Source organism: Panthera onca, chromosome D4 (genome assembly GCF_046562875.1).
Source record: "Panthera onca isolate mPanOnc1 chromosome D4, mPanOnc1 haplotype 2, whole genome shotgun sequence".
NCBI classification, from domain to species: domain Eukaryota; kingdom Metazoa; phylum Chordata; class Mammalia; order Carnivora; family Felidae; genus Panthera; species Panthera onca.
In genome coordinates, this window is record NC_138351.1 from 79,224,154 (window position 1) to 79,501,383 (window position 277,230).

A 277,230-nucleotide genomic window follows, 5' to 3' on the forward strand; every position below is an offset into this window, starting at 1 on the left:
GTAACTTTTATTTACATCTTATTGAACCAAACCTAGTCATGTGGCCACATCCCACTTTAAAGGAAGGGTAGGAAATGCAGCCTAGATGTGGGTTAAAGAGGAGATCAAGTGTGTCGGTCAATACTGGTCAATACTGGTCAATATTCACAACAGAGCCCATGTAGGATAGGGCTTTGATCATTTGTTCTTTCATTCATTCCTTTAAGACAGGATTTCTCAACCTTGACATTCTTGAGCTGGACAACCCTTTGCTATACAGGGTTATTCTCTGCCTTGTAGGAAATTAACCAGCATCTGGGCCTCTACCTTAATGTGCCAGCACCACTGCCTCCCACCCCAGTCACGTCAATAAAAAATGTCTTCAAATATTTCCATTTGCCCTGGGGGTAGTGCTGGAGGTGATCACCCCTGGTTTGATGTCATATTCCTTTATTCAGTATTTTCCGAATGTCATGAAATATCTCCTATTTGTTAGGGTGGTAGAATTACAGAATTCTTTATTTAATGACATCAGGAGGTTTTTGGTTGTCGTTGTTTTTTTTTTCCTTCCTGATCCTTTATACACAGCTGTCCCTCAAGCATCACAGCAGGGAGAAACCAACTGTAGACAACAGGTCTAATCTCAATTTTCAGCCCATTTATTTGCCTGCATGTAATATTTATCTCCACTTTCATCTCTCTGGATCTCCTGTCTCATATTCAATCACTGGCCTCTAGATTATCTTCTATTTTTAAATCCCTTTAGTCATCTCATCCTGGAATATTGAGTTCACCTTCTCACAACTCTTAAATCTACATGCTTAGTCCAAGATAATCTTTCTCCTATTCTCTAACAGAGAACAGGGATCGTACAGGAACTAAAAGCATCATACGTACACCAAGTACGTAAAAAAAAAAAAATGGCACTCATGTTGTCATTTCCACATCCTGTGCCCTTGGTAGACATTGCTAATCAGCCTTGATACTCTTCCCCCCTGAGCCTGGAGTCCGCCACTGAATCCAGGAAGTGTTTGAAACAGTCACTATTGATTGAACAGGGTTGTAACAAGAGATTAAAATGATTCGGTCTCTGAGTTCTGGTCCCACTCCTTCATTTCAGAGAAAAGGAAACTGAGAACCAGATTATGAAATGGATTGCTCAGGCCACATAGAATTTTGACATTTTGGCCTTTTGTTTCTTCTCTTGTTCCTGTGGTAAGAATTAACAACGAGGCTTGCCCAAGACCTGTGGAAATGAAGCCTTGAAAAAGGTTGCTAAAAGCAGGACAGTTGCTTAGGAGTGTGTTAGGATGAACTTGAGCTCAAGCAGATTCTTTTTTCTCTGCTTTTTTGAACAACGAAGTACACTCTAGTATATTGAGCAGAGATTGGAGGGGTATAATTACCCCCACCACGCTGGTTTTTTAAGAGATCAAAGAAAAAAGAAGATTCTGAATACTAACTAAATGCCTGAATTTAAAATTCAAGAAAAATGCCACATGAAAATAGGGTTAACTGCAGGAGAATTTGCCAAGGGTGAATGTGATATGTATATTTGAATGATAGGATTTGAGATTCAATGTTAGGCAGAGTCTTTTTATGGAAAAAAAAAACATCAGTGTCTGGTGGGAAATCAGAGGCTGTTTATGCTTTATCATTTGTATACGATAAAGTACATTGGGAAGAAAAATTGACCCTGGTTCATTTTCTCATCTGGGTTTTATTTCTCTACTTTCAGCTTTCCTGGCCAAGGCTCATACCATCCATGTTTATGTGAAATGGGCCAGTGCGCCCATCTTGCCTTTCGATAATTATAGGTCTCCCCAGGAAAATGGCTTTACAGAGGGATTTTATACAGGTTTTAAAGATTTTATTATGAAGGATTCAGCTCTTCCACAATTATTAGTTTTAAAAGGTGCTTTGTAGCTGCTGCTGGTAGAACGGATATTGATCCCTTTACAATGGGAAGCCTAACTCTCATATACCCACGTGAGTGCTGTACTTTGGTATCTTTTAAACTGATATAAGAATGCAGTGAAGCAAAATGATCATTTTCCTTGTTGGAAGGCCTTGTATCGCCACTAATGATGACAGAATAAACTTAGACCCGTGGGCAATAGTAACCACAAATTTCACTTTGGTTTTAGCAGTTACACTGGAGGCTGTAATGAACTTCACACAGTTGCATGGCGTTTGCTCAAGAGGCAATTGCTAAACTTGTTAAATAGACAACATTCTAAGTATCTTTTCACTCAGTCGTCTCCTCTCCATCATCTCTGCCTTAGCTTCCACCTCCTTTGGTGACTCAGCTTCCCAGTGGTTATCTCTTTGGCTTGTTTGCTTCCCTGTTGTAATTATTTAGTGCCAGGATCTCCCTTGCTATAGGAGTGAATCCAAACTGTACCATATGTATTCCAAACCCCTGGCACTCTGGTTCATATATACTTTGTGTCTTAACTTTCTCTCACATGAACCTCATGAACCAGGCTAACAAATTAACAAACATAGCATATCTCATTTGGAAGAATAAAACAATTTATGGTGTGTATTTCAATGCAGCTATATGGTCCAAAAAATGGCATGGAAGTTTTAGAGCCAGCCTGATTATATCTATATCTATATCTATATCTATATCTATATCTATATCTATCTACATCTATATTTTTAATTTTTTTGTTTCTTCACTTGGTAAATGGCCTTGAGAAAATCATTTAACTTATTAGAATCATACGTCCTAAAATGAGCATAACGGTGAAGAGAAACAGATGTAAGGGGCCAGACGCAGTGGCTGGCGTATCACTGCTATGCCATTAAAAAAGGGAACTATATTTCCTGGACAGTGCTGGAGCCCAGGCAAAGGTAGGGGGGATGCCACAGGGCTGGAAGAGTATTGGCAGAAGGTAGGGGCTTAGGCTGGAGGTGATGGAGACCACTGAAGATTTTTTTTTTTTTAATTTTTTTTTTCAACGTTTATTTTATTTTTGGGACAGAGAGAGACAGAGCATGAACGGGGGAGGGACAGAGAGAGAGGGAGACACAGAATCGGAAACAGGCTCCAGGCTCCGAGCCATCAGCCCAGAGCCCGACGCGGGGCTCGAACTCACGGACCGTGAGATCGTGACCTGGCTGAAGTCGGATGCTTAACCGACTGCGCCACCCAGGTGCCCCAGACCACTGAAGATTTTTGAACACCAGAGCAACATGGTCAGAGAAACATGGTCAGGTGGGTCTGAAAGACAGGATAGGGGAGGGACAAGATGGAGATTTGGAGACCAGTTAGAGGCTGTTATAATAATCCAGGTAAGAGTTAACAAGGGGACTGAGGTGTTTATCATGGAAATAAAAGAAAAGTCCAGATGTGAGAAAGACTGCAGCTGTTCTAAGGGAATGAACATTTAGTCAATTATTACTATGTGGGGAACACTGTACTTTTTGTTAATTATTGCTGTGTTCTGGCTTGTAAGCCCAGTAATTATTTTGATGTTTAGACAAGAAAAGTTTCTCTCATCCAAAGCAAATTTTGTTAGCAAATATGGTCAGGTGACTTTTCTATGGCCACCCTACAGTCGATGTTGGAACCAAGATTAGAATGTAGATTGGTTCAAAAAATAGAACTACCCTATGATCCAGCAATCAAACTACTGAGTATTTAACTCAACAAATACAAAAACACCAATTCAAAGGGATATACACACCCCTACATTTATTGCAGCATTATTTCCAATAGCCAAACTATTACTCAGCCATAAAAAAGTATGAAATCTTAACCATTTGCAATGACATGGCAAGAGCTAGAAAATATAATGCTGAGCGAAGTAAATAATTCAGAGAAAGACAAATGCCATACGATTTCATTTATATGTGGAATTTAAGAAACAAAACAAATGAGCAAAGGAAAAATAAAAGAGAGAGAGATACAGACCAAGAAACAGACTCCTTAACTATAGAGAACAAACTGATGATCCCATCACCAGAGGGGAGGTGGGTGTGGGAATGAGTGAAATGGGGGATGAGGATTAAAGAGGGCACTTGTAATGATGAAAAAATAAAATAAAATAAAATAAAATAAAATAAAATAATAAAATAATTGAAAAAATATAGGTTGACCTGGATCCAAAGTTTATGTACTTTCCATGTGTGTGTTCTATCACGCTGCCTTCTGGAAAAGCATGTGCTAGGGTACTTTGCTTTGCTAGGGAAGGTGTGATGAGAGCATAAAGTTCATGGAGGAAAGTGATGAGAGATGAAGCCATACATATAGACAAGGATTAGGTCCCAGGAAGCCTAGTGTGCCAGATGGTGGAGTCAGACCCTGTGGGTAATGTGGAATGCTTAAAGAGTTTGTGAAGTTAAGAAACAAGAACATGGGAAAGAATGGAGGCAGGGAGATAGGTTAGGGATTCTTACAAAAATTCAGGCAAGAAAACTAAGGAAACTTGAACTCAGTCAAGGCGGTGGGAGTGGAAGTGTATTTATTGATATAGAAGATACTGGCTATGTATTGCCAATGAGTAAAAACAAGTTTCTAAATAATGTGAATCCCACTTTGCATTCCGAAGATAAATAGATATGTCTGTATCTTTATATGGATCTTGCTTGCTCTTTCTCTCCCTCTGTGTGTGTTGGGGAGGGGGGGGTTGTCTGTCTGTCTCTGTAATGTCTTCATAGATAATCCTGGAGTGAGAGGGTGACTGGCATTTTTTCCTGCTCTTTTTGATTCTAGTTAATACATTTTAAGTAATTCCTATATCAGGAACTATGCTAAAAGCTTTATGGCCCTTTGCTTATTTAATAACTATAATAGATGAGGTGGATACTAATATGAAATCAAGTTTTATGGAAAATAAGCAGTTTGCCTAGAACGTGGTTGCTTTGTTGAATGAATGAATACAGACTGTGTGTATTTTAGTGGTAGGGGGAGAACCCCCAAAATACCAGCATGCGTCTGTGGATTGATCTTTTAACCATTACATAATATTTTATAATTCATCTATCAGTTTATTTGAGCCAAAATACAGCTTGAACAACATGGGTCCACTTACATGTGGATTTTTTCCCAATAAATACATTATAGTAGTCTAAATGTATTTTTCCTTCCTTGTGATTTTCTAAGAAACATTTTCTTTTCTCAAGCTTACGCTATTGTTTTTTTTTAAGAATTTTTTTAAGGGGTATTTATTTTTCACAGAGAGAGAGACACTGAGCGCAAGCAGGGGAAGGGCAGAGAGACAGGGAGACACAGAATCTGAAGCAGACTCTGGGCTCTGAACTGTCAGCATAGAACCCAACGTAGCACTTGAACTCACAGATGGTTAGATCATGACCTGAGTTGGATGCTGAAGTTGGGTGCTTAACTGACTGAGCCACCCAGGCGCCCCTTGAGCTTACTTTATTATAAGAAGGCAGCATATAATACAGATAACATGTGTGTTAATTGACTGTTGATGTTGTTGGTAAATCTTCTGGTCAACAATAGTCTATTAGTAAAGTTTTGGGGGAGTCGAAAGTTATATGTGGATTTTCTATTGTGTGGGGTTTGGAGGCCCCCACCCCATACTGTGCAGGAGTCAACTGTAAAATACATTGTATGTACTTGAAAGCTGATTTAATAAGGTATAAAGTAATTGTTACAGGGCGCCTGGGTGGCTCAGTCGGTTAAGTGTCTGACTTCAACCCAGGTCATGATCTCACGGTAGGTGAGTTCTAGTCCCACGTCGGGCTCTGTGCTGTCGGCTAGGAGCCTGGAACCTGCTTCAGATTCTGTGTCTCCCTCCCTCTCTCTCTCTCTCTCTCTCTCTCTCTCTGCCCCTCTCTTGCTTGCGTTCACTCTCTCTCTCTCAAAAATAAATAAACATTAAAAAATTTTTGAAAAATATTTGTTACAAATAATATAGTTATCCAGCTCTCACTCATTCATAGAAAAAATGACCATTTTGTCTATTTTTAAACTTTTATTATAAAAGAAATGCATGCATACAGTAAAAATATAAATCATTTAAATAATAAAATAATAAAAAAAGAGTCTCCCTGAAAAGTCAGCTTCACATTTACACACCAAAGAATACCACTGTGGATTGCTTATATGTGTGTATGCGTGTATGACTCTTTCCAGAAATGTTGCAAGCACAAGCAAGCATATGTATATATCCTTTATTTAATTTGTTAAAAACAGATGAGGTCATACTATACACACTGTTTGAAACATTGATCTTGTTTTTCTCTAAATGTGGATTAAAGATCCTTCTGTAATTGCACATAAGAACGTCCTCAATCTTTCTGTAGACTGTAAAAAACAAAACAAATGAATAAACACAAAGCAGAAACAGACCCATAAACACAGAGAACAAACTCGTGGTTGCCAGAGGGATGGGGAGTGAGGGGGGGATGGGCAAAATGGGTAAAGGGGAGTAGGAGATACAGGATTCCAGTTATGGAATGAAGTCATGGAGATAAAGGTACAGCATAGGGAATATTGTCAATGGTATTGTAATAGCATCATATGGTGACTGATGGTAGCTACACTCCTGGTGAGCACAGCATAACCTACAGACTTGTCCAATCACTGTGCTATACACCTGAAACTAATGCAACACTGTGTATCAGCTGTGCTTCAATTAAAAAAATAAAGTCTCAGTTTTTTAAATGGAATAAAGAATTGCATGAGTATACCTTACTTAATTTGATTCATCTTTTATGGACATTAGAAAAGTTCTTACATATACATGACCAACAGTATCTAGGGATAAATTATTAGAAATTAAATTGCTGGCTAAAAGAAGCTGTACATATTTAATTTTAATTGAGGTGGCCAAATTGACTCTCTCTCTCTCTCTCTCTCTCTCTCTCTCTCTATATATATATATATATATATATCTATATCTATCTCTATCTCTTTCTATCTATGTCTATCTATCTCTATATATAGAGATAGATAGAGATAGATACATAGAGATAGAGATAGATATAGATATAGATATATCAGAAAATATATATATATTCACAATTTATATATATCGGCAATATATGTATATATATGTATATATGGAAATATATATGCTGATATATACATATATATGTATACATCAGTGGTACATGATAATGTCTTTTTCCCCTTATACTTACTTGCTAACACATTTGCTCTTTGGCAAAATGATAAATAAAAATGGTGTCTACTTATTATTTTAATTTTTTTCCTTTAATTATGAGAAATTTTGGCAATCTTATATACATGTTCACTGGCTATTTGTGTGTGTCTGTGCATGACTGAAATTTTCTATGAACGACGTTTTTATGTCCTTTCCAGCTTCTCATTGGGCAATAGTTATTTTTTTCTTACTGAATGGTAATGGTTCCTTAAATATTAAGGGGATTAACTATTTTCCCTGTGTTGCATATAAAATTCTCATGACTTACGTTTGTATTTTGGCTATGTCTCTAAATGTTACACAAAGTATTTATGTATGTATAGTTAATAGTCTATATGTTGGTAGTTTGTGGTTTTAGGCCAAGTATATTAAGACCGTCCCAACTCAAGACTTTCTTTGATATTTTTCTCGTTATGTTTTCCACTTCATCTTGGATCTTTGCTCCATCTAGAATTTATTTTGGTGTGAAAAAAAGATGGGGGATTTAGCTTCTACTGTGCTACTCACTCTAAATGGCTAGCCTGTGGTCCCAGAAAATCTATTTAATAAGCCATCTTTCCCTCACATTTGAAACACTGTAATAATGCATTTGTTCAATGTACATTTGAGCCCATTTGGAAAATTTTTATTATGTTCCATTAATTTGTTAGTATTTTCTTGCTACAATGGCACATAGTTTTTACTACTATTTCCTTGTAATACATTTTAGTATCTGATGGGACTTGGCCCCTCTCATGTTCTCATGTTCTCTTGTTCAAAATGGTTCTTGCAATTTCCTCATGCTTATTTTCCAGATGGATTTTGGAATGACATATTCAAGTTCTAAGGTGAAATATTATATTAATATATTTGTTGGGGTTACCATGAATATTTAGATTAATATAATTGACTTTTTAAGCCATTTACACCTTCTTGTACAAGAATAAAGTAGGTGTTTTTATTCACTATTGTATTCTTTTATGCTTATCAGTAGAGTTTTACAGGCTTTTTTTTTTTTTCATACATGCCTTGTACATATCTTATGTTTTTTTCTAGGAAATTAATCCTTATTATTACTTTTATAAATGAGATATGTTCATATGTTAAATTTATATTAATATAATATATAAGCATTATTGAATTTTGTATTAACAATTCTAACCAATTATCTTATGATCCTCTTCTAATAATTTAAGTCATTTCTCTTTTTTTAATGATAGAGTCATTTCATTTGATGATAATTTTCTATTTTTCCTTTTATATAATTTTCTTTTCTAAAAAATTTTTTTAATGTTTTTTAATTTATTTTGAGACAGAGAGAGACAGAGCATGAGCAGGGGAGGGGCAGAGAGAGGGAAACACAGAATCTGAAGCAGGCTCTAGGCTCTGAACTGTCAGCACAGAGCCTGAGTGGGGCTTGAACTCACGGACTGTGAGATCATGACCTGAGCTGAAGTCGGATGCCCCAACCAACTGAACCACTCAGGCACCACTATAATTTTCTTTTCTAAATGCAATGGTTAATACAACCAGAGCAATATTAAATAATAGATGACATGGTATGTCCCTTCCTTGTTCTTTATTATAATGAAAAAGCTTTCATTATTTCAAAATATTAACATTTTGTTTGACATAGGGCTAAGGGAGTATCTATCTATTTCATACTTTATTAAGTACCAAAAAAAATCAGGTATAGACAAATCTGATCATTTTTCTGTTTTGGTATTTATTGAGATAACCGCATGCTGAGTGTTCCCCTTGATTTAGGAAAATATTGACTACTATTAAGTCACACTTAATCTTGAATAGTTCTTTCCTTCCTAGGTGAAGAAAAAATCTATTTGGTTATAATGTGTTAATGTGTTAATTCATGCGACGATGGACTCTATTTGCTAGGAGTTTAGGGTTTTAAAATCAGTATTCAGAGAGGTGCCTTAGTGGCTCAGTCCGTTAAGCCGCCGACTTGGGCTCAGGTATGATCTCGTGGTCCCTGAGCTCGAGCCCCACATTGGGCTCTGGCTGACAGCTCAGAGCCTGGAGCCCGCTTTGGATTCTGTGTCTCCCTTCCCCACTCGTGCTCTGTCTCTCTCTGCCTTTCAAAAATGAATAAATATTAAAAAAATTTTTTTTAATCAGTATTCAGAGATGGGATGTGTCTGCATTTTCCTATTTTGTCCTAATTATCTGATTTTGGAATCAATATTGTCTTTTTCCAGCCACTTCCCCCTGCTCAACATACATAAACACACATACACTCTTTAAAGTAGATAGTCAATGGGGGCACCTGGGTAGCGTCCAACTTCGGCTCAGGTTGTGATCTCACGGTCCGTGAGTTCAAGCCCCGCGTTGGGCTCTGTGCTGACAGCTCAGAGCCTGGGGCGGGCTTCAGACTCTGTTTCTCCCTCTCTCTCTGTCCCCTCCCCTACTTGTACTCTGACTCTCTCTCTCTCTCTCTCAAAAATAAATAAACATTAAAAAAAATTTTTTTAAATAGGTAATGGATGGTCTAATTTTTCCTGCAAACAACTGTCTTTCATTTTATTTATTCTAGTGTGTTTCTGTTTTCAAAATCATTAATTTTGATTTTTACTTATTAATTCCCACCTTTTTCCTTCCTTTTATTTTATGTTGCATTTTCTAACCTTTTTAGTTGGATAATTAATTCATTTATTTTCATGCTTTTTGAATATAGCAATGTGTATGCATCTATGAATAGTTCCCTGAGCATAATTATGACTTTATTACATAAGGCCCTATCTATGGTATTTTCATCACTGCTATTTTAAAAATATTCAGCATTTTTAGCTGTGCTTTTCTCTTTGTTCTAGGGGTCATTCAAAGAGGGTGGAATCAGTGAGGATTCTGATTTTGTCCCTGTCCTTACAAACCCATTATGACTTTACTGTGATCAGAAAATATGATCTTTTAAACTGTTTAGACCTTCTTTAAAAAAATTTTTTTTAAATGTTTGTTTATTTTTGAGAGAGAGACAGACAAACGGACTGTGAGTGGGGGAGGGGCAGAGAGGGAGAAGGAGGCACAGAATCAGAAGCAGGCTCCAGGCTCTGAGCTGTCAGCTCAGAGCTCGATGTGGGACTCAGACCCACGAACCATGAGATCATGACCTGAGCTGAAGTCAGATGCTCAGCTGACTGAGCCACCCAGGTGCCCCAACTGTTTAGACCTTCTTATACAAGAATAAAGGACATCTTTTTATTTACTCTAATCTTCTTTTATGATTATGAGTAAAGTTTTATAGTTTTTTTTTTCATATAAGCCTTGTATCTGTCTTGTTATTTCTAGGAAATTAATCTTTATTATTACTTTTATAACGGATATTTTCTTACTTTAAATTTATATTAACATAACATAACTATAAGTATTACTAAACTTTACTAATAATTCTGACTAATCATCTTATACATAATCTTACTTCTAATAATTTAAGACATTTCTCTGAGGTTTTGTTTTTTCATTTCTCTGAGTTTTTAATGATAAAATGACTTTTCCAATTTCTACCTTTGATCAATTATTGAAGTTTTAATAGTAAAGAAATACAAGACTGAAATACATAAATGTCCAATGGGCACTTGTAAACAATAGGTGTTTACTGTCCTCTGATATAGAATTAATATCTGCCTCATGGGTTTAGTTATTTAAGTAATACTTTATCTCTTTTCTTCTACTTGAAGTGTCTTTCTTAAGCTGAGAGTTCATTTAAAAAGCTCTGTCGGGGTGCCTGGATGGCTCAGTCGGTTGAGCTTCCGACTTCGGCTCAGGTTATGATCTCACGGTTTGTGAGTTCAAGCCCCGCATCTGGCTCTGTGCTGACAGCTCAGAGCCTGGAGCCTGCTTCAGAATCTGTGTCTCCCTCTCTCTCTTTCTCTAAACCTCCCCCAATCATGCCCTGTCTCTGTCTCTCTCAAGAATAAATAAACATTAAAAAAAATTGTTTAAGTTCTGTCAATGTTGTTTTTTGTAATTTTGACATTTTCTACATTTTTTCCCTTAATATCGATGCTGTGGTATTAGGGACGTAACAAGTGATGATTTTAAGATCCCCATTGTTGTATCATTAGTAAACCCCCTTCTTTATCTTATTTCGTTCTTTTTTCCCCCTGGTTTTGATTTTATTTTATGCTTGCAACTTAATTCCCGGTATGTTTTTGTTTGAAAAGTGTGTCTTCATTCGGTACTGTGATCTTTCAAAGGCACTTGTTCAAACTGCTTCTAACTTCATGTTGTTTTATGAATCAATACAGTGGTCTTCTTGAATAATCCGTGGGTTCAGCCCATTGTAATTATATAGTATGTGTGGGTTTTATTTCAGTTCTGTCATTTTATCTTATGTTAATTTCTTAGTTTTGTGCCCATTAGATTTTCTACAGTTTGCTTTTGGACATGCCCTTCTTTGATTCATCTTGTGTCTCTCATTTTCCTCTGAGAAGTTGGAAGATTCTTTGGAAAGAGTTTTTAAAACACCCTATTGGTTATATTTATAGTTAGTAATAATATGCCTAAATATGTTTTTCTCCACCTAACAAGTAGAAGTAATATTTTTGGAATCCTCCCACCGTGGTGGAAAATAAGAAAAATTAGCTCCGTGTATGCACACACAGACACACGTCTTTACACCTCCCATGTTTCCACTTCAATTTTTTGTTAGTTTCATGTTCATATATATTTTCATGGCTTAGAGGAGCTACATTTTGCACTGCAACCAAAATTCTCACAATTCTTTAAACTTAGTTCTACATTAAAATAAAGTGAGTGCATAAGAACTTTGTTTCTATAGTTCTTCCTTTCTATGCATTTTATTTTGCTTCATTTCTTGGTTGACTGGATTGTATAACCATGCCTTTTTTTCAAGAAAGGCTCATGGGTGACATTTCCTCTGAGTTCTACCATGTATAAAAATGGCTTTCGGGTGCGTTTATGCTTGAACGCCAATTTGGCATGGCATGAAATTCTTGGGTCACATTTCCCTTGCCTTGGACCAGAGTAGACATGGCTTGTATGCCTTGCTTCGCTGTCTGCCAGCAGTGAATGTTGTCTAGACAGAAACAGAAGCCAGAGTGTTCCTCATTCCCTTCTCTTTAGGGGATCCTGTCTGTGTGTTCAAGTGCCTTCAGGAGGCATTCTTTATCTTTGAAAATTAAGAACCTATATGTCTGTGTCTCACAGCTGATACGCTTTTGCTTGTCTGGCTTTGTTAATCCACTTTCCCAAGACCAGTTTGTGCCCTTTCACTTGATACATGTAGGTGTTTCTTTAATTCATTATGTTTTCTGTCACATTATTATAAGCATATCGGTGTGTTTTTTGGTCTAATATGTTCTCTTTTTAGGGAACATTCATCATCCATACGTTTTCTCTCCTCTAGAATGTGTCACCACATTTTTCTTTCTGATCACTTTTAGTCCTTATTCTTTTTCATGTTATTTTATATTATTTCTCTAAACCTAAACGCTTCGGTGTTCAGTGAAGTCTTAACTCTCTCTCTTTTTTACTTCTCATGATAATTTAATTTCTATAATGAAGTCGTAATTATTTGTCTATTATTTTATTTGTTATATCTAATTATTTGTTATATCCTCTTCCCTGAGTTCATTCCTCTCCTTAGTGATTGATGTCTCTGTTTCTGCAAGAAGAAGTCTCTTGTGTTTGCCTGGAATCCCTCTATGATTATGGTGCTCTAGGTGATGATTTAGATCTGTTTATCTTTACGCAGCTAATTATGCCATGTGAAAGATTACAGAGCTGATCTAGCAGCAGACCTGTGTTTCAAAGAGGTATACAGGAGATGAGTTCAGACAAGACCACGGCAAAGGCCTGGTTGCAGTGCTTTAGGAATAGAGTCAGGGCAGAATTTTCAACCAGCTGATCTTCCAGACTTCTAGTGCAGGAGGATTTTCTGTAGCCTAACTCTGTAATTGCTCATCCAGTCATCATGGGGAAAATCAATTCTCCCTACATCATCACCTTACCAGCTACCCCTGACACCCCTGCCTAGAGCAAATACTGTGTATTCCATGGGGGATCTGCTGAACCACGGCTGAATCTTCTCATTGTGACCCCAGAATAGTTGAAGCTGTGGAAGGATGCCTACCTTTTAGAATAGCTGCTACAAAAAGCTGGCAATACCAAATGCTGGTAAGAATATACAGCAGCATGGGGCGCCTGGGTGGCGCAGTCGGTTAAGCGTCCGACTTCAGCCAGGTCACGATCTCGCGGTCCGTGAGTTCGAGCCCCGCGTCAGGCTCTGGGCTGATGGCTCGGAGCCTGGAGCCTGTTTCCGATTCTGTGTCTCCCTCTCTCTCTGCCCATCCCCGTTCATGCTCTGTCTCTCTCTGTCCCAAAAATAAATAAAAAAAAAAAAATATGCAGCAGGAGCTCTCTTTTGTTGCTGCTAAGAATACCAATGGAAAAAGCCACTTTGGAAGACAATTGGCAGTTTCTGACAAACCAAATACAGTCTTACCATGCCATCGAACATTTGCACACCTAGGTTTTTTCTCCAGTGGTTCGAAAACACATGTCCAGTTAAAATCTGCATGTGGGGGCACCTGGGTGGCTCAGTCAGTTAAGCGTCCAACTTCGGCTCAGGTCATGATCTCATGGTTCATGAGTTGGAGCCCCGTGTCAGGCTCTGTGCTGACAACTCAGAGCCTGGAGCCCACTTCAGATTCTGTGTCTCCCTCTCTCTCTGCCCCTCCCCCGCTCATGCTCTATCTCTGTCTCTCAAAAATAAATAAACGTTAAAAAAAATCTGCATGTGAATGTTTACAGCAGCTGTATTACAATCACCAGAAACATTTTAGATGTCCTTCAATAGGTCAATGCGACAAATCAATAGGGGAGTACATAAACAAATTGTGGTATATCAATAAAATGGAATACTTATTTATTTATTTATTAAAGTTTATGTATTTATTGTGAGAGAGAGACACAGAGAGAGTGAGCGGGGGAGGGGCAGAGAGAGAGAGAGAGAGAGAGAGAGGGAGAGAGAGGATCCCAAGCAGACTTCACACTATAAGTGTGGAGCCTGACATTGGGCTTGAACCCATAAACCATGAGATCATGACCTGAGCCCAAACCAAGAGTTGGATGCTTAACCAACTGAGTCACCCTGGCACCCCAAAATGGAGCATTTAAAAGAAATAAGCTATATGGGAGTGTGGGGGGGGGGATGGGTGAAATGGGTGAAGGGGATGAAGAGTACACTGAATATGTTGAGCACTGAATCCTGTATAGAATTGTTGAATCACTATATTGTACACCTGAAACTAATAAAACATGGTATGCTATACTACAATTAATTTTTTAAAAAAGAAATAAGCTACTAAGCCATCAGAGACACAGATAACCCTTAAGTACATACTGCTAAATGAAAAATCCAGTCTCAAAAGGCTACATACTGTATGATTTCAAGTATGTGCCATTCTGGAAAAGGTAAGACTATTGAGTCAACTAGGCAGAGACTGAAAGAGGGAGGGTTGAGTAGGTAAAGCACAGGGGATTTTTAGAAAGATGGGTCTATTCTGTATTATATTGTAATGGTGGATACATGACATTTTGCATTAGTAACACCCACGGAGCTTTATAGCACGAAGAGCAAATCGTAACATATGCAAACTAAAAAAAATTTGAGAGGTTGTGGGATCCCAGCAAGGAATGTACATCATGGCAAGAGAATCTAACTGTATCACAAATGTACAAAACACCGTCAATGTCAGTGGTGGTGGGGAGGGAAATGCCGACCTAAGTCACTTTGAAATAAATAGTGTCTGTAAGACAAAAAGCAAAAAAACTGCATATCAACACCATACTCTAGTTGATAAAGTTGGTTCCCACAGGTATACAGGTTAACAATGCTGATATTTCCATCTAGTAAGAATAGACTCTGGACGTACTGAGTCTCCATTTCAGCTCTGCTTCCAGAAAAGAAGCCACAATATTCTCATACTCCATTTCCTCTTCCTGGGCATACAGTAAGACTTCAGTAGGCTACAGCCATGTGGCTCTATCTGGGAAATAAAAGATGGGCTAAAGGGATGCACAGCACAGCCAGGCCCGGCTCCTAAAATCTTCAGCCACGTCCACGTCCTCCCTTTCTTCTTCTACAGAGACCTGCAGAGGACACATCTTTAGGATACAAACATCACAGGAAGAAAGGAGTCCAGATTTTCAAGTTACCACCTAGAGGGGAGCCTCCGAGGAGAACCACCCAATCCACATTGGAATATCATGTGAGAGATAAATAGAATTGTTACACTGTTATGACGCTGAAATTTGGGGATCATTATAGTCAGTGCAATCTTCCCAAGTGGTCATTCATCAAGGCATCATTCTATCAATATTAAATATCTGAGCTCAAATTTGGGCTTTGGACAGTTAGGGTAGGAGAGAGAGAAAATATTACTAACACTTGCTTCACTGGACTCAAGGAGGGACATGGACTCAAGGACAACTATGCCTTGTTTAAAATGGCACTCTTTGCTTCCAGAAAGGCCTGCTGATGCCTGTATTAAATATAAGCTCACGTGCACCATCTGCGTTGCATGCTTAGAGCTGTGAGGATCATGGAGGGGAAGATGTTACTCATTAGAAATTATATTACTCAGCCATCAAAAAGAATAAAATCTTGCCCTTTGCAACAACATGGCTGGAGCTAGACCGCATTATGCTAAGTGAAATAAGTCAATCAGAGAAAGACAAATCCCATATGATTTCACTCATATATGGAATTTAAGAAACAAAATAGATGAACATGTGGGAAGGGGGTGGAGAGAAGAGAGGGAAACAAACCATAAGAGACTCTCAACTACAGAGAACAAACCGAGGGTTGATGGAGGAGGGTGGGTGAGGGGATGGGCTAAATGGGTGATGCGTATTAAGAAGGGCACTTGTGGGGCACCTGGGTGGCTCAGTCAGTTAAGCATCTGACTTCAGCTCAGGTCCTGATCTCCGGTTTGTGAGTTCGAGCCCTGCATCAGGCTCTCTGCTGACAGCTCCGAGCCTGGAGCCTGCTTCATGTTCTGTGTCTCCCTCTCTCTCTGCCCCTTCCCCACCTCATGCTCTGTCTCTGTCTCTCTCTTTCAAAAATAAATAAACATTAAAAATTAAAAATAAAAAAAAGAAGGGCACTTGTGATGAGCACTGGGTGTTGTATGTAAGTGATGAATTACTAAATTCTCTTCCTGAAACCAATATTGCACTGTATGGAAACTAAAATTTAAACAAAAAATAATTTAAAAAAGAAATATATTAATAAAAAGAAAATTTTCTGAGGTATTACAAACACTTTTTCTCGTTTTTTCTCCTCCTCAGCTATCTATGTTGATCATTTTACAGAAAACTGAGGTTTAGAGAGGTTAAGCACAAAGCCCAAAGTCATACATTTAATCAGTAGCAGAAGCTGGGCTCAAAATTCAAAATGTCTAACCACTAATCCCGTATTCATTCTATACAATGCACTTTCTCTGAGCCTAGAAATACATGTCAGGCTCAAGGAGCATTATCTGGTCAATCCAAATCCGTGTTTATCTCAAGAATCAAAGATTGAATTTCAAGAATGACCAGCAAACGCTAAGGACTCCTTAGAGTCCCGAGTCACTGGGTAGATAGATATTTGAGACAGCCAGGATGCATTCTGGCACATAGGTTTGTGACAGTGCCACATGGGACTCAGGGCAAGGGGCTTTGCATTGTCTGGGTGGGTTTGAACATTACCTCTATCAAGTATCAGCTCTGGAGACCTGAGCACGTTTAATACCCCTGAGCATCCATCTGTGATTATTTGTAGCAAAAAAAAAAAAAAAAAGGTAAATTCTGCCTAAAAAATGCATGGAAAATTACCAAGCACGAATGAGATCTTTAATACGCCTGCGGTAACTGTGGTGGTACTCAGTAGCAGTTGGTGGAGTGTTCTTGGAGATAGTTAGGTTATGGCTTGTACGACATTGAGAAGTCACGTGGTCTATTGTGCTATGTGTGAACTGCCTCTGTTTGACCGTGACCCTTGAGCTCCTGGGGAACACACACAAAGGCAGCTTACCTTCCTCACCTACCACAATCTTGCCCACAGAATAATAGATGATTTCGGATACAAAATAAGGAGCAGTCTTGACTCACTTCATAGTCTAAACTGATTTCAGGACCAAGTCACTTCCAACATGGCATAAAGATAAATTTTGGCCTTCGTGTCAGCCGGCTTCTCGCTCTCCCCACCGAGTCTTTTTATTCAAGGATGTTGGATGTGATTTAACTCTATTCCATACAAACTATTTGCGGGGAAAGATCTGGTAAATATTAGGAAATGTTGATTTACATTCTTATGTTGATGATAAAAGTAAGAGTTCATTACAGAAAATACTTACGAATATGAAGTCGAAAATAAAAATCACCTTTAATCCTCCCCAACCATAAATAAGCTCTTTCATTTTAAGATGCTTTCATTGTATTTTTAATGCACACACACATATGTTTATGTGTAGGTACAATATGTTTGTAATATATTTAGCATTATGGGGGAGAGCATCCGGTGAGTATTTTAGAAAGATATATAAGCCTTAAATTTACAGATTAGCAAACGAAAGAAAACATTCGCCACACAGAAAATTATTCTTTGAAGAACCGGTCTTTACCTTTAATGAGCAAACACAACAGAAAGTGCTTCTTGTCGATGGCCCTTCTGGAATCCCTTGGAGGTGTTCGGGAACATTGCCTCTAAACAGGTGAAACTTCTCACCCTGCAGTCTTATTTCCACTGCTGATTTATTTAGGAAATCTTTTTACTTCTGGAGAACACAAAGTTATGTTTTAGTCTGGCCTGAATTACTGGAGCCTGAATTAATGTGATTTGCCTGTATTTAATTCAGCTTCTTTAAGCACGTGTTCCTCCTGGTAAAATCACCTCGGGACGCGAGAACAAAACGGTAACAATTCAAATATGCAACAGCAGAACACCAGCTCTGAGCAGACCTTAAGAAATCGATGAGACGCCATTAAGGTTTTAAATCTTGCCTCGTAACCAGGAGGTGAGTGGATTGTGTTTCAGCACGGATAAGCAATTCCGGGGCACAGGCTTGCCACAGAAAGTACCCCATAGGCTCTGGGTCCCTGGAGGTGCAATTCGGGCTCTGTCAGCAAGAGCCTTGCAGCAAAAGATGCTAAGGCAGGCTGCAAGGCAGGCCAACCACGAATCTGAATGGCACTAGAGTTTGGTATAGACTGAGCACCGGCCAGCGGTCAGTGGAACGTCTGGTCCGAGATACCATTGTTGGTGAGGGATCAGACAGCTGCCAAATCACAAGTGGGTGTTGGGAATAATTGGGGGGTGGAGCAAAATGAGGCAAATGGAGGCCAGAGAGGAAGAGGAGGTGATGGGAAGGCAGAAGAGCAAGTGTATTTGCAGGGCACGTAAGAGGTGACCGACCTGGAAATGGACCACTTCCTCATCAACGCCCTCCTTTATGCTGCAAATTTCTTGAGACACGCGCTCTTTGTGAGTATGCCCCACTTCCTAATACTATAAGTAAATCCTCTGAGGCAAAGACTTAGTTGTTGTCAGATCCTCAGAAAATAGAACAACATCTAATACATAGCTAATGCTTAACAAACGTTCATTCCATCAACAGATGAAGGAATGAAACCACTTTATTAGTCCGCCACAAGAGGGAAAGGCGAAATAGGCCCGCGAAGTGGTGACATAGCCAGGTCTGAATAACTGGAGGCACTCTGATAGGAGGTGAAGCGATTTGTACACAAAGGTTTATGCTTATCTTATGTATCAGGTACAGGCTTTGGGAAACAGTCCTGGGTCTGAAGGGAGGAGAGTTGTTTTCCTTAAATAGATGATGTTAATTAAGTTCAATGAAGGTTACTTAAGACTTTTTGCATTTTAAATATCTGCAGTGCCTGACACTGTTGAGACCTTGAGAGTTATAAGTCAACAATAAGAAGCACAGCGTTTGCCATGAAGTCAATGTAGAATGATATCAGGGGATGTGTCCTGGGATCTAGGACCACTGGGAAATCGAGTCCTGAGAGCATCACCCACTTCTCACAACAGGCAAGACACTTGCTTTCTCCCGGCACTGATTCAGGCACAGGGACATCCATTAATTAGAAGCGAGCTCCAGGCCCCTCTTTACCTCTTTAATTTCCCTTCACATGGAAGTAGAGGGCGTTTCAACGGTTGTTAGGAAGGGCGAGTGCCCTTTCTGCTCTGAAATCTGTCTCCTTGTAAAGTAGTTCACTGCTCTTCTCCCCAGTAGACCATACGCTTGGGATGGAAGCTTTATTTTCAAGGAGAGAGACCTCTGGTTTTCCAGTGCGCTCTGTGTCTGGGTGGGTATACTTGTAATTCTGAGGTGTGCTATCAGGAAGCCCAGCATGATGCACACCTGAGCCTCTCCTTTATCCGTGTGCTGGTGATATTTAGATTTTTCAACTGCTTAACCACTCTGAATCTCGAGTGCTTTAGCATGCAGGTGACATTGGTCCCCCTAAGACATTGTCAAAGGAAGGTACTTGTCCTTATGAAGCCTAGCATCCCTCATTCATGTAATAGATATGCCAATGCAAGTGCCCTCTGAAGTGTGATAAGGAGCGAAGCAGATGATGGGTGGAGAAGTGGATGGTTGTTTCAGGGCTGCCCAACACCACTCTGAGTCTCCATGATTCACTAGAAAAAGTCATAGGACTCAGAAGGTGTCATATTCACTGTTATAGCTTATTACAGGAAAAGGACACAGATTAAAATCAGCAAAGGGAAAAAGTAAGTAGAGTGAGGTCCAAGAAAACCAAATGCAAGCTTCCAGTTGTCTGCTCCCTGTGGAGTTGCATGGATACATTTAATTCTCTCAGCAATGATGGGTGACAACACATGTGAAGTGTTGCCACCCAGGGAAAATCACTCAAGCTTGGTGCCCAAGGTTTTTATTGGGGTCAGTTATGTGGGGATGCAGTGTCTATGTGACTGATCTCAGCTACTCTGACTTTATATCCTTAGAGCAAAAACAGGCATTCATAGTAAATCACATTTGTTAGCATGGACTATCTGGTCAAATGGGTACAATATGGCTCAAGGTCCCTAGGTATACGTGAACACTCTCACCAGGTAGAATTCCAGAAGCTCAGATCTCATCTCCTAGGAGTTGGCCAAGAGCCAGTCTTAAAGATGGCTTTTTCTTTTTAGAACGTGAATGGTTTGAGCAAGCCAGGTCTGCTAAGTCAATCCTTGCTTGCATAATGGTCAATCCCACAGTACTGTACTCATCTATAAAGTTAGGTTTCTTAATGTGATGGTAAAGAACCCAAAAGAATGAGGTCTATCTTTCACATAGAAGACTGATACACTAAAGAATGTTATGAGAGTTTATTGACTGGAGAGGATCCACCATTTCCTTTTGAGGCAGCGAGGCATTTAAGTACAGGACAAAGCACATAGTAGGCACTCAAGATTTGCTAGACAAAAGAAGAAATGAATTATTTTAATAACATGAGCATGGGCATTAGAGCTGATGTGAATCCTTCTCTTCCAAAGCCCCAAAGCCAAAGATGTTTTCTAAGACTCAGTTTCTTCTTCTGTAAAATGAGGATGACTACGCCTGACTTTCTTTCAAAGTGTTTTAGAGAATTAGAAATGTGACCTTCAGCTCGGTGCCAGGCATATAAGTAATAAAATGGTCCTGCTTCATGAGGCACAGTCAGAAGTCAGTCCATTATAGGGAGGCCTACTGTTTACCTATGACTTTATCCCTCATGTGTTGAACTGGCAATAAAACAAATGAGGGATCAAGTGAGATTTATTCCAAGGATGCAAGGATGATTTGGTACCACAAATCAGCCAATGGGATATACTACATTAACAAAATGAAGGATAAAAATAATATGATGATCTCAATAGATACAAAAAAGTCATTTAATAAAATTCAACATTCATTTGTGATAAAAGCTCTCAACAAAGTAGGTATAGAGGAAAAGTATCTCAACATAATAAAGACCATATAGAACAAACCCACAGCTAACATCACACTCAACAGTGAAAAAATGAAAGCCTTTCCTCTAAGATCGTGAACAAGACAAGGAAGCATGCTCTTACCACTTTTATTTAACACGGCATTGGAAGTCATAGCCAGAGTACTTAGGCAAGAAAAAGAAATAAAAGGCATTCAAATTGGAAAAGAAGTAAAACTATGCCTATTTTCAGATAACAATATTATATAGAGAAAACCCTAAAGATCCCATCAAGTAGCTGTTATAATTAGTAAACAAATTCAGTAGTTATAGGATACAAAATCAATACACAAAAATCTGTTGTATTTCTATACATTAATAGTAAACTATCAGAGAAATGAAGAAAACAGTTATATTTACAATTGCATCAAAAATAATAAAATACCTAGGAATAAATTTAGCAAAGGAGGTAAAAGATCTGTGTATAGAAAACTGTAAGACACTAAAGAAAGAAATTAAAGACTACACAAATAAATGGAAAGACATTCTGTGCTCATGGATTAGAAGAACCAATATTTTTAAATTGTCCATATCATCCACAGAAAGCTACAGATTCAATATCATCCCTATCATGGTATTTTTCAAAGAAATAGAACAAAAAAATCCTCAAATTTATACGGAAGCACAGATAAACCCTGAATAGCCAACGCAATCTTGAGAAAGAACAAAGCTGGAGGTATCACACTCCCTGATTCCAAACTATATTTCCAAGTTAGAATAATAAAAATAATCTGATATTGGCATAATAACAAACCTATAGGTCAATGGAAGAAAATAGAGAGCCGAGAAATGAACCGAGATTAGTTTAGACTAATTTACAACAAAAAGCCAAGAATATACAATGGAGAAAGAACACTGTCTTAAAAAATAGTGTTGGGAAACTGGGTAATCACATGCAAAAGAATAAAACCACTATCTTATACCATACATGAAAATTAACTCAAAATGGATTAAAGACTTGTAAGACCTGAAATCATCCACAAAACTTCTAGAAGAAAACACAGGCGGTAAGTTCCTTGACCTGGGTCTTAGAGAAGAATTTTTTAATGTGTCACCCAAAGTTAAAGCAACAAAAATAAAAATAAATAAGTGGGAATACATCATACTAAAAAGCTTCCACACAGCAAAGGAAATGATTAACAAAACGAAAAGGCAACCTCCTAAATGGTATAAAATATTTGCAAATCATGTATCTGATAAAGGGCTTTTATTCAACACATAGAAGGATTCGTACAACTCAATAGCAGAAAGAAAATAGTATCACAAAATGGGTTGAAGATCTGAATAGGTATTTTTCCAAGGAAGCCATACAGATGGACATCAGGTACATGAAAATGTGCTCAACATCACTAATCATTAGGGAAATGCAAATCAAAACCACAGTGAAATATCACCTCACACCTGTTAGAATGGCAAGTATCAAAAAGACAAGAGATACAAGTGATGGCAAGGATGTGGAAAAAAAGAGACTCTTTGTACACTGTTGGTTGGAATATAAATTGATTCAGCCACTACGGAAAACAGGACTGAGGTTCCCCAAACAGTTAAAAATGGAACTATCATATGATTCATCGATTCCACTTCTGGGTATTTAAAGAAAAAAAAAACACTCAAAAAGACATATGTATCCATGTTCATTGAAGAATTATTCACTATAGCCACGATATGGAAACAACCTAAGTGTCCATCACAGATGAATGAATAAAGACACTGTGATACGCACCACACACACACACACACACACACACACACACATACACGATGGGATATTTTTCGGTCATAAAAATGAATGAAATCTTGCCATTTGTGGCAATATGGATGGACCTTGAGAGCATTACACTAAGTGAAATCAATCAGACAGAGAAAGACAGATAATGAATAACCTCCATAATATGTGGAATCTTAAACAAATACATACACAAACAAAAACAGAAAAAAAAAAAAAAAAAACAGCAACCAAAAACCAAACTCGGATGCAGAGAGCAGCTCAGTGGTTGCCAGAAGTAGGAAGTTGGGGATGGAAGAAATAGGTGAAGTTTGTTTTATTGTTGTTGTTTTCTTAATTTCAATAAACTTTAATTTTAAAAAGAAAAAAGGGAAAAAAAGAAACAAGGGAAAGTTTAAATGGGGATATCATCATGTCAGACTTTTGCTCTGTCAACCATGAGAAATGTGCCATGATTCAAGTATGAGAATCTTCTAATTCAACAGGATTCCCGCTTTCTACACTCGGCATGATGTTTCCATTCACTATTTCTTATCAGATGTCTGAAAAGTATACATTAAGGCTTCAAAAATATTTTTAATCAGCTTATTAGAGACTTCCATGTACAATAAAGCTGTTATATGGCAGCAAATCCTAGCTGCTGTGAAGGGTTCCTTGCAACATGACAGATTGAGGTCAGTGTCATTAACGAACATCCAGATTGATGTTGCCAGCTTGATGATCACAGAAGATGGCAAATTCCCTTCACAAGGGGACAGAGGGAAAGAGGATTTGTCACACTAGATCATTCTGCCCATCCATTGGCGTGGCCCAGGCAGAATCCTGAACCAGATGCTTCTGGAGAAAGAATGTTAACTATCTACATAGGCTTTGAGCAGAGCACTGGAATGGAAGTCAGATGTTTTTGTTATTTTCTTGTATTGTGGACTGAATGTTTATGTACCCCCCCACTCCAATTCAGATATTGAAACCCTCATAACCCTGATATTTTTCGATGAGGCCCTTGAAAGGTAATTAAGTTTACATGAGGTCATGAGGTTAAGCTCCCAAAATGATTAGTGTCCTTATAAAAACAGGAAGAGTCTAGAGCTATTTCCTCCACACGAAGACACAACAAGAAGCCCTCTATAGGGGCACCTGAGTGGCTCAGTCAGTTAATTGTCTGACACTTGATTTCGGCTCAGGACATGAGCTCATGGTTTGTGGGGAGCTCCCAGTTGGACTGACAGCACAGAGCCTCCTTGCAATTCTCAATTTCTCCCTCCATCTCTCTCTGCCCTTTCTCCACTTGTACACACACACACACACACACACACACACACACACACTGTCTTTCTCTCTCAAAATTAATAAAGAAACATTAAAAAAAAAAAAAAGCCCAGTGTAAACCAAGAAGGCCTTCACCAGGAACTGAATGGCATCCTGCTCTCGGACTTCTTGGCCTCTAGAACTATGAGAAATAAATGCTATTTAAGCCACTGATTTTAAGATATTCTGTTTTCGAGGCCTAAACTGACTAGGACACCGTGTGTCGGCCAAGGACGCACAATCACTATGTGACATTGGCTAGGTCGCTTTTACTGCTCTGGGTCTTTGTGCATCTCTGAGAGAAAGTAAATAGCAAATGGGTAAAGTAAAAAGGACATTGCTTTCATTCAACAAATACTTACCGAGCACACACCTGGTGCCAGGTGCTGGACTGGTACCAGGGATGCAAGAGAAATCGAGATAAAAACGGCCCTGATGCTAATACTGTGACTTCATAGCTATTCTGCCTACTTATATATAAGGGCTGTCCGTTTATTCCACAAGACACAAATGCCAGAAATGCTTCTTGCTTTTTAAGTTACGTCTTTGAGTTGTCACCATCCTGATTACCAGGATGACCTCCACCACCCTCATTGACGAAGTGCCCTCCCACCCCCTTTTGAATACTGCATTCATTCTGCACACATATCGTCCCAGGAAAATGAGGCAGAGGCCTGGTGTCTGCTTTCCACTGACCGCTACCTCGCAGCTATCATTGGAAGACGCTGCGGAGGGATTCCGCTTACTTGTCACACAGAGGGTCACACTGAGGTCACTCAGAGGAACGCTGGGTACCTCCCTCAGGCCCTACACTGTGTGTCCATTCTCCATGGCACCTAGGTCAGCAGTTGCATCAAGGATCCAGTCCCCCACGGGGACGCAGGGTGCAGCCTCATTCGCGGCAAATCCAAGTTCACCGTGGCGTCTCCCGGTGAACCAGTTCTCCCTTCTGATTCAAGTACCAGTCTCTCTCCACCTACCTCCACAGTCACATCAGCCTACTTATAGGCACTGTATGAGCTTCCTAGGGCTGCCACAGACTAGGTAGGTAAACAACAGAAATTCTCACGGTTTTGGACTCTCGAAGCTGAAGATCAAGGCGTTGGAGAATTTGGTCTCTTCTGAGGCCTCTTTCCTTGGCCTGCAGATGTCCGATTTCTTGCTGTGTCCTCACAAGGTCTTTCCCCTGTGTCGACATTTCACTGGTGTCTCTTTGTGTGTCCAGTTGTTTTCTTCTTATAAAGACATCAGTCAGATTGATGGGGTCCCACCCTACCAGTCTCATTTTAACTTCCCTCTTTAAAGATTCTGTTTCCAAATACGGTCACATTCTGAGGTACCAGGGGTTTAGAATTTTGACGTATGAGTTTGGGGGGACGCAATTCAGCACATAACAGTAATTAGCACTTTCAACTACGGCGCAAGATGCCATTCTTCTAGACTAAGGTGAGAATGGGACCCATGGAGTCGTGCAGTAGAGCAATTCTGCTAACCTCCCTGGACGGAGTCGTTTATAGGATGGCCTCTGAAACCAAAGAAAATGCTGGCGCTTTTCAAAGATTGAAAAAAGCCCTTTAAAGAACACATGCTGCCTCCTGTGGGTGGTATGTGTGAAAACACAAAAAGGACAGTCCTGAGTTGGTTACTTCTTGTTCATTTACTATGAGCCTGTATTCCCGAAAATAAGACACAGTTCATCTCTCATAGGTTATTCTGCTTCATTCATGATAATTAATAACAATAGCTAATATTTATCTTGTGTTTATTATTTATCTGGTGCTTTACATGCATTATCTCTTTTAATCCTTCACTCTTAGGAAGTCAGTGTAAGGATCAAAACCAGAAATGTAAGTAGGTAATGCACTTCCAGAGGAATAGTGAACAGGAATATTTCTTTTCTTCCCACTAAGTGTGAGGTGCTATTCTAGGTTGTTGTTGTTTTTTTCTCTCCATGGTCTCTTTCAATCTTCATAACAGCCCTGTGAGATAGGTGTGAATATCTCACATAAGGATGAGGAAACTAGGCTCAAAGAGATGAACTAACTTGCCAGATCACACAGCTAAGTCTTGATATTGGCCAGGGTGCACCCTGAAAGGAAGTTGACTCCAGAGTTTGGGACCTTAACCACTATTTTCAAGGGGCTAGTGGGTTAGATGGATTTCTTGCATCATCCCTAGGATGACCAGAACTTGATATGAGACACTATTCTATGGAGTGGATCAGTTCCTGGGCGAGTAGTTGGTTGGTTCAGACACAGTTGCTGCAGGTGAAGAGGAAGATGACCACTCAGTGGATTTTACCTTGTGTTGGAAGGATGAAGAAAACGATAGTCGGTGATAGTCCAATCAACCAGCCACTGGGCAATCATAATGGTATATGGGGAGGGGCAGGAGGGGCAAACCCTGTGACTGAGAGTCCTAAAATAGGCAAAATCAGAAGGAGAGGCGGCAAATGAGCTCAGGCTTAAGAACAAGACTCTGTACATTAGGGTAAGGGTGACAATATGGACCAAAAAAATGGAGGATCTCTTCACTTCAGAAAATTAGGCAGGAAACCACACCAGGAGCTCAAGAGACTAGACCAGGGACCCAAAGCACTGGGATCCAAGCATGGAGTGGACTGCAGAAGGGCTGACTGTATGCTAGAGAATGTGATCACATGCTTGAAATTCTGCAATGGCTGCCAGTTGCTCTTAGGATAAATTCCAGAAATGTCATGAATTGAAAGACTCTTCATTGCATAACTACATAATACTCATATATTCTGCTCCTACTCCTCCTCACCCTCACCCCCAATTCATTCTCTCCTCTCCCCCCATCTTCTCCCCTCCTCCCTATCTTTTCCTCTCTGTCTCTCTGTCTCTCCCCTTTCCTCTCCGTCACTGAACTGGACCATTGAATAGACTGTTACTTCATATGGAACAAATTTCCCTTCCTCTCTTTGTGCAACTCTGACTTAACATTCATGACTCTTATTAAATATCACATCTTCTGGTGCTTTTCCTGACCTCCCCCCTTCGCTGTCCATTCTAGGTTAGGGGTCCATGCTGTATATTCCCACAGCATCTTATACTTTCCCTCCTTAACATGTATCACACTTAAAAATTAATGCCTGTCTTCCTCTCTAACCTTCCAGCTTCCAAAAAATATCTGTTGAAGGAATGAATACAGAGTTGAACTCTAACACCTTCAATCTCTACTGAGCAAGGACAGTATTTTCTCTGGATCTTACTTTGAGATTGAATTTGTAGATGGCAGTCAAGAGACTGCAGCTGTTGGGAGAGGTGGCCACATGAGCTAGAAACTGGGCATGTCCTGCTGGCCTCAATTGCCACATCAACATTCAGTGAAGCAGACTCACCAAGCCTTTGGCTTGGCAAATCTTTCTTAGCACATCGAATTTCTGCACCATTTGAAGGAAAGAAAAAAAAAATCACTCTACATTTTCCCAGTAATTTAGACTGAGTATTTTCCCCTATGCCTGCCTTCTGCCCAATCTAACCTCTCAGAAGACTCTCCTCCCAAGTGCTTTCAATTTGCAGGTGTCGCTTGTGCTGTAGGTGGGGTTTAAAGCAAAAGTTTGGTCCTGTTAAGGAGCTCTGGTTCCCAGAGTTCACTCCACTGTTCCTGTTTGAGTTGCTAAGCAACGTCCCTGCTTGCCTGGAAATGGGGTGAGGCTGTACCAGCCTTTGTCAGGGACAAAGCTGGGAACAGTCAGTTGGAGCTTCTTGTCTTCATTACTTCTCTTACCAGGTCAGTCTTCTATTCTCCTTTTCCAAGATTCCATTTTTATAACTTAAAAATGATTTCTTCGATTGCATCCTGCCCCAATTTGGGGTTTTAAATATGTATGTTTCTATAGTGCTTGTGAACTTTTGGAAGACAGGGATTCATCTAAGTCTTTCGCCCAGTTCCTGGGCAGTAGACAATTCCAGAGGAGTAACATAAGCAACAAGGGATGCCAAAGGACCTAAAGGGGCCCAATTTCAAGTCCCAGTCTTGAGCCATGCCTGGCTCAGAGGAATAACCAAAGCTAACTTTTACTGAGTGCATAAGATGTACCAGGGAGTTCTGGGCAGGCCCTTACCTGCACTAACTCAGGTAAGAGGAAGAAATTTGGCAGAAGAAAACATTCTCGCAGCAACCTGATGAAGTGGGAGTTAGTATTCTCTCCACATGACAGATGAAGAAGCTGAGGCACATACAGTTTAAGCAATTTTCCAAGGTCACAGAGTTTGTAAAGGGAACCAATATCAGAACCTCTTCAAGCCTTAGATCTCATGCTGCTAACTACTCCCTCTTACCACTTAATTTTGTGCTAAATGTGTAAATTGCAAAACTAAACAGAGGTCACCTGGCTTTTGCGGTGCCCTATTTTCCTCACCTATATGATGTAAATAATAGCAACTCTCTCCGGGATTCATGAGGATTGAATTAGATACATGGTAAATACCTGGGACATCAAAGGGGCTCGGTAAACATTACTTGCCTTCTCTTCCTTCTCACAAAATGTGTGCTGAATCCCATTTCCTAAGACCTGGCTGACTCACAAGATTAGAAGGTAAAATGGGCATGCATATTCCCCTTTTCCATAAACATTGCTTGAGAAAATACTTGTAGACGTGGTTCTGTTTTTAAACATTTAAAATCTCTAATCACAATATAGTTAATATAGTTTCTTCATCCTGCCTTTCTGCCAATAAAGTCTTTGTGCCACTGTAAGAAAATTGATCTGCATGTTATGGCCAAAGATGACAATACTGGGATGGGGACATGCAAATATTTTAAGCAAGTAGCATGACCACAGGAAGCTCTACCCACTGTTTGTGGAAGTCACCGCCATCCTCCCATTCATCCTGGAGCTCCCCTCCAGCTTTGTTGAATCTACAGTGGATGGGCCTGGGGTGGGTTTTCAGGAGCCTGGCATCCGACTGGTTCCGTCCCCACCTACTATGTTGCAACGTGGGAATTGGCCCAGGTGGAGATCAGAAGACTTCCTCTTCTTATGATAGCTTGGGGAACAGACTATAGTTTCCATCTCCTGCTCACCACCTCCTCGCTCCAGTCCCTCACCACCGTGCTTTTCCAGAGAAGAACAACGCCCAAGTCAAACGTGCTTTGCCCGAAGAGGTGGTCGCTATACCTGAAGCCAGTGAGCATCTCTAAGGTGTTTTGAGAAGGAGTAAGAAATGCATCTAGGGCTCTGAGCCAGATCTTGCCCTTGGAGATAAAAGGTCTGTCCTAAGACAGCCTATTCCTCCTGGGTGCCTGCTGAAGCTCTGCGACTCCAGGAGTCAGTGTATTAAACACCATCTGGAGACCCACCCTTGACTCTGGCTCCCAGAGGAACTGAGTGGTCTGTACTAAAGGAGTGGCACTAGGTGCCTTTTAAGGTCTGGATTATTCCTTTATTTTTCAAGTATGTATGTATGTATTTATTTATGTATGTTTATCTTTGAAAGAGAGACAGGGCTTGAGCAGGGGAGGGGCAGAGAGAGAGGGAAACACAGAATCCGAAGCAGGCTCCAGGCTCTGAGCTGTCAACACACAGCCAGACGCAGGGCTCCAACCCATGAACCGTGAGATCATGACCTGAGCCGAAGTCGGATGCTCAACCGACTGAGCCACCCAGGCGCCCCTCAAGTTTTTATTTTAAATTCTAGTTAACATATACGGTTATGGTTAACATATATGGTAAAATTGGTTTCAGGTGTAGAATTCAGCGATTCATCACTTACATATGACACACAGGGCTCATCGCAACAAGTGCCCTCCTTCATGTCCATCGCCCATCTAGCCCATCTCCCCACCCATCTCCCACCATCAACCTCCAGTTTGTTCCCTATAGTTAAGAGTCATTAAAGGGGGCATCTAGGTGGCCTAGTTGGTTGAGCTTCTGACTTAGGTTTAGGCTTAGGTCATGATCTCACAGTTCCTGAGTCCGAGCCCTGTGTTGAGTTCTCTGTTGTCAGCATGGAGCCCACTTTGGATCCTCTGTCCCCTTCTCTCACTTCCCCTCCCATGTTTGTTCTCTCTCTCAAAAATAAGCATTAAAAAAAGATTTGTTTCCCTCTCTCTTTTTTTCCCCCTTCCCCTATGTTCATCTGTTTTGTTTCTTAAATTCCACATATGACTGAAATCATACGGTTATTTGTCTTTCTCTGACTTATTTCACTTAGCATAATACTGTCTAGCTCTATCCACACTGTTGCAAATGGCAAAATTTCATTCTTTTTGATGGCTGAGTAATATTCCATTATATACAAAATCTATATACCACATCTTCTTTATCCATTCATCACTTGATAGACATTTGGGCTCTTTCCATAGTTTGGCTATTGTTGATAGTGCTGCTATAAACATTGGGGTGCATGTGCCCCTTCAAATCTGTATTTTTGTATCCTTTGGGTCAATACCTACCAGTGCAATTGCTGGGTTGTAAGGTAGTTCTATTTTTAACTTTTTGAGGAACCTCCACACAAGGTCTGGGTTATTCTTACAGATAATTTAGACCACTTCTTTGCACTTATGGGACACACTAGGTGGAATAATTAGGAGGCCTATTTGGGGACACTGACAAATCATCACTAGCAGTGTGACCACAGGCAAGTTATTTCATCCATTGGAGACTCAGTTTCTTCATGTGTAAACTGAAGTGAAAATTACATCCACCTCACTGAGTTGCCGTGAAGTTAAATGAGATTATTCCATTTAAGTTCATCAAATCTTATGACAGTGCTTGGCTGGTAAAGCTAGCTCAATTGATTCTAGCTATTATAAAGATGATTCATTTGCATATATATATTACATTTTTATTTATGTCACTTATTTAACAAATAGATAGGCTTCCTATATGCCAATGAGTCTTCTAGGCTCTTGAAATGTACTTAATTCGTAGAACAACCTTATTAGAAAGGAACTATTAAGAACCTCATTTTTATGGGAAAATTTGAAGCACAGAGAAGTAAAATACCTCAGTCAGGTCACATAGGTAATAAGTGGCTGAGTTCTTTAAAAAAATTTTTTTTAATGTTTATTTATTTTTGAGAGACAGAGCACAAGCTGGGGAGGGGCAGAGAGAGGGAGACAGAATCTGAAGCAGACTCCAGGCTCTGAGCTGTCAGCACAGAGCCCAATGCTGGGCTCGAACTCATGAGCCATGAGATCATGACCTGAGCCATAGTCAGACGCTTAACGGACTGAGCCACCCAGGTGCCCCATAAGTGGCTGAGTTCTAATCACTGCCTCCTTCTTCCTGTCTTCTAGGTCTGTGTTCTCAGCCACAGCACCCGATGCCAGTGATTTTCTCATATCAGGAATAATGTTGACTTGTGATGGTTAATCACTAATCTGAGAATTGGGAAATTTGAGTTCTAATCCTCGTTCTGTAGGTGCCTAATAATTCAGGAAAACTCAGCTCATAGGGTTTAATCTCAGCATCCTGTTGTTCACTAATAAAAGATTAGGTGACATTATTATTAATTTATAATTATGTGTTATACAATTAACACCATATAATTAACAATCCCTTGACAGTGTTTATAATCATCCTCTAATTTATAGGAACATTACGATTTCCTCACTTGCACAGGCCTGGGGCAAAGTCAGACCAATTGCTGGTCCCTGGTTCAGGCTTGCAGGGGTCACCTGACAGAAAGAATACAACCAGCTGGGTGACGTCAACACTAAACTTTAGACCTGCAGCTTGTGTATTCTTTCTTTCTCCTATCATCAGCTCTGAAGCTTTCATTTACATTTTTTATCAAAATCATTTTCTTCATGGAGTAAATGGCTCCATTTAGAAGTTTTATTGACACTGTGAGATCTTGATTGTAGAGAGGCTCCTTGTTCATTCTTAGGGAAATATTGGTCCCTGGGTGGAGCCAGGACAGTTTGGGGAACACATACCAACCAAGGAAGTTCAAGAATGGAGGTCAGATACTTAGAGAGCAACTCAACTTGTGATTCATGAAGCTCATTTATTTACTCAAGCTACTTAATAGAGGTTTTCTTGTTGTTCCTCACCCGTCCCCCCCCCCCTCTTTTACTGATTAAACTCTGTTAAGGACTAAATTTTTGTGCCCCCCTCAAAAATTCCTATAAAAAATTCTGAGTTCCAAGGTGATGGTAATAGGAGGTAGGAAGGTGATGTCATGGGAATGAAGGTCTCATAAATGAGACGAGTGCCCCTATAAAAGAGACCCCAGACAGACCCTTGCCTCTTCTGTCATGTTAAAGCACAGTGGGGTGACAGCCTTCTGTGTATCAGGAAGAGGATTCTTACCAGACACCAAATCTATCAGTGCCTTGATCTTGGACTTCCAGATCGGTGGGAAATAAATGTTTGCTGTCTAAACCACCCAGCCTGTGGTATATTTTATTACAGAAGACAGAACTGACTGAGACAAACACCTTCTCCTTCAAACTTCATGTATAATTGTATTAGGTTCAGTGGACTAGACTCTCTGTCCTCTGATGATGCCGTATGCATAGCAGCATCCCTGCACACCCCTTAACCACACTCATAAAAGAGTTTAGAGGCCTCTTTCTTTTATTTAGTACTTATAGTTGAATATACCTACTGAAAACATTTGGGATTTAGTATACATGGGGTTTTATTAAAGTGACCATAACTGCCATTTTTATCAAGATGTTTATCTCTATGCCTTCCTGGAGGGCAGGATTCTGCTGTATGAGCTACATTAACTTACTTGACTTGTGATCCTAGACCAACATACACTTGACATAATGAAAAAGGAACTAAAATCATGCTAAGTGTTCCAAACTCGTAGAATAACTTTAGCTATGACTCCTCATCTCTGAAGGTTGAAGTTTAAATTTTGTAGAATAGAAACTTTAGCCTAGATCCAAGGCACTTACTGAAAGTTTGTAATCTTCCAGAGTGTCCAAGAAAGGTCATCAAAGGATCTATGAAACATTATTCCAAAGTGTATTTGATGGCACATTTTTATTGGGAAAGAGTCCAGAGCTTTCACATTTATCGGAGATCTGTAATTCCCCCAAATTAACCATGTGATTTTGAGGTGATTTTCTGCCCCTTAATTCAAATCTACACCATTCTATTCCTTGAATCCATCTTGATTTGTGGATTTGTTGAGAGGGAAGAAGGCTTCTCAACTGAAGTAGAGAGAAAGTATACCATGTGCATTGGCTCAGAATGCTTACAATTACATCTGATACTGAAAAGGAATATATGACCTTACATTTGTAACTGTAGGCTCTGATAATGATTTGGAGAGAGAACAGATATTGAGAAAGGAGAGCTCCTTCTAGGTTCTTAAGGTTGACAGGGCTGGAGCCACTGATAACATTTAGTTTTCAGGAAGAGAGTGATCTCCACTCAACCGGAGTTCCTTATACAATCCAAGGATTTGAGTAGATCCTCAATTGGAAAAATGCTCATACATGAGATGGTAGTGACTTAAGAAAAAATATATATTATAATGTAATATAATGCAATATAATATATAATATAGTATATATTACATATGTGTCTATCTATCTATCTATCTATCTATCATCTATCTATCTATCTATCAAGAGAGAACATAACTGTGTGAGTTTGTATCCTATTAGTTTAAATGTCATGGGGGTAATTCTTGATTCTTTATTGGAAAGATTATGCTAGACAACCTTTCACTTAGTGATAGTGGAGAAGGAACCATAATCATGGTCGGTGTTGAAAACCTTGTGGATAACTTTAGGTATAATTCCTCATCTCTGAAGGTTGAAGTGTTACAGATTTTTAATGACCCCTTTAGTGTTCAGAGTCTATGGTTCTATGAATCCACTCTTGTCTCACTTTCTCTGCTAAATTTACCATCTTTAACACTAAAGATGTATTTTGCCTTAAAGTCTTTTTCAACTGTTATTAACAATGCTGCATCAGCTTTTTAGTTAATATTTGTCTAGCATATCTTTGTTCTTTTATTTTCAAACTTTCTTTCCCTTTATTATTTTAACATATAACATGTAGTCTGACCACCTCTTTTTACTTGTCAGTTTTATCCAATTACATTTATTGTGAATATCTGTATGGTAAGTTTTGTTATTATGTCTATGTGTCTACCAATTTTAATGATTCCTTTTTCTCCTTTTCTGCCTTATTTTTAATTTTTTTATTTGTCCCTATTAATTTGAACATTATACAACCTATAGCTATTATTTTAGGGGTTAATCGCTCCACACTTTTAACTTTATGGTCTCTTCCCTTGATCACTTATCACTACATATTGGATCCATATTATTCTCACTTTCTTTCCACAGAACAGAAAACAGGAGAAAATATTTGTCATTGAGAAAATTTTACCAGCATAGAAAACGCAATAAGATACTTTACATTTAAAATTATATTCTTAGACCTGAATAATCCCAAAGCCTCTTTTCTTTCATTGTGTCCATGTGTTTTACTTCCAATCTCTTCCACTTTGTGATGTGTAGTCTCTGTGCAAATATGATTTTAATCATTGAAGGGAGCCTTGCTGTTAGTATGACCTCTTCTTGCCCTCCTCTTTGAAGGGGGCAGATATGCCAGGGTCCAGAATTTTCCAATGATTTTATTTGATAGCTAATTAATGGCTTTCTGTGGTTTCCATGGAAATGCCACGCTTTGCTGCCAGGCCTTATCCAAATGGGCATTCTATCCACCCTTTTGCCTTAGCATCAGCATATTAATCAGACACCATAGGTCCTTGGTTGCTGCATCAAATTGGTAAGACACTAATTGAATTAAAATCTCACTTGAAGGCTTCAGGCTTCTCTTCCAGCTGGAGAGGAACCTTGTTAGCTCAAAGGGCCAGACCCATCCAGGAGACAGTGGAAAATCCACAGAACTTTGTGTCCTTTTATAGCAGAGTATTTTTCATTTGCCTTGGAATAAATATCTTGATGTCTGCATCTTTCTCGCCCCTTGAAAATTTCTCTATTTCCCTGACCTTTCCAATCATCGGACATTGTTGTATTCTCTTTGTAATATGAAGTGAAGCCGTTGGTATTTTCAAGGTGAAGGAAAGAGAATTTTCTTGCACATACGAAGTGGCAAAGTCTGGCGAAGAACTCAAGTGGAAAGCCCTAACTGAATTATGATAAGGATTTGGTGGCACAATGCCTATGAAGTACAGGGGTTAGTATAGCATGAGTCTTTGAACTACTTGGAAGGTAGAGATGAAAGGAAAAAGGAAGAGAGGCAACTGAGAGATGGTCAGTCTTAAATTCATTTTTCAGGTCATGAAGTTCATGGATGATGATTTCAACTTCTCATACAGAGTTAAAATCCTCACTGGCCTTGTTAAGCTTACCATTTAAAATGACACCTTTCTAAAGCTGTTAACAGATCCTCAAATATACTGTGCATATTTGTACCATTTATACCTTTGTGGTTTTGCCTTCTCTGTTCCTTTGGCCCTTGTGCTCCTGCTATTTGCCCAAGTCTGATTCACTTCAACACTCAGAATAAATATGCCCATATAAAATGCCTTTGCCAACCCCATTAACGAGAAAATTATTTCTTTAGGGCTCCTCTCTGTGTGTCTGACCCCTCAATAGCACTCACTCATCATGGTGTACTGTAATTATTGTTTATTCTTTAAATTGATTCGTAAGTCTGTATTTTTCATTAATTTGCGAGTGGCACAAAAGTATAGACCACGTCTTTACGAATTTTTGTTTCTCTGACACGCCCCACTCATCTAATAGGCACTGGAGAGATGTTTGACGATCTGCTGACCTTCTGCAAAATCTTGTGCTTGATGAATAGCTGCTATGTGATCTCTGGCATGAAAGAATTTCCAATCTAAATGAATCCTGAATCTTCAAAATTTAAGGTCCAAAAAAACTATGTTCATGTGAAGTGCGTGTTAGTGTTAAAGTTGGTATCAGAATATATGCTAATTCATACTAAAAACTGGAACATTAAAGTTGGAATTTACCATTACAAAAAAAATAGTAATAAAATAAAAAGACTTACTCCCTCCTTCCCACCCCCCCACCCCCCCCCAGCAATACACACACACATACGTACACATACATACTAGGTAATTCTTATGCACTGAAGCCCTCTCCTTCTTTCCTCTTAAACTATATTGGGGATGATGTTCCCTTTGAGTCATATTATCACAGACTCTGCTAACACTTGAGACAGGTCCTTCTATTTTATCTAGGACAGCATTAACTTGAGAGAGAAATGCACATTCCAGAACTAGAACCAGTGAGTGGAAGGTATGTAAAAGCTGGCCAAGGTATAAAAGAACTATCTAATAATTAGATCTGTCTCATAACACAAAATGGAATGAATCTTATTGTTGCCTTTCAGTAAAAGAGGAATGCAAGGAATGTAGAAGATAGAGCCAATTGGCTTCCTATCCCAGAAATGGTCCAGGCGGTGAACAGCAGCTATCTCCCCAAGATGGCAGAGAGGAGATTCGCACTCTGCGCACATGTTTAGACCGGAGAAATTCCATTTTCTCTTCTGACCCTGAAATTGGTGATCCTGTTCCTCTGACAATACAGAAATGAAGATTCAGATGCTCTGAAGCAAGCAAGCAAGCAAGCAAGAAAGTACCACTGCAGCAAAAAAGATAAACATAGAGATCCTGAATACTACGAAGGGATATCTGCCCAAATCTTCTGCAGGAGTGCTTTGAAATGAGTTTTCTTTCTTGAGTTTCTCCTTTCAATTTTGCTCCGAAGTCCCAAAATAAGGCTTCTCACTTTCATAGATGCCAGAGAAATGGCAGTGTTAGTTTGTGCATGCGTGTGTGTGTGTGTTCTGAGTTAATGAAAGGATCATTTTTTAGAGACTTGGGGGAGGTGCCTGGCAGAGGAGTGAAGTGAGGAATGCAACTTCAGAACCTACCCCATTTTAGTCTATTGTGGTTATTGATTTGTATTTAAATGAAATTTTAATATGCAAAGCACTTCTAGGAAATCTGACACCATGTCTTTTTGGAAAAAGTAGGTGAAAGGAGTCTCCATTAAAAAAAAAGGGAAAAAAAAGCTATCAAAACAACCTGAGACTGAAAAACATTCCGTCCTGTGGCAGTGTAGCTGGAAAAGAAACCAGAAAAGAGGCCAGAGGAATTTAGAAAAAGGAGCATTGCCAAGGGGCTCAGAAGGCAGAGTTCAAATCCTTCTTCAGGCAGCAACTGTGGGTTAGTGGGCGTGCCTTTTCTCCCCACACCTGCTTCACAAGCTAAATCAAAGAGTGTGACAGCTGATGTATAAGGTTCCTTATTGTTTTAACACCCTGTGATGAGGCTTATGCTTCTCCCCCTAAGCCCACCTGTTGTCCCCCTTCAATTAGCTTCAGTTCATTCCGAATGAAAGAAGCTCTATGGGTAAGATAGCACTGTCGCCCCCGTGCAAGGAGTCGAAAGAACCACAAGGAATTAGGCATAAAGAGGGAAGAAATCATAACCCAAGAAATATCTTTATGTATGTCCATTTCCTCCCACAAGGAAAAATGGCAGTGTCGGTTGTACATTACATATATCTCTCTTTCTTTTTAGTGTTTAATCTTAGCACCTGCACAGCAGAGATCTTTGCAATTCATTGCATATGCTCTCCCCGTTCTCCCCCCACAATACAGCACCTGAGGCCTAAGAAGCAACCCCTCCAAGCTCCTCCAAAGGCTGAGACCCTTCTTCATGACAGAGTATAGAAATAACAAACATGCCCAACGGTTTTATACAGTTGCTAGAACGTTTTAGTTTCCAACGAATGCAGACTCTTCCTCCTTTTCTTTGAATTATGAATTACATTTTACAAATTGTTGTTTGTGTTGCTTTGCTTTGCTTTGTTCTGTTATGTGTGTACAACAAAAGGGAAAGCCCGTGGCAAGGAGTCCCCAGGTTAACAGAGTTTGGCCGTCATCTGGTCCGACTGTTTGAGGATCTCGGTGTTGTAGAGGTCCAAGGCGTGGTTCACCCTGATGATCTCGCTGTTGGTCAGTTTCAGGCGGTGCTTGAGCATACAGGAGAACAAGTCCAGCTGGGGTTTCCCCGGGGCCACAGGAGGGGCCAGGCGGTTAATTCGGTCCCGAATATCCAACAAGAGGAGCATCACGGACGAAGAAGAATAGAACTGGCCGCCTTGCGTGTAGGACTGGTTGACCTGTTGCACGGCGCTGCGAAGGAGGTCGGCGTTGAAGCGCAGGCTGTACCCGAACACCTGCACGTCGGAGATCTTGATGTAGAACTGCCTCTTGGAGGGATCGGACAGGTCCACCGGGCCCTGGCCGGTCTCATTCCGCAGTAGGGTAGGTAGCCGAGTCCGACTACGTAGGTAGATGTGGACCGTCTCGAAAAACGTTTTCCACCGATTGCCCAGCAAGAGAGTCCAGTTGTAGCACTGGCTGTTTTGGAGGCGAATCTTCTCCCAGCGCGGGTAGCCAAATTCCCCGAAGGGCATGTTCCAGCCCTCCGAGTGGCTCCCGCTGAAGGGGTTGACGTAGACAAAGAACATGGGGTCCAGGCTGCTGTTGCGCATCTGGCAGATGCGCATGGACATGCCGATCACCATGTGGATGAAGTCCATGCGGTTCTTGTTGCTCTTGAGCGTGAGGGACAGGCGCTTGCGCCACCGGGGATCGAAGAAGGTGTCGAGGCGGATCTCGTTGCTGATGAAGGTGGTGTGCACGTAGAGGCGCGAGTCCATCTTCTGCAGCAGGTACTTCAGCTCCAGGTCCTGGAAATCCAGGTCGGTCTCGAAGCTGATGAACTGCTCGCTGCGCTCCGAGTCCACGTTCTGCGGTTCGCAGCGGCCCCGGTACAGCTTGTAGCCCTTGTTGCAGGAGCCGCACAGGGAGATGTTGGCCAGGCTACACATGGCGCAGCTGTTGTTCCCTCCTATGATGCAGGGGATGGGGCGCTGGCACAGCGTGGTGCTACCGTGGCACACGCAGCTCCTCTGGCTCTCCAGGAAGGTTCCCCAAAACCCGTTCTCATTGCAGTAGAGGAGCGACTGGACCCTTGCAAGCCATTGCTGAATTGTCCTGGGGGGGGGGGGGGAAGGGGGGGAAGTGGGCGGAAGGAAAACGGAGATCGTTAGCCACCAGGGGGCGGGCTGGTCACGGTGACCCAACTGAGTAGGCAAAGTGCAGGTGCGCAAAAGATGAAGGGACGGGGTAGGACGGTTATGGTAGGAAGGGCTCTGAATATACACTGGAGTCCCTTGTGATGCCACCGACCCGCTGAATAACACTGCACCCCTCCAATGGTCAGTGTCCTCATCTGTGAGGTGAAGGGGCTGGAGTAAGTGTGCTTTGGGGTCCTTCCAGCTCCAGGATTCCACTGCCCTGTAGCCCCAAAGAAGTTTGACCCAAGAAACTAGTGTCTGAACTCCAACACCCCTGCCAGATGACCACAGATTTTAAAAATCAGCAAACAGGGGAGCACTTAAGAGGCCAGTACATTTCACCTGAATCTCCTGTTTCAACCTTCTTCCCAGATTCCTCCCAGGAAGTTACATAATGGCCAACGACTTCAACCAAAAACAAATTATATTTTATATTGTCCTAGAGATGGTCTGGTGTGTCCATCCTGGTGATCTTACGTGATCCTCACATGTAAGAAAGATGTTATTTGCCCCATTTTTTCCCCGAGCTCCAGATCCTCAAGTCAGTGGAACTCCCGTCACAACATGTACCTCTAGGTCCCCCTCCCCACAGCCCCTCGATGCTTTTGAAACGCTACCCACGCCCTGTCCCTGGGGTTCCGGCCACTGAAACATTCCGATGGAGACGGATACTAGATCAGATAGGAAGCAGGAGAAGAATGAGGAGAAATACGGAAGGCAGTCAGCTTGGTAGCCTCTCGTCTTTCCTCATTTCTGCACAAGTCACTTCCCGCTGTCTTCCGTGCAACGAATAATCCCTTACCTGTGCCTGGCACTTTTTACCCTGAACAGGGCACACTCACCCCCATTTTCTCACTTGAGCCTCACAACAACACCCTGAAAATAGCTTGGGATGTGAGGCCAGTTGGGAGATTGATGAAAATCCTGGCTCCTCCACTTTCCCGGTGCCGGGCAGTTTCCTCTACCTTCCTATTCGTCACCACCACACGAGGCTGTGCTGAGGATTACCTGAATTTTGATGTGAAGGCTTATCCCCAAACCTGCTAGGTATCGAGGACTCGATAAAAGTTAGTTCTTCTTATTCTTGCAAAGGGACTCTCGGCTCCATTTTAGACACACGCCAGAGAGAAGCTCAGCGGTCGAAATGATGGACTCAATGTCATACAGCGAGTGAGCGGAGAAGTCTCCTGGCTCATAGCTACTGGTTTTTAAAATATATGTCAAGCAAGAGTCAAGAAAGCCTTCCTTAAGGTTGCAGTGTGCTGTGGTCGTGCGGATGGTGACAATGACGGTGGTGGCAGTGGCTCATGCCCCCCATTTTAGGAAACCGGAAAGAGAAGCCCTCTTGCATCAGACTGCCTGTGCAAGGAAATGTCAGCAATCTATCAGCTGTCTCACTTCCACTGTGCCGCCGTGGTCGCTGAGCCCAAGAGCCACGAGGGAGAGAGTAGAACCCCATGTTGACAAAGCATGTGTGTTGGCCCAAGAGGAGCTGAGTTCCAAACTCAGTTCTGTAACCAGGAACAAGTCACTTTGTGTCTCTAAGCCCCAGTATCCATATCTAAAATGAGAATCATAAAGCCCATCTTAGGCAACGGGTGAGAGGATGGAGGGAGGTAATACAGTTAAAGCATTTATTAGCACAGAGCCTGGCATAGATCAATTATTGAAACAGGTAATAACAGTAAGCACTCTTCTCCCAGAGAATAAGCTATTCCTTTGAAGGTACTGAGACACTCTCAGGGATTTCACTATCTCTCTGGAGTCTGAGGGGAGCCATTTTGTTCTGTGGGACATTTGAAAATGGATAGTGTTGAAACGGCTTCCCAGAATGCTCTGCTTGAAGCAAGTTGCTTATCAGCCAAGAGAAAATGGAGGAATAATTAGTGCGCTCCTCAAAACCGCTCTGCCTTTTACATCCACAGAGCCACCCAGCCCCGGCAATAAAACCTCCCCGGCCACATTCAAAAGACCGTACTGGAGACCCCAGCTTCCCCTGTCAGTTTCCCCTCCAGGCTTGAGGGCTTGAGAGGGGAGATCCGTCCTTCCCTGAGCATCTCACCCCCGAGCTCGGCGCCCCAAAGGTTTGCGGGATGAATGTTCGCTGAATGACTGAACGCACAAAATCAGTATTTTTCTCGTATTCTCCATTAAAAAACCAAAAAGCAAACCCCAACTTCTCTTCTCCCCTCTGGACTGTGGTATTAGTTTCCGATCCCGTCCACCCACACAGCTCCAGCCCTCCCCAGTGTCTGCTTCACGAGACCAATCCTATTACAGCCTGGAGAACAGCAGCAGGCCCAGCCTTCAGGAAACGGAGCTGGAATGATAATGAGCTTTGCGGCTCCCACCTCCCAAACCAGAACATTGACTGAATATTGGCTATGAGTCATCTGATATTTTTGTGAGCTGCAGGGGCCCGCCACACGTCTCTGATTGCACGGTTCCATCTGACGAGAGCGTCATTCCAAAATGCCTCTTTCAAATGGCCCACACTTGCCCCTGTCACTCCCTCTCCAAGTGACAGGACAGTACCCCATTTAGAGCTCCTCTGTTCCCATCTGCAAGGCATTCTATAACCCCGCAGAGCGCCCCCTTTCTCGTGTCCCATCATTGGGACCCTTTGTCAGCCCCGCAGCCCTCACCCCTTGAATCAATGCCTCATTGTGGCTGAGCCCTCAGAATCCTCGGTGGGGGAAATAAAAAGATGAAAGTCCCTGGTGATGCTGCAAAGAGCGAAGGGGCTAGTGGCGAATTAGGATTCCAGCCCTGTCGAGCAGGAGGGATTGGGGACAGAGGCCCTCTGAGGCGCATCAGTGAGCTGCCTGGCACCTGCATCTCCTGACCTCAGAATAATCATGAGGTTGTGGGCCGTATCAAAGAAGGCATTAATGATACAGCCAGAGGACTTAAAGCGGGGCCGCGTGCGTGCGGGTGGGGGGCGGGGGGCAGGGAGCTCGAGGCCCAGGGCAGGAGGAAAGAGAACACGGAGGAGGGAGGTGGAGCACGGGGAAGGCTGGCAAGAGAAGAGCCGGTCTCCATGCTGGAGACCTTGGGGGAGACGGGGGAGGCCGACCTAGAGGAGAGGATGAGACAACGTGGGAGCAGGGCACTGGAGAGGGCCACCACGAGGGGACGGAATCAGAGAGGGGAGGACAGAAATGAAGCCGTTCGGCCAGGCCTTCATGCGTCAGCACCCAAAGGCTCAGGGAACGCGGACGCCGGATGGGCCTTCACAGGGCGATTCGGCCCTTTCTGGGAAGCGGAGGCTGGGTGTCGCAGACCGGACGCAATGTTACTGGTGACAACCCTGACTTCCCAGCTTGGCCAACTTTTCCTTTGCTTTCCAGGACCTCCTTCTGTGGGGAAGAGCAAAACCAGAACAACGAGCTCATTCCAGGGTTTCGTGTGTTTGTGCCGGATCCAAGCAGCTTCCCACAATGAGGACTCTGCCTCAGTCGAGGCCCATCTCCTACACCATCGGCAACCAGTGCTCTGGGCAGCGATGAGTGAGTGGTATTCAGAAATTTGGCAACGCTCCACTGCGCGTGGCACCCCGAACCAGCCACGGGGGTCGGCGGCTTACAACCATTGAGCACTCACTGTATACCAGGCACTGGGCTGCAGGCTCACACACGCCATCTGACTGAGTCACAGATGGAGACACTGAGCCCTGGAGGAGCGAGACGCCCGTCTGAGACCCAGAGCTACTCTGAGTTCACACTCCACGCTCTCTAACCCCAGAGGCACCACGCTTGGTGCTGCGTACTAGAATGTAACATTATGACGGTGAGGCAAGGAGAAGGAGGAAACAGGCCACGAGAAGAGAAATAGATTGAAATCATGGAAAAATACTGCAAGTTTGAGTGTGTGAAGGGCCTATTATCACATTCCCCGCTTCCTCTGGACCTGCCAGGATCCCTCTCCTCCATTCACAGATAATTGGAGCTCACCGACAAGTGCTCGGGGAAAGGCTGGGGACCAGGGGTAGGAGGGACTGTGATCTATAAATACCATTTCCCAGGCTAGCTGGTGACAGCCTGCCTCAACCCTGGCAACAGAGGAGTGGCTTAATAGGCCGGTTCCAGAGGGGAGGGTCTCACAAAGGGCTGACACAGCCCCACCGCAAGGCAGTCAGCGTGAGGCAACGGGGACCAAGTTTTAAAAGGCTTTTCTCTGTCCCTGGGGATCCAGAACATCTTCCACTTGCAGCCAAAGATGAACTCCAATACATCCAAATCAGCATCTTTCTGTTGGATGGGATTTCAATTCATCTGACCGGGAGAGGAGGGGTGCTGAGGGGAGGGAGGAGAGGAGGAAGGAGGTGAGGGCAGAAGCCTGCATTTTTATTTTTAAAGCCCGGAAACCTTGGCGCCTGATTGGTGGGCTCCCTCCGAGGGCCACGTGCAGCAGCTTGGACCACAGAAGCAGAAAACCTTCGAGAAGAAGACTGGGAAATGTTCAGCCCACCCCCCTCACGTGTACACCTGAACGCTGAGGCTTTGCTGCTTAGGTGAAGCGAAGGATCAGTGTCTCCTGAGTGCTTTCTACATTGTGGCTGTTATCCCTCTATCCTCGTGTCAACCCCCTGAGTTAGGACTCCTTTGTGATTTTTCCTTCTACTGAGAGGACACCGAAGGCCAGAGAGGGACGGTGACTTTCCCATGGTCGCACAGCATGGATGTAGCAGACCAGAGTTCAGGATTTCTGGATCCAAACCCGGTGTTCCCCTCCAGTCCCCGCTGTGCTTTCCTTACTCTTGACAACCCAGACCCGAGGAGAAGCTAGGCTCCAGGCCATGCTCCCCTGCAGGCCCCTGTCTTTGCCTCAGCCAGGATTTTCTGGCGACCTGACAGGTCTCCCAGTGACACAGCTGGAGTCGCTCGTCATTTGGAGGACAGAGGCTATGCCACCCAGGGCTTCCCATCACTGGCTTCAAAGACACACATCTCCCTTTCAGAACCACCCGGGTGGGGAGCCCAGGCTGGGATTCCTAATTCAAGCAAACTCCCCGCTGATTTTAATTGGAGGTTTTGCCTAAGACAGGAATGCGGTGCCAGGCCAGTGGCATTTTAGGGAAGATCACACAAACTGAGTGCCAAGGAGAGAGGGGGGGAGAAACAGATCTAGGCTAAAATAGAAAACTATAATCCATAATTCCCGTTTGCCTACCAGGAGTGTTTATTTAAAAGTGGAGAGGAAATGAAAAAAAATGAAATTGGAGCTCTGAATTATTCTTTTATTTATGCCCTGTGCTTCTTCCTTGGCATTTCTTTGACATTGTAATGGGTGTCTGAGTAATTCAGTGATACGCCACAAAATGTATACTCTGTAGACCGTATTCTAGACCGGGAAGGCAAAACAGTTGTTTCTAGGCTTCTGATGATGCACTGTTTTTGTTTTTTTGCCTTTTTTTTTTTTTTTCAGTTGTGCTGCACATGACCGTGCGTGTGTGCACTTGCGTGCGTGTGCCTGTTAAAGGCAACGTGCTGATAACAATGAATAGGTCAATGGTGTCAGAATGTTCAGGGCTCAAGTGAAGGAAGCCTTGGCCTCTGGATGTGCTAGTGTGAATCATAACTGGCCATCAGACCGACTCTGTGTGCCTCATTTCCCCCAGAAAAAGATTTAGCTTTTAATCCTTCATTCCCCTCTCTGACTTTCTGTCGTTGCCTTAAAAACCTGTGTTCCCTGCTTGTCTCGGTTTTTGAAATGACGTCAGAGCCTCATTGAATGGCTCACAGCAATAAGGAAGGAAAGACCAAAAGAAGAGTTTTGTAGTCCGTTGCCGCAGTGAAGATGCCTTCTAGTCTGGCATCGTGGAATAAGTGATCGGTCTTATTTGCAGAGGACAGAGGTAGAGGTTAGAAGGAGGAATGGGGAGAACAGCCATGTAGAAATCCACTAGAGTCTTTAAAATTAGGTTGTCAGGAGCTTAATTGGGGAGGATTATGAAACAATTTTTGCAATTACACAGATCTGTGTCTGGAAGGAGGTGACAGACAACATCAGCTGCATATTCAAACTCGGCATTTTGCTTTGGGGCATGGATGTGCTGGAGACAAGTGAAGGAGGGACCCGGGAGCCTCTTTGGGGGTGACGGAAAGGCTGAAGGCACAAGCAGTTCCCGGGGGCAGGGCTGCAAGAGCGGTTCATTGTTCCTGGCAGTAGCCAGGCACAGGAATGAGCGACTAAGACCCCAAGGCTAGAAAGTACAATCTTTTGTAATAATCGGGGCTAACGGGCTTCCGTACAGTCATGAAGTACACTAAGGATCATCTACGTCAACGAGGGGTGCAGGGGAGGGGAGTGATCACAGGTGCGCGAGCCGGCTGGTTAAAACACATCCTGGACCCTGTTCTACCACTATTTGCCCTTGGATACTTGACCTTGCTATGTGACCTTGGATAAGTCCCCTCACCTCGTGGATTCTCCGTTTCCTTGTCTGTCAAACGGGGAAGGTGACACGTACTGTGACTTCAGAACCAGGATCAGATACGCCTGGGAGGTTTGCAGTGAAAGGAAGTGATGACTAACCATTAGCCCTTATTGTTACTGAGGGCAAGAAACAACCGGCTGCGGTTTATAAATGCTCTGGGTAAAAATATCGCTCTCAGTTACTAGTTGATTGTAGCTTAGTACCCTAGTCTCTCTGGTTACTCACCCTCCACAGTCTTAATGAATGCTGTCACCATGATGTTTGAAGAGAGAGCAATACATTGGCTTTGGAGTCAGAAAAAGATTGGGTATTGAATCATAGCTCCGCTACTCATTATTTAACCTTCAGCTAATTGCTTGTCCTTCCAAAGCTTCCGTTTTCTCAGCTACAGAATGGAGTAATAACATAGTACGTTTGAGAACCAGGTAAGCTACTATATATAAAGCTTCCGACATATTGTAGGTGCACAGTGTCTCTCATGAAAACAAACTATTGTGTCCGTCTGGCTCACACAGAAAACGGTCCCTTTGAAGTAAGTAGTTACAGATTATAAACCCAGGGTCAGAATTCAATAAATGTCACTGGGTCAGCTGAATACTGATATAAAAACAGCAACAACAACAGAACATCTTCCTGACAATCTCTTACGTATCCGCAAACATAGAGAGATGAAGGACAGATCTAAAGGGGAAAAGTAAAATAATAGTAACAATACTACCAACATCAACAGAATGGCTTTTAGAAGAAGACATAGGGAAGCATTATTGTGATATTGGCGGAGACACAGATCGCTTAAAACAGCTCACCATAAAGGAAACAATGATTAATGGGGGGGCTATATTACCATCAAATATACCCATCAAAAGATATCATTCAAAGAATAAAAGGACAACCCTTAGTCAGAGAGTACATTTGCAATACCTCTAGCCAATCAAAGATTGCATTTATAATATACAGGTAACTCCTAGACTGGCCGGATGCTGGGCTAGTCTAAGGCACTTTATGCTGGTCTAGGGTCTGCCCTTCCTTCCTGGGTCTCTTTCAATCAGAGTAGATGCAATTATCACAATTTTTATTTTTCTGGACAATGCACCCACTGTATAATGAATGTGATTTGCCCAAGAAAGAAAGAAAGAGAGAGAAGAAAGAAAGAAAGAAAGAAGAAAAGAAAGAAATAGAGAGAGAGAAAGAAAGAAAGAAAGAAACTATATAGCAGTAAGAAGAAATCTGATAACCAATAGGGAAAATAAGACAAATGATAGGAACAGGCATTTCATAGTAAAGGATATTCCAAAGACCAATAAGTACACACAATTCCACTTCATTAGTCATCAGGACAATGCCAATTAAAACTACAATGAGAGGGGCGCCTGGGTGGCTCAGTCAGTTAAGCGTCTGACTTGGGCTCACGTCATGATCTCACGGTTTGTGAGTTGGAACCCCACATCGGGCTCTCCACTCTAGGCGCAGGAAAAAAAAAAAAAGCTGCAATGAAATACATACCCCTTCAGCCGGATGGCTAAAATCAAATAAAGAATACAAATAAAAAAGATGGGGACCACCAAGTCTGAGCAAAAGGATGTGCCCCAAGTGACACTCTCCGATGCTAGTGGCAGAAGAGAAAAGTGGTGCAGCGAATTTGAAAACCGGAAAGTACCTACTAAAGGTACATATTAGGTATGGAAAGGGGCAAAACCAAGCTGCGGTGAGTGAAGCGATGAGGAGTGGTTCCCCCAGAGAGCAGGCTGGCAGTGTCCAGGAGAGGACGCGGGCGGGTTCTGCAGTGTGGATAATGCCCTAATTGGTATCTGGGTGCTGCTGGGTACATGTGTGAACTCATCTTGTGACAAGTCATCTTGCTGTACATCTGTGATACCTTCTCTTTCTCCGTGTCTTCAATACCTCAGTAAAACATTTATTTCAAAAAAATTCCTTTAAAACATCCAGAATTATGCTATTAAGGCAGCTGTACTTTACATTTTTATTTCATTTTATTTAGAGAGACTCCTAATCAGGCTCCTCACTCAGGGTGCAGACCCACACGGGTCTCGATCTCACGAACCCTGAGGTCATGATCGCAGCTGAAATCAAGAGTCAGACGCTTAACCGACTGAGCCACCCAGGCGCCCCGAAAGCTCTCCTGTTTGGGTTTCTAATTTGAGCGTCACAACTTTTCTGTGTTGTGGGCTGGGTTCAAGAGGGCATCATGAATCTCACTTTCACGATAGGAAAAACCAGGCTCCGGGAGGAGACGTGACTTATTTTGCACGTCACCAGCGGGCTGTCACATTGCTGGGATTATAACTCACCCGTGTGTGAGCTTGCTGGCCAACTTGGAGGGCGGAGGTGGGGAGGTGGACTGGAATTGGCCCTGGAGGAGAAGAAAGAGCTATCCACGGATATTGTGAGAACTTCATTCTATTTCTGACTCGGTCCTCTGAGCCTCTAGATTCTATTCCGAACAGGAAGCCACTTGTGAGCCCCAGGGAAGAAAGAAACAAAACAAAACAACTAAACTAAAAACAACAGAAAGGGTCTGAAGATGCCTATTTTCTTGCCTTACGTCAGCGGAGTGAGTCAAACTGCCCTACTTGCTGCAAATTCAGAGTGACAAACAGGGATGAGATTGGAGAGACGCCCAGCAGTGCTGGTTACAAGGAACTCTCTACATCACTCCTGGCGAAACCCAGCTGCCTGCACACATCTCCACACCCCTCACCCACGCGGTACACCCCTGGCTTGCCGTGGGGTTCTGCCTCACTGGCTGCCTGCTTTTTTTTACCCCCATAAATAGAAAAGCAACGCCAAAGATATCCTTAGCTAAACATTTCGTCGCCCCATCGTTGGGACGGCACTTTGTACGCTTCTCTGACTGACAGTGAACTGCCCTGAGCCAGCCTGGGGTTATTTGTGGGTTTGCACCTCTTCTTTAATAGGACAATTCAATACGCACTCAGAATAGGTCTTTGTCACCAAATTGCTACCCTCCCCTCCCCCAGACACATACACATACACACAAAAATGAGTAGGTCAGGGACTATCCACATAGCAATTTGCTCCAGGGAGAGCTGTCTGTGGGTTTAGAGTGACAGATTTTCAGAATCCTGGGGCTGAATGATGCTTAGACAAGTCCTGGTCCATGGGAAGCAGAGTCCAGAGAGGTTATGTGACTTGTTTGAAGTCACACAAGTAGTACCTAGAAGCTCAGAGCCAGAATCATCCCCTTGAGGAAGAACCCCATACTCTGGCAGAAACGTATGCTGTTCACCTTCCCCCGACCTCTCCCAAATGTAGCCTTTTACCTGGGGTGACTACGCACTGGGGAAGAGGAAAAACTCACACTTTTCAAGGATTACTGGACACTAGATCTGAACTGATACCAATTCCCAAAGACAAAAATGTCACTGTGGTCCACCGGGCAGAATAAGTGTTTATGGAAGTCAGGTAATCAACAGAGTTTTAGCTTGGTCTTTCCTACAGTGGGTCCAGCGACGATTTCCTACAGTTATTTCCCCGATTCTAGAACACATACTTGGAATACTCGGTAACTGGCAGAGTCCTCTTCCCACGTCAAATACCCACACTATACATTTACCCAGCGAATAATGAAATCATATCATGGAACATTCTCTGCCTTTAACCAGCTTCCAAGAAAACAAAACAAAACAACAAAACAACAGCAAAAAAAAAAAAAAAAAAAAAAATGCACCTAAGTTGAAACACATAGCAAGGGGCGGAAACCTTAAGATAAACACACTAAACAACCATCTTGATTGACAAAGGTTCTAAAGGGCAATTTTGTATTACAGAATGCTTCTTCACAAGGTCTCTGAAGAGTGCACTCTTTCTAGACTAAAATATATTACACTGCAAAACTAAACAAAACCCACTATGCATGGCAGGTGGCTCACAGATCCACCTGTTTCAGAGACAGGAGATCTATGTTCCTTCCCTTGAATCTGGAGAGAGTCGAACACTTTTTTTGGACCAATACAAGAAGGCAGAAGCAATTCGCCCAGTGTATGGATTCTGATCTCAAGAGACTTGCAGCTTTGGGAAACTCCCTCTTGGAGCTCTGAGCTCTGAGACCACCTACAAGCAGTCTGACCACCTGACTGGAGTGGTCACATGGAGAAACGCTGGGCAGGGAGAGGTGTGCAGCTGAGCCCAGCCTCTGGCTGTGTCTTCCAAGGCACCAGACACACATGAGTGAAGCTTTCTTGGAACCTCCAGCCCAATCCAGCTGCCAGCTGAATACCAATTCAAGTGATTTCAAGTCAGCTCTACATGGAACAGAAGAATCACTCAGCCAATTCTGGCACAGATACCTGACCCATAGGTCCTGAGCATAATATGATGGTTGGTGCTTTAAAGTTTGGGTCAACCTGTTATATAGCAATAGATACTGACACTTCTATATACTGTGAGCCCCAAAGAGAACTCAGGATATCTCTTCCCTATTCCATTACTACCAACCTATGTTACTGTACGAGGCAGAATTCTAAACATGTCCCCTCGTCCCCCGAGATTCCCAGCAGTAATCCCTAGGATCTGTGAAAATGATAAAATATCTCTCCTGTGATTGTGGCCTGTTAACTTGGCACAGTTGACCTAAAAATACGCAGATTATCTAGGCGTGCCTAATGTAACCACACGTGCCCCTTTACAAGCAGAATATTTTCTCTGGCAGGATTCACTGCACCTTTGCTCCTTTGAAGGTGCAGGCGGTCGGCGTACAGGGACTGGAGAGTGGACTCCAGGAGCTAAGAGCAAACCCTGGCCAGCAACCATCAAGGGAATGGTGACCTCAGTGCTCCAACCACCATGAAGCGAATTCCGCCAACAACCTGAATGAGCTTAGAAGCGGGTTCTGCCCCAGAACCTCCACGTCTGTATTCCTGCCTGTGAAGCACAGGCAGAGATCCAGCTATCCCACGCCCAGACTCCTGACCCAAGGACACTGGGACACAGTAAACGTCTATTGCTTTAAGCCTCTGGTATGTGCTACCCAACAATACCAAACTAATACAACTACTCTGACCGAGACTTGGTTTCATTTTACTCTTTAATAAAATGACAGGAATAAATTAGTTGTTAGGGTCCCTGATGGCTATGCTATTTTATGCATTTCATAATTTTATGTCGTTTAACCTTCCTGAGCCTCTGATTCCTAAGGTAAAGTACGGGCGAGAGACTGGTCCTCTGCCAGTTTTATTTTATGGGCTGGATTTCAAGCTTTCTGTGAGGTCCCTCTTGTTTCGTCGACAGCTCCACTACTCCCCTTTGCATAGTTCTTACCACCTGGTAGGCACTCACTAAGTATCTGCTGAAGGAAGGAACGAACGGATGAGTACATGAAGATTCAGTGAAAATATTCATGTAAATATTCTTTGGCAAGAATAAAGGACAATGCCTATGTAGAATGGCAGCAGAAGGATATTATTTCATAATGCCAGGCCAGTCATTAATTTCTGTGAGCCTTAGTTTGCTTACCTGTAAGTGGGAGACTAATCATTGCTGTAGATCCCTGACAGGTTATTTATGTATAAAGATCAGATCAAATCATTGATGTGAAAGCCCTCTGCAAAGCAAAATAACCTGTACAGAAGGTATTTGTCTTAGCTTACTTTTAAAGGTTAGGAATGTCCCCGAGCCTAATGGGGTAAATTTATTCTCTAATTATACCAGGAACTGAATACGTTCCTGCTGTTACTTTGGCTGCTGCTGGTTAGGACTCATGCCACCTCTCAGCAGGACTGGTACCTGCTGGGATACAAAGCCATTAGCATCTGCCTAAGCAGAAGGTGTGAGAAACTCAACTCCAAGAAGACAAGCTTCAAGATGAGGATCTGTTGACAGGAAGGATACCTGTGGTACCACACCAAACAATCTGGGTCGCTGCCTCTTAATCTGGTGTAAGGCATTGATTTTGTAAGGTTGTGTATTAAGGGACCCCCTCTCTTGAGAAAGTTCAAGAAAAAGGGGTTCGATGGCCAAAGAAGTTTGAAAAATATATACATATGACCCCATCTCACTTTACTTTTCTTTCTAATTGAAATGTTTTTAAACTTTTTCAACCAAAGACATCACCTCCTTTCCCCCCACATCACAATATCCTATAGGATTCACTCAGGGGGATTCATTTTTGCTTCATTTCTACCAAGTGAGGTGATGGTGTACTTAGGCCATTGAGAGGAGTATTCTAATCCAAGGTTAGTGTGGTCCCCAGACCAACAACATCAGTATCATCTGCAACCCAGGAACCATCCCAGACCTGCTGAATCAGAAACCCTGGGGGTGGGGCCCAGAAACCCATGTTTGGAAAGCCCTCTAGGTGATCATGATGCCCACTCTAGTTTGAGAGCCACTGCTGTGATCCAGAGATCAGTGGTAAAGCTCATGACAACCCAGGGAAGAAATACTGAGTCTTTTTACACCCGGGAGAAAAATTCCATCGATTCTCTAGCTCATACTTCAAATGGCTAGCAGAGATTTACTAAACCATAGCATTTCTTCCAACTTTTTTTCCTCTCTACTCATCACCTAAATGGTAATACACAAATTCCATAGTTAGGTATTCAATTTCTCCAGAGTTTCATCTCAACATATGGGTCTCATCTTTTTTTTTTTTAATGTTTATTTTTGACAGAGAGAGAGACAGAGAGACACAGGATGAGCAGGGGACGGGCAGAGAGAGAGGGAGACACAGAATCTGAAGCAGACTCCAGGTTCCGAGCTGTCAGCACAGAGCCCGACGCGGGGCACAAACTCACAGACCGTGAGATCATGACCTGAGCCGAAGTTCGACGCTCAACCGACTGAGCCACCCAGGCGCCCCCATATGGGTCTAGTCTAATCTTATTCAATAACAATTAAGACCAATACACTAAGAGTTAATGTTAATTGATCACCTACTATATGCTAAGAACATTGCATATATTATCTTGGGTAATCTTTACAATAGCTCGGTGGGCGAAGTGCTGCTTTTGCCTTATTTTACAGATGATGGCACTTAAGACCAGAGACACTGAGCAAACAGCTCACCAGGATTTAACACCAGGCTGTCAGATTTAAAGCCTATGCACTCATGTCGATTTCTGCTCTCTCTCTGTTTTCTGACTTCCCACTTCTGGATGAAATTAATCTTACAATTAAGATTACATACGTTATTTTATTTGCTGCTTTCCAGAACAGAAAACCATTCTCTGCCCCGAATGCAAAGCATCATCATCCTGCATCGTCCTAAAACTCCCATCTCAAAAGCTCCCTCCCTCGCTTCAGTTTGGCAAGCGCTGACTGTGTAATTATGCACCAGGCACCTTTTCCATCACTGTGAGGCGGAGGGATCGACTTGTCCCTGCCTTCACGGAATCTGTGGTCAAGAAGGGTAAGTCTGGGATGAAATACACCATTGCGAATGTGCCGTGTGGGATGCAGTAAAGACATCCTGTAGGACAGCGCAAACTGGTCTAGTGAGTCAGGACATGCATCCTAAGAAGTGTGGTTTTGATCTGAAAAGCAAAGGACAGATAGAGTAATCCAGGCAAAGAGGCCAGGGGATTCTCCCGTCTTCTGCAACAGGAACGAATTTCTCTCCCTTCTTACCTCTACTGCTACTCAAATTCTGTTTTCACAAAGGGAACCATAACAGAATCTATTTCATAGGCCCGCTGTAAGGATTCGATGAGTAAATATACGGAAGGCACTTAAAACTGTGTCTGGTACATACGTTAACTGTTATGATCATTTTTTTCCTCACTATATGACCTTACACAAGTTGCCCCACTAACAGTGGAAAATTAGCTGGAAGAAGTGCTTCTGTCTCAGGACGAGCTCACGTAATTGGCCTCCGTGTGAGTGACTCACCTCACAATGACTCCCTCCCTTCCCTCAGACAAACGTGTGACACTCACGGCACACTGAATACTCACGACTCGCTGGTCTGTTCCCTCCAAGTAACACGCACGCTTGTTCCCACATCTGCTTCTGCCACTTGTATTTGCTATTATTATATCATGGAATTAAAAGTCAAATCAATTAAAATATGAGCTGTCTTTTTCTGTGGAACCTAATTTGCATGCTGTGAACGAAATTCTAGAAAGACGCTTGCTGGCCAAAAAATGTCATCGATTTAACTAAAGGGGGAAGTACCTGAAAATGATTGGGACATGAAAATCTACCACTGTTTAGATTGTCTTAACAGTCTTCGAGCTCTTCCTCACTTTGAATAAACCAGAGTTGGAAATGTTATGCAATTACGGGCCTGGTTTATGCAAGAAAGCCAGCAGAATGTCAAATCAAATATACCAACACCCTCAAAAAAGATTCTGGCCCTACTTCAAAAGGCTGGCCAAGGAATATGCATTTAGACATTTTAAGTTAAAATAAAATGTGTTTATATATGTGCAGCATGTATATGCCTTTTAAGAGTCTCCATTTTAACTTAACTTTTTCAATTGACTGACACACTATTGGTCTCTAATTTTGTCTGATGAGGAGCCTTGTGCTTTGACATCTTACTATATGCAAAAAGTGACATACGTGATCTTTTACTGATTTTCCAACATTAGGCATGATTTTTATCTCCACCATACCCATTAGACAAATGAAGTTCAGAAACCTTAATACTGTGCCAAGTTCACATTGTTAGTAAATGTACCTTCTTCTTGGCCTGTTACACTCCAGAGTCTGAAGTCTTAAGTACCTTTTTTTTTAAGCTTTTTAAAAATGTTTATTTACTTATTTTTGAGAGAGAGAGGCAGAGAGGGAGAGACTGAATCTCAAGCAGGCTCCACGCTGTCAGCACAGAGCCCAACATGGGACTCGGACCCACAAACTGTGACATCATGACCTGAGCCGAAATCAAGATTCAGACGGTTAACCAACTGAGCCACCCAGGCATCCCTGAAGTCGTAAGTATCTTAAATCCCATTGCCTGTTTACTATATTGTTACATGTGGTCGGGCTTATGCTTTGTCTTCTCCAGTGGAAACATTCATTTCTTGGGGGCAAAAACAGAGTCTCCATCAAATATCTAAGGTTTGCCACCCCTGTGTTCTTGATTATATTAGTATTGTATCTGCACTTTTTTTTTTTTGTAAGTTACGAAGAGTTTTCACATATATCCTATAAATTGCCTGGGACATCGACTCTATAGGGTAGCTATTCTTATTACCCTGACCATACAGATGAGGAAACAAAGGGCTTGGGTGGGTTTAGAGATTTTTGGAGGTCATGCATCTAATAAGTGGCAGAGCAGAGACTGTCAGTCTAATAAACTGAAATTGACTTCAGTTCAAATAAAATATAAGAAGTCCTATCCCTCTGCTCCACTGCAGGAGTCTATGGAGATTAAATCCAGAGGCAAGTAAGTATAGGGTTCAGAGAGAAGAATCAAAACCAGCATGGATACTGAGGGTCATCATAGTAGGGATAACAATTATCTTGGTGGCCAGAATCTTTCCATAGACACCAATTAAACACTATGTGGAGCAAGAAATATGTTAAAAGCTGACATGGGTTCAGAAGCCATGGCCCCAGGATTGGAGCCTGAGGTGGACGCCCCCAAGGGATTTTCATCTCAACAATGCATAATTACACGTTGCTTGGCGAAAACCCGGACTGCTGGGTCAAGGCCATGTGAATATGAGAAGTAAAAATAAACCAAAGTCATCGGAAAATGCCAATAATTGCACTGCCTGCCCTCGAGTTAAAGTGCCATGAATCTGCTTTGCCTTACAAGACTCTAACCTCCACAAAAATCAGGTGACAGCACATAGGAAAGAAACCCCAAATCGCACTGACGTGAAGGACCTACTCAGTGCTACGGGTTTTTCTTCATCCTGTTGAATTTCATAGACTCTGGGAAGTGTGTATTTTCATCCTCTTTCTGTTGCTTTTTTCTTTTTTTCTTCAATAGGGTACATTTCCCAACGTAACATATGTAACAAGAGATACTTTCAGGATTTGGATCCAGGTCAGTTGAAGACAATCTCCCATCTGCAGTTTCCATGTGACCATACTGTTTGGACTGTCACAGTCTGAGGGCCTCAGTTCTAATCACGGTCTATTCACAAATTCCCTGAGTGACCTCAGACAAGGCACTTAACCTCCTTCAGCCTCAGCTTTTTCACCTAGGAATGAGGAAGGTGACCTAACCACACACAGTTTATGCGAAGAAACCCTTAAATTATTTATATGGCAACGGGCACAATTGTAAAATACAACATCACCATGCCTTTGGGACCCCACTCCACGTAGAAAATAACTTATTTGTCCATTCATCGAACAAAGGTTTTTTTCAATAGCTACCATGTGCCAATGGCCACGCGAAGAAGTTATGATGTTTAAGTGGTCAAGAACATGGGTACAGGTATGCGCCTGGAACCCACAGTCTCACAAGAGAGCCATATAAACATAGAAACATATAAACAAAGGTATTATGGTAGCCTGAGGTTTGGGGTTTCATTTGGGAATTAAGGATGTTAGGAAAGCATATCAAATGGGTCCCAACACCCTTTCAACGCAAGGAGCACAGCCTTTGGAGCTGAGTTCTGAAGGACACACAGAAGCTACAGAAAGGGAGGGAAAAGGAAAAACACATTCCAGGTAGAGAGAACAGCCTATGTGAAGCCCTGTGGAGCAGAAGGAACCATGTACATGGGGCACCTGGGTGGCTCAGTCGGTTAAGCGTCCGACTTCGGCCCAGGTCATGATCTCGCGGTTCGTGAGTTCGAGCCCCACGTCGGGCTCTGTGCTGACAACTCAGCGCCTGGAGCCTGCTTCAGATTCTGTGTCTCCGCCTCTCTCTGCCCCTCCCCCACTTGCACTCTGTCTCTCTAAGAAATAAAATGAAAACATAAAAAAATTTAAAAAAAAAAAAGAAGGAAGCATGTACATCTCGTGAACTGAAACATTAGTGGGGCTGTAGCTGTGAGAGCCAAGAAGAGGCATGAAACACAGACGGGAGGTAGACAGTGGCCAGATCATGGCAGAACTATAGGTCAGCTTAAGATTTTACTCTTCCTGGGACCCCTGGGTGGCTCTGTCGGTTGAGCCTTGGACTTCTGCTCGGGTCACGATCTTGCGCTTCCCAAGTTTGAGCCCCACATCGCGCTCACTGCAACTCAGAGCCTGCTTGGGATTCTCTCTCCCTCTCTTGCTACCCCTCCCCCACTTGAACTCTCTCTTTCTCTCTCTCTCTCAAAAATAAATATTTAAAAACAAATTAAGGGGCGCTGAGGTGGCTCAGTCAGTGAAGCGTCTGACTTCGTCATGAACTCAGGGTTTGTGAGTTTGAGCCCCCTCTGGGCTCACTGCTGTCCGTGCAGAGCCTGCTTTGGATCCTCTGTGCCCCTCTCTCTCTCTCTTCCCTCCCCCTACTTGTGCTCTTTCTCTCTCAAAAATAAACATTAAAAAATTAAAAACGCATCTTAAAAACAAATTTAAAAAACCGATTTTGCCCTTCCTCCTAAGAGCAGTGATTCATCACCAAAGGCTTTAAGCAGAGATGCGACAAGACCGAATTTGCTTCTTAAGTAATAACTCTGACTTCCTCGTGCAACATAGATTGAAAAGTGGTTACAGTAGATTCTGGGAGATATAGTTAAAAGGCCACTGTAATTTGGGGCCAAAGATCTTAGTCTGAAGTACAAGCTACTCATTAAAATGGACTAAGATTCAATTACTGACCTTATACCAATATTTGGGAGTTGAACTGTTATTCTCTCAATCTCTGGGAGTGATATTTCTCCTACATTTGGGCAAGACCTCAAGGTAACTGAGTCCAGCTGTTTTCAAATTGCTTAAGGAAAAAAAAAATCCCCTATTTTCCCAAGTGAGTTTTAATGCAGAATTCCCACAAAGAACATAGCCGCTCTAGGGAAACGTGAGGGGTAATTGTGCAGTACTCAACCTGCACCTGCCCACGCGAGGCACGAGTTTTATACCCAGGGCTCTCAGGAGCATCCCATTATGGATGTAGGCTGGCCCACACACAGCAAAGCCGTGAACTGAACTCAGGTCCTCTGGTTCAAACCCTGTCCTTCTCCAAAGCACCTTCTGATGCTAAATAATGATGTTTAGAGGACAAAGGCCCTGCTGCTTACGTATTTAAGTGACTTTCAGGGTCTGGCATTGGGTTGGGAGGCGAGGTGGTCAGTCCACACTTACGGAATGGCACAGAAACCTGCTGAATCCAGCACTGCCCAAGCTGATTTCCTGCTGCTTTCTTCTCTCCTCCCCCTTTCCTCCTTTCCTTCCTATCTTCCTATTTTTTCCCAATATTCCCTCTCTCCATCCCTCCGTCCTCCCTTCACTCTTTCACAAGGAACAGTGAGGTGAATTCCATCATCATGCAGTTTGTAGTCTAGGCGGGTTGATCTGAGTGCCCTGGACCATCATGCCTCAGGGAGAGGTGTAAGAGCCTACAGGTTATAGGAAAAGACTGCTAGCACCGGAATCCTGCCTCTTACCTGCAGTGTAATTTTCAGCAAGTCAATTAACATCTCTGTGCCTTAACTTCCCTACCCATAAAATGGGATGAGTCAGTGCTGCCAGATAAGGTCATCATGGTGATTACGTGGAGGTGAAAGTGGTTAGGACGGGGCCTGGTACCTGGTAAACTACAAATGTTAACTATTACGTGTGGCCTTGGACCTAAACTCAGCCTCGTTCGCTTCCTGATGAATTTCACGTTTCTCGTTCACTTTGCTTGCACAGTTCCTTTCTGCAGAGCTCTCCGAGTTTTACAACGTGCTTCCCCACACACCATCTCAGGTGAGCCAGACATAGATCCTCTGAGGCAGGGGGAAGACTTTATTATCCCTATTTTACAGAGGAGAAAAATCAAGGTTCAGAAAGTGTCAGTTTGTCTAAAAACAGCCGTGACCAAACTCAAGTTCCACCTGCCAGTCTTTGCCCCTTTTTAGCTGCACAACATGAGGATCTCTGGGGAGTGAAACCACCCACAGCTCTTTCCTGTGGGTCTCTGCCTTCCCTTCGCCCGTCCAAACTGCAGCACTGTGGTGCCACACTGGTGCCAGCTCCCGAACAGGCTAACCGGTATCCCTGAGACCCCAAAAAGAACCTGACCCATCATGGGGACCCATAGATATTTGGTTGGCTGTTGAATCCCCCTTTGGTAAGTGCAGTCTGGAATTAGCATCGCTGCCCCCATCCCAACAAACACTGAGCCTTGCAGTGGGGTGGGTCTTACTTCTCGTGGTGCTTTCAGAGCCCGCCACAGAGTAAGCTCTCAGCAAATGCTTGCTGAGTTGACTTACACCGAACCTGACCTCCTCTCTCTACTTACAGGGGATGGGTCTGATGTGTCCGCTTGGGTTTCTGCCTGGGCTCCAGAGTCGATGGTTCAGGGCTCCACAACCGGGGGCCATTTCCATTCCAGCCTATAAAATTCTAATCTTGATCCGTCACCACCCCCATGCCCTTGAGGAGCTAATCCTGCCTTTGGCATCACACACACTCAAAACGGGGCGCCCCAGCCAAGCACAGCTGCGTCTCTTTGCTGTTGCACACTGCTCAGAGCCTGCACAAGGCTCTTGACCATGAAGCCCACTGATGGTGTCAGCAAGACAATTCCAATCCTGTCACATACCTGCCCTGTGACCCAGGGCAAGTTAATTACACCTTTGCCTTATCGGTTCCCCCATCTATGAAACAAATCCAACTGGCATCCACTTTGTAGAGACAGTAGGAGAAGTAGATGGGTCCTCATCATTAGCAACACTTAGACCTATTGAGTTATCACATGGGCTAAGTAACTTACATGCAAAGTATCAGTTCCGGGTAAAAATAACAACAAGAAAAGAAGCTAACAAACCGCGTGTCTTCCGTGTACCAGACACTGCTCTCGCATTTGATGGGGTTAAAGCACTGAATCCTCCTGGCAGGTTGGCACTATTATTAGCCCCATTTGACACTTGAGAAAACTGAGGCTCAAGGCTGGTGCTGACCTCCCCAGGGTTACAGTGTAAGCAGCCGACAGAGCTGGGATGCGAACCCAGCCAGTCTGACTGTAGACTCTTTATACTTAGCCAGCTCTCCTGCCTGTTATAACAGCTGCTCAGTAAGAGGCTGTTATGGTTTTGTAATTAATTTTATTTGCCCTACATGTAAGATGGTCACGTCTAGCTCTATTTCTACTTAATTCATCCCGTAGTACCTAACCGCCAAAAACGATTCCCTCTGCCTGCAAAGACCCACAGCTCCCAATATTCACACCCTTGAATCTGGGCGGGGCTTTGGCCAGTAGAATACGGTGTCTAACTTCCGGAGCTAAGATGCAAAAAGTCCCACCGCTTCCTTCCAGTCCCGGGACGCTGTCGCGCTGCAAGCAGCCCAGGCCACATGGAGAGGGCACGTGTAGGCAGTCTGCTTGGCAGCCTCGGCCGAGCTCCCAGCTGCCAGCCAGCAGTCTGCCAGCCGTGGGCGTGAGTCATCCTGGACGCCCAGTCCAGTCGGCCCTCAGATGACCCCAGCCTCCGCCGCCTTGATGGACCCCCGGCTGTGCCCAGTCAACCTGCAAAATCATGATGGCTGATGAGAAAGTGTTCTTTTTGAGCCGCTGAATCTTGGGGTGAGTGTATTGGTGGCATTTGCCTTCCAGACCAGCGTCGAGTTTCCAGGATGCCTTAAAACTAGCTCCGATTATCGGCTCACCACTTAATTTTAGGGGGAGCCACCTCTTTGAAGTAACAATAAAATAATTAACACTTATTGACCTTGGGGATCTTATTAAACTCTCTGTGCCTCAATTCCTTTAGCGGTAAAGTAGGAATAGTAGGGTAGCAAAGGTACCTAGTTCGGAGGGTGGCAGTGAGGAAGAAATGAGCTAATTCATTATCGGGTGCTGAGAACAGTGCCTGGCCTTTAGAATACATGTATAAAGTGATAGCATCCTCTTTCTCCCCGTCTGCCTCCAGTCTTAACTGATTTAGGTGTTTTACCAGGTCTTTTGTATTTCAAAATCTTGGTCTTTGTACTTAACCTGAAGGCAAAGCGTTATTATCCCATCGCCAGGGAGGTGCGGGGACGTAGGGAGAGCCTCGTGGCTGGAATGCCACGGAGCCAGGATTTGGACCCAGTCTGCGTGCAACTAAAGCCCCGTGCTCTTTCCCTCCCCTACCCCGCCTCGACATCACCCCTCTGCAACACGTGTAAAAACCCCTCTGACACCTGTGGTAGCAAAGGCATCTGCTCAGTGGACTCATCTCCCCCGGAGCCTGGCACACACAGACCAACGCACAGCAATCGGCTCGTTTGCAAACTCCAGCTCGCTCAGTCCAGGTGGCTCAAGGTCCCCTGTGTTAGCACCTTTGTCTGACACTGCTCTGTGGCGGGGAGGTGCCCTGCCTGCTGGTGTGAGAAACACTCATTAGAAGCTCCGATTCGGATGTCAGGGAGCAGCTCACAGCCAGCAAGGAGGTTCAGCTCTCCTGGGAAGGCTTCAGAGGAATCCACCCAGAGCCGAGTTTCTGTGCCCTGCACCCCCCAGCCCCCGGCAGTCAATACTTGTTAAATGAACATAATTGACTGCCTTGCTAAGGTGGAGTGCTAGACATCCTCTCCAGATGAGTTAGAGCAGGGATGTTAGGATTCGGGCAAGTTTTCTCTCGCGGGAGGACAGAGGGCCACACTGGGAGGTCTTTCTTTGAAGGTCCTGGTGGTGGTGGGACGCTTCTAGCCTGGCGGCTTGCAAGGGAAGAGCAGCTCGTGGACAGATGTGGACATCTGCCCTCCCAACAGGGAAGCGACCTGCCAAAGGTCGCGAAGCTTGCCAATGGTGGGGCGGGATCGCAGTCTAGCCCCGTGATTCCATGCGGTGTTCTTCCCGTTGCCCATTTTTGCCCCTCTTTGCTACTGTCTTTTGTTGCGTTTAATTTAGTTTTGAGAGACACAGAGGCAGAGCATGAGCAGGGGAGGGGCAGAGAGAGAGAGGGAGGCAGAATCTGAAGTGGGCTCCAGGCTCTGAGCTGTCGGCATAGAACCTGAAGTGGGGCTCCAACTCATGAACCGCAAGATCATGACCTGAGCCGGTCAGACGCTTAACGGACTGAGCCACCCAGGCGCCCCTTTCCTTTCCTCTTTGTAATGCCCGTCTGGCTGCTCTCCTTCTGGAGCCCTCCTGAGCCTTCCTAGGCCTGGCAGGACTGATAGTGCTCTGTGACCTGCACCCTGGAAATTCTTCTCACCTTTAATAAATGTGTCCGACTTTGGACCTTCCATTTCATTCTCTGTGGGGACACCCGGCAAAACTGACAGATCGATCTGTTTAAAATCAGGTAATGGTTAAATGTTACCCTTTGCCACCAGATTTGCATCCAGTGTGGTGAATCCTGGGGGTGCAGGGTTTCTTCACCTATAGATCAAAAGCCACTTTTTCTGGGGTTCTGGGCTGAATGATATCTCCCCCACATTCGTATGTTCAAGCCCTCACCGTCGGTACCTCAGAATGTGACTCTATTTAGAGAAAGGGGCTTCGAAGAGGTAATTAACATTAGGTCATTGAGGTGGGACCCTAACCCAAAAGGACTGGTGTCCTTGTAAGAAGAGATTAGGACACAGAGACGCACAGCAGAAACACCACGGGAGGACACAGGCAGAAGGCGGCCACGTGTCACCAAGGAGAGGACTGAGAAGGAGCCAACCTTGCAGACCACCTCAACCTCAGACTCCCAGCCTCCAGAACTGTGAGAAGATCCATTTCTGTTGTCTAATGCACTCAGTCTGTGGTACTTTGCTATGGCAGCACTAACACGCTGATTTTAAGCACACACACACACACACACACACACACATATATATATATATATATACACACAGGGTTTTTCGTGATTGCTAACAGAGCCCCTCCTCTGAAAGACATCCTTCACAGCCCTGTGTACTGTGCTCCTTTCTGAATCCCTCACTGCATCCAATGTGGGTCACGTGACCAAAGCCTGATGGATCTAGATGGAATCTGGGCACTCGCTCGTGGTGGCAGCTTGGGCACCTGCTGCAGATGACAAGGAAGCCATTTTGTGACTGGACCCCTTTCTTTCGTTCCTGTACTCGCCGCACTGCAGCGAGGGAGCGACTGCCAGAGCAAATCCTATTTGGTCCACCAAGTAATGATCACAAACTAGCTGCCAAGCAATGGGTTCAGAGTTGGAAGGAATGGGAAACACACGGGTCAGCACGGCCAGGAGTAAAAGGAGGAGACTTCACAGTGGGGGGAGAAAGGGAAGATGGGTAGGGGTTTTAGAGTAATGGGGACCTAGACTAAAGAGCCTCTGTAGTGGCTGGTGCAATCAGGAAAGACTTCATGGAGGAGGAGGCATTTGATCTGAGTCTGAAAAAATGAAGAGGAAAACGAGTAAGTGCGTGGGGGTGGCTGGCATGAGAGAAATGCCTAGAAGTGTCACGGATCTTTAATCTTTGGGTGCCTGCCCAGGAGGGCGAGGAAGAACACGGTATTTAGCATCATAGCGCTGGGGGATCCTGTCTCTTCCTCTTACGGCAGGGCTTCCAGACCCCAGCATCACTGACTTTTTGGCGAAGGATAAACTCTTTGTTGTGGGGATTGCCCTGTGCAATAGCACCCCACACCCATTATGATACTCAAAAATGTCTTCAGACATTTCTAAATGCTCCCTGGGAACAAAATCACCTCCTCTTGGGAACCACTGATGTGCACTGTAGCTCTGGACCAAATACTGGGCCTCTCTGGGCTGGTTCTCTGCTCTGTGCAAAAAGGGTAGCACTCAGCTATACAGACACGTGGCTGACCGCAAATCTGGTAAGTGAATGTGACTTAGCCTTACTCTTTTAAAGAGTGGATCTCTTCTCTCTGAATAAAGTTGAGTGCAAAACCCCCAAATATGAAACAAATCAAGGTACAGCTGCGCTAGCCGAAGCAGGGTGCACAGCCCTCAAACCTGCCTTCTGCTGGATGGAGATGCCTTTGTGGAATCCACAGAGGCACCACTACAGAAACCACCGCACTCCCCCCCTGCCAGGGAGCAGCTCACACATGCCCTGGGAGAATGGAGTCTGAAAGGGCTGGATCTCAATCCTGGCTTCTTCCCCAGAAGTTTCAGAGGGAGCAAAGAAACCCTAAGATCTGTGAAGACCCAGGAACTTCTGTCTTGTCAGCCCAGAGGGAAGGAAGTGAGGCATCCAGGTGTTTAAGGAGGCTCTCACTCTCAGGTGAGGACCCTGCACTCACAAGACCCAGCCAGGGGGTGCCTCCTTAAATTTTCCTTTTGGGATGAGCACTGGGTGTTGTATGGAAACCAATTTGACAGTAAATTTCATATATTAAAAAATAAAAAAAAATAAAAAAATAAAAAAAAAATTTTCCTGGTCTGTGCCTTGTTTGTGTCGCTGACTCCAGGCCCTGATCAAAGGTCCTCAATATATAGCTGACGGATTAGTTAACCCAGTTTCTTCACCATTAAGATGGCGATGCTAAAATCTGCTTTGTTAAGTAATTTCTGTTTTTTTTTAATGTTTATTTATTTTTTAGACAGAGGAAGATGAAGCGTGAGCCGGGAGGGGAAAAGAGAGACAGGGAGACACAGAATCCGAAGCAGGTTTCAGGCTCTGAGCTGTCAGCACAGAGCCCGATGCAGGGCTCGAACTCACAAACCACAAGATCATGACCTGAGCGGAAGTCAGATGCTTAACCAACTGAACCACCCAGGTGCCCCAATCTGTCAAGTAACTTTTAAATTAAATAGATAATACCTTTCAAGCAACCAGAATAATGTCACATAGCAGTCAGGGCTATCGCGGGCTCCCTTCCACAGTCCGACGGATCAGACAGAACACAGAGGCTGAAAGTTCAGGGCATATTCAGGAAACAGTGAGAAATCCCAGGACAGCAGCAACCAGAAGCAGAGAAGCCAGAGACGATCCAGAAAATGGTTGGTCTGGACCACGCAAGGCCTGGCCTGCCACCAGCAGGTGCATCATCATCGGCATGGCATTTCCCCGGGCCACGGGGAACTTAAGCCAGAAACAGGTCTGAGCCTGCAGAGGCGGTGGGGGTGGGCTGGGGGGTTGCACTTACCTCTCTCTAGGCAGCTGGTGGTTGGGATTGTGGCGACAGCGGACACTGAGGCCGAAGAGCTTGCGGGCGGTGCGCTGGATCTTTTGCCTCTGGGCCTCGGTGGCGCTCTGCAGGAGCTTGTAACGGTTCTGCAGGTCCCAGTCGTTGCCCCAGTGCTGATGGATGCTCCCGATGGTCAGGAAGTGGTTGCTGGGCAGACGCTTCATAAACGATTTAAACTCATCTAGCGAGATACAGAGGCCAAGAGAGAAGGACTGAGCAAGGCTGCCCCCCCTTGGAGGCTGCCTGGAAGGCTCAGCCCCACCTACCAGTCAGGCAGGCCTTGCAGATAAAACTCACTCCTTTGAGGCCCCATGAACTCTGCACTAGCCTCTCGGCAGCTCCTGGGAGGCCGTGCAAGGGCCACTACACTTTCAGTGAAGGTTCTTTTACTTTGCTCCCACAGGAGGGAATCTGCATCCTGCATCCTTATTAGAAACGAGGCTGTCCAGGGGGCGCCTGGGTGGCTCAGTCCCTTAAGCATCAGACTCTTGATTTTGGCTCAGATCATGATCACAGGGTTCACGGATTCGAGCCCCACATTGGGCTCCAAGCTGGCAGTGTAGAGCCTGCTTTGGATTCTCTCTTTCTCTCTGCCCCTCCCCAGCTCATGCTCTCTCTCTCTCTCTCTCTCTTTCTCAAAATAAATAAATAAACTTAAAAAAAAAACAAACAAGGCTTCCCAAACTTCCGTCATCTGAATGCCAGCTTGATAATGATATTCACATATTTGTACTTATATTTACTTAGTATTTTCTTTGAATCAATTCAACCAAATTTTTATCCAATTCTGCATTAGAAAACCTCCATCCCATGCCTTCAGTAGAATGGGAGCTATAAAAATAAAGCTGTAAACGTATACAGTTATGAAAACAGTATTAACAAATCCTGGCCGGATAGTGTTGCCAGCTAAGTGATCAAACCCTGGGGCCTGCTCTCACTGTGAAGCACACAGGAAGGTAGCCAGCCATGGGGAGGTGCTAACGGCATATTAGCACCAACTGGAACGTTCTCTTTGAAGTCATCTGCAGGGTCGAGGGAGAGCTGAGATGGGTCAAGCTCCTTGCTACATGATCCAGTCCTACTGGAAGTTGTCTGTGTACCACCTCATGTCACATCCCATTTAGAGACACCCCACCTTAAGAGATGGGGGCAAATCTTGGGTCTCCCAGGTGAAGGTTTCTGCCTCAGTTTGGTTCTGTGTTTCAGAGTTTCCGTGTCTTCTGCAACTCGACACAACCTTAGAGATAATCTAGGTCAGCTTTCTTGTTCTACACAGAGGGAAAATGAAGCCCAGAGCAGGGAAATGATTTTCTGAAGGTAGAACAGCCAAGGAGTGACAAGAGGCAGGACTTGAATCTGAGCTATTCTTTTTTCAATATAATACTTACCTTTGTCATGCTCCCCAACTATCGGGAAAATAAAAGAATTAGGAGGTTGGTCATTTTGCGGGGGGAAAAATCCAAATGGTTGGGGATATATATATATATATATATATATATATATATGTATTTAAATGTAAATATATAAATATGTATAATATATGCATATTTATATGTATAATATAAATATAAATATATGTGCATATATATATGTATATATATATATTTGCAGCTTAGTACTTTTAGTTCGTGCTGCAAAAGCTATCAGGAAATTTCAGGTACATTAGGCATTCATTTTATTTTTAAAAATGCCTACGTAGCTTTCAGTAAGCACCATGCTCACTCTGAAACACCTCACCCATATAAGTGATTTTACAGCAAATCTACGAGGTGGGTACTTTCAGCGCCTTCTTTTATAGAAAGTAGGACACAAAGAAGTCAGTTATCTTGCCAAGGTCACACAGCCAGTAAATGGCAGAATTAGAACTCTAAACAGGCTCTGAATGTATGCTTTTACTCAGCATTATACACTTACTCTCAACACATAAAGAGGATCAGTATATTGGGGGAAAAAAGAAACTAACTAAATAAATGGTGCCAAAAATAGGAATCTCTGACCCCTACAGAACTCACAGTGCCTCCTTATTGCCAGTCAGACATTCAGGAGATCAAGTTGCATCTGGACCCCTGGGCAGCTGTATGACCATTATTCTTTTAACACCTCAGTTTTCCCATCTGTCAAACAGGTAACCTAGCACCTAATGCAAATCAGGAAAGAGTGACACAGCACTGTATCTGCCTGAATAGTCCTCGACATACAGAACACGCTCAGGGGATGGGCGGCTAGCATAGGACAACGCCAGCTGGTTTATTCAGGGAGTTGGCTGGAGGTAGGGGGCTGGCCCTAATGACCCTGTATGTTGGTTGCCCACAATACACAGCCTCCCCCAACCCCCAAGGAAGATATGCTGCTCTCCTGTAGAAAGCGCTGTTGACCTTGGAGAACATGACAGTCATTTCACTGAACCTGAACCTGGGTCAGTTAGGAACATAGAATTTAAACGTTAAAATGATTTAATTTTTTGACTGAAAGTGGAAGGGTTCCCTCCCAATAAAGGAGGTGAAGACCGCCATTCATGTGTGTAAACTAGGTTCTATGCGACCACCAGTGCTCCGACCATGAAGGAATCATTGGCTTTTCCCTTTTGGCCATGTCTTGAATCCCTCCAAGCTGCCTAGTTGCTGAGTCATGAAGGCCACTGCCTGAAACGAAGAGGAGGAAGATACACACGCACAAGCCACATCTACACGAAGGTATGGATGGATTTGTCTTAATGGGTAAAACCATTCCAGATGGATAAGTACAGGATATCTAGAGCAAATGTGTGCTCTTGTGGAGAGAAAGTGTGCCACGTAAATCATTTCTGCGGCCTATTCAGCTACTCAGCAGCATTTCAGCTTTCTGTGTTTCCTTCCCCACCCACCTACCCACCCACTGAAAGTGGTTTCTCTTCCTGGGGGATAGGATTCTATGCTAAAGATCCCTACTGCTTGTGCACATCGACTTCATGCCCCTCTGTTTTTTTAGCCATCAGTGGAATCTCCTTGCAAAAGCATGTTATCAAATGCTTCTTTTGTTTGAGGCCAAATAATTGTCGTAACACATTTCCATCATGAACCTCTCTGCTATGAGTTCCTGGGATTTTAAATGGACTGGCGGGTGCGGGTCCATAGGGCAGCCACAGCTCCGTTCGAGCTGCACGAGAGCAGAATCACTCATGCATTATGTGCTCCCAAAGCTGGTTCAGGGGCTTAGAGTTCATGGAAACCAATGGTTTTCAAATACAGCTCAGTAGGGCTCAGCTTTTACCTGTGGTACACAGTGGCTCCAAGGTACGATTTTGTTCGATCAAAGGGTTTCTCGGCTAAAAATTTAAATAAATTCAACTATTAAAACCACAAACATGTCCTCTCATATATCAGATGAGGGAACTGAAGCCTCGGGGGTAAAGGAGCATTAACACAAAAAGCTGCTACAAGCACGGGGTTTGGAATCAGGGATTCCGTTCCCAACCCTGTCATTTACTAACTATGTAACCCTGGGGAAGACACTGGGTCTTGGTGCCCCCCACACCCCCCCCCCAGGATACAGGAATATCACTACTCATTGTAATGCAGTTTCTGTCATAAATTTAAGAAATATTGAGCTGTTCTAAAAACCAGTAATGCTCTCTGCATATGTCCATTTATTTGACAGGTATCTGAACGCATAGTAGATGCCAACTGTTTACTTGGCATCTCTTCTTGGAAATCTCAAGGATGCCCAAGCTTTTCATGCTCAGCGCTGCATACACAGTCTCTGTTTCCGAACCACCCAGGGTGTTCTAGCTCAGTGAATGGTACCAGCCTCCATCAAATTGTCTACCAAACATACCTAAAAAAAGCTCTCGAATCTCAACACCCTTCTCTTCGACCACGTACAGCCCGTGTAACACCAAGCCCTGCTAATTTGCCCTTCTAAACACCTCAGTGCCTCTGCACCTTCCCCACTTTTTCCACCTGTCCCACCACGCTAACCATGTCTCCGTCCTCTCCCTCCGAGGCACCTTGTGATGGCCTCCCGTTCTCTGACATGCACTCACCCACTGACTTCTGCATCAAAGTGTGATGTTCTTCCCCAAGGTGCCTCTCCTGACCTCCCTGACCCTCCTGACCTCCTCAACCTCCCCCTGCATGGATTTGCTCTCAGTAGCCTCTCCTTCACATGATTAAAATGTCATACGATTCATGGCTGGCTTTCACATCAACTAGAAACTCCAGAAAGGCAGAGATCCAACTCTGTACCTCACCCACTGTATGGCCCTGGGTGGCTGACTTTCCTCCCCTGAAATTCATGACCACGCATCTCCTTAACCATGAAAAGTGGGAAACAGCCACGTACCTGAAAAGTCGCTTTAGCTTTGACAATCTGTGAATTGTTTGGATATCTCTATCCGTATCATTATCTATATACATGTACATGGATAAAAATACATACACATATACATATTTAGACATACATACGTGGTTGTTTATCGAGAGATATAGGCGCGCGCACGCGCACACACACACGCGCTCGCACACATAGACTCGGGAATCAATACAAGTACCTTTGACTCTCCATTCTCCAGAGGCTTCTATGTGCTAGGTGGCATTACTCTCTCTGTCTTCTGGGTACAATGCACACAATACATCTTAGGACCACAAACTCAATCACGCGATTCATTATTCCATTCAATGGAGACTGAGTACCTACTCCATGACAGCTCCTAGACCTGGCTCTGGTCCCTCCCACGTGAAAGAGCTGGCGTCACTGAACAGTCCCTCACAGTGGTCCTAATTCTGGCTAGACAGTTTTCTTTTCTAGGCTTGGCTCAGGGCCACGGATGTAGTACGACCACGTTAGGCTCTCTACCTGAATTCTCCAGGTCCTTATAAGCTTCGGCCCAAGACTTGGCCATGTTGGCCAGCGTGTACTCCATGATCTGGATGTCGGTGATGGGGCAGTTGCACTGTGGGAACTCCTCTGCACACTGACATCTACACTGGCTGTTCTGGCACACATACTCTCCCTCACCATTGCACATGATGTAGCTCAAGGCCGACTGGACAAACTTCTCTTGCAGATACTGAGGGAAGATTATCTGAAGACCTGTTCAAGAACAGCAAGAAGGGGGAAAAAAAGAAAGGTTAAAAAAGGTGTTTCATTAACAGGTTTGAAAGGTGAAACATAGGAATCTGAAGCTGTTAGCTTTCTCCCTGTGTACTGTAACCCAAATATTTCTGGGCCCGCCTAGATCCACACAGGGTCCGGTTGGTGAGGCCTCCAGCTACACTGTGTGTACTTAAACTTCTCAAGTCATGACCTCGGCCACCTCTGAAAGGCACACTCTAGTCCGTTACATTAGGACTGAGGCCACAGCCAGATCTGGTATATACCTTTTCCATTGTGGGAGAAAACCCTTCTTGAAAGCACAAGATTATTGTTTATTTTTTCTTGTTTCCTTCATTTCTTTTGTTCTCCTTTTCTCAAATATTGATGGACTCTATTTACGAAGCCCAAGTCCTGAGCTAGGCACTGAGTCTATAGAGATGAAAAAGACAAGATCCTTGCCCTTGAGGAGTTTACAGCGTAATCAGCAGGGATAGACACAGACACACATCATCATAACACAGCTTTCTGGGCCTGGAGCAGAGATGGTCCAGACGAGGCAACTGGACAGAGAGGACTGCAAATAACCTTGCCAGGGCAGCAGGGAAACCTTTATAGAGGAGATGGCGTTTGGGCTTCTTGGAAGGTAAATAAGAGATCACCATGTAAAAAAAAAAGGAACAGGAAGCACATTCTAAAGAGGGTAGCAGCAAGAATAAAGATGTATATGTCTGGGAGTTGCTGGTGAAAAAACGAATTTGGATGGGTGGGGTGCAGTGCTGTCGGGGAACAGGTGTCAGAGGTGAGTGGAGGCCAAAGTGCACAGGGCTTTCTTGTATGCTAAGGGATTTGGACTTTATCCTGTGGATAATGGGATACTTTGGTAAATTTCAAGGATACGAGTGATAAAGGAGAGTGGTATAATTTCATAAGACCAGGGCATCATAAAAATAATATCAGTGCAGAATCCCATCAGAGAGGATTAATTTTTTTTTTTCTTCCTAGCTGTAAACACAAAGAAGCAAAGGCCCATGGAGGAGAAGTGACTAGTCCAAGGCTATAGGATGAACACTCTGGACCACACCTCATAATCTTGTCTCTATATCTGAGTAATCAAAGTCTTAATCTGGACAGCCAAGGATGGAGAAGGATCTATCTGGGCACATGCACTACTCATGTACCTCTGAGATGTCATCATAGCAGGCTATTGACTAGGGTGCCCAAAAAGAAGGACAACTCTGGGCTAAATTAATTCACGAAAGACATCTCTCCCCACCTCGTCTAGTGCCGCGGACAGTTTCAGCTACCAGTGCATATAGGGGTAATGGTTTAATGACCCATTGTGTGAAAAATAACTGTGTTCTTTGGATTAAATGTTTTTCTTATTCATGTTTTAGGGACACACCCTCATCCTACTCATCAGGGGCTTGCTGAATCAGCTCGGCATGTCTCTCATTGTACTTCACAGTTGTGTTTCTAGAATTTTATCTTTCCCTCTCTCACTTTCAATTTTTTAAAAAAAGGAAGCCCCATCATTTCAACCTGTCTTCATCTGGCAGCTAAAAACAACTGTGTTCAGAGAGGCATTGTGGGGTGGGGCGGGGGGCACCTGGGTGGCTCAGTCGGTTAAGCATCCGACTTCGGCTCAGGTCATGATCTCACGGTTCAGGAGTTCAAGCCCCGCGTCAGTCTCCGTGCTGACAGCTCGGAGCCTGGAGCCTGCTTTGGATTCTGTGTCTCCCTCTCTCTCTCTCTCTGCCCCTCCTCCAGGAGTGCTCTCTCTCTTTCTCTCTCTCTCAAAAATAAATATTGAAAATATTTTTAAAAAGGCATTGTGGGAAAGAGGATGATGTGTTCGGCACACCTCACTGCAGGGATGCAGAAGGTAGTTAAAAGCTGGGCATCGCTAGTCAGGCTTCTCTACTTACTACCTAGACATCTCAGGTAAGTCACTCAAGCTCTCTAAGCCTCTGCTTTTTCTTTTGTAAAACAGAGGTGCTTTTAGGTTGTTGAGAGGGCTAAGTGAAGGAATCCTTGCAAATCGTCACGACAGTTCCTGGGCACACGGCAAGCATCCAGTAAATGCTATTCGTTCCCATTTCTGACGTTGATGATGACGGCGATGCTGTGATGATGAAATCCCTCCTGTGATTGACGTTTTTTAAAGTTTCAACAGAACCTTCAGGATACATGAACGATAGCTGTGGGCAATCAGAAGAAAATCCTCAGCAGGCAGTCTGGAGTTATTTGTAGAGGAGGGTTTAGAATTCTGTGCCTGTTGAAGCAGCATGGTGGGGGGTGGGGGGTGGGGAGACGGCTATTCTAGAAGGTGGATCCATATCAGTATGGGTGAAAGGGGTTCTAACAGACAGATGGAGCTACAGGGCTTGGGCACCGGCCAGCTGCGAGAATGGGTGAACTCCACACCAACGAGCAAGGGGTCTGCACGAGTTTGAGTGATTGCTGGGAAGGGCTCGCAGCATAGGAGCAGGATACAAACACCAAACGATGGGGCCAATCACTAGAGTGAGTCCCTGCTCAACTAAGTCTACAATTCTTTCAGAGCATGCATTCCTGAGTCATTTTATCTGTATCAGGGTTTTTCGCTTCCAAAGCAAAATTTATTTTTAGCTGATCCCAATCCCCTATAGGCATCTGAGTATACGGATTGGGGTTAAGTTTCTGTTGGAACTCTATAGACTATACTCTCAGTCCTATTTTTCTAGCTTGCTCATCATTTTCTTTCTCCCTTTTGTAGGGGATAAAATATTCTATTCTTGGTCCCAGCCCAAAAGGAATTTGGGGAGAGCATTTTTAGAAAATTGCGTCAAATCATTTCTCCGTTTGGCAAGGATACAAAAGGCAGTATTACCTACCCCGTTTAATGCAACTGAAAACAGATGAAGTTTTGGGTTGGGGGGTTTCTGGGAGCAGCTGAAACACAAAACTGATTGCTCTTTAAAAATGGAAACTCAGATCATGCCGAGCTGTCTCTGAGGCAGAATCTCCTGGGCAATTTTGAAAGAGAATAATGAAGACATAGCAATTAAAAAGCACTTTTCTGCAAAATGTCATTACTGTTTAAAGTTACATAACCATTTCTACGGCAGCGGAGGTTCACACAGCAGTCACCGCCGCAGTCGTCTCCTGATGACCTGTGTCCAACAAAGAGGCCCATTGCTGACCTCCTAGGTTGGCGCCTGAGTACCACCGGCTTCAATGGGAGTCATAAATAACTTGGAGGGAGATTTGGCCTGTGGAACCACTGTTTGAAAGATATACAGCTGCCGGCTGCGGTGGAATATTCTGGCCCCACAGTTCCCAAAGACACACAGAGAAATAGAGAGAGAGAGAGACAAGCTGAGAAAATCAGAGACAGAGAGAGGTCACCATTATGGGCGAGCATGTAAATTTTGCCTCAAAACACCCAAGAAGGCGATGGCTGAGAGTTTCACTTGCACACCCAGTGACTCGTGCTGAACATATGGGATATCTCCCCCAATCTCATTATACTTTTTTTTTTTTTTTTTTTTTTTACAAAAAATCTTGTTATACTTTAAAATGGAATGTGTCACTGTTCCGCGAAGTGAGTGGGCAATGTAGATATGGGAACATCCACATCATCTTCTTTCTCTTTTCCTAATTTTTGCCCTGTCTCCCTTAGTCCTCCTCCCACCTCACCTTCAAGGCAGACATCTCAGGATATTTCTTGTGTTTTACATCCAGTCTTTGTGTGTGGAGGAAGGATTTCTCCTCTGTGTCACACAATAGCCTATCTCTATTTCCTCGCTTCCTCTCTCCTTATTTCTTAATATTCTATTCCTTTGTTTTTTTTTGAAATACACCAGGCATCCTTCTCTTTCCTGGTCCTTCCCTTGTGCTGGTCTTGTTCTCCCTAGAGTCTTTGCAAGTGTACCTCCCAGGGCCAAGAATATTCTTTTCCCAGATCTCTGCATGGCTCCCTTGTCCTGCAATCCAGACCTTCCCAGATGACCCATATTAAAAAAGCCTCTTCTAGTTTCATCATAGAATTAGCTACTGACAGAAATCATCTTATGCATGTGTTTTCATATTTGTTTTCATCTTCCCCATTAGGGAGTGGGCTTCCGGGGGACAGGAGCCCTGTCTGTCCACTATAGATCCCCCAGAGTATAAATTAAGGCCAAGGCCAGTATAGGTTTTCATTCAACAACCATTCTCTTTTTCACCCCAACTGAAAAACAAAAAACAAAAAAACAAAAAACAAAACAAAACATTGGTCTCTAAAAACTCTGAGGATATTGGAATTGGCCCTAAGTTGGCCTAAAGCCCCACAACCAAACTAACAAACTCGAGATTCAAATCCCAGAATTCTGAGTTCCAAAACCCTTACGGGCCCTCCCAGCTCTCTGGCATGAAAGACTGAAAACTGAGACAAACTCCTGCCTCAGTGTTCTCAAGGTGGCCCTGGCCCAGGGTGGCCTCTGCAGGTGTCTTAGCCTCTCTCTGAAATTCCGGCTACTTGCCTGTGAAGCTCCAATCCCAGAGCTGTTGGGAAGAATAAATAAATGGGAAAGGCATAAAGGGCACCCAGCAAGAGCCTGGGTGCTATGGGCTGAATGTTTGTGACCACCCCCACCCTCTCCCCCCTCTCCCCTGCCCAGTTCACATGTCGCAGCCCTAACTCCCAGAGTTGTGGTATCGAGATGGGGCCTTGGCTGGTCATTGGGTTTACATCGGGTCACAAAAGTGGGGCCTCCGTGGTACGATTAATGGACTTGTAAGAAGAGTACGAGACAGGAAAGCTGTCTCTCTCCCTCTCCCTCCATGAGCACACACTAAGGAAAAGCCACGTGCACACGCAGTGAGAACACGGCTGTCCACAAGCCAGACACCGAATGGGCCGGCATCGTGGTCTTTGACTTCCAGCCTCCAGAACTGTAGAAACGAAGGCCTCTCACTTCAGCGATCCAGTTTTTTCATTTTGTTATAGCAGCCCGAGCAGATGGTTAGCATAATTAAGTGTTCAATAAATGGTAGGTCCCCCCATTTATACCACATCAGAACATAATCCAGGGCGCCTAGAAGGCGCAGTCGGTTAAGCGTCCGACTTCAGCCAGGTCACGATCTCGCGGTCCGTGAGTTCGAGCCCCGCGTCAGGCTCTGGGCTGATGGCTCGGAGCCTGGAGCCTGTTTCCGATTCTGTGTCTCCCTCTCTCTCTGCCCCTCCCCCGTTCATGCTCTGTCTCTCTCTCTGTCCCAAAAATAAATAAAAAACGTTGAAAAAAAAAAAATTAAAAAAAAAAAAAAAAAAAAAAAAAAGAACATAATCCACTCCCTGAACCAAACTTGAGTCGTTCTTGGAAACATCCTCCTGAGTAGCCCCCTTTGGACCAGTAGGAGACATGTCCAGAGTGCATCATCTCTTAATACCATTACAGGAATTACCACGGGTCTCCATTTTTCATCCTTCCATTTGGTTATACTTCAGCGAATCTTCCTCCCTTTCATCTTTCCTTCTTTTCTTCTCTCCTCTGTCTTCTTTCAACACGTAGGCCCTCCCGTGTGCCAGTAACTGCGCCATGGGCACTGGGGTGAAGAAAGCAGGCATTCCCTGCCCTCATGGACCTCACGGCTTAGTGAAAGAAGCACACATGCAAACAAGCTGCTTGGATGCACGGAGACCAGGGCTCTACCCAAAGCACGAGGTTGCTCAGGGACCACAAAGGAAAACACCTAACCCCAGGCTGGATCAGGGGCAGTCACAGACACTCTCCTGCAGAAAGTGGCTTTTGGGCTGGGACCTAATGGACTCACAGGAATTAGAGGACGAGGAGTCCACAAGAAGAGCAGTTTAGAAAGTGGGAACAGCGGGGAGTGGAGTAGAAGAAACAAGAAGAAAGTGGGAACAGCATGTACAAAGGACTCAAGCAACAGAACTCCTTCCAACTAAGAACCTACCTGACCATCACCCTCCTTTCTGAATAAGGTTCACCTTTTTTTGTTTTTGTGTTTGTTTCCAGGTTCCCTAGAGAGGAGATGAAAGCTTTCTCACTGCCTCAGAGAAGATCAAGACTCCTAAGGGAAGAATGACAGCGGGCAGAGATCTGCCAGCTTATTAGAGGAACAGCATTGTTTACAGCAACAGAGGTCAAGGATCCTTGTCCATTACAGACCAAGAGTTTAGCTGGGAGTCAGAAAAAGCAAAGAGGGCTCACTGCATTGTTGATTTTCAACCACTGGGGAGCACTAAAGTAACAGAAGAACTTTCTGGGGACCCCTACATTGAATTCCTTGGTACCTTCAATGACACGGTCAGTACAGCTGTCTGAAGCAGACACCTGGTCCAGGTGACGGCTCGGTGAGCTAGAGAAAAGAGGACCCAATCAACAAAAGCTGAAAGTACTTCTAAGATCTGCCGAGGGTAGTCCAGCCTTCATCTCTGACCCTGATCTGCTCTTTTTTGCTGTTAGGAACTCTGAGCCTCCTTCTCTTCTTTCAACAAGTAGTACGTGGGGATTTGTTGGAGGAGATGCTTCCATTTTCCAAGGACACCAAGGGGCTACTTGGAGATTCAAAACTAAAGCATAAAATCCAAGTACAAGAGACAAAGGCCCGAACCGATGATTGAAACGTAAAAAGCAGCATCACGTCTGGAACATAGTAGGTGTTTAATAAATATATCTTACATTTTGAAGAAGCCAGTCATCTATTATGAACATGAAAGAAAATGACTCTGGAGACAATAATTAGGGAAGACTTCGTGATGTGTGTGGGATGTGGGTAGATCTTGAAACAGAAGCATGGTTTTTAATAGATACAGAGGGAGCCCCAGCATTCCCTGCAGAGGGTGTACCTTGAGCAAAGACGAGTCAGTGTGTGAATACCTTGTATCAATCAAAGTCTTGTTCAAGGCAAGGACCATATATCTTTCTGGTTTTGCTTGTTTGTTTGCTTGCTTGTCTTTTGGATGAACTTTGTTTTACCTTATCGTAATTACCTAAAATAGTAGTAGTTTTGATGGATGTACTCTTTTCTGACCTAGTTCATTACGTATTAAATTCACTTTTTTTTTTTTTGTGCTAAGAGGAAAAGGGAAAAAAAATACAAGAAGTCTATTTTGGTTGAGTGGCAATATTGTTCTCTCCTGTGCTTGCATCAGAATGTGGCCCCCTGTTGATATCTCTGAGCGCTACAGAAGGCTGGCTGTTGCCTGGTACCCGCTAAGTTCTGCTTGTCAAATTCTGTCCATTTCCGAAAAGCACGGGTTGGGGAGAACAAGAAGGGCACCTTTCGCAGAAAGTCAGCCTGATCCCCTTCCTTGTGAAAGCCCAGGGATCTCAGACTGGCAGATAAAGGACTTTATGGCTCCAACAGCCATTCTGAACTCCAGTGTAATGAAGGCATGCAGGTCAATTACCCATCTGTTTGTGTTTCTATTGCTGTGAATTACAGTATCCATCGCTGACAGCTCATTGGAGTGGAATGAAAATAAGACGATAATTCACCGGGTGAAACCGTGCAGAAAGGGCGAAAAGGCTATGATCTCATTCAGAAGTTCAGCCCTGTCTCCGTGATGGGTCATTTGCACTGGGAGAAATGAAGAAAGGCAGCTACCTGGGGGGAAAGTGGGTGGGTTCTGGCGCCCCCTTCTGGACAGAGTAACCTTTGTGTTCCCAAGGATCATCATCCATTCTGCGGGATCTTAAGGAATAGACTTGGAACCCTTAGATGCAAGATTGGGGTAAATGAAGTTCAGCACAATAAAAGCAAAACCTTTTTACCATCAGGAGTTTTGAGGGATGAAACAGGTTGCCTTAGTAGGTAGAAGACTCCTCATCATCGGAAGCATACAAGCACAATTTAAAGAACCCAGGGCCCAAATGGCATGTGGTTATCACTAACCCATATTCAGTTCTCCTCCCTTTGCGGTGTCCTCTCTTTGAAAAAATTACACACACCCCACCCTCCACACTCAGATGGGTTCACGTGACACACTTTGGCCGATGAAATGTGAGCGCAGGTGAGGGGTACAACTTTCCAAAGCAGAGCTATAAGAACCAACATGTGGGCTCATCGGTTTCTCTGTCCCACCACCACGGAAAACAGCCATCTTCCACATAGAGGCCACCGGAGGAACAGAATCACAATTGACTTGCGACCATGATGCAGCGTAAGCAAGAAATGAGCCTTTTCTCTTGCCAGCCACTGAGATTCAGGGATTGTTCGTTAGCACAACACAACCAAGCCTACACAGGAGTTGGCAAACTATGGCCCATGGGCCAAATTGACCTGCAGCTTATTTTTGTAATTAATTTTATTGGAACACAGCCACACAGATTCGTTTCAGTACTGTCTATAGCTGCCTTCACATTACAATGGAAGAGCTGAGTGGTAAGAACAGAGACAACAAAGCCTAAAACATTTACCATCTGGCTCTTTGCAGAGAAAGTTTGCTACCTCCCCTGCTAGCTGACCATTAAGGTCCCTCCAATCTTGATTTTCTATGCATCTACTCTGTGCTGTTGTTCATTCACTTATTTTTATTTACTTTTTAAAATGTTTATTTATTTATTTTGAGAGAGAGAGAGAGAGAGAGAGAGGGAGGAGCAGAAAAAAAAAAAAATCCCAAGTAGGCTTCAACAGTCAGTGCCGAGCCTGACGTGGGGCTTAAACCCACGAAACGCAAGATCATAACCTGAGCCCAAATCAAGAGTTGGACGCTTAACCAACGGAACCACCCAGGTGCCCCATTAAATGACAATTTGAACTTTGAAAAAGCAAATATGGTCAGACTAAGCTATGAAATCACTAAGGATAAGGAGGCCAACATATATTTTAAATTCAATTTCCCAGGGGCGCCTGGGTGGGTCCGTCGGTTGAGTGTACGACTTCGGCTCAGGTCATGATCTCTTGGTTTGTGAGTTTGAGCCCCGCATCGGGCTCTGTGCTGACAGCTCAGAGCCTGGAGCCTGCTTCAGATTCTGTCTCCCTCTTTCTCTGCCCCTCGCCTGCTCACATTCTGTCTCTCTCTCAAAAACAAATAAACATTAAAAAAAAACTAAATTCAATTGCCTAAAATTTCAACATGAAGATACCCTTACAGAGGGTGTTAAGAAGAGGTTGATTCTATTTAATTATAAGCTTCTTCACAGAATTCATGATAAAAACCCAAACCTGACACCTATCATACCCTGTGCTACCAGATCCCCAGATCAGTTGATGTGTCCAAATCTTCTCTATTTCCCTTTTCTTGCTACAGCCTGCCACACCACAGCCACTGGCCCTCAAATGTAGAAAGTCCCCCCCTGTTCAGATTTTGCCTCCAGCACTTAGTAACCACAGGACCTTGGGAAGTTAAGATCAAGAGGCTTAACTTCTCTGATTCTCAATTTCTCCATGAGAGCTTCCATTGTGGGGGTGCATGTAAAAATCAAATAAACCATTTTGTATCTTGTGGTGGTATCTTGATTACAGGACGGATATTTCAAACTCATAGAACTCTTCACCTCGAAAGGGTGAACTTCTCTGTATGTAAATTAGACCTCAACGGTCTGGAGAAGAAAATCAATCAGATCACACACGCGAACCTCTTGGTACAGGACAGTTGCTCGACTAACGTCATTTCTTGTCCTCCCCCTGTTTTCTACTGCTTTCCCTGGAGGCCTTTGGCAATCTCAGACACCCCCTCTGTCGGTACCCAGAAACACCTTGCACACTTCTCAAATTTTAATAGAACACCTATCACACCATATTATGTGCTTGTGTTCATGCTCCTCCTGGTCTGTGATCTCCTTGAATGCCAGAGGCAATGCCTCGTTCGTGTTCCATCTCCCTGTCAGCTATAACACATTAGTAGGTTCCCAGTGTGTTTGAATGAAGCTGAGTTTAGACAGAACATGTTTCAGGGAAGACCGTGGTTTTCTTCTGCCCTGTGCTTGGCATGCTCCTCCTCTCTACAGCCCTCCTTCCTGAGCAGGCCCTGTGTCACCTCCCCCAACATCAGAGCTTGAAATCTCGAGCTACTTCAACTTTGACGCAGTAGTGACAAGAACAGGTGTTCAGAAACATCTGAGTAAAAAAAAAAAACAACACAGAGACAAAACAAAAAAACAAAAAAAAACCCAAAAAACAAAAAACAGAACAACAACAAAAAAAAAAACAAAAAAACATCCTAAGAGAAGAATGCTGCTGAAGGTGTTTCTTTTTAACACATACGTTGTTTCGGATCCATTGGTACAAATTATGATTCTTGAGAACTATAACTGTTTCCTATATTTCTTGGCATTCTTTCCAAGATACCAAGCAAGATCACAGTAGGTGTGCAAACATAAAACTGCTCAGTCCAGCAACTATTAGTGAAGTCTGTCCACCCGCCAACTTACTGAGCCAGGTGCTATCCTAGATGCTAGATGTGGAAAATGAATAAAGCACAATTTTCTGATCTCGGGAGCTCCAGTTGGGTGAGAGAACCAGATTCATGAAGATAAAATTATAACAACACACACATGCAAATGTATGCAAGATTCAGTAGGAGAAAAAAGAAGAAACTTCAACTTTTATCAGAGTAAAAGTGTCCAGAAGAGTTATTTTGGACAAGACTGAACCGAAATGGTATGAACAGTCAAGCATTTTCCAAGTTGTATGCTGCAGAGCCTTAGATCTGCAAGTGTAACCAGGATAAAATATATTCAGGAAACTCCATATTTAATCTACCTCTTGAGACTCATAATGTATATTAGCATAGTTAAGGCACTGAGAAGTCCTGCAGTAAATAAGTGCGGTTTATGCTAGTTAATACTGATGTTTCAGTATTATTGAGCTTTTTTAAGTTACTGCATGGTAACAAATAACCTCAAAATCACAGCAGCTTATAACCACAAAGGTTTATTTCTTGCTCTGTTTCATGTTGGCTGGGCTTTGGCTCTGCTCCAGACGTCTTCTTCATTTTGGATCCAGACTTGAAGGAGCAGCTTTGCTCAGGGGTACGCCATTATCATGACAGAAGGAAAAGAGCAAAAGCCAAGCCAGACAATGTCTCCTCATGCTAAGGCGGGGCATGGGTTATGTCCTCCCACATTCTATTGGCAAAAGCGAATCACATGGCCAAGTGCAATGCCAACTAGCCGGGAAGTATACATCTCCCACAGGACAGCATCGCCAGTCACACGGGGACGCACTGGTGTATATAATCCTTTTAGGGGAGGGAACAATGGGATAGATTAACTTGTTTTTGCATCAAACCTTTTCTTAAAAAAAATTCAATTACCATATGATCCAGTGATTCCATTGTTAAGGTATACAGCCCAAAGAATTGCAGACAGGCATTCAAACAAAAACTTGTACACCAATGTTCCTAGCGGCACTATTCACAATGGTCAAGAAGTGAAGACAATCTCCAGGTCCACCAGCCCATGAATGGGCAAACAAAATGTGGTATATCTATGCAATCAAACATTAATTCGGTCATAAAAGAACAAAGCACTGATATATGCTACAATACAGGTGACCCTTGAAAGCATTCTGCTAAATAAAAAGAAGCCAGACACAAAAACCCCACATATTGTGTTACTGCATTTGTATGAAATATCCAGAAAAAGCAAATCCAGGAGACAGAGAGCAGACTAGTTGCCTGGGGCTGGAGGGAAGCGAGGTGGAGAATGACTGCTTATTTGAGGTTGTGAGAAAGCTCTGGGACTAGATAGTTGGTGACTGTTGCACAATAGCTGTGAGATGCTTAGCGTCCCTTAATGAATTGCGCATTTTAAGATGGTTATGATGTTGAACTTAATGTAATACATACTTACCCTCATAAAAAGACTAAGATTCCAAATACATTGATGTGACAGTTCAAATTACTTTAAATCGGTACAAATTTATTGAGCACCTACTATGAGCTAAACACTGAACTCCAGAGAAGTGACTAATGAAGACATTAAAAAAAGGGTATGGCTTCTACTCTCAGGGATCTTAATTACAATTAAATAATGCCACGTCCAGTTTTACGCATAAGACAAGCTAGAACGTATCTAGGAGCAGAAAAAGAAAAGCACGTGGAGAGTGCTATGTTTGCAGTGTCAAAGGACAGCTTAGTTATGACCAAGATGAATTGTGACAGAAGAAAATAAGGATTGACTTAATTATCTTAAATACAAACAGGTGCCTTACCTACACGGAATCAATGAATTAATTTTCATGGGTGGTTTATTCAGGTTTGAGGTGCCCTGATGCCTGGTTTCTGCCCAATCGATGAGACCAACCAGGAGTTCAATGAGACACGGTTGTTAAAATAAACCAAATCACCACACTGACTGTTTATCGGCCAGGATTTCCTTGCTGTACGCCTGGCCATGAGTTCATTTGAAAAGTATAGACCCTGCATGACTACAATACCAAGAGATGAGGGGTGTCTAGGTGGCTTAGTCAGTTGAGCATCTGACTCTTGATTTGGGTTCAGGTCACAAGCTCATGGTTGTGAGATCGAGTCCCGCTATGGGCTCTGTACTGAGCGTGGGTCCTGCTTGGGATTCTCTCTCTCCCTTTCTCTTTCTCTCCCTCTGCCCCTTCCCCAACCATGCCTCTCACTCTCTCCCTCCATCTCTCTCTTTCAAAACAAAAACAAAAACAAAAAACAGGGGTGAGTCCTGAGATCACGTCTCTCAACATCAGCTTAGATGCCATCAGCATTTCCATCACTTTTTGTACAAGTGTGAGTCTCGAGTTACCAAATGATTCCAGATGTCCCCAGGAAAGTGGCAGCACATTTTATAGTCATGCACACTGGGTATATTGCAAGGCCTTAGTAATCTGTGTTCTAGGGGTATGTGATCCTTCCTGGTTCTCAGTCTTTTTGAGAATATGACAATCGCTATAGAAATGGGGCACCTATAAACATATACAAGTTAGCAAGTAATTTTAGGAAAATCGTAGACTTTCCAAAGTAAATAGCAGAGCCTACAAGCACACAGAAAGGGTTATGGAATTAGTTGCTCTAATAAAAATCATGGTTATGAGTCATATGCTCCAGGTTGAGAAACAATATGGTTCAAGAGCATTGACATTGAAGGGACTTGGGTTCAAATTCTTATGCTGCCACCTACAAGACAGTTACTTAACATCTGTGAGCCTCAGTTTTCAAGTCTTCAAAATGGGTCTTTGGTGGGGTATACAGGAGATCTTGATATAAAGAAATGAGCTCTTTGCCCGGCAGATGAGAATCACGCAGTAAATCATAAGCGTAAGTATTATTTTATATCCGCCCTATTGGTTTTTAGGTCAGGTGCTTTCTACATGTTTTCCAATGAAATGCAGAACAAAGGCTCTGCCACAGAGGTGTTTTTATGCCCGTTTCGTAGAGCAGAAGACCTAGAGAAGCTCAGAGGGTTAACTAGTCCAAGGTCTCATCACCATCAAGCCTGCCCTCCGGATCCTCCTGATTCTATCTGCCTTCCGACTGAGTCTTTAATTGACCCTTCGATCCACTTCCTAAGAGGAACTCCGGTTGTCCTCATCACAAGGCCGAGAACAGAGTGCTCCTGGGCGCATGAAGGAAAACCAGCTTGGATGCGGCCAACTAGGTGGACGTCAGCAGCCCCCTCAGTCATGAAGACACTGCCCTTTTATTCAGCGGGCCTTCCGGACAGAGCCGCGGGAAGGGAGAAACATGGAACCCCATCAGTGCCTCCAGGCGCTGCTAATCAGACAAGAAGGGCCTAATCACAAGCCCCTGCCCGCACCCTGGTGTCTTTCTGTGGAGGACCCACCCCAAAGCTACCGACCGGCATTGGCAACAATCGCTCGGCCTTCCACCCTGGGGGCCCGAGGCCACATGGGGTGAGAGGGGGTGAGAGAGGAGGGGTTTGTGGACAGAAAGACCTAATCATGTCCGGTGCCCCCTTCCTCTACTACTGCAGTTGGGCAAGGACTTATTCCCACCGTACCCACATGTAGAACTGTGCTGTGCTGACTCAAAGCCTCCCAGCAAAGTCAAGCAGGCTTGGGGCCCAGGCAACAGGGAACCAAAAGCCAGGGGGACCTTGGGAAGGTTACCTCTCTGGGCCTCAGTTTCTCCATCTGTTTGATGGGGAGCATGATCCTTATCTCTCAGTTGGTGGGAGGGCCGAAGTGGCTAATGGATATACACACAATGCCTAAGAGGGAGTAGCAGCAGAAAAAAGTATCATTTCTGACACTTCTACACTCTGTTCCTCTGTTTCTGCTACTTGTCGCAAGATGAGTTTGGGCATTTATGATGCCCAGCTACTGAGGAAAGGGATGGTTGATGCTACTTCTCTTCCTCAACCTCCTCCTCCCACACCGTCCTCCCTCCTTCAAGTCCTTTCTGCCCTTCGCCCTCCTCCCTCTTCTGCCCTTCACCCTCCTCCCTCAAGTCCTTTCCCCTCTTCTTCTCCCTCTCTCTCCTTTCCTCCACCTCCCTCTTCTTGGTCTCCTTCTGCCTTCCCCTAGTCCCCCTCCTTCCATTGCTACTTAAGCACCAATCATAAGGAAACATTCAATTCAGCAAACATGTATCGAGTTCCTATGTCCCCAGCACTGTTGAATATAATGAAAAACAAAGTTGGCAAGGCAAAAATCCCTTTTCTAAAGAAGACTATCATCTAATCTATAGAACAGGTAAAACCCAAACCCCCCCAAATATGTTGCAAGGTACAGGAAAACCAATAAATCATGCCAGAGAAGAGGTCTTAAAAGAGGCTTTTCAGAGGCGGTGGCATTTGGGAGATGAAGGGACATGACTCTTGCCTTAAAGATGTCAACTCTAGTGCCGTAGGGAAAACGCATGCGCTTTGGGAGAAAGATCCTCGTCAAGTTCACCGATGCCTGCCATGCTACTACTCAGTTGACCACAATCTCCATTTTGTGGAACATTCTTTTTATCTTCTTTTTTTAAGCTTATTTAGTTGAGAGAGAGAGAGAGAGAAAGTGCGAACGGGGGAATGGGGAAGAAGTAGAGAGAGAGGAAAAGACAGAAAACCGAGGCAGGCTCCACACTGCCAGAGCCCGATGCAAGGCTCGAACCCACGAACCATGAGATCGCCACCTGAGCCGATGTCGGACGCTTAACCGACTGAGCCACCCAGGCGCCCCAGTACCATTGTTTACTTGGCCTCCAGGACACCATACTCTCACCACTCCCTTTACACCTTCCCCAGCCACTTCTTAGCTTCCTTTTCCTTTTCCTGTTCCTCATTCTCATTCCATTATCCCAACCCTTCAATATGAAATTCTCCACTGCTCAATAACTGAATTCCTTCTTTTCGTTTCTATCTACACTCTTTTCCAAGGTCATCTTACCCAACCTCACATCATTAAACATCATCTCTATGCTAATTTAGATTTCTAGTCCTCCCCCCACCCCGACTTTCCAGATGCCCATTCAGCATCCACATTTGTATCTAGAACACACTTCTCAAACTTGGTTCGCCCAGTTCCTCATGTCGCAGCAAAAGTGACCCCTCCTGCAGTCTTCACTGTATCAGCAAAGTGATTCCATCACTGTGGTGGCTCAGGCCAAACTCTGGGGTCATCCTTTACTTCTCTCTTTCTCTCACAAACATTTCTAGTTCATCACCAAATGATGTCCGCACCACTTAAAAAATGCACCCGTAGGGCAATCATTCCTCACAACCCACATCACCAGCTCTCATGGTCCTGGCCGCCATTTTGTCTTACCTTGGTAAACACGACAGCCCCCACACTGGGTTCCTTTTATGTGTTCTTGCCCTCTGTGTAGTCTTTTCCACACAGCACTCATAGTGATTCATTTAAAATGTAAGTCAGGTCAGGTTACGCCACTGCCTGAATTTGCAATGGCTTCTCATTTCATCCAGAGTAGAAGTCTAAAGTCTTTTCCATGGTCTACAAATTTCTACATGACCTGTTCTCTCACCATCTCTCTGATTGTAAAGAAAATATATTTCTTTGTTTGCTTGTTTATTGTCTGCTCCCCTAACACCCACACACTAAATATAAACTCCAAAATGATGGAGACTTCGCTTATTCACGGCTATATATCCAGCTGTTAAAACAGTATCTGACATGTAGTTGATATTCAATAAATATTGCTAAATGAATGAATGTATGAATGAATAAATTTATGGATCATCCTAGATTTCAGCAAAATATTCTCTCTGCATCCCTTTCCACATCAGTGAGCTACCAAGGCAGAGCTCTGCTCTCTGTATACCTCACCAGATGGATACTAGATTAAATTACATGACAATGTCAGCAAAACACTCAATGGGCTTCTTGGAGAGAGAAGTATAAAAATAAGAAGTTATCATTATGCCATTAGCGTTATTACTACCAGTTTGGCTGTTGCTGTTTTGACTACTAATAGCCTGTGATCATTTCTATGATCCTGTCTTTCTCACTCCTCGTGTCCTTCTCCAAACCTCTTCTTTCTTTTTCCGATTTCCTTCCACCTTTGCCCTGTTCTGCGAACAGTTTATGAACCACCACAAGGTGAATGTCATTAGGGTGCCATTCACATCGTCCTCAATCCACTAAAATAAACCTCTGCAGAATCTCCCCTCCCAGCCTCCTTCAGCGGAATCAGGAGAGGAAAGAGGAAGAGAGAGCAGGAGCGTTTTGAGAAACAAAAGCTCTGAAGTCAGACTGTCAGGGTTAAATGTGGAGCTCAATCACTTACTGAGTGACCTCCCTCACCCCAGTTTCCTCACCTATGAAGTAGGGATGTTACTTATGCTTTCCTCCCAGGAATGGGGTGAGGATTCAAAACGTAATAAGTGCAATTACATAATAAAATTAAATGGAAGTTAAAATGAATAAAAACAAACAAATAAACATGCATGTAATACAATTCAACGAACACAGGCCCTGGCACACTAGGAAGGGCTGGATAAATATTATCCTTTGTTATTTCTGACTCCTCTGCCCTCAGTCCATGCGGCTGTCTTCTGGCTGGGCTGGACCACCTTCTGTTCTTCTACGTGTCTGCTTTATTCATGTCTTCTCTTTGCAGACGATGTCAAGATGGAGCACATTATTAAATAAATTTTTCATAGAAGCATATTATACACACAGAAATGTATACATATAAATCACGTGTGTACAGTGCTATGAATTTTCACAAAGTAAACACACCCATGTGCTCCCATCCAGATCAAGAAACAGAACATTATAGATACCTCCAGAAACCTCTCCCATCTCCTGTCAGTCCCTTATTCTCCCTCCCCGAAGGTTAATGCTCTCTGAGCTACAAAAGCAACACATTTTTTTTTTTTTTTGGCTGTTTTTGACCCGTATAGAAATGGAATCAAATAGCGCATATTCTTTTGTGCCCAGCTTCTTTTACTTAATGTTATGTTCATGAGATTCTTCCATACTGTTGCAGAAAAGAATAGTTTATTTTCCCCCATTTCTGCATTGTAGCCTGTCATATGAATGCATGACAATGTATTTATCCATTTTCTTGTTGATGGGCAATTGGGGCTATTTCCATTTGTAGGCTATTTTGAATAAAGCTGCTATAAACAGCCATGTCCTTTGGTGAACATAGATGGCATTTCTGTTGTGCATATTCCCAAGAATTATAATTTCTGGGCCACAGGACCAGGACATACTGAGTTTTTTGTAGATACTGCCAAAAGAGTTTTCCAAAGTGGCTGTACTGATTTATTCTCCCACAAGCAATGCAGATGTTATAAATAAGTTTCCGTTGTAAGTTTCCATGTAAGTTTCCATTGTGCCACATCATCACTCCTTGATGTTGTCAGTGTTTTTCCTTTGAACCAGACTGATTGTGGGGTTAGCATACTAAATTGTGGCTTTAATTTACATTTTATGAGGGCTAGAAAAGTTAATCACCTTTTCAAATGTTTATCTGCCATTTTGATATTCTTGTTTGTGAAGTGCCTGTTCATGTCTTTTACCCATTTTCTTGTCTTACTGGACAGTCTGCCTTTTTCTTGTTGTTTTTAGGAGTTACTGATATATTTTGCACAGGGTTTTTTTTTTTTTTTTGTCAGATACATGTATCAAAAATCTTTCCTTCTACTCTGCAGCTTGTATTTTCATTCTATCAATAGCAGCATCTGATGAACAGAAATTCTTTTTTTTTTTTAATTGAGAGAGAGGGAGAGAGTGGGGGATGGGGCAGAGGAGGAGAGAGAGGAGAGAGGAGAGAGAGACAGAGAGAGAATCTTAAGCAGGCTCCATGCTAAGCATGGAGCCCGATGCAGGGCTTGATCTCATGACCCTGGAATCATGACCTGAGCTAAAATCGAGAGTTGGATGCTCAACTGATTAGGCCACCAGGTGCCCCTGGAAATTCTTAATTTTAATGTGGTTCAATGTATAAATCCTTTTCTTTATACCTACTGTTTGTTGTATCCTACTGAATAAATATCAGCCTATCCAAGAATCATGAGACAGTCTTCTGTCTTATATTTAAGAAGTTTTTTTTGTTTTACCTTCCACCAAGAGAATATTATTCTTCCTTAGATATTTTTTTCTTATGACTCCTCTACCTAGACAGGCCAAATGAATTACTCCCTTTTCTGAATCTCCATAATGGTATGCATTACTTTTATTATCTCTATTATATTATATATTGCCTTGAATCTTATGTATTTCTCTGCCCTTCCTCTCTATCTCATCCCCACACTCCATTCACCAGATTATCTAAATTCTTCATGGTCTTCTCACTAAATTCTGGTCATGATGCCAGCTAAATAACTCTAAAAGTGGTTGACGCCAGCTAAGTAACTCTAAAAGTGGTCTGTTTTTTTCAACCTCAACTGCTACCTTCATGGTCTGAATCTGTGACCTCTCATCTTCAGTACTGCAATAGCCCCTAATAGGTCATCCACCCTCAATCTACCCCGATCTAATTAATTGGACACATGACAGCCAGAGTGATCTTCCAAAACATCAATCTCCTCATGCTACTTCCTTTTTAAAAACCTTTCCATGGTGCCCATGACCCTCAAATTAATGTTCGAGTCACTAATGTGCTGCACAGGCCTTCCAGGATCTGAAGGATTATTTCATCTTTCTCACCACTGATGTCTCTGCTTTAATCTCTTATGACATTTTCATTTCCTCAAATGCTCCTTCATAGATACTCATTGTCTGCCTCCATATCCATGACCCTGACCTCTTCGTCATCCTCCAGGTCCTATCCTATCCATCTTCTCCGATCCCCTGATAGGTTAAGTCCCCATACCATTTGGTACCATGAAGCCCTCCTATTTTTCTCCACTACAGTTCCTTATGCCTCTTTTTGTTTGTTTAAGCCCATCTTCTCTGATAGGGTATATATTTCCTTGGGACACAAACTGTTTCCCACTACATCCTGATGCCCACTTTGACCCAACACAGATTCTTAAAAGAAAGCTGGGATCTTTATTGTCTTCTGCAAGTGCATCAGGTCTAGGCTCATTTTATCCACATTAATGAATTTGACTAGCTTTTCTGTAAGACAGCCCTTTAGGTATCTGTAGACAGTCCTTTTGCCCCAAGTCAACTCTCCTCAGCTGTTCCTCATAAGACACCGTTCTTTAGGAACACTGTAGTTTCTTAGTGTCCCTCTTGAAGTGTGATGCCCAGACCTGGCCCTAACCTTCCAGTTGTGTTCTGACCAATCTAGAATAAGACAAGGATGTCACCTCCTTTTTGGTGGATAACATACTTATAATCATGTAACCAATGGTAGACCTGCATTTTGGAGGACTGAAGCTTATACCATAACTGCTCGTTGAGAAAAGGAATTCACCATGAGGTGTGAAAGTCAGTATTTGGAATGAGAAAATTCAGGGACCTACATGGTGAGGGAGCCCTGGACCTTAAGCTTCATTAGCTTCATGGGAAATCAGCCTCTTACTGGCCCTAAGATCTTAATACCTTCCTGGTAACTAACATCTTGTTAATCCCTTCTAAATTTATTCCAATTATAACTCACAGGTCTCTCCACTGCCAACATGCACAGCAGGGTTATCAAATGCAGGCTGGAGCCAAGCTTCCTGGACTCCAACACTTCTCTCACTTCACAAGGTCACCAGTAGGTATCACAGGAACTTTAATAAGTTGATCATCCGGGCACGCCCAAGGCAGATCTGTCTTATGTACTTTCTTATCAGGTAATTACCAAACCCACTCATCCACTCTTTTCTCTACTAAAGGAGGTAGGGTTCTTCTCTGTGTGTCTGAGGTTTGGTTTTGTTGTGTTTTCTTTTAACACTAAACCACTTTCTTGGCCTGCATTTCCCGGAGGGGTTTTCAATTCAGTGCTCCCAAGTGACTCTACCAAGCCCTCCCTGTGCCATTTTCCAACCATCTTCTGTAACAGGAGCATGAATCAAAGGATTGCCAAGGAACTGGAATATAAAAGTCATATTAGGCTCTGCTTAGCTCCACCTGCAAATCTCAGCTCTGCTTTCCTCCCACTGACATTCAGAATCACCTTTATCAGACACCTTTCTAGAAGGTCACATTTTTAGTCTGCTCAAAGTTAAAGCATGCCATTTTTTTCCCCTAACTATAAAGTTAATACATGATCATTGTGGAAAAGTTAGAAAAAGAACTGGGAAGCCTAAAATAAATCATCTGCAACCTAACCATCCAGAGGTAACCTCTTTTAACATCTCGGCATATTCCCTTGCAATATTATTTTTCCTTACCCTTTCGCATTGTTAAGATCATGCCATACATTCAGTCAGACACTACCCATTTTTAAATTAACACTATATCAGATCGCTTTCATACATTCTTGGAAATTCTCATAAATAACATTTTAGTACCTGCCTAATATTATGTTGTGTGGATACTACATAATTTGCCTAGTCCTCTCATGCGGAAAATTGAGATTTTTACTTTTTTTTTCCATTATAAATTATGCTTTTTAAAACAGCACTATCTGTACTCAAAGCCTTGTAATTTTTCCTTATAATGTCCTCACCTGTTCATGATGAATTAACAAGGGTAAAATTACTATTTTAAAGGGTATATTTTCCTTAAGGTCATAAATATATCTGGAGCCCCTAACATAGACCTGACATAAAACAGACACTAAACAAATACACATGTTGAAATATATCAGCGAAGTAATCCCATAATTGTTGCATTCTTTTTTTTTTAATTGTTGCATTTTTAACTAGCAGTGCCTGAGTGTCTGTCTCTGAACACCCTGTCAGCATTGAGTGTTCTCATTTATAAACTCTGCTGAAAGCACACACACACACACACACACACATATGTACGTGTGTATACATATATTAAAGACTACAGACGACGAATGAATAAGGAGAAAGAAGATTACCTAGAACCAAAAATTCTATAAAATGCTCTATAGCTCTTGGAATTCAAATAACACCTGCCAAAATACATTGAAAATCAAACACAATAATCTAGGAAATTCAGACAGCAAGATATGAAACTTTAATATATATTAGGTCTGGAGCATCTATAAATAACACTGTTTAGACATTTTCATCGAAATAATCAGATAAAGCTCCCATCTTCATACTTTATATCTGAAAACTAATTAATAACCATGAATTTAATGTCCTGTATATGTTAACATTTTTAAAAGGCATCATGTCCTAACTGTCCTAAGTTCCATATTTGTAGTCTTCCTTGGTTTCTCCGTCTTGCATCTTTATTGCGTCTTTATTCTGCCTCCACATCATGCCTCCTCAAAATCCCAAGGCTCCCCCCGTCCCCCTCTCTGGTCTCCAGTTCCCACGGTCATCCTACCTTGAAGGTGCAGTTTGCTCTCCGTGCTTTGCAGAAGGACGGAACTCACAGAGTCCAGATTGTCATAGCTGTTACAGCCCAGAGGCCCAGTGCGTGTCTCTGTGACCTGGAGTGCACATCAAGGGTGACAGGTGTGAGACAGGTGCCCTTGTCAGAGACTTGTGAGACAGGGCCCCGCAGAGTCAGCCCTCAGCAGAGCAAAGCCGGCAGAGAAAGTCTCCTGGCCTGAGCCAACAGCCACTTCCTGGGCACCTCGCCTGTGGCAAGGACCACATTGGGCTATCACCAAACAGGCATCAGGATAGCAGAGCAATCGAGCACACAGGCGGGACCCATTCCCTGGCTCTCGCTTCACAAGGTCACTCTACGTATTATATGAATTAATACGTTGAAGCACAATAGTATATTTCAAAAGCACGTGCTTCAGAATCGGGAGAACCAGCATGAAATCGTAATGGGGCCATGAATTTGCTGTATGACCTAAGGAAGTCACTTACCTTCTCTAAGTTTCTGCGACCTGAAGCTAGTAAATCCTTTCCAGGAAGGGTGTGAGACAAGACACGACGGGTTTGAGTGCCTGACGCTTCGCACATGTTCAAAAATGGGCATCGTATTACCCTAGATCTCTATAATCTGTGATGAGTACATATACACTATTAGGCAAGAACGATGAAATTATCCCTGTTTTCTAGAAGATGTTTTATAAACTTGAAGTAAGCATGATATAGGATGAAAAGAGGCTTCTCATCCCTTTAGCCTTAACTTCCCATAATTTCACAAGATCATTTATGGGCGAGTTTTGAGGTTTGCATCCAGTAAAGACACAGCCTCACTTGTCAGGAATGGTGTGACCTGTGACACGGCCACGTGACTCTCCAAATGCCAGCCACGCCTTCCCCCAGCTGCAAAACCTTCCCTTTCTCAGCCTCAAGGTCCCATCTATAAAATGGTAGCAATACTTTTACCCACCTCAACAGGTAAAAGAGATCATATTTTTGAAGCCTTTAGCACTTAGGAAACTATATAAATGGAGGGTCTGTGAGTCATGTTTTTTAAACCATTTATTCTCTTTGTGTGTGTGTGTGTGTGTACAAAATAATAACATAGTTGTTATTGGTTGAGGCTCAAGACGACCAGTTCGTTCTGCTAAAGATGCCCTGGGCAAAAAAGCTGCCAGCAGAACTTCCTCACCTGGGTCAGCTGCTAGTCTTAAACAAAGCTGGCGATTTTAGCCAGCTGGTCTTAAAGTAGCATGAGAAATGGCAAACGAAACAGCCAAGTCCCAGACTGAGTGTGGAAGACAGTGGTACTGTAAGAATGGTTCCTTGAGTGGCCTCTGGGCAATTTCTCTGAGAAATTCCTTGTAAGGAGGGAGGCTGCATTTCCAGGGTGCACAAAAGAAGATTATCTTTCGACAGAGCCTCCACATCTCAATTCCACATCCCATCCAGGGGGGGAGAGAACCATTCGGTGATAATGAAAACCAGGCTCTTGCTTCACTCTGACTCTGATGGCTTCATAAAGATCTGTCTTTCTGTGCCGAGCTCCCTAACGACATAATCCCCCCAATGGAGGCGATTCTTCTGGGATAAGCTGGCTCTTTGTTTGTCGATCTGATTTATTTCTCTCTTGCCTACCTCCCTCCTAGTAACACCCTCCCTCATTTTTCTGTTGGCTTGGTCAATTTCTAACTCCACTGCCCGAGTCTCCCTCAATGCCTTCCCCCTTACCCCCTCCCGCCTCCTGCTGCCCCCCACCCCTGCCACACACACACTTTTTCCCCAGAGATATTTTTGAAAATCTTAATATAAGGCTTGGTCTGTAGAAATTGGATCGAAGATTGAGATGTAGAATGCAGGTATAATCTGGTTTAAGAAAATGTGAGATGCAAAAAATCTGCACTGAAACTGTGAGAAAAACTAATCCTTTATATCAAAATTCACCCCCCCCCATTCTCTTTATAAAGGTAATTCCTGAATTTATTGCATTTGAAATAGAATCTTTTTTTTTTAATGCCTGTGCTCTAAGGCACTGAACTGAAAGTCTAGATCCACTCTAGTCAATGTGGCTATTTAAATTAACACAAATTAGGGATGCCTGGGTGGCTCAGTCGGTTAAGCGTCCGACTTTGGCTCAGGTCATGATCTCGCGGTTTGTGAGCTCGAGCCCTGCATCGGGCTCTGTGCTGACAGCTCAGAGCCTGGAGCCTATTTCAGATTCTGTGTCTCCCTCTCTCTCTCTGACCCTCCCCCATTCATGCTCTGTCTCTCTCTGTCTCAAAAATAAATGTTAAAATAAAAAAAAATAAAATAAATAAATAAATTCACACAAATTAAATGAAATAAACTTACAAACTTAGTTCCCTGGTAGCCACATTTCAAGGACTCCATAACCCATGTGACTAATGGCTACTGTCTTGACCATAGATATAGGGCACTTCTACGATCTTGGAAGGGTATACTGAATAGCACTGGTGCAGGGGAGTATGGGTCAGCACGTGACAGATGTCCTTTTTTGTAAATAAAACTTTATTGGAACACAGCCACACCCATTTGCATACTGTCCATGGCTGATTTTTGTGTTACAGCTGCAGAGTTGGGTTGCAGCAACATTGACCATATGACATGCAAAGCTTGAAATTTTTATTACCTGGCTTTTACAGAAATAGCTGAGCCCTGGTCCAGAGACGAATTTTAGTCCCTGTTAGGGTATTCTAGCTGTATAACCCTAAACAAAAAAAGTCTTTAGCTCTTGGACCTCAGTTTTCCCATCTGTAAAATGGGGGAGGGGTGAGTAAGGGAATGGAAAACACAAATGTTTAAATTACTGGGGCGCCTGGGTGGCTCAGTCGGTTAAGCGTCCAACTTCGGCTCAGGTCATGATCTCGCAGTTTGTGAGTTCAAGGTTGGTGTCGGGGTCTGTACTGACAGCTCAGAGCCTGGAGCCTGCTTCGGATTCTGTGTCTCCCCCTCTCTCCACCCCACCCATGCTTGTTCTCTGTCTCTCTCTTTCAAAAATGAATAAATATTAAAAAAATTTGAAAGAATTACTGATCAGGCATCTGTAAGCTGCCTCCTGCTAGCTCTATGACCCTGTGAAAATCATTTAACCACTGTAGCTTTCAGTTTTTTCACCTAGAAAGGGAGTCTAAAAATCATCCACACGGGAGAACTTTAAGAGCAAATGAGAGGATTGTTGATTATTATGCCATGACCATAGCCAGAGCTGCCCCAGTAAATCAGTGCATGTGGTCACCCCAAAGACAGTGCTCCTGATCTTACAAGGCACTGGACTGCGTCAGTCAGGGGGGTCGGCAGGGGGCGCTGTTCGCTCTATGGCTGAAGCCAGAGACTGTATCTGCCCACCTGCTGTCAGAACACCCGCGTTGCAGTATGGCTGTCTCAGAACCTTCAGCCCAGCCCCCCTCGAGCCTACCTTGATTGCTCCAGTTGATATCTGGATCTCATGCAGCCTCCTCATGGTGCCATCACGGTCCACAAAGTAGGACGATGCCAGCTGGTGCAGAGCTTCAACACTTTGAGTGGCATTCCCTGACTTCCTGTCGAGGCGACTTTTGTCCATGTACATGGTCAAGGCCTCCTCCCCTGCATGGAAAAGGAAAGAAGTTCAGGGAGGGAGCCTATCAAGCTTTGGGGGTGGGAGGAAAGGCCCGCCCCCCAGGGGCCTGGATGCTGAAAAGAGCCTTGAACTTCCCACTAATTTTGCCCAAATTCCCTTCTGCCTCTGAAAATCAAGAGCATAGTGAAGGAGAAACAGTGCAGAGGTGGCTGGAAGCACCCAATTCTATCAGGACAAGGACCATGGAAAGACCCTCAGCTGTTAAGTCCAACCTCTACCAACCCACCGCATACTTCTCACCGGTATCATTTCCTCTTCTACTCGAGGCTCAGACTCTCCCTCTGTAAAATGATGGGCTTGCCCTGGATGGTCCTTTCCTCCTCCTCACCCAGGTCCTCCACTACTCACTCCCCTGTCTTTCTTTCCTCCTTCCCTTTCTCTCTTTCTCCTGCTGCTGCCCCTTCCTAGACAGATGGATACATGGACACATGAACAGACGGATGGCTAAAGAGGTAGACAGACACAGAGAGAGATAAGACATTGTTTAAAGGCAGGGAAAACTGCACGCCCAAAAGAGGGGAAAAACAAACCGTCGGATCAGTGAAATCAGACACTATCGATATTAACCAGCGCCCTATCCCTTGTACAGAAGCCCTGGGCTGGGCTTATAGTAGATAGTAAACAGGTAATGCACCAGTGTTTTTTTAATTCCATCAATAAATATTCTCATTACCTCCGTAAGCCAGGCACTGTGTTTCTGTCAGTGGAATGGACAGGAGGTTACCTCCGGAGAGGAGGGAAGGTGGCAAGAAAGTCAGGCACAGAGAGGAGAATTCGAGAGAAGGAAAGAGAGAGTGGGGTGGAAAAACAGAGAGCGAGAAATGAATGCACAGACTCATGTATTTTATTCCATTAAGTTTTCCATAGTAACACGTGCATAGATTACTAACAGCACTAACTTCGGGCGCCTTTTATCTTGGATAGCAAGACGTTTCATCAGAACTTCAGAAAAAAGCATCCAGAAACACCTGCTAAACCAATCTGACCATTATATGTCTGGTTTCACCTCCTATGAACAGTGAACTTGGGGATATTTCTTAACGTCTCTGTTCTCAGCTTATTCATTCACAAAATTAGGGAAGGACTGGCACCTACTCCATAGAGTGATTAAGAAGCATAAATTAGTAATACTTGTAAGGTCCTTCCAGCAGGGTCTGGTTCGTTGTAGCAAGCAAAGTTGTATAGAGTCGTCGTAAAAAGCAGTCTCCAGGGGCAAACCTTCCTGGACTGAACTACCTGCACGAGCAGTTACTTACTGACCTTAGGCTTTAATTCCTCCATGGGCAGAACTGGGGATAGGGTTATCATGGGATTAAATTAGCTAACTGCATAAAGTACCTGCACCCTGCCTGGCACACGGTGAGTACCATGGGAGTGTTGATGACCGTTACTTGATTACTGAAAAATAATTTTTTTCTTTTTTTTCATACATTTTCATGCAATTGCATCAAGTTTATCCTGCAATAAAATGGGATAGTCAGAGAACAACAGTCTCAATGCTTTCTGAGGACAAAAGTCTGATATCTAAGATAACTGAAATTTCTTGAGGATGCTGATTGCTTTTTGAATTTAAGAGAAACAAACAAACAAACAAAGATGCTTTCAGGACAGTGATTATCCTAGGAAGGGCACACAGTACTGACCCACAGATTAATTCCTGTGCCTCAGATCCCTCCATGACTGCTTCTAGAACTGAGTTCCATTGCTGTCCACAGTTCTCCACATGCACCCTCCAGTCTGTTCACCGCTGTCTCCCTCTATGAGCACCGGTCAAACCATTCCCTCCGTCTCCATGATTTATTGCTGCCGATTTCCTCTCCTCAAATGCTTCTCTCTGCTTAGAATGCCATTCTGTCCCTCCCCTATCTGACCGTTGAAGTCCTATCCAGCTTTTGTCACTTTCTCTTACCCCTCCCTCCGGCAGGGGTAAGAGACCTGGAATACTCCTATACATTCCTCAGAACCCACTGGGGCATCACCTTTCTGGTGACCTTCTCCCACTACACCCTGACCCCAAGGGAGATGTCATCACCTTCCCTCTTTCACTCTCTATCATGTCCATTCAGTTTAGCTCAGCACGCATGCATTGAGCAGTTTGGTAGGCACTGGGGTGACAAATAAATAAGACATTGTCCTCATTCTAGAGTCACTGAGTGACTACAAGTATGCTGTCCAATATGAGAGCCACCAGACCAGGGTGGCTTTTGGGCCCTTGAAATGTGGCTAGTCCAAACGGAGATGCACTGTAGGTGTGAACTCCACGGTAGATTTCCAAAATCTTAAAATGTAAGAAAACTATATAAAATACATCATGAATTGCTTATCCCATTGATTATACGTGGAAATGACAATATTTGGGATATGCCATGTTAAATAAAATATATTAACATGATTTCTCCCCTTTCTCTTTTTACGTTTAAAGAAGTGGTTGTGAGAAAAATCTAAAATGGCTTATGTGGCTCACACTTCTATTTCTAATTGGTCAATGCTGGTGCAGGGAGACAGAGACATAAGGGGACCATTTCAATATACCAGACGGACAGCACAGGTAGAGGGATACAGACAGTGGAATGCGGCCTGGAAGAAGGGTGCCTGCCTCCCTGTTGGGAATGTGGAATGACCCTCTGGTCTCTCCAGCTGCCTCCTCGCCACTCTCTAGGGATGCTCTATCTTGCACAAATGTGCCTTGTTCTCTCATTGTTGGGACTTTTCTTTTCTTTTCTTTTTTTCCTCCTGCCTAACTTCTACTCATCCCTCAGATGTCACCTACGGCAACACCTCCTCTGGGAAGCCTTCCCCGAATCCCCACTCTTTACTTAAACGAGATCAAGAACTCTAACCACGTGCTTCCTGTCTCTTTTGTTTCTCTTTTATTTTATTTTATTTATATCACCTATCACATTTCTTGGTGATCACTTGCTTAATAGCCTATCTCCTTCGTTAGAGGAGAATCACTGTGAGGTCAGGGAGTCTGTAAGAGGCTGCCATCATTTGACTGTCATTGTCCAGCACAACGTGGACCAGTATTATGTGCTTAGCAAAAATCAGAGTGCTTGTGGATGAATAAATATATATGGAAGTGATCTGATTCTACAGTATTTATTGTGCGATGTCTCTGCCTCAACTACTAGACTGAAATCTCCCCATGAGAAGACTCATCATTATCAAAATTAACCTCTGGGTTCCACAAGCCTAAACGTGAGTTCAGAGTAAGACGCTCATGTTTGCACCTTCCCGTGAAGGCTCGCGGGTAGTGCAGGAGGACATGATCTTCTGTCCTTTGGACTCCACAGCGACCTGGATAGATCTGACATAAAAATGACCTTATATACAATTAGACAATGAATTCGAGGACGGTGGGTGGTGGCCTGGTGGAACGAGGCCTCTATGGATTCTTTTGTAATGTTCCCAACAAAGAACAGGTGTCCGGGTATCCTGGGAGGGGTAAGTGGATGGATGAATGGATGGGTGGATAGGTGATTGAATGGATTGATGAATAGATAGGCGGGCGGAGAGGTAAATGATTAAATACGTGAATATGCTGGAAGTTAGAGCACATTTACAGGAATAAATATTCCAAGCGCAGGCTCTCCAAGGAGCCCGCGCAAGAGAAGGTAGAACAGGCCCAGCTCCCTTTGGACTGAAAACTGGCAGAAGCAAGCCTTAGATCAAGAGGGGTTAATGGGCTTCTTGCTGCATTATTAAGACTTAATTTCTTGTTTATTAAGAGAATGCTCTGTTTAGAGTTGCTTTCCCATTTGGGCATTCCTGCAAATTGCCTCTTCACCCCACACAGGCCTTTCCTCTGTGTCTCTGGCCTCCAGGGGATCTGCCTCACTCTGTCTGTACCGCAGCTTTCGGAGGGGAACACAGTGAGACTCAGCCGCGCAGTGGATGGGGAGGGGGCGGGAGCCGATCCTTTCACCTTTCGAGTATATAGGGGATACCATTCTTCACTGGGGGAGGAAGATGTCTGGATTTGGGACCCTCTGGGGCATCTCTCATCCTTTCCTGCTGAGTCCCTGTGACTTTACCCTCAGCCTTTCTCTCAGCCCAGGGAAGCTTTCCGAAAATGCCGGGTGGGGAATAACGAATATACACACAAACATACACACGCATACAGAAACATAAGCCCTCCCGCATAAAAAGACATTCATGGAATCTGCACGCATTCACAAACGTGTGCAACCTCACACACACATATGTGTACACTGCACCTATAGGCGTTGAGCCCAGTGCGTCTGCAAGTGTGCACCACATATGCATGAACGTCTGCGTGTAGATGAACTTGCATCCAAGTCTAGGTGGGGATTTGTGCGTATCTGTCGATGGGGAGGCGTGCACCCCCATTCATGCCAATTTAATCCCACATATCACTCAGGCTCCCAGAGGTTTCCTCTGGTCCAAAACATGATCTTCAGAGGGGCTAAGGGAAAATGCTATCCTACCCCTGTATCCCCATGGGTCATTCCAGACCAATTTTCCCCCTTACCACCTTCCATGAGGAAATCACTCACACCAAGTACTTTATCAGATGAATCAAGTTCACCAACAACCTGAGGAGCCCATGGAAGTGCCGTGTGTCAGCCCTCCCACTGGCTGTACTTCCTCTTTCTCACTGCCTTTCCTTCCCCTTCTCTCTCCCTCAGGAGCCAAATAAATGCATTTACTTGTCCTACATGTGACAGTTTAAGAATCATCTTTTGTTGTCTGAGTATGCCCTTAGGAGCTCACCTGACACCTCTAACAGCTTATCAGAAGGTTTCTTCTAAATGAACACGGTGTTCTTAGGAAAAATTACAGAGAATAACATTTTCTGCACCTTCTTGTATTTAGGCAGGAAAACTGATATCCAGACAGGAAAGCGAATTTCTCAACGTCTCCTCTTCACCTGGCGAGTGGTAGGAATGGGCTCGAATCCCAAATCCCCAAGCTCCTTAGCCCCACTACATTACAATAATTATAGTGAGAATAATAAAACAACACCAACAATAGCAACAACCTGTTTGTCCAAACACCGTGCTCAGCACTTTTAATGCACCATTTTATCTCATTGTCACAACGCGCATGAAGAAAATAGTCTTAGTTGTTTCTCTTTCTAAGAGAGGAAACCGAGGCTTGGAGCAGGTGATGTCAAACCGGTGTGGAACCAAGGCACGCAAACTCCAGAAGCTGCCCTTCCATTCACTACAACTTACCCCTTCCCTTTCTCTCCCCTTGCACGGGGAGGCTCTCAAGAAACAATTTTCCACGATCGAGTAAACGAAATGATGATGTTACCAGGGACCTCATGCAGTACCTGGCACACTGTGTTCAATCGACAGTAAATCTTTTCCCCTTCCCGCTCCCCGCTCCTCCACGGTGACCGAGGGCACAGTTAGGGCCCGCTGTCCAACGCTAGAACTCAATCCAAAGCTTTGCATATTTTAAAATGTTGTGCTGTAAAAACAGAAGAGGAACAAGGCTCCGTGAATAATTCACTACTCCGCCTTGGAGAAATTAAAAATATATTTCACAGCAAAAGAAACGTCTTTGTTATTGGGGATTTCCAGGGACTCGGACAGAACACAGCTTCTAATTAAAGAACAGAATAGGTTGAAATATATATATTTATTCAAGTAAAATGGGAGGTGGAGAAATTCAAGGAAAAGGGGTGTAGCTTAATGAAACACTCAGTGTAGAAGTGATTTCGCTTTCACTTCACAATAAAATACAATTTATACTACATGATTTAACATTCAAAGTCCTACTTAGTATTTGAGTAGCATCAGGCAACGGATCCATGCTGGTTGGTGGGTTTTGGAGCGGGTGGATTGGGGAGGTGAATGAGTTGGTTAAAGAGGGGGTCTGGATTGGACTCAACTGATGTTGAGTCAAAATATATATATATATATATATATATATATATATATATATATATGTATACACACACACACACACACACACACACACATGCAGGCTTTGTGGACAGAAAGCCCAAAGTTAAAAATGTAGGGTAAACTGTGAACTGTGTTTTGTTTTGTTTTTAGTTTAAATAAATAGAAAACAAAAACAAACGAACAAACAAAAAACCCTTAGCGTTGTCACTTACTAGCCACACCCCTTCTGCCTCTTAGCTTCCTTATGTAGAAAATGGAGCTCATTGGACTTAGCTTGCAGATTTGGGGGACTAATGGCGATGTACGATGCATGCCTACTATAGGCAGATAATACACAATGGCTCCTCTCACTGTAAGGATGAATGAAGTTGCCCAACCTCCCCTCACACCCCCGTGATCACCAAGTTCCTAATCTGGGCTTCCTCACAATGCATACTGTGCGCTCAGCCTAGAAAGCGCCTGTCACCTCCCCTGTGCCTCGCCAGCTCCTGCCAGCTACACGGCTCCTTCTCCCATGGAGTCTGTCCCCGCCACTCCAGCTCCTGGTGCTCCCCCTGCCTCTGAAGGAGAAGATCGAATGTTCTAATTATACCTCAGTCCACCCACCCCGCCTCCATCAACACACCATTCTTGCTTAGCAGGCAAGGGTCACATCTAAAGGCAACCTCTCAGCTCCCTGAGCAGGAGGCATGGCGTTCCCCCACCAAAGAGGCTTTCTCAAAATTTAGTGGCCCTCGTCATTATGGCAGAAAACTGATGTGCGAGGAGATTTAGCTTATAATATAAAATGATGCACGTGGGCAAGAACCATAAGCATCAAAATACACTAGTCTCTACCATATCTCCCTCTTTAAAAAAATGTATTTCCTCCGTTCTCTCCTCCTCTCTTAAGGGTTGGACTTGATGGGGATGGAGAGGTAAGGCAAAGTCACGTGAAGCAATTGGTCAGCTTTCCTATTAACCTCCTCCAAGCCCATAAACCATACAAATAATACCCTATTTGTAAAATGATAACCTCAAGTTATCAGTCCCTAAAGCAGACTTACATAAACAAAGGCAACTTTCTAAACAACACCTGAAGCTTAATTATTTCCCCAGATTAGACCACATTCCAAAGGAACTAATACCATAGTCAGATTAAGCATCCCTGAAGAATAGAGCTAATTCCAAGGTGAAGCCACAAAAGTTAGCATTTCTACAAAAGTTAGTAAACTCAAGTCTGACTGTCCCGGGGAATGGAACCCAGGGTTCTGAAATGAGCAGAGCAACCAAGTCAGTTTGGCTTATATGCGTTTGAGTGACGTACAGCGGCAGAGATGTTAGCTTGGCTTGGATCCCAGGGCATCCCAACCTCCCCTCCAATCCAGACCCCCAAGGCACGAACAAGGCCATGGCCCAGGAGCTGCCAACCTACCTCCCAAGGTGGCAGAGATGAGGAGGTGGGTGCCGTACTTTTTGATGATGGTATCGATGAACTGCTGAGTGGTGGGTCTTCTGCCAAGCAGGCGGATGCTTCTTTGAAACTCTGGCATGAGGGGCACTGGATGACGGACCAGGTCTCTCCTCTCGATGGCTGTGTTCCTCACCTTCCAACGGGCAAACTCCCTGGGCAAGAGAGATGAGCAAGAAGCCTCAATTTACCGCCTCTGCCCCCCAAGGCAAAGTCCATCCAACCATCCCATCCAGGCATTGCTCCTTGGGTGAGAGAGTGACGGCAATTATTTTTAATATTTGTCAAATCATACTTAGATCGGGAGCCCTCGGTTCTCTTCAGCCAACAAATATTTACTGAGCACTGTTCTCGCCACCAGAATACTGTAGTAGGCCAGACAGACACGGCTGTGTTCTCATGTTGCTTACAGAGCATCAGGATACAAGAATCATTGTTGCCTAGCTGCTCCTCCAACTTTCTTGCTAGACTGTGAACCATTAAGGGATGCTTAATCTGACTATGGTATTAGTTCCTTTGGAATGTGGTCTAATCTGGGGAAATAATTAAGCTTCAGGTGTTGTTTAGAGAGTTGCCTTTGTTTATGTAAGAGATGGAACTTTCTTAGGTACATGGTGCCTGTTGCACGGTAGGATTCCTAAGAATGCCGGCCATCTGAATAAACAAATGAGTCGATGGAGGGAAGGAAGGGAGGAAGACAGGGAGGAAAAGAAGGCTCTTTAACAAGGGGCAAGATCTAGAGCACAAGGCATCTTGAGACCTGCCCTAAGATGGTTCCAGAATCCAATAATCCGCCCAGATTTCAGTTTGATTCACGCTTTTCACATGCATTCAGGGAGCAGGAACTGTTTGCAAGAAATAAAGCTGTATTTCGAAGACCATGTGGGAGAATTTCCACTCTTCCCTTCACTAATGATGAGGAGATCAAGACTGAAGAGGCTTCTACCCGGGAGTCTCGCTCAGGATCTCACTCTGCCTCTTGCAGACTATGTGGTGTCATCTTGGACAAAGTGTGCCACCTCTCTGTACTTGCACTTTCTTATCTACAAAATCCAATTAACATTATCTACTTCTTATTGCTGGCGTACAGATTACACGAAACACCGGGTGTGAAAAATACCTTTGGAAACTGCCAGGTACTAATCCAATGTGGAAGCCAGTTTTAGAACTATATTTTCTCACAAATTCCCAGACATGAAAATCGCTAAAGGTTCACGGACGAGGAACAGGAAGCATGCAAACGGAATACAAGTAGAAAGTTGAAGGGCCTTGGTTCAGGTTGGTTTTGCTTGAATAATGATCTCTGTTCCTCCCAAAGATGAAGCTCCTTCTGGAACCACCAGGTCTTCCTGAATTACAAGCTCCTAGACCCTTGAGAAAAACAGACCAGCCAAGAGGATGGTAAGGTCAGCCTAGATAAATGATGGGAACCAGAGGTTAATGAAAAGGTCTCTCTTTCCTGCCACAAGATGGGAGAGATGAAGGAAAGAAGGGGTACGAAGCAAGGAGAAGCCGAACGGGGGTGGGGGGGATCACCCCAGAATACACCCTTGTAACTCAGCGGTGGAGTCTGACCCCTGAAGCAGAGGAATGTGGGTCTGAAGAAAAATGCTTTCAAGTTGGAATACATTTCCAAACGTCAGAGCTTATGGTTCATGCCTGCTTATAGAATCTCTGTTCACAATTCCTGACACCGTTCAAATTCTAAATAAAGACAGCTCAAAGTACTTATTAAGTTAATCAGCTGCACTCAGTGAACCCTTGCAGGGCACCTACTAAGTGAAAAGTATGATGTCTCCAGGAGGGGGATCGACACTCCACAGTCCCACGTCCTTAAGAAGCTCACGGTCAGGCAGGGAAGATGAGCACTTTCCAGTTTGTTGTAAATCAAGAACTACAGGACACAGAAGAGGACAGATTTCTCTAGGGAAGCTTCAGAGAGGAAGTTATATCTGAAGCCTAGTTTCAAAGTCCACATGGGCTTAGATAGGCGGAAATGTGGTTAAGAGCAACTGTCCCGGGGCGCCTGGGTGGCTCAGTTGGTTGGGCGTCCGACTTCAGCTCAGGTCATGATCTCACGGTCTGTGAATTCGAGCCCCGCGTCAGGCTCTGTGCTGACAGCCTGGAGCCTGGAGCCTGCTTCGGATTCTGTGCCTCCCGCTCTCTCTGCCCCTCCCCCGCTCATGCTCTGTCTCTCTCTGTCTGCCTCCGAGGGACCTGGATCCTAACAGCAACCACACAGGTGAACCTGGAAGCAGACCTTCCCCAGCTGAGCCTCAAGCCCACGAAGCACAGGTGGGAGGCAGCAAGGGCTTCCAGCCAAGCCACGCCCAGGTGTCCCGCCCACAGAAACTGAGGTGATACTGTTGTATTCAATCACTAAGTTGTGGAGGGAATGTGCTACTCAGCAAGAGATGACCAACAAAAGGCAACGAGGATCATCACATGTTTCTAAGAAAAAGAGTCTTTCTTCATGAGGGTTCCCCTGAAATGTATCAAATTATATACACATGTAATTATGAAGTTATATATATGCATAGAAACATAGTCATACTTCAGTAAACAAATATATATGTACCTACACATATATGTACACATATAATCACTTTGATTTATAATAAGTTATAACCATAGACTATTGATTTTTTTCTCATGTGGATATGGCTACATTCCTCAAAGCTAACTTGTCTTGACATACAGAGAGGTTGACTAATGTATCAAAAGTCACACAGCTAGTTAGTGGTAGGGCTGAGAGTGGCAAATTGGTATCCCGATTCTTATAGCAGTCTTTTAATATAGATACTGAGAAGTAAAATGTGAAAACCATAGAACTAGTATTTATACGCAGGAATAATGCCAACCCCACCATCAACTTACAAGCCCATGACTCAATTCCTTCTCTCCCTTCCTCCCTTCCTTCCTTTCTCCCTGCTTTCCATCCTTCCTTCCTTCTTCCTTCCCTCTCTCCCTCCCTTTCTTCCTCCCTTCCTTCCTTTCTCCCTCCTTTCCAACCTTCCTTCTTTCCTTCCTTCCTTCCTTCCTTCCTTCTTCCCTCCCTCCCTCCCTCCCTTCCTTCCTCCCTCCCTTTCTTCCTCCCTTCCTCCCTTCCTTCCTTTCTCCCTCCTTTCCAACCTTCCTTCTTTCCTTCCTTCCTTCCTTCTTCCCTCCCTCCCTCCCTCCCTCCCTTCCTTCCTTCCTCCCTCCCTTTCTTCCTCCCTTCCTTCCTTCCTTCCCTCCTTTTTTCCCACAGCCTCTACATCTTTCTGATGCCCACCAGCTACCCACCCAGGGCCTGCCATCTTGGTTGCTTCCTTGAAAAAATTAGGTAAGAAGCTGATGCTGAGTACCTAGCTCCTTCCTCACAGGGTGGACACAAGGCCTAAGTGGGGGGGATGCATGTGACCCGGTAGGACACAGCCAGGAATGTGGGAAGAGGTCAACAGCTGGGGTATGATTATGAGGCACTGTCTCTGTGCTAGGCATGGCCTGTTTAGCGTCACAGGGTTCCTGACCCTGAGGAATTCTTCCATCTTAGTGGACAAAAGTGCCTGATTATGAAAGCTACGTAACTATGCTGTGTTATTTGCAACAGTAACTTTAGTCAGAGAAAGGGTGCCTGACCCAACCTGTACAAAGGGCTGGGGCCGGAGTGGGGATGTCAACGAATTCTCCTGTACAAGCCCAGGCTTTTTTTTTTTAATTGTTTTAATGTTTATTTATTTTTGAAGGAGACAGAGAGACAGAGTGTGAGTGGGGGGGGAGGGGCAGAGAGAGAGGGAGACACAGAATCCAAAGCAAGCTCCGAGCTCTGAGCTGTCAGCACAGAGCCCGACGCGGGGCTCGAACTCACAAACCACAAGATCATGACCTGAGCCAAAGTCGGATGCTCAACCGACTGAGCCACCCAGGCGCCCCCAAGCTCAGTCTTGATGAGAACATACAGCCAAAGATAGAGAAAGGGTGTTTCCAGAAGAATGAACTCCACCTGCGAAAATGGAGGATGAGGCGGTTGGCGAGAGAGGGGTGTGTGTGAGAGAGAAATATAAATGGTAGGAGGTAAAGACAGAGAGGATGTCAGTGACCACACGATGAAGGGCCTTGTGGGCCAAACCACGTTATTAGATTCCAGTCTATAAACTCTGTTCTGATTGGCCCACAATCAAGGCTAGAAACATTCAGAGAATGAATTCATGCGACTCTGTGGCCATCGCAGAAATGTTGGAGCAAAGACCATACTGGTTACAGGATTCTAAAATTTTACACCTTTGCCCATAGCAGACTGAAGTAAAAGAGCTTCATAGCACTTAGACCCATTCAGAAGTAGATTTAAATAGCATTAGAGCTGAAACAGTTGATTTCTGTTTTCAAAGTTTGGGCACTTACTGTGTTTTCCAGATCTGAGGGTATTGCAATAAACAAATTAGCTGATATCAAGGAGCTTAAGCTCTAGTGAGAGTGCACTGATCATAAAGAGCCAAATCTAACAAGTCAGAGAGGGAGAAAGGCTGTGAAGACAAATAAAGCAGAGAAAGGCAGTCGGGATCCCCGGGGGTAGGGTGAGAATGTGGTTTTATATAGATAGCCTTCTTGATGTGATGACAGGAAAGGAGAGCCCTGAAGGAAATGAAGAAGAGAACATGGGGCCACCTGGTGGAAGAATGTCCAGGAAGAAGGGATAGCAGGTACAAAGGTCCTGAGGTAGAAATGTTTGCCAGGTTTAGGGGTCATGAAGGAGTCAGGCCTACATGAGCAGATAAGTATAGGAGAGGAGATAAAAGGAAGGGCGAGAAGAGAAAAGTAACATTAAAATGTAGGGCAGAGTAGGCATTGATTTTAAAAGGCTATGTTGGATTTGGTAAAGATGTCTTATTTTTAAATCCCAAGTAACGTGTAGAGTCAAAAGAAGGTTTTCAGCAATGACACAATCTGATTTAGGTTCTAAAACAGGAGCCAGAGAGTAAATAGTTTAGGCTCTGCAGCCATAAGTTATCTGTCACAGCTACTTAGCTCTGTCCTTGAAGTGTGATCAACCATAGACAATACATAAACAAGGGAGTATGAGCATGTTCCAATAAAACTTTATTCATAAAAGTGGGTGTTGGCTGGATTTGGCCCACAGGACCCCTGTTCTTTTTTTCTTTATGTTTATTTATTTTGAGGGAAAGAATGCGGGAGGGGCAGAGAGAGAGAGAGGGAGAGAGAATCCCAGGCAGGCTCCGCACCACCAGGGCAGAGTCCAATGCGAGGCTCAAGCTCACGAACCGTGAGATCGTGACCTGAGCCGAAACCAAAAGTCAGACACTTAACCAACTGAGCCACCCAGGCACCCTGAGCCCTGTTCTGAGAGCATCACTATGACTCCTTTCATAGAAGTCGTCAAATCCAACTCCCACAATTCATGGAAAGGAAAACTAAATTTCAGAGGCATTAAGCTTTTTGCCCCAAATCACAGAGCAAATGATTGGCAGGGCTGAAATTAGACCCCAGGGCTCATGGCTCCAAACGCAGTGCCCTTTTCACTGCAACAAACCACCTTTAAAAAAGAGAGACGGAAAGAGGTTGAAAATAAAGGAAAGTGAGAAAGCCTTGCTTGTCTTGTTGTCTAACTGCTCTGCTGGCCCAGGAACAATTTCATGTAAGTTCTCAGTGCATTGAGCACAACATAAACTACATCTTTCCTTCTGAGCCCACAGAGCAAGCAAATTCCCTTCGGAGCAGAAGGCAGACCTCACAATGGTACAGGATCCGTGGAATACGCTTATGCCCAATTAAGCATCTCAGCAGGGCAGGCAAACCAATTAGACTGAGATTAAAAAAGGACCCTGGATGGAAGGCATGGGGTGGCTGTGGCGAGGCCCATCCCACCGGGGGAGCGGGAGGTGGGACAGGGGGCGGGGCTGTGGGTGACATCAGAGGCAGGGGATGGATGAAGAAGACCAAGGCCAGGATGGCAGATTTAAGATGAGGCTGGAGAGAAAACCATAAGGCCAAAGCTCTCTGCATAGAGCTAAGCGTTGCCTTTCTGGGACTCCTCCCTCCGCCTCCTTTCTACAGTCCCTGCTCCCCTGCGGGCGCGAGCACACACACACACACACACACACACACACACACACTCACGCGCACACACACACACATACACACCCACATACACACACACACACACACACACACACACACACATACACACACACACACCCACACATACACACACACATACACACACACATACACACACACATACACACACACACACACACACACACACACACATACACACACATGTCCTCAATGACACACAGAGGAGAAAAGGCTGTGAGACTGGCAGGGGACTGGCTCTGTGCCCTTGGGAAGGTGTTGACTCTCCTGGGAGATAAGCTGACTGGATTAGATGATCCTCAGCTCTGCGTCTCTCAGCCTGGGCGCTGGAGGTGGAAATCCTGAACGAAAACCTGGCTCTGCCACCAATTAGCTGTGAAACTGTGGAGGAGTTTACTCACCCTCTCTGAAGTGTGGATGTCATCAGGGGGAGCATATCTAACACGGAGGGGTGGGTTTGGCGTCACATTAAATCATGAAACACAGCACTTAGAACGAGCCCTCGATAAACTGTTAAAGTTACTGTTGATATTGTCACTGTGCTTCCGGTCCTGGGAGAGGCTCCAATGGGAAGCTGGGTGACAGTGGGTGGATCACGAGGCGGGAAAGGAGCTGAAACAATCATGCTCTTTTTCAAGTTACCTGTGGGTACCACTTCTGGGATAGATGGGATCTGATCCTTGTGAAGTCTATTAGAAAGAGTGAGTCTAGGGGCACCTGGGTGGCACTTGGGTGGCTCAGATCATGATCTCATGGCTTGTGGGTTCGAGCCCTGCATCAGACTCTGTGCTGACAGCTCAGAGCCCGGATCCCGCTTCACATTCTCTCTCTCTCTCTCTCTCTCTCTCTCTCTCTCTCTGTGCCCCTCTCCCACTTGCACTCTGTCTCTCTCAAAGATAAATAAACAAAAAAGAAAAGAAAAGAGAAAAGAAAAAAGAAAAGAGTGAGTCTGAATTTAAGAAAGAGACCAGCAGCTTATAAACGGCTGTGAAGCAGGGGCGCCTGGGTGGCTCAGTCGGTTGAGCGTCCGACTTGGGCTCAGGTCATGATCTCACAGTTTGTGGGTTCAAGCCCCACGTCAGGCTCTCTGCTGACAGCTCAGAGCCTGGAGCCTGCTTTGGATTCTGTGTCTCCCTCTCTCCCTGCTCCTCCCCTGCTCATGCTCTGTCTGTCTGTCTCTCTCTCTCAAAAATAAACATTAAAAAAAAATAAACGGCTGTGAGGGAGGCAGGCAGGCAATTTCCTGGTATGTGCGATGAAGACAGAGACCACCTGTCTCCCCAAGTTGTGCCGAGAGATCAACGAAATGATGGTCGATTGCAACAGGGTCTGGACAGCTGTAAACTGCTCTTGGTATTTTTCTATTATGATTATTTACAGAGGCTCACTCATAATGACGTTTCGATTGCATAACATTCTCCTGTTTGTTCACCCATGTATAAAATGGGGGGGGGGGGGTCACAATTCCGACTTCTCGGGGTTGTGAGGAGAGCACCATCTCCTGGTGGTGGCCAGTACATAAGTGTTGGATACATGTGAGTTTCTCCCAGTGTCTTCTAGGGAATCGAGGCTACTAATGGTTTTTGAAGAGTGAAGGCTTGCTTTACTCTTCTTTACAGAGTATGCTTTGCAGCTTTTATTGTTTTACTTGAATCTGATTCCATAGCAGAAATAGCTGGAGGTGGTTTTCAAAAACACATACCATGTAAATTTAAAAATACAGAAAAATGGGAAAATAAAGGGAAGAAAATATTTTATTTTAAAGCTTCGTTAGAATTAGCACGGAAACTTCATTCTGTAATGTCCTGAACACTTGATAGAAGTGGACTACAGATGTCTCTGAGCTTCCCTGCAGCCAAAGGAAAAAGGGAATCACAGCCCAAGGAGCCATACAGTCAAGAAGACAACAGGGCAGTTGTTCACAGTTGTGGGAAAAACACACATCTGCCACATGTCCCAAAGGTACAAGAAGACACAGACGTCCCCGATGGTTTCTCATAAAGAGATGCACCTAGTTGATGCTGGTCGGTGATATACCAATGCTTGACTGGCTCAAGACAGCCGCGTGCGTATTCCAGAAGCATCATCCACTACAGCAATTCCCTGTAGTCAACCATACTACAGTCTAAATACGTAGCTGTCTAGTGCTCTGACTTAATCCAGGGTTAGATACCTTTTAGAATACTTTATAGACACAGTCTCGCCAATAAATGTTTGTTGATGGCATAACTGATTACGGTGTTCATCTCCGGGTGGCGAATCCCATTGGTTGCATTAACTAATCATTTGGAAGTGGAATAAAAACGAACCTCTGAGTGTGTGGGGGATGGGTGGGAGGATCTGGGACCCCTGTTTGCAACAAATTGTCCCCAGAGATGAGCAAGGAGAATTGCAGAGGAGGAGAGTGAGGAGAAGTCACTGAACCAGACAGAGAGAGAGAGAGAGAGAGAGATCACATTTCTCTTGCCTGCTGTTCCCAATCTCTCCCCGCATGATCCCTAGCTACCTCAGGGAAAGGTGAAACCAAGGGCATATGTGAAACAGAAATGATGCATCTTAACAACCAGGGCATCCGAGACAAATCCCCTGTTGTCTCTATGCCCCACAACGTAAGTGAGAGGGCAGTTGAGGAATCGGGGCATCCAAGTGGATCTCTGGGGCAATTTGGTGCCAGAGGGTGAGAGAGGTAGAACAGGGAAAAAATATAAAAGCCCTCTGAAAACACGACTGTGAACAATTTCATTTTAATTACAAGTAAAGACACTGACTTAACTGTGGAGAATAAAATAATCCTTGCTTACGATGTGTATATAATCCTTTCTGTTTTCCAACATGTGTTCACTTAAGTAATGGCATTTATATTTGTATACCAACCCAGCAGCAGTTGTAAAGGCTCAGATGGGAATAAAGTTCAGAGAAACCAGGAGAAGCATCTCAAAATGGAGCTACAGGCTTCTCATTGAATAGAAATTTGAGAAGGAAAGACAGAAACACAACAGGCATACTGGAATGGCCCAACTTTTGTATAAACAGACCATTTCCTGAAAAGCAAGTGGGGTTTTTCATGAAGCCCTGTGACTGAGGGCAGGGGGCGCAGTAGGGATTATGGGAATCCACTGGGGGCATAAGCCGCTCAGAATGCACTTCTTTATGTACTCCAAGTGGCTTATTTATTTCCTGAGATGCCCTCAATCTCCTGAGCCTCAATCTCCTGGCAATCTCTGTGCCAAAACATCCCAAACTCAGAGCAGAAAGGCTTTGGGAGCCGCCAGCCAAGGACGTTCCTGTCATTTCACAACTGAGGCAACTCAGGACAAGAGAGAAAGGACTTGGCCAAAGCCATTGGTGGCAGGCGGCACTCGAATCTGGGTCCCTGATCTCAGATTCAGCGTCCTCTGTCCTGATCCACTGCCCCAGCCCATCATCTCCAATGTGTGGGGTCTATAGGGCACTCGGTCCTTTACAAAGCTCTGTCATCACACACATTATCCTTCCAGCAACATGAAGGAGGGAGAGTATTGCCATCACCATCACAAGGAGGGGAAACTGAGGCCCAGGCCAGTGATGGCCATGTGGCAAACCCGTGCCGGAGTGGAGACAGAAAGTCCAATGGCATGATTCTCTGCCTGGGTCCTCTTGGCCTCTCCCTGCCTTCCCCTCCTCTGCACCCTCCGGCATGACCACACCGGCGAAGGACAGGTGCACGTGCTCCCAAACCACCGTGCCGATGCTCTGCAGAAGGTCTCAGGGAAAAGCAAATGGCTCGTTCCCCTGAGCACCAGAAAATGGGACACAAAACAGGTCCTTTGTGAAGATGTCACAGCACCCCGTAAGGACACAGTGTCAGAAAGTCAGAAAGCCCTGGCCGTGAACGAGCATAAAGCCATTCATCAGCTGGGTGATTCTTTGCAGATTCCTCGGCCTCTTTGAGCTTCTCTCGGTGCAGCAGAAATACTAGTACTTACCTTGTAGGGTTGCTGGAAGGATTAAACCTAATGAATGCAATTAATCTGGCAGTAGTAGCTACTCAATAAATGTTAGCTATTTATCCTTTGGCGAGGCTTTCTAAAAGGGGAGTTTGTCGCATAACACATAACTTTTAATGGATATTTTAAATGATCTTAATATGCTCATGGGCTCCAGGGATTATACAAACTGCATATAAATAAAATATTTAAAATTCTGTTTACTCAATTTGTCTCTCTGCTTATTTCCAAAGCATCTATTGTGAAAGCATGACTCATAACTAAATATAGATTAATAAAAGTTTGGAGCAGCAATTATTTTCCAATTATCATAAATCCCATTAAACATTGCAATTATATGAATTTTCTCTTCCAGTCCACAAAATTTGAGAGCTCCAAGGGACCACGATAACGTCTTTGTATGGCCCTCAATCTTTAGACGGAAACACGGAGAGTCTGAGAGGGAAGATAATTTTCCCAGGGACACACAGCCGTCGGTACCAGACCTGGATTTAAACCCAGGTTTTGCACAGCCAGACCTCTGCTCATTTCCTTCCGCCTTTGGTGCATATTTTTATGAGAAAAAAAAATGAACAACTTCCCCAGCAAGTAATATTGCATTTAATTGCCAATTGTTTCCTTGTTAAAATATTTGAGTATTGGCGAGCAAGATGTCATCTCAGAGCCTTCCCCAAAGGCCTTCCCCTGTTTCCCTATATAATAGAAAACTTCTCTGTCCTTATTTTAAACTAGTTAAGAAATCGCTTTTCCTTCAATTCATTCAACGCACATTCACTGAATTGCGGGTTTTATGTCAAGAATTAGGGATTTAAAACCATCCTTTATTCAACATAGATGAGCCAAAGTCCTCAAAACCAGATTTAACTCAGAGGTCAGTAAACTATGGCCCACAGACCAAATGTGTCTGACTGCCTGTTTTGTAAATAAATTTTTATTGCAACACCATGGCATTCATTTGTTTATGAATTGTCTATGGCTGCTTTTGGCCAACGTGACAGAGTTTACTAGTTGCAACAGCAGACCACAGGGCCCACGAAGTCTAAAATATTTACTATCTGGCCTTCACAGGAAAATTTTGCTGACCCTGATTTAACCCATTGACTTGGCCAGTCAAATAATGCATGTTTAAGGAAATAATCAGGGAGGCCAGATCAAAGATTTATAGATTGAGCTACTCCAACAGATAGGTCAGTAAATTGTGTGTGTGTGTGTGTGTGCATGCACGTGCATGTGTGTGTGTTTGACAACAAGATTCCCTTACCCTAAAAATGTTTTTAAACTACTGGGCCAAAGAAAATTAGAAAACAAGGATGTTTTCTCACACAGCCTGTTTGCAGCACCTTTAAACCTAAATAACAAAGTCATTACTTAAATACAGATTGAAAGGAGCTGATTTTTTTTTTAAATGCCCACATCACACCTGAGTTAAGAAAATAAACATGTTTTTTCAAGTCGAATTTACTATTTGATGACTAAACAAGGTAATTAAATTAATACACGCAATGATGGGGGAAAAAAACAACACATCATCTGGGAGGGTCTAAGGCATTTCCAGAGGTACCTGATTGCCCAAACAGCCCAAGAAGAAGAAAGACTCCACCAATTTCCCTAGTTGTTGGAACCCGATGAGTTGTAAGGCCATGAAAACACAGCTCTGAGGGCTATAACCCGATTGACGAGGAAGGACCGACAGCATGATAAAGCCCCGCTCAATACAGCAAGCTCCTTCTGACTGACAGAACTAATCAGAAGAGAACAGGACGCCCTGGGAATTAAGGAGGTCCCTGTCCAAAGCTTTCAAAGCAGAATCTGAATAACTGATTGAACAGAGATGCTTTTTAGGAGGGATTCAGAACTCACGAGGTGGTTGGAAAATGTTGTTGTTGCTGTATTTACTGACTAGGCGACCCCAGGAGTTTCAAGAAGACAAAAGTGTGTTTGGAACATTAGGAACTGTCTTCTGGATGCCCAGCTAAACTGGAAATGTTTCAGTCAGGAGCCAGTAATGTTGTAATCACTGACAGGTGTGTTAGTGTCACATAAGCACCAGGGTGACAGGTGACAGATACGGAAGAGGTTACCTACTTAGTTGTTTGGTTTTTTTTGCTTTGAGTTAGCTGGATGGTACTCCAAAACACATTGAGAGATGCAAAGCCCCTGGTCTATCTCACAGGTACCCCTCCATTCAAGATTTGAATTCTTTCTCCCCTGAAGCACATAAAAAATGGCTCCTCTTCATCACATGACATTTTGGTTCTTTTTTGGTGTCCCCATGAGCGACTAGCAAATGTTACTTTTCTTGGGTATGAAGATGTTTCAATGGCCACCTCCTACGAAAGCCACGGCCCAGAGACCATTCTTTTTGTAAGCTCACGTGGAGCCTTCCAAAAGAAGCCTCACCCCCTCTCTCTCATATGCAGACTCTTATCTACGTACATCCCTACATGCAGCCATGAATATACCAATGTTCCAACACCGGACATGCTTGATTCTTCAGATCCATATGCCTGAGCCAAAATAATACTGGCCACCTAATACGAGCCAGGTGCTTTGTGTTAATACTCACAAACCACCCTATGAGATAGTTATGACCATCTTCATTTTATCTTTTAATATATTTTGTAATTTTTTTTCTTTTAATCTATTTTTGAGAGAGAGAGAGACAGAGCTGGGGAGGGGCAGAGAGAGAGGGAGACACAGAATCCAAAGCAGGCTCCAGGCTCTGAGCTGTCAGCACGGAGTCCGACGCGGGGCTCGAACTCTTGAACCGTGAGATCATGACCTGAGCCGAAGTCAGATGCTTAACTGACTGAGGCACCTCAGTGGCCCTCTGCCGTTGCCTTTGTAACAAACTCCTGGGTGACCCTTGCAGAGTAAAATAGAGGACCCCAGGGCTGAAGGACCGCTGCAGTCTCCTTTCCTACCTTCTCTACCTTACTACTACCTTTCCTCCTTTGGACTGCCGTCTCTTCCATTGTCTTCTGGTAAACTGCTTTTCAATGTACTGGGCCTCAGCCATAAGGTCACTTCTACAGCAATCTTTCTCTGATTCCCCCAGCCAGCTTTGGTCCCCCGGATCACTGAACACAGCTGGTAGTGATGTGCTTGCGTGCTGATTTTACCATCATCCCTTCTACTAGACAGTAACCTCCATGGGGCAGAAAGTGTATCTCTTTTTGTCCCGCTCTTGTACATTCCTGGAACTTACAAAGTGCCCAATAAATAATTCTTAAATAAATCAAGGCAGAATCAATGAGTTCGTGAATGGATCTCTCCTTTCCAGCACCGAGAAACTCATGTTTTTAGGCACCCCCCACGATCAGAACGTTTCACTGCCAATACTTCCCTCCTGGAGTCTGGCAAGTTGCCTGAGGACCCTGTTTCCAAACTTTCCAAGTCGTAGCGACTTCCTGTTTCCATTTATGACTTCCTGTTTCTATTTACGCCTGCACCCTGTTCCACATGTAGGCAGAGGTGGCAACTGAGGCCTCAAAGGTGAAGAGTCTTGGAATTAATCCTTAACACCTTTGTACTTTCATTTTTCCATTGTCCAACCAGTAGCATAATTAATAAGTTCAGGGAAAGAACTCTTGAGATTAAAAACAAAAAAAGAAAACAAAGAAAACACAAGATTTGTAGTCAAGACACACAGAGGTGCAAATGCCACCCACCTGGGTCCCCTGCCTCCACTCGACAATCCTACAATTCTCCCACATATTACGGCGAGAACTCCTTTTTTCCAACTGCGGATTGGCTCATGGCTCAGCTTGCTGGGAAGCTGTCAATGAGTCTCCACCATCTACAAAATACAGCAGACACTCTCTGGATTCCTACTCAAGATGTCTCATGACCACAGGTAAACTTCAGAGGCCCTGCTCCTTCCCCTGTTACACTGTCCTTACTCTAGTCAAATGTCAACTGTGGACCCATTCATAATTATTATCACCCACCTTCACCTTTCCCTTACATTTTTATGAACATTGCGAGATGAATCACTCCCTAAAATGTAGCCCAGACCTCTTAATTCTGAGTAGAATGACCTCCGTGACCTGTCCTGCCTACGTAATTTGCCAGCTTCTTCTTGACTCCTAATCTCCTCCCAGTCCCTTATTCTTTATTAAGCACCATCAAATATACCAACCCTCTGTGACCTCCAGGCGTTCTTACTCATCAAGAGCACACTGCCCTTCCCCAAGCAAAACGTGTACCGAAACTGCCTGTTTACTTCTTTCTGTCTCTGTTACAGGATTCATTCTGCATGAGAATGGGGGGCGGGGGTTGGAAAGGATGCTTGTTCAGAATAGTCTTAGCACCTAGCTGCAGGCCTGGCAATATAGTAAGTTCTGAAATGATTGAGAAAAGAATGACCATGTGTCTCTCATCATGGTCCGTTGGCTCCATGACTTCCGGTCTATTCATTCATTCAACGAATATTTTCTTAAAGCACTTCCTCTGTTCAAGGCAGTCCACTAAATTCAAGATACACCAGTGACAAGGGCAGGCCAAATGTTGCTCTTATCAAGTTCACATTCTAGTGGGAGAGCCAGTCAATAAACAAACTGATGTTTATACCATGAAATGCCAGGCAATGGTTAAGTCTCGTATGAAGGGACAGAAGGTGCTAGGGGGAGAGAGAGCGTCTTTATACATGGGGGCAGTGGGAGCTTTTGTAATGAAGAGAACCTAGAGACCTAGCAGAGGGAAAGGAAGCCTAGACCTCTCCCAGGCAGGGGGAAAAGCAACTACAAAATGCCCGAGGCCGTGAGAGTTGAGAGATCTTGAAAAATGACAGAAAGCCGGCCTGGAGAGAGACCGTAGGGACAGGTAGCAGGGGACACATGAAGGAGGTCCTGGTGGACCATCGTGGGACTCTGGATGTTGGATTAAGCATAATGAAAAGCCACCGAAGGGATCTGAGAAGCGCGACAGAATAGGAGTCAAATTTCAGAAGGATCGCTCTGGCTGCTCTGTGAACAAGAGCTGGAGGTATGAGGGTGACATGGTTGGAAGCAGAGAGGCCACCAGGTGGCCACTGCAGTGGCCCGGTGAATGCTGATGAGGCTGGCACTGGTCAGGTTGGCGATAACGCTGGAGACGCCTTCTGCAAGGAAAATCTACGAATCTGCTGGTGCAGGGTGTGCAAGGAAGATAGGATCTCAGGTGCTCCCGGCTTGGGGTACAAATAACTGGGACAGTAGCAATGCCCTTAGACGAAAATGGGAATGTCAGTGGAAGAACGTATTTGAAAGGAGAAACCAAGAATTCAGACTTTGATCTGACACTTTAAAGGAAGCTATTAAGTAGCTGGGTGTATACATCTGGATCTCAGGGGAGGGGTCTAGGCTCGGGATATAAAAGCGAATCACCAGGAGAGAGTCTGTAAAGCCATTGGAGAAAATGAGAACAGAAGAAATCATTGCAACGTGGGAGGGATAGAGAAGAGGCGTAAGGACAGAGACCTCGGCATAGAGAAGGATCCAGCAAAGGCCCTGAGAAGGAGATCCCGCTGAACAACGATGGTCAACGAGAGACGAGTTGAGTAAAGAAAGTGCTTTAATTAACGTCAAATCAAAACTCTCTGCCGTGGCTTCTTTGCGCTGACTGCTTCCCTCTCCACCATTCTTCTCCCATTAACTGTGCCTCCCGCACGGTGGCCTTGTTCAGAGCTCCCAGGGGGCTGGGTGCGTCGGCCTTCCGTGCCCTTGGAGCCTGCAGGCAACTTTGCCACTGTCTGCGAGTATCTCATCCACGTGTTTACCCTTCACGACCTTTCTCCACACAGTACCCTCCACCACAACCTAAACTCCGGAACAAGGACACTGCTGTACTCACTGGGTGCTTCACAGCATGGGCCTGGGCACGTGGTAGGTGCTCAGGAAATATCTGCTGAAGACAGGAAAGAATTCACCTGTCCTGGTCCCATCCATCAAGACCAAAATAAAATCCTATTCCATTTATGGAAACTTCCCTAACTCCCCCCACCTTACAGCAAAATGTGAGTCACTAAAATTGATAATTTTTTTTCATATTTATTTATTTTTGAGAGACAGAGAGGCAAAGCATGAGTTGGGGAGAGGCAGAGAGAGGGGTGGGGCACAGTATCGGAAGCAGGCTCCAGGCTCCGAGCTGTCAGCGCAGAGCCCGACGCGGGGCTCGAACCCACAGACGGTGAGATCGTGACCTGAGCCCAGGTCGGACGCTTAACTGACTGAGCCACCCAGGCGCCCCGAGAGTCACTAAAATTTAGTAGGAAGAGGACAGGCCTGGAAATCAAGTCACAATGGGGTCCAAGTACTGACTCTGCTTTTTGTCAGCTGTATGGCTTTGCCCCGGTCACATAAAGCCTCTGGGCTTGTTTCCTACACTCTAAACTCCTCCATGAGTTTCCCTTTTGAGGAAATGTACGTAAGGGGCCGTCAAGGTGCCCATAATAGAGGGTATTACCTTCTAATCATTCCCTTCCCTCCGCTGCATTCCCAAAGCTGACACTCGAACCTGTCACAACTCTAGATTACAATTTCTTTCACCGGTGGGCTTTGTCCTCATCAAACACTGCAATTATCGACACCGGCTCAACTCTGAACGCAGTGACTTACAATTTCTCGATTCTTTGCACACGCTTGGGGGAGGATTCACCCTCGCCTTCCTCAGGGCATGGAGTGTTTTTAGCCTGAGTGTCTTCTACTTCATTTTAACCGGTGACTTATCCCCTCTAGGGCTTTGCCTTGGGATCCTGGGAGTTTGCATATGTCACTCCCTGCTGGTCCCTCTTACCTCATGGTTTCTATTCTTTTTTTTTTTCCTCCCCTTCTCCCTCCCTCCTCCTTTTAAGCTAACATTTATACAGTGCCTTCCAGTTTGCAAAGCACATTTCAAATACCGGAGTTTAATCCTCAAAGCTGCCCTATGTGTAGAGAGTTTTATTTACCCCATTTTTAAATGTAGAAATCAAGCTGCATGGGTGATAGGACTTGTACAAGACCCACAAAAGCCAACAAGAGCCAGACCGGGAGAGCCAGGAGACTCCAGGTACCTATGAGCTTGACCTCTGCTCTCTGCATTTTGTCATACCATTCATTCACGCATTCATTCATTCAACATGTCATTAATTCATCCATGTACACATTCAGCAAATACTTACTAAGCAGCAGACACTAGCTGAAGCACTTGAGATACATCTGTGAATCGACCATCCACAGATCCATGCCTTAAGAATCTTCTTTTCGAGCAGGGATGTTAAAAAAAATGCTTTCAGCAAGGAAAACGTGAAATTATAAATACTATGGAAACAAGGAAAGGTGCAGTGGGGTAAAGGGGATTGGAGAGCCGGCAGAAAGGGGTGCCATTTCAAATAGGGAAGTCAGGGTAGGTGTCATTGGGAAAAGACCTGAAGCCTATGGAGAGTGAGCTCGGTCTGTCGACACCTGGGAGAAGAGCCACCCAAGCAGAAGGGACACACCGGAAGGGCTGGTGACGCCAGAGCAGTGGGGGAGGGGCAGGGAGTAGCTGGAGGTAATGTCAGAGAGAAAACAGGGCTCTGACCCCGTAAGACCCTCTTGACCACTGGGAGGATGTTGGTTTTCGTTATGAAATGAATGGGAGCCATCGCAAGGCACGGGGGTCAATGAGTGACATACCTAACTTATGTTTTACAAAGCTCACTCCGCGTGGAACATAGACGTGGAGGAGTCGAAGCGGCAGGACTCAGCAGGAAGCGTCTACACAATCCAGGAGAGGGAGGAGGAAGTAACAGGAGAGGAGGTAGGACATGGTCAGATTCTGGATCTGTACTTTCCTCCCTCCCTCCCTTCCTTCTTTCTTGTATTTATTTATTTATTCATTCATTCTGAAAGAAAGAGAGAGCGCCAGTGGGGAAGGGAGAGAGAGGGAGAGAGAAGGAGAGAGAACACAAGCAGGGGACGGGCAGAGAGAGAGAGGGACAGAGGGAATCCCAAGCAGGCTCCGCACCACCATGCAGAGACCGACGCGGGGCTCAAACTCACAAACGAGATCATGACCTGAACCGCAGTGGGACGCTTAACCGACCGAGCCACTCGGGTGCCCCGGACTTGCATTTTCAAAGCTGCAAAAGTAGGATTTCCTAGTGGATTAGATGAGGGGTGAGAAAGAACAAGGGAAACTGAGGAAGACAAAGGATTTCCATTAAATGAGACGGGGAAGCAATGGGCAGAGGGATGTGGCTGGTGACCAGAAGGCACAGACAGAAGTACAGGTCTGGATGTAACGTATGGAAATGGGACATGTCCCGGGTGCCCTGGGATACACAACCCTGGATTCGGGGACAGACATTTCGGCAGGAAATATTATTGATAACCTTCTACTCACTTTCAAAAGTGATCTGCACCAAGATTTATTCAACCAACCAATATATGTGTACTGTTCATGAGGAACTGAGCCAGAAACTGATGTTGATACGGCTGGGAGAAAATGGGCAGGGTTCCTGCCCCGCAGTGTTTACGGTCTATCCAGAAGACAGAGGAGGCATAGGAAACAATTATGATAATAAACTATATGACAATACGATACGATCTTTGGTAGGGGGAGTACAGTAGGTAATGGGATTTACACAGCCGTGGCATCTGACCTAATCTAGGGATTTTCCTGAAGGTTTCCTAGAGGAAGTGAGATGTAAGCTGATACCTGAAGAAATATTTGGCTGCAGGCACAGGAAGAAGAGGATTATTTCAGGAAGAGGGAATGGCCCAGAAGTGAGAGCGAGCATGCTGTGTCTGAAGGAATAATCAAAGTTTAGAGGCAATCAGGGGGGTGGAGGGTGGAGGGCTGCATGGACCTGGTACAAGATGGTTGCTAGAAGGATGGGCACTGGGCAGATCACTAAGGGAGGTGACATCGTATATGTGTAGGTTTCACCTTGGGGATGATAAAGAGGAAATGAAAGTTACAAACAGGAGAATCACATAATGAGCTAATCCATTAGGAAAAGCTTTCCCTTAGGTACCTGGGTGGCTCAGTCGGTTAAGCATCCGACTTCGGCTCAGGTCATGATCTCGCGGTTTGTGAGTTTGAGCCCCATGTCGGGCTCTGTGTCGACAGCTCGGAGCCTGGGGCCTGCTTCGGATTCTGTGTGTGTGTCTCTCTCTCTCTGCCCCTCCCCTGCTCGTGCTCTGTCTGTCTCTCTCCCTCAAAAAATGAATAAACATTAAAAAAATGTTTAAAAAGAAAAAAAGAAAAAGCTTTCTCTGGCTGCAGACTCCCCAGCAAAGAGAAGCCAACAAAAGGATTTTGCTTGTCCCAGTTGGTGGCACAAAGTCTGCTAAAGCTATAGAAGACTCCATTTACCAGGAGAGAGGGAGGAAACGGATGTAGCAAAACATTAATGATTTCCAGATCTAAGTAAAGAGTGCACGGTAGTTGTGGATTTTCCTTTTCTTTCATTCGCGAAAGCTTCCGAAATTTTTAGTTTTTAGAAGATGTTTCAAACATATATATTTTTTTCGAAGTAAAAAGTTGGGGGAAGTTATTTTTAACAGATCACTGTATATACTGCACTTCAAAGTGACATCTTGTTGAGGCAGCTGATGTGGGGAACCCACGCTGAAATGAGCCTGTGAATGACCGATGCTGAATGCACGAGAGCGGATAAAACTGTCACCTCCGGGTGTGGCCGAAGCTTCCTCAGGACTCCACTGGCAAGTCCCCACAGGCCAGCTCCAAGGAGAAGGAAAGCTGGCTGCCTAAGCACAACGAGGGCCACGGGGCAGCCCAAAGGATAGGCAGGCTCTGTGTGTGTTGAACTTGCTCCTTGGCAAGTTTTTTTTTCCCCCCACTCCATTTCCTACAATAGCAACAAACGTGAAAAACCAGCTTCCCTAGTGGCCGAGCTGGCCCCAGAGCCCACGTTGCGGAAGCAGCCACCTCTCCGCGAAAGTGCCCCTGCTCCCTCTCTTTGCTAACAACTCAGGGTAGTCTGTATTTATGTTACATTGTGCTTATGGTAAAAATACAAGTGATCGGAACTACATCCTGTCGTGTAGGTGCTCTGTCCTTAGAATAGCTGTCAGGTCTGAGAATGTAGGCCAGGGAGGAAAGTGTGGACAGAATTCCCGGTTCCTTCCAAAAGCAGGGGCTGAAATCACACAAGCAGCAGGGGCTTCAGGGCCCTGCGGTTTCCTGAGCAGATATTCTAGCAGCTGTTAGCACCCACTGCCTGGGAGTAGAAAATTTAACAGGGAGGCACTCCAGAAATTCATAATCCACATAAGGGAAGAAAAAAAAAAAGTCAAAATGGAGGAAAACAGAAGGAATCCAGGATCCCAGGTCTGGCTGTATCATCAAAGGGTTTTTTCAACTCCGGGGCGCCTGGGTGGCTCAGTCGGTTAAGCATCCGACTTCAGCTCAGGTCACGATCTCGCGGTCCGTGAGTTCGAGCCCCGCATCGGGCTCTGGGCTGACAGCCTGGAGCCTGCTTTGGATTCTGTGTCTCCCTCTCTCTCTGCCCCTCCCCCGTTCATGCTCTGTCTCTCTCTGTCTCAAAAATAAACGTTAAAAAAAAAGGATTTTGTCAACTTGGGCATGCTGTTTCTTCTCTCTGGGACTCAGTTTCCCCATCTATAAAATCAAAGGTCTGGATGAGATTTCCCTGTCACTCCGTAACAACGTTCCTTGTCAATACGTACTACGATTCCGTGAAACAGGTAGACAGCAAGTAAGTATGAACCTTGGGTGATTCCAAATCTGGATGCAAAATGAGGCCACAGAAGTTCACGTGGACAAATCGGAAGGGCGGGATCTTGCTGGGTTTGGGGATGGTGAGGATGTGACTGAGCAAAGAAGGGGATAAAGGAATCCCAGCCATGGGGAGCCGTGTGAGCAAGGCACCGAGGCCGGACTAAAAAGCATAGAAAGAGGGATGGCATGGGGTAAGAAGACATGCACTTTCAGATCTCCAATACCCATGCTGTCTCTCCAACCCGAATCGGTCTCTCTGATGATCTCCTAGGCAACCATTACTATATATCAATTATTGACCACCTACTCTGAACCATGTGCTTTCAGGATTATCTCATTCAACTGTTCCAGCCAAAAGGCCAAGATGAAAATGCAAAGATATCAGGCTCAGAGAGGTTATGTTACTTATCCAAGGTCAACCAGCCAGATCAAATCTCTTTGTAACTATTTCACACTTTCTGTCCACTGCTTAACATTCTTATTGGACGTAGAGCTTCCCAAGGGCGGTGACCTCCACCTCCAGGCTCTCAGGGCCTGACACAGAGTCGAAACTAACTATCAAAATGCAAAGTCAAGTGGGCTGATATTAGGTGCCTAGGACAGATTGTAGCAGGCTACCAGGCTGAAAGTGGGGAGAGAACCTTACCCTACTTAGTCAATCACATTCTGTTTATTCTGAGTCATTTCCCAGATTGCCCAGCCAAGGAAACCTCTGCCCTCCCCTCCCCTCCCGCCTGCCGGCTGTGTTCTCGAAAGGGCAGGTGTTTCCCAGCTCAGGGAAACAGAGAGCACATCACAGGGGATGAGGGCGGAGGGAGAAGCCAGCTTCCCTCTCCTGACCTTGAGTGACCCAGCCCTGGAAAGCAGGGCACTGGGATGTGAGGGCACAGGAGGGAGAAGCAAACTCCAGGAGGAAAAACAAAACGAAGAGCAAACAGAGTCGAGTGGTTCCACCACAGTGACTAAGAGACAGATTTGGTCGAGATCACAGAGAACCTTTGTGAGCCCAGGTGCCTCTGCCAATGGACATAGCTGGACGGGTCTGGATTCAACTCACTGGAATGGACCCTACCTGGCCCTGATCTGGGAGAACCCATGTGCAGAGCCGAAGGAACTTCCATTCTGTCCCTGGGCAGCCCTGAGAGAAAGTCCCTCGGATTTCCTCTGCAGCAATGTGTCCTTCTCGGTAGAATGGGAGGGGTGGTTCCAACCCTGCCTACCTCCCAGGTCAGTCTCAGGGCCCAAGTGAGGAAACGGGCACAGAAATCTATTGCACACCTAATCTACAAGCTAGGAAACTGGGGTTCAGAGAGGTATGTGATTTGGGCAGAGTCCTAAAGCATCAAGAGGTGGTTCCAAGTCCCAGAGAGTAAATCTGGCAGTTACCTTGGAAGATCTCCTAAATTAAATATGCACATACCCCCCCAAACACACATGTGTGTGTACCATATATGGTAATATATAAGCATATGTATACATGTACACGTATAGTATGTGTATATATAAAATACACATGTAGTATATACATATATACAAACACACATATGTAGTATATGTACATACAAACATATACTGTATGGAGTTACATAATTATACTATTTTCTGTTTATGATAACCCCGTGGGTTAAATCCAATCTCCATTTATATAGAAGAAAATGGAGGCTAATACAGGAAAGGGACTTGCCAAGATCACTCGTTAGTAAAACCAGAGGTGAGATTTGAACTCAGGTCTGTCTGACTCCAGCCCTTGAACGATTTCATTGCTTGATAGATGGCTGGAGTTCATAATGCATATCTAAAAAGAAAATCCTTTTTCTTTTTTAATAAATATTTTAGGCTTATAGAAGTCCAACGTCAAATGAACAGGACCTCTTCTAGCCAGTAAGGACACACTGCGGTTTGTCTGCATGAAGCCACCCCTATGGCCTGTGCTACTCTGTCCCTCCTTGGCTTGTGTATATATTCCTGCCTCCCAGCAGACTGTGAGCTTGCACCTTTAGGGTTTGAGCCTTGTTCCATTGATCTCTGTCCCTCTGTCCCGATTTAGTATAGTGTCCCAAACACAGTAGGTGCTCATGAAATACATGTTGAGCCCAGTAGGGCCATGTAGGCACTCTATTCTGACAAATCAAAATGATTCCCACGGGCTACGAAGAGAGGTGGGGAAGTCTCGTGCACAATCTTTTGTTTGTTTGTTTAAAAATTTTTAACATTTATTTATCTTTGAGAGACAGAGTGTGAGTGGGGGAGGAGCAGAGAGAGAGGGAGACACAGAATCCGAAGCGGGCTCCAGGCTCCGAGCTGTCAGCACAGAGCCTGACGTGGGGTCAAACTCATGAATCGTGAGAGATCATGACCTGAACCGAAGTCGGACACTCAACCGACTGAGCCACCCGGGTGCCCCAGCATACACAGTCTTAATATGATGGACCTTCCAAGACTAATCCTGAAATGGACACGCTGTTGGGTAGGTCCAATGAAGCACACTAGATGCCTGTGACCAGGCCACCCCACACCATAAGGTCTTCTACAAGCACCAAGTCCCCCGTCACACCTGCGGTGCTATTTCCCTAGTTTTGGCTGGAACCATTAATCCTAACACAAGAGTTGCGAGTGTCTGGGCACCTGTTATCGATGGAACACATTCTACCAGATGGGGACCGATAGTTCACTGACTTCAGCTCACCCCTGCCCCTCTCCTTCAGTTTCTGTTTCCTGTCACTTTCTCTTTATCCTTTCTCGCCTTTATTTCCTCATTAGTTATCTTGTTTTCCTCCCTGACTACTTCTTTCCCCTCTCTCTTATGGTTTCCCCTCATGGCAGCCAGACAAACCAACCTTACTTGAGGACTCATTTGCCTGTAATATCTATAACAGTGATCTTAATTGGGTACTTTCCTAAACACCTTCAAAACAAGGTCCATAAGTTTCCATCATAATATTTCCTAATGACAGTCCGTTTCTATTTAATTAGCCAAGCAATATCTGAATGCAGTTTCTTTGTTTTAAAAAAGGTTTTAATTATAGATAATCGCCATTATCATGCTCAAATCTCCCCAATTTTTCTTTTTTACATTTATGGGTGTATAAATATACTCTTATAGAATATACCGCTTTGTGTGTGAGCATGCATGTGAGTTTAACACACCTGGGGAACACCGCTATGTGGAATGTCCTGTAACTTGTTTCTCGTCCCAACAAAACCCCCTACAGAATTGTTTACATCAACAAAAATAGCTACGCTTTATTCTTTTTTAATTACTTCAGAGTGTTCTATGCTATCAATAAACCACAGCGCATTTATGCATTAACCTGCCGGTGGATAGCTAGACCCCTTCTAATATTTTCACTATTCTTTTACAAGCATTTGGCAATGAACACCCTGGTCCATACCTCCCAGTGCACAGGTGCAAGCTTTCTCTACGGGAGATACTCAGAGAGGGCATTGCTGAATCAGAGGACAGGCCCATTGTAATGATATAGATACTGCCCAATTGCACTCCAAATATATATTTTCCCCTTCTTAATTTCCTTTATGATTACCTGGATGCACCAAAGTTTGTTTATCCGTTCACCTGGTGAAGGACAGGTGAATTGTTTCCCCTCTTTACTTTTTCCTTCTTTTCATATCCTCTTTCCTTTTGTTCCTCCTCCCAATACACTGCCTTTTGCAGAAGAGGTGCAATGACACCTCCAGCAAGGAAGCGTAACATGCAGTTCCGGGCACTGGTTGGCAGAAGTCAGGTGCTACCGGCAGGTGAAAGCTGATTGCACCGCTGTCTTCCTAGCCTGGTAGTGGGAACATTTCCACCACGGAAATCGGAAAAGACTAATAATCAGGGGGCTTTCATAGGGGAGTAGGGATTTGCGTTGTTAACGGCTGTTAAAACATTGGGAACGGTTGTTAAGCATACACTAGCACACGGGTTCCAAGAGGAAAGTCCACCACGACAGAACTAGAGGGAAAGCCCAACGTCATTCAAAAGGTCCTAACTTTGTGACACGTGGTATATAGGGGAACGATGAGGGTCTGATGGTCAGAATCGGGTGCCTTGCATCTTGAACCAGGAAAAAAAGACTGTAACTTTCTAGAGATAAAGGAAGGTTCCAGAAATTTCAGCGTACCTGGAATCTTTCAAGGCAGTAAGGATGCCATGTGTGACAAAGATCTTGGAGATCATTGTGAGGACAGCTCATGCCACCTCCCGCTTCTCACTTACCCCCCAGTTCCCTTGTTTGACATATTTGAAAAGGAGGTCACCAACTCCTGCTTAAGGAACTGTCATAGAAACAGAGGGTAGAATGATGGTTGTCAGGGGCTTGCCATGGGGGAAACAGGAAAACGTTGGCCAAAGGGTATAAAGTTTCACTTACGTAGGATGAATCAGTTCTGTAGAACTAATGTGCAGCCCAGCGACTTTAATTGCCAATGATGTGTTGTATGCTTGAAATTTGTTAAAAGAGTAAACATTAATTGTTCTTCCCCCCCAAAATGGTAATTAATGAGGTGATAGATGTGCTAACTAGCTTGATTGTGAAATCATCTCCTAATATGCATGTATATTGGAAACATCAGGTTGTACACTTTGCATGTACACGATTTTGAGTTGTCAATTTTATCTCAATGAAGATAGGGGAAAGAACATTCCAGTGGCTGGCAACTCCTAATCTCCTCAGGACCGGCGCTCATCTATAATGAATCAAGCTGCACCCCTGGGTCCTCTGCCCACTGTTCCTCATCCCAGGGCTTGGACAAGGTGGACAGATCTTGTTCTTGGTTCCTCTCCTTCTCTGGGAACTTCTTCTGTATTTGCAGTTCAGGGTTTGTACTGGATGCCATCTCAGGTCCCTTGCAGGACTCCTGACTCCCCTGAATCCCCACGCTGGTCCTCCACGGATGCCCCTCCGCCTCCCAACATCCCTCCCACAGCCCCACGGCACAGAGGGCAACTGGCTGTATTTAGAGCCTAATCTTCCTGAGCGGTGAACCATTCCCCACCCAGTTAGAGGCAGCACTGCCTCCCTGACTGATGGTTTGCTGATTTTGTTTGGCATTTTTTTCCTGGCCTCATACAGAGCTTATTAGGGAACCATTTTCACATTCCATAGATGATATCTGCGACTCTGCTCCAAGAGGGAACTTCAAATGAGGAGATGGATGGGGCACTCCTGGAGAGCTAAGTGAGGCCCTGTATGAACCGAGTAAGTAACACAAACTCATTTACCTTGCATCTTTTTTTTTTTTAATTTAAAGCACTTTCCTGTCAATTGAATTTTTTTATTCTCACAATACCCCAACCTAGGAAACAGATCTAATACTTTATTTCCATTTTATTGATGAGAAAACTGAGGTTCAGACACATACATGGATTTGCTAGGGCCCAGAGCAAATCAACAACACAGCCAAGCCTAGAACGCTGATTTTCTTAAGTGCTCCCCATGTTCTTGGCCAAGGAGAGACACAAAACAACGCAAACATGGGCTGTTTGGGGGAAAATTCAGTGCAAATTCCTGAGAAGTCTGAATCACTTCATATCTGAACACAAACAAACATCTCTAGCATATATAGTAATGGAAACAGGGGTCCCCATTTAAAGTCTTGGGTTGGCAAACTGCCACTCCTTTGCAACTCAGCTCAGCTCTATGGTTGACCATGAGTTTTCTGCCCTGGCCCCTGGCTGTGGGAAGACCTCCTCTGAGAAGCTGCCAGAAATCCACCATACATCCACACCTCCACCGCTCCCCTGACCCACTGCGTCGCGGGTCTCCCTTACCAGTCGTGAGCTCCTAGGAAGAAGGGAGATCGTGTCTTACTCATCAGTGTCTTTCAGCACCTAAAATAGTAGCCAGCATACAACACATGCTTCATACATATGTATCAAACGAAACCAATGGGGGACTCTTCAGAGGGAGCGAATGTCCTATGCTCATCGATTGTGTAGAGAAAGGTGGAAATCAGTTAAACCAGTGTTGGTCACGGAAAGCCCGCAGTACCGAACTGATGAGAATAAATTGTAATGGACCCATCAATTCCATATGCAAGAAAAAGATGCTTGCAAAAATGTTTAAAATATTTGCATGAAATAGTGTCAACAGCACCTTGGAAATTGTGTTTACATCAATTTATTATTTAGCAATTTTCCTTTCAAGGAGAGAGTAAAAGAAAGCTCACTACCTGCCCAAATCAGCACAAATTCTGAATTAGTGGGGTCAGAATTAATGAGGCTTACAAGAGTGTTCATATGCTTTGCCCTAATCATCCTCCTCCTGGGAATCCATCCGAAGGAGATAATTCAAAAGAAGAAAAATGCTATGGGTACAGAGAGGATCATAACAGCCTTGGTTAAAATTTTGAAAGGACGGCAATAAAACAAAATGTCCAACACAAGGAAAATGGTAGATGATCTCGGGAGAGACTTTTGGGGACCCAGGAAAGTATTTGGAAAATTAATGTTAGAGCTATGGATATAGGATGACATACAAAGGAAGAGAGAGGAGGTCGTAGCTTTAGGTAGTGAAAGTGGGAATCTAGTGTCTTTAACGATGTTGAGTTAAGCCCACTTGGGATTTAACAGTAATTACTTAGTGGGCCTAAGCGAACCAGGAATCTCCCAACTCAATGTACGGTCTAATCATTTTCCCCCTCCTTCATCTTTCATCCTTTATTTTACTCACTGAACACCTGCTACGTACGAGGCACTCAATACACACACACAAGACGTGATTCCTGTCCTCAAGGGCAATCTAGTGTGAAGAATCGGCCCCAACCAAGGGTAGCACAATGCAATATCCAGCAACTGCTCTAATAATAGAGCAGGTGAGGGTCACCTGATTCTGTAAGAGCAGGAGCATGTGAAAGGAAGAATCATGGGTCCAGGCCCCGAAGGCTGCCTAGGATTCTTGCAAACGGAGGAGATGCACGAGTAAAATGACACAGTGTGTCCAGTCAAGGACACAGAGGCCAGAGGCCATACTCAGAGCCACACAAGGACACAGAGGCCATACTCTGAGCCACCTGCACAAAGGGGCAGGAAAGGAAGATGACGGAGACAACTGTGGCTTCGGGATGGATGGTGGAGCGACCCTGGGTGCCAAGCCGAGGAATCCAGCCAGCGCAGCGCTGCCCTGGTTCCCAGAGTGTAGAAATGAGACGGGCTACAGCTAGGTCAGGAATTACGCACAATTCTCATTGCTCACTGCCTTTCATGCCTGGCCTGGCAGAGATACTCCTCCTCATATGGGATATTTTATTCTGTTTTTAAGAGCTCTTCATTTGTCATTTGGGACAGAAAGTTGGAGCTGGTTGCAATCTGCAATCAATCAGCCTGCCTTTGCGGAAGACCTACCAGGAACTATGGTTCTTCCTCTGTGGGTCTTTTAGCATTGATGTAAGCATTCAAAAATCACTTACACAGTGTGTATGAGGAGAAAGGGAGGGAAGGAGGCAAGAAAGAGGGGACAGAGAGACAGAGAGGGTGAGCGTGACAGAGAGAGCAAGAGACTAAAATAGAGACGTGAAGGCAGGATAGAATTTTTCATGGGCAAATAGGAATAAATCAGCATTTTGCCAGACAATACGAAGACTGGAAAAGGGGAGATCTTTTTTGAGAAATACTGAAAATCCACTAGTTTATATTATATCTTTGCGCTCTTATTTCTTTCGCTTACGTTTATATAAATCTAGTATCTATACCTAGAGACACAAACTTTAAAAAAACATTTATTTATTTATTTATTTATTTATCTATTTATTTATTTTGAGAGAGACAAGAGACAGAGCGAGCAGGGGAGGGGTAGAGAGAGAGGGGGAGACACAGAATTCCAAGCAGGATCCTCACTGCCAGGGCAGAGCCTGATGTGGGGCTTGAACTCACGAAACTGTGAGATTATGACCTGAGACCAAACCAAGAGTCGGATACTTAACTGACTGAATCTTCCAGGTGCTCCCTCTCTTTTTTTTTTTTTCTTTTTTGTAGCAGAATCGGGTCGTGTGTGTATGTGGAACCTTATTTTTCACTGAATAGTACCATGTTCTGTTTTTGGTTTTTCTTTTTTCCTGTGATAGGTACACATAGATCGTCTCCATTCTTTTTTCAGTGGTTTTGGAGTATTATAAGGATGTAATCCTTACTGCTAGATATTCAGGCTGCTTCCATTTTTAATGTATATTTTTTTTGGCCAGTATAAACAAGGCTGCACTAAAGATCATTGTAAGTGCACCCCTGGACACGTCGTGAATATTTCCTACAGTGAAACTACAGAATCCTAGGGTACAGACATCTTGAATTTTCAAAACTACAGATTTATGCTTCTATCAGTTAAGATCTGAACATGTTGCCTTGTCCACCTTCTCTAAGGGTTGGGACAGTTTCGATGAGGCATTCTGCCACTCCGTCTCCCCCACATCCGCACCCCACCCCTCACCTGGGAATTGCTCTGAGTGAAAGAGGTGTCACCGTTGAGGGCAGCACTAAGCTTCAGAACGGTGCTGGGTGGAAAGCGGTGGACAGCCAAGGTGGGAAGAGCCAGGATACCCGGGTCCAGCCCTGGGCCTGCAGGTGCACAGCGCTGATGTTCTGACCACGTCTCTTCTACAAAGCCTAGCGATTCAGATGTGAGGCTTTCTAGACCCTCCCTGGTTTCCTACCTGGGAGTCTCGGCAGGCGGACTTGGTGACTGAGGGTCTTTTTTGGCTCCGACATCCAGTGATGCCAGGAAAAGAGAAATGGAGGAGAGAAAGAATGGAGGGAAGGAAGGAAGAACATAAAAGAGCAATGGGGAGGAAGAGGAAACACGGGTAACGAAAAAGACAGAAACCGAGGCACCTGGGTGGCTCAGTCGGTTAAGCGTCCGACTCTCGATTTCAGCTCGGGTCATGATCTCACGGTTCATGAGACTGAGTCCAGCGTCGGGCTCTGCGCTGACAACGCAAAGCCTGCTTGGGATTCTCTCTCTCTCTCTCTCTCTGCCCCAGCCTGGCACGCGCACGTGTGCTCACTCGCTCTCTCAACATAAATTGAATAGACATTAAAAACACAGACACCAAAGAAAGGAAACAATAAAGAAGAAGCCCATCTCCACTCATGGTTACAGAAAAGCCTTAAACTTTTTCAATACGCAGCTATACCAGGAGCTACGGCCTTTAGAAGAAAGAGAAAGGGATTTTGGAAGGGGAGCTAGGAACACAAACGTTGTTCTCTTTTTTTCTCAAAAACCCCAAGTTTAATTTTGTCCAGAAATAATATTTTTCATGGTGAGTGAGACCAAGGAGAGAGTGATATCTGGTTACAAGGGGCGAGAGAGGAGCTAGATCCCCTCTCACAGGTACATGCTTCTGCGTGTACCACAGACACAAAAGCACCCTGCCCGCAAGGGCAAGGTGGGTCCTTTTCTCTTCAATGCTGTATTCGTCACAACCGTACAAATCACCGTCCTCACTGACCAACACTTCTTAGATTCCTCTGAACCCTTTTTCAGAAGCGCGTTGCTGCTGGCCTCTGACCCACGATGCAGAGCCCCGGAGACGTACAGAGACCAAGGCGCTAACTGGCCACAGAGAGAGAGGCTGGTCACAGAGTTTGAGACCTAAATCTGGGCCTCGCTGGTCCTGCCGCTCTACCTGAGCCCATTTTCCCTCTTTGGGTCTCCTCTGATGTCTATAATGAATGGGGTGGAAATAAAACAGTGGTCATTAAAGTTCTTGGATGCACCTGCAGCATCAGCAACGTCAGCACCACCCGGAACATGATAGAAATGCACAAGCTCTGGCCCTGTCCCTGACCTGCCGACTCCAGGTCTGTGAGTGGGGCCTGGCGGTCTGTTTAGCAATCCTCCCGGTGATTATAATGTCTGCCAAAGTTCCAGAATCACCGAACCAAAAGATCATGAAAGGACCTGCTGCTTTCATAGGACACGAGCTGAGCCCTAACAGTTAAAAAAAGGGGGGGGGGGGAGCTGTAGAGGTGAGATTATACAACCCTTTCCTCAGCTCAGATCCGCAAGCCCAGGCTGTATGGATACCTGGTCCCATCACACCTCCTGCTTCTTTGTTAGGCCTGTTCCTTCCCACCTTACTACTTCCATTGTAGGCTCTGGACCAGCAGCAACAGAGTTGCCTGGAAAGAGGTAGAAATCCAGAGTCCCAGGTCCCGCTAGGGACCTCCTGAATCCAAATCTACATTTTCAATAAGATCCAGAGCTGATGTGAATACACGGTAATGATGGAGAAATCTGCCACCAAATCTCTTCCTTTTGTCTCCTGCCTTCCCTTTTCTTGCTGCCTCTTCTCGATCATTTTGTACCACTCTTCTTTTGCCTTTAGTTTTACCCTTGGACATGCCCAGGATTAAGAGAGGCCCAGCCCAGACCTAGGCTGACCCTCGGGTTTAACGAATTCATGCTACCCAGTGACTCGAATATCAAATTTTTAAGTTCAGGGCCAGCAGCCATGGATGCTGCACTTCTCTCTTCGCCCTGTGGGAGGCAGTATGGCCCACACGAGAGTCCTGAACTTGGTCCTCTTTGCATTCCAGAGTTCCTTCCAGACCCAGCTAGGGCCCCATCTCTGTGTTTGACAGAAATGTTTAACCTCTGGAGCCTCATTTCTAAAATGGAGACAGTCAGACCTTTTTCTTGGGATGGTCGTGGGGATCAAGCGAGAGCATGGAAATGAATGTAAAAGAGCCAATTCAAGTGCTAGGAATTACAGTGACTATTACCAGAGCAACTCTTTTCCTCGCCCCTTCCTCAGGGCTCTTCCAGAAGCAGATCTCAAACCCTTGCCCCCTCACCACATGCTGCTGAAAGTGGGCACCAATGTCCACACTCCTGAACCTGTTCCCTGGGTTTTTATTAGGAAAGCAAATACTGGATTGCCCCACTCCCTCCTTCTCGATAAACGTGTTTATCCCCCTGTAAATTCCAACATATCAGTAGCTTGTTACAGAGAGAAAAGGTCGCCACCAAGAAATATGTGTCATTCTACTGGAAATTTGGGTTTAATGTGTACAAGGAAGCCTGCACATGGAAATCTCTTTGGAAATGATAAAGTCCTATAATGAAAAATACCACTACAATACGGGGCTCATTTCAGCAGATAAATATTTAATATAGATCAGCCAAGATTAATTGCCTACTGAAACGCGCCCGTCCTCTGGCTGGTGAGGGAAAAAAGAGCATCTTTACGTTAATTTATGACAGAGTTTTTGAAACAGGCAAAGCTTAGCTTGTCCCGGGTTCATTTTGCCTGCCATTGAGAAATGCATCACAGGGTTCCCAAGGCTTTCTGCGCCGCTCTGGGTTCCTGCTGCAGTGTGGAGTGCACGGGCCACTCCTTCGCATACTAATCAAGTTCTTGTAGGCATGAAAAAAAAAAAAAAGAAAGTTCTAGAGAATCACTGAAATCAGGACATGGAACAAACCAGTGGGAAAGACCTCCTTGGTTCTCGTGGGGCTGGGGCTGGGTGTATCTGCACATTCATAACAGAGCAGGGATGACAGCGGGCATCAAAGAAACAAGGGAAGGGCATGCATGTGTCAGGCACGGAGGCATCAGACCCTGAGCACTTACGTATAGTCAACCCTCACCAGCGGAAAAATAAGAATGTGCCCATTTTACAGATATTTCCAACTCCAGAGGCATGCTCCCAAAGCTTAATCTAATGACTTATCTGATTGCTAAAATTTTGCATTTAGCGATTAATACCACTGACAGAACTTCAAGTTCAGGACTCTTGGCCCCAAGACTCTTTATGCCTCCCATTCTTTCATTTGTTCCCCCTATGTACCCTTTCTTTCTCCCTCTCTCTCTTTCTCTCTTTCTCTCTCTTTTTCTTCCTCATCTCCTGACCATTCATCAGCCTTTCTTAAGTCCCCGGTGGATTTCCGATGCCTCAGTAGTGATATGTGGCATCACCAAGGAAGAAACACAGTTCACCAGGGGCCTCAGCAGAATCCTTCTCCTGATTTTCAGTTGCAGTGTACTGCTAACTCATTCTGTTTTTAAGAGAACTGGGATCCGGCTTGTACCAGGAAGGAGAACTAAATGGTTTCAGACAGAATCATTTTTGCTTAAACAAAAAGCAGAACAACCTAGAAGCCGAGTAACAACTACTAACCCTCAACTAGCTGCACCTTCAGAAATCGCAGCTGTCGGGGCGCCTGGGTGGCGCAGTCGGTTAAGCGTCCGACTTCAGCCAGGTCACGATCTCGCGGTCCGTGAGTTCGAGCCCCGCGTCAGGCTCTGGGCTGATGGCTCGGAGCCTGGAGCCTGTTTCCGATTCTGTGTCTCCCTCTCTCTCTGCCCCTCCCCCGTTCATGCTCTGTCTCTCTCTGTCCCAAAAATAAAAATAAAAACGTTGAAAAAAAAAAATTTTAAAAAAAAAAAAAAGAAATCGCAGCTGTCACCCAGAAGACATGAACAGACATTCCTTTAAAGACGACATGTAGATGGCCAAAGACACAGGAAAAGATAGCCAGCATCCAGTCGTCATCGGGGAAACGCAAATCAAAACTATGACGAGATGTCATGTCACACCTGTCAGAAGGGCTAAACTCAATGCCACAAGCAACAACGGGTGTTGGCCAGGATGTGGAGGAAAGGCACTGCTTGGCGGGAATGCAAACCGGTGCCACTACTGTGGAAAACAAGATGGAGGTTCCTCAAAAGATTAAAAATAGAATTACCACATGGTCTGGCAATTCCACTTCTGGACATTTACCCAAAAAGTGTGAAAACACTAATTTGAAGGGATAAAGGCACCCCTATGTTGACTGCAGCATTATTTACAGTAGCCAAAATATGGAAGCAACCCAAGTATCCATCCATAGATTAATGGATAAATATATGGATAAATATATACATACGTGTGTCTATGTATGTGTATATCATACATACATACGTACATACATGCATGCACACGTGGAATATTACTCAGCCATCAAAAAGAATAAAATCTTGCCATTTGCAACATCAGGGATGGATCCCGAAGATATAATGCTAGGTGAAATCAATCAGTGCGAGAAAGATAAATACCATGTGATTTCACTCATATGTAAAATTTAAGAAACAAAACAAATGCACAAAGAGAAGAGACGAACAAAAAACCAGATTCTTAACTACAGAGGACAAACTGATGGTTCCCAGAGGGGTGGGTGAGGGGAATTAAAGAGTACACTTATCGTAATGAGCACAGAGTAATGGATAGAATTGTTGAATCCCTATATTGTACATCTGAAGCTAATATGATACTGTATGTGAGTTATGCTGGAATTAAAATAAGTTTTAAAAATCATAGCTTCTATCACCTTCATCTTCATTAATATGGACATCAGCATAGGAGATGAGACACGATTATTTGCTATCACAGGCAAAATCGCCATCACTGATCTTTGTGATTGTTAACATCACTATCACCGGCAACTTTTCCCACTGTAATCATATATCCTCTGCATAGCTGAGGGCATCTAGAATGCAATTACCACAATCATTTTCAGCAAAGAGTAACAAATGTAATGCATACCTACTATGTACTGGAAATATGAAGAATTAAAGGTATCTTTGCATATATGGAATTTTGATATAGCTGGGTAGACAAGATAATCGACAATCCAAGGCTCTGATTTTACATGCCAACAGAATGCTGTTTGGTATTTTGAAAGGTCAGAGACAGACCTGTAAGAGGGCACACACGAGAGGACCAGGGAAATCACTGGGCAGGAGTTCTAGCCCTGTGTCTGTCATTACTGCATGCGTAATTGTGATTTCTAACCACTCCCAAAAAAGTGCTAAACAGACTTTTTAAACACTTTTCCAGGCCTAAACATCCTTTGAACATTTGAATTGCACTAACATGTGGTTGGCTGCATTTTTTTCCCCCAAATAGTCACATAGACTGGTTGATTTCACCTTGAGGAAATCAAAGGTAAAGAGAAATTTGAGACAGGAGGGGAAAAAAAACCCACCTTGTGGAACTCAATTGATCGATCTCTCCTCTCTAGGGATCTACTCCTGGATTATTCCAAATGCTCAGTTTACAGGGTATGGAGCACTTTAGTTTTAAATAATTCACATGGTGCTTTAAGTTCTCTCTTTTGAGAGTGTTCCATCATGAGAGAGACTTGGTTCCAAGGAACAGTTCTGGAATAACACTCTTAGTATATCATTGCAAGATGAAATTTCCTCACTACCCCTGCTCGGAGCCGGTACACATTTGTTACGTTTATTCATGTAGTCTTCTGGGAGTAGACAACTCTAGATGTGAATCCTAGCTCTTCTCATCATTGTCCGGCTTACCTGGAACGAGCTTGTTAACTTTTCCGAACACCACACGCTTCAACAGTAGAGATGATCTAGTCATATCTCTATGGTGGGGTAGTTATGAGAATTCAACTGGCGGCATGTATCGGGTCAAAGAAATGGAAGTAAAATAAGGCAACATAAACGATCTATGGAATCCAAATCTCAAAGGCTTCCAGGACCGTGGAAGGAGGGTTCAAGTACCTATGCACCTACTAGAGTTGTCTCAGTGTCGGAGAACTCTCCACGTCGGAAGGAGCAGCCCTATCAGAGTCAGCCCACGGCTGATCTGCACAGATGACGGCAAAGGTTTACCAGATGTATCAATTTGTCAAGAAAAAAACATGTATCTAATTTTTTTCTGAAATCTTCCTTCTTTTTTTTTTTTTCTTTAAATCAGAGGCACATCATTTCCTTTAAAAACTCACTCTGGGCCAAGCAAAAACATGTCTTGTCTTTGGGCCAAGGCTTATATATTGCATTGCAGAGCCAGGACAGATGGGTGGGTAGTTGTTAAATGTCTGGTCTATTTGCATACAAGGGCTTCTTCCCAGCATCCTTCTTTCTTCTCACCTCACCTGAAGGGGTTCATTAAAGGAGGACAAATCACTTCAGCCTCCCAGTAGCTTTCTGTAAATAATTCACTGTGAATGATGCCGTGACTCTTAGAGGCCAAATATAGATGGCGACGGTTACCACTCAGCACTTTTTTTTTATTTCTGCCTTGTTGCTGTAGATAATTTTTCCATACCTCAGACATAAAATGGTGTCCCGATGCACAAAAAGATATAATGGGAAATGCCTTGGAGAAAGAATGAATGACTAGTGTGTGAGCCTTGACCTCATCAACCAATAGACTCCTTGTGATGGGAAGGCATCGAAAAGAATAGCAAAAACACAACACGGAGAGCAACTTGTCTTTCAGCACCCATTTCACTAAGAAACCATCAATATGTGCCTACTGTGTGTTCTACCTCAGAGGTAAAACAAAGGCTGGGAGTAACAGGTTTTGGGGGAGAATGGAGGTAAATCTTAAACAGGATCCCACCATTTGTGGGTGATGTCTACAGTAAGCGATGGGAAAAGCCTTTTACTCAACCGCATAGCCTTAAGATACAGCGCAGTGCCTGGCACAGAGTAGGTGCTCAATAAAAATATTGCAGTCAAATGAAAAGAGGTGAATGCGCCAAAGAAAAGGTATCATTTAAACAAACTTTTGAAATCTGAATATGGGTTCAAAAGGCAGAGGATGTAGGGGAAGGAGAAAGAACAGGATAAGAAAAGGCACAAAAGCAGGGCAGTGCGAATCAAGGTCAGGAAATGGTAAGCAAGTGGGTGTAGCCTTGCTTTTGTAAAGAAATAGAACAGTAAGGAAATAATCTGGAAGATGAAACTATTTATATCTGTAAGGACTGGGAGCCTTTGAAGATGACAGAGAAGAGGTAAAGTACGGTCTGATCTTTATTTTAGGAAATAAGTGAAGTCTGGCTGTTCTGCGCAAAAAGGAGATCTAATTAGGAGGCTCACAATTATGGGGCAGAGAGAAGCTGATGGTGTGTATTAGGGCTAAGGAATGGAAGTAAGAGGGTAGAAAGGAGAAATCAGAAACTAGCGTTTGATGGCTCATTTGATATGTGGAAAGTGAGAAGAAAATAGTGCCTCTATGAGTCTGGCTGAGAACCTTCCTTAAAGAACTAACCTGTACAGAGGCTCAACCACCACAGATAAGGTCTGAAGAGCACCACGTGTCCCAAGAGCTTCTCATTCCAAGTTCTTATCAGCTCAGAGATGCAGAAGAACCCATGCATTGGCCAATAACCCGTTGGCATAAGTCAGAAGACTGGTGTTTTCCGTCCTTAACTATAAGGCTTCTCATAATCCTTTCCTCTCAAAACCCCTGCATTTGATGACTTTTCACCAATTCCATTACAATCGCCTAGTGCCCGATGTTACTGTCTCTGGCCTGGAGCATTCTGATAGCCTCTTTATTGGTCTGAGCTTTACACTCTAGTCTCCCCTCCCGGTTGATGGGCCCACAGTAATCCTTCAACAAGTAAATCAGCAATGTGTAAAGCCATCAGAGGGAAATTGTCAAGCAGGTAACAATTATAAAAACCAGATAAGTTAAAAAAAAAAAAAACAATGACAATAACTACTTAAAGATAATGGAAAACACCCCAAAGCAGACAGAGCTACAGGAGAACTTATTCTTGAAAAACTGCAACCTGAAAAGGCAAGAACTACAAGCCTCTGGCTTCCTGGCCTGAGGCGCTCCCTGGCCCCAAGGCAACAAACAGTGGTGGAAATCTGCAATCTCACAGGCTCCTGAGCAATGGACAGCAGAGGTCAGGCCCAGAAGAGCAGGAGAAAATTATAAGGGAGAATCTCCTAGCAAGGGAACTGTAAAGGAGTGAGAACCAAAATCCGCATTAAAAACTGCCCCGATGACATGCTGCTGGCTAGCTCAGCTACACATGGTAGGCGAGACCCCAGAGGGCCCAGGGAAAGAAAGGAATCTGCCCATCAGTTCTAGAGAAGCACAGAGAAAGATTTCTGTTTGCTGCTTTTGAAAAACTGAGCGCATATCCTAACTGCGCACTTTGGGTGGCAAAAGGTGAATGTTGATGGGCTTGGAAGTTTCAGAAGGTACCAAAGGTACGAAGGAGAGATGAACATCAAAGGGGTATCGGGAATTCTTAGAAACAAAACCAAAGAGAGAGAGAGAGAGAGAGAGAGAGAGAGATTCTCCAAATTGGAGTAGAATCTCTCCAAATGTTCAGGTGACCGCAAAATTGCGGAGGCACAGGGAAGATCTGCAGAGGACCAAGTTGAAAACGAAGCAGCGGCAAGTCATGGAAGCAAAGCAGGAGTATCGGTGCCTGCATCCTATAGCTGAGACCAATTTTGCAGCACTGGGTCCAGGCAAGTTAACTGCATACTACAACAACAACAACAACAACAACAACGACAACAGCAAATATTCAGAAAAAATAAAACATAACCCAAAGATACTGTGTCATAGTATCTATCATGTTTAATTTTCAACCACAATTAACTATACTTGCAAAGAAAAGGGAAAATATAGTCCTTAAAAAGGGGGAAATAAGGCAGACAGTAGAAACTAACTCCAAATAAACCCTGATGTTGGATTTATCAGACAAAGACTTCAAAGCAGCTATTATAAATATGTTCAAAAGACCTTTAAAAACTACATTGGGGGGGGGAGCGCCTGGGTGGCTCCGTCGGTTGAGCGTCCGACTTCGGCTCAGGTCACCATCTCTCGGTCCCTGAGTTCAAGCCCTGCATCAGGCTCTGTGCTGACAGCTTGGAGCCTGGAGCCTGCTTCGGATTCTGTGTCTCCCTCTCTCTCTGACCCTCCCCCATTCATGCTCTGTCTCTGTCTCAAAAATAAATAAACATTTTAAAAAAATGTTGAAAAAACTACTTTTAGGGGCACCTGGGTGGCTCAGTCAGTTAAGCGTCTAACCCTTGATTTTGGCTCAGGTCACGATCTCGTGAGATTCGTGAGATCAAGCCCCGCGTCGGCGTGAGATCGAGCCCCGCGTCAGGCTCTGTGTTGACAGTGCTTAGCCTGCTTGGGATTCTCCCTTCCTCTCTCCCTGCCCCTCCCCTGCTCATGAATGCACACGCCTGTACCATCTCTCTCTCTCAAAATAAATAAAGAAACTTTTAAAAAGTACATTTAAAAGATTAAAAGAAATAAGGGAAAAATTAAATAAATAGGCAAATGCAACAGATAAGTATAAACTATACATAAAAAATGGGAAATTCTAAAGATGAGAAGTATAGCAATTGACATTTAAAAGTTCCTAACATTGGCTCAACAGCATAATTGAGATGACAGGGGAAAGAAAAGTAAATTTGAAGACAGATCATAAGAAATTGTACAACCGCATGAACAGAGAGGAAAACAAGACTGAAGAGAATGAACTGCACCTCGGAGACAAGAAGTAGTCAAAGACATCATCATCAGTCCCAAAAGAAGAGAAGAGAGAGTCTAGGGAAGAAAAACACCTAATAAAATAATAGCTGCAAATTCCCCAAATTTGGTTAAAAGCATTAACTCACACAAGGCAGATGAAGCCCAAACAGGATAAAAACAAAGGCATCAACAACAACAAAAAACCCTACAGCTAACGTCACATTTAGTGAAAGAATGAATGCTTTCTTTTCTAAATCACTAAAGATTTATACTTGCAACACTTCTATTCAACATTTTCCAGAGGTTCTTGCCAATGAAATCAGGCAAGAGAAAGAAAGAAAAGGCACACAGACTGGAAAAGAAGATGTGAAACTCCTCACAGATAGTGTGATCAGATATGTAGAAAATCCTAAGGAGGCTACAAAAAACTACCAAAAGTCATTAGTGAAGATACATCAAGGGTGGAAGATACACTATATAAAATTCAATTATATTTCTCTATACTAGCAGTGAAAATATTTAAACATAAAATTAAAATTAGAATTTTATTTACTATTCAAAATTGTGCATCCTTAAAAAGTACATTACACCCCTTATACACTGGGAACTGCAAAATATTACTGAATACAATCAAATGTCTAAATAAATGAAGCAATAAACCATGTCTGTGTATCGGAAGACTTGGTGTTGGTAAGATGCCAGTTCTCTGCAAATTTACGTACAGAATTCCGATCAGCTTTCTAACCAGGATCAAGAAAGCACCGTGCTGGTGTAAGGAATGTACCACAACGTTCACAGGTAAGTGGTCAATTGATATTCAAGAAAAACATCGACGTAATTTAATGGGAATAGGAACGTCTTGGCAGCAAATAAAATTGGAAAAAAAATGGATATTCACATTGGGGAAACAAAATAAACACCGACCCTTACTTGACACCTTGCACAAAATCTGACTTGAAATGAATCATCTCAGTTACTGCAGGTCCACATGTAACTCTAGCAGAGAGAGTTCTTAGATATATGAGGGCTGGGCAGCACTGCCTTGGCTCACCTTTCTGGCTTCAGCTCATTACAACCTACAACCAAGCAGCTTACAGGTGCTTGGTCACATGGGAGTTTTGAATTTAAGCCAGCTCTCCTAAAATGGACAAATAGCTTCGAGAGTTGCCTGCGAAGAAACCACCAGTTGAAAATAAGACCAATAATACAGGTTAAAAAAAAATGGCAGAGCTGGTATTTTTCCTTTCCCTGGGTTAAGCACTTCGGCAGTCACAGTATAAAGTCATGACAAAACGATCCTATCCGCCAATTGATTTAAAATAATCCAGGGGCGCCTGGGGGGCTCCGTCGGTTGAGTGTCTGACTTCAGCTCAGGTCGTGATCTCATGGTCTCTGGGTGGTTCAGTCGATCAAGGATCTGACTTCATTTCAGCTCACATCATGACTTCATGGTCATGAGATCAAGCCCACATCTGGCTCTGTGCTGAGGGTGGAGCCTGCTTAAGATTCTCTTTCTCTCTCTCTCTCTCTCTCTCTCTCTCTCTCTCTCTCTTTCTCCCCTCCTCTTCCTTTCTCCTACTTGCTCTCTCTCTCTAAAATAAACAAATAATCAAAAAGACTTCTGATTTAAGTAAGAGGTTTATATCTATCCACAACGGCTAATAAATACATGGTTAATCAATAAACTAAAATTATGTTTTATAAAATATTAACAATTCTTACTTATTACTTCCTATCTTTTAAAATGTCTATGTCTATGCTTACATAATAGTAAACATTAAATATTAGTAAATGTTTATAATATGTAATGACTATGGTGGTATGATTTTTTTGGTTAATGATAAGGATGCATAATCATTAACGACCACCGGCTTAGGAAATAGGTATTGGGGAAATACGATAGAAAAGAGGAAGTTGGAATAGGGAAAAGTACATGAATTGGAAGACATATTCAAATTAAGAGAGAGAGAGAGAATGGTGATGAACTGGATATGTGAGCAGCGTATCGAGGAGAGTAAGAACCCAGATTCTGTACTCTTGAACCCTAACCCTCTCACCTATTAACTATGTGATCTTGGGCAAGCTATTTATTTTCTCCATTCATGACACAATGCAATAGTCAGAAGCTGGTCAAAGGATTAAGCAATATAATCCACGTAATGTTAACACAGAACGGGAAACATGGTAAACATTCAAGTATTAGCAATCACAATAAAATGACTATTATTATTACTATGTTTCATTGGGTAAGGAAGAGGAATTACCTGAGAATATTGTCCAACCTTCTGGCTTGGACCTTTGACGGATGACGGTACCATTATTTGAGACAGAGAACACAAGAAAAGAAGTAGATGGGTAGAGAAGGCAGAATATGAGCATCCTGAGATTTCATGACAAAGTCCAGTGGAAATATCCAGTTGGGGGTTGGGTGAAAGGATCTTGGAGTTTGGAGGAGAGATGGAAGTTTGGGAGTTGCTGGAGTGTTCGTGATAATGGAAGCCACAGGAATGGGTGTGATTACCCAGGGAGAGCAAAAGAAGAACTACCATCTGACTGATGATCTAGCAGACGAGAGGCCCATAGAGAAGACTCAGATAAAACATCAGAAACACGGCGGGATGTTAATCAGACACGCAGGGCCTCCCCTCATACAACATACTCCTAAAAAATTAGAAGAAGGTGCTCTCTCCAATCCTATAAATGACAGCTTTCAGGCATGATTATGCAACGTTGGGTGGTCAAGGGTATCCAAGGTCACTGAAGGCAATCTCCTACCTGTGCTTACATTCTCTTTTGGTCAGAGAATACTATGCTCATTAGAGTCACTTTTGTGAGAGAAGAGTGACTTCCTCCTCCGTTCTATCAAGGTGCCCCCCTCCCATCTTCTAGCAACTCTGACAATTAAAAACATCTCACCTGGAAGACTGTTGTCCAGTAAGCCACTACCAGTCCCCTCTCTGGAACTAGACCTTGAGGAGCTCTCTGATCCCCAGTACAGGCTCTGTATATATAAGTTCCCAAGCTTCCTGCATACAATAGCTATTGGTCCAGTGCCGGGGCTACCTTCTCTGGTTCTCTCAGACAGACAGGCCTCCAAGTTACTACTGAAAATCCAGCACCCACGGACAAGTGCATGAGGATGTTGAGAAATCTGAAGATGTCTTTCACCTGGCCTTGTCTCCCAGAAGTAGGTGGGTGGAACTCAGCAACAGAATAAGATCCAAAAAAAGGAAGAGAATTATACAGTAGACTGAAATAGAACAGCATCATACATACAGCTATGTATCTTCTCTCTATCATCCTCCTTCCACAAGAGACAAAATGATCTCTACCCTTAGGTGTGGTGAGTTAGTTGTTTTTAGTGATACCATATCAATCTGCTGATTTTCAGAAAACAATCTGAGAACAACATACTTTGTTCCCAGAATCTGGAAGTGACACTTGATGAGAGTTGATTTCCTTTCTTTTTTTAATTTTTTAAAATGTTTATTTTTGACAGAGACAGAGAGAGAGAGAGAGACAGAGAGAGAGAGAGAGGGAAAGAGCATGGGGGGGGGGGGGAGCAGAGAGAGAGGGAGACACAGAATCCGAAACAGGCTCCAGGCTCTGAGCTGTCGGCACAGAGCCCGACGTGGGGCTCGAACTCACGGACCGCGAGATCATGACCTGAGCCGAAGTCAGACGCTCAACCGACAGAGCCACCCAGGCGCCCCGATGAGAGTCAAGGGACCCGTGGAACCACACCATGTGAGAATTGCATTTGTCTCCGTTTTCCTTCTTTCAAATAGCACCTCTGGAATCCTTATGCAGGTACAAAGTAAAGTACTCCCTGTTTGCAAACTCTGCCATTCTCTCTCCAAAAGTACTGCAACCAGCACCAAGGATGCGTCTACACTGAGTACCAGTGAAAAGAAGCGCTCATCAAACGAAAAGGTAGCTGAGGGGCAGTTAAAACCAGCACTGAAAGAGGTGCCAGAAGGCTTGGATACAAGTCAATGTTTTACCCCTTCCAGACATGTCATCCCAGATCAACCATTCAGCCGCCCAAGCCTTTGGCTACCTCATCTTCAAAACGGGGGACAGCGGTACCTATCTCAGACGGGAACGTGTCTTGTGAACTTTAAAGCATTACATATCGAAGGTGTATTTGAATAGGAAGAAAAGGAACAGGGAGAATAGTGGAAAGAAAAAAGGAGGAGGGGAAGTGAGAACTGCACAGCGTTAGAAAAGGAAAGTTCCGGGGTGCCTGGGTGGCTCAGTCGGTTAAGCAGCTGACTTTGGCTCAGGTCATGATCTCACGGTCCGTGAGTTCAAGCCCCGCATCAGGCTCTGTGCTGACAGCTCAGAGCCTGGAGCCTGTTTCAGATTCTGTGTCTCCCTCTCTCTGACCCTCCCCTGTTCATGCTCTGTCTCCCCCTGTCTCAAAAATAAAATAAAATAAAAAATTTGAGAAAAGGAAAGTTCCCTAGGTCATAAGATGATTCAGTATCGAGGATGGGGCGGGGCACAAGCTCCTTGGTTCCCATGGCTGCTCTCCCTCCCCAGCACTCTGCACAGCCCATGGTCACAAGCACAGACTGTGGACCCAGACTGCCTGGGTCTGAATCACAGTCATGCTACCTCCCAGCTGTGTGACCTTGGGCAGAATACTTCTGTGAAGCTCTATTTCCTCATCTGTAAAGTGGGGCTAGAGGTAGAAGCCATCGCCCAGGATTGTTATGAGGATCAAATGATTTAACTTGACCATTTAACATTACTAGGTAATGTAGTTATTAATATATTCAGGATCACGTCAAACTGGTTTCTTCGTTCCATTCTGTAAGTGCTTTTATTTTTCAATGTTGTTCTTGGCTCCGGAACGAATTTCAACTGGATTCTGTTATGGAATTTCCCCCAACATCCTATTCATTTCTGCTCAACACCAAGGGTGAGGGGATTCTGCTTCCTGAACATTCTCCCTTCGGAAGCCCTTCATCTCTAACAGCCACTTCCCTCTCCTTCATAATAATAATGATGATGATGGCGTAAATGCAGCTTGAGCTGAAGCTGTTACAGAATTAAAACTCTGCGTTGTCTATAGTAAGTGCAATACTATCTAAATTTCCCTTTTGCTGACAAGCATCCCAGGCTTGGGTGCCCCAGCGCCTTTTTGTAAATCAAAAGAATATTGAACTCATTATGTTGAAGTACAAGTTACCCTTCATCGGTCAATTTGTCTGGGTCAACTGTTCTCGCACATTTATTCTGGACATCTAAAAGATAGGACATCCAATGGTTCGTCTCTGATATTACAGCTGTCATTCATTTTGTTATCCTAAAATGATATTCTGAAATCAGGCCATTCAAATGCAATTATTAGGTACCAACGCACTATCTTCCATCAGTGCTGTGGAAGGAATCCAAAGCCAGTCCTCGGGGGCCAGTAGACAGGAACAATAGGGTCCATATCTACACGAAGGTGCAGGGGTTACCAAGCACATTTACTTCCAATTTCTCTCTTTCTCTCTCTCTCTTTTTAATGTTTATTTATTTTTGCATGTGAGAGAGAGAGACAGAGTGTGAGCAGGCAAGAGGCAGAGAGAGAGAGAGAGAGAGAGAGAGAGAGACAGAATCCAAAGAAGGCTCCAGGCTCTGAGCTGTCAGCACAGAGCCCGATGCAAGGCTCAAACTCACAAACTGCAAGATCGTGACCTGAGCCGAAGTTGGACACTCAACCAACTGAGCCACCCGGGCCCCCCACTTCCACTTTCTCTCTTGAGCATCACATTCTACAGCTCTGTGGGGGGAGGTACAGATTTCAAGTTCCTCTTTAAGGAAAAGAAAATTGAGGCTCAGAGAGAATAGATCATTATTCAAAGATCTAATGGAGAAAGAAAAAAGACTCAAATGCAAATCTTCTGTCGTAGATGGAGTTATCTACCCCATTCTCTTCCTTCATTTCTTCCTTTTTGTGTTCAATAACCACCCTCCAAAGAGCGCTCTCATGTTAAATAAACACCTGAGCATGTGATTTTCACACTGTGTCTTCACCCCCAAGTTCTCCCTTCACCCCATGTGACTAGAATCCAATACCCTTCAGCCTCTCGGCCCCTTGACCTATTCCACTCCAATGATCTCCCTTTCCTCCCTCTTCCAGCCCCTACTTCCTGCCATGGTTACTCCTAGAATGTGTCATCTCCCAAAGTCCCTTAACTCTGACATGTCATATCAAAAGATTCCATTCTCGGACTTGTCTGTCACAACACCCGCTCCCTACCTCTTTAAGACCTCCGGGCCCGTGACGATCTCCTTTCCCTCTACCCACGATCTAATGTCTTCACTTCTTTCTAGATCGACTTAATTCCAATGATCCATCTGTTTACTTTTCGCCAATACTTTCAACCCCTACACAATTACTCTTCCATCTTGTCTACTTGGCAAACCCCCACCCCATTTGAACCTCCGTCCACCATGCATGCTCTTACCTCAAAAGTTCAGTTCTTTTGGAGAACAACAGCCCAGCTGCACAGACTAGAGCCCTTATCAGTTGATGGTTATCAACATTATCAGAGCCCTCAATGCTTCCTGGTGATCTTTGTATATTTCCTTAATCAGATCCTTCTACCTTTCTACAGACCAATGACTTCAAAACACTCCAAACTCTTTTTGGCACTCCCCAAGTCCCCCTTCCTCAGCAATTGGTTTCACATTGGATTTCTACTTCACAAAGAGAACAGAGGCCGTGGGAAGTCCTTTCAAATCCTGAATAAAATCAATAGATTTGCACCCACATGCTCTCTTTCCTTTCTTTCTTCCTACTTCAGCTGAAAGCTGTCCCTCCTTTTACCTCCATGGATGCTTTACCTCCCTCCCTGCCTCTTCAGGAAATGCTTCATCACAAATAACTCCACTCAGAACCTCCCTTTCTTAATGGTCTCCTCCCTTAGAAACCAAAGAACAACAAAAACCTCTCTGCTCTCTTTCTTAGTTATGATTCTTAAAAAAAAAAAAAAAGTCTACTTCCTTGTTTCTCACTTACTTCTCAACCACTGCAATCTGGCTCCTGTCCCCAACATTATATTTAAACATCTCTTGCCAAGGTCAAGATTTTAAGCACAAAAGGCTATTTTCAGTTCTCCCTTGATGTTCTCTATCAGAAACCATGGCCCCTGATTACCCACATCTTCCTTCTTAAAACATTCATTTATTGTAGCTTCCGTGGTACCAGATGTCCCTGACTGCCCTCCTCCACCATCGGCCAGTCCTCAGCCACTCAGTGTTTTTCTCTGCACATGCTAAGCAGGCTCCTCTGAGTGAACACATCCTTAGGGGACATCTAACAATCGCTATCGGCAACCTGATGATGCCGAATACCATATATTTTTTTATCGAAGGGCCAGAGCCATTTATACAACCGCTTGCTAAGTCTCCATTTGGATGTCATGGCTAGTTTCAATTTACCAGTTGCAAAGCTGACTCGTCATCTTCAATCACACACAACCCCAGAGTCTCTTTGCCTTACAGGGTTGCTTATCTTGATGGAAAGCACCACCACCCACACAACTGACCCTATGAAAAATGTTCCCCGTCTCTTTTTCCTGTTTGACCCGGATCCAGTGATTCGCCACTTCAGGTGTGATCTTGCCAAGTCCTTTGCAACCTTCGAATCCCAATACTGATACTTCCATCACCTTAACGTACCTCAAGTTATGATTTCATTTGTACGGCATTTCTTGAAATAAGGGACTCATAGAGGTGGAGAACAAATCAGTGAGTGTCAGGGGTTAATGATGGCAGGGGAGGAGGGAGAGGTGTGATAATAAAGGGATAGCACATGAGATCTTCGTGGTGATGGCGTTTTGATGGTGGCGATGGTTACATGAATCTACACGTGTGATAAAATGACGCAGAATGATACCCATCCATTGTACCAATATCAATCTCTTGGTTTTGAAATATTATATTATATTATATTATATTATATTATATTATATTATATTATAGTTATATTAGATGTAACCATTGGGGGAAACTGGGGAAAAAGTACATGAGACCCCCTTTTACTGTCTTTGCAACTTCTTGCCCGTTTCAAAATAAAAATTAAAAAATACATATATCTCAAATCCCCATTGATGCTACTTTAGTCCAAGACACCTTCCTCTCTTACCTGGGTCACTGCCATAGCCTTCCTGTTCCCTGTTATACATTTTGCACCCTTTCCCAACTTTCCCCCATCAGTCTACTCTCCCCATTTTAGCAGCAGTCACCTTCCAGTGGTGACAATGTGACATGCTCTCCATCTGGGCAAAATCCTCTAAAGAGCTCCCCATTGTCCTTAGGACATGATTCCTGAATTGTGTGCTGAGATGCTACAGAGAAAACTCATGGGGACACAGGGGATGTTATAAATGTTCGAGAGAAGGGAGGGGTATTTGCCATTTATTGGGCATCCGCAAAATTACTAACCTGAAATAGTATACAGTTTCAACATTAAAACATATGTTGTATAAACATATACAAACCTTTCTTTCATATGGTCTATCTTCATTAAGGTGGATTTTTAGCAGTTGATACAACTACAAAGTACCACAGAAAAATTAACGAGGAATAGGAAATGAGAGGGGCAGTATCCATTTGCAAAGCATATGTAGGAAAAGCTGTGGTTATTATTTTCTTTTTAATGCTTGTTTATTTTTGAGACAGAGAGAGACAGAGCATGAGCGGGGGAGGGGCAGAGAGGGAGGGAGACACAGAATCCGAAACAGGCTCCAGGCTCTGAGCAGTCAGCACAGAGCCTGATGTGGGGCTTGAACTCACAGACCGCGAGATCATGACCTGAGCCGAAGTCGGACACTCAAACAACGGAGCCACCCAGGCACCCTGAAGCTGTGGTTATTTAAGAATAAAATTAGGAGTGCCTGGGTGGCTCCGTTGGTTGAGCGTCTGACTTCAGCTCAGGTCATGATCTCGCGGTCTGTGAGTCCGAGCTCCGCATCGGGCTCTGTGCTGACAGCTCGGAGCCTGGAGCCTGCTTCCAGTTCTGTGTCTCCCTTTCTCTCTGCCCCTCTCCCACTCATGCTCTGTCTCTTTCTCTCAAAAATAAACGTTAAAAAAATTTTTTTTAAAAAAGAATAAAATTAAAATACGGCTTTTTCTTTAGATTTGCACACATCACTTTTCAAATGGCCACTAAACTTTTGGGGACATAAATATTTCATTAAGTTGTTTGAACGTAACTACTCAATAAACAGAATTAGTATTTCCCTGGTTCCTACAGGAACCATAACAAAATCACTCAGAACATCCTGAAATGAGAAAGTGTGGAAGGCACCATGTTAGGATAAAGTTCAATGTCTTTTATGTAACATACATAGGGCTCCATGACCTAGTCCCCAGCTCACTTCTCTGGCGTGCATGCTAACATTTTCTCTGCCTGTCACTCACAGTGACTTACTGCAGACCCCAGGATAAGTCTGTCCCTTTCTGGACACGACCTCAACACACACACACACACACACACACACACACACACACTACCTTCTTATGTCTAACTCTACTGTCCAGATCTCAAGTTAAAACAAGAATAAAAATCCTCTTTTTGAAATCCTTCCTTAATCTTGCAAGACCACCGGAAGTGCCCCTTCTTCGCAACACCACTCAATATTCTTCTTCTTCCCCAGCACCCCTAGAGGAGGGAGCAATGTGACTCCTTACCAGCTCCCTGGTATGAGCTATCTCTCACCAGCTCCCCTACGGTGCTCCTCGGGGTGTGGATTAGTACTGCTTCGTTGGCATCAGACGCTCCTACAGTTCTTGCACAACACAGAGACTCAGCCAATATAGGTTGAATTAATGCACAGGTGAGCAATTCCTTCCCAAATAGTACAATCCCAAACCATTCGGTGGTGCAGAGACCCATATCGTTTGTATTCCATTCCTTCCTGCCCACACAAGCCACACCTCCCCTCACAAATGGAATGTAAGACTGGATGTCACGCTAGAGTCACAGACAGGATGTCACAAGTGCTCAGGGATGGAGGCTGCACCTTGCTGACCTTCTCTGGATAACACGCAGGCAATTTGAAAAGAAGTAGAGTTACCCCCACCACACAACCACACCCCGTTCTGAAATGCGGCTGATGGCCGGAAGGTGCCTGGGCGAAAAGCCATCCCTCGGGGATCAACGTCTCCTGAGCATGGCACATCAAAGAAACCTGGTGGACACCGTGCAGCGGGCACTGGAAGATGAGATATCGCAGACTGTGCCCCATCACCTGGGCTGATTAATAAGTTAGACGTTTGCAAATCATGGGATGTGTGCTGTTTACATGAATCAACGCCTGCTGCTAGCTTAAGGGTACCTTGTCAGTATGTAGCCTCTGGATCCCTGCCGCACGTGCTTCAGGGCATCAGAAATCTTCCTCTTTCTGTTCCTTTTTACCTGCCTCCTAACAAGTGTCCTCTTGGTCTAAGAATGGAGCCAGTGTTGTCATCCTAGGACACCTCTTCCACGCAGACCTCAGACCCCTCCTGCTGTCGGAGGTCTCCTGCAAACCTTCTCGGAGTCCCTGTTGCTGAATTTCCAGGGAATGGTGCTTCGGATATTGATTTTAACTACCCGTCCTCAAGCACTTGTTCTGTGCTAAATGTGATCCTTTGTTATCTTCTCAAATCTTTACAATTATGGAATGTCTCCCCATGTTACAGATAGACAAGTTGAGGTCAGAAAGTTTCGGCAACACACCCCGGATCTCATAGGTGGGAAATGACAGAGCCAGGATTCAAACCAAAATCGGCTTGAATCTAAAGATTTCCTTCCCGTCGCTCAAGTATAGCGACTGGTTTAAGTTCACATAGGCTTAGAGACTGACTTGGGGCTGGAAGTTTCCACCGAGGTTTGCAGAGACAAGCCAGGCACAGATAAAGGCTGGGCTGCAAAGCCTTCCTCCAAGCCAGTCTGGGAATCCACCGCTAATGAGACTCAGTAATTCTTATGCCCAGAAGGAAGGCCTTGAGAGATAAAGAAACGGCCTGGAGGCAGAAGCCTGGGTATTCTGATTCCTTTCATAAGGGATACAAAAGTATCCAGCAGCTGTTGAATTGTACATAAAAAAATACATCCTGCCAAAGGGTGCCAAGAATGGAATTGGGGCAGGTAAGTCTGGTTGTAGCCCGGGAAGAGGACTGCCTGACGGGTAGGTCCGGAGGAACTCTCCTGGTGGCACTGAGTCGTACTTGGGAGTTAATGAACTCCATCTTTACTGCCTCCGTCTTGGCTCGGGCGCTCCCTTCCTCTCCCTTGAATTATTGCCACAGCTTCCGAACCCTTCTCTCTTACTCTCTTCCACTCAGTCGGCACGCTGCAGCCAGCGCGGTATTTCTAAATGCATTATCAGACCACGTCCATCCCATGTTCCAAACACTTCATCATTCTGTTGCCCACATCAGGAAAGGCACAGGTTCTAACCTGAGCCCATGGCAAACTCTGAGAATCAAACCCGGCACAACTGTCCTCTGAGCCCCAACTGACCACAGTATAGACTCAAAGTCAGTGTCTTTCAGACTGTAAGGCCCACGCCACCGGTGGAGGTTGAAATCACTTTAGTTGGCAGGTAGCAACATTAAAAAAAAAAAAAAAATAGGGCCGCCTGGGTGGCTCAGTGAGTTGAGCGTCCGACTTCGGCTCAGGTCATGATCTCATGGCTCATGAGTTCAAGCCCCGCATCAGGCTCTGTGCTGACAGCTCAGAGCCCGGAGCCTGCTTCAGAGTCTGTGTCTCCCCTCTCTCTGCCCCTCCCCTGCTCATGCTCTGTCTCTCTCTGTCCCTCAAAAATAAATAGACATTAAAAAGAATTGAAAAAAAATAAATGAATCAGAAAGGAATAGGCAGAATGGAAAAGAACAGTAAATATCAAAATATATCACATGTACTAAGGTTAAGTATTTTTTTTCATGAATTTTCATTTCAATCATACATCTTTAGCTCTGTCTGTACTGCGTCTATATCTGTTTATTGAGTGTCAATATGAAAAGAAAATGAAGATGAGTCAGGGTTAAGAAATGTAAAACCAACAGAAAGAAAAAGCATTGCTCTAAATAGGTGTCTAGTAATATTCTGACAATTAGCTAGAGTTTGGTTGAAATCAATTTGCCATTCCAAATCTCTTTCACTGTTGCCTCCAAGCTGCTGTTCAGCCTTATGCCCTAAGTCACTGCAACACACACACACACACACACACACACACACACCTATAGATCTAGGCTTTCTCCTACCTCTTATCTTTGCAGACTCTCCTCCATCTGCCTGGGCTGCTTTTCTTTTGACAGCCTTCTCACAAATTCCTAATCGTCCTTGAACACTGAGTTCAATGCCCGTTCCTCTAGGATGCCTTCTTAGACTTGTCTTTTCAGCCCACACTTCCCCACCGTCACAACCCCAATGCTAGGGGAAGCCCCCCCACCCCCAAACACAGCACCAAGGGCATTGCTCACCCAGGGAACTTAACACATGCACTGTGCTCATTTGTCTTTCAGTCAATTTTCCCCAAGATATAATGAATTCCTTGAGGGCAGGGATCAAAGTTTCCCCTTCTTAACCCCAAGGGAACAGTGCAGCGCCCCCCGCAGGTAGGAGTTTGGAGATCAGTAAACATTTTTCAAAGGAAGGACAAAGCTGCTGGGTGCTCCAGATCATGGATCCAGTTCCTGCTTCCTTGGCCAAGGTTTGGAGCGTGGAGTCTGAAGCTGCAAGGCCTTGTCTCTCCTCCCTTCCAAATTCCCCAGGTCCTAACAGTGGACATGTTTGGTGTCGGCAGCTCCGTGTGAGGCAGGTGTACAAGCCTGTCCATTTTCGGTTATTGCTTCTCACTAAAGCTGGGTCATTGCTTGGCCAAGATCGAAGCAAACTCAAGTTTGCAGCTCACGAAGTCAGCTCAGTAATGACAAGGCAGCAAAAAGGTAAAGGATAGCAAAGGTAGCAATTTGGTAGCAATAAAGCTATCATTCTTGGAAGTGGAAGATCAATTTTAAATAATCAACACAAAAGATTATCTTTGAATCGACTCCAAGTGGCCCGGGGGGTGTTTGCTGTGTATCCTTCCCCAACCCTCTCTATTCAGGGAGAAGTTGATCAGAAATTTGGATTAAATGAGGGACAATGTAGGGGGAGGGTATAGGGTAATGGTTCTCACCAGTGACACCACTCTTTAAGTGGCTATAGTTGATAACTATCAACAGGGGACACTGTCCCACTCTCATCTTCTTCCATACCTATTGGGCATGCTCTTAAAGGGATAAAAAGTGTCTGTTAACCCACTTGGTCCAAACTGGTTTTTAATAACTCAGGCCATGTATATCTGAACCTAGCAACGGAGCGTAAACATCTTACTTCCTAAGGAATTCTGTAGTCAGAGGAGAAACCCACCAGATCTCCCAGGCCTTCTGGAAGAATGGAGATTGTTTTTTGTTTGTTTGTTTGTTTGTTTGTTTCTGGAGGAGAAAACTGGTTTCCCTTAAATACTGCCTCTCTGCAGCAGGAAGCAAAAATTGATTCACCTTCCTAAATGCATTAACTTGCACTCTGGTCTGAGGCCATGTCTTGAAACATGCAAAATCACTTCCCCTTTGGTCCTGCAGCCAGACTCTTTGGGAACGTGGCCATTACACTGATGTCTATATTGCAAGCATTCCAACTCAAACTCATGAAGACCAAATTCTAAGACTATTTATTCCAATATCCTTCTCACCAGCCCTTTTCCTTTTGTTCCAAAAATACTTACTCCAGAGCAGAATGTCTCTACCTCAACACTACTGACATTATGTGTCAGATCATTCTTTGCTGCAGAGAGCTATTTGTACATTATCAGATGTTTAGCAGTGTCCCTGATCCCTGACCTCTAAATGCTGGCAGCACCCATTTGCATAACAAACTGTGGCAACCAAAAATGCCCCCAGACATTTCCAAATGTCCCTTTAGAGAGCAAAATCACCCCCGACTGGCAATCACGGTCCCACTTCCTTGGCCAAGTGCTAGCTCTCCAAGAGGTGTCCCTTTAAGAGCTATGACACAGGTGGGTGTCTTAGCCTGGGTGGCTAAGCATCAGACTTAGACTCAGGTCACGATCTCGCAGTTTGGTTTGCGAGTTTGAGCCCCACCCTGGGCTCTCTGCTGTCAGCACAGAGCCCACTTCAGATCCTCAGTCTCTGTCTCTCTCTCTTGCCCCACCCCAGCTCATGCTCTCTTTCTGTCTCAAAAAAATAAATAAATATTAAAAAAAAAAAAAGAGCTTTGACACAGGCTGGTGTCCAAAAGGGGAAGACTCAAAGCCAGGTAGAACCAGCAACTCCTTAAACCTGCTGTTAGAATTCTAATACCTCTGAGAATAAGAGCTTGCAAGGTCAAAGAGATTTGATCAAATTTGGGAAGCAATGGTTAACAACGGTTAAACACACAGGCTCTGGAATCTGCTTACCTGTGACATAGCCTACTCTCCCAGAAATTAGCTCTCTTTCCTTGGAGAAGTTATGTAAACAGAGATGATGACAATACCTAGTGCACAGAATGACTGGAAGGATCAATCAGTCGGAATAATTTATACTCAGTGTGTTCATACTGGACCCTTGGTAAGCTTTCAATGCTAGCAATGAACTTGCCATCATTGTTATCATTTATTTGACTGTGGGATCTTTTTTGTTGCCGTTCCAAAAAACACCTTTTAACATCGCATTGAGCTGGAGTTCTATATAATCTACTTTAAGAAATGCTGATTTAGACTCAATTTCCCTATGCTAATAGAAATCTAACACTGGCACCATGGGATACTAAGATCCTGTCTGGAATCCAGAGGCTGCTGGTTTCCTTTCAAGTTCAGCCACAAGCATCCTGAGTGGTGCAGTGGCAGACCTCTCCATTGCTACCGCTTGTCTGTAAGCTCCTAGAAGGCAGGGACCACTTTACCTTCTACTTTATTGGTTCCCCAGTGCACAGCATCTGGCATACCTAGGTACCCAACAGATACTCTTGAATGATTTCTGGATAAGGACCGCATCTCATTCATCTGAGGGAGACCGTCCACCTAGCCCCAGCCCCATTCATTCAGCCAAGTAGCTTTACCGCAAAACCTACTATAGATATTTTTGTGAAATATGTCAGGGAACCATTAGGATATCAGATTAGAACTGAGATTCATGCAAGTCTGAAATAACTATGCAAGACAGTTAGGCAATCAGACTTGGTTTCCCAGGATTCGATTTACATTCAACTTTTAGGTACTTATTTTGGGCTCAAAGGAAGGTGCACCATAAGCCACAAATCACTTGCTCAGCAACCTGCAGGGAAAACCACTCAATCTGAAAGCACCTCTTGCGGCATAGTGCCTGCCATTGTCAGTATCTCCCCTCCGCCCTGACTCTCCAGAACCAAGTGTACAAAGGGTTATATAATTTTTCTATTAAGTACGCCCCCGAAATAATTGCTACATTTTCCCATTACTGATGATTGCAAAGTCAGGGAAAAAAATAAACAGAAAATAAAATCCAAAAAGGCAGGAAACATCTTTGGACCAAACGGAGCTTTTTCAGACCAGACTGACTTCTAAATCGTCTCAAGAACAAAATAAATAATTTTTAGCAATGCAGTCGGCCCTCTGAGGTAAAGGGGTCAAGTCGAATTTATACAGGTCCTGCAAAATTTCAAGCCCTACATGTTTTTTTTTTTTTAACGTTTATTTATTTTTGAGACAGAGAGAGACAGAGCATGAACAGGGGAGGGGCAGAGAAAGAGGGAGACACAGAATCTGAAACAGGTTCCAGGCTCTGAGCTGTCAGCACAGAGCCCGACGCGGGGCTCGAACTCACGGACTATGAGATCATGATGTGAGCCGAAGTCGGACGCTTAACCGACCAAGCCACCCAGGCGCCCCAAGCTCTACACGTTTGATATCAAAGTTACTTCTTACCACAAGCACACAAGGCATTTAATATTAGCTCCATCTTACAAATAAGAAAACTGAGCCTCAAAGAGGTTGCAATTTGCCCACTGGCAAAAGGAGTTTCTCAGTATTTGATGGTGAACCAGGTAACTAAAAACCAGAGAGAGTCATGACAGCATAAGGTAAGGGCTCTTGTGGGGTCTCAGAGGCCCGCTTCTGATTCCCAGCTGTGCCACTTTCCAGATGTGTGACCCTGGACAATTTGCTTACCCTCTTGGTGCCTTAGTATTCTCATTCATAATATGGACAATAATAGTATTTCCCTCCCAGAAGGGCTGTGAGTATTTAATGACTAATATATGTATGGGCTTAGCAGAAAGTGAAAATCAATGATTTCTTTTTAGAATGATGACTTAGAGCCTTAATGAAAAAAAAAAAAACATTTGTAGCTAGAAGAACATTTAAATTTCATAAAGCAGTCCTACACAAACTTTACCTCATTTGACCTACTAGGTAGGCCAGACATCATTATCCCTTTCTACAGAGGAGAAAATTGAGGATCTGAGCCGTTCCTTACCCATTCCTGTCCATGGAACGATAACTGTTTGTTTATTGACTTGTATGTTTCTTCTACCTTCCACCCTCAACTCCAAGTCTGGTAGAGGAGGGGCCGGGCACTACAGGTTGTGCACATGCGTGTGTGTTTGTGAGGGTATATGCCTCACTGTTTTCTCTTGGTCATTTCTGGGTCACTAAATCGTAGCACAGCTCATGGCATTATGACCAGAGCTAAATTTTACAGCAACCGATGTATGAATGAGTGAATACGCATGAATGCCTCGGCCCAGGACGAGAAAGCTAGAAAGTGGCTCAAAAATAAAGTTTCCAGACTCCAAGTCCACTCTTCTCCACTACCCCAGGCTAAATCCTCAGGGGACATTATTTCATGGAATCATGGAATTTCAGAAAAGGCAAGGACCTTGAAGATCACCTTCACTAACAGTCTCGTTTTACAGATGAAGAAACAAGCTCCAAAAGGTCCATTATTTGGCCAAAAGCACGCAAGAAGGAGGCAGGAGAGGTGGGCCAGCACCCAGGTTCCCTGACTTCAAGTTCAACGACACTGGCAGGTTCAGGCAGGAAATGGCCCAGCCTTCCCTCCATGTGTCAGCTGAGACTTATGCATGACAGAGCGTGTGCCTCATGCACCCAAACCACTGCCTGTACACATATTATTGCTTGGCTTGTGAAACAACGTGAGAGAAGACTTCTGCTGGGATTTAATGGGAAAGGTTCCCATCCTTGCCATTGGCACGGACTCCCCACCATGATTCTATGGGCTGAAACCAGCCTCTGTGTGCATATGCATGAGGAAAGAAAGGGAAGAAATGGCCTTACCCCACTTAAGTGCAGAGAGCAGACCTCCTCTCAGACTTTTTTTCTTTCTGAAGCTCCCAGATCATCCTGGGGCCCACCATGGGTTCAGGGTGGGGTGAACTGGCCAAAGCTTGAAGACTAGACACCTCAATAAAGCTGGCTCTCCAGCATAAGACAATATGGCGCATTCCTGGAGAAAGCCTTTCTTTCATGATGCAAATGTCCATTGTCTAATACGCTATGTTCACATTAGCACATAAGAAGGCACACTGGAAATCACCGGTTTCGTGTTTCCACAAAGCAGCACTCAATGAGGACAAAGTGTCAATTGACTATTATCCTGATGAGTATGTCCTAGCTGGCTTTGGCTCTGGTCTGAACCTGGCCTGGATGGGCACCATGTCTCTGGGTACTTATTTGCATGTGGGTACACGTGCAGATTATGATAGGAGCCCCACCTAATCTTTGCATGTAAGAAACTGGTTCCAGATCAAGGTTTACAGTATTAATGATCTCCCAGTTACACCTACTCTGCTCTTTTTTCCTTTGTAGCACTTATTGTGTGTGTGTGTGTGTGTGTGTGTGTGTGTGTGTGTGTGTGTGTTTAATCAATGTCAGTCTCTCCTATGAGAGCAGGGACCATGTTCATTGTACTCATCATTATATCATCTGTACCAAACACAGTGCTGGGCCTGTTGCTGGTACTTAATAATTATTTGAAGATTAAATAGAGGAAGGAAGGAATAACTAGATGACCAGGGGCCTGACTTCTGGGTTGAACTCCATCATTTAATTAACCATGTGACCTTGGTTAAATCTTATACTTAATTTTAGAACTAGAAAGCATGGTAGAAATCAGCCTGTTGGATGACCGTACACTTTGCTTTAGCAGTGGGATCCAACGGAAAGGATACGTAAAATCAGACCGTGAAAACAGCAGAGTCAGACCTTCTCTTGTGTAAGCACTGTGCACAGCTGGGGGGGGGGGATCCTGCCTGAGCACCCCCCCCCCCACACACACACACACTTTGCCTATCTTCCCACACTAAAGTGGCTTTTTTGACTTCTTTAATCGATCCTCAAGATTTCCAAGAGCACAGGTTGAAAACCACTGATGTATTTCAAGGCTACCATTTGACAGATGAAGAAAGCAGGATCCAGGAGAGGAGGGAGCCTGACTAATGTCACAAGACCAATGCCCAGAAAGCTAGAGTTAGTATCCAGATGTCCTGACCCCCAACCTCACTAGCAACCTTTCACTTCTTAGCATCTCAAAAACCAACCCCAAAGGTTCACAAAGCGGTTGGGAGGAAAAATGTTTGCAAGACTCCCTTCAGAACTCTGACACACTCGACGTTGGGGCACCGGGCTTGGGGGAGGGGCGGCCATGCAGCACAGTGGCTGGAAGGAGGGCTTTGGGGTCAGGCAGGTCTGTGTTTGGACCCCAGCTCCTGTTCCTTACCACAAGGAATGTGTCCATGGGTCCCACCGAGTGGGTCAATGCACTCCGCCTCCCCAAGTCCTGGCCTTCCTACCTATAAAAGGCCAAGGCACTGCTCACCTGACAGAGGATGCTGTGAGAATTGAATGGCCTCTTTTCATGGCACATCCTAAGTGCTCAATTAAAGGCTGCCACTGTCGAACGTTTGTGCCTATGGTTCTACTCAGGGTGTCCGCAGAAGTCTAGGTTATTTCAACAGCAATTGCAACCATATGTTAATCATCTAACATGCAGGATAGCTCCCGTCTAAAACTCAAGCATAGCCCTCCTACTGTATCATTACTACTCATCTTCAAGCCAACACAGCCCCAGTGTCTAGCACCGGGCCAGGCACACAGCAGTCGCTAAGAAACATTCCTAAATAATGAACGGATGCCTTTAGTTCTGCCGTATTCATTGGCGTGGTTATGGATTTATAACTAGACTTTGTTTCCACCCCAGACTCCGTCATTTCTCAGCTACCTCACTCTATTCAAGTCAGTCACCTTCTGATCTTTAAAAAGGAAATTTGAACCCCAGTCATCCAACTTGAAGGTGGCTTCAGGAGGCTCAAGTGGGAGCAAAAGCCACATGTGAAACCAAGGAGTTATCGTCTGACAAAACACAAAGAGGATAACATTCCTAGATCTCCACTACTTGCCCCGTTCCCCTCAATCCTTTATCTCCAGCCTCCATCTTTCCAAGCACCAGGAATTTCAGATGCCGGTGCATTCTGCTGAGTAATCAGGGAAGCACCCATATTTGGTTTATGTGTGTTCACAGATAGCAATGGCTGCATTCTGCCAGAAATTATGTTAAGGATCCAACTCTGAAATTAGGCAGACAACTATTGTTCTTGGGTAGTTGAGGAATAGTTGTCCCCAGGAGTGGGCTTCTGAATCAATAATTACATTTCTATCTATTTATTTATTTTTTATTTAAGAGAGAGAGAGAGACTGAGAGAGAAGGATACAGGCGATCCAAAGCAGGCTCTGCTCTGACAGCAGAAAGCCCGATGCAGGGCTCGAACTCGCAAACTGTGAGATCACGACCTGAGCCGAAGTCGGCAGCTCGACCAACTAAGCCACCCGGGCACCCCAATAATTACGTTTTTAAAATTCTGGTATTCTTCTCTTTTTAAAGAGGAAATACCCCTAATTTTTCATCCTTGTGTTCCTTCCCCCTTTTCTTGCCCACCCCATGTCCACGCTCCTTTGTGTCTTGCTTTCCATCAGGCTCAGAGCACCTCTCCCCAGTAACTCTCTGATTGCTTAGCACCCTTCAAGGCTCATCTCTGAACTCTTTCATAGATAGAACCGCTGCAGAACCTCAGCCACTAGTGGGCCAACTTCCAAAGTAGGGTTTGAATATTCAGCATAAGCCACAGGCAGGTACAGCTGGTAGAGGCTGGATGAATCTCACATCCCTAATCCATAATGCCCCCAAATGTGCAAGGGAGACATGTCTATTTTCATACCAAATACAAAAAAAAAGACTTACGCCCTGAACGCAAGCCTTCCCTGATGCAGTCAGCATCCTTTTCCTCCACCATGTTCCCCAGCTCTCCTGTTCTCACTGGCCCAGGAGGGTCAGGGTGTGCCCCTTCTTCCTTGACCTTGAGACAAAGATTATACCTCTAGAGAGCTTTTGGCATTTTCCAACTCATTTAAGTACACAACACGTATTGTGCACTTTTGACACACCGTAGCAAAAAAAAAAAAAAAAAAAAAAAAAAAAATCACTCAAGGGATCGGATCCAAAAATGAATTGCATGGAAGTCCTGCCTTCCAAGAGCTTCTAGTAAGGGAAGAAAGAAACACAAAAAGGCACTCTCTAATTTCAGACGGTTTAAAACGAAAGAGATGTAAGTGTAGAGAGCTGTGGAAGAATCAAAGAGAGGGTGAAAGCCCGGAATGGGGAGAATCTCAGATGGTTTCAAAGAGAAAAAAAACTTGGGGCTAAGTCCTTTTTGGACGAATGGCATTCTAAAAAGTCAAGAGCCACTTCAGACCTGCTCTAGAAAACACTGTCCGTGGACAGTCCCTACTTGTTTCCAGATGTGTGAGTATGTTTGGGAAGGATACGGGCACATCAGTGGCATTTGCAAACAACACTACCTATAGCTGAATTTGATTAAAAATTCTGTGACCACGGATACCGATAAAACGGGGTTTGAACCCCAATCCCAGCACTTACTGACTGTGTGACTTTAGGCAAATACTTTCACCTAGCTGAGGATCAGTTACTTCATGCATACAGTGGAGAGAACAAATGGAATCTACCTCCGACGGCGATTACGAAACCTTAGATGAGATGGCGTGTACAAAGTAAAGCACCACGCTTGGCACACAGTAAGCACTCAATAAATGTTAGCGATTTGCTCTTCTCCTTGTCATTGTCAATCTCTCGTGCAAAGTACAAAAACAAGGTGAAAAGACGAGTAACGACCCGCTGAAGGCTCACGATCCCTTGGCCCAGACGGTCCTCCACGCGGCAAGGCCCTACCAACACCGGACGCCAAAAAGCACTCTGTGAATGAAAGGCGCGGGAGGCAGGGACCAGCTTCACCCAGATCTTACCTGTATATTTTATATCTGGTTGTAAATCCTTGACGGTGTCTTTCCACAAAGGATAGGTAGCTCCTGGAGTGGTGGAAAGGCCCCCTGTCTGAAATAAGCCAATCAAATTCCTTGGAGACATGTTGGTCTGTCCCAGCTGGTTCCTGGTGGGAGGGCTGCACTGAGATACGGCCCCATACAAACAGGAAGTAGAGGAGCTCAACAAACCTCCAGTTCATGCTTTTCTGCCGGCCTTTTTCCTCTCATTCTTGCTCCATTCTGTGGAGTCCTGAGGAGAAAGAGTAAAAAAAAAAAAAAAAAAAAAAAAGAGAGAGAGAGAGAGAGAGAGAAAGAGAGAGAAAATAAAACAAAAGGAAGAGAAAGACACAGGAAAAGAAAAAAAAATGTGGTTAAAACATCTTCATAACATCATAACAGTAAAGTGTATCAAGGTTTACAAAACCCAGTATGTTTCTGGTTAAGAGCACGGCACCTGGGGAGACCTGGGCTCGCGTTCCTGCTTCGCTGTTCACGTATCGCGTGAACACGGACAAATGCTTAGCCTCTTAGGGATGCAGCCGCCTCAAGGGCAAAACAGAGGATGGGCTTCGATGCCTACACCGTGGCACTCGGCACGTCATAGGAATGCAAGGCGTATGTGTTCAAAGGACGAGTGAAACGGACAAAGGCAGAACCAGAGTCTCATACAGCCAGTGAGGGATGTGGCAGTAGAACTCAGGCGTCTGTCCCACCCAGTAGCTCCACAGACAACCTGCCTCTTGTGATCGAGACTCCACAAACGGGAGCTCTTTTCTCCCCTCGTCTCACGCAGACGCGTACGCGAGTACACGCTTGGCTTCTGCGTCATCGGAGGAATGCCCAAAGTCTGAGGATGGCCTGTGACCATGACTCTGGGGACTGGACACCTTGCGGGTGAAGGTTTACGGAGCTCCTGAAAGTCCAGTTCTACACTGCTCAGTGGAATGTCTCCTTGACCCCAAGGACACGTGGCCAGCGGTTTCACTGTTGAGGATTCTGAGCCTCAAACTCCCTGAGGTTCAGATGGGAAAATAAAGGCGAAGAGATTAGGTGGGGTTTTGCCCACCTCCCTTTTTTTTGGGGGGGGTGGGTGTTGATAACAGCATAATGGTGCCATGTTGGAGAAAAGTTTAAGACTAAGGGAGAGCTGAGGCAGAGGCCCTTCTTCAGGGAGAAGAGAAGAGAGACCACAGGCCATGCTTAGCTTTTCGACATTCGTCTTTACCATCATTTTCTAATTATCAGACTAGCACAGTGCTTGTGCCCCCAACCCCACTTATTCTAGAAGAGCTTATCTCGCTCATTATTTGAAAGGCAGATTTGAACCCAGGTTCCATCAGTTACAATCAGCATCATTTCAGGCAAGTCATTTCATATCTCTGTGTCTTCCTTCCCCTGTCGGCAAAATGTGGTTAACAGTAGCCCCTAGCGAGAGAACGGAGTGACGTAACTTCTGTAAAGTGTCCCAGCCAGGGCTTGCCATTTAGTAAATGCTCAATAAATGGCATCAATGATGAGAAGGATAGTGACAATGATGAATGTTGACACTGATCGTGTCCACATCTTCCCTGGTGGGGGGGGGGGGGGGGGGGGGGGGTCTTGTGCATACTTTCTCCACTGCCCGGCCAAGTCCTATTTATTTTTCAGTAGCCAGCTGAGGTCGGGTCCTCAGGGATCATTTCCCGTCTTTCATTCTCTCTAAAACTGTTTGTTCCTTCCTCACGGTTCTCGCTGCTCACTCTGTGAAACTGTACATCAGTCCTTAGTTATCTTTTCTTATATTTATTCGTTCCTTGGTCAGCTTTGCTCTTCGTAACTGGCCAGAACCTTTAAAAGACGGTCTCTACACAGGGCGAGCTGTGTGACGCAGGACAATCACCTCCCTTCTCCGGAGCTCAGATTTTTAGGCCTACCATTTAAAAACGGCCAAGACACGGGGGGCTCCTGGGTGGCTGGGTCGGTTGAGTGTCCGACTCTTGCTTTCGGCTCAGGTCACGATCTCACAGTCGTGAGTGAGCCCCGCGTTGGGCTCTGTGCTGAGAACGGAGCCTGCCTGGGATTCTCCCTCTCCCTCTCCCTCCGCCCCTCCCCCCCCCCCCAAAATTAAAAACGGTGAAGACATAAACATGTTGTCAGGTGTAACGCCATGCGTAAACATGAAGAGATGGGATATCTTCGTCGTCTACGCTTCCGGCTGAAAATGGGAAGAAAGTAAAGCTAAGAAAGAGAAAGTAAAAAAAAAAAACAGACAAGAGATGTGAATTTCCTACCCAGGCGGCCACGGCCCTCTGGCGCCCAACTGCACCCTGTTATTACGAGAAGCTGCAAAAATCTGCTCGGCGCTGCAAGCCCCAGCTGTCGGGGGCAAAGGACAGAGGCACGGGAGCAGAGCCGGGGGCCGCCAGAACCCGTGGCCTCAAGTGCAGTTCAGAGCCTCGAACAACGCAGTGCATGTCGAGGGCAGAACCGGGGCAGCTCCAGGGGCCAAAACCGTCCACCCGAGCGCAAGCAGGGGCCGGAGGCGGTTGTTCGGCACGGCCGGCAGGGGGCGCTGCAATACACCGAAATCGCATTCAGCCCTTCTCCAGGGCTTCCGCTGGGAGTGGGTGCGGAGTGAGGGCCCACGACAGAGTGCTTGGCTGCCAGCCGTTTGCAAGGAAACAGGATGCAGGGGGCTGCAGCTTTCAAAAGAGGAAGAGCCTGTCCGTGGAACCGCAGAGCTCGTGTGTGTGTGTGTGTGTGTGTGTGTGTGTGTGTAAGAGGGTAAGCTCTTAGCCCATAGTCCTAGAATTGGCTGACAGCTGACCCATCTAATCCAGTGTTTCCCAAGTGGCAGCCATGTTAACCCCGAAGGACATCTTTTTTTTTAACAAATATTTTTTTTAAATTTGTTTACTTTGAGAAAGAGAGAAAGCGTGAGGGGGGAGGGGCAGAGAAAGAGGGCGAGAGAGAGAACCCCGAGCAGGCTCCACACTGTCACTGCAGAGCCCCATGCAGGGCTCGAACTCACAAACCATGGGATCATGACCCGAGTCGAAGTTGAATGCTCAACCGACTGAGCCACCCAGGTGCCCCTCCAAGGGACATCTTGAGTGTCACGAAAGAGGGGGGTGCCACAGGCATCTAATGGGCAGGGTCAGGGATGCCGCTAAACATCCTGTAATGTACAGAACATTCCCACAGCAAAGAACATTGGACCCAAATGTCAACTGGGCAAAAGTTAAACCCTGGCTGACTCAACTCTCCACAGGACCACGACCCGGCTCCTGTCTTCCAGCTCCTGGGGGTCATTCTGTCGTACTGTCTGGGCAGGGCAGCACGTGCATGTGGCTGTGTTTTGAGCCTTCTCTGTCATTGGGACAGTAAATGTCACTGAGACAATTTACATCCCAGCAAGTGGAGATGAGTGCTTCGTGGAAGAAGTCTGGACACATCTCTGTTGACTCAGAAAATCACAATAATCCACAGAACACTAAAACTGGAAATGAAAGTTTCTAAAGGTGCGTGTTAAGAGAAGTGGATGTTTTGCTGGGCAAGAGTAAGGACTAGTAGGTGTGAAACAGACATGTCATATCATGAAGACGCTAGGACTCATGGGAACAGACCCCAAATAGTACCAACTGTACTAGAGGCCCAAGAGAATAGCAGGGTCTGTGACTGATATTTATTGAGCGTCTACTGTATACTTGGGTCTAAAGCAGTCTGTACCCTTGGTGGCAGCGAATGTACCCAGTACAGGCTAGAGGTTAATAAAGGTTTCTTCATGAGATCTGTACAACCGCCCATTTAACAGATGATAACCTTGCGGCTTGGAGACATTGGATGACTCCTAAGTTCACAATGTCTGAGTGTTAGATTCAAGACCCAAGCCATGTATATCCTTGCATAAAGTCTGTATAGTTTCCACGACATCCCCCAGCCTTACCACACATCAGCTGAAATTAGGTCCTACCCTCTAGGGATTCAACATATGAAGGGAGGTGGTATCATACCCACGCAAGAGGAATTTTAATATAAAATAGGCTGTCATGAAAACTACAACAACCAAAAAATATTCGGTGGAGAAATAGATGTACAGACATTGTTTCCAACACAGCGATTTGGAAGGATCCTACAGAACAGGCGGTATTTGAGCAGGTCCTTAAATAGCATGTAAGGTTTTGGGGTTTTGTTTTGTTTTAAGTTTATTTATTTATTGAGAGAGAGAGGGGTGGGGGGACAGAGGACCTGAAGCAGGCTCTGTGCCAACAGCAGAGAGCCCAATGTGAGGCTTGAACTCATGAACCAGGAGATCATGACCTGAGCTGAAGTCGGAAGCTTCATCGACTGAGCCACTCGGGGGCCCCACACGTAAGGTTTTATTAAGCAGAGACGTTGTGTGTGTGCGTGTGTGTGTGCACGTGTGTGTGCGTGCGTGTGGGTGTGGGTGTGTCTGTCTCTCTCTCTCTCTCTCTCTCCCTCTCCCCCCTGCCCTCACCAAGAAAGAACTGCGTATCCCAATTCCGTGCTATACGTATACTAAGAGCAAAGAACTATAGATGTTCAAGAATTCGTTCACTCATCCATTAACATATTTAGCTGGAAATCAAATGAAAGGAGCAGAGCAGCAGCAAGGGCCCTCAGGGGACGTATTCTCCGCTGGGCTGGGACGAGTGAACACAGAGGCAGAACCTCTATGTGCGATGGTGAGCAGGCCTCTAAAGAAAATCAAAGCAGATAAAGGGGACTGGGAGCGAGGCTGTTCCCCGAAACACGTGGTGTTCAGGAAAAGCTCCTCCGGGAAAGCGGTTTTTGAGCGGACACCTGACGGAAGGGAAGGGGTGGGTGGTGCAGATGCCTCAGAGGAAAAGAAATGTCCATGGAAGGGAGGAGCGAGGGAGTAGTCAGAGGCCAACCCGTCGTTCAGTCTCCTGCAGTTTAGCTGCGGGAGGAACCGCGTATTAATTGAGCATTTACTATGTCCTAGAAACCACAGAGCCGCTTTCCACACGTGACCTCGTGGCAATACAGTAACAACTTATGGTCTCCACCTTACACACGGAGGGCGGGGAACCTGAGGTTTGGGAAAGTTAGGGAGGTGGCTCAGCACCACAAAGCTGGCAAAGGACACAGCTAGAACTGCAGGCCTCGCCGTCCGATTTGGGAGCCACTGACCACACGTGGCTGGGAAGCATTTGAAATCCAGATCGCTAGCCCAAATCGAGATGTGCTGTTAGTGTGAAATACACATCCGCCAGATTTCAAGACCCAGGAGGAATAAAAAAATGTGGTACGATATCTCACTAATATTTATATTGGTTACATGTTGAAATATTACTATTTTGGCCGGACTGGGTTATTGAAATGTATTCTTTAAATTTCTTTCACCTGTTTCTTTTTCATCGTTTGAGTGTGGCTGCCAAAACTTTAATTTCTTTTAACGTTTATTCCTTTTTGAGAGACAAAGTGAGACAGAGCATGAGCAGGAGAGGGGCAGAGAGAGAGGGAGACACAGAATCCGAAGCAGGTTCCAGGCTCCGGGCTGTCAGCACAGAGCCCAATGCGGGGCTCAAACTCCTGAACCACGAACTCAGGACCTGAGCCGAAGTCGGACGCCTAACTGACTGAGCCACCCAGGGGCCCCTGGCTGCTAAAACTTTAAAACTACACACACGGATGGTGTTGGACTTTTATTGGATGGTGCAGGGCTAAAATGAGCCTTTTCGGCTCTACGACGCTGCCCAGGAGGGTCATTCATCAATCCCTCTGTTTTTATCAACATCTGGAGAATCCACTTGACTCTCTGTCCTACCACCGGCTGAGCCACCGTGCACCTGCCTCCCCTGCCAAAATCACTAAAGAAACAGACAATAAATACATTACAAGTAAAAACTCCCATGTTCAAGGACTAAACCTCCAATCCTCATTTATTAGAGACAGCCCTGGATATCTACTACCATGCTTTGGAGGACTGCTGTTTTTTCCAATATTCATGAAGGGAGCTTCCGGCCACTGGGGTTTAGAGCCTGTGAAAGAGAGGCTGGTTCTATTCCGAGCACTGCCCTTGACCTCCCGTGACCTTGCGTGAGTCACAGGCCCGCTCCCGCTGGGTGGCCCGGTGGATGTGGGGCAGCTGATGCGGGCTGTGGCCTGGAGAGCACGTGGGCCCTTGGCTGAACTGTGCTATATATAAGCCTGCAGTGTTATTAAGGGAACCGGGTTCATCCCACACAGAGCACACTCTCTAATCGTTGCCAGCGTAAATTATTTACATCCGAGGAGCACAGGCAGGACAAAGAGACAGACAAGGGTCTCCCAGGAGACCTTGGAGGGTCACCAAGCTCCTCCTCCAGAGCCCTCTGCTTGGACTGCTGGGCCACGCCCGCATTCTGGGCCAGAGAGGAGAAGGGAGCAACCCCAACCCCCTAAGCCTCCATCCTCGAGGCCCCTGAGGACCTGAGGTCACCCGCAGTGTTTGCCTGCTAACCCTAGGTAACCTGATAACCTCATTCAGATTTCAACTTTTTAATTTTTTTTTAATGTTTATGTATTTTTGAGAGAGCCACAGAGACAGCGTGAGCAAGGGAGCGGGAGAGAGAGAGAGGGAGACACAGAATCCGAAGCAGGCTCCAGGCTCCGAGCTGTCCGCACAGAGCCCGACGCGGGGCTCGAACCCACAGACCATGGGATCCTGACCTGAGCCGAGTTGGATGCTTAACCGACGGAGCCACCCAGGAGCCCCCAGGCTTCAACTTCTAAACCTGGATCTCTGGATGAGACTTCTCACCAGATCGCCGCCTACAGAGCCGTGGGACCGTGAACACGCAATAACCTCCTGCCCTGTGCCTCAGTGTCCCCATCTGTAAAACGTGGGCAACACCGGGAGGACCAGCATCTCTTAGGGATAAAATAAGGATGAAATAGGATTTCAAATGCAGCTTTTTGGGCCTCAGCTTCAGCTGGAGCCCCAGACAATAGCGACTATATTCTAAAGAGAGGGATACGCCCACTATACAGGTCCTAAAAAAAGGTAGCCAAACTACACCTTCTGAGATTCTTGACCGCTCACCCACATGGCGGCATGCTGGGATCAGGAGTGGTGCTTGAGTGAGACCTGGCAGTGTTGGGAGTGCTCCTGCCCACCCCCAAACAGGGGAAGAGACGGGTAGTAGCCCCTCACCTCACGCTTCAACACGATCGCTCAAAGAACAGGATCGATGTCCCCGGGAGCCTGGGGGGGTACGGCTGATTGGTGTCTGACTCACACCGGAGACATCTAAAAAAAGAATCTTAAAGAAAGATAGGCTGAAACCCGGTGAAGGGGTAGGGGTTGCAGTTTGGAGAGCGACTGCCTAGCTCACGTGCAACACGTGCTCCCCATGGCGCAGAGGGGAGCCACGTGCAAAAGAAAGCCTCAGGAAGAGGGGTTGCCCCAGATCCCACCTGGAGGGAAAGGGGATCTCGGGTAAAAGGAAACTGGACTCTCCCAGCCATTTACCAAGGGTCCCCTACTGGTCAGTAAGGAGCTGAAAAGAGATGCATTTTTCTTCATCAAGAATCACAAGTAAGAGATCCCAGAGAAGAAGGGATGCTCCAGATGTGCCCCCAAAACGCCGCACGGAAAAAACGTTAGCACTCACCCTGCCAGAAGCACTGACTCTAAGTCTTTGCAAAGGTACTCGTCGAGGAAGACTTGCTTTCTTTTTATCTGTCCGTTCTTGACCCAACCTTGTATCCAGAAGAAGTTGTGATCAAGGTCAGCAAGATGGAGGAGATACAGCGCAGTCATAAGCCAGGGAAAGACAGGACAGTCTGGGGAAAGAGCGATGTCTCCCCCTTAAATAAAATGTAATTTATTTGTTGCGATATACTGACCTGGACACGTTCAATACCGAACTAAAACTGTGTGTGAAGAAGAGTGAGCAGAAACAACGTGGGACATAACTTGAAAAAAAACATGCCACGAAGGTTTGCAAAAAGGTAAGTGCAGGTTAACTTGTTTAGTTTTCTTCATATTTTGTGTTTTCTTTATTATTTTGTATTCTATTATAGCATTGCAATCAGTTAAAAAAATTTTTTTAACGTTTATTATTATTGAGAGACAGAGAGACACAGAGCGTGAGCAGGGGGAGACACAGAATCCAAAGCAGGCTCCAGGCTCTGGGCCAGCAGCGCAGAGCCTGATGCGGGGCTCGAACTCACATACCGCGAGATCATGACCTGAGCTGAAGTTGGACGCTTAACCGACTGAGCCACCCAGGCGTCCCTGCAGTCATTTTTATATGAATATCTTTGGGTTGTGGAATGAATCCTCTGAGCTTCCATGATTTCTTATGGGGAAATTTGCTTTGACAAATGCTTTGGATTACAAGCATGTTGCTAGAACGAATTAAGCTCACAAACCAAGGTTTTCCTGTATTTCTATTTTGTATCTAATAAAACGGAGACTCTTCTAAAAAAAGTCATTCTTTTTCCAATGTCACATTATTTTAAAATGACAGAATTAAACTTCAATCCAAGCCAAATCTAACTAAATTTTATGACTCAGTGCTTTAACACACCAAACTAAGAAACTACATCATCCTTAAGTTGGAGTTTTCTTGTTTTGACAACCATCAACAACTACAAATTAACTGTGAAGACGTTAACAAAGAGAATAGCTGATAAGTTGAGGTGTGAAACTTCTAGAAATGTGAAATCTAGGGACGACCATGGCAATCTGAGAAAAAACTGAAATATGTGGGTTCATTATTTGTGTCATTTTTGAAATACTATTTTTTTGTTTGTAATTAACAATATAAGTACGTGTAGTATCCTTCCTCCATAAAGATTTCATCTGGAGCCACATTTAGGATATGAAGATCTAAATTCAAGGCAACTGCCTTTTAAGTGTTCCCTCAAAATTATCAGCAGTCTCTGCAGGAGATCTTTCAAAAAGGAATGTGAAATTAACATTTTTGGAAGGTCTTTTCTGGGCCAGTTTGGTAACATTCAATAAGTATTTGTTGAGTATCCCTACAATTTTAATTAGGTCTCACAGTCCACAGTAGGAGATAGACAAAGAAACAGGTAATATTTTGGGTATGATGGCATAGGGCAAAGTCAGGGTATACCCCACATTCTGTGGAGTCTGGACCCCCAAGAAGGGGTGTCCAAGGAATGTTCCCTGGAGAGGACATCTAAGCAAGCCGTAGGAGATCAAGAGACATTTGTGAGGTGACACATCTGGGGTCTACACTTCAAGCCAGGAGAGAAACATGCAAAGGAATGAAGGCGTGTGGTGTGGATATAAGATCTAAAACATTTCAAAGCTACTGCGGTGGTAATTTTGAAGCAGAGAATGGCAGGAAATGAAGCAAAGGAGCTAAATGGGGTCACATACTTCATAATCATAGCTTTTCACATGACTGGCAGTTTCTTAAAGGCATAAATTCTTCCCCGTCACCCCCATGTACACCCAGGATCTGGAACCAATCATATGCTAAGGCACTAACTCAGCATTTATTCAATGAATCAACTTCACAAATCAAGGTCTAGGATTAGACCTGTGGGACCACAGGGAACCTCTGAAGGCTTTTAAACAGAAGCATTTTGTGTTAGAGTTTCATTTTAGATGGATTACTCCAAATGTAGGGGCAGTGAATAGATTTAGGAAGAGACACGGACAAAATTGAGGAGGCCAACACAGTAGCCTAGGCTAGCGATGGTCTGAAAAAGATTCCTTCTATTTGACAGTTTTTAAAAAATGGGAGGACAAAATTAGCAAGATTTGATGACTGGGCAGGTGGGGTGGAGAAAGAAAGATGTCTACGATGTCTCCTAAGTCTGGTTGGATGATTAGACTGATGATGATATCATGCATGATGATAAAGAATAATGAAAAAGAAATGTCGATGGATGGGGGCAAATTCCCTGTTGAATCTGTTGAGTTTGAGGTGTCTTTTGAACATTCGAGTCAGAATTTCCAGTAGGCTATAGAATCCTCGACTCCAAATCATCAGAGAGGCCAGGGCTAAGAGTAGAAATTTGTAGGTCAGTATGAATAGTGATGGTTAGAGCTCTGGAAGTGGATGAGAATTCCCAGTGAATATGTGTGAGACAAGAGTGGTGGGAAACACACACAGAGCAATTCTATTTAGGAACAAGGAAGAAGAAAAGAATCCCATAAAGCAGATTATAGGAGGAGGGGAAGAACAAGAATTATCAGAGAATAATGTCCACAAAACCAAAGGAGCAGAAATATTTAAGAGAAGGGTCTCAAGTTTCAAAAAGCTACAGGATGAGCAGTTGAACAAGATAAGGGCTCAAGACCCCTATTGGAATTAAGAATATAGAGGTGGTGACGGTTTTCAATGCTTCAATGGGAGCTGAATATTCATTGAAAGAGATTAAGGCGTGAATGCGACATGAACACATAGAGGCGGAGAGTGGAGAGTACTTGGCAAAGAAGGAAAGATCAAAAAATCAAGAGTCAAGGCTCCTTTTCTCTCCACCAGAGAGGGATGTGAACAGTCAATGTAGGATTCTGTTTTTTTTTTTCATAGGATGAGGATATTTATAAACTCAGACGCCAGATATAGAATTAAGGGAAAAAAGAAAAATAGGAGAAAGAAAAGAAATTAGTACTGATTGAAAGAACGGCATGGGGTTCTGCTATGGGGATAGAGTAGCAGACTCGGTTCCAGCCACTAGGGCATCAAAAAAGAAGTAAGAAAGTTTCCGTGGCTTTAGGGAGCCATGAAGCTGGTGAGAGAGATAAATACGTACACTCCAAATCGCAAAACAACGGATTGAGTTTGATCAGAGTCCTGAACGATGTGTTGCTGGAACAAATAAAAAGTAACTCACGCACAGCCCGTTGAAGACGACTTCTCAGGGGAGCTGAGATTTTACTGGGGCTCTCATGGTTCAAGTAGTGATTGTCCAGCTGAAGGGGGACAAAGGGACTGGATAGAAGGCATTTCAGGTAGTAGGACCAGTGTGAGCAAAAGGTGTGGAATCATGCAAACCCACCTACTGGGTGCAACTCACTCATCCAGATACTGCGTGGGACACCGAGATGAGTGAGAAAAGGCTGCTGGCCCTACGGAGGCACATGGAAGATTCTGGCGCTAGAAAGTAATGCCAAAGATGGGAACTGGTACTACACAGATGCTCAAAATATAATTGTTCAATAAATAAACAGTGTTCTGCTGAGTTAATGGCTCTGAATTCTTCCCTGTGGCTCATCCATTCTTAATATTCAGTGGAGCAAATAAATAAAACACTTAAGTTTCCATCTGCACCTAAATTTCAACATTTACTCATCAAAAGCTCTGACCCTTGGCTTGATGTTTCCATCGGGTCACTAATGAAAACAGCTGAAAGTTTCCTGCTGGATCCATTTGGATGGAAGCTCCTTTGGCTCTGTTATTTCTCATGCAATGGCGTCATTCCTTCCTACAGTGTTTTCTTTCTTTCTTTCTTTCTTTCTTTCTTTCTTTCTTTCTTCTTTCTTTCTTTCCTTCTTTCTTTCTTTTTTGTAGATGCAGCCTTAACATTTTATTTAATTACTTATTTATTTATTATTTTTAATTTAATTTATTTTTAAAATTTACCTCCAAGTGAGTTAGCATATAGGGCAACAACGATTTCAGGAGTAGATTCCTTAAGGCCCCTTCCCCCTCTAACCCATCCCCCCTCCCACAAGCCCTCCGGTAACCCTCTGCTCTCTATATTTAAGAGTCTCTTATGTTTTCTCCTCCTCCCTGTTTTTTATATGATTTTTGCTTCCCTTCCCTTATGTTCACCTGTTTTGTCTCTTAAAGTCCTCATATGACTGAAGTCATATGATATTTGTCTTTCTCTGGCTAATTTCGCTTAGCCTAATACCCTCCGGTTCCATCCACACAGTTGCGAATGGCAAGATTTCATTCTTTTTGATTGCCCAGTAATACTGCATCCTGTGGTGCTTTTTAAATGATGGACCAAAAGGACTGTTGCAGTTACACTTGCTGCTTGCCCATGACAATCATGATACCCAAGGAAGACATCAGGGGGACACACATCTGAGAGTTTAAATAAGTGCTGGGTGGGCAATCACTGATTGAAAAAACGTGGTCAGTTTGGAGACTGTACACGTTCTCCCTGATTCCTCTTAAGGCACTAATCATCCATCCTTGAATTCCTGCATAACTTCGTGCTGTAAAGGGATCGGGCTCTCGCTTGATCTCAGAGCCACTTTTCACAGATAGAGGGCAGAGATTTAACCTCTCATTCCAGAGATGAGAAAATTAACCTTCAGCAAGAAAACACCAGTGAAATATCTTAACAAGCCCTACGTAATTCACTTAGTCCTCAAAATATGCCTCTGAAGAAGGTCTGATTATTATTCCCGTGTAATGGGAAAGGAAACAGAGGCCAGAAAGGTTCAGTAATTTACCCATGGTCTCACAGCTAGTGGGGTATTTTGTTTTGCTTTCTTTTTTTAAACCTGAATCCAGTATAAGTTTGGTTTTTTTTATTGCTAGCAATACAAAAGGCCCTACCAGAGAACAGCCATTTCTCAGCACACGTGTACATTTTTAATAGGTGTTTGAGGTTCATACGACATACATGTAAGGTCCACTGTCCTGGCAGGACAGGGAGATGGGCAGGGTTATTTGAGACCATTGATTAACTCCAGGAAATGCCTCACTATTGTCGAAAAGTCAAGTAGCACCCTGAGCCATAACCAGGGTTCTTCCTACTGTCCATCAAATCTCGAATTAAAATCATCGCATTGATGTGGAAGGGCTCAACTAGCTCCTTCCGTGTGATTTCAAGAAAGCTTCACCACCTCTCTGAGCGGATCCTAGCTATGTTGCTGGGTTTGGAAACTCTCGATTTAATCCTTCCAGCCACCATTCTTGAGTCCTGGCTACCCTAATGATCGTGATGAAAATAACTTATGAACATTTAGTGTACAAGAGGAGCTGTGTCAAGAACTATACAAACGTTGTTTCAGTTGACGTCTACCACGACCACCAATGGGATAGATGTGCTCGATGGCTGGCCCCAAATCGTCACCCCTCTCCATAACCAGGTTCTTTCTCATAGACTTTTCCAGCTGTTCTCCTAAAGCCGCGGGGGTCTGTTCCCCATTCCCTTAAATTCAGGCTCATCCTTGTAGCTCCCTTTGGTCATTAGCATGAGACAGAAGTGATGGCGGTGCCAGTTCTGAGCCTGAGCCTCAAGGGCCTGTGTGGATTTCTGTTTAACCCCTTGTGCTCCTATCATCACAAGAAGGATGTGACGGTGTTTCAGAAAACTGACAAAGAATGTGTGGAACAGACTGACCAGCCAGCACGCCTCCGTGGGGCAGGCTGTGAGTAGAGTCCCAGCTAAACCGCAAGAGCAAGACAAGCCCAGTCTAGATTAGTGAGAGGGGCTGAGATCAGCTGGCCTTACAGACGATTGAGCTGTAATAGTGTCATTTGTTGAAAGCCACTGGGTTGCCAGGGTGTGTGTGCTGCAGGGGGTGGGGAGGGGTGGTAAGCTAACAGATATGCTAGGTCATAATGTTACCATTCCCAATGAGTAGATAAAGATACTGAGGTCAGTGAAGTTTAGTCACTGGCTCCAAGTGGCATCATGGATAGTAAGAGTCACGCTTGATTAATGTGATTCTGGGCATGTCCAGGCTCTTCACCTCCACAACTGCCCTGTCAGCCACCGGGCTGAGGAACGTGGCCCCCGCGCCAGGAGCCTTTAAGCTGGAGGGGGACTTCTGAGTCCTGAGCAGTCTCTGCTTGGGGCGCCTGAGTGGCTCAGTCGGTTGAGTGCCCGACTTCAGCTCAGGTCAAATCTCGCAGTTCGTGGGTTCGAGCCTTGTGTTGGGCCCTGTGCCGACAGCATGAAGCCTGCAGCCTGCTTCCGATTCTGTGTCTCCCCCTCTCTCTGCCCCTCCCATGCTCTTGCCCTGTGTCTCTCTCAAAAATAAATAAACATTAAAAATATATATATATATAAATTCTGATAGTGAAAGCCCAGAATCTGTGGTCTTAAAACACTCCTAAGGGACTTTACTGCATTTGTATGGATGATCAGGCCACGTGGGGAGTAGGGGAGGAAGGCTAGTCCTAAAAGAGGGCCAGGAGGCACTCACCCAGCTTCCCTCCTTCTCATGGGCTGTGGATGTGCAGTGTAACCTAATCCATCTATGCATAAGAAAGGAGGTGCGCAGGTTTTAAGCCAGAAAGGAACAAGGTGTTTCACTGGGAGCTTGAGGAAAGAAATAAAAAATTGCATCTTTTGGATGAAAGGACCCTTAATCTTCAAAACACAAACCATTTTTCCATACCAAAGCTCCTTCAAAACCTAGGAAGTCTGCTGAGGCCTCAAGTCAGGCAAACAGCTTGTGTTTTGCAGATTAAGGAGTCTTTGACCCAAAGGATCCATTTTTGTGAAACTCTAAAGGAAACGCCTGGTCTATTTCTAGCTGACGCACTCCCGGACAGAGGCGGCTTTAAATGCAGTAAGAGAAGGTGGCAGCTTCCCTGCTGGGACTGGGCCCGCACAGGGAGGCAGCAGATGAAGGGCAGAGTTCCGAAAGGAGAAATTTTGCCCCAAAATATCTTACCTGCTTTCTTGCCAGGATGCCCCAAATACCCACTATAGAATAAACACAGCTTTGAAATACTGAAAGTTCCTATTCAAGGAAGAGGGCTAATAATACCAAGTGCTCTAGAACTGAGGGGCCACGCTGCCTCATCAGATTCCCACAACACTGAGCCATCTGCAGGGTGGGGAAACTGAGGCCTCACTTCATGGGCAAGGAAACGGACTCCCAGAGAGTGGAGGTAGGGAGCCTAAGATTATGCCAACACAGCCTCATGTTCCATCCTACATCTGACCCCGGCCCCAGGGCAAGCAGCAAAGCTACAGCCTGGAGCGGGGTTATTTTTGAAGGATACATCGGAAGATGCCCTGAGGTTTAACTGGCAGCGGACTAGGCTGAGTCAGGGTGACCGCGTTCTAGCCCCATCCCTAATACCACTGCAGAGGCAAGACAAGGTAACTGATACGCCAGGTGTCTGCACCTATACAAGCAGGAAGTTTGGCTTAGGTGTCTTCCTCGATTTCTTTCCAATTTAATGTGGTCTTGGGCTGGGATTCTATACTTGTGGAAGAAAGAAGAAGAACAGAGAGAGAGAGAGAAAGGAAGGGGAGGCAGGAGGAAGAGGAGAAGAAGGAGAAGAAGAGGAAGAAACCGAGACAGACAGAAGACTAAGAACCAGGGAGGGAGGGAAAGGAGAGGGGAGGAAGGCATGGAGGGAGGGAGCGAGAGAAAAAGAGAGAGAGAGACAAAGAGAGGGAGGGAAGGAGGAAGAGAGAAAGAGAAGGAGAGAGCACACCAAGTTCCATTTTGGCTTGCTTTAGAGGAGGGGAAATTATGCCAGACAAGAGGGATCGAGTCTAAGAAAGTGAATGGATTTGATTTGTCTAAGCCTTAGGAAAGCAAATATTACTGAAATGTTGGCTGACCGCCACTGACTTCCAAACAGAAAATGGCTTCCAGATAAACTGTGGGTACTCAGCAGGGTCTGTTAGAGTGAGTGATGTGGTGCCATGCACTGCTGGAGAGAGGGGAGAAATTATCATGTTCTCCTGACAGAGACCAACAGAAAGAGCCAGCCCAAGAGGAGGAGAGGAGGCCCAGCTGGGGTCCCAAAAGGCTCAGATAATTTACACAAAACCCAGAAGAGCTTCCGGAAGCAGTTACCCTGTTCGAGCCAAGTCACAACGTTGAATGCGATGGGAGTTGGACGGACAACAAAGCACGGGTGTGGGAGTCAGGAGGCCCAGGCTCCAGGCCCAGCTCAGTCTCTAAGTCACCTTGTGATCTGGGTCAAGGCTCATCCTGTCCACGCGCCTCAGTTTGTCCGTGTAGAAAACAGTTGGAGGTTTTAAATTATCTCCAGGGCCTTTCTGAGTCAGCCATTCTGTGATATATTGTGATCAAGTACCAGTGACCGTCGCCCATTCAACGGGTACTTATTGGACACCTGGTACCACAGGGCATCAAGTAACTGACATCCATAAACCTACAAGGGGCTTTCTATGAGATTATCAACTCTCCTTACACGGGGAGTGACCCAAAGGTGCCATGTGATCTAACCTTCTATCTCCAGGAAGTACGGAATCTGAATGTTACGCGGTTTGACGTTCACCTTAAACTAGATGTATAAGGCAGGGAAAAGGCTTTCCTTAAGAACCATACGATTTCGCAGGGTCAGGAAGTTCCGTTGGTCTCACCTGAGCCACGCCAGCCCTCTGAGGGGGTAGTTCTCATTAAGGGGAAAACACATGGGTAAAAGTCTTCTGATTTACACATCAGTACGTCTTAGAGGCATCACAAGCCTTGTGGGAGTTGAAAAGAAAACCCATAGGAAACGTCCTCCTAATACTCTGAACTATTTTAGGTTGAATAAGACTTAAAGAGAATCAAGTCCAGAGGCTTCCTTTCGTGACAAAGGTCCCACAGCTAGTTAATGGCAGAAACCAAACCAAGAGCACATCTTCACATCTCCTTCTGCATACTATTTTTACAACTCAGAGCATCTTCTCCTGTTCCTAGAAGCATTGATTTTTGGGGGGGGGGGGGTGGGTTGTTACTTTGTTTTGTTTTGTTTTGTTTTGCCGTAAGGACCATTTCCAGGGAAGCCAAGTTCCCCAACTCAGCTTCTCATTACTGTGACAGCGATCTTACTGTGATGCGTGTGGGGGGTGGAGGGGCCTTTGGGGAGCACGCTGGAGGTGATGAAGAGGGTGGGAGCCAGTGCAGGAGCGTGCGCAGTGCGGGGGAGCAGAGGGAGCAGGAAGGCCGCAGTCAAATGCAGGGGTGGAAACAAAGCTGTTGTATTGATTCAAAAAGGCAGCTCGCTGAGGTTGACGCTGCTGGCCTGGCTCTTGCTGGCCCGCTCTCCTCTCGGCCACCCTCAGAGGTTCAGACCCATCTACTCTGTATGCAGAGGGTGCATCGCACAGGATCGGGACCAGATGGGATGTGTTCACCTGACCAGATGAGGGAGGAAGGCAGAGAGGGAAGGGAGAGAGAATGTGGGAATGGAAGAAGACAGATCCCTCTTCTCAGATGGATATAATAAAAGAACCAGGCGAAAGAGTCTAAAGGGACAAGTGCCTGATTCCTAGGAAATAAGTTGGGGCAGCTTTTTCTGCCCCTCTTCCCCATCACAATGGTTCTGTTTCTAAGCTAATTTTCACCCTTTCATCTCAACCACTGGACCAGCCTCTTAATTCCTTCCCTTCTAAAATCTTGCAGGAAATAGATCCTCAGTAAACGTTTGATGAGCAAATAAACAGCCTCTAACGTTGATCTCATGATGCCAGTTAAAAAATAATTTTTTTAACATTTATTTATTTTTGAGAGAGACAGAGGACGAGCAGGGGAGGGGCAGAGAGAGAGGGAGACACGGAATCCGAAGCAGGCTCCAGGCTCTGAGCTGTCAGCACAGAGCCTGACACGGGGCCCGAACTCACGAACCGTGAGATCATGACCTGAGATGAAGTCGGACACTTAACTGGCTGAACCACCCAGGCGCCCCCTTCATCATGTCAGTTTTAACGAATTTTTAGTGAATCACCACTTCTTCAGAGAACGTAAATTCAAAAATCTGGGCCATAAACACACGGAAATGGAGCGGCCAGGCACAGAGTTTCAGAAAGGGTTACGATGACCAAGGGTAGGCAGGTGACCCAGTCTAGGTCAGCAGACCATTTCCACATAGGAATGGCATCTCCAGGCTGCCAACCCACCTGGCTTCTCAGGAAAAGCCAGAAGGAAATCCAAATTTCTATATGACATCTCTTCATTTCTAAGCATCGACAAATGATCTCTCCTCCACCCCTGACCTGTGAGGGTCAAATGCAACGTAGCCATGTGGCAACAGGTGCATCTGTTCATGACCCTGGACTTACAGGGATCAAGTCCAAACATCTTAATTAAGCATCCAAGCCTCTCCCTTAACTAGTAGGTTCCCTAACCTTGCTTTTTCATTCTGTACACTAGTATAGATCCTGTAACTACCATAAGTCCAATTTCCTAACACTTGGGGAAATACACTGCTGTCTTTACAGGTGCAGAATGTTTTCTCTGCTTTTTCCCTCCGCCTCAGACTTGCCTCCTCCGAAAGCCTTTCCTAAAGGCGTCACCACCCCCTTCTCAAATCCTGTAGCATGGAGGGGATATAACTATTCTTTGTCCTTTAAAACAAAGGCCATCATTCCATAGTTACTTAACAGAATCCTGTGGTGGTAAGTGTTTGGGGACCTAAGACACCTGGATTCTAATCCTAACTGTCCCCCCACTTTACTGTGTGGCCTTGGGCAAGGTGACTTTTCTGAGACTCAATTTCCACCCCTTTTGAAATAAGGATATTGGCTTAAGGTGGCAGGTTTAAAGTGGGCTCAGAAGTGACCTGGATGTAGAGAAGGGTATCAAAGTGCTAGTGTGGCTGTCTGGGCCAAGGCTGCCCCTGCCTTGGAAACACCAATCCCAATCCGTAGGGCTCTGATTAGTTCCCGGCATTCAGATGGTGGGTATATGTTTTTGCCTTTGCAATTAGACTCAATGATTTTGAATTCAGCTAAGCTTCACTGGTCATTTATTATGTGCCAGGCTCTGTGCTAAATGATTTTCCTATATTTTTATACCTCGTCCCCTCTCAGCTCCTAACCACGATCTGTGCACAAGGGGAAAGATGCAGGGAGAAAAGCACCAACTGGGAAGTGGCTGTCCCTTCATGGCCACTCTCTGGCCATGACTCTCTTATCTTGCTGTCATTTCCAGTTTTTGGAGTTTGGTGCCCACTTCATAAATGGGAAAGACTGGACTAGAAGGAATCTTTAAGTTCAAAACAGGAGGAGAGAGAGGAAGGAAGGGAAGGGAGTGAGGCCAGAAGGAAAGGAAAGGAAGAAGAAATCAGGGAGGAAAGGAAAAGTGAGACACTAAATTAAGCAGGTGGAACATAAAGAAAACTTCAGCGTTGTGGCACCTGAGTTACTCAGTCGCTTGAGTATCCTACTTCGGCTCAGGTCATAATTCCGCGGTTCGTGAGTTCAAGTCCTGCATCAGGCTCACTGCTGTCAGTCTGTCAGCACAGAGGCTGCTTCGGATCCTCTGTCCCCCCTCTATGCCCCTCCCCCACTTGCACTCTCCCAAAAATAGATAAATATTGAAAAGGAAAGGAAAGGAAAGGAAAGGGAAAAGAAAAGAAAAGAAAAGAAAAGAAAAGAAAAGAAAAGATAAAAGAAAACTTCAGCTTCTCTTTCTACCTGGATGGCAGCGTGAACTAATCTTGTTTTCCTCTAGACCAGGAATAGAAGACTTTTCTTCAAAGGGCCAGATAGTAAATACTAGGTTTTATGGGCCATACTGTCCATGTTTCAATTACTCAACTCAGCCGTTACTGTAGCACGAAAGGAATCATAGACAGTAAGAAATGGGCGTGGCTGTGTTCCAATAAAACTTTACTGGCAAAAGAGGTGGTGGGCCAGATTTGGCCCCTCCTCAAGCGTCCTTGTCCTCCAGAACCGCTTCCCTTCCCCAAGCCACCCTTTCAGGAACAACTTCACCTTTTCCATCCAGAAGAAGACCCATGAGCTGTCCTACCTCTCCAGAAATGACACTGAAGTGATTCCATTTACTTATTTAGAATTCATACCCCCACCTACTCCCAGACACAGCTAACGTGATATTACAAAGTTAAATAAGATATAAATCAGGACAATTAAAAATAAAAATGGAACAAAGAATAGTTAAAAATGAGTGCAGGAAGAGGTGCTACCAGGCACCTGGGAAGAGCTAATTGATCTGGATTTAGTTCTGAGGTTCCTGGCAGCTGAAGAAAAGTGAAGTTAATTGGCCCCCAAGGGGCTCAAGTCCCTGAGTAGGGTCTCATTAGCATCGACCATTTACCGGTGAACAAAGAAAGGCTGAGCTGAGAGGTGTGACAGTGTCCCCTGCCCCCGGGCTGTCGGGACAGCCGGGAACTGCCCCCAATCCAAGAACCCCTTTTCCCCAAGCCAGGCAGTGCTTCATTCAGCAAACCACAAAGGATTGAGACGGTCGGACTCCATAGGCCCCCAAGGGGCGAGACTTCCTGGAGTTATCGATACTCTCAGTGTGGCAGTTTCAGACCTGTCAAATGATACCCTAACCCTTGCTTCCTTCATTGAGTTGTTGGGGGAAGTGAACTTGCATGTACCAAATGCCCCATCAACGATGGATGGGAACAGGGTAAACTCCTATGACTGTTGTTAATTCCTCCAACAGAATTGTTAACAGGCAAAGCCTCCTTGGAGCTTCTATGTTGCAATCTGCCTTTTCCTTTCAGTTCTCGCCAAAAAGGGAGAGACAAGGGAGTGAGGACAACTGGAGGGACCATCAGAGGGTAGGAAGACAACAGGCATGGAGGCGAAATGATAAAAGGGTGGGAAGCAGATTTCCAGCACGAGGGGTTTTTTAGCCTCCGGTCCCTGCCTCCCTTCTAAATGCTTCAGGTAGGTATTGCATAGCAGGGCCTCCTTTTCTGCTTCCTTCTTACGTCCCTCAGCCTGGATGCCTACCTTCCACTCCGTCACCCAATCAAGTCTGCTTCTCTCAAACTGCCTTTAAGTATGTGAGAACCCCTAAAAGATTCTTAGAAACAGAGGATGCAAGACCTAGGAAGATGCTACAGATGCCCGGTTCAAGCACTTCACAAAACCAGGGCTGTCTACACTGGCCAGAAGAGACTTGGATGTAAGTGGAGACCTGGTCTTCCATAAAGTCACTTTAATTCATAGAGTGAAAAAGAGAAAATTCCCTCTTGAGCTCTCTCCCCATCATGATTAAGTTAAGGTGAAATACTCATTTTGCTTCTCCTATGTTTTATCTTCTCTCTAAGATTTTACAATATTCCTTTTGACACAACGTGGGCCTAAAGATGGGAGACGCGGCAGGAAAGAATATGGCTTGAATATAGAAGCCAGACTGTAAATCAGAACGTCATCGCACTGGTTTTGTTTTCATTGTATTATTGGTACAATTAACCATCTATTTAGTGCAAATAACACTGTACGAAAAGGAATTTTGTGGTAGCGATGTGGAATTTCCTTTATAAATGTACGCATTTATGTAAGAAGCCGATACGTTCAAGGAAAAATATGAAATGGTGAAGATGGAAGGCAAGGAGAACAGAAATTGTTAAGAAGGTACCTGAAAGACTGACATTTCAAAAATATTGATCGAATCCAATCCCTTTGTTTTAGGGACAAAGAAACACAGACAAAGAGAAGGGAAATAGCCTGCGTAATGTCTCACGTAAGAACGAGGACTCTGGAGCCAGATCAGTCTCCCTTTTTTGTGTTTGTTTTTGTTTTTGTTTTTAAGTTTATTTATTTTGAGAGACAGTGGGAGAGCACACGCTCATGAAAGGAGGAGGGGCAGGGAGGGAGGGAGAAAGAGAATCCCAAGCAGGTGCCACACAGTCAGAGTGGAGCCAGATGCGGGGCTCGATCCCATGAACCGTGAGATCATGACCTGAGCTGCAATCAAGAGTCGGACACTTAACCAACTGAGCCACCCAGGCGCCCTAGATCAGTCTCACTCTGAACCCCAAATCTGCCGACTACCACAATTACCTGGCGAATGTTATCACACTTGCCTAAATTTGGGGGAGAACCCCACAAAAGGGGAGCCCTACTACCATTTGCATCATGGCCTGGAGCTAGACCCGGAGTTAGTATGTTCAACACCCAAGAGACCTTTAGACTTGAAACCAATAAAACTCCCCCGTGACCCATGGTACACGTGATTTGCGAGCAAAATTCACTCAAGTGTATTTGTCATGGCCAGATATTGCTTTCCTTCCTATCCCTAAGACGTAGCTGCAACTATGCCACAGCTCCAAACCGCCCTCAGGCTTGTGCTGGAAAATCTATGCACAGCATCAAGCAAGCAGCGTCCTGGAAAGATCAAGCACAAGTTTCTGGAACTGAGACTTCCTCAGTTCAAATCCTAGGTTTTCCATTAACTATGGGACCGCGGCAAGTTGTTTCATTTCTCTTTGCCTCAGTTTACGTATCTATAAAGTAAACGTTCATAGAACACGTCAGGCTGTTGCCTGGATTAAACCCATCCGAGCACATCAGGCAGTTAGCAGAGTGCCCGGAACACAGGAAGTGTGCACTGAACGGTCCCTCTTATTATCAGGGCACAGCGTCAAGCCGGGCTTCCCCCAGGTCATTCGTCACAATGGTACTTTGGCTGTTGTGCTGGGTCCAAGATGTGATCCACCAGGTGTGACAGGAGAAGGACCCACAGCTGTAGGAAGTGCAGATGCAAACAGATTGCTCTCTACTGCCCCTGGGGAATGAGATATGGAGTCAGTGAAGGGTGAATTTTAGAAGCACATCCGATTAAAAACACATCAGTAAGAGAAAGCTGGCTATATGGGTCACGTTCTTCAAGTCATAAACCCTGAACTTAACAACCGCTCCATTCCTCGCCCGGCACCATGCAGGATTTCTCTCTGCTCGCATTTACCACACCGGCTGCATTTACATTGAACTTTACGGACCTGGCTTTTTCAAAACATTTCCTCCCCCCGCACAGCACCCTGTTTGAAAGCTACCCCTGCCCCTTAAACCTGAAAGCCCATCTTTCTGCATCTAATACGTGTTTCCTCGTGGCTCTTTCCCTCTGTCTCGGCAGGGGGGTTCCTAATCAGGTCAGTGAATTCTTGCTTTTTTACTCAGTCCCTGAGAAGTAAGTGATCCTGGAAGGTACTGAAATCTGAGATGCTGTTAACCTGCCCAAGGCTGAGTTGTGCAGAGGGCCTGGAACATCCCTCTCACGTGCCTGAACTCCCTGACTGCCCTCAGCCCGTCTACACAGAGCTGATCATTCGTCCTCAACAGTCTGTGATGGGTCAGACCTCCACGTGTTTGCACATGCTGTTCCCACAGCTAGAAATGATCTTCCAGGAGGTGACCTCCTGATGAACTCTTACAAGACCTGCGATCCCCAGCTAAAACTGTCCTGTCCCCACCCCGTCTCACGTTCCAACGGTATTCGTGGTTCTTTCCTTCAGTGCACCCATAGCATGCTGGGAAGATGACATCGATGGAGAGAAGCCAAAAGGGAGGGTACCGGAATCAGAAGACCTCAGTCTGTTTCCCACTAACTGCCTGCTATTCTCTTGTTTCCTTGCATCACTTATTAAACATCGCCGAATCCACTTTCTTATTAGTACAATTTGGAAAATAACCATATTCTCTATGTCAGAGCGTGGCAGGGAGAATTACTTGAGACGGTATATATAAAGTTTACTGTGCCTTGCACATAGTAAATGCTTAATAAATACACAATATTATTATTATTTGGAATATATACGTATACACACACACACACACACACACACACATATATATATATTCTAGCATTCTCATACTCTATTTGCTTAATAATAATTTTCATCCTGAATTAAAAGTAAATCCTATTGTCTTTTCACTCTTATATCACCAGCACTTAGCACGCAGTAGGTGCATACAATGTTTCTCAACCAATCAAACTCCTCCAGAGAATGGACACATCTACTTTGTCACTGTAACCACAGCCTCTAGCACAAGGAAGTGCCTTTCCACGCCTGCTCACTGAGGGAACAGATGAAGACACCAATGGATGAGTGGATTTCCCTCCAAATTCTCTAGTTACAAGGCTTGCCTGAGACCCAGTGCTGAGTTTTTGAGACCACACCCCCTCCCAGTTTCTGGCCACAACCACCATCCAATTGTGCAGATACCTTTGTTTCGCTAAGAGGGACACTCAGTCAGCGTCCTCTGTTCACACCTGATTTTTGAAAACTGTTTATTTTGAAAGAGAGAGAGAAAGAGAGGGAGAATGCGCACATGTGCACGTGCAGGGGAAGGGCAGAGAGACAGGGAGAGAGAGAATGCCAAGCAGGCTAGGCACTGTCACTGCAGAGCCTGATGTGGGGCTCGATCCCACGTGAGATCATGACCTGAGCCAAAATCGAGAGTTGGCTGTTCAACTGACTGAGCCACCCGGGGGGTCCCCACACCTGATTTTTTTTTAACTCACCCCTGCTGTGGCTTACCAACTCCCCCAAGCACAAGTGGCAGAGCCTCAGGCTTTGGTCTCCGCCCCACGTGCCCAGCCTTGTCCCATAACCTTAAAAGAACAGTCTTACTAATTATTCGAAGAACTTTCCAGAAAGAGGAAACTAGGCAGCTTCAAATCTTTTCCCTGGGCTACCTTTTCCGCCACCTACCGCAGTCTTCCTTGCAGCACTACCCCACTCAGCCTCATGGGGGCTTCTTCAGCTTCTGCATTTTAGGTACATTAGCTTTTATTCGTTTTCTCTCAAGACTTAGGGACTGTCACTCAGTTCTGAATTTGGTCTTATACAGGGAGGTTACGTGATTCTTTTACGTTTACCCAACCAATAAGCGGCAGAGCAGGAACCTGCTCCCTGGTCTTCTGACCCAAGTCAACCCGGGCTCCCTACACCCTCATTTCTGATGTGTAAGCCTTAATGATGAAAGTTAACAGCTACTGGCCCCTTCCTACATATCAGGCGCTGCTCTAAAAACTTGACCTCGATAAACACTCATGTAATCTTTACAAACCTATGAGGCTTATAATATACCCACTTATAGAGAGAATAAGTGAGGAAAGACATTGTTAAGGAAAATGCCTGAGGTTACACAGCTAGTTGGAGGAGAAGCTAAAAAGTTCTGGTCCCCGAACTTTAGCACTTAACCTCCAAGCTTACTCAACGCTGGAGGCTTGATTGTAAGCTTTGTCATCAAATTGAATTTATTTATAGCATTGTGCATACTTCATTCCATCAAGCAGCCCTGAACACAGAAAAGGTACTCAATTCATCTCTGATTATGTGGAGATTCACTTACTCATTACACATGTAATGATGACCTACTATGGGCAAGACATTACCAAGGTATTACAGGAGATGATGAAGCACACAAAGATAGGATAATTGTGTTTTGAAGGCAAATGCGGAGTGAGAAAGAGATTTATTCTATGTGGCATATTGTGTCAACATCAGCCTTTCAGACTCCACCACCAAATCAAATTTTTAAAACCAAGTTTTTCGACCAACATGAGGCGTTCTTATTCTAGGAAAGGGCATTTAACAATACAGAAACTGCAATTACCATTACCCGCATTTTGCAAGAGAAAGTACATTTTAGCCAGCAACTGAAAATGGAGAGGACATAACCTTAAAATAAAAGATCACCCTTCACACTTAGACATCAAATCTCAGATCAGCATTTGAGAACCATCGATCTACAAGACCCGGGTAAGGGAGAATGACATAGAAAGGCTTGTATATGAAAGAAAAACCCAATGGGCAGATATTGCCACAGTAGAGAGAGGTGGAATGCAGCTGGAATTGGCATTCACAAACTGAGAATGAGGCCGAAAATCCCAGACACATTTCAGACCACAGAGTTCTTGACTCTATGGCTGTCCTTCAAGGATTTGTAAAAAATGCTATAAAAAATGAAATTACAGAAGCACCCACAAAACAGTTTGTGCGTTGTTTTATGGCCTTTTCAGTTTGGGGTTCTATCTCTGGTGGATTGTCAAGGAAGGATGCCTCCATGACATTATCCAGAAATGTTAGGGAACTCCTAAGAACCCACTGGAGTCCACGTGAAGGATGTTAATTAACGGAAGCCAGAGACGCCCAATTTCCCCCCAAAGTCTCATCTCCTCCCCTCAGGGCACCAGGAAGTTACCCACATAGACTCGCTTTCTTGCCCCCAAATTTCTCCCTGAAAAGGCTGAAAATTATACCTAGCATTCCATCACCGGTGACGTGGTTTTTTAGAAATTCCAAGGAATTTTCTTGCCCTCAGGAATAACCCTAATTTGTTACTTGCTCAGCCTCTCCCACTTTCCCAGCTCCTTCCCAGAACTGACCAGGTATTCCTAAAATGCCATTCTGGACAGTGAGGAGATGACAAGCAGAGACTATAGGCAAACCCGCCTGGGCCTGGCTTTGGTTCCAGCCACGGGGCTCACCATCCATGCGGACAAGTCATGTCAACTCTTAACCTCAGTTCCGACGTCAGTCAAATTGCACCTTCGGTACATTAACCATTAACACAGAGTCTGGCACAAATACAGCAAATGTTTGGTAAAAGGCGGCTATCGTTACTAGTGAGTCTTTAGGTTTTCTGGGACCAATTTCAGTGTGGGAGTTCCCACACCAACAACAGACAATTCTCTAGACACTAGCTGGGTATCCTACACTTGAACTCAATTCTGATACCATCCCCCAACAGGTTTGGGTTCGGTCCTAAAGATGGCCCCTCCTCAGACATTTCAGATGCCAGTCACAAGTCTGGGTTGTTACCTATGCTTCTAAGTGACCAGCTACAGACTGGATATGCCAACAACCCGCTCTAATTCAGGATGCTAATCCCACGCTCAGGTGGCTTTCTGTACATCTGACTGACTAGCTATAGATCAGACACCCCCGCGACCCTCTTCTAGGATTCAATTAATTTGCTAGAATGGCTTCCAGAACTCAGGAAATCCATTTACTCACTAGATCACGGGTTTATTATAAAAAGGTACAACTCAGAACCAGCCAGATGGATGAGAGGCACAGGCAAGACTGGGGAAAGGGCAGGGAGCTGCCATATCCTCTCTGGGTGTGCCACTCTCCCAGCACTTCCACGTGTTCACCAACCCAGAAGTCTCTGACTCTCCCCCTTTGGGTTTTCACGGAGACTTCATTAGATAGGCATCACTGATTATATCATTAGCCACTGGTGACTGATTCAAGCTCCGGCCCCTTTCCCTCCCTAGAGGTTGAAGGATGGAACTGAAAGTTCCAACCCACCAATCACATGGTTGGCTCCCCTGACAAGGAGCCCCCATCCTTACTGTGAAGCCCAAAAGCCACCTCATTGACATAACAAAAGACACCTTCATTGCCTCTTACCACTTAAGGAAATTTCAAGGACGAAGACCAGAATTATATTTCTTAATTATAAATCACAACATTACATTGGACTACTTCCTTGATTACATCTATCAATGGCTCCCTCCTACCTCTACATGTCAACCATTAGCTATCGTCACTCTACCCCATTGTTCATCACATCTCACTCTCCAACTCTCTTGCCAGCACTCTGCTTCTGCCTTCTAGATTCCCTGCAGACACTTCCAGCATGCCCCAATCTGTTCTACCCCTGTGTTACTTTTTCCGAGGCCAATCCCTCCACCAAGAATGTTTTCTCTACCCTATCCCCACTCCAAACCTAATAACCACCCCCCATTCTAATGTTCAGTTCAAGGTCATCCCCTTTTTGAAAAATCCCCCGATCTCCCTCAGGAAGAGGAAACCACAGCCTGTTCATGATTTTATGCCAACACTTATTATGCCGCCACGTGTGTGGGCTTTTGAAGGGTATGTATGGAGTTTGTCTTATTCATGGTGGTATCACCCACACCAAATCAGGCCCCGGTGCATAGCATTCATCCAGCAAATGTCCCGTAAATAAATAAGTGAAAGGATAAACAAACAAAATGAAGTAACAAACGGAAAGCATGAGTGAATACGCATAGCACGAGTGCAGCATTTCCAATTTCAGAGCATGTGGGTTTTAATTAAACCATTTGATCCTGGGGCTTTCCCAGCAAATCCAGGCTCAGAGAGTTCGAGTGACATGCCAGGCAAAGTGAGGACTTGAACTCACATCATCTGATGTCACGTCCAATGCCCCTTCTACGCCAAACACTGTCATTATTAAAAATTGATGATTAAAAAAAAAAAAAGAACTAATGGTAGTTTATTAGAAAACCCCCAATGTGGGATCTAGCTGAGAATGGGGCACAGACAAAAAAAAAAGAACAGAATTGATGGCTCTGTTGACAAGGAGAGTGGGAAAACCTAAATGTGGAGTGTCCAGCAACCCCTAGATGAACACGGGGGAACACGGTGGTGCTGGCTAGGCTCTCAGTTTGGGGAAATGATCATCAGAAATATACTGGAAACAGATTTTGCCAATTTCCTCATTTCACTGATGGCCAACCCCATTTCCTGCACTGCATTCCTTGCTACAACGGAAGTTTCAGCCCTTGGAGAGAAGCCGAGGGATTTCTGCAAATGTTTTCTCTTCAACAGATGGAGCAGAAACCGAGAAGCATTACAAGGAAGATGGATCGGTGCGTCACATTTGCAACAATAAAAATACAGCAACGGTTAAAAGCGGTCCCAGTTAAATGGAAGTGGAAACCCAGGGTTAGCCTAAATCTTTTTTTAATTAAAAGTGAAGAAGAATTTCAAAGTTCTATTTCAGCCCCTCGGAGCGTCAACACAGTGAATCTGGAATGTTTATGTGGCTTGGCTGGGTGTCAGACTGCTTGAGATTTATGTGGGTTCAGGTCACAGCCTGAGAAAAACCCTCAGCACAGGGAACTGTGAGGGCAAGTGCAGGCGAGGGAAACCACATGCACGGGAAAATGTGGGTTCAAATCCCGGCTCTGTTCCTGTGTGACTTCAAGAAAATCACGTAGCCCTGAGCGCCAGTCATGTCATCTGCAAAAGAGGAAAACAGGGCCTGTCCCTGAGACTTCCTGCAGGCTCTGGGTGAAATAATGGGAGCGGGGCACGGGAAAAATCATCTCTGAAGGTTTTACTCACCCTGCACCTGCCCAAGTGACCACACAGGAGCTTCCCATTACCTTAAGCGTCTGTATCATGAACATCTTTGGCATGCACTTCCTTTTCCTCCCTCTTCCTTTTCAGCCTGCTTTACCATCTAGATGAGCATTTCACACATTCTGGTCTTGGGACACCTGACATGAACACACCTGGATGCTTTTCAAAAGATTTTGAAAAAAAAAAAGCTCTCAATGGTTAATAACTTGTGCTGAAGAATCCCTACAAAGCACGTAGCCATGTCAACACTGTGGATGAATTCATACTGGGCTGTCCATCCTGTACCCCAACAGCTCACACAATCCGCATTCCCATGGCCCCCCAGACCAACCACACAGATGTCCTTTGCTGGACGATTACGGTTTTGATGGGTGCATACATATTCGCGACATACATATTCGTATATTTACACATCCATGCATTTTAAGAAATGCGTATGAATAAAAGGAACGCATGCACCTCCACATGTCCATGAGCATGTGCACACACGTACATATATGCACACACATCCATACTCATACACCAGTACACTCAGACCAAAAACATGTAAACAAAATCTTTAACATAAAGACTCCATTTCAAATACCAGCCCTGATCACTTCAATTCTAAGAGCCTCAGTTGACACATGTTCAAAATAGAAACCTTAATACCTACAATAACTACTTAATCATTGTAAAATCAAATACATTACTGTCCATGAAAACACTTATTTCATTGAGCAGAAATTGAGCATAGATGCTCAATGAACGTATGTCAAGAGCCACATAATCATTTACAGATCTTACCTATTCAAGAAACATTCATGTCCACGTAACATTTATCCACATATGAAGGCACATAGGAACCCAAGAATACATTCATATGCAATTCATACGCATGTGAAAAACATCCAGACTCATGCAAGCAGCCCGCATATGTATATGTATGTGCACATACACACACGTGCCCATGTGTGCACATGCATACACACACACACACACACACACACACACACACACAGCTTCCGTGGTATAAAGCAAGAGAATCTACATTCTCTACCCTTCTTTAAGCCAGGTTTTTGCTGTACCTGTCAAAATATACTGCTGGATCTGAGGTCCTGTGAGAAAGTGTGGAGGAAATAATTACTACACACAAAATGGATGCCACGGTTTAAACAAAAAAAGTCTTGGCAATAGAAGCCAATACTTCAGAGAAAGCATAAGCAAGGACACACATCAACGATAATTTGCCATGTGTATACAAGAGGCATCTCTGAGAAAAGACAGTAAGACCGGATGCCTGAAAGGCATAGCATGCCAAAGACTTTTCTAGAAACCTTATAGAAGTCCTATGAATCACCTATCGCTTGGACCCTCCTGAAGTTTACCATCCAAAACAAGAAGACCAACATTTAGGGGACGATTTTCTTTTTTATTAAAATTTTTTTAAATGTTTACTTATTTTTTGAGAGAGAGTATAAGCAGGGGATGGTCAGAGAGAGAGGGAGATCACAGAATCCGAACTAGGCTCCAGGCTCCAGGCTCCAGGCTCCGAGCTGTCAGCACAGAGCCTGATGCAGGGCTCGAATCCACAAACCAAGAGATCATGACCTGAGCCAAAGTCAGATCCTTAACCAACTGAGCCACCCAGGTGTCCCTAGGGGATGATTTTCTAAAAGGACACCACTGTTAAGTTTGGCCCACATGAATAATTATAGCAGGGATGGTCAGTAAGCAAAGACATGAATTCCTATTTTGCTTTGAGCTTTCTAAGAAGATAAGCGTTTGTCTTAGGTTAAGGTAATGTCAATGATCACCCCCACCAAAAGCTTCTATAATGTTCAGAAACTCCATCTGTCTCCACCATCAGTGCCTCTTGGAAAATATAATCATCATTAGTGTTATTATGTATTGTATTTCCTTTATGGCCACCTTCTCTCTATGCAAAGATTCTCAAGAATGTTTGTATTTTTCATTCTATATTAGTATTTTCCATGAATTGGGAAGGGGGGTCGACCAGATAACCGTAAAATGCCATTCTCTTCTAAAAGCCTCTAATTTCATGATTCTACGATTTTGAAGATGCAGTGGTACTAACAGTTGATTTTCACATTCCATGAATATTACAGTCTATGAGTCTAAGAGATTCTGGCACTGGTTTTTATTATTCTAAGATTCTCTGATTCCAAGGTTTGATAGATCCCAAAATTCTACAACCATGATTCTAAGATGCCAATATTCTAAGAATCTGACACTTTGAGCTTACAATCCCAAGCCACCATCACCTACGAATGTGATTACCAGACTCTTCCCCATGAGCCAAGCAGAACCTAAGCCAGGGTCCAAATCCCTGTACTTGAACGGGAAAGGCAAAGGGGTTGTGAATAGAAAGAAAAATGCCCATCTGAGACAAGAGTTTCTCAGACACATCTCAAGGCTTTCCAAACACCTCCCTTAGCTCAGTCTCCCCTCTTGACTCCATTCTATGGCCTACTTAGAGATGAGAATATTTACTGCTGGAATATAGATGCCGTAGAGGCAAGACTCGGCCATCGCTTGCCTTTTTATCCCCCAGCATCTAGCACAAGGCCTGAACAAAGAGGCTCTCAATAAATATCATGTGCCTGAATGCGTCTTGGATTCACTGTAATATGCTTCCTCTTCCTTCTTGTCTACTGCCTCTGCCTTTATTTTATTTCAGGTCAACAGATGTTCCAGAAGTTTCCCTTAAAATCTACCAAGTTTAATAAGGGTGCATCAGGTAATAGCAAATGAAGCATAAGATTAGGCCCTTAGTTGAAAGGAAAATATTCAGTCTGATATTGGACCTCCTGCTTTATCCTGCTCATTTTTCTCTACCATCCTTCGCGGAATGTCGGAACTTCCGTGTACAATAATCACATACTCCTCATAGGAATCCAGTGACCTACAGATTATTACCTCCCTTTTACAGATGACAAGCCCGAGGCCAAGAACAACTTCCCAAAGGCCACACAATTAAAAGTGATCCAACCCACACTGTCTGGCTCCAAGCTCAGCGCTCCCTCCTTTACTCCATGACTGCCTTATAATGAATGTTCTTAGTCATAATAAAAATAACCACCTTACAAGACATCCAGAAAACCACTACCTGGACAGAAAGCCTCTACTTCCTGTCCCCGACTTTAACCCTGAATTCATCTTCTCCATCAACACCAATTCTCATTTCAAGATTCCTCATCATGGGGGGCCTACCACACCCAACTGTTCATTTCATTTTCAAGCCTTCTTTCCTCCTCTTGAGAGTGCTGTACATGACATGTGTTTATTTTCCAATGCAAGCAAATTAAACTTAATTTCGCTTTGAGACTTATTTTTTTAGAGAATCTCACAGCCCACGGTGAGATAATTGAGACCCCGCTGTTTCTGGAAACGCTATTTAGAGGGAGCGGGACTAGCTCCGGCCCAACCTTGGAGAAAGCCATCCTCACCCCTTCTCCCCTTTGTCACACACCACAGTATTTCTCCAATCTGTCCACTCCCTTAGCACTGCCTTATTCTAGAAGGTCATCCCTGTGTCATCTGAACCACAACCAGCCAAAGGGCCAGCAAACCCCCTCTCTCCACCTCTCACCCTCCTTCTTGTCTTAATCCCAGATCCGATCATGTCAATCCTTAAGAGTTGTCAACAATTTTCTAAGCACATATTACTTAATATGAGTTCTAAAGCTTTATATGTTCCAGCCCTAGATTATTTCTCTAGCTTCACCCCCAAGCATATACTCCAGACACACTGAGCTACTTCCTGACCCACTGTCCCCCAGGAATGCCTTTTCTCGGTCTATCCAACTGGCTATTCCTTTGTGGCTCATGCAGACAGACCTCCCCTCCATTACCTAACATGCCCTGTATGTGCTAATTTCAGCAGCAGCTACTCTGTATTATCTCAGTTTGCACATCTGTTTCCTTATCAGACTGGCAGAGCTTTAGATCAGGAAAATGTCCTATTCATCACAGATGGTCCAGAATCTGGAACATAGTAACTCCTCAAAAAGAAATGTGTTTTGGGGGAAAAATGGATAGTAAGGAAGCAGGAATAAACTAAAAGAGAGAGAAAGAAGAGAGTAAGGAAGGAAAGGAAAACAAAGCAAGAAAGTAAGATGATAAAGGCTGAGGGAAAGAAGGAAAAAAGGAAGGGAGGGAGGGAGGGAGGGAGAGACAAAAGGAGGGAATGGAGTTGGAAGGTGAAACATTAAATCTGGGAAACTTCCCTTCTTACTGTTCTTTATAATAATTTTTTTAATATGACCATCATCCCTGAAATAATATAGACCATCAGAATTGCTTATAAAACATTTTTTCCATAGGCATAATCTGATTTTTCAATGGAAGATATATTTCTCTAGTGTAGAGTTTCCTAAAACAAGTTATATCGAATTATGAATAAGAATTAAATGAAAAATATAGAACGTTACAATTTTGTGGCCAAATAATATTGAGAAGGCTTGAATTGGCTGGCACTAAAATCTCCCTCGATCAAAAAACTTTGTCAGAACCTCAAATTTGCTTGTATCTCACCTAATTTCCAAGAAGAGGGTAGATCATGAAGCATCTCCCAAATTTATTTGACCACACAACACATTTTCCTTGGTGTTCTTGAAGAATTAGCACACCATGGGAAAGGACTTGAAAATGCTCCAGTGGAATGACTGCTGTCTGGGAGTCAGGAATCTGGGGTTCTAGGTATAACATCCCTATTCATAAAGATTATGGGCTTTGCCATGACACTCCTCCAGCCAAAGCTTTAGTTTTCTTCCCTCAAATACAGAGGTAGCTTGGATACAACGGTTTCTTCTGGCTCAGTTCTGACATTCAATGGTCCTGTGATTTGAAAGAAAAGAGAGAGAGGGAGAGAGACACATACACTTGGTGTCATGTCTCTGTGCCCACCATTTGCTCTACCTGGAATGTCCCCTTTGCCACTTCCACAAGGACAGACCCTCTCTCCAATGCTACCACATGTCCCAAGACTTTCCGGGCAACTCGAATTAGCATGCTTTCACTCCCAAGGTTTCTTATGGAAACCTTTCATTTCTATAAGAGGCTGCCTTAAATATAGCTCCTATTTTCTTTAATTCACTTAATCCGTTGATGGCAATTATATGTGTCATATGATGTTATTCCAAAGGTGGCCAAGGCACTGTCTTACATGTACCTTCTGTTCCCACTAAGCCCTTGGGGATATGCCATAGTCCTCTACGGCCCCCCAAAGAGCTCAGGACAATGACTTCATCTAGAACAAAATCTGTCATGTGTTAAGTCCACTTTAGAGACCGTTTGAAGTTTCAGCCAATGATGTCAAATCATTTTTTTAGAGCCTTGGAACTTCTCATTTAACTCTTATACAAAAAAAAGTAATAAAGCAACGCAGATAAAGCCGCTGCTTTGTGCATGGCAAGGTGACCGCCAACCTCACCTGTTCTATGACTCCTACTCCCACGGTGGGGCTCCTTACCCAAAATTAAAAATGACGATGGAGTCAGAACTCAAGTCTTCTGATTCCAAGGTGGCAGCCACTAAATCCATGCTTTCCAAATCGTGGTACCCAAAGTACAACCAGCACATCCAATGATTCTAGGTGAAACACAGGTGGCACAGCTTTTCTTCTAAGGATGTAATAGCTACTTTAACGTGCATTAGAGTGTATAAATCATTTATCTAATCTTTGGTTTTTACAAGTAGCACTGCTCAGGCTAAGGCCACATAAAAAGAGGGGGAAAAAAAAAACCTGAGCGTATTTAAAGGTGATTTTGGACAAGTGACTAAGAAATCTAGCAAACTCTGCATTAAAGCATGTGCCTCTGCTCTTCTTCCTACCAAAAACTCCTCACCGATCCCCCCATATCCTACTACTTAAAATTTTAATTACCCAAGGAACGCACATTCATTAAAGAAGTATTAGGCAACACAGGTAAGCATGAACGAGGGACTGAAATTCACTCACAATCTATGACCCAAAGATAACCACTCAAACATCAAGGTGCACCTGACACAATAGCATGCTATACGTAATATGTTTTACCTTATATATATTTTTAACATAATGGCTCACCACAAATCTATCCACGTCAATAAATGTGACCATGAGTGCCATATACTGAGTGCTGGAGGCATATTGCTGAATACTTTACATGCGTGATGTTTGAGCCTCACAGCAAAACTACCAGGGAGGTACCACAGTTAGCTCCGTTTTAGAGATCGCGTTCCCTGTCTGCATTCCACTTTCTAACTTAAAAAGGTGCTCCTCTACCGTCATCCTTAGTGGCTGTAGATAGTCCATTACACAGTCTGTTCTGTTGTTCTTTTCCTTTTATTCCAAACACTCCATAAAGTTCCTTCTTCACATATCTGTGCACATATAATTAGCTCACTTCTTAGAATGGGGAATTTCTTAAAATGGAAGGATTTGCACCTTGTTTTTAAAAAGAGGGATGACTGGGGCGCCCGGAAGGCTCAGTTGGTTGGGCATCCGACTTCGGCTCAGATCATGATCTCACAGTTCGTGGGTTCGAGCCCCGCGTTGGGCTCTGTGCTGACAGCTCAGAGCCTGGAGCCTCCTTCAGATTCTGTGTCTCTCTCTCTGCCCCTCCCCCACTTGTGCTCTTTCTCTCTCTCTCTGCCTCTCAAAAATAAAGACAAATCATAAAAGTAAATAAATAAATAAAATAACAAAGAAAAAGAGGGACAACTTCGGCTCAGGTCAAGATCTCACCGTTCGAGTTCGTGAGTTCAAGCCCCGCTTTTGGGCTCTCTGCTGTCAGCGTGGAGCCTGCTGTGGATCCTCTGTCTCCCTCTCTCTGCCCCTCCTCCATGTGTGCTCGCTCTCTCTCTCTCTCTCTCTCTCTCAAAAATAAACATGTTAGCATACATTAAAAATATTTTTAAAAAATAAATAAAAATTAAACAAAATAAAAAGAGGGACCAAGATGGACATAATGGTAGCAACAAAGATGGAAATACAGATCTGCTTGCTCCCTGGCCCGTCTCCTCTTCCCCCTCTTCTCCTCCTTGATCACCTCACTGCAGCTGGTTTCCTTACTGTGCCTTCAGCTCACCAGGCCCAGTCCCACCTCAGCAACTGTACTCTTCTGCTCTCTCTTGCTGGAATGTTCTTCCCCTAGACATCCATCTGGCTATCTCTCTCGCTTCCTACAGATCTCTGCTCTAACGTCCATATTTCAATGAGGGCTTCCCTTCTTCCCTACCTGAAACAGTGTGCCCTCTTCTGCCCAGCCACCCTCCATCTAGAATACACCAACCTTCATCTGACACACTACACGTTCACTTGCTTATCTATTTATACGCTTCTCCCTCAAGAGAACGTCAGCTCCGAGAAGGCAGGGGCAAATCAGCTGTGTCCACTGCTGTATTACGAGCTCCTAGGACAGTGCTTGGCACAGAGTAAGTGCTCAGTGAATGACGTCTGTTTGCTTGTTTAAAAGAAAGATTAAAAGCCACATTTTATCAAGGATATATTCATATAGATTTCCACCAATGCTACAGAACAGTGTCTTGTTCCCTGCCTTCTTGCCAAGACTAGATGCTGTCATTTAAAAAAAAAAAATGGCCATTTGGGAGCACCTGGGTGGTTCAGTTGGCTAAATGTATGACTCTTGATCTCGGCTCAGGTCATGATCTCACGGTTTGGCAGATTGAGCCCCACGTTGGGTTCTGCACTGACAGCATGGAGCCCGCTTGGGATTCTGTCTCCTCCTCTCTCTGCACCACCCCCCACTCTCTCAAGATAAATAAACAAATAATTTAAAAAACAGCCATTTTGATGATGCTTTGTGGTACCACATTACTATTTCCATTATTTGATTGCTGGAGAACCTGAGTATTTTGGCTTTTTAAATGGGTTCATTGGCCATGTGTGTTCCCCATTCCATTTTTAGCTGTAAGTTCCACCCCCAGATCACATTCTGACAGTAGATGGCCTTATGATAGTATCTGGGCTCATGTTCTATTAATAAGGAAGGAAAAATCTGCTTTGGACATTTCCCGCTGTATCTGTTGTTTTTCTCCTCAATACCAATATTCCTTTCTTTTTTTTTTTTTCCAATATTCCTTTCTTATACGTGTGTGTGTGTGTGTGTGTGTGTGTGTAAAGAGAGAGCTCTCCATATGTATGTATGTATGTATATACATATACATATATATACATATATATACATACACACACATACACACACACATATATATACACATCTACATATATATGCCCTTTCTCTTGCAGCATCTGGCTATAAAAATCCATACCGCTTCTACCCTATTTCCTGAGATGCTTTTAAAAGTGCTACTGTTTCCAGAGGTGGCTTTGGTGATTTTATTCCCAAGAAAAGTAACATTTTGGTTCTTGGCTCTGGCTCAGAGCTAGAAAGTAGCTCTCCTACAACTCCTGTTCCTGGTCTGAGCAGCATCTGAACTCTCACAACTTAACGGTACAAATAAACACACTAAGCTAAGGTTTCCTGCTGAGGCATTGTGAAGTTAAATTACTATTTTAAGAGGCTATGAAGTTGGCAGCCAGAAAGCACTGGAAGAGTGGAAGATATTCACGATGCTGACAGATAAAGCAGGAGAGAAAGCAAAATGCAGGTTATTAAGGAGATTTAAGAAGCCTCCCTCCAGTGACGCCATTTATAACATCTCCTGGAACTTGCAAGATAGATGCCTTTCTCATTTAGGAGTCCGCAAGACCGGGATTGAGGGCAGGGCCCGCGTGACAGAATGGTTGAAGATTTGCGACAACAGACCTGGCCTAAGACAATAGAGACAAAGCAGCAATAATCAGCCTTGATTTTGGGAGGCCACCAAGCCGCTAAGGGCTGGACAATGCCTTCAACGGGTAGGTGGAGAGAGGGCAGTTCAATGAAAGGATGTTAACGCTCAGCATCTGCTGATGATACAGGTTTGAGACCCGGTGCTATCATTTATTATATGTCTCAGAGCCAGTCCTTTTGCCTCTGAGTCACAAGGTCCTCATCTGGAAAATGGGGAGAATAAACACAACTTTAGAGTGAGACGGTAAAGGCTGAAGGAAATAAAACACGTTAAGACATACAAGCACTTGGTGAAACTCATGATAAAAATGAGAAAGAAAGGAAACCAAGAGGACGGGTAGGATTAATGTGGTTCACACAAGAGCATGAAGCATGCTGTCAGTCACGCTCTCCCATAGGCATGTGCTGAACGCTTGGTCACATAGCTTAGAAAACCAAATCAAGACGCGTAAGGACACAGACTGCAGGGGTAGGGTACTAGAACCAACTCAGACACAGTTTGGTGTTAAAGAGGAAAAAGTTTGTATGTAAAAAAGTGACAGAAAATTGATCTGGACTCTAAGTTGATTTTCAGCTCTGATGGCCAATGATCCTATATCTACATCTGATGTCTGATCCACAGTAATATAGAGATTCAAAAAAAATCTGCCTCAGCCATTTTAGTTTTATTATTATTGGGTTTTTTTTTTTTTTTTTTGAGAAAGAGAGAGAGAGAGAGAGAGAGAGAGAGAGAGAGAGCTTGTGAGCAGAGGAGAGGGATAGAGGGGGGTGGAGAGAGAAAGAATCTTAAGCAGGTTCCACACCCAGTGAGGAGCTCACCACGGGGCTTCATCTCATGACCGTGAGATCATGACCTGAGCCAAGATCAAGCATCGGGACACTTAACCAACTCAGTCACCCAGGTGCCCCAGTCATTTTATTTCTATATCCTTCCGTGCCTTTCCCTACACTCTCCATCTCTCCCCTACTGTTGGCATCGCATTGCCACATTGGGGGAGGGGGACTGGTAAAAATGATTGAGCAAGCTCATTTGCAAGGTAGTGCTTTGAACCTGGTAATAATCTCTGTGCTCCAGAGCACCCCCAGTTAGAGAACACACCTATAGGCATGGGCAACATTTAATCTAATGCAGCAGGGGATAGCAATAATAACAAGTAATAATAGCTAGCGTTTGTATAATGTGGATGATCTGTCAGCCGTTGCTCAAAGCGCTTATCATATGGACTCATTAAAACCCACAATATCTCTATGAGGCATCAGCATGGTCCTCTTCATCGGGTAGAGGAGGAAACTGGCACCGGAACGTTAGGTCATCCGGCCAAGGTCACAGTGCTAGCCAGTGGCAAAGCTGGCGTTCAAACTCCAGCATCCACCCTTTCACCCATACACTTTTACATCAGACAGAAGCAGCCCAAGGCCTCCACACATCACTGATTCCACGTGTGGCCTTGGACAAGCGGCATCACCGTGCTGTGCCCCAGTTTCCTCCTCTCTAGAACAAGGACAATAGCACCTAGGCACGAGTTTGTTGAGGTTATTCAACAAGGTATCTATATCACGTCCTCATTATAGCACAAAGAATATACAACATCCTTGGCACACACACTTTCCCCTCCGAGAACAGCTTGGTCATGGTGACATTTCAGCCACCTCTAAATATTGTGGGTGAAGATCCTTCCAGAATCCCCTCAAGTCCCATCCTGTGTTCTGCCTACATGTATAATCCCACCATCAGAAATAGGGGGCGAACGCAGGTGAATCCGTGGCTGAACTAGTAATGTTTTCAGGAATCCTTTGTAAGGCTTCAATGGACACTGAATGATGCTGTCCTGTTAATATGCATTTGGTTTTTTTTTTTAATTTTTTTAACGTTTATTTATTTTTGAGACAGAGAGAGACAGAGCATGAATGCGGGAGGGTCAGACAGAGAGGGAGACACAGAATCGGAAGCAGGCTCCAGGCTCCGAGCCATCAGCCCAGAGCCCGATGCGGGGCTCGAACTCATGGACCGCGAGATCGTGACCTGAGTCAAAGTCGGACGCTTAACCGACTGAGCCACCCAGGCGCCCCAATATGCATTTGAAATAAAGTTCTTTAGGACCCCTCTCAGCCCTCCTTGCCTCGGCCGTCTCTGGCAATGGCATTTGATGAGGACAGCTTCATCTCAAAGAGTCTTGCCTCCCACATTTGTCTCAGCAGAAAAACCCTATTACCACCCCCTGCCAGGTAATCTATTTTTTTATCTTTCTCCTACATTCCTACATTTCTTTTTTTTTAATTTATTTCTTTTTTATTTCTTTCTTTCTTTTTTTTTTTGAGAGAGAAAGCGTGTGAGCAGTGGAGGGGCGGAGGGAGGGAGAGAGAGAGAGAGAGAGAGAGAGAGAGAGAGAGAGAGAGAATCCCCAGCAAGCTCCATGCCCAGCGCCAGACATGGGGCTTGATCTCATTACCCGTGAGATCATGACTTGAGCCCAAATCAAGGGTCAGATGGCTAACCCACCGAGCCACCCAGGCGCCCGTGATTTTCTTTTTTTAATGGCCTTTCTGCTTTGTGCATATGTTTTTTTTAGAGTACGGGCCAAGACTCCTCACAGGTCCTCCGCCTCTCATGTGCCCATAGACTCAGAGCCTATCAAATCCCGTAAGAAATTTAGCTTATCCACTACCACGCAAACTGAATGAAACGTACTCGCTTAAGGCAGAGGTCTCTGTCTCAGCTCTTGGAATGTTCTTCCACGTTAACCTTTGGGTTTCTGTCCACCGCCCACCAGAATCTCCTCAACTTTTGGGGATTGCTAAGTCCCAGAACGGAGACGTGTGAACCGACCGCGCTTGGAAGCGCTCACGTATCCTAGATGTCTGCCCTTCCTCTACCCGAATCAGCTTGCAATCTGTAACTCGGCTGCTCCGCATTACCCCCAGGATCCATTATTTCTCATCGAGGTTCCCACGGGCTCATTTGCAGGACCTGTGAAAGGCTCAATGAATTATATCTCCGGGCCAGTATTGGGTTAACCCTTACAAAGGGTTCTAGCTGTTCGGATGAGCCATTTACTTGGAGCCCCGTCGCTTCGACCTTTGCATTTTACACAAAAACGATTTCATCTTGCCTTTGTTAATTGCCTTATGAATCTACCTCCTCACCGGAGGGGGGATACAGTCTCCTGGCTTCTCTCAAAGAGGCCCTGGCATCGTTGGATACATCTCCGCACCCGGTGAGAAAATCTCCACACACTGAGAACAAGATATGTTCAGAATGATGTATTTTGTGTCTGCACCGGGTTTCTGTTCCCACGCGTGTCCTCCACTGGGTAGCAGACAGGCCCAGTAATTTAACCCTCTTAACTTTCTCAGACCCAGTCCTGTCCAATCTATTCTCCGCAAGGCCACCTGCAATCTCTGAAACATAGTTCCTTTGAGACACAAAGATCCCCTTCACCCTCATATGAAAAAAAAAAAAAAGAAATTAATTTCACATTTCCTCAGCCTCATTATCTTCTTAATTGTCTTCTTGGCCCCCCTCAGTAGCAAGGACTGTCTATGGATTTCTAGGCAGCCTTTTTAGGCCACTGTGTTCCAGGAGGACAGTGGGTTTCATGCTACCACTGAATCACTCTGATATTAAGAGTCACCATGGTGGTGTATCTATCCCATTCAGCCACCGTGGACTGAGTCACAGTCAGTGCTCTGAGGTATGACTTCTTTTTGATTTGCTCATTTTTGAGAAGATCTCTAAACATTATGATGAAGTACGGCCATCGTGTGTATCTCTCCGTGCTTGTGCAAGAACTTTGTCATGCGTTATTTCACTGAGCTGGGGGAAATCCCTCGGTGAGACAGGCCACTGTTTGGTCCTTTCCAACTGGCAGCAGGCAAGCCCAGAGAGGGGAAGATATGTCCTCAGGGTGCTCCAGAAACACAGCGATAGGAGCTGGGACTAGAATTGGGTGCCCCGAGCCCATGTGCTTTGACTGTATGAAATTGAAAATGAATGGAGATATAAAATGAAGAGATATGGTCTCATCTCCATCCAGACCTTTTAGTCACTGCCATCTTTCTCCTCCTCCCCCCCACCACAACCACCATCACAGGATCTAATCTTCACCTTCCCCAAACTCTCATAAAACTTCTGAAATGAGAGTTGTCGGTCTACCATGAACGATCATTATGGATCTGCAGATCTCCTCTGTTCGATTGCCAGCCCCTGCCAGGATTCATCACCATATCTACCAGGCCATTTTGTCCAAGGCCTTTCCCAGCCAAGATAGGCAATAAAGATTTGGTGATCCAAAATGACTCTGGCTTTCATTTGGTTTTACCAGACTTCATTTCAATTACCCTGTCTCTAGGTGTTCATTCTCTTCCTCTTTTTCTGTCTATTTCCCCCTCTCCAATTCTCCCCATCCCTTTAGAGCTGGGTATGTCCAGAGGGTGCAGCACCCAGGGCAGGACTACAAATGAAGAGCAGAACTTACTGAAATGATGGACTAAAAATGGACAACATGAGGGGCGCCTGGGTGGCTCAGTCGGTTAAGCATCATACTGTTGATTTTGGCTCAGGTCATGATCTCAGGGTGATGAGATCGAGCCCCACATTGGGCTCTGCACTGAGCATGGGGCCTGCTTAGGATTCTCTCTCCCTCTCTCTCTCTCTCTCTCTCTCTCTCCCTCCCTCCCTCTCCTCCCTCTACCTGTCTCCTGTGCACACATGTGTATGTTTCTGCTTTCTCTCTCAAAGACAAAAAATGGACAGGATGGAAACCTGTCGAGGGTACTTGATGCTGAGTTTCTATCAGTCTCCACACTCTTCGCATCGCAGTTCTCAGGCCGCCCACTCCCCAAGCAGGGACATTTTGAGGGGGAGGGTATCTCTAGACTCTTCATTCCCGCATCTTTTAGAAGACCTTTTGATCTAGTCCCTAACTACCTCTCTTATTTCCATCTCATGACATTCTCCTTCTCGTTGGAAAGCTCCGGCCACACGATCACTTGGATCTGCTAAGCTTCCACGTGGTTAGTGACTTGATCTTTGCTGTGTCTGCCACATGGCTGGCTTCCCCTCGCTTAAACCAGTCTAATGTCACGCCTTCGGAGAAGTCTCTCCCGACTACCCTATCTAAAGCCACACCATCCACATTCCTTTCTAGCCTCTTGCCCCAAATTATTTGCATGACATTTACTACTCCGTGAAATGATTTTGCTCATCTCTTTGTTTACCATTTATTACCCGTCTCTTCCCACTGGACTACGAGCTCCACGAAGAAAAGGGCCACGCTTGTGCTACATTACTCATGTCCGTAGCTGTGCCACTCAGTCCATTAGCTACTCATCACCAACAGCTACTGACATTAAAATTAAAATTAGATTAAATCAAAAACTCAGCCCATCAGTAACACTAGCCACATTTCGAGTGCTCAGCAGTCACATGTGCTTAGCGGCTACCATAATGCATAGCACAGAGAACATATCCATTACCTAAGAAAGTTCTACTTGATAGCACTGGTCTAGAGCAATGCTTGAGAAATAGCTGTCACCTAATAAATATTTGTTGAAAAAATGAAGGATTCAATGTCCCTTTTAATCCTCACTCAATTTCAGGTCACCCTCCCCCTTTTTGGGCTTCTAAACCCTGTAAGTGTGATCCACTAGAGAATGCCCAGAGAACAACATTGAGCTTGGTGTTGCAGGATCCAGGGCTGTGGAAACAGGCCCTTCTGGTCTGAAGAAGAATATCTGTGGTGACATGATGATGCTTCCACGATATGGGAAGAACTGAGATTAGAAGAGACTTATACTTGTGTCATATGATTTGAGAGACTTACGATAAAAGGCAGATTTAGGGTCACAGTGAGAACACATCCCAACAAAGCTCTCCCAATACAACACAGGTTGGTTTGTGAGATAGTGACTTCACTGTTGCCAAAAGTGCTAAAAATGAGACTGAGCGGACATGTGTTATGAGTATTCCAAAAGGGATTCTTGATTCTTGAGTAAGGAGAAAGATCTGGTTATTCAGAAACCTTAGAACACTAAGATTCGTTGATCAAATGATTCCATGACTCCTTCATAACATCAATTTCAAAGGGTCAATACTATGCTCTCAGCTATACTGGAATCTGCTGAACAACCCAGTCCTGTTGGTCATCCACAACGGTTACCATTAACTCAGTGGTCCCCAAGAAAGAGTAGAAGTGCTGAAGCAAGAAGGAGTCAGGTTCCACTTCTGGCTGTGCTGGTCGTGTGACCTTGGGCAAGGGACCTAGCCAGCATGAGTTTCACCTTCTTCTTCTGTAAAACGACTGTATCTGCCTCACTGGGTGGAAAGGAAGATTGAATGAGAAGAAAACTAAAGACCCTGGAACACAGTAGGGCAATGTTTATTCCAAGTAGGGCATAATTTCATCCATCTGTATCATCGATATCCCTATATTGATAGTATAAGTAGCATGATTTGAAACCATGATTGTATTGCTTTGTGAGAATATGAAACGATTATCAGAAAGAGAAAGAATAAGAGAGAGAGAGAGAGAGAGAGAGAGAGAGAGAGAAGGATGACAGCTATAACTGAGCCTAGCCTCAAATGCCATAGCAAACATTTACAGAGCCACTACTATGTGTCAGTCCCTGGAGATAAAAGAAAATATTCCTACTAAGACCCTGTTGAAGAGACATATATCCACAGAGTTACAAAACAGGGCAAACAGGGATAGAAGCTAAAATAGAGTTTCAGGCAAAATTATATGAATGAACAGGGGAGAAAGATTTATTCCAAAATAAGATTTTGGGAAGACTTCTTGGCAGGGTCGTTTGAGCTGGATGTTAAAAAGTGGAGGCTGAAGCTGAGGGATGGAGGAGAGAAACATAAAGGTGCTCCTTGCAGATGGGGTTCGCATGGAAAACATGAGGGGGGATTATCTGGAGAACGACATTTGAAAATCTGTCCTCTTCACACGACCCCCATCTTGTCTTTAATATGATTACCAGAAGTCCAGCGGCCAATTTATTAATCTTTGGATTTTAGCAAGGGGAACGCAGGGAGAGAAGGGCGGGTTAGGTCTAACCTTAGTGGCCTATTCGGGTGATAAGTACTCATAAGGAATTGGGAGGGGGCAAGCTAGAGGGTGTCAAACAGAAAATGTCTCTTCACACAACCAAAGGCCCTTCCAGAAAAACGGAAGACTTTGTGGTCAACAGCATAAACTCTTGCAAGCACGAAGACATTTTATTTGGACTGACCAGGGGAGAAGGTTTTTTAAAGTCCCCACCTGTACCATTTCGAATGTATGCATTGCAGCCTGAGCTGGGCCATGGAAACTCAACGGGGGCCCAACAGCTGATTTGGAATCTCTGAGCCAGTTCTCCTCGGTTGAAATGGAGTCACAGCTCCCCCTTCTGGGAGCTAAAGTGCCATCCAGCCTCGGAAAAGCCTGTGTGGAAAGGCTCTATTGCAGATGGGCCTGAAACCCCCATGTTTTTCTCAGTGCTCGCCTGCACCCCAAAATGAGCATCTAGGACTCTGGGAGCACTTTTGCGTGGGCTTGGCTCTGACTTCTCAAGAGCCTATCCTTTACAGGGATTTACATTTCCCCTTCTCTGGGATGATGAGTCCCAAGTCTTTGTGTGGGTGATGCCTTTATACAGGGGAACACAATTCGGTGCGGAGGTTGAAATTCCCTTTTGGGGACTATAGCAAGGAGGAAAGGTTTCTAAATCTGCATGTGCACATGTGTGTATGAGTGCACGTACACACATGTGCTTGGAAATGTTCCTGTGACTGCAGTATGCATAACTGTATAGGGCAAGATTCTCATTAATATAAAGAAATTAATTTGCCTGAAGTATTTGCATTGGTAGATGGGTATACACTTAACTCTGGAAGGCCAAGAATTCCTTAATAAAAAACTCAGGTACAGTCCGATGCTCTGTTGGATTCTGTCCACCAGTCATAGTCAGTATTGGGTCCCTGCCTGTGTGTAATTCTCTGAAGCCACCGGAGAAGGAATGGATGGTGTGTGTGTATGTGTGTGTGTGTGTGTGTGTGTATCTATCTGTCTCTCTGTCTAGTGGGGAGAGTGACTGAGGCATTGGATCCTTTCTCTCCGGGGTCATGTTTATAGATGGAGCACCTCTGAAATGAGAAGTTTGAAGGCGGGAGACAGTGATTGTCTTGGGTGGGAGCACAGTGGCCGGTTGGGACTGGGGAACAATACATAGTCCCTAGGCAGTATGGTGAAGTGGAAAGGACATCGATCTGGGTGTCAGGCAGACACCCGTCATAGGTTCTAGCCCTGGGCATACCACGAACTTGCTAGAGAATGCTGTGGAATTCTCATCCCCTCTCCGGGCCACAAGTCCTGCCTGTCTGCTCTTTAATATTCCTTCCAGCTTTAATTGTCGCTGAATTGAAAAAGAAATAAAACGAGAGTGGATCCTAGCACAGGGTGTCCTCCTCTGACTTTACATCCCCACACAAAATGAACCAGGGGGCCCTGCTCTGACATGGTTTCCTGAAGCAGATTCCTTGTGGCCCCATGAGGGCTGCAGCCTGAGGTACAAGTGCCTGCAGGCAGCACGGTCACCCACCCGCCAGGGCAGGTCCTTGCAAACACATGTTTGCTTTTATCTTGCCTCAGAAGCTACATGCGCGTGCACATATGCACATACACACACACACACACACACACACACACACCCCATCTCATGTTTAAAACACAATTATATTTCTACTTATCTTTTCCCCAAAAGGTCTTTTCAGTGGCTCCTTGCCAGCTGGGGTAGACGAGGGGCCGTCCCAGCATCTCAGCCCTTGTGCTCCACTAGCCTCCATGCCTGGCGGCAGAACGGCTGCCTCTTACCTTGGGAAAGTAACAGCTGCCGAGTCTGGAAGCCATGCTAACAGCAGTAAAACTCAGCATTTTTGCTGAGTAGGGCAAGCCTTTAAGAGGCAGCCGGGAATCAAATCAATGGCTGGCCCCAGAGTCCAAACCCAGCAGGACCTAGCCAGGGTGGCCAGGGGACTTACCAAGAGAGCCTCCTGGGAGGTGGAGGAAAGAGGAAAGAGAGACCTGACCCAAACTGTCTTCCTTACTGACATTCTCCCCACCACCGCCACCGCCCCCCCCCACCCCCGTGCCCTTGGCAGTATTTTGGAGCCTAGCAAGAGATGTGAGGTGCAAATCGATAGCAGTTTAAGTCAAATACGGCCACATTCTGCCATGAATTCCCCACCCACAACCATTCCCACATTGTGGATCTCCCTCAGCACTGAAACACACACACGCACACACACACGCACACACACGCACACACATGCACACACAATCTCTCTGCTCTCCCATCTTCCTCCTAACTCCAGTGGAGCCATAAGGAGGCACAGTTTATGAAGAGATTCTCTTGGGGCTTCCCAAGCCTTTCTGAAATGGGGAAGGGAAGGAGGGATCTCTTAGGGAAGTGCCCCATCCATCTCCTTCCACGTTACCCACAGCTGCCCCCATATGAAATTTTCCCTGTGATCCTGTGTAACTATGATGGATGAGCAGGTCTCTGAGGACTCTCCTCCTTTCCCCTTAGGGGGATACATGCAAACTTGCTCAGATCATCCCCAAAAGCACCGGTACCAGGAGGCGCTGTCCTGCTGTTATGATTACACATGGAGAGGCATGGTAGACTCTATCCCAGACTTGCCAAGCCCCAGATAAGGAGCCCACCGCTGACTTCTCTCTCTGACACCCACTACCCAGTGACTCCAAATTCCCATCAGAATCCTGGAGCCTGCCCAGTGTGGAATTTAAAGTGACAGCATGTCATTGCCTCAGGGTTTGGCCATTTCTCTTTCATATTAAACGCTGAGTCCAAGTCCACCAGGTCTCCAACATTTGGAGGAATTTTCCTTCCAGGGTATCAATATTGGGGTAAATAAGGTGCTGTCCTTATCCCTGGAATGCTCCCCAAAACCCAAGCCCAGAGCGCCAAGAAGAAGTCCACAGCGGGTCTCCCGATGGCTACGTGATCCTATAGTAAGGATCCCATTCCATGTAAGCTGGAAAGACCTAATTAAAAAGACACACAAGTGCACACATACAAACACATACGTACAAACATGCACACACACATCGCGCCTTAAGTAGGTTATAGGACCTCTCTTTACCTCCTCCCCGACACACACACACACACACACACACACACACACACACACAGAGCACAGCACAGCACAAACACGCATCAAACGCAAACGACGCTGCACACGCAAACACACACTAGCACCACATCAAGTTCCCACCACGGCACACACGTCGGGAGCGCGCGGGGAGCACACACACCACTTACTAAAACCCGCATTTAACCCCTTGCGCCCCAGAAAGCAGAGCCCTCCCCCTCCAAGGAACCTGCGAGGACTTGGAGGCGGCTAGGCGGCCGACGGAAGAGACGAAGGGTGACGAGAGGGGGAGGGGAGGGGCGGGCGGGGGCGCCCCGAATGCGGTCCGGGGCCGTCTCCAAGGGCAGCGGGGCTGGCGGGCGCTGCGCCCGGCGCCGCCTTACCTGGAGTCAATGTCCGTCTTTGGCGGAGAGCTGCGGGAGGACGCTTTTTATTCGGCTCGGTGGGAAGTTGGGAGAGCCCTGCGTCCAGCTCGCATACCGGGAACGGCGCGGGGACTGCAGGCGTGGGGGTACCTGGCTCCTAGCAGCCTGGCTCATACTCAGCCGTAAAGTCCCCTCCGCTGGTCCCGAGGACAGGCATGAATCCCGGCTCCGGAAGGCGGTCACTACTCCCTCAGCCTCCCGGCTCTCTCGCTCTCGGTTTGCTCTCTGGCTCGCTCCCTCGCTCCCTCGCTCGCTCGCTCGTTCGCCTGCGCTTTCCTCCTCCCCCCTCCCCGCGCCAGATCAGTTCACAGCCGTGGGGACCGGGAGCGAGGCGGCCAGCGAATGGAGAGGGAAGTCCAAGTGCGCCGCGGTCTCCGGGCGGGGAGCAGTGGAGGCCGGGCTACGCGGGAGGAGGGACTTACCCGGCGACGGGCGAAAATGAATGGGGGAGCGGCTGCCGGGGGCGGGGAGGGAGGAGCCTAGAGCCAGGGTTTATTCTGAGGAGTGTTTTGTACATCTTTAGGCGGAGGAGGAGAAGGGAGAGGAGGAGAGAAAAAAGGCCTTCTCCGAGGGAGGGGCGGCCTGGGTGGGCTGAGGCTGAGCCACTGGGGAGTCTAGTGGGTCTGGGGATAGGGTGGCGTGTCTCCGTGTATGAGCGCCCAAAGGGACTTTGTGATGTGTGTGTGTGTGTGTGTGTGTGTGCGCAAACCCTGCGTCGTGGTGTTTCTAAGCGTGTCTGTAGCTGTGTGCGTCGCGAGTTATACGAGTTTTTCCGGATATGCGGGTGCTAGTGCGTCTGTGTGTATCTATTCGAGTGTGGTTTTGTCTGGGGAGGTGAGTGTGTGGGTCCGTGTGTATCCGTGTGCCTCTGTATGCGTGTTTAAGACTGTTTGTTTCTCTGTATGTGTAGGCATGAGCCCCACAGAACCTCCCAGAATTAAGCAAGTGCTTCTCGGAGCAAGAAGCTGATAGGACGCAAAGTTCTCTAGATACAACCAGAGAAGGTATGGGGGCGAAGGCATTAATACAGAGACCCAAAGACTCCGAATTTAGCCTGAGGTGCAGGCTGGGGTTGCTGACGTGGGGCCTCTCCCTGAAGCAGCAAAGAAGGCCGGTACACGATCTAAATTCTCACGCAGCGCATATTCTCTATGTTTGTTTACTTTGCTTCTTTTTATTTTTTTTTTAATTAAAAAATATCAGCAATGGAGATTGCTAGTTCCTGGAAGTTTAGGCAAGGATAGGTAGCGTCAGTGACGCTACCAGATGGAGGGGCAAAGAGTAATAAGGAAAAGGTGATGAAAAATTTAAAGGAAACTATATTGGGTAAAAGTGTCAGCTCCCGCAGGTTAGAATCCTGTCTATGATCCTGGCCAAATCAGTTACCTCTTAAACCTTAATTTCCCATCTGTGTATTCGAATAATATAACTGCCTATCCAGCATGGTTGGTGTAAGATTTAAATGAGTTAATTTATGTGAAAAACACTTAGAATACTCCCTGACACCTTGTGAGTGCCTAAAGCATGCTCTCTGTGATTATTATTGTTATTGTTATCATGTTAGGATTATTCAAAGAGTGTTAGGAAAGAGACATGATAACTAGGGAGGTCCAGAAGGGTCTAGGAGCTCGAGAATTAGAAGTCTTGAAACAAAATGGAAGAGAAATTCTGGAGTGAGGAATTGAGAACTTGAGAAGAAATATTTAATTGGCAAAGGGGGAAAGAAAAAGAGAGGAGGAGAGAGTGCCCTAATCAGAATGAGCTCCAGCCTCAACAGTGCAGGACTGAAAAGAGGGGGCACAGAAGAGGGGAGCGGTAGCCTGTCCAAATCTCCTCTCCGCGGTGTCTCCTCCTCCACGCTAATTCAAAGGACACGCATTCAGCACCACGGACAGCTCTCCAGCCACTGACCAAGGGAGCGCTGTCTCTGTACCTGGTGGAAGGAAACTTGTTCTGCTTGAACAATTTTTTCCTTCCCTAGGCTTGTGGCCCAGGTTCAGATCCTGGGCAGTGTTTCCCAAGACAGTTCTGTCTTTGATTCGAACCACAAAGAAAAACACTTGCAACACACACTGCATTTGCCGTCCATTTCAGTGTGAAGCTTCAGGTGGCTCTCTATCTCCTATCCCTTCCTGCTTCATTCTTTTGTTTCTTCTCCCTCTCTCTCTCTCCCTCTCTCCCCCCATCCCTTCTTTTATTCTTTCTTCCCTTTCCCTCTGTTTTTCCATCATTCTTCAGCTCAGATATGCCTCCTTGAGTGAGAGTAGGCAACAGCAGCCCTTCTGGGAATGCAGTTCTGAAATCAGTCTGAAACAACCTCGTTAGGCAGCTTCAGAGGACAACCGAAGAACAGACTGATTCCTCGTAGCTATTCTCTTCTAATCAATCTCCCAAGATGGGTTGTGGTCCAGATGCCTTAGAAAGAGGGGATGTAACACTCTGGAACATTTTCCCATCTTCCTCTCCTCCACTTCACATAGTTAATATTTCCCTCAGGGAGCACAGATCTCTCCCCAGATCCAACCACTGTCAGACAGGGAGAAAGAGAAGATTTTTTTTCTTCTTCTTCTTCTTTTTTTTTTTTTTTTTTTTTAACTTTTCCATGCACAAGGCATTTCATTTGGGTCTTCCATAAATTATCTTGTATAACTCACAAAATGCTATGAGGTATGAGCTAGGTAATATGACCCCATTTTTACGTCATAGGAAATTGGAGCTTGGAAAATGTGAGTAGCATGCCAAGGTATAGCTAGCGAGTCAGTGATGGAGTCAGGAATTCCACACCGAGATCTAAGTCCAAACTCTTCACCTTGTCCTCTGGAAATAATGCGGGAAGCCTTGGGGTGATTGGAAGAGCTCAGGATTTAATGGGGTGACCACAACAAAGCCTTAACTTCACCACAACAAAGCATCAACTTAAATGGCTGAGACCATTGCATTTTCTCTACCAATGGAGTATTTATCAATTCTTGTCCCTGGAGGAGGAGGCGAAGCCTTTTCAGGGGCAGATTTAAAACTCACCCGAGCCTTATGATTTCTGAGTTTTGACTAAAACTCCAACCTTTCCAGGTCTTAGTTCATTTGCATTTGGCTATGTTTAGCTTCCCTGTTTCTATGAAGAAAGGCTAAAAGGGCCATTTAAAAAAAGTCTCCAAAGACTCCTTGGCCATCAGAAAAGTTCTCAGTGCAAGGCATTCCTAATGACTTATGGAGAAAGCAATCGGAACCATATGGATAACATTTCTACAGAAATACACACGGGTGGGAAAAGGTTTAGAGGCCAAAAATATATTTCTTTTTTTTCTTCTTTGCCAAAGAAAGAACATTTAAGGCAGCTTGAGATATGTGAGAAATGTCTTGTTCTTTCTTTGGGGTGGGTGTTGGTGAGCAGCTGTTTGCTATTTCCACTAAATTTACCAAGGGCTTGCATGGGGAAGAGGTGCCAAAGGATTAGGGTAGACTTAAGAAAGAACTTCCTGTCTGTAGATCTTGGTTGCTACTAGAATGAAACCATTTTCCAAGGACATTTAATGTGACAATGTGATGGTTCCTTTTTAGTCTTCCCAGCATGGTGATTTGATAAGCAATGGATCATATTTTTAGAGTTGCAGACCCTTTTTAGAACCTCACATCGCCATGGGCCCTCTCTCTCTTATGAAAAGTATACTTACAAAAATGCCCACAAAATTTGTCATTGAATTTCCTAGAATCTCTTCTCACCATTCTCTTTTAAAGATGTCTACACCTGGACCCCAGCTTTAGAACCTCTCAAGTAGATAAATGTTCTGGTCTCCAGCCTGACCTTAGATCTCATAGGTTGTTGCTTCATTTAGGTTTGAGCTGAAGAAATTGGAAAGGGGAAACCAAAAAGTAGGTAAACAACCTTTTCCAGGAATAGACGAGAAATATAGATAAATGTTCCATGATGAAATGGAGGTTCCACTTCCCCCTCCTTAAATAAAGATAAGATTTAAACCTATTTGTGCAGGACTCGGAGCCACCTGCCGCTGCCTCAAAAGCTTAAGTTTACTACTTCTGTCAAATCTCAAAGGAGTTAAAATCCCTTAATCTGGGGTGCTTTGGGTTCAGAACTGACTGGACAACTCCAGAAAGAAGCCCACGTTTGTTAAGTGCCAACTGAAGGTGAGGTTGTGTAAAGGATTCAGAAATAAATATCTTTTCTGGTCTCTGTTTTCTAAAAGTCTGAAGTCCATTGCCAAGCCATACTTATCCCTAAATAATCACAATGCACCATAGAATGTTGCTGGCGTATGCAGGGTCTATGGGAAATGTTGCAAGAGAGAAGAGGAGAGAAAGTTTGCCTCTGCATCAGGCATAATATTTTGCACCCATCGAGAGCTATTTTTACTTTGTTTTAAAAGCAGTTGTATTAATAAGAACTAATATTTATTGAGTGATTACTACGTATGAGCAACATTGAAGCCTTCCACGTCTCCCATCTAGGTTTTTATGAGCATGTTCTCATTGAATAAAAATGCCACGTGCCATTTAGTGTGCTCCCTCCCTCCCCTCCCCCTTTTGTTCTCCCTCTCTCTCCCTCCCTCCCCCGTCTCTTTCTTTCCCTCTCTATCTCCCTCTCTCTCTGTCTCTCAACTCTCTCTCTCTCTCCAGCAACGCTTCACTTTGCGTGACCAAATCTGACCCGTTCTTAAATAGTTAGCTTACGTGCCATATCCTCTATCGATTCAATTAGGGTAAAACAAATTTTACCATGAACTGTACAAGGCTGTGCATGATCTTTCTCCTTAATATCATGTCTCCCCCTTCATTCCAACCACACTGACCCCCTTCCAATTACTTGAGTTTACAACTTTTTTTTTAATGCCCCTTGGACTTTGTGCTAGCCGATTCCTCTGTCAGAAGCCACTTCCCATTACTGGCCAAGCTCTGCTTGCTTTCTAAGTATCAGGGTAAATATCACTTCCCAGACCCTAGACTAAGGCAGGTCCCCTGCTACCAGGTCTCTCACAACTCGTAATGTGTCCTTCATAACGTGTATCATCATTGTGTTTAAAGTTATGGGTGATATTTTTAAATGCATGTTTCCTGAGCTAGAACTAAAAATTACAAGCACAAAGGATATCTTCATGATGAGATCTTGGCACATAAAAATATAGTGAACATGCATTAACCATGCCCTATGTCCTAGGAGCCGCTCTGTGTGCTTCACAAATATCCTTTCTTTTAATCCTTCAAACTGTCTTTAATATCAGTATTATTGGTATGATCATAACCCCCATTTTAAGATGAGGTAAAGTGAGAAGGTTAAACACATTGCCCAATATCACATAACAGAGCCAGGAGTCAAACCCAAGCTACCCTGCTACAGACACCAGGCCCATAGTCCTTGTGCTACCTGGCCTTTTATATGGGAGGGGACCATTATGCATTTATCGAGTGAATAGGAGTTCGGGAGTTCTTCCTAAGCCCGTCAATCTTTAGCTATATTGATACTCTTTACTTTCTGCCTTTGATGCTTATTTGCATATGTGAACCTTGATCTTAGAGTTCCCAGTTATTGACTGTGTTCTTTCAGCAAACAAGTCTGGAGACTTGTCATTACCTACTAATACCATGAGTTGCACCCTTCCTGGCCTCCCAACAGCCTCCCCCAGCCACTAGAATGCATGCTTCCAGACATGAACACATGCATTCCGGTTTTCCTAGACAATCTCTCTCTCTCTCTCTCTCTCTCTCTCTCTCTCTCTCTCTCTCCCCCTCTCCCTCTCCCTCTCCCTCTCCCTCTCCCTCTCCCTCTCTCCCTTTCTTTCTGTCTTCCCTCTACCTTTCATGTTGCCCAAGTTCCAGCTTCCTTAGGTCTGAGCTTGCCTGGGCCATCACCCTGGTGACATATGATTTCTAAAAAGGAATTTAGAAAAGGTGTCCAGAAAAATACTATCTTATTGGCTGAGGCTCAAGGGATATCCCTATCGCAAATTTCAATATTCTACTTGAATTAATAACGCAGCATATATAAGCCCTTTTGAAATCTCAGATGGTCTCTCCCTTGTTTTACTTTGTTTTTAGGAGCCTCTATTTTTGCAATGACTGAAAGATGAGGTAGGCATGGCAGGTAGCCCCACTTTACAGAGGAAGATAACAGGCTCAAGCACTTAGTATAATGTACAGAAGGGTAACACGTAGCAATGAGGGACCCACGACTTTAACCCAGGTATTCAAACTCATAGAGGCTGGTTACTGGTTCTCTTTATTTTCCTGTTAAACACGGAGTTGGTGGTTTAATAATCAACCCATTCCACTCTATTCTCTCTTGGCACCTCCCTCTTTGCAATTGGCTTGCCCTGCCCCTGCTCTCACTCTCTTCCACATTCCACTAGGGGGAGCCCTACATAGGCTATTGGTAGCTTTTGCCAGCCTCACATCCATTTACTCTTCTGCTAACAGCACCTTTATTTTTCTTTGGGAAACTAGCCTTCTAAGATTCTCAGCTCATTTGATTCCAGAAGTGCTGATTCTACCCCCTAGCTCTAGGACACATGGTCAAAGCTGGCCAGGCAGGGTGTTCTATCCCAAGGGTCACTGTGATTGGTTTAGAGATGAAGGTTGACACAGATTGGTACAATGAGTCAGCCCCAGAACATTTACTGGAACCACGATTAGAAAGTACTCCTAAAAGAAAAAATTAATAATAATGCACATACTTACCTTGTAGAATCCAATCCTGGAGTTCTGAAAATTACCTTTGCCATCACCATGAGGAGAACACACTGGGAAGAAGGCAACAAGAAAGAACGCTTGTCTACAAAGTAGATCCAGAGATGCCTGAAGTCATAGACAGATAGTTGACTCTATGAGCCAATGACTTTCCTTGCTCTTTAAGCCAGTTTGATTGGGGTTTTTGTCACTTGCTTCCAAATGTGTCCTGACTAATATAGCATTATAAATCAAGATGATTGAGTTTCAAATGTGGAACTTTGAAATATTTGATTTACAGAGACCAAAGTAGAGAGATGAACTTGGAGCCAGATGAATAGCCATCAATCCAGCTCTGTCTCTAGTAAGCCCTGTGCCCCAGACAAATTAAGTCTACGTGTCTTTCAGAGTCATGCGTTCTCAGTGAAAGTGGTAGGGCAGAATTCTAGATTGACCCTCAGTGACCCTTGTCTTTGTAGAATCCCCTCCTTTCAGTGTGTGTAGAACCCGTGAATAAGATGATATGTCCCTTTTGTGATTATGTGATATTATTCAGCAGAGAACAATGGATAGTGTCTAGGAACTGTAAGTAGTCCCCACCTGACAGGTAGCAAGAAAACAGGAACCTCAGTCCTATAACTACAAGGAGACAGATTCTGCCTACAACCTGTTCGCTCAGAAGAGGATACCAAGCCCTCGGTTACGATCGCAGCCCTAAATGACCCCCTGATTTCAAACTCGTGAGACCCTGAGTGAAGAATCCAGTCACTCCAGGAAACTTACACACATAACATTAACCCCTTCAAGCCTCAATGTCCTTATTTGGCAAATGAGGATCCAATAACTTACCCAGAACCTTTTAATTAAGCACCTTCTCTGAGCCAAACATCTGGTCTATAGCAGTGAACAGACAATTCCCCTTGGGAACATATAATCTCATTAGGGAGTAACATTTCTCCCAATAAGGTTGTTGTAATGATTAAATGAGATAAGCAGTTGCCATGAAAACTGGCATGCAGTAAGCCTCTATCAATGAGTGCCAGGCTTAGATGTGTTACACCTCCAGAGAGGAATTACATAATTATTAATAACAGCATTTATTAAATGCTTACTTTGGGCCAGGCATTTCTGTAACTGCTTCCCATGCATTAACCCATATAATCTTCACAAAAATCCCAATAAGTAGATGCTATGATCACCATCCTCAATGAGAAAAGAACTATAAGTATCAAACTAATATTTCAATTCATACAGTTGAACTCACAGTTCAATGTACTTAACCATGATTTCCTACCACTTCTAATTAGATGCCTTTAAAGCAAAGGGCAGAGAATTTCTTTATGTATTTGTTTTTTACATGGTGGCTCTCTCTCTCTCTACCCCTCCCCCACTCACACTCTGCCTCTCTCTCTCCTTCAAAAATAAATACTAATTTTTTTTAATTTTTTAATTAAAATTTTTTATTTTTAATTAAAGAAAAAAAAATTTTAAAAGAGGGGTGCCTGGGTGGCTGAGTCGGTAAGCGTCAGACTTCGGCTCAGGTCAGGATCTCGTGGTTCATGAGTTTGAGCCCCGCATTGGGCTCTGTGCTGACAGCTCAGAGCCTGGAGCCCCTTAGGATTCTGTGTCTCCCTCTCTCTCTAGAGCCCAGACCCCGATCACACATGCCACCTCCACACCATGAATACCCCATACGTGACACATTCTGGCCAATCACTTGGCCAGAATTACATCACTTGGTCAGAATGTGATTGGCTTAGACAAAACGATATGCCTTGTACTGCTGTTTCTCCTTGTTGTGTTTACTCGCCGCTTATTTTATATTTATCATGCACCAGAAAGGTAGCTAAGTACTTCACAAATATTGTCAACTTTAATAAAATAAAGAACTTAAAATTAGCGTCACAAAAAGCTGTGACTCAAGGTTGTCTCGCAGGTTATCTATGGCAACAGAATCCTGGCTGATAACGTTGCTTTGATCTTTTGTAGATGAAGAAACTGAGGATCTGAGAGGTAAAATGATTTGCTTACAAATACAATGTACCAAGAGCTGAAGTTTGCCTTGAAACTCGACCCTGTAAGTCTGTGTTCTTAATTGCCGCCCTCTTCTGTGCTCAGTCATGCTGGGCTACAGTTTTGCAACACTGTAACACAGAGACTGCATCCCCCAGCTGCTTGAGTCCAAAGTGATATCAAAGTGGCATATAAAAGCATTTTTTTCCAGTTTCAGGGTCACTGTTTTTGAGAAGGTATAGTTGGTTATTTTATGATGTGGATGTATCTTTCTATTACTGTTTATACTTTTTTCTATTGCAGTTAGCTTGAGGTTAGCTGATTAATCTGTATTTTGTTTCAAACCACCAGATATTTTCAGATCGTCAATATGTCTTGGTGTCTCCTCCCTGTTACCTCTTGTTCATCTCTTGCCTGGGGCAGCAATTGCTAATTGATTGTGAAACCCTCTCCCACCATACCCCAAAACAGTTTTTAGCACAGCCCTCTAGGCAGCAACTACCAATCAGTTAGATTTGTCACGGGAGATGAAACCTATGTGAAACCTACATGTCAGCTCAGCGTGTTCTCTTCCTGAGACAGGTGAAGGCCCTCTATAGATGTGAGAGATAAAAGCATGCCTGCCTGATGGCAAGATCAAATAGAAAGAATTATCTAAATTGTGAATTAAGGATACCTTTACCTTTCTACCCTGAAGGTCAAGCACTACTTGCCTTTTATCATTCTTTGTGTGTTATTGCAGATGTCAGCACACAAATTGTTTACGGAGCCTGGGTCCCTGCTGCTGCTGCTTGTGAGAAATACAATATTTATGGAATCTGGAAATTTATAGATGTCAAACCCTCTTTCCTTGATATGTGCGAACCGAAGGCTTTCCTAGGGACAGGTATCCCAAGAAACACATTAATGTCTGTTTGATTAAACAATACGAGGGCAAACAAAGCCATGGCTAATGAATGTAGTCATTGTTTTTCTCTGCTAGGACATTTGCCTGTGTTAGATCTCGCTGATAATAACACTGTTAAATAATCAGACCATGATACAACCAAGCTCTATGCTTTTCCATGCTAATCATCTCGCCGAATCACTACACACTCCAGGGGGCTGCAACAACTTCAGATGGGCTTTGAACGGGAGTAGTTAATCAAACTCGCTGTATCCATTAGCGCTCTCTTGCTTATAAACGACAAGAAACTCATATGAAACTGGTTGAAGCGAAGAGAGATATTTGTCGCTTCTTGGAACTGAAAATAAAACAGACATAGAACTTGCTTGGGGTTTGGCCCCATGTCTTCAGGGTTCGTGCCGTTTCTCTCATTTCTTTGACCCTCTAGGTTGGCTAGAAGCTCGGGCAGACTTTCTCTACACATAGCTGGCAGATGCATGGTAACTCTTCCCCAAAGTCCCCATTAAAGTTCTAAGATTGGGTCCACCTGGCTGGGATAAGGTTGTGTTCCCACTGTTGAATCTCCATCATAGTCCTCTGATGCTCCAAATCCAGGAAATGACCCCATACCACCTCAACCAGATGGACCAAGGGGGAAAAGGTGGCTCTTTCCAAGAAAACTGGGGTGCTATTACTGGAAACATAGAGAAGACAACCAATGTCCACACAGCCAGCCAGATTGACCCTAGTCATATCTGGGTATTAGCCTCTCCTTGGAAAACACACACACACATAATTCTGAATTTCAATTTTTAAAACTTTCCCCTGGAAAGCACCGGGCACGCTCAGGATATCACCTTCCCTGTTGGTTGTCTCTCCCCCAGCAACTTCTTACAACCTGTTTTCTCACCTTCAACATGGAGATAATATTTTCTTATGTTTTTTTCAAGGGTTGCTTCAGAATCCCAGAATACTCTATCAGAGAGATTGTTCAATACTGCTGAACCTCACACATTTTACAATTCAATGATCACAGTTAATTTTGAAATATTTTAATGATGTTATTAAACATCACCAAAGATAGTAAAAATTGATTTTATTTCTTCTTAACCTGACATGCCCAAACTCACAAGCATCACAAAGAATAGGAGAATGTGCATGTGCTTAGCAAGTGGAAGCTAGAATTTAATTGTCTCTTTTTTCCTGTCTCAAGGAGACTACAGGGCATAATTCAAGTGTCTATGTAACACCAATAAACCAGTTAACAATAACTTGCATGTCATTTTCCCACACTTTGATCTCTATCTGTTTCTTTGATATATTGGTTTCTTTGAAGTACATGGATGGCCATGTCTAATCAATATGTTGAAAGATCTATGAAATCAGCATGTAAAAGGAAAGAACCCAAATTAAATTCAGAGGCCTAAGTTCTCCTTGTAGCTTTTCTACTCCTTCAGTGATGTGACCCAACGATGGTTAATTTTATGCGCCATCTTGACTGGGCCACAGGGTGCCCGGATATATGGTCACCTGCAGAATCTTGGGACTGGTCAGCTTCCATAATCACACGAGCCAATCCATATGTATAAAAAACTCTGTTACTCTGGAGAACCTAGACTCGCACAAACCCTAAGGAAATTACTTAATCCCTGTGGGTCTTAGTTTTGAGAATATTAAGCAAAAACATCTCAAAGTACCTTTCACGTCTGCTGGCACGTGACTCCACGAGCTGTGGTACGCATCTGGGACCCACGATTGCCACGTGGCAGCCTGCTATGTTACATCCAGGAGCTACAGACCCAGAACCAGGTGCCGCACAAGCTCTGATGCCAAGGTCTTGGCTCCATGGCAACAGCTGATACGTCTTTCTGATGACCTGGGCCCAAGGATGATAATGACCCACTTTCTACCCTACCACATCATCTCCAACCTTCTAAATGGTTTTAGTAAAAGAAGTCACAAAGCTTCTTAGATCCCAGAGAGGTGTTTAGGGTTAGTGTATGAAATCAGCTGTATCATAAAACATTACAGGAAAATAGTTCCGTGTAGTTATAAAGAATTTCACGTTGTGATAAAGAACATACTTTTTGGAGCCAAACAGACTTGGGTTCAAATCCCACCTCTGCCATTAGTTCAATTGAGCCAGATTGCTCTGCCTCTCTGAACCTCACTTTCTCATGTGTATAATTGGCCCAGTAATATTTAGTTTAAAGAACTTAGTGAAGATTAAAAATATTGCTTCTTGGCATCATGCCTGATGTGCTTAATTCTCAAACCAGTATATGATGAAATCAGATTGTGTGTTATATCACTGTCAAGGGAATTAAGGTTCAGAAAGTAACCTAGACCTTATGGTTTTTAAATGGTAGATTAAGGATTAAAACCCAGAACCTAGAGTATCATCTGGCCCAAAGGATGCATTTAGCAAGAGTCTGTTGAGTGAGTGAATGAACGAACAAAACCAACACACCTAGGTTCATCAACACCTCATCTTATCTTCTTTTTCCTCTTTCTTTCTGCATACAAAAATTAGAAAATCTAACACATACTGAGCAACCAGAATATGTTGTCTGCTTGGTGCATTAACGTGGGTTATGACCTAGTTGAACAATGGAAAATATTTCCCCAGTAGGCACAATGTTACCATTTTTTACCATATACAATGGGGAAGGTAGCGCCAATGAGTGAGAGGAAAAGCATTTGTTTGTTTGTTTGTTTGATTGATTGATTGTTTGTTTTACAATTCAACCTGTTAAAAAAATTATCTGTAAACTGAAATGAACCTCGATACTGGAAAAGGCCCCGTAAGTGCTCCAGCAATGGCTGTTTCCCAAATCCCTGACAGGCCACCCAGAGGGGTCAAGATATGTCCTGCTTGCTTTGCCGATCTTCTTGGAAGGCAGCCCAGGGGTTCCCTGAGCAAGGGACCCTTCATTCCCCATTGACATTTTAGAGACGAGATTAGCTGCAAGTTCCCTGGATCAATGAGTCAGAATCAGACTCAGTTCCTTGTTCCTCTTGCTGTTTTCACAACTGTAGCTTGGAAGCTTGGAAGAGGCAGGGAGTTGCCTTTCCAACCCATTTTTAGGGCTTGCGGCATGCATTATTTTCAAGTTGGAACAACTACGTCTGTTCTTTACAAGCTCAAATTGGGTTGTGCGTCCTCCTGGAGAGCTATGTTGATACTCCACTGCTCTCCCAGTCTCTCATGGAATTCGAGCTGCATTTCTCCTCTGTAAACAAATACTACCCTAAGTTGTAATCCTATGTGACTGTGCCCAGAACTCGTTGTGCGAACATCTGTCTCCTGGGAAATCGCCATCTACCTTAGATAGGATCAGCGGGCCTTGACTGCCTACTGAATTATCATAGGTCTGGACCCCACCCACAGGCCTCTGCACAAACACAGGGGAATCCAGACCCCTCCCAGGGTTTCTGTGCTTTGAGAAATCCACGGGCACCTTTTCCACCCAATAGCTATGAAATGTCAGGATTAACAGATTGCGTTGAGACGGTGTGGTTCTAGATTTTCAGTCTAGTCTGAAGACCTGAGATAACACGTTATTCCATTGGTGGAAGGGAGAGTCTCTGTTTTATTTTTGTTTTTGATTTTTGTTGTCTGCCGATGATACTCTTTTCAACAACCATCACCACTCTCCAACAATTTAAACTGCATAATCCTCATGCCTTAGTGAGCCTGCCAAATTTAGGACATGGTAGACTGAGCAAGGGTCTTATACACTTGGGTACATCTGCATTCATGCTGCACAAACAGAATCCTCTGGACTCCAACAGCATTCCAACTCTTGAACATTGCTATGCCATAAAAGAAGGGCAATGGGTTTCCACACTGGTCTGGTTCGCTCTCTTCCCGGCTTTATTTATCTGAGGGACAGAGGATGCCTTTAAAAGTTTCCACAGGGCACTGAATTAGAGCCACAAGAACTTTTACAGGTCAAGTCCCGCCCTCACCTCCTTCCCATTTTCAAACTGATGTTTGAACCCCAGCTATCAAGGAACATAGTTTAAATGATCACGTCTCCCAAACTGAACTGGTATTACAATGTTTTCCAGGCCGCTGAATGGTTATTGCCACTCAGGAATATTGCTAGGAAAAGCATCCAGGCCACAGGAAGGAGGGAAGATGTCTTCTCTTGGACTAGTTCTTGGAAGTAGCGGTAGCTAATCACATGTGGCTGTTGAGAAATAGAAGTACAGAAATACGGCCGGTATATGTACCGTGAGTCTAAAATATACACCATACAGCAAAGATAGAGTATGAAAAGGAAATGGAAAATGTCCATACTGATGTTTACAGTAGTCACATGGTGAAATGATGTCTTTTTAACATATACAGTGGCATAAAATGTTATTATAATTAATTTCGTTCATATTATTTTACTCTTTGTAATGTGGCTGCTAGCTGTTTTAAAGGATTTGGGGAGAGGGGATGGTCACTTTAAACTTTTTTTTTAATGTTTTATTTCTTTTTGAGACAGAGAGAGACAGAGCATGAGCAGGGGAGGGACAGAGAGAGAGGGAGACACAGAATCCGAAGCAGGCTCCAGGCTCCGAGCTGTCAGCACAGAGCCTGACGCGGGGCTCGAACTCACAAACCGCGGCATCATGACCTGAGCCGAAGTCGGACGCTTAACCGACTGAGCCACCCAGGCGCCCCTTTTTAAATTTTGTTTAATGTTTTATTTGAGGGGATGGTCACTTTAGATGAAGGTAATACAATGATTGGATCCTGAGAAGACCGCCTTGGTCGTGACCCTGGGGAATGAGTAGAGAGTAAATAATAAATGATAAAACCAGTGCTCGTGTTTATTCTCACATATCCAGAACAATTTTATGGCGGCATCACTCACTGAATTCCCATTTGGAATGTCAAGGCACTGAGGCCAGGAAAGTTGAGGTGATACACTAAAAATCTAGCCACAGGAAATGGTAGAACTCAGAGCATAAACTCGAGTCTTTCCACTGTGGAAACCCGGGCTCTTTATCCTACCTCAGACTGCACCTTTCCGAAATGTATTTACTTTACTATAGCCAGTGGGCTAAAGATTTTCAGTTCTGATTCTTCGTCTTCTCCTCTTATCTCCTTCTACCCATCACTCACAGGACTGCGAACAGGATTTAATATTGTTATTTTATTTACTACAACCATTTCTGGCCCCTGCACTCTGTTTGATGCTGTACAAAAATAGTTTGCCCTTTGGGAAGAGAGTACTGGGTCTGTGCACCCCTCCATGCCTGTATCTGTGTTTATGAACCAGGCAGGGTACAAGGAGATAGCAAGTTGGCTAAGTATGGCTCCAGGGGGAGTGGATTTCTGGCTGAGTTGATAATGGAAAATGGAGAATTTCATCTCCAGGTCAGTGACTGAATCTGGTCCAGTCTTTCACTGTCTGCTCTATATGATTACTTGCTGGATAGAAGCTGGGATTTGGGACGTCCCCCAAAGATTCTTCTATTCTCCAAATGCTCCCCCTCCCTCCTCCTAGCGCATTTCCATGTCATTTTTCTTAGGCCTACTTTTCCCCCTAAACCTCTCCTCGTTAATTGGGAGTCCAAAGTTAATTCCCACTGACTTCGCTTTTTCTCATACCTGAAATGAAAGGAAGAATTAAGGGCAAATGGTATAGAAACACAGGACTAAGAGCTACCTCTGATATTCTAATATGGTTATAATTATCATCATTAAGTCATATTAATTTAATAAAATATTTTATGTGATTTGTTCTGGAAACCAAGGTTTTAATCATGTTATAAAGGATTTTTGAGTTAATGGTAGTTATTAGGCTGCTTGATAATGTTGTCCACATATATCTGGCATAGGGTATCAGTTCCAAAGGACGGCACACAATGGTGCAAAGGAAAATTAATTAGATTCAGAATGAGTGGGCTTACATTTATATTGGATTCTTCTGTTTACCTTATATTTGATCCTACCTATCTAAACATCAGTTTCCTTACGTATAAAATGTGAAGAATAGCTCTGTGAGTTTTTGAGTTGTCATATGACTACTCAATAAACAGGTTGCCTTGCCGGTCCGTGCTATATTTTCTAGCATTTTGTATTTGAGAGTAGTGATCTCTACGGTGAGTAAATATACATCTCACAGACACAAAGATAATTCATTTTGAGATTTTAGAAGAAAATATTAGAATTGTATTTCTATTTTTCTCATCTTCCAGAGTTTATTTTCTTATGTATGTAGGTGACAACAAATATACTGTAGGTCACATGTAGCAATGTCAATAAATACATATATAGGAGTGTATATTTACGATATTTTAACTGTCAGGGATACACAATCAAAAGTGCTATCAAGACCACTGTTTTAAAAGAGCCTTTTAGGGGCGCCTGAGTGTCTCAGTCAGTTAAGTGTCCAACTTCAACTCAGTTAACCATCCAACGGTTTGTGAGTTCGAGCCCCAAATCTAGCTCAGAGCCTGGAGCCTGCTTTGGATTCTGTATCTCCCTCTCTCTCTCTCTGTGTTCCTCTTCCACTCGCACTCTGTCTCTCTCTCTCTCTCTCTCTCTCTCTCTCAAAAACAAATAAACATTAAAAAAAAAAGAGCCCTTTAAAATTTTTTGAAGTCATGGAAGTTGAAGAATTGAAGGAAACTGAGCTATATCAATTATAATGTAAGGTCATGTCTTAGAAGATAAATTTTAACATTAATAAATCACATTATTTTTGTGTATCTCCCTCTTTTTCTTATAATTTCAAACTGTGTTAAAGGATAATTGTCCATTTTAGAATAAAACACATTAGTAGTGTGGTGTGGAGTTTAGAACATACGTACAAGGAAAAATGTACGAAAGCAACAGCATGAAAGCCAGGGTAATAGAAACGGAAGTCTGCTTTTGCAAGGTGTTTTCAATTTTTTTAATTTTTTTTAATGTTTAATTTACTTCTGACGGAAAGAGAGAGAGAGACAGAGCACGAGCAGGGGAGGGTCAGAGAGAGAGGGAGACACAGAATCCCAAGCAAGCTCCAGGCTCCGAGCTGTCAGCCCAGAGCTTGACACAGGGCTAGAACCCACCAACCATGAGATCATGATCTGAGCCGACGTCAGATGCTTCACTGACTGAGCCACCCAGGTGCCCTCCCCTTTTTTTTTTAATTTTTAAAAAAATTTTTTGCAAGGTTTTAATACAATATGTGATTTGACATAATATTACTTGAAGATGGATTGTAATAAGTGAGAGAAGGGTATATGCCATAAACCCTAGAGCAACCAATCACTACAATGAAGAAAAAGATTAACTGTAAACAAATAGTAGACATGAGACAGAATCATAGAAGATGCTCAATTAATGAAAAAAAAGTTGGGAAAATTTACCAAAAAAAGGGAACGAAGAACAGATTGTATAAATAGAAAGCAAATAGCATAACAGTAGCTAGAAACCCATCTACATCAATAATTAAATTGAATATAAAGAATCAAACTCCAAATAAAAGGCATAATGGTCAGGGGCAGCTTGGGTGGCTCAGTTGGTTAAGTGCCCAACTCTTGATTTCGGCTTTGCTCATGATCTCACAGTCATAGGATCCAGTCCCGCTTTGGGCTCTGTGCTGAAAGTATGGGGCCTGCTTGGGATTCCCCCTCTCTCTCTCTCAGACTAAATAAATAAACATCTTTTAAAAAGACATAATGGTCAGACTGTATAAGAAATAGCAAGACTTGGGGCACCTGGGTGGTGCAGTCGGTTGAACAGTTGATTTCGGATCAGGTCACGATCACAGGGTTGTGGAATCAAGCCCTGTGTCACACTCCACGCATGGAGCCTGCTTAAGATTCTCCCCCTGCGCACAATAAAATTTTAAAAAAATAGCAAGACTTAAATGTATGATGCCTCCAACTACTTAAATATAAAGCCAACGGTAAGGTAAAGTTAAAGAATGGAAAAGAAGTATACCGCACTAACACTGAACAAAAGAAATATGGGGTGTCTATATTAATAACTAAATAAAGTTGACTTAGGAAAAGGTATCTTAGGGGTGCCTGGGTGGCTTAGTCGGTTAAGCGTCCGACTTCAGCTCAGGTCATGATCTCGCGGTCCATGAGTTCGAGCCCCGTGTCGAGCACAGCTGTCAGCTGTGCTGACAGCTCAGAGCCTGGAGACTGTTTCAGATTCTGTGTCTCCCTCTTTCTCTCTTCTCCCCCATTCATGCTCTGTCTCTCTCTCCTTAAAAATAAATAAACGTTAAAAAATTAAAAAAAAAAGGTATCAGCACAGGACAGCAGCAGAATTTATATTCTTTCAAGTAAAAAGGTAGTGTTACATAACATTATAAGCACCCCCAAATCTAAATCAGTTTGAAATGATAAAATATTTATGGAGTACATTCTCTGACCGAAATGAAATGAAATTAGATGTGAGAAAACAGAAATGTTTTGGAAAAAATCCTCAGATGTTTGAAATTACACAACACACATCTGACTAATCCATGAGTCCGAGAAGAAATCACAAGAGAATTTGGAGAACATTCTGAATTGGGTGAAGATAAAAATCACAACATGGTGAAATTGTGAGATGCAGATATATTGATATATTAAAAAAAGAAGGAAATTTATAGCATTACAGATGTGTTTTAGAAAAAAATAAAGGTCTCAAGTCCATGCTGTAACTCCTACATAAGAACAAAAAAAAATAAAAGTCAATGAAATGTAATGTAAGTTGGGAAAAGAAAAAAGAAACAGTGATGGTGAGAATGGAGAGCAAACAAAGAGAAAGCAAACAAATAATTGAGAAAATCAGTAAACAAAAATCTGATTTTTGTAAAAGATCAACATTTGCCAGAGCTCTAGCCAGATTTAATAGGGAGAGAAGACACAAATTACCAATATCGAGAATAAAAAGGGGGACATTGTTGTAGACCCTATAGACATTATTCATTATTAAATGAATAATAAGAGAATATCACATCACAACTTTGTGACAAAAATTTTAACAACTAAGATGAAATGTATTAAGTACTTGAAAGGCACTGTCAGTTTCTCTTGAAGAAGAAATGAATAATTGGAACACTATATCTATTAAAGTTATTAAATTCACACTTAGAAACCTCACAAATTTTAGGCCCAGGTGACTTCAACCAAATATTTCAACCAATTCTACAAACGCTTCAGATAAATATAAAGAGAAATAACACTTTCCAATCTGTTTAATAAATACAGCACTACCTTGACATCAAAACCGTTACAAGATATTAAAGGAAAAGAAAAATATAGAACAATATGTCTCATACATGTAGATTAAAAACTCCTTAATACAATATTTAAAACTGGAAATCAGTGATATTTTAAAAAGATGAATTGTATGAGTAGGTGGATTTTCTTTTCAGAGATATAAAGTTTGTGTAACATTTGTAATATTGCAGGGCAATTCTGACGCTCATTATCCTGAGTTAACACAAAATTCACAAGTTGAGAGCACGATCCTCGACAAGACTGCCATGATTTCGTAGACTTGTCACTAATTACAGGGTTCCCACGTCTCCCACACTTCTGACCAACTGGCTGCAAATTCAGGGTTTTCACTATCCTCTTGGGTTCAGCAATTCACTGCAATGACTCAGAGAACCGAGAAACATGTTATTCTTGTAATTAAAGTTTTATTATAAAGAATATGAATGGGGGCCAACCAAAAGAAGATTCCCATAGGATGAGGCCTGGAAGGGTGCTGAACGTGGAGATTCTTTGTTCTGTCTCTGCTGAATCAGGGTGTGCCACCCTCCTGGCACACCAATGTGTTAATTAACCAGGAAGCTCAACTGTACTTTGGTGTCCAGAATGTTTATTGGGTTTCATGATGTAGGCCTGGTTGACTGAATCATTAGGCATGTGATTGAGCTCAACATCCACCTCCTGTCTCCTCCCCAGAAGTCAAACTGATATCATCTGGCTCACTCAAAACCCCAAGCTTCTAGTTACATGATTGGTCTTTCCTGCAAGGTCAACCCGCATCTTAAACTATTTAAAGACTCATTGTCAGTCAATTCGTTAACAAAGCCTCAGGCATGTTCCCAGGAGCCCATCATGAATAACAAGATACTCTTACCAACTGGGAAATGACAAAGATTTAGAAGTTCCATACCAGGAACCAGGGACAAAGAGCTGACAAATTATTATATAACAACATTCAGAAATTTATCAGTATTATTATCTAGCATATTAATAGACTAACAAGAAAGTCCATACAATTATACCAATCAATGCAGAATAAACATTTGAAAAAATTAAATATTATTAATGACACAAAAACTTGCAGCAAACTAAGAAAATTTTTTTTTCTCAATCTGGTAAAGAGCATTTACAAATATCTTATGACTATCAGCTTATTTAATTCTGAAAGACTGAATGTACTCCCCATAAGTCCAGGCACAAAGCTAGAATGTTTATTCATATTACTTCTCATCATTATTATACCAGAGGTCTTAGAGTGTGCAATACGACAAGACAAAAAAAAATACATATAGATTAGAATATAATAAGTAAAGTTTTATTTATTCCCAGATACATGATGATATATATACAAAATCCCAAAAAAATCTGTTAACAAATTTAGTAGAACTACTAACAGAGTTCAGTAAGATTGCATGATACCAGTAAATGAACAAAAATACAGCTTTCCTATATACCAGCAATGAGCAATTAGATAGTGAGATTTTAAAATACACCATTTATAATGGCATCGAAAAGCATGAGCATGTAATAAAACATGGTAATATCTGTACATTGAATGTTAGAAAATATTGCTGAAAGAATTTTTTAAAGATATGAATAGAGATGTATATCATGTTCATGAATCAGAAGACAATAGTTTTAACTTGTCAGTTCTCCCCATTATAAATCTCAATCAATATCCCAATCAGCACTTTTTGTAAAAATCAATAAGCTGATAATATAATGTATATAAGAATGCAAACAATCTCACATAACCAAAACAATTTTGAAAAAGAACAAAGTTTGAAGATTTCAACTATCTAATTGAAGACATTAGAAAGCTACAGAATTAAGTTGGTATTGTTTTGGCAGAAGGATAAATCAATGGAACAGAACAGAATATCAGAAATGGATGCAAACATAAATGGTTAATTGATTTTTGACAAAGAAGCCAAAATAATTCAATGGGGAAAGGTATCATCCTTTTGAAGAAATGATGGTGGCAAAATTGAATATGCATACTTAAAAAATGAACCTCAACCCTTACCTCATACCAGGCACAAAAATTAACTCAAAATGTATTGTAAAATTAAATGTTGGAGCTAAAAAATAATTCTAAAAGATAACAGAGAAAGAAATCCTTGTGACCTTGGGTTAAGGAAAGATTTCATCCACAGGAGAAACCATAAAGAATTTTCTAGTAGGCCTTCATCAAAATTAAAATTATTTTCTCCTCAAAAGACACTGTAGTGAAAATGAAAAGGCTAATTATGCACAGGGAGAAATATGTGATAAGTATATATCTGATAGAGCACTTGTAATCAGCGTATATAAATAACGCATTCCACTCCGTAACAAAAAGATATAAACAACTACATTTTTTAAAAAGGATCTGAACAGATACTTCACCAAAAATTTAATATATACAGATGGAAAAGAAACACAGGAAAAAGTCCTCAACATCATCAGTCTTTAGGTAAATACAAATTAAAACCCCAATGAGGTAGTTCTACGCACCCATTTGGAATGACTAAAGTTAAGAATGACAACAGCAAGTTTTGCTCTCACACATTGCTGCTGGAAATGCAAAATGATAAACAGTCAGCGATTTCTTACAAAGTTAAAACTGAACTCTGCATTTCCATTCCTAGATATTCACCCAACAGAAAGGAAAACATATGTCCACACGAAGATGTGTATACGGGAATGTTAAAAGCTTTGTAACAATAGTCAGAACTGGAAAGCTAAGAGTCCCATCAACTGGTGAATGGAGAAACAAATTGTTGTGTAACTATAAAAAAGAGTCAGGAACAAACTAACGATATACGACAACATGGATGAATCTCAAAAGCTTTGTGCTACGTGAAAGAAGCCAGACGCACTGATTCCAAAGAAGCCTGAAATCAGATCAGTGGTTGTGAGGGGCCCCGGTGCGGGAGAGGAGATTGGCAGTGAAGTGTCACAGAGGATTTATTGAGGATGAAGAAAATGTTCTCATCCTGATTATGGTACTTGATCTTGATTGCATGACTGTATACATTTGTCAAAACTTGTTGACTGTATACTTAAAATTGATGACTATTATTGTATGTAAATTCTACCTCAATAGAGCTGATTTTTAAAAATGAATATGTATATGTTTTGTTTCTGTGAAACCTGAATGGAGGTACACTTCACGTTCACAGTGGTTATCTCTGTAGTTCAGGATTAGGTGTGCTTTTTTTTTTTCCAGCTTGCTGGCATTCATTTACTTATTCATATATTCAGAATCTATCTATTAATGAGTCCCAGACATTCTACAAATCATTGGAGATACAATGGTTGGCAAGACAGACATAGTTTCTGTGATCAGGGACTATACACGCAAGCCAACTGTTTCTTCTCTGCATTTCCTAATCTTTCTATGATGAACATTTTTATTTTTGTCCTAGCGAGGAGAAAAATTCCTCGTAATGTCAGGAATTATAGTGTCTTTCAATCCTCTCTTCCTATAAGTTTGCTTCTCCAGCTCTCTATGTTGCTACCATCATGATCATCAGCATACGTTCAGTGGGCAGAATGTATCGTGTGTGTCAACCACTGTCACCATGAAAAATAAGAAGAAATGAGAATCTAACGGCTTCCCAGTATGCGTTAGAGAAAACACGTAGCATGCTTCAACTTTTACACAAAATGAGTCAATATTGGCATTTTAAATAGTTCCATTGTTTATATAAGTAAATACCCTATTCGGGTAATCTGGGTGATTAAAAAGAGGGGGGAAATGTATGGGTACAATAGGATTGAATGTGCTGTTATTATATAAGAGGGGGCATGCTCTACTAATACAGTCATTATAAACTTCCTGTAAAATCACAGACCATTTCAGCTGCGTGAAACCTTACCGATCATCTACTATAATACTCAGATTTTACAGACTCATAGTGACCTTTGAGAAGGAAATGACCTTTGGAAGACCACACTGCTCATTATGAAAAAAGTCAGAAATAGAATCCAGGTGTCTTGATGACTCAAAGTCCAGATGACACAGATGGCTAGAACCTTGGAACTTGGAATTTACAAAGGTTTTACATTATACGGCGGGTGTTCTGCCTTTCCAGCACCTCCACTGCCATGGCCCTGACAGACATTACTAATCAATCACCGTACTTTCTGGCTAAATTCTGACACAGCCTTACGCTTCTCCCTAAGAGTTTTCTCCACAGTGACTACTTTCAAGTAACATTGAAGAACCATTTAAGTTGAAACGCTTGTGAAATACACACACACACACACACACACACACACACACACAAGCACGCATCTTTAATGGTACATATAGAAGCTTATTGGTCTTCACAAACAAGTCTTTATGTTCCTGCCTGGGTCCCACAGTTTTCACCTGGAAAATACAGATGATAACCTCCATTTTATTGTTTGGAAGATTAGATGAGATAATCTATGTGGAAGGACTTCGGAAGTTCTGACATTAAACAGGAGCAAATTTTCTGTTTTCTGACTTCCATCTCCTTCTTTTTTTGCCCAAGTTTATGCGGCTATAGTGTAGGGCAGCCTCATTTCCTCTGCTGAACATCAGCCTGCGTCCCGATTTAGGAATAAGGTACAGTGATTCCTTCTTATTTTAGCATTCCCTTTCCATTATATACAGTGAAAAGAAATTAATTATAAAAATGGGAGCTGAATAAGAAGTTCCCCGGGAGAATACCAATGGAAAAAACAAATAATGCTGCATATTTGGAGGTCGGAGTGAGTGATTCCGAAGCCTCCTGCCATATTCCCTCAGCAATCTGACCAGCTGAGCAATGATTTTCTCCAGCCATGAACTGGGGGAGACATGTATACATTTGCTACTCTTTAAAGTGCTTTCCAGCATGGATGATAGATTTAAAAATCAATTTCCGACCCTAACCGCTAACATTTGCAGTAAGTAAAGACCACTGTGGGTAACCCCAAACTCTCTCTTTTGCAGGGGTGAGGCAGCTGAGAACAGCCTTGTGGGGCTTCCACTATACGTTCAATTTCATGGCTAAAATTGCATGGGGGGAACTAACCACTAAAGAAGCAAATAATAATTTAAAAAAAACCACATAGAGAAGCACGGTGAGAGAAATTATAATACAAGAAAACATGATAAAAATTGACAAGTGGGGAGTGCCTGGGTGGCTCAGTCGGTTAAGCGTCTGACTCTTGGTTTCCACCCGGGTCATGAGCTCGCGGTCTGTGGGATTGAGCCAGCACTCAGGATCTCCGCTGACGGCGCAAGCCTGCTTGGAAATCTGTCTCTCCCTCTTTCTCTGCCCTTCTCTCTCTCTCTCTCTCTCTCTCTCTCTCTCTCTCTCTATTTCAAAATAAATAAATAAACTTTTTTTTTTTAATTTGGCAAGAGGACGGAGCAGGCCCAGTTGAGAAGATACTATTTGAGCCACGTCTTGCAAAATTTGAAGGTGCCAGCAGACGCACAGACAGAAGCACATTACAGCATATTACAAGGGGAAGAGCATTATAAGGAGGCAGGAAGGAGCTGGACAAAAATCTCAACGTGGCTGAGGCTCTATAGCACAGACAGCTTGGCGGTAGCTTGAGTGGGGTGGGTGAGAGAGATCCACAGTTTGGGATAAGGCAGGCTATTCTTTAAGTAGGACTTCACACAAGGTGGTAGGCTTCTGGGTTGTGTTCTTCTAAATTGTCAATGGCAGCCTTTGCAGTTTGTAAAAGGAACACGGGCTCCTCAGCCCCGGAGAGAAGAAAAGGAGAAGAGAGCTTTAAAAACGCCAACAGTTGATTTGTCTGCAAAACTGCAGCGAGAGTACAAGCCCCTCTTCCAACATTGCTGGTCTGAACCCAACAGATCTGTGTGGGCTCTCAAGAATCACATGGAAACGCAGACACATAAATAAACATCATTCCCTTTCTCTTAACAAGGTCTGTGCTACCTTTAGCAAAAGGCTTGGCTTAGCGCAGAGACAATTAATTGTAGCTGCTAGGAGGACGGGGCATGTTGTGAGTGAATTAATGTGCTTCAAGGACCCTGTGTGTCTGACTTTTCATGTTGTCTAAATTTGTAACCTGTAAGACTGCATTTCCATAAGTTTTGAAATGCAATGTGTTCTGTGGCGCTCAGAACTCGATCAGGATGAAAAGAGCTTTAGAAAGTAAGATGTTATTATTGTATTTGCCTTCACAAGAGAAAATAGTCAAAGGAAGACAAACAGAGGAGAAAAAAAAAGATCCTATATAGATTAGCACTCCCACACACCCTGCAACCTGGGGAAAAAAGAAAAGAGAAAGAAAACCAGAAAACCAGGTATAAGAATAAACCTTATCAAAGACTGAACACTACAATCAGGCCTCTGTGTGGGGAAAGTTCTACCTTTTTGAACCCCAGAGAAGAAAATTACACTCACTGGAGGAAGAAAAAGAGTTATTAACAAATCAGTTATCTGATGGTTAAATAATGCACCTGCTAAGATGAGCCCTTCTAAGTAAACCTACAGCAGAGCTAATTAGTTCAGCATTTTGGCAATAACTTCATCCCCCTTCCCTTTAGCTTAAAAAAAAAAAAAAGGGTGGGCTCACACCATTAACACATAATACCAGCTCTGTGATAAAACAGGTATTTCAAAGGAATTAACATGGTAAGCTGGTCTTCAAACCTCCCTGCTTTTCAAATAGTACGTGAATAGTAGGTGGAATTTTCATTAAGGATTCTGAGCAGAGCCCTGTTCAGGAAACTGGCAACCCTGAATTCTAGAACTGGCTCTGCGATTTACTACTTGTGTGGCACTAGACTGGCCGTTTAACCCCTCTGAGCATTAGTTCTCTGCAATGGGTATATTATTATCTATCCAGCTTGTGTCTGCAGCGGTCACAAGAAGCAAATAAACCATCACAGGCGCCAGTATTTTGAAGATGTTTAAGTCCAAAGCACACATGCACACACATACACACACATTCTATTTTACAGAGAAATACACATAAAAACAAGGTAAAATACCAGATCCTGCCATCTAATATGATAGCCACATGTGATTATTGACTGAAAGCTTGAAATATAGCCAGTATGATAAGGTACCAGATTCCTTTCCTTTCCTTTCCTTTCCTTTCCTTTTCTTTTTTCTTTTATATAATTTAAACCTAAAGCTGATGCTCAATTAGGACAATTTTAAGTATGTTTGGAAAGCTCGGGTATATGAGTCTACTTTCTCAATGTGTAAAGCTTTTGAAATCATAATTCAGGTCCAGTTTTCTTGAGAAAATGTATAGTTTATATTGAGATATGCTTTAGGTATAAAATACACACTAGATTCTGAAATTTTAATGTTATGAAAGTAAACTACTCCATTAATAATTCTGTATTGATTACGTGTTGAAATGAGAATATTTTGAATATAATGAGTTGAGTAAAATACATTCTGCCTGTTTCTTTTTACTCCTTTTTAATGTGGCAACTATAAAATTTAAAAGGACCTACGTGGCTTACTTTTATTTCTATTGGGTAGGTCCAGGCTAGTGTGAGAAGTGGTATCTTTAGTGAGCAGGTTCCAAAGGCGAATGTTTCCACAACCCATATCCTGACAAGAAACAGACTGGGAAGAGTGAGCACTTAGCATAAACTCACACAGCCACAAATGGGCAGCTGGTATTTGAACCTGTGACTTCAAAGCCCCGGTTTCCTTACAACTTCAGCCTGGGACCAAGTCCAGCTAAAGACTATGTTGATAGAGTTTTGGTCTTAGAACCATCGAGTCTGAAGTCACCAAACTTCTTTGCCACCAAATTTCTGTATGACCTACCAGGGGACGGAACCTGCTTCTCCCTAGACTCAGTTTTCTCTCTGTCTATAATGAAGGTGATGCCCTAGGAAAAAGTGTTTTAAAAGGGAGACACGTGTCACTGGTAGAGGTATAGTTTTAGGAGATAAGCAGGGACTATACACCTGTATGTAAATATTAAGTGTATTTTGATTACTGGTGCCCCTGGGGGTTCAGTCGGTTAAGCGCCCAACTCTTAATTTCGGCTCAGCTCATGATCTCGTGGTTTGTGAGGTTGAGCCCTGCAGCAGGCTCTGTGGTGACAGCTCAGAGCCTGCTTGGAAGTCTGTCTCCCTGTCTCGCTGCCTCTCCCCCACTCGCTGTCTCTGTTTCTCTCTCAAAATAAGTAAATAAACCTAATAGACAGACAGATAGATAGATAGATAGATTATATGTATTTGTGTATGCAGAATATATGTAATATCCACATCAGGCTCATGTTTTCAAACGTATTGTTTTCCTTCAAAGATAAATTTATTTAACTTTAGAGAGCAAAGAGATTCAGAGAAAATGAATCACCGAATGCAGATGAGCGCTACAACAAAGATCCGAGGCGATACGCAAACACCTGAAGTTTGGGAAACTGCGTTTGAAGATGTGCAAGGTCCCTTTGAACTCAGAGCTATCACAGTTATGAGTTATTTGATTCTGAGAGACAGCTTCTCCCTTCGAACATAGACTTGCTGTGAGACGCGGTGGAAATCCACAAGGTGGAGAGACAGAAGTATCGCCCTGTCTCAACGGAAGGGGGTGCTTCTGGCTGCACAGGCCGGGTCTGGGAAGGGTTCACGGACTTAGCCCTTGGCTGGGCCCTGAAGGATGGGGAGAATGGAGTTATAAAATGATGAAGGGGCGGGGAATTTCAGGGGGATGTGTTCCCAGCTCTGACACCCTGTCGCTTAAGAGAGGATGTTTGGAGTCCAGTGAGCCCCGAGCACGTTTGATTGAAAGGAACCAGGGAGGTGGGCTTCTGTCTTCTGCTACGTAAAGGGCATCCAGCATCCTACTGCAGGCGAATTCAGATCCCAACGCGATGAGTTCCAACCGTGCCCGCTGGACACCTACTCACAAAGACATTTGAACAGTAATCAGTGCCTCAGCATCCACACCTCCCTAGCCTGTCCTTGACACGAATGTTAGGCATTCTTCCAGGTCCTGAACATAAATCAATTTTCATGACAGCAGGGTAGAGGGAAAAGAGCCCCGGGCAGGAGGCTGGAGGCTCAGGTTCTCTACTCTGCTCTCTTACCAATTAGTGAGGTGACCTTTCCCTCCACACACATTTACCAGGCACGCGTCAGGGGTTGTGCTGAGCACTGGGGTGACCGTAGTCAGGGGTAGGCCGGGCCTGCTCCCCAGATGGGTGCCGTATTTACCTTCTAGTCCCGGAAGAAGACAGTTCGGTGAATCGCTACCTAGCAAGTGACTGCCTTTCTCTGGCCTTGTTTCGCCCTGTTGGATACTAGGGGGCTGCCTTAGGGGACTTCTGAAGTGGGCCCTTCCAATCCATTCGTTCATTTATAAATACATTTTCGAGTTCCTACTATGTGCTGGGCACTTCTCTAAGCTCTAGGGCTGAACCGTCCAACATGGTGGCACCTGTGGTTTTGATCTGAACTGAATTGTGCTGGTGGTATAAAACACTCACTGGATTTCAAAAACGTGGTATGAGAAAAAAATGGAAAAAATGCCCTTTAAGGTTTTATTGTGGTTTTTTTATTTTTTTAATACTGTTTTCTGTTTGTTGCATGTTAAAATGATAACACTTTGGATATATGGGTTCAAATGAAATAGATCATTAAAATCATATTTACCAGTTTCTTTTTGTCTTCGTTTTCCTTTTAAAAATTTTTTATTTCATTTTTTTTTAACGTGTATTCATGTTTGAGAGACAGAGAGGCACAGGGCGGGAGCGGGGAAAGGGCAGAAAGAGAGGGAGACACAGAATCCGAAGCAGGCTCCAGGCTCCGAGCTGTCAGCACAGAGCCCGACGCGGGGCTCAAACTCACAAACTGCGAGATCATGACCTGAGCCGAAGTCGGACGCTCAACCGACTGAGCCACCCAGGTGCCCCTAAAAATTTTTATTTATTTTTGTGAGAGAGAGAGACAGAGTGAGAGCAGGATAGGGGCAGAGAGAGAGGAAGACACAGAATCTGAAGCAGGCTCCAGGCTCTGAGCTGCCAGCACAGAGTCTGACATGGGGCTTGAACTCATGAACCACGAGATCATGACCTGAGCCAAAGTCAGATGCTTAACCAACTGAGCCACCCAGGCACCCCTGTTTTTTTGTTTTGTTTTGTTTTGTTTTTACCTTTTAAATGTGGCTACTAGAAAGTTTTCAGCTACAAATGTGGCCAGCATTCGTGATTCATATTACCTTTTTATTGGACATTACTGCTATAGAGATGTGGCAGTAAACACAAGAGACAAAAATCCTTCAATGATGAAAGCTCCTATAGCCATTTGAGAAGAACAAAAGGACTGGGAATCACATCCCTAATAGTGCTGATAAATCCACACTGAATTTAAGCTGGTTGAGAGGAAGAATAGGGCTTTGCTCCTTTTGGTTTCTCTGTTCAGGTGAGAAGCACTGAGGTCATCTTTGGTTGGACCATATGTCAATATCATTGCATCTGGGGGTCATGAAGACAGCTGGGGGTCTATCAATTGGGTTCTCTTTCTTGTTCTGCCAGAAACTGCCTTTGTAGTCTTGACTAAGTCAGCCCATCTCTGGGCCATGATCCCCCCATATGTACAATAAGGGAACAAACACAATGACTTCTAAAGCCCTTCCCAGGTCTGAACTTCCATGAAGCTAGGAAGATGGAGCCCAGGAGTGAACTGTCCCATCAAATGTCAGCCGTAACTGCCTTCTGATTTATTAGGAGTTATTAAGCAACATTTCTACAAACCCCTCTCTTGCCCAGAAGGGGGTTTAGGGAAAATTAGAATTAATGAAGAATCCTCTACGTAGGGCATGTCAAACTTTAAAATATGAACCCTCAGAGAAGGGGGAAGGGTAGGTCCTTCAAGTGAAGGCATGAGTTGCCAGGCTGCAACCAAAGCTGCCTGGAGATGTGCTGAAATTCCTTAGGAGATTATAATTGGGATAATCCCTCAGGGACCACAGAAGGAACCAGAGGGGAATTCTTGCTCAGGCCATGAGAGGCCAGCTTTAGGCATGCACTGTAACCAAACTGGGTTTTGGCAAACCAGGTGGCAGCCTGTGTTGGTGTGGTGTCCCATGGAGGGGCCTCTCCCTGGGGCTGGATGGGCCATTCAACTGGCAGCCTCCTGTTCATGAAGGGCCCCAGGTTTTTGACATAATCAACAAATTAAGTTATGTGTAGTCATCTGTGTGTGTGTGTGTGTGTGTGTGTGTGTGTGCGCAAAGCTTTAACTTTGCCAATGTTTACATGTACTAAAATAGGCCACCATTTTGTTTTAGCAACGAGCATTTACTCACTCAGTGCGTAGCTCAGCCCCCTCACTGGTTCTCAGAGGTGGTGGTCCGAGAAGGGGGTCTTTTTCCACTTCTCCATGCCTCCCAGACACTGTAGTTTCCTTCCAAGAGTGATAAAGAGATTCAAATGTAAATACCATTGGAGGAGGGACACGATGATGTGCCAATGTGAATGGCATCCACCCTAGACTAAAAAGGAGGGACTGACTAGTAATGAGGATCAAGAACCTGGGGTTGCTGTGTGACCTTAACTAAATACGTATCTCTGAGCCTTGGTTTAGTCCTTTGCAAAATAAGCATTGGATTAAGTCTAAATTTCCTTTTAGTGTCAATATTCTCAGGGTATTCAACCTTGAATACACATTAGAATCAGCTCAAATGAAGTATTTAAATCAGAACCAATGAAGGTTAGGTCATTAGTTCCTTTGGTGGTTCCAATATTAGGAATTTCTAGAAGTGAAACAACACTTTCTGATGAACTAGTAGGCTAATAGTAATAGCTAAGAGGTCCTTCGAAGAGGGGAGAACAGTGGACATAGTTCACAGAGTAGGAAAGTGCCCAACGTATTAAAGGAGCCATGAGAAAATTAACTACAGCAGAGGGACAGTCCAGGCCGCGCAGTCCACTAGAAATACGACATAAGCCAACATACGTAATTAACATTTCTTAGCACCCACATTTAGAAAAGTACAAAGAAAGAGATAGAAGTAATTTTAATGATCATTTTATTTAAACCAATATATCCAAAATAGGTGAACATGTAATCAATATATGCAATTTAAATATGTTTGTAGGCACATTCAAGGAGCAAAAATGAGTGGACTTTATCTTAATGTCATATTTTATTTAACCCAATATACTAAAAATATTATCATTTCAACATGCAAACAATAAAAAATTACCAAGAAGTCATTTTTAAATTCTTTATTCCATCAAAGTCTTTGGTATCGATGTGTAATTTACATTTAGGCTATATCTCAATTTGAACCAGTCACTTTTCGGTTGCTCTGTGGTCACATGTGGTTAGTGGGCACCAAGTTAGATGACATAGGTCTGGGCCTTACTCAAGTGTGGTCTGTGGACCTGCACCTTGGGCATCACCTGAGACCTTGTTAGAGAGGCAGCTGATGAGACTCCATTCCAGACCTACCAAATCAAAATCTGCGTTCCTCGGGTGACTCATTTATACGTTTAGGCTTGAGAAAGTCCTCTCCTTTCCCATAGCCACTCGTATTGACAGTCCCTTAACTCCTGGATACCTTTTCATTGCTCAGACCGAGGCTTTGCTGGCCAACTTTACCATGAGTTTCCCCCTCTCCGGTGCAATGAGCTGCTCTCGGCGGCACAAGCCAACGTGACCTCTTACACTCTGAGCATTTGTACATGTTTTCCTCTAGGAAACTCTCCATCTGCCCTGTTCCCCTTCTCATAGCTGATTCCCACTTGAAATTCAGCTTTGATGCCATCTTCTTAGGAAGATATCCATAACCCACATCTCTTGAATTCTTCTAGCTCCTTGTATTTCTCTGTTTTTGCATCTTCGGTTATGATTTAGGGATGTCATTCTGTCCTTCCTCCTAGAGGGAAAGCTTCAGGATGATAGGGACAGCATTGGTCTCACTCACCATTCCATCCCAAAGGTCTGGCATGGGATTGGCACATAGCACATAGTGGGGGGTTCAATACATTTTAGCTGGGAGGGAGGGAGTGAAGAAAGAAGGCAGGAAGGCAAGAAGGGAGGGAGGGAGGGAGGGAGGCTCCCTCTAATGTGAAACCAAAACCGCATGTTCTATTTAGAAGATCCTGGATATAACACTGAAAGTTTGGGGCAGAAACGAGAACAGATGTGGATCCAAGACCACTGTGGCTTTACAGGCCACAGGCAACTTCAGTCGGGCTACGTAGGGTCTGGACAAGCCACTTCACCTCACCGAGCCTCAGTTCCCTCACTGTGAAGTAGGCACGAGAATGCCTGTGTCAGGTGTGAAAATTCAGCGAAACGATGCATTTGTAAGGCTTCAGACACAGCACAGTGCTTGGAACAAGAAGGCATTGTGGTTTGGCTCTCCGACATTGCAACCCCTTACCTGCTCCTCTCCAGGCCCTGAGTTTCATTTTCCACTTGAGTTTAGAAGTCCAATATTTAGCTGTGCTAATGGGGTATTGGATCTTTTTATTATGGCCCCACTACTCAGTGTGTGCAGCTTTGCCGAGATAATCAAAGATGTTAGACTTTGTCTTGCAGCTGCTTAATGCAGAAATGCTATGGGAACACACCTGGGGTGCGGCTTCCAATGGAATCAATGGTGAGATCAGCCATGTCCCCAGCAGAGATAAAAGCACTAATACCCTATTTCACCTCTGCCCACACGGGCATGACGTTGATTAAAATTATTTTCTCCAGTTTGACTTCTTCTTTTTTTTAAAGGAAATTTGTAAAGGGGTGTGTGTGTGAGAGAGAGACAGAGAGAGAGAGAAAGAGAGAGAGAGAGAGAGAGAGAGAGAGAGAGACAGAGGGGTTTTAATCACAGTTGGATTTGATACCTCTGCTTGAAGCCTGGTTTCAGATCTAGTTTTAATGACACACATTTCACAGTCCCATGGCTTGGATGGGGCCACAGGGAGGTTTTGTTAAGTGCACTGGGCCCCCCTCACTCTCCCACTTTCCAGCCCCATCTTCTGGTCTTTGGTACAAATGTGTGGATTCACGTGTGTGTCTGTGCAAGTCCATTGGTTGAAGCCCATTTTATGTGATTTAGAAGAGAAAGCCTCTGCTGCAGAGCTGACATGTCTCACGAGAGAAGGCGCGGGTGAGGGTGAACAGGCCAGGTCTCTGCCCAGGTGCACATATACACGCATATACGCGGGGGTGTGGGTGTCGGATCAGTGTGCGTAGAAGGGGAAGCTGCTAAGAGGGCTTATTTGATAAGAGGCAAATTATATATTAATTAGGTGGAAGGAGCTGTGTATATATGCGATGTGTCTTTACATTAGAATCCCAGTGTAAGGGCGTGGGAGGCTGTATATGGAAGAATAGGATTGGCCACTGGGAAGGAGGCAGGTATAAGCATAGGTTTGTTCGTAAGATTGATCCAAGGGTGTGCATGTGTGTGCGTGTGTGTGTGTCCACAGATAGTTTTGAACATCACTATAGATCAATCAATGTGCTTGCGGCCCAATGCAGGATATAAAGTTATGAATATGGCAGCCAAGGTCTCTACCCATATCAAACTCCCAGTCTATGACAGGTTCTCACCTGTGGCACCCCGGATCATTCTTTTCTGGGAAGGAGGCTGTCCTGCACATTATAAGGCATGTGGCGGTACTCTGGGCTCCACCTAGGATAGCATCTACTGATTGTCACAACCCATGATGTCTCCAGATATTGCCAACTGCCCATTGGGAGCAAACATCGTCATATGCTGACAGACCCCGGTTTATGGGGGCAAGATAGATAGTAAACAAAGGAAAGAAATAGAGAATTGGTGACAGAAGCCACCACAGGTTGTGAGAGAGAGGTGGGGAGCTGTGAGATCTTACAACTGTCAAGGTGAAGCATTAGAAAAGCCTCTGAGGGGCTCCTGGGCAGCTCAGTTGGTTAAGCATCCAACTTCGGCTCAGGTCATGATCTTGGGGTTCATGAGTTCAAGCCCCGCATCACAGGCTCTGTGCTGACAGCTCAGAGCCTGGAACCTGCTTCGGATTCTGTGTCTCCCTCTCTCTCTGCCCCTATGCTGCTCGTGCTCTGTCCGTCTCTCTTGCTCTCTCTCTCTCTGTCTCTCAAAAATAAATAAAAATGTTAAAAAATTTAGAAAAGGCATCTTGGAGGAGGGGGTGGATAAATGGGGCAGGAAAGAGGAATAAGATTCTGCTGGGTGATATGAACAAATGTTCCAGAGAGGGGACAGTGAGTGGAGAATGAGCGTGATAGAAGAAAGGAATACATCTTTCAAAAGAAAACCAAGCAAGAGACCTAGGAGAGCCCTGTGGATGTGCAATGAGTAGGACAGGGAGGAGTGAGGCCTGAGACCAGCTCTTGGCATGGGACTCAGGCCCCCAGTCCCCAGAATATGCACCTGAAAGTGGGTCAGAAGATGTGGGCATCGGACAGTGGCACCCAAAGGCCATTCCCGTTCTGAGAGGTTCCGTGTCTCTGAGAGGATCTTGTGATTACAGGGATGCAAGTGTGGATAAAGCCTGCACACCCTGCTCCCACCTGACGTTTCTGCTTAATGAAGAGAACTCGAGGCAGTGTGGAGTCAGCCACACTTGTCTGTGAGATGCTCTCGTGAGAACAGGTGGTTTCAGCTTTATGCAGACTGAGAATCCAGCTTGTTAGTAGTGTTTCTACTCGCCTTCGAGGGGTACCGAGGGTCCCAGCTATTTCCCAGGCTCACCCACAAAAACGACACTGCTCCCCAGGTGCACACCCACGCAACTTCACCTACCTATAATTAAGCAATAAATAATAGGGTTGGGGCAGAGGAAGGAGGAATAAGGGGTGTGTGTGTGTGTGCATGTGTGCGTGTGTGCGTGTAGGGGAAAGTGTTCATCAAACGGTCAACTGAGTTTCCCCAGGGAGGGGCCCATCCACATTGCCTCCTTTGATGTGGCCCTGCCCACCAGATCCAGTCCAATAATTCTGGCTTCCCAGGAGAGCAAGGCACCTGAGCAAATTCCAATCCCAGGGCTTTCTTCAGGGACCCACAATGGGAAGTTCAGGGACTGTCGGCTATCCCAGCTTCAAGATGGCAGAAAACGCAGTAATGCTGCCACCTCGACCTTCTGAATTCTTACTCAAGTGTTCCACGACTAACCTAATTAGTCTGTTTCTCTGTCTGCTTCCAACTAACAAATTCTTTCCGTCCTTCCAGTCTGAATTCTCGAAGAAGAAATCTGACGAATTCAGCTCACTCTCCAGGACAAGCTATTTCATGCTCTACTACCAGCTAAAGAATTAACTCTTCTTATGTCAGGTGACTATTCCTGGTCCAACTACTATCTACCCCAAGTAGCAGGGTGCTTAAAGTGGGGCAGTTCTGTCTAGAAGGGAAGGCCATGCATAGCAGGCACCATACCCCACACAGTCCCTGAAAACCTGGTTAACCATAAAGAAGGCAGGTTCATTGGACTGGAGCCTAGAATAGTCCCAACCACTGGAGTAGAAGTGACCTTGAAGACTAAAGTCATATCAGGAAGGGCATTTCCTCTTGCTTTCTCCCTTCTTCCCTTCCTTCCTTCCTTCCTTTCTTCCTCCCTTTTTCTTTCTTTCTTTCCTTCTTTTTTCCTTCTTTTTTCCTTCCTTTCTCCCTTCCTCCCTCTTTCTCTCTCTCTCCTTCCTCTTTCTCTCTTTCTTTCTTTCTTTCTTTCTTTCTTTCTTTTCTCTCACAATGGCCTCCATATGTTTGTAGCATTTTACACACTGCAAGACACTGGTCTTAACAAACAAGCCACATATTCAGGACCCTTGCACATCATCTACCATTAAATCTGGTGTTTTCACTCTCAGCCTCTTTGAGTTTGCTAGAAATTCTACAAAGATGCAGATTCACAGAGGCTGACCTCAAAGAGGAAGGCCAGGCCTTTTAAAGAATAGAACAAAGTTGCCAGAGGCTGGGGTAATTTACAACGAGCTCAAAACAGAGGGCTTTGGGTTCATATTGTGAGTAAGTCAACTTTGAATGAGCATGTGACATTTCGAGTGGTTATTGTGAAACTTACAGCGATCTGATGCTCTCTGAGCCTCTGGAAAGTCCAGATCATGTTCTACCAGTGCCCTCCCAAGGCCGGGCACAGTATCTAACACAGAACCAATGGTGACAGAAGTTTATTAAAATGAAGTGAAGCCCTTAATATCTGCTTAGGTTGGCCACCCTCTCGCCCGCTTTAAGTTCCTTGAAAGTAGGCCTGTGTCATCCTATTCATCTGCCATGACTTAGTGAGTCTGGCACCAGGCCTGACAAAGAGTAAAAGTTCCATACACATGTGTTGAATGGGTTTTAAAAAATCACACCATGTGCACATGCTTCTTAGTTATTCCTAATACACACAGATGCTTTTTATAGACACTGAGAATATAAATTCTGGAGTGAGGACCAAATCTAGGCTCACCAGTTAGCAGCCATTTGACTTTGAGCAAGTTACTCGCTGTACCTGAGTCTCCTTTATAAATGGGAATCATAACCCCTACCTTACATGCTTGCTGTGTGTTTTAAATGAGTTAATACATGTGAAATGTTCAGAGTAGTGGCTGACAGGTAATACACACTAAATGACACGATTTTCCCCTTCACCTATGAACATACTCAGTGAATAGTTTCAAATACACGTGCATCAACCCAATAATTATTTTTACCTCCTGATTTGTTTACCTGGAATAGTTTCAAAGTTTTTCTTTGCTCAGAAATAATCTCAATCAGTCGAGAGTTTCCTAAACAAAAGTGGCCCAAATGGCCCACTGTAAATTTCACAACAATCATGCGAAATGTCACATGCTCATTCAATGCTGACTGACTCACAATATGAGCCCAAAGCCCTCTGTATTGAGCTCGCTGTAAATTACCCCAGCCTCTGGCAACTTTGTTTTATTCTTTAAAAGGCCTGTTCTTCCTCTTTGAGGTCAGCCCCTGTGAATCTGCATCTTTGTAGAACTTCCAGCAACCAAAATGGCTCTTGATATTGTTCTCACAAGCTGACACCCACCATCTTGCTTCTAAGTACCCATCTAGGTAAAAAGATTTTTTGTCTTATTTTTTTTCGCAGCTTCTCCTGGATATTGATTTTCTGTGGTTGCTGTGGACAGTCTTCCAGAGGCTCCTGCCACAGCCTGCATCCATATGTGTTGTTGGGCACTAAACCCAGCCCCATGGCTGCCCCTGCATCTGGTGTGCCCTTCCCCCACCATGACCCTGATGAAAGCCTAAATGTCGGCTGCCCTGGGAATAGTGATAATGAAAAAGAAGCGTGACAATGGAGAATAAGAAAACATATCCTCATTCTTACCATGTTCCAGGTCCCACGCCAATGGCCTCACAGGTATAAGTCATGGAGCTTCTTAGGTAGCGCTCACCACATGATTGAGGCATGATGAGGGTTTTGAGAAAACTGTATGTCGCACAGGGGACCTTCTGTCCTCCTGATGGGGTCAGAGAAGATGTCACAGGAGATGTAGCACTTGGCCCATGCCTTGTAGGTGATGTGCATATGTGGTCATCCATTCATCCTCTCATTCATTCATTTGGCCAACGTGTTCAAGTACCTCCTCTGTGCCGGGCATTTGGTTAAGCACTGGGCGTGTAGAGACGGCCAAACTTGATCCTTGCACCCTCACACACAGAGTGCAGTGGGCAGGGGGAGAGATGCAGTGACTACGAAGTGCACCGTTCAGTACAGTCATGGCAGTAATTTGATGCATGTTGAAGGTGCATTTGGATCATTCACAGAGTAATGAAAACAGAACCTAAACCTGCATGTGAGGATCAGAGAGGGTTCATGCAGGAAGTAGCAGCTGAGCTAAATTCGTAATGAAAAGAAGCCATTTACCAAGGACTTTCCACGTGCCGGTGTTATGTTCCATACCTCGCGTGCATTCACCCACTGGATCCCAATAACAACCAGGAAACAAGGGGAGCATTCTCGCTTCCGGCAAGGGCAGGTAACCGGAAAGTGACAGAGAAGTTGACTGACCTGTCACGGTCGTGCAGGTAGGATGTGGTGGAGGCCGGCATTCAGTATGTCAAGTAGCCCACATCACATCCTGGCTCATAGCCGTTCCCTGAATATCCCCGAAAATCCCTGAAAACCCCTGAAACCTAGGAACGGTCCAAAGTAGAAGGGACGGTAGGGAGAAGGAACTTGCACCTGCAAAGGCAGGGAGACAGCAGATTTGGGAACCCATCAATCGGTGCGGCTGCTGGGGCCAGCATCGGGAGAGTGGGGAAGCACATGGTACAGGAGGAACAACCCGAAAGGCTTTTTGTGCTCCAGTTAGAAGTGTGTTTGGGGGCGCCTGGGTGGCTCAGTTGGTTAAGTGTCCGACCCTTGATTTCGGCTCAGGTCATGATCTCGTAGTTCCAGAGATCAAGATCGAGTCCCCGTCGGGCTCCGGGCTGATGGTGCCGAGCCTGCTTGGGATTCTCTCTGTCTGCCCCTCCCTCGCTCTCTGTCTCTCTGTGTCTCTGTCTATAAACAAACAAACAAACAAACAAACATTAAAAAAAAAAAAGAAGTTTGTAATTTATGCTGGAGTCTTTAAGGAGGCAAAAAAAGTTTTTGAGCAAGACTGAAATCAGACCAGATCTGCCCGTGGAAAGATGGATGAGGGCAGAGGCCAGGGGCTTCAAGTGAAGCCTAAGGAGTGTTTGTAGACATGTGGGAATGTATTGGCAAGAGTTAAAAGAAACCCTCTTTTGCCTTCCTGCCTCTGCCTGTCAATCTAACCCATTGAGACGGAAGGCTGTAAGTTTATTTGATTTCAGGAAATGATATATTCTTTATGGTTTTTTTCCCCCTCGCTCTCTTCGTTTTCCCCCTGGACCGCGTATCATTGCATGCAGTGGCCTGCAGGTTCTCAGTTTTCGCCGAGAAATGTACTTTTGGGGTTGTTGGGCCTGTACAACATGAAATTAACCAGTGTCATATCTTTCACACCCTCCTTCCTGCTCACCCAGGAGCCCAAATTAAATTTCACACCGAACAATCCGAGCAGCCGACATGCTCCACAGACACCCAGCACCCGGCTTTGACGGCCACAAGGTGGACGTCTCTGTCACCAGCTCCCTATCAGCTCTGCCACCTCTGTTTTGATGGCAACATTCAGCCAATTTTGGACTCAGTCTCAAGCTTCTGTAAATTTCCCCGGGACCAAACAAGAGTCACCCCTCAGGGCATGAGGGTGCAGCCCAGGTTTACAGCGTGCAGAGCAGCGTCCATGCAAGCCCGCAGAGCAGGGACTATTAGCCACGGACTTGCAGGCTGGGAAGCCAAGGCGCTGAGAGGTATCTGAGGCCACATCGTGAGCTCACCCCACCCTCCACCAGGACCGCAGGCTCTTGGCCATGGCACGACTCCCCATGATACCTTCAGATGAGAGGCTTTGGGGGGTAGCAAGGAAACACCTAATACAAGACAGTGTTTGGGTAATTTCTTTTTTTAATTTTTCATTTTTTTTTCTTTTCACTGTTTATTTTCGAGAGGCAGAGAGAGACAGAGCACGAGCAGGGGAGGCGCAGAGAGAGAGGGAGACACAGAATATAAAGCAGGATCCAGGCTCCGAGCTGTCAGCACGGAGCCCGATGTGGGGCTCGAACTCACAACCTCTGAGATCACGACCCTCGCTGAAGTCGGACGACTTGAAGTTGGCTCAACCGACTGAGTCACCCAAACGCCCCTTTTTTAAATTTTTTTTAAAGTTTATTTACTTATGTTTGAGAGAGGAAGAGAGAGAGAGCACATAAGCAGGGGATGGGCAGAAAGAGAGGGAGACACAGAATCGGAAGCAGGCTCCAGGCTCTGAACTGTCATCCCAGAGCCTGACGTGGGGCTCAGACCCACCAACCGTGAGGTTATGGCCTGACCCGAAACTGGATGCTGAATCAACTAAGCCACCCAGACGCCTTTTGGGTCATTTCTTGAAAGTGGAAATTGTCACTTTCTGTTTTCTTTTCCAACCTCTCCCTTTGTTTTAGACCCCACCGCCTGCTTGTTCTTCCCTCGGCCCTCGCAGCATCCCTCCTCCCTCGCCGTCTCCAGATCCCGCTCAGCACGTTCTTACTTACCCTCGCTCTGCCACCGTGAACCCTCCATCCATAGCGCTTTTTCCAGCACACCTCGCTGTGCAAATCTCGTCCATTTTCGCCCTCAGCTAACATTCCCCATCCACAAAAATGTGGCTCCTGTTCCTCACGGTGATTGATTTGTCCCCACCTCACAGTTCTACGTAGTACATCTTATAAGCTGCCGTGTATTTCACTCCGAAACCGTGCTGCCTGAGGCCAGGGGTCACGCCTGGTTCACGCTGGATCTTCATGCAAAGCAGTGTTTTTACGTACTGCAGTCATCAGCGTGTGCCTTACAAATCCGGCTTCATCCACCAAATCAAAAAGCATTGCTGCTCTCCCCTCTTCCAGTGCCTTGCTGGGTGAGAGTATCTAAATTGGTTTAAGAGATTACCCTTGTGATAGACAGTTAAGCTCATGAATAAACCTAAAGCATGCATCTGAGAGGTGCTGGTGAGTAAAGTTTCCTCCAGGATCCGCTTACATTTTGTGTTGCATGGCAGTCAGTTGACAAACGCGAGGGGTGGGGGGCAGGGGCGGGTGGGAAGGGTCCAGGCGAGAAAAGGAGAGAAGGCAAGCCTCACCAGCAGCAAAGAATAATCACCCAGATGCCTAATGACAGGCATTTGTGAGTATATCCAGCCCAAATGTAATGCCTTCCACATTGTCCTCCCCCTTCAATTGTCGTTTGAACCCCTCCTAGAGCAGGGAGGTCATGATCTCATAAGACTCCCTCTCTTATGGCGAAATCTCATGGTGAGAGGAATTTTTTTCTCATGCTTAAGTTTGCATTTCTCCTTCCATGCAATGGCCCTGGCCCTGGCCTCTGGAACGCCATAGAAAGAACCTGGGTGTTCCTTTCATGACTCCCACCTCCCTGTTAGCTAGAGACAACTCCTCTCTGCCTCCCTCACTTGTTTTTTTTTACTTTCTTTACTCCAACTATTCTGCAGAAGCTAACGCTGAGCATCAGAGAGAAAAAAGGACTTGGCCAAGACAATAGAAAGTCAGAACTGTAGCCACTTTCCTGGTCGTTTTCCCATTGCACCATGAGGGGTGCGACGGTTGGTTTCATGCACCAACTTGGCTAAATTAAGTGCATAACTGGGTGCTAAGCTAGTATGCGGTTCTGGAATTAAACACCAATGTAGGAGCTTCTAGGAAAGTATATACAATTCACTTCGAGGGACATTATCTTCCGTAATCTGGATGCACCTCATCTAATCAGTTGGAAAGCTTTGAGAGCAAGACTGAAGGTTTTCCTGGGGAAGAAGAAATCCCACCGATGGATTGTAGCTCCTGCCCTAGAATTTCCAGCCTTCTGGCCTGCTCCACAGATACACGTGTGTGTGTGTGTGTGTGTGTGTGTGTGTGTGTGTGTGTCCTATTGGCTCTGCATCTCATATGCTTCTGCTTTTTACTTCTTTGTTTGAACTCGGATTCATATAAGGAGCTTTACCCTAAGACTTCATTATTTGGGGGCGCATTTCAGACCCCGAGACAAGACTGGAAGTGGAACCATCTGTTAAAGGGAGCTTCCGAACCCCGCTCGCTGGCCATGGAAATTGAGGGCTGGCCACGGCCACATTGCTGGGCTGAATTCCTCCTTAGATCCTAAGAGAGCCCCATGTGGCCCTGAGGGTGTGTGGGCAGAGGGAGCCAGGCCCTTCCTGGGCTCCCGGAAGAGGGGCTGACTGTGGCTCCTTCAGAAGCAGGCTTTTGGCTCTTTCTGCTGCTGTACCAGGCTGCATCTGGGAGAAGGCAGACCAGACTGTGTGTCTCCCTGAGGCTAATGAGATCTATCAGATGCAGGTGACACTTGGGTGAGGCCGGCACCTGCTCTTCTGAGGCCCGAGGCTCTCTACTAACCTGAGAAGGAATTTGCTGCTACAGCGTGCTCTGGAAAGGTTAGCTGAGAATTCTTTGCCGTGGTTAAGACTTGGAATGCTTTTCAAACTGCCCCGGGACACTGAGTGCAGAGTTAACTGGGGTTGGGGGTGGAGAAAGGTAGGTTCTGCTCTTGGAGTCAACTTCCCCCCGCCCGAGAGACGGTGGAGTGAAACGGTAAGAGCACGCTTTGGGGTCGGGCCGCGTCACACCCCATTTCGGATTTCTCACTTACCAGTTTGTGACTTCTCTGAGACCCAGCGTCCTCATTTGTTAATCAGGGACCCAAACTGTACTTCCTTACGGGGTTTCTGCAAGGGTTAATTAGCACGGGTGACACATAAAACATGCACAGGTCTCCTGGGGCGTGGAAACACTCGATAAAAATCTGCTAATGTCATTGCTCTGCTTCTCTTTCTTAAAACATTTGACTGACGCGTCACTTGTTCTCAGCCACGTTTGGAAACCATTGCCCTTAGCACACTGGATGGTGATGAAATGTGCCGGCCTTACCATTGTGCCAAACAGGGTCTCTCCCTCTTCTTCTCTGTGACTTTGAGCAGGTGATCTGACTCTCGTCTCAGTCAGCTGGGGTGAAATTGGGCATAATGATACCCAGGATGGTGACATAATATAATGGGTATCAGAATGGGCACTACAATCAAGCTGTGGGGTCTGAATCCCAGTCCTTAGCATCAGGGCCTTAGACAAGTTCCCTAATCTCTGTTTGCGGCAGTTTGCTCATTTATAAACTGGAGACGACAAGAGTACGTATCTCCCAGGGCTCTTATGGGGATTAAATGCATTAATATGTAGAAAAGGCTTGGAGCCGTGCCTAGCACTTAGTAAGAACCTGATCCACGGCCACAATTCTCGTGCTCTGAGTCGGGATTAAATGACATAACGCTTTGAAACAATCTGGTAAACCTAGCCGGTGCACCATAAAATAATGGTGATCTTAGTGGTTGTTATTGCTTATAGTATTAATAATAATAACGCCAAGAATAACGTCATCATATTCTGACTTCTGGAGACCTAATAATACACTTTGTGTACGGTCGGATTTGTCTACTGACCCTCTCTGTTTTAATCCCTTTTAATTTTCTGGAAGATTAATCTGGCTGAATCTCAGCTCCGTGAGGCTTTCCTGTTGAAGTAATATATTTGGGAGTTTTCGCTTTGCAGAATAAAACCCAGCACCTGGACCTCTTTAGCCACTTTAATAAGCTCAACTTCGATGAGCTTTTCTGGCTGTAGGTCCTTGTCTCATAGTATTCCTTATCTCTTCCCTGCTTTCATCGCGCAGACTGGGTGCCCTTCAGCACCCAGTGAGTCTGTGCTTCTTGATTACGATTAACACTAGACAGTGATTAACGTTGGACCACCGGTTCGAAATATATCAGCCCGAACAGTGTAAGGATGGCAAGCAGACACTGGATGTCTGCTGTGTACCGGGAATCATCAATCCCGTTTTAGAAATGAGGCATCTGAGCTAAAATGACTTTCCCAAAGCACTACCGTGAGTTCCCGGCTGGGTCTCTCCTGAGCTTTGCTGTCTCACATTCAAGGCTCCCTATTCATTTTGAGATTTTTTTTTTTTAATTTTTTAACGTTTATTTATTTTTGAGACAGAGAGAGACAGAGCATGAACAGGGGAGGGGCAGAGAGAGAGAGGGAGACACAGAATCTGAAACAGGCTCCGGGCTCTGAGCGGTCAGCACAGAGCCCAACGTGGGGCTCGAACTCACGGGCCGCGAGATCATGACCTGAGCCGAAGTCGGACGCCTAACCGACCGAGCCACCCAGGCGCCCCTGAGATTTTTTTATAGAAGTATAACAGGCACAGAAAAGTAGAAATATTATAAATACATAACTTGGTAAGTTTTTATAAACTGAATACATCCATGGACTAAACGCAAGAAAGAGAGCATCAACAGCACCCCAAAAAACCTCTGATGCTCTCTTCTGGTCACTACTTCCCTGCGCGGGTAAGCACTCGTGTGTTCAATGATGCATGAGTCATGTGTTCAATGAGAGGGGTGAGTTTGCTATGTTTGCTCTTTATAAAAAGGGACTCATCTGTGACTATATTCTTTAGCTCAAGATATATGTGTGAATCATCCATACTGTTGCCTACAATTGTAGATCATTCATTCGGATTGCTGTATTTCATATGGAATTATCTACAAATGCAGGATTGGATGGGCCTGGCCACGTGCAAAGCTTCCACAGAGGCAAGTCTGTTAATCTGAATAAACCTCGCAGCACTTAACGACTGGGAAGATAGGATTGGTACCAAGAATGTGAGCAGGCTATCCATGTGTTAAAAAGGAAAGTGGTACAGGATTAGCTTACAGCCTTCAAGTTCAATACCTGATCATGTATTATTTTAAAAGCTGTGTCTCATGAGGAGCACATAAACTTGCACGTGTAATTAAGAATTTGGAAACATTTCAGAGAATTTCTTTAGAAAGACGTGAACATAGAGTGAGTTGTTGCTGTCCGAGAGTCAAAAATACCCAACCCTATTCATCCTTCTTGTCTCACTGACTCTCTGACCTCCTTGATCTGGAAGCTGCTTGTTTTCCTCTCTCTGAGCTGGTGTCCCTGGACACGAGACGGTGGCCTGCCTAAACCTGTAGACTCTGCCAGGGACATCCTGCTCTGCCACCCTACCACTTACTTATCCCTTCAACTATTTTGGGTATTAGCATCAATTTCAGGTTTTTCCAGGAAGGGCTGCTGTGAACATCCAGGTACCCATGGACGTATTTCTGGACTCCCACAGTTCCAGACCTCTGTATTAAATCAGAGTGGTGTGTCGGAGCTCTTTGGTGACTGAGATGCGTGTGCATTTTCTTCCTAATAAGCAGAGGCATAGGCATACACATCCTTGCCGATATTATTGTTTTATTGCCTCTGACAAGGAGTGGTCTTTGGAAGAGTTCGAATCTGGTGGCTCGTTACTGTCACAGGGCTCCCCTCAGTGCCAATTACACCAGGTAGAAAGGAGCCCATTTTGGCAGGTGCCCTCCACCATCTTAAAGAGAGTCATGGATTCTCCCCTTTCAACAGGTTAATTTAGACAGCTCTTTTGGGCGATCGTTCATGGTCAGCTCACTTTGCAGGCCTTTCGGGAGGTAGTCCTATGCAATAATAATGGTGACACCTCACATTCGCACAGCATTATACAATTTAGGAAGTACTTTTCACACGTATTTCTGAATGTCATGTGCACACCCATGTGTATTTTTGTCAATACCCTCTCTGTTGTGTTTTACAGACAACAGAACAGGCTCAGAGGTATCAGCTTACACAGCTGAATTGGACCTCACGCGTGTCTCTGTTGACCCCAAATGTCCTTGTAAAGACATCCTGACTTTTTTTTTTTTACTTAAAACAAGATATTTATTTGGGTGCTTACAGAATCCTGTAGATAAGGAGGTTATATGTTGATTTATATATACCTTAAAGAAAAAAAATATGGGCTCAAGTAGTCTTTGTCAAGCTACACAGAAATATGGGTCCGCCATCAGCTACTCGAGTAACTCCCAACAGCTATTTGTATGCCAGAATGGCCCTAGAAATCCCTTTAACAGCAAGTTGAAGGGCAACTCTCAACCTACAAGTTGAAGTGCATCAGAGTTGGGCCGGACTGCCTGACCATCCATTCCTGATTCCCCACACCCATTCCTTCTGGTTTCTAGGTTTGAACCTCAGTAATTGATCCAGTTTCCCCCTTGGTTGTGGTCACGTCTCCTGTGGGCTTTGCTACTTCTCCGGTATGCATCCAGGGTTGAGTCTTTCTGTTCTCTACTCTTCTTCCCGTCCAAAGGCTGGAGACTATTTGGGGTTCTTTTGTGTGAAGAAATGTTAGCTCTGCTTACCGATGCCCTTCTTGTCTACGCCTGTGGTGAAGCGGGCTGCCCTTCTGTTTGGATGAGAGCAAAACTCTGATGCCCAAAGTTTTCCGACAGATGACCGTGTAGTCTCTTTTCCATCTGGTATCCGAAACACAAGATTTTCTCTTGGACCAACAGCTGAGGTATCTGTATCAGGGATCAGCAAACATTTTATGCAAAGGGGCAGATAGTGAATATTTCAGGCTTTGGGGCCTTTGGTGTCTCACGATCTCTGCCCTTGTAGGATAAAAGCAACGATATGCAATGTGTACATAAATGAGGGTGGCTGTGTTCCAATAATGATCTACAAAAATAGTCAGTGGTCCTGATTTGATCTGTGGAGCACAGTTTGCTGACCTCTGATCTACAGGACCAATTCTGGTTAGAAGAGCCTACCATTAATTTACTGCAATCTAGAATCTGCCAAAGATTAGTTTTGACATCAGATATTTCACAGCAGAGTCCAATGGCCATGTTAATTTCTCTTCATCTAACACTCTCTCCCAGAATAAGTAGCACACTGGGTTGATAAAGACTTAAAATGATTTTTCCACGTAGATTTTGAAGGGGAGAAATGCAAAAGGTCAAGACTGTGTAAGGAGACAGTTAAGATGTTTTAGGCTCCATTAAAGGATCTAACAATGACTTAACCATTGACTAACAAGGCTTAATAACCCAAAGCATATGTATTATTCATGCAGTTAGACCAGAGTCAGTTAATCTCAGGATTAACTGAGTGGCTCTAAGATTGTCTTCAAGGATAAGACCCTTTGCATTTTTCTACCCTACCACCCTCACCATTCTGGCTTCTCATCCTTGTCTTGGTCATCTTATAACTGTAAGATAGGTGTAGTCCCTCCAAACATCACATCCTAGTGGGCCTGTGTCCAAGTTAGGAAGGGAGGCGATTGAGCAAAGAACCTTCTCTTTGTGTAGTTTTCTTTTATGAGAAATCGAAATGCTTCCCAGGAATTACCTCCACCAACCAAGCCCCGGCAAAGACTTTGGCTCATCTACGCCAGAATTAGGTCACATTCTCATCCATAGCCAATCCCCAGCAAAGAAGAATGGAGATGGCCCAATGGCTTAGATAAATTAGGATTCATCCTCAAGGACTGGGTACATTGCCCTCAATAAGTTGAGTATTGTGTGCAAGGACGCAGGTGATGGAGAGAACAGGAATGACCGACAGGTAGATAAGCAAGAATTTAGATCATAAAAAAATGTGAGAAAGATACAAACACCCTATGTGAAGATGACGGCATGCAAGGCCTGCTGGGATAATGTGAGGGTGTTGTCCTACCTTGAATTCAAGCTCTGGCTGAACCTCAGTTTTCAGTCACAGCAGTTCTCAAACATTAGGGCTCCCAAGAATCACCAGGGGCCCTTGTTGAAATGCAGTGTCCTGAGTCTCTGTCCTAGGAATTCTGATTAAATACTGCCAGAAAGGGACCAGGAGTATGGTTTTGAACAAGTGCCCCGGGAGATTTTGATGCAGTAGTCTTCTGCTTATACCATGAGCAGCCATCGCTACATAATTTTGAAACCTTGATGGGAGTGAGGTGCAAGGTAGAAACTACCGTCATTCCACACTTCTGGTTTGTCTTAAAAGCAAAGATGCAGATGTGTAAATACTGAGGGCATCGAGCATCCTCGTTCTGAGAAAAAAATCGAATTTGTGACTTTTTAATTACATGATTACCAAGCCAAAGTGCCTGTATCAAATGTACCTCTCGCTAAGTGTATATAGGACTGCAAGGCTCAATATGAAATCAGGGGAATTTATGTGAACGTGATTTGTAAACTCCCTGATATTTTATATAGAACAAGGGCTCCGGGTCCACAGAAATTTGGGTTTGAACCCTATGTATGTATATATATATAGATATAGACATATATCTATATCTATATCTATATCTATATCTATATCTATATCTATATCTATATCTATATCTATAGATAGATCCCTAATGTTACATGTATGGACAATAGCTTAAACACTTTAGCTTCCGTGTCCACTTACACGAGATAAAGGAAAATATTTTCCCTATATTGTATGATAGGGCAATTTAACAAAATTATTAAGAAAAAAATGATCCGTATAAAGCATCGATCATGGTACTTAGCATCTGCAAATGCTCAACAGACATGCCATTCATCACCATCTTTGTCCCGATATTTGTAGCAGTGACCATGGCTTTATTTATACTTATGTGGTTTTAAAGTTATTAAAGTTGTCTTGCTAATTTCCTCATTTATAGATGTGAAATTGAGTCCCAGCTATGTGAAATAGCTTGCCAAGTTTACCAAATTAGTTGGCTGAGGTCTTGAACTCAACTTGACTCTTGATTCTCTAATCAAGTTCTCTGATGATCCACATACAAAATTCACAGTGAACAAATGGGACCCAGTTTCCTGGCACAAGAAAGTACCCCACTCTGGAGAAAGTGGTTTTATTTCAGCCCTCCTTCGTCTGCGCTCACCTCCCCCTCCCCCCACCAACCTGGCTAATACCCAGAAGGCCTACTGGAGTAATTAAAACAGGGAAGTCAAGGGGCTCATTGGTGAGACCAGGACACAAGTCGATGTGGCTCAATCTGCTGGGAATTGACTGCAATCAATTTCTCTGAAAGCTTGTCCAAGGCTGCAGCCGTAAAGCGCTCAGCGCACTGATCAATGGTGGCCTTGAGTGCAGCAGAGGGAGAGACATAGCGGTGGCGGCAGCCGCCACGGGGCAGTCTGCAGCCAGGAGGCGAGCCCAAGTCCAAGGTCAGCCTCTGGATCCTTTCTCCTCTCCCCTCTCCACACAGCTCCTTGGCAAAGTGTCAAAACAAGATGGGGCAGCTGGAAACACACGAGAAACGTTCCTGGAATCTCCGGGGGGTGGAGTGGGGAGAAAGAAAACTCATTTGCCTAAGATAATAAAAATAATAACAATCTCATATTCATCATCATCACCATAATGACGGTGGTGGTAATAATGACAGGGCACCTCATTTTATCTTCTGCTCTCTGAACGTGAAAGTACATCTCCATATCCAAATGAAAGTCATTTGAGGGCCGCTGTTTTGTAGCAAATGGAATTCATCACATTTAATAAAGTGTTAATTGAGGTGGAGGAAGGAAGCCTGTCTTTCTGGTTTTGTGCATGTGTTCCTGCATCAAATAAACGGTCAAGTGCTACAATGGTATGTCGTGCCATACCGTTGGTAGGCACGTTGGTAGGTGCTAACTTCATTTTTTTAAGTGCAAGGCACTGTGTCCCATGTCAGGAATGAAAACCTAATGATGAAATATGCCTTTTGCTTTCAAGGAATTCACATTCTGAGATAGCATGGAAACAGAGTGCCTTAGTCCATTTGGGCTACAACAACGAAACACCAGAGACTGGGTGTCTTATCCGCAACAGAAATGTATGTATTTCTCAAAGTTCTGGAAGCTTGCGTTCTGAGATCGGAGTACCAACAAGGTCGAGTCAGGGCCTCTTCCAGGTCACGGACTTCTTTGTATCCTCACATGGTGGAAGGGGCTAGGGAGCCCTTTTATACAATCATTAATGCATTTTTAGGATCTATTTTATAAGAGAGCTCTTTTGGGGCACCTGGATGGCTCAGTCGGTTAAGCATCCAACTCTTGATTTTGGCTCAAGCCATGATTTCAGTCGTGAGTTCTCAAAAAAAAAAAAAAGAAAAGAAAAGAAAAGAGAAAGGAAAGAAAGAAAAAAGAGAGAGAGAGAAAGAGAGCACACGCTCTTTTGTAAGAGGACTAGTTCCATTCATGAAACCTCTACCCTCATTACCTAATCACCTCCCAAATGTCCCACCTCCTAACACAATCACAGTGCGTGTTAGGATTCCAACAGGTGAATTTGGGGGAGCTACACATATTCTGACCATAGCACGGTGGATTATAGCACTAGAGGTATGAACCAAGTGGTTGAAGGATCAGAAGAAGGATGAATTAGTTCTGACGGGGTGAGGGAGTGAAAGGGATGGGAGTAATTTGAGCTCTGATTTGAAAATTAGTTACAATTTCTTTGGGAAGAAACAGCCACTGGAGGCAGAGAGAACAGCGCAGAGCTGAGAGAGAGAGAGTACCACAAGTTTGGTGGAAGCAAGCAGTCCAGTGTGGCCTAAAATACTGTTCTTGAAGGAAGAGTTACAAAAAAGTATGGAAAGGAGGGTTGGGACTTGGAGAAGAAGGGTCCTTGTTTCATGCGAGGTAATTCACACACTTCCTTTTCTGTCCTATAGCCAATGGGAACCACGAAATATTCTTTTTGTTTTAAATGTTTATTTATTTATTTTGAGATGGGGGGTGAGTGGGGGAGGGCCAGAGAGGCAGAGAGAGAGAGGAGAACCTTAAGCAAGCTCTGCACTGTCAGCACAGAGCCTGATGTGAGGTTCGAACTGACGAACAGTGAAATCATGATCTGAGCCGAAATCAAGAGTCAGATGCTCAACCTACTAAGCCACCCAGGCACCCCAACCAACAAAATATTCCTAAGAGAGTGTTTGGTTCTCACCTGGACGTTGGATCATTATGAATAAAAAAGAAGGCACAGAAATAAAAGAACAGATAAGAAGGAAAACAGGTGAAGTCAATCGCTCGGGTCAGGGAGCAACCGTTCATCTTACATCCAAGTGTTTTGACTCAAATGCTGGTATGTTTTCTAATACTTCAGGCAGGGATGGCAGGGAGGAGCCCTGATGTTGGAACTAGATAAATGTGGTTTAAATCCTGGCTTGACACTTTCAGGCTAAGTCACCTGGAGTGGGTCATTTCACCTCCCTGAGACTCAATTTCTTCATCTATCGAATGGGGGCAAAATTCCTGTCTATTGCAGTCACAGTGAGAGCTGAATGCGATAATGTCTATAAGGATTTCTGCAGAGTTCTTAGCATATTGTAGGATTTTGATAAATGTTAGATGTCATTATAATTAATATTAACTTCAAATACCCTCCCCATGTTTCCTTTCTGAAACTTTCCTCCACTTCTTTGGACATATCTTTGAATACTTTAGTACCTTGGATTAATTTTAGGCATGATGAGGGACTATCAGAAGAGCTATTTTGGTTTGGAGGGACTTTCCCTCACCTTTCTGAACACATCACCCAGCTAAATATCATATATCATATGAAGAATGGTTAAGGGAGATGAGAAAATCTGGAAGGGCATGCAAACCGTCTTCGTGTATTTCAGAAGCTGTCAGTTTTAAAATGGATAAGACTGATTCTTGTTTGACTTCAAAGGTAAAAGTTTGGCCAGAAAGGGGAAGTCACAGAGAAGGTTGTTTTATTCTGATAAGGAGAATTTTAATGGCTGGGGCTGTCTGCCAATAGAATGTGCTGAATTCTGTGGTAGCAAGTCCCCCATCACTGACAGGATTTGAGATTGATGGCTGCGAAAATATGTTAACTGGAGACTGAGTTAAATGATCTTCAGAGCACTTTTATTAAAACCATAAAGTCACCCGTTCAACGTAAATTGAAGTGAGCCATTTACATAGGTGTTGGAGTTTCTAAATAAGATGTGTGATGTAGTAACGTATGCATACTAAGGGACAGGAGCCAAATCCATTCCGTAGATGTGTGTATGTTTTCCCGATCATTTTCTTTCTAGTTCACCACACTCCCCACCATTCCCTATGGTGTTACCCTAGTGAATTACACCCACCTACTTTAGCTACTTGGCCCTGTGTAGAAGGAGCCCTGGACCAAAAGTCAGGAGACTCAGTTCTGCTCCTGGATGTGCCAGTGATTTGCTTTGCCCTTTCGGTCACCAGTTTCTCCTGTCTCCGCCTCAGTGTCTGATCTGTAAAGTAAAGGTGTTGGACTGAATAGCTAAGGGCCTTCTCTGCACTAGCATTCTGAGATCTATCATCAGAAGCTGAAAAACTCACTCTAAGAACCTTTGGAAAAGCAGTGGCTTTCTCTGCAATCCCAGAAGAGGGGTATCTGTGCGAGCTGTTGCAAGCTGCCCATCGTTCTAAGAGACGTAACTTGTAATCACTAATAAAAACTGATGAATCTGCCATCAGTCGCCTTGGCTTTTCCTGGATCCCCAAGTTATTCCAAATAATTAAAATGCAATGAAAATATCTGAACACTGCCAATGTGTTCTCTGTCAAGATAAACGCTTAGTAGGATTTGTACTAAAAATAGCTACCTCTCCCCCTACATTGTTACAGTGAACTGATTTGACTGGCCGGAGGTTGATTTGTTGGTTGCTGTTGCCGTCCTGCCCCGACAGAGAGTTAAAAATATGAAGGGAATGGCAAGGCCAAAGGAAAATCTCAAAGACTAACAACATGCAAAATAAATAAATAATAAAATAAAAATCCAGTAACTTCCTGGAAATGTGTAGAATGGCCATTTTGAAGTTTATGCGTGAAGCTCTTTTAGTCCAAAGAGCAACTCAGCTGTGCGACTAGAGTCCATTTACTAATTGTCTGCCATTGGGTGCTCCCCCCCTGCTCCCATTACATAAAGTCCCTCTTATCTGTTGGGATCAGGATCTATAATTGTAGGTTAATGGAAAGTCAGTGAAAGCAGACTGTACTGGAGTAATAAAGAGCAGTCTTACCGGCTGGGAGGGTCTAACTTGCAGTGGGCAGTAGTCCTATCTGCAAAGAAGATGGAAAGCATTGGTTAATCCAGAGAATCGATTAGTTCAGAAGTCAAGGATGCTCATATTACAACAATCGGAAAATAAAGAAAAGCCAAAAGAAAGAGAATTCCCTAAATCCACTCAGAGACGGTCAGCATTTTGATGTAAGTACTTCAAGAACTTCCTCTCCTCAAATATTTTCCAGATGTAATTTACGTGTATATGTAAATGTATTTTATCGTATGTGTAAATAATATAACATCTGTAAACAGATCATGTAAGTCAATTGATTTATAACCCATATTCCACTTAGTAGGTCATAAGTATCCATTAGGAGCAATAAATATATATCCACGTAATGATTTTATCAGTAATTTTATTTTGCAATTGTAAACCCCCGAATGCCGCCTCTGGCACACTTTTGTCTTTCAGGTTTTCGACAATGAGCATGCAATCATTATTTACTTAAAAGTGTGAAAAACAGTAAAACAAACCAAAAATGCAAATATGCTGGTTAAGGAGCAGCGTAATTAGATGTTAACAGTGGTGATTTTGGAATCAACCATACCTGGCTTTTGAATTTCAGATCTGTCCCTAAAAACTGGGTGACTTTGGGCAAGTTGTTTAACCTATCTGAGCTTCAATCACCCCATCAAAAAATAGGGAAAGTGAAACAAATCATCGAGAGTTGTTACCAGGATTAAAGAAACCAATGCCTGTGCAGTGCATAGTATAGATTTAGCACACGATGAATAGTTGGCAAATGGTTGCTATGTTCATTGTCATTGTCACGATACACAAGACTGCTCCCTCATTTTGGATTTCATGTGTAGGGGTGTCCCATTTTATTGAGAGAATATTCTCTTTCCCAATTATACATCACTATGGCATTTTGAGTGCAAGGTTGATTAGCACTATTTACGATGATTTATAACAACGATGCAAATTCAAATAGCGGGTGACAAACTTTTGTTAATGGGCCAATAGGGCAAATATCCTTGCCTTATATTTTATTTTCATTGTTATTGTTGCCCCTAGATTTTAACAACTTTACTGAAATATTAGCACAGTGCACAATTCACCCAATTTAGGTACAAAATCCAGTGGTCTTTAGGGTATTCAAAAGTCGTGCAACCCTCACGATCAATTTTAGAGCATTTTCATCATCCCTCCAAAGGAAACCCCATACCTGTTAGCCGTCACTCTCCACCTGCTGCCCCCCGAACTTTTGTGGAACTGTCAGACTGTTTTCCAAAGTGGTTGTACCATTTTATATTTCCAACAGTAGGGTGTAAGGGTTCCAATAATCCACATTCTTGCCAACATTTGTTATTGTCTATCTTTTTTATTAGAACCATTCTAAGGTGTGTGAAGAGGTATGAGTATGGTTTGGTTGGCGTTTATTTAAGGGCTAATGATGTTAAGCATCTTTTTTTATGTTTATTGGCCATTGTTACATCTTCTTTGGAGAAATGTCCATTCAGATTCTTTACCCCTTTTTTATTGGGTTGTCTTTTCATTATTGAGTTCTAAGAGTTCTTTATGTGTTTTGGATACAAATCTCTCAGCAAATATATTACTAGCAAGCATTTTCCCCATTCTATGCATTTCTCTTCACATTCTCCAAGGGTCCTTAGGAGCATAAAAGGGTTTTTTGCTTTTTTGTTTGTTTGGTTTTTTAATTTTGATGAAGTTCAATGTATCTATTTGTTCTTCTGTCACTTGTGCTTTTGGCATCATATCTGAGAAACCATTGCCTAGCCCAAGGTCACAAAGGCTTGCTCCTATATTTTCTTCCAAGAATTCTATAGTTTTATCTTATATATGGGTCTATAATACACTTTGGACGAGTTTTATATATGGTGTAAAGAAGGACCCAACTTTCTTCCTTTTCATGTGAATATTTGGTTATCCCAGCACTTATTGTTGAAAAAAAAAAAAAAAAACCAAACAAACTATTTCGACCAGTGAATGAATTGTCTTGGCATCTTTGTTGAAAATATATTGACCATAAATGTGAGGGTTCTGGGCTTTCATTTCTATTTACCTATATTTTTATCCTTATACCAGTGCCATACTATCTTGATTACTGTTTTTGTTTTTTTCCTGTTAAGTTTTGAAACCAGAAATTGTGAATTCTCCAGACTTCTGCCCCACCCTCAAAATTGCTCTCGCTATGCAGATCCCTTGCATTTTCATATGAATTTTAGAATCCATTTGTCAATTTTTCAAAAAAGCCAGATGGATTTTGATAAAGATTGCTTTAAATGCATACATAAATCATAACAATATTAAGTTTCCTGATCCATGAACATGATATGTCTTTTCCTCTTTGTCTTTTACTTAAATTTTGTTAAATTTATTCATGTTTTATTTTCAATGCATTCGTAAATAGCATGGTTTCCTTAAGTTCATTTTCAGATTGTTTATTGTCACTGTATAAAAATACGATTAATTGTTGCCTATTAATCTCATGTCCTAAAAACTTGGTGAAATCCATTAACTCCAAAAGTTTTTTGTGCATTCCTTAGGATTTTCTATTTATGAAATCATGTCATCTGCAAACAGAGATAGTTTACTTCTTTCTCTCCAATTAGAATAGCTTTTATATTGTTAAATGCCCCAGATAGAACTTCCAGGACAACACTGAATAGAAATGCTGAGAGCAGACGTTTTTGATCTTAGAGAAAAAGCTTTCAGTCTTTCCACATTAAGTGTGTTGTTAGCTGTGGGTTTTTTGTAGGTATCCTTTATCAGGCTGAGGAATAATTTTTATTTTGCTGAGTGCTTTTATTATAAAAGAACGTGGAATTTTTGTCAAATGCCTTTTCTATATCTATTGATATTATCATGTACTTTCGGTCTTTTATTCCATTAATGTGGTACATTTCATTGGTTGATTTTCACATGTTGAACCAATCCTGTGTTCCTGGGACAAATCCCACTTGCTCATGGTGCAAAATTATTTTTGTATTTTGTTGAACTCACATTGCTAGTATTTTTTAAATGCTTATTTATTTTTGAGAGAGAGAGAGAAAGAGGCAGAGAGAGAGGGAGACAAAGGATCCAAAGTGGGCTGTGTGCTGACAGCAGAGAGTCTGATGCAGGGTTCGAACTCATGAACCCTGAGATCATAACCTGAGCTGAAAGTTAAACGTTTAACTGACTGAGCCACCTAGGCACCCCAGTTTAGTAGTACTTTTTAAAGGATTTTGCATCTAAATTCATAAGAGATATTGGTGTTTAGTTCTTTTTTTTTTTGTTCTTGTTTTTGTTTTGTTCTTGCATTATAGAATGATTTGAGAAGTATTTCCTTTCCTTATATTTTTGCGGGAGATTTTGTAGACGATAATGTCAACTCTTTTTTAAAAGTTTGATGAAGTTCAACAGTGAATCAGGTCTTAGGCTTTTCTTTGTGGGATTTTAAAATTACTATTATTAATTTGAACTCTTTACTTATTTTCAGAGTTTCTATTTCTTCCCGAGTCAGTTTTGGTAGCTTATGTCTTTCTAAATATTTGTTCATTTATTCTGGGTTATCTATTTTGTGGGTTAGCTACCCAGAGTACCATTTTATAATTTTGTTTTATATCTTTAAAGCCAGTGATAATGAGAGTTCTTTCATTCGTGATGTTAGTAATTTGAATCTTCCCTTTCCTTGGCCTGTCTAACCAAAGATTTGTCAACTTTGTTGATCTTTTCAAAGAATAAAGTTTTGGTTTTGTTTATTTGCTCTGTTTTCTATTATTTACATCATTTTTTTCCTTCTCTAATCTTTATTTCCTTCCTTGTGCCCACATGGCTCATGTAAGCTTTCCAGCGTCCTAAGGTGTAAGGTTATTTCCTGTCCCTACAGTTTGGTGGAACGGAGGCTCAGGGTAAAAAAAAATAGTCATAATAAAAGTTGCCCCTATTTATTGGGAGCCTTCTGGGTTAGACCCTTATAAACATCATTGCTAGACCTCTTAACAAATCTGCAGCTCAGGCATCCTGAACGCCATGTTACAAGTGAGGAAATTGGCATTCAGAGGGAGCAGATTGGGTTGCTCAAGACTACATAGCAGAGACAGTAGTTATATCCAGTTCTGTATGGCTCAGCGTTGGTGCTCCTTCTGTGTCACACAGAGAAGGAACAGAGACAGCATGAACTTGGGAGTTATTACACCCAGATTCGTTTACCCTAAATGCACCAATAGGAATCCTGTCTGACAGTGTTTCCCCAATTCTTTGCAGAGTCACTGCCTTCTCATCTTTGGGTTTTAGTTTTTGCATCACTTCTTCTGAGGGTTTCTCTGACCACTCTTTTTTTTTTAATTTTTTTTAACGTTTATTCATTTTTCAGAGACAGAGAGAGAGCGTGAGAGGGGGAGGGGTAGGAGAGAGGGAGACCCAGAATCTGAAGCAGGCTCCAGGCTCTGAGCTGTCAGCACAGAGCCCGACGCAGGGCCCAAACCCACAGACTGTGAGGTCATGACCTGAGCCAAAGTCAGAACCTCAACCGACTGAGCCACCCAGGTGCCCCAACTACTCACTCTTCTTAAAAGAGGCCCATCTCATTTTCCTAAGTCTCAGAATTCTATTTGCTTCTCGTTTTTTTTTTTTTTTTATTTAGTACGTTCGTTAGCGTGCTGTCATTTCTGTGTTTATGTATGTGTTTTGTTCTCCTACCTTTGCTTTTGTTCTTTCTTTCTTTCTTTCTTTCTTTCTTTCTTTCTTAAAATGCAAGTTCTATGAGGTCACAAGATGTGCTTGTCTTGTTTACTGTTTTTTCTTGGCTTCCATTATAGATCCTGGTTCATAAAACATGTTCGATAAATATTTGTTAACTGAATGAATCAGCAAGAGGAGAGGCACCTAAAGTCTGCTCCCATACAGAGTTCCGGAATTCTCTCGGCAGTTGTTGCCCAGTAGTCAAAATTCATTCAAAGAAACTCAAGGGGAGAAAAAGTGAGAAACTTTCATGGAAATCAACTTCCAGGCCTCACAGGAACTAGAACATAATCAGGTGGTTGCTTTCTCTCTCTCTCTCTCTTTCTCTCTCTCTCTCTCTCTCTCTCGGGCTACTTGGTCTTCCACCTCTGCTTCTGTCTACCCATGTGCTCTTCTAGTCTCCTGTCTAAGGACCTGTTTCTTCAGATTAACCATAATCCTTTGCTACTACAAAATGGTGGTTTTGCCCTGGAGATAATTGACTCTTACAACCCCCTTGCCCGCAGTTAACTGCATCCCTCTTTGCAGCCAGTGATTTCAAATCCCAGAGACATGGAGTCTGATTGGCCCAGTGGGTCAGTGGTGCTCTCCGGGCCAAAGAGCTGTGACCAACAGGTTTGGGGTACACGGTGCCTACGGAGGCCTCTTCTCTGCTCTTGGGCTATACATGGCTGGAGTTGAGGAGATGATTGGCAGGTCCATGAAAAATTTAAAATTTTATGTTTAAAATTTTAATCTAGTGTTTAAATTTTCTATGTGAATACCCATTTCACGTGGATGGTAAACGAGATGGAAAACCAGGTCTCCTTGCTTCTAAATACATAGATATTTTGCATAGACGTGGCATTCAAGATACCCTGTCCTGGGCCCGCAAAGGAGAATCCTTTCTGTAAAGTCCCTTCTGTTTCAAGGGCTGGGAATCTGGCTACCATCCATTTGTGGGGTGTTCAATGTAGAGGAGGTCTCTTGCCTCCTGCTGCTGAGGAAATTGCAGTATTGGATTTTTAAATAAACCATTGGCCAGAATGTCTAAAAGCCTTTCTTGCAGACCTTGACAGGTTTATTTTTTTTTAAATTAAAAATCCTGGCCTGGGGCAAAATGAAAATGTCTTCAGATTTGCAATCAGTGCTTGTGTTTCATATTTGAAATGCATGCTAGAAACTGGAGTTCGGTGCGACCTGATCTCGAGACGCCATTCAGCAGATTGCTGACTTGTGTGAATTTAGGTGTTCTCGATGGAAACTGTCCTTGATCATTACAAGTGGGCAAGAAAGACACCCAATCACCCTAGTGTGGGAAGGGTGGTTTCCTTCTTCTTTCCCACCGTCCAAGAGCGAACACTCAAATACCCTATGTGATTGGGAAAACAAATGGCACATGAAAGAACCCTAACTGTGTGTAAGGCCTTCTTGTCACCAGCTGATCCGAATCTGAAGACATTATGAATGTGCATCCGCATACACTCTTATCGATGTGAGCAAAAGCACTGAGGAGTGTCAACACCAAGGCAGCATCTTCCGAAAATGCATGAATTAGGGGTCCAGTTGATACTTTCAAACACAATACATTATCAGAAAAAGGCTTTCAGTCCCATTAAAAATGGCAGGCACGTACAATGATGCTAGGTTGGGATTTTTCATAAAAATGTTTGGATTTCACACATGTACCTCATGCGCTATCGAGAAGGCAAGGCCTCGGGGCTTGAACTAACGAATGATGATCTTTCACTGTAAGAGGGTAAATAAAACCTACTTCATGTATTTACTTTATTTACTTGTGCATCAATACCCCCTCCCCCCACCCCCAGCTCCACAAGGATTAACATAGGATTCTAAACAATATATATATATATATTTCCTAATTTCACCAGTAGAAATTTGGTTTTTACATTTAAGCTTAAGTCAGATGTTAAAGTAGGGTGGAGATTTCCATCCACACACACTCTCATCCCAAGCTTCACTATTGTACGCATTTGAGAAGTGAGACTCAGAGTAAAGCAACTGACCTGAATCCTCCCAATTAGTGAAAAACAGAGTTAATACAAGAACTCTAGTCCTCTGACCTCATATCTAGTACTCTTTTCATTATCTATGTTACTTCTGATTCGAATCACCTCAAGTCAATACAAATCAAGGGTCTGCTCAGGGCCAGGCCCTGGGCTGGAACTGGGCTCAAACAGATAAATGAAACATGGCTCTGTCTGTCCAGGAGGTCATGGTCTAGTGAAGAAACAAACAGAGAAATACTCATGACCTCACTGGGGCAATAGCTATGGGAGGAATTGAAAGAGTTATCAAAGAATTACTTCCCTGAAAGCTGCAGATCCCAGTGTGTGTGTGTGTGTGTGTGTGTGTGTGTGTGTGTGTGCTTTTTTAACCCCCCAGGTAACTTCTTTCAAACTTTCAAGCAACAGATAATTCTCATACTTTATAAACTGCTTCAAGAGCAGAGAAGAAGTTGAACAGCTATTTCATTCATGGTCTGAAACCGGCAAAACTTGCCAAAAAACAGAATTCACAGACCGGAGGAGAGACAGGCTTCAGAATCGTGTTTCTGCCATATGACGCAATCCCAGCCTAGGCCCTGCTGCATGAACCAGGTGTGGACCCCTGAACGACATGGGCTAACCTGTTGACTGGCCAGCAATCTGAATCTCTTTCTTGAGCTGCTGGACACAGGCAGAGGGAGGATCATGGGTTCATGCTGGATGTTAGCACTAAGAGGACAGGAATACATTCAGCAGCCAGTGCCAGAAGAGAAAGTTTTCTAAGAGAAGACAGACACAAGGAGAGATTAGAAACTCAAGAAGTGAAGAAGAAACAAAATATCATATAGCTCCTAAGGGACAGAAAAAGAGGCTTTGGTTGCTAGTAAGCGCCTTAGCTCCAGTTCCCATGAGACCAGGCTGTATCAGGCTCCAGTTTCCATGGCATCTGGATGTGTCCTTTCCATAACTGCTCCTTCACTGCCCAACCCCCACCAGACGCATTCACATCTCCCTGTGTTGCATCGCATAGGTTTCTATTTTCTGCAAGAAAGATAGTTTTGCTTGAATAATAATGGCTTAACATGAAGAGACAAAATTATCATTATTTGCAAAAGATATATTTTGATACCTAGAACACTCCAGAGAATCAACTGAAAAACTATTAAAATTAATGAGAAATCTCAGCAAAGAGACTGGTTACAGGGTAAACACATTAAAATAATAGTGTTCTTCTTTACTAGCAATGACTAGTTAGGCAATGTGATTTTAAAATATCATATTCACAGTGACCACAGAAAACATAAAATGCCTATGAATAGCTTTAACAAGAACTATGTAAGGGGTGCCTGGGTGGCTCAGTCGGTTAAACGTCCAAGTTTGGCTCAGGTCATGATCTCACAGTCCGTGAGTTTGAACCTCATGTCAGGCTCTGTGCTGACAGTTCAGAGCCTGGAGCCTGCTTCAGATTCTGGGTCTCCCTGTCTCTCTGCCCCTCCCCTGCTCATGCTCTGTCTCTCTCTGTCTCAAAAATAAATAAAAACATTTAAAAAATTTTTTAACAAGAACTATGTAAGATGGGTGTGAAGAAAACCACAAAACTTTACTACAAGATGTCAAAAATACTTGACTGAATAGGACGATAAACAGCATTCTGGGGCAGAAGTTTCAGTGATGTAAACAGATCCATTTTTCCTTAAGTAACTTCTAGGTTTAGCATATTTTCCAATCAAAATCTTGACAGCATTTTTGGAAACTTAACAAGATGATTCTAAAATTTTATCCACAATAATAATAGATAAAAATAGCTAAGTCATTTTTGAAAAAGAGGACTTAACTGGAAATATGAGCCAGCAAAAATCATAAAAACATTATGTTTCAGGCATAATCATAGACATGTTGATGGGCCAAATAGGTATTAGAAATAAGACTGGATTTACACACATCCACACATAAAAAATTAATAGATCATTAAAATGGCATCACAAATTTCTGGGGGAAATACTATCTTTAATACTTGGTCATGAGCCCCTTTTACAAAGGGGAGTCCAGGGAAGGAGCCACCCACACTATCAAATTTAATGAATTGCAAATTTATAAAAGAATTCAATTAAATGCTTTTACATTTTTAAAAGCAAAAAGTAATATCAGGAAACGATGAGAATGGAGGAAGAAGTGAAAGAGGTTACCTTAATTTAAAAAGGAAGAAAAACGACCCACAAAAAGAAAAACTCGATACTACTGTATAAAAATATAAAATAATCTGTGATTAATATATAAAAGACAAAATTGAAATACTAAAGGGGAAAACTGAAAAAAATGTAAACAAATGTAACAGAGTAAGAATCATCTTTAAGAAACAAAGGAAATTGGGGTTAGAAATTGGGGTGAGTCAGTTGAGTGTTCAACTCTTGATTTCAGCTCAGGTCATGATCCCAGGGTCATGGGACCGAGCCCTATGTGGGGCTCTGTGCTGAATGTAGAGCCTGCTTAAGATTCTCTCTCTTTCTCTCTCTCTCTCTGCCCCTCTCATACTCTCTCTCGCTCTAAAATAATAACAACAAAAAAATAAACAAAGGAAATTGATATAAAACATTCAGATTCCAACCGATAAGTGGCCATAAAATGTCATGAAGAAGGAGTTCATATAAGAGAAGATGCAAATGATAAATAAACCTATGTTTCATGGAGGCAACCTCACTAGCGATTAAATAAATGTAAATTAAAACAATGAGCTCTTATCCTTACCTCTCAAATTAGCAAAACTGAGAAACAAAATTCTCCTCCAAACAGGGACCTTTGATATAAGCACTCTTCTCTGCGGCTGGGAATATAAATTTGTATATCTTTTGAGAAAGCAATTTAACTACTGTATCTAGAGCCAAATATATTCAAAATTTTAAAATCTGTGTTCCCATTTATAAGATCCAAAGAAACTCATTTGCAATGCAGACAAAAAAATACACAAAGATATACGTTGGAGAAATTTGTGTGTGCGTGTGTATACACAGTTTAATAACAGTATAATTAGGGGCGCCTGGGTGATTCAGTTGGTTAAGCATCCGACTCTTGATTTCAGCTCAGGTCATGATCTCACGGTTCGTGAGTTCAAGCCCCACATCAGGTGCCTTGCTGAGCCTGCTTGGGATTCTCCCTCTCCCTCTTTCTCTGCCCCTCCCCTACTTTCTCTCTCTGTCTCTGTCTCAAAAATAAAAATAATTAAACCTTAAAAAATTTAAAAACTAATTAATAACAGAATTAGAAGCAATATACTCTAAAAGAAAAAAATATTAAAATTGTGACACCTCCATATAAAGGAAATTGATGTCATTGTAAATATGGAAAGTTGTCTTTATCAAGGCCATATTTTCAGAAGAGAAACACCCCCTTCATGTAAATTAAGATCTCAACTAAGTTAACACACACACACACACACACATACCAAAAACACTTCAAACACTGAACTGTGGTCAGTGATTTCATCTGACAGAAGTACGAAGGATCTTCAACATTTTAAAATTCCTTTCCTATATTTTTAAAATATTTGTGTAAAAGAATATACATTGCTCTCATAATCAGGCATAAGAAAGCAAGGGAAAACAGGAAAAAAAAATCACCTCGCTCTAATGAAATAAGCACTTTGATAAAGGTCATTGCTTTGAGAACACTAAGCCTATCTTGAGGAGTCAAGGAAAAAACACTTCAGTTAGAGCTTCCAGAAGCTGACATGGGAGAAGAGCAGGGAAAAGTGTTCTGGGCAGGGCCAACTCCCTAAGAGGAATACAAATTCAGAGTGAGAGAGAAAAAGATGGAAATTCTCATGTGGGGAAGAAAAGCATAAAAAAATGAACAAACCCAGGTACTTTCTGCTAAAGAGGAAATGAGTATTTTCCTAAAATTTTTTAAATATTTATTTATTATTGAGAGACAGAGAGAGACAGAGCACAAGTGGGGTAGGGGCAGAGAAGGGGGAGACACGGAATCCAAAGCAGGCTCCAGGTTCCGAGCTGTCAGTACAGAGCCCAACGCGGGGCTTGAACTCACAGCCTGTGAGATCATGACCGGAGCCAAGTCAGACATTAACTGACTGAGCCACCCAGGCGCCCCTAGAAGAAATGAGTAGTTAAACAGTAAGCGTGTTGGGGCGCCTGGGTGGCTCAGTCGGTTGAGTGTTGGTCTTCAGCTCCGTTCATGATCTCACAGTTTGAGTTCGGGCCCCGCATCGGTCTCAGTGCTGTCAGCTCGGAGCCTGGAGCCTGCTTCGGATTCTGTGTCTCCCTCTCTCTCTGCCCCTCCCCCGCTCACACTCTGTCCCTGTCTCTCTCTCAAAAATAAATAAACATTAAACAGTAAGCGTGAGGTCTGGAGATAGATTTGGGGCGTGGGAGAAAATGGCAAAACAGAACTCAGAGAAAATGACATTGAGTCCTCTTGCAGCCTTTGAATCCTTTCATCCATGGAACCCTACCCACGTATTAATATACAAACGGTCGCCTTGTCTGGCCCTTTCTCTAATTCTGCTGTATTTCTCACTCTCCACCAGCCATTTCAAAATAGGGAGAGAAAGAGAAGCACGGCCTGCATACACAACTCTGTACAAACTCTGGGGCCATTGTGTTTCTCAGCAGGACATCCAAACAGTAAGCTTAGGGTGATCTCCTAATGTTGCGCTCTTGCCTTTTCTGAAACTTTCACATCTGAGAAGGGAAGGCGGTTCTACATGGAAGGTAACTGAGTACCTCATCATCCAAGTAGACGCTGACTTAATTCACCAGCAGTCAGGTACAGAGACTCTTCCCTCTGCAAGACATTGTACTAAGTTGATGCAGAGCATGGGATCGGATGGGTGACAAAGAATCCACCTCAATAAATTTATCATCTAAACTACTGAGTCTTAAACGTGGCTGCGCATTGCAATCACCAGGGAAGCTTGACAAACCCTGCCGCTCAGATCACGTCCCCAGAGATTCTGCTTTACTTGGTCCGGGGTGGGGTCTGGGCGTCGGGAATTTTAAAAGCTCCCTGGGTGATTCTAACGGGCAGCCATGTTTGGAAACTACCATTTAAAGGGAGCGGAAGACAAAATGCCTGACCATTGAACGGTTCTGATCACATCACTTTCCTCAATCAAATCCTCTATTGCATGTGGAAACCAGCTCAAACTCTTGGTTGGCATTCAAGGCCCTATGCAATCTAGTGCCTACTGAACCTTTTTCTTCTGAAGCTCTCCCAGTAGAAGGCCAGAGCATTCCTTTAGTCTGTGGACTCTGTTCCAGAAACAGGAAATAGACAGACTTCTGCCAATTCTAACTGATGCTACTGGCTACCTAGAGAAGTGTGTTTAGAAAGATCTGGGGATGATCACAGCATTCAAGAGGAAAAAGTACCCCGATCTACTAGTAGTATCTGTCATGGGCAGAAAATGGAAAAGGGCGGTTCCAGCACCAGACATCGACCATGTTGACATTATTCCTTTTCTCCTCTTGCGTGCTTGGTCTGGAATGTCCTCCAGACTATCCTCGAAAGCACAACCCAGGGCCCTCTCCTCTCTGAAGCTCTCCGGTTGTCCTCCAAATTCTTCCTGCTTTGCCTCCTAGAGTTTATCAAGCCTTATTCTGAGTCCCCATTAGCACTCTCTTGTCACTTTACTACAGAAATCAATATCAGCTTTTGTGTACATGTCTCAAATACTATATGACTGTGATTTTCAAACTTAAACTTGCATTAGAATCACCTGAGGGTTCTGTTAAAACACATCCAGAATTTCTGATTCAGTGGGTCCTGGGTATGGCTCGGGATTTTGTATATTTGACAAGTTTCCAAGTGGGGCTGCTCGCTGCTGGCTTGAGTGGCCACACACAGGAGAACGACTGCTTTGTCATATTATAATTACGTTATAATTTCCTAGGAGGCCTGCCTCAACTTCATCTTAATCTGTGCATTCCCTTCTAGCAAAATCCTTAACAGAATAGTTGCTTAATTTTCATTGAATTAAACCACAGTGATGCAAGACAGATACGATAACTGAGAAATGATTGGTAGAGACATACACTGTAAGAAGTCAGACTCATCTGGAATGATAACAAAAATCTTAGGCGACAGATTATGTCTCGGACAGGAGGAGAGAAATAGGGATACTTCCCATCTCAGCATCTGGAGCCGAGGTCACAGAGATGAGAAGCATTTGAGAAAGATGCCTGACTAGTAACCCAGAGACACATTTACTTATTGTCCCCATCAGTCTGGAACAAGCAGGCCCCGAAACGACTGCGGATTTCACAAGGAGGAAGAGAGCCCGCGAGTGCATTCGGGGGTGAAAGCACACAACAGTTAACCAGGGAAGGAGAAGCGATGGCAGGGAGACTCCAGGAGGATTTTCATCTGGCGTCTCTGGAAAACATGTCTCCGTTGGCTTTATTGAAAGGCGCCCCAAGGCTGGAGGAGGAGGCGGGGGAGCTGAAGGAAGATGAACAGAGATGGCTCATTGGGAAACTTCTCCCCCCACCGCTCTCATCGGCTGGGTGTTAAAAAAGCCATTTCAGCAATTGTTCAAAGCTGTCAAATGTCTCTGTCAGATCAATAGGTTACTGTGGAATTTGCCCAGACTGTTGGCCAATCAAAATGTAAATTCCAGATAAATTTAATACATAAACCAACTGGTCTTCTTCAAGCCATTTTGAAAGTCATGAACGGTAATTTGACTTTTCTACGCGACTGTCCTACAGAAGACACATTTCTGGTGGTGTTAAGTACATATTTGGCCTCAAAACTCGTTGCGGGTCCAGTGGTGGCCGGGGAGGTGCAGGGTGTATGCGGGTTTATGGTCTCGTCATCTCTGTGCTTCAGGGGGCGCTGGCAGGTTTGCTTCTTGGGGTTCCCTTCACGGGAAACATACGAGTTAATGTGAATACGTGTCGTGTCTGTACGCACATGAGGGTATTCGACACGCTCGTGGAATGTGTGATTAAAAAGTCATGACCCCCTTATTTGAATCTCTCCGGGCAATCTCAGTTACTAGAACATGCAGCATGTGTCTGGATGCGTGATGATGTCTACGCATGTTGCAACTTCTCTTTCCCAACAAGAATCATAAATCTTCACGTTGAAGGAGAAGATTTATCGTCGAGGTAGGATGGCTCCAGGCCCCGTGGGGAAGTATGCTTTGGAGACATGCCCTAATTTTTCACACTGAAGAGAGTCATAATGGGAAAGTCATACAGGCGAGAGCTACAAAGCTTTAACCTCAGAAATGTGGGAAGTGGAGATT

General features: G+C 44.0%; 1 protein-coding gene across 1 annotated transcript; it reads right to left on the bottom strand.

Moving 5' to 3' along the window:
- Window positions 1-37,589: 37,589 nt before the first annotated feature.
- On the bottom strand, window positions 37,590-211,468 carry BRINP1 (BMP/retinoic acid inducible neural specific 1). The gene is made up of 8 exons (XM_060608861.3): window positions 211,017-211,468; window positions 162,935-163,202; window positions 102,525-102,715; window positions 95,028-95,197; window positions 91,593-91,698; window positions 69,639-69,875; window positions 64,764-64,986; window positions 37,590-39,169 (listed from the first exon to the last, which is right to left on the bottom strand). The coding sequence occupies exons 2-8, from the start codon at window positions 163,150-163,152 to the stop codon at window positions 38,029-38,031; spliced, it is 2,286 nt and encodes a 761-aa protein (XP_060464844.1). The 5' UTR covers window positions 163,153-163,202; window positions 211,017-211,468; the 3' UTR covers window positions 37,590-38,028.
- Window positions 211,469-277,230: the final 65,762 nt, after the last annotated feature.

Coding starts and splice junctions, on each gene's coding strand:
- BRINP1 (XM_060608861.3), bottom strand. CDS start 163,152: ATGAACTGGAGGTTTGTTGAGCTCCTCTACTTCCTGTTTGTATGGGGC. Junction 91,699..95,027: donor TATCAACTGGAGCAATCAAG/GTAGGCTCGAGG, acceptor TGTGCACTCCAG/GTCACAGAGACACGCACTGG. Junction 39,170..64,763: donor CACCAGCTGCCTAGAGAGAG/GTAAGTGCAACC, acceptor CCCCCCCCCCAG/GACAATTCAGCAATGGCTTG.